A 288,358-nucleotide genomic window follows, 5' to 3' on the forward strand; every position below is an offset into this window, starting at 1 on the left:
AATCAACAAAAACCTGGCAAACAGAGAAAACTAACCTAAAGGAAGAGTTCATATTGGTTATGCTAAATTTAAGACTCGGTTTAAACAATGCAACTATTTCTGTTTTATTCAATGTGTCCGTTGGATATGTCTCGACCTTGTTCGGCACATGGATTAATTTCTTAGCTCAAATTTTAAACCCTGTTATTAAGTGGCCATCCAAAGAAAAGATTCTGAAACACATGCCTTTATCCTTTAAGCTAAAATACCCTAATACTACATCAATAATTGACAGCACCGAAGTGTTCGTTCATAAACCCCAAAACTGTCAGGCAAGTACTTGGAGTAATTACAAGTCACATAACAATCTTAAGGCTCTGGTGGCTATCCAACCCAATGGAGCTTTTACATTTGTTTCCAAATTCTGGAGTGGTAATGTCAGTGACCGAAATATTACTGTGGACCGCAAATTTCTTGACCTTATTTCCCCAGGGGATGTGGTGATGGCAGACAGAGGATTCCAAATAAAAGATCTTCTTAGCCTGAAAGGAGCATATTTGAATATGCCACCTTTTACCCATGAGAGAAGAAATGGGAAGGGGAGAGTACTCTCATCTAAACAGATTCTTGAAACTCGCAACATGGCTTCTCTACGCATCCATGTCGAACGGGCCATCAGAAGACTCAAATCCTACAAAATGTTAGCAGGAATTCTCCCATTTGATATGAAAAACTTGTCATGAGCCATGCTACGAGTTGCAGCGGCATTTTGTAACTTCATGCCACCTTTTAAATTTAAATAAGGCAAATTACTGTTGTTTATTTGTACCGTTAATTTGATGGGTGGTTTTCTTTTCCAGCAACATAAATAACTGTATAACTTGGACTAAGTGCTCTAAAAATGTTTTAAGCTAGTGCAATTTACTCACGATTGCACAATATTTCAAATAATCATATGCCTTTTTTATTTACTTGTTATGATAAAAAATGATTGAGATCAAGTACTTTATATTTGCTTATGATGAACAATAATTTGTGAAATTATGGTACAGTGTAATCCATACGATGGTTTTTGACATTCATCAACTTTTGAATTAGCACAATAAAACAAAAAACCATAATCATTAACCTTATTCAAGTTTTCTAAAGCATATACATGTACTTAGACCAATTTTGGTAAAACGTATTGCACATAAAAACTTGTGAGTTTTTCAAATAACAGTTCCCAATCTGCTTGTGAGAAATTAACTCTTTCTACATAAATATCTTACAATACAAAATCACAGAAAGATAACTTGCAGACTGCCATTTGGCCAAGCATTTGGACATAATAGGAGGAGGAAATACTCTTTTTCAATGCATAATTACCATTGACAATTGCACATGATGAATTTTTTGACATAGCAACCTGACAAGTTTCATTTTGTGACACTTGATTTCAACAAGACCTTTGCCACAGCATTTGCATTCAGAAATACCATCAGGGGGTGCAGCAAGAAAGGGGAAATCTTTAAAAACAAAGATTCCAGTCTCCGAACACTTAAATGAAGGATGACAACATGTCATGTGATCTTCATATTTCTCACTTGCAACAGATTCTTTATTTTTTCCATATTCAACTGACTTCGAAGTAAAATTATATTGACCCATCATACTGCGCACAATATAATTGCCTGCTTTATCCCCTCCATAGTGATAGGCTTTTAAAAAATTGGAAGCAGTCAATCTTCCCTTTCTTTGGTACTGTCACATAAGGTTAATGGACTGTCCTTTGGTAAATTCATTAACTTTCTTAACATAACAATCGTCTTTTTTCACATTTTCTTGACCAAGCATTGCCACTAAATCAATAATATTTTGGGTTTGTCTCCAATACACATAGACATGTTATTGTCATCAACAGAGTCTGACATTGTATACAAAGCCACTGCCAATGTTTTGCTCTTCTTTAGGACTTCAACAATATTCTTTTCCAATGACTCCATATCCAAATCTGATGACTTAAGTGGCAAATAACCAGAATCTTCAGATGGTCGTGGTTTATCTGGTACATTCACGACAGTCCTGAAATTTATATGGAATTGTTATAACGCGTAATAAATAAATTTCTAATTAACGCTCATTTTAATTGCAAAATATTAATTCTTAGTTACAGGATATTAAACAATTCAGTTTCTTTGTTCATACTTTCTTTATTCTTTATTCTTCTATCGTTAAACATATCTAATGTGGTAGATCGGGATTTCGTTTTATATTTGTTATTATTAGTATTCCGATCCCGATGTCATTTATTCTATTAGTTTGGTAACGCCCACTTTATACGATAGGCAATAACTTTAATGACAGTTGTCTTTGTTCTGTCCCATATATAAACCCATGTCAGTCCTTATTTGACGAAGGAGACAGCTGGTTTCGCTAGCTACTTTTCTCCAGAGTCCCGGCCCGTCTCGTCTGTCTTTTTGAGGTCCCTGTTAAAGTTAGGCTATAGGGTTGGGGATTTTAAGTACTTGCTTTTGAGTTGTGTTCTTATTTTGTTAATAAATTTATAAAGGGTTGCTAATCTTGGTTTTCATTTACTTTGATTTTTGGTTTATTATATCTGGTTTATCTATAGTGAGAGTAAAGTCGTTTTCATACCTTATTTATAATTTAGTAAAGTTTAATTCTTAATGTAGAGGTCAAATTCAGTCACAAAACAAAAATAAACACAACGCGAAGTACTGATAATAACCTATACGGCACTGACCTGCTACAGTATTTGGTGCCGTGACCAGGATAGGGTTTGTACTACAATGATCAGTGGCCCGTGCTACTCGCTTTGAGCGCCCTATTCCGAGATTCGAACCTGCCTGAATTCTATTGTTCTTTTTTGTTGAAAACTTGTTTTTGGTGTTTTGTTAAATAAAGAGTAAATAATTCTCCCTTTGGAAGTAGAAGGTACGTGTATGTGAAATCATTTCCCTTGAGTTTAATGGTTGAGTCTTATTTTTGAATTTTATTTTTAAAAAAAGTTTGGATTGTGATAGTTAACATACATTGTCATAATGGCTAGTGAAGATTTAAGAGGTTATGCATTCTCTACGCCTGCACCGAGAGATAGAAGTGCGCAAGTGAGAGAATTGGAGAGACAGATAGCAAATTTATCTTTAGAATGCTCTAGGATTGAACAAGAAATATTGCAAGCAAGTATGATAGATTCTCGTGTTCAGCATGATAGATTGCGTGATTTCAGCAGTGAGAATGTAAGCGCGAGAGAATGTGATGGAAATTACAGGGGCATGAATGATAGTACATGTATTTCCAGGTCGGTAATTAGGCGCAATGAAATGAAAACCCCTAAATTTGATGGCAGTTGTGAAATTAAAGAGTTCTTTGTACAGTTCGACCAGGTAGCTCGTTGGAATGGGTGGACGGTAGGAGAATGTGCGAGTCAGTTGATTATGAGTTTGCAAGGCCCCGCAAGGCAGATCTTGAATGAAATTCCTATGTTAAATACGCACGATTTTTATATTTTGAAAGAAACGTTAGAAAATAGGTTCTCTCCCAGCGAACGCGTGAGTTCATACAAAGTTGAATTTAAAACAAAACGCAGACAAACCGGTGAGTCCGTGGCAGATTTTGGGCATTCTCTGAGGAGACTAGCATTAAAAGCGTATCCAAATTGTTCTTTTGCTTCTTTAGAGACTCACGTTATAGATCAATTTATTTACGGACTCGGTCACATAGATCTCAGGAAACACATGCAATTTAACCACCCGTCTACCATAGATAAAGCCATAGCTTTGGCCGTAGAGTATGAGAGTTTTGTTGGAAAGTGTGATGAAAGACGAAAGCCTGCTATGAATCATGTTAGATTTGAAGACGAATTTGCATCTCGCACTCAAAATAACGTTGAGAAAGACGATATGGCTAAAATTATTCGCGAGGAAATTCAGAAAGTTTTGGGTTCTCAGAGATCAAGAAACAATAAATAATGGTGCTTACCAGTCTTCTTACTCAAACGCTTTCGATTCAAGAAACGATCACGTACAAAATCAGTCGAGAAATTACGGTAGCTCGGAACGGCAATTGGGTGAAAGAAGGTCGCAGATCATTGTCAAGAAATTGGTCATATTGCGCCGAGGTGTCCAAAGAAATTAGAGAACACTCATAACAATGTACCGTCTTCGAATTCGGAAAACTCTCAAGGACTGGCTCTCGGACCGTTCAAACTTCGAACACAGTAGGCCGCCCGAATTTGAAACTAACGCAATTACAGACGAGGTTCAATTAAACATAAAGAAAGATCATTGCTTGTTTGTGCTTTGTAAGATAACTGAAAATTTTGTCCCTATGCTCGTTGACACCGGTTCGTCAAAATCACTAATATCTAAAGATTTTTATGACAGTTTAGATATGACGAATGTTACTTCCGAGAAAACAAATACAAAACTGTTAACTGCAAATAGCACGGAGATTAACGTTTTCGGTGAACTCATGCTCCCCTTAACAATAGGCAGTAAAGAATACACTCAAAATTTCATAGTGGCCGATATAAAAGAATTTAAGGGAATCATTGGAATGGATTTTCTGGGCAACCATCAAGGGAAAGTAGATATTGACAAGAAAACTTTAAAGTTGGGTAAATCCAAAGTCTGGTTAAAGTGTAATCCAACCGCTGGAATTACAAGAGTTAAATTTGTGGAAAACGTCAGCATTCCCCCTTGCTCAGAAATGTTAGTCTCGTGTGCCGTAGATAGACCATGTTTTCTTGAAGAAGGTTTAGTAGAACATGTTAAATTTTTGAAAGGGAGAAAATTATTACTGGCAAAATCCTTAGTCAATCCACAATGCAAGATTGTTTTGTCCCTTATCAATATGGGAGAAAAACCAGTAAACTTACAGTCTGATAACATCGTAGGGAAGATTTATTCTGTGGAGAAAGTGTGTTTAGCTACCCATGAAAAAATGTTTGATGAAAGTTTTGAAGTTCCAGATCATTTGAAACCTTTAATTGAAAACGCGTCCGAAAATTTGACCGAATCAGAACGAGGTTTATTAATAAACTTAATTGTAGAGTTTGGGGACATTTTTAAGGAACATGAGGGTCCGCTTGGTCAAACAGATATTGTACTACATGAGATAGAGATATATATATATATATATATATATATATATATATATATATATATATATATATATATATATATAATTTAAAAATGATAAATATCCAGAATAAAATCACAAATTGATCCTATTAACCGCAAACGTTTTCGCCATTCCTGGCTCTTCAGGCAGTGACAAGGAAGAGTGACAAGGAACTTCCATTTTTAGATCTACGTATTATAAAAAATGGGTCATGTATAACAACGGATTTATACTGTAAGCCCACGGACACACACCAATATCTGGATTTTAGATCATGCCACCCTTCCCACACAAAACGCAATATTCCGTTTAACTTAGCACGGAGAATTTGTACAATTATCACAGACAAAACCTTACGATCTAAACGTCTGGAAGAATTAAAAATATTTCTGCAACGTCAGAGATACCCGAAAAATTTAATCAACGCTGGAGTAAAAAGAGCGACACAAATTCCATTACATGTTCTACGTAATCCTCGCCGGTCTTCTAATAATCGCAACAACGACGGGAAACTTGCTTTTGTTGTGACCCACAATCCAAGGAACAGAAATATTCTAACAGACGCAAAACGACTTTACCCTATATTAGAACAGTCAAAAAATATGAAGAAATTATTACAATCCGAGGACATAATCAGTAGCCAACGACAAGCACCAAATCTTAAACACATATTGACCAAGGCCCGATGTACAATGCAGGAGGAAATTCCATCTGTGAAAAAATGCGGCGACCCGAGATGTGGTACATGTGCCTACATAGAAGAAGGAAATACAATTCTACTAACATCTGGGATGGAAATTCGCGCCAATTCGTCGATGAACTGTAAATCGGAAAATGTTATTTATTGTGCTATTTGCCCAACATGCAAAGAATTTTATATTGGACAGACGGGGAAACTAAACGCGCGTGTTCGTGTCCACAAGCAACAGATTAAAGACCCGAGTGTTCGTAATACTCCATGCTGTGAACATTTTGCTGAATGCGGCCAGGGAAAATTTACCCTATTCCCATTTTATAAACTTCCAAATGAAAATGAAATACTGCGCTTAGCCAAGGAAGACCACTTTATTAAATTATTTAAACCAAAACTTAATCGCACCCAGTGAAAAATTTATTATATGCATGTGATATAATTGAATCATTTGTTATATTTGCGATTATTATTTTTTTAGCGCCTTTTCGCTCTGTGACTCTAACTTTCCGCTACTTTAACGTTATTATGACGTCACAATGAACTTTTGCTTATTGACGTTACTACGTTACATATTAGTCATTTGTACATAACTGCCTGAAGAGCCAGGAATGGCGAAAACGTTTGCGGTTAATAGGATCAATTTGTGATTTTATTCTGGATATTTATCATTTTTAAATTATTTAAAACTGTGCCGATTTATTTTTTGTTGTATTGGGAAATTATATATATATATATATATATATATATATATATATATATATATATATATATATATATATATATATATATATATATATAGAAAAATGTTTTCAGTAGACGATAACACAATAATCCATTTCTTTCAAATTTAATCCAGAGCGCTTTCGCCTGATCGGCTCTTCAGTGGATTTCAAATTATAACAGAAATAACAAACGTTGACGTCGTTATTATGACGTCATAAAGTAGACAACGTCACGAACAGTGTAAACAATATTTGGAGATGGCGGCAAATATTTTTTACAAACACATGTAAACGTAATAAAATATGTACAACTGATATTGTTTTAAAATAAGAGGTTATTGAAATGAAAGCTAAATAAAGTCAATGCAGAATAAATAATGCAATATATATATATAATAATGTAGCAGGTCAGTGCCGTATAGGTTTTTGTCAGTACTTCGCGTTGTGTTTATTTTTGTTTTGAGACTGAATTTGACCTCTACATTAAGAATTAAACTAAATTATAGATAAGGTATGAAAACGACTTTAATCTCACTATAGATAAACCAGATATAACAAGCATTCTGAGAGTATTGCATAAGCAATACACGTCCCCTACCGGTTTGTATTATTCTATGAAAGCTTCCAAGCACATAGGCGTCGGAACCGGGGGGGGGGGGGGGGGGGGGGGGCTAGGAGGGGGGCTTAGCCCCCCCCCCCCCCCACTTTTTTTGGCAAATTTATACCTTACCATTAGAAACATAGAATAATAGAGGGTTCAGCCCCCCCCCCCTTTTTCTCGCAGGAAAGATTGTTTCTAAATTTACATTGAGGATTGAAAAAGTGGATTCAGAAGCATAAGCATACTAGCCCCCCCCCCCTTTTTCTCGCAGGAAAGATTGTTTCTAAATTTACATTGAGGATTGAAAAAGTGGATTCAGAAGCATAAGCATACTAGCCCCCCCCCCCCCCCCCCCACGGATTAGGAATCTCGTGATTTTGGAAAAAGAATTTTGGGTAAGTAATTTCTTTTTATTGGAAGTAAAGGTATACTCCCCCCCCCCCCCCCCCGGATTAGGCTATATAGTTGATATAGAAATTAAATAGGAAATAGGTAAAATAATACTCTTTATTTCATCTCCTGTAATTTCGCCAAGTCTATTCTGTATTCGCTGGTAAAAAATTGTGAAAACAATGCACTGTTATGCACAATATCATTTCTTACCCTCTTCTGAACCCCGAATCAAACCAAACAGTTAAACAGCCCAACCCGCCAACGAACCCGATTGTAATAATAATACAAACTAGAGCAAAGCTCGTTGCAAAGCAACGAGTGGGTCTTCCGTTAATATCGGAAGTAAAGCTGGAAGTTCCTGTATGAAGCAGAACCCTTAAACCAATAACAAGAGTAACTAAAATAAAAAGACTAGAGCAAAGCTCGTTGCAAAGCAACGAGTGGGTCTTCCGTTAATGTCGAAAGTAAAGCTTGAAGTTCCTGTAAGAAGCAGAGCTCTTAAACCAATAACAAGAGTAACTAAAATAAAAAGATGAAAAAATCGGATATTCCTGGTACGACTTGACAAAATACGAATGATTTTAAGTACGACTTAACAAAAACCTTTTCGATTTTAAGAACGACTGAACGAAAAAAATCCGAATGTGTTCAGGTACGACTTAACAAATATTTTTGGTACGAGTTAATTTTACTTGAACATAACGCTATTTTTCAAACCAAGGACGCGGAATCAAAATTTCCGAAAAAATCAATTTTTAAACCCCGATATCTCTGTAATGCATCGTCCGATTTTCAAACGGATTTCAGTTTTGTATTCAGCATGACCAGCTTTACAAACCGCATAAACATTTGAAATTGAAACGAAAAATTCGAAAATTCGAAAATTTTAAAACATTTCCGGTTTGGACCGGAAGTGACGGAAACTAAATTCCAGCCTTATGTCCAAATAAAAACGATCAATGCTTCAACACAGAAAATTCCAAGTCTCTATCTTAAAGCGTTTTTGAAAAACGCCCTGGACAAAATCACTTTTTTTAAATTTAAAAATTGACGTAACGTAAAAACGGAAGTGACGTTGTAGTTAAAAATTTAACATCTTTAAGGGACGATAATGCTTCATAATCCCTGAAAGTTTCATGTAAATCCGTTGAAAACTTTTTGAGATATTAAGCTTTAAAAAAGTCAGAAAAATAAAGAAAAAGAATAATAATAATAATAATAATAAAAAGAAACAATAGAATAACAAGAGGGTCTTCCGTTGGAAACGGAAGACCCTAATGAAAAAAATCGAATTATTCCTGGTACGACTTAACAAAATACGAATGATTTTACGTACGACTTAACAAAAACCTTTCTGATTTCAAGAACGACTTAACAAAAAAATCCGAATGTGTTCAAGTACGACTTAGCGATTATTTTTGGTATGAGTTAATTTTACTTTGAACATTACGCTATTTTTTAAACCAAATACGCGGAATCAAAATTTCCAGAAAAATCAATTTTTAACCCCCGATATCTCTGTAATGCATCGTCTGATTTTCAAACGGATTTCAGATTCGTGTTCAGCATAACAAACTTTACAAACCTCGTAAACATTTTAAATTAAAACGAAAAATTCGAAAATTCGAAAATTTTAAAACACTTCCGGTTTAGACCGGAAGTGACGGAAACTAATTTCCAGTCTTATGTCCAAATAAAAACGATCATTGCTTCAACACAGAAAATTCCAAGTCTTTATCTTGAACCGTTTTTGAAAAACGCCCTGGACAAAATTACTTTTTTAAAATTTAAAAATTGACGTAACGTAAAAACAGAAGTGACGTTGTAGTTGAAAATTTTAAAACTTTGAGGCACAATAATGCTTCATAATCCCTGAAAGTTTCATGTAAATCTGTTCAAAACTTTTTGAGATATTAAGCTTTGAAAAAGTCAGAAAAATAAAGAAAAAGAAAAATAACTAGAGCAAAGCTCGTTGCAAAGCAACGAGTGGGTCTTCCGTTAATGTCGGAAGTAAAGCTGGAAGTTTCTGTAAGAAGCAGAGATCTTAAACCAATAACAAGAGTAATTTAGATAAGAAGATGAAAAAAATCGAATTATTCCTGGTACGACTTAACAAAATCCGAATAATTTTAAGTACGAATTAACAAAAACCTTTCTGATTTTAAGAACGACTTAACAAAAAAAAAATACCGAATGAATTCAAGTACGACCTAACAATTATTTTTGGTACGAGTTAATTTTACTTTGAACATTACACTATTTTTTAAACCAAGGACGCGGAATTAAAATTTCCGAAAAAATCAATTTTTAAACCCCGATATCTCTGTAATGCATCGTCCGATTTTCAAACGAATTTCAAATTTAAATTCACCATGGCAAGTTCTATAAGACTGTAGTATTGTCTTATTTTGATCAAAAAAATGAAAATTTACAAAAATTGGAACTACTTCCGGTTTTGAGCAAAATCGGTGAATAAAATTTTAAACGCCCCAGTACACCATAGAATTGATACATCTATCATCAGTTAACATTTCGAAGCGATATCTTTAAAGTTTTTGGAGAAATCCTCCGGACAAAATCACTTTTTTAAACATAAAAAATGGCCGTCAAACTTGAACGGAAGAGACGTAAATGCTGAAACTTTAACATCGTTGAGGCATGATAACTTTACAAAAGCTCTGAGAATTTCATGGAAATCGGACGAAAACTTTTTGAGATATAAAGCCGAGAAGGAGTCAGAAAAAAAATAAAAAATAAAATAATAATAAAAAGAAACCGAAGAAAAACAAGAGGGTCTTCCGTTGGAAACGGAAGACCCTAATAATAATGAAAAAGAAACAATAGAATAACAAGAGGGTCTTCCGTTGAAAACGGAAGACCCTAAAAAACCCTGCCGATTAAATTTACAACACAATGCTTGACACTATTTTATAGATTTTATTTGTTTGTTAGAAATGATTAAAGGAATGGTACAGGAAAAGGAATGGTACAAGTAACGCACGATATTATTACTGACTACATACTGACCTCGTTTATTCAGTTACACACCGAACCCGATAACGAACCCGAACATTAAAAAATTGGAATATAAAAAATTAATTTTCCCGAAAATATGTCAATCAGACGCTACAAAAGTGTAAACTTGATCTGTAGTTTGACATTTTGAAGCTGTTCAGCAAGTTTCATATTATTCCTCAAATGCATAAAGAAAAAAAGTGTGGAAAACTGAAGTGGGACAGACAGACGGACTGACGGACGGACAGACAGACGGACGGACGGACGGACGGACAGACGGACTGACGGACGCAGAGGAAAGCTATAGTCCCCTCCGGTGAAACTGGTAGGGGACTAATAAACCAAACTCAAAGTAAACTAGATGCTGTCATTAGACAGTAATACCCGCACCATGTGTTTGCCCCTAGATAACACTGTTTTGTACCAGTTTAATTAAAAATGAAGGCTACATGCAAACTCCGGTAATACATTTAAAAATTATAATTTTCATAACTGAAGGATGAGATCCCTGCCCATATGATAATACACATCGTGACATGAGCAGCACTTTATGTGCAATTTGGAGTAGAACTGTTTGCAGTGAATTTTCAGTTAATCAATAATCTTAACATTTTATGTCATAGGAAGTATAATGGTCTATATAATTATTACAAACAAAATTAAAAATTAAATTATGCCCCTCCCCGTGGCGGTTGCCGGTTTTAGATTTGCTTCTGTGTGCCTACATGAACATCATCGTGTGCACAGATTTAGAGAAGGGGTGGGAGTGAGGGGTCCAGACCCCCCCCCCCCCCCCTCCCCATGAAAATTCGTAAATTACCAAAAATACACCTTGGACCCCAATGCTCTTACAGACATGTAAACGCTCTAACCCATTGCGCTTTAATGTTAGGTAACATTATTTGGGGGGTAAATATTTAATCAATATTCAACATACTTTATTGTTTATCTCAATAGGAAGTATACATGTACATCACAATATGCAGGTGTCCTGCACCACCTTAAAGCTGTTATTTACCTAATAAAATAGTGCAAGTGGATTTGAAGAATAGGTCATAAAAATACATGCATGTTACAAATGACTGATCTTTGTCTGAAGTTACGTACACAACACAGGTTTGCATGTCTCATTAGCGGGTACTAGTTTTACCCAGCTCTTCGATTAGATGGGTTCACGTGTATACATACATGGGTGTTGCTAAAACGCGGAACGGAAAACGGAACGGAAGGAAAACGGAAAATCTTATCTAATGTTATTTACCTCTTAGATTTGTTAAGTATGCTAAAACGATATACTTTATGTACCTTTTTAATTTTTTTTGAAAGATTAGCAATATTAGATTATTTATTCAAGAATATTTATTTCCTCAAAATTAACAGTACATGCATTGACCACTATATTCTGTCCCAAAATATCCTCGATTCACTTTTTGCTGTATATTTATATATACCTCAGGGTTCAAGCGATTCTCTTTTAGAGGCATTAAACATTCACATTATTCTTTCTTTAAAACGTCCTCTCTAGCTTATCAGCTGGTATAAATACACGGCTAAAAATAAAGAAGTCTACGGGGTTTTGCATTTTAACAGACCCGGATGATAGTGTTGAAAAATTGTGCAAGGTCTTCTGAGTGACTTCCAAATGGAGAAAAGATGTCAACATTTTCCATTATAAATCGTCCAAATGTGCTGCATGAATATTTTGGGATCGATAGACTATAGTCCCAATATATAATCGGAAAATCAAACCAGGCAACGTCTAGAGCTCTCTATTCGGATCATATGTATATAGCTGCTGGAATAAACAACTGCATGCTTTGTAATGCAAACGTAAACAAAATTGCATTGCTAAAAATACTAGTTTCACAAATTACTAGTTTCACAAATTACCGGGTATTTTAATGTTTACTGTATTTTAATTTTTTAATGTCGTCAGTCCTACAGTTTTTTTCTTCCATCTCAATGATACTGTATCGTCTGTATGATAAAAGATCGTCTAGAACACCGAAAATTCAATTTTGATGTAAGTATATACATGTACATCATATTTGAAAATAATATAAAAATACTCAAAACACGCATAAAACGCTTTCACTAACTGCGTACGTTACGCTAATAGGCCAGCAATACCATATAAGAGAAATAAGTAAAAAGTTATAGCTAATTTGCTCGTTTAATCATGTTAATGTTTCACAATTCGTATACATTTGATTTTTCCGATTCGTACTCAACTAAAGCCGAATGAATACAATGCTATAATTGATAGACATTCATATGAATATTAATAAGATAGCAACATGTTGATAATCATTCATTAGATATAAATAAAAGATACAAAGTAAATCGTTTCTGGCCAGTCTATACCCAACGTGATGATATTTTCCATTCCGTTCCGTTTTCCGTTCCGCGTTTTAGCAACACCCATACATACATGTCTGTGTTTTCCGTATGCAGAAAAGGATTACGGTAGTTAAGATCAGCTAAAGGAATTCATTATTGTGTTTTAATTGGATTATCATTATGATGTTGACCAATTTAGGTAAGCATAATACATGTAGTAGCAGTAGCACAATATAATAAGATGCCAGCATGGGATTCCTGCCAGCATACATACACATGTATATAAGTTCTACTTTCACTTTCTAAATGTCATCTCCCTTTGACAGCATACTGTATCATCATCTTTTATTATTTAAATAAGCTTATCATCGTTACCTATCCTATCGCATTTGTAAAGTTTCTGTCATTTATTTGTTTATATTTGAGTTTGTTTGGGAGTGGGGGTTCCAAGTCATATATTTGACAATTTTTTAATGTAATTTAAAATAAGACTAAGCCATACTACAGTCATGAACATGAATAGTATAGAACAAAACACAAACTAATACATGTACATGTATATATACATAGGAAGTATTACAAAACAGATGATTGATCTATATCTTGGTTCTTAAATTGAATCATATATCATGTACATATTATATTATTGTTTCTTTGTTCAAGGCATTTAAGATGGTATGTAGGTCATGATCCCAAGTGCTCTTCCTGAAATTATCAAATATCATAAAAACCATTGAGATCCCCACCTTAATCCAAAGATATTATTCCTCCTTAGGTCATGCAGGCGCATCAGATCATTATGGCATGTAAGTCATGACCCTAAGGGGTCATCCTGACCCCCTTAGAATCAGAAATTGTCAATTATCTTTAAATTATTGATGTTTGATGATCCTATCTCTATTTAGTCTTTATTCATTATTAAGTCTCCTGAATGAAGTTTGGAGACTTATTGTTTTTGTACTGTTCTTAATACATGTACCGGTATATATTCTTCATCTTCTTTTTCTTCTTTCCCACTCTGAACTTGTTTCTCAGAGATGGCTGAACATAATTGTACAAAACTCTAGGATATGATAGGCCTGCAAATCTAGTTGTGCACCCTGGTTTGATTTTTCTCATTTTGAGTTAGACAACCACTTTTCGGGGGGGGGGGGGGGGGGTGTCAAAAGGGTGTGGGGTCTAACCTTGTAGGAAGAATCATAGACTCTATTGTAAATGGTAACTTGAAAACGGACAAAGATAATAATATAGGGTTTTCATGATCATATATTGGCTGTTACTGGCAATATATAGGGTTTATTACCGGTAGATCTGACCCCTGGGGTCATCCCCATCCCCCAGGAATTTGAAATTACCATATATCTCAGAAACTGTTATAATCATGACCCCTAAACCATATATATTCATGTTTCTTATGTCAAGGGGCATCAAATGTTATGTAGGTCATGGGCCCTGTGGGTGGTCCTGATGCCCTCAAACAGCAAGTCCCTTAATATCTTCAAAACAGTTGAAATCCCCACCCTTAAACCATATATATTCTTGTTCCTTGTGTCAAGGGGCATCAAACGGTATGTAGGTCATGGGCCCCGGGGGTGGTCATGACCCCCCTTGAACAGGAAGTGCACGAATATCTCGAAAACGGTTGAGATCCCCACCCCTTAACCATATATATTCTTGATCCTTAAAGGGCATCGAAAGGTATGTACCGGTAGGTAATGGGCCTCAGGGTTAAATTTAATTTTTCAAAACCGTAATGCACATCTATGGAACAGTTCCTTTCATATCCCAAGATATGATGTGTCTATCCATTAAATCATAAAAGGAGTTCTAGGATCTATGTTTTTTTTAAAGTGATAAACGTCAATATTCTGCTACATTTTGACTCCCTGGATGAAATTTAAATTTTGAAAACCTTACTGCACATCTATAGAACAGTCCCTATCATATCCCAAGATATGATTGTCTATCCATTAAATCATAAGAGGAGCTCTTGGATCAATGTTTGTTTTTTTAGTGATAAACATCAATTTTCTGCTACTATTTGACTCCCAGGATGAAATTTAAATTTTTAAAACCTTATTGCACATTTATAGGACAGCCCCAATTATATCCCAAGAGATGACGTAGCTACTCCAAAAGTTGTAAGAGGAGTTCTGGGAACCATATTTTTTTTGCCAAAAAACGTCATTTTTTGTTGCCCACTGATCCCTTTAATGAAAAAAAAATTCTGGAACCTGATCATGCCTCAATATGACACCCCCAATCATATTCTAGAAGATCATTTGGCTACTGCTTAAAAAAAATGACGTTTTTTAAACCAGTTTTTTTGTAAAAAAAACGTCATTTTTTAGCCATTAAATGACCCCCAGGACAAAATTGAAAATTCCGAAACCTTATTGCGCATCTATAGGATACCCTTAAACATATTCCAAAAGATGATTTGTCTACTTTTGAAAATGTAGGAGGAGTTCGAGGAAGAAGGTTTTTTGTGAAAAAACGTCATTTTTTACCAATTATTTGACCCCCAGGACTGACAGAGAATTTTTGAAACCTTTTTACAAAACAACATGATACCCCAAATCAAACTCCAAGAGTTCAGTTTGCTGGTTTATAAGATGTAAGAGCAGTTTGAGAAAGTAAAACGTGACAGACGGACGGACGGACGGACAGACGGATGGACGGACAGACGGACGGACGGACGGAACAGGGTAACAACAATATACCCGAACTTTCTTTAGAAAGTGCGGGTATAATGAAAACCAAGATTAACAACCCTTTATAAATTTATTATAACAAAATAAGAACACAAGTCATTAGCATATACTTAAAATCCCCCAACCCTAAAACCTAACTTTAACAGGGACCTCAAAAAGACAGACGAGACGGGCCGGGACTCAGGAGAAAAGTAGCTAGCGAAACCAGCTGTCTCCCTCCCCCTCTCTGCTTGGAGAAAAGTAGCTAGCGAAACCAGCCGTGTCCTTCGTCAAATAAGGACTTACACGGGTTTATATACGGAAAAGAGAACAAAGACAACTGTCATTAAAGTTATTGGCTATCGTATAAAGTGGGCGTTACCAAAGTAATAGAATAAATCGCATCGGGATCGGAATACTAATAATAATAAATAGAAACAAAATCCCGATCTACCACATTCCTCCCCCCTTAAAGACAAATGCTATGCATTTCACTAAAATAAAGTGGTACATTTCAATCAAATTCCCTAAAAAAACATACATACAAAATAAGCAAAACATAATCAGGTGAATATGTCACATTGCTAAGTTCACCGTGGCTTCACAGTACCAGTCTCCATGGTCCTCAGCAATCACTAATTGGAACACATTCCGGAATATAATACTATGGGTAGAACACAACATTTACACACGATTAACACAATCTTCACGGATATCGCTGATTCCAGGATACCGGTATAACATCAGATATTATGAAGACGATCAGACACTTGAAATGTATGGGGTTGAATGTATCAGGGTCCAGTCCATTTCCAAATTTCACATTGGCCTGCAGTCTCGTGTCTGGATAAACTGCAATAAAACTGGTGAATACATGGTCTGAAAAATCAAAAGAAAAATTATTAATAATCATGTAATAAATATTATAACTGAATCCATTTATCAAATTATCACACTTTTCCAAAGAATACGGAAACATACAGTAAATAAAAGTATAATGTTTTCACGGGTTATTAACAGGTATACTATCCCAGTTTTGTCAACAAGATCGACAGAGGGTAGTTACTGTTAGACTAACCTACTAGATTTACGCGTGTTTAATAACCTATCAAATTTTACAAAAAAATCTAATTTAGTTTATAAGCCGGAAAAATAAACAAATAAACGAAAACGTAAATGCTACACCGCTCTAACTTTCAACTGACATTGTTATATCAAAACACATTTAGCCAATTCCCTTCGGATGCTCTGGTCTGCAATAAGGGTACAATACTGGGTCGACGGGCTTGTACATAGAAGTAGTACCCACGAACGACAACTGTAAGGGGATTTCACCGCTCAGACAAGAATTAAGTTTACCAAGGGGAACAGTTCTTCCAACGAGCTTCCATTCCAGGACAGAATCTGCCATGTGCTCGTTCTCTCTCTTTCCTGGTAAATCTGAACAAATTTGAGAGTTTGGTATAAAAACATTTTCTTAGGGGTTCAAAGTTTCATAAATTTTAATCAAAGGTGCAACTGTATCTAAATCGGTCTGAAACTCAGTGTCTGAACATTCGGATTCATCTGTTACAGAATTACATGTAGAATTGGACTTTAAGTCAACAGGCACATCGTGTGCAATTGTAATTTCACCAAAACATGCATTTTCTTCGGAACATTGAACTTTATCCGGCGTTTTACCAGTTTCTGTTCGGTTCTGCGACTCTTTCTCGAATGGTCGACTGTGTTCGGTAAGGTTTGAACGGCCTGAAACTAATGACCCTACCATGGCATTAGTCCCTGAAGGTTTTTCGAGAGTAAGAGTTGTTCCTAACGAGCTTGAACTTTTAGAACAATGACCAACCAGATGGCACGATTTACTGGTAATATTATGAGAAAAGTTTTGGCAATCAGACATGTTTAAATTCTGTAAAGAATCATCTTCATCAACATAATGTTCACAAAACACTTTCTGAATTTCTTCCCTAATAAATGCTTTTAGATCATTAAAATCGCTGTCACTTGTGTGAACTGAAACAGGCATTTGGTTTGCGACAAAATTACTTACGAAACTCTCATATTCTATTGCTAGACCTATCGCTTTCTCAATTGTGGAGGGATGTTTAAACTGAACATGCTTTTGCAAATCAATATCTCCTAAACCAAAGATACACTGGTCAACAATATGAGGCTCTAAGTATTTATAGGGAATATGAGGATATGATTTTAAGGCTAACCTTTTCAAAGCATAACCAAAATCTTCAACTGTTTCCCCGTTTTGTCTACACGCTGTTTTGAAATCAACTTGGTAAGCTGGGATTGAAATAGTTTTTACAAATTTCTTTTAAAACATTATAATTGTCAGATTTTGTCAAAGGAATTTCGGATAACACATGCCTTGCAGACCCCCGTACACTCATAATAAGCGGACTTGCACATTCTATCGATATATAACAATATGTTATTTTGCTTGGCAAGTAGTTTATAATCTCTATTTGAATTACGAACACTTTTAAAATATGGATTCTCGGACTTTTCCGACAAGAATTTCGAGAAAACCTCTTATTAATCATGCTGTGTAATATTTAAAAATAGAATTGATTTCATCAAACTATGTATCAGTATTTGAAATATTTCAAAAAGTGTATGGATCCAACCAATAATGAACTCTAGTGTCGTTCAACCAGATGCTCTGCTGTCTCCGTTAATCTCCGACAAGTTAGAGATACTAGGTCACGTGATAGTTTGATGATGCGACCTCTAAATATAGACTGACTCTCTGCTTCTCTGAGATATACGGAGATAGCCGATGGTTGAACGAGACTATTTGAACTTTGGCACCGGAGGCACGTAGCATCAGGGGGGGGGGCCTGGCCCCCCCACTTTTTCTCGCAGCAACCAGGGGGGGGGGGGGGGGTCCTGTCCTCAAGCACCTGTGTTATTTTTTTTTCTAAGAAGAAAATCGGATCCCTTTAATTTTTTTGCCAGAAGCAAAATGCATATACAGCCGAAGGAATAGGGCTTTTTACTAATCTTACCTGTATGTCTTTAATTTCTTATAAACAAATCAATTCCTTTTGATACTCCCCTTCCTTGATTATTATAGTCCGATCCAAATATAAAGTTTCAAATAGAAAGAGGGATTGAAGAACTGAATAATTTATAATGATTAGCATAACTTTCACTTACTAATAATATGCCCTAGTCACAGGGGCGTCGGATCCCCCCCTCTCTCTCTCTCTCTCTCTCTCTCTCTCTCTCTCTCTCTCTCTCTAGAGAGAGAGAGAGAGAGAGAGAGAGAGAGAGAGAGAGAGAGAGAGAGAGAGAGAGAGAGAGAGAGGAGTGGATACGATGCCCCTGTGCCCTAGTGCAAATAAAAAGTACATATGTAGCAATGATATCGCTTGCATGTGCCGTTGTAATTGAATTCTAAAGAACATTTGATTTTAAAAAGGGTAACGTTTTTAAGCGTGTATCGTATTGGAAAGATGTGCAAAAAGAGGACGTTGGAAATGTCCATTGTTTACATGATTATTTCAAACAGTCAAACACCTGAAGGTGTGAACCCATCACACCTGCAGGGTGGTGTGTGTATACAACACCTGGTTCAAGCCATTGTTTAATTAATGACACCAATCAGTTTCATTTCCTGTTTATATAAGATAGACCGGCAAAACTAAAGTTGAAATGAGAATCCAGTTTTAAACAGTAATTCTCCTTTAAATCCATTCATTACTTTCCAAATGAAAGCTGAATACTATGATACTAGTAAATAACAACACATTGTGTGGAATTAGCAACGACACGCTGCAGCTATTTAATATTTGGCATATTAAATGTACACACATAATTATGGCACAAAGTTGGATCACATGATTTATCTATTTAATTAAACAATTCTGAAAATTTAAACTTTCCGCTGTACGTGTCGTCCTAAACTGGTATTTAACACCTGAGCAATTCTTTATATAGCCTTGCTAATAAACCGGTTCTTAAGAACCAGGTGACACAAACAGGTATTCGAATGAAAACCTTATATATCCGGATAATTAATTCATTATTATACCAAGTAGAAATTGATTTCTGTCTAATTCGTCCCTCAAACGAAAGAAATCATATTAATTTTTGTGATCTATTTGTGTTCACCAAGCTACATGTATAAGTATTTAATTTTCATTAAAACTCTGTGCTGGATATTTACTGACTCACCTCGGGTAGGTATTCCTTTATAAGAATTACAAAATAATACCACTTACTAAGTATTTTGTAACAAATTAGTCGAAATTGAAAAAATATAAATGAAGAAATATACCCCGGACCTTTAATGTTAGGCGGACCTTTTCTTATACGGGCCGGACCCTTTTAGAGCAAAGGCGGACCCTAAATGTTAACATTAAGGGTCCGCCCGGACCATTTTACGGGGCGGACCTTAAATTATACGACACCGGTCACATCCACCGTGTGCTCTTTGTCGCGATCGGGGAAAACTCCGTAGACAATCAGGTGATTAATTATGGTCTTAGAATTATTATGAAAAACGACAGTCAGCATGCGACCCAGTGGAAGATTGTATTTGCTGACAAGGTCGTTGTATCGACCATATAACTTACGAAAAGATGACTTCAAACGAGAATGTTGATAGTCCTGTTTTATCAACTTGTTTGTCAGTAGCTTGCCTCGCCTTAGAAACTGTTCATACAAAGAGCATGCCCTTGTGCATGAAATATAAGATATCACAATATGCTGATGATACATCCTTGATATCAGATGGGTCAGCATTATCTCTAGATGGTATACTACAAACATTAGACTATTTTGCAGAAATATCAGGCCTTAAAATTAATTTCAGTAAAACAAAACTGATATGGATAGGAAGCAAAAAATTCTCAAAAAATGATAGTAAAACAATATATATATATATGCCTGTAAATTTAGTTTCTCTAAACAATTAAACGTAGAGGCACTGAAACATACCATTATTAACATTCTTTATGTTGAAAAATATATTCTTCTAAAAAACTGCAAAAACCAAAAGTATAACAACTATTGGTCAAACATCTTCCAAAAGCTAGAATCATAGATAATTGCTTTCATATGCTTTCTATTTTTGTACCTTCCCCCCTACCCCCTGCTTTATTTTTATTTTTTTCTATTTTTCCTTCCTCCCCATGGGTGATTGAATCAAAATCATATGCTGGTAAATCCTGATTTATGGAAACACACTTTGTTATGTATGCATGTGTATTATGTTTTTTGCTATGCCAATGTACATGACATACATGCATGTATTTAAGTATGTACAAGAATACAAGAGCAAGATTAATTTATAGTAAGTCAGTGAATTTTAATTATTAATTAATTGCAAGTTTTTATATAGCGCTTTTTAGTTGCAATGCATTTCTCAAAGCGCTTTTACAATTTCCTTTTTAAACTTATAGATAAATCACCCAACTTCTACCCCTCCCTCATCCCCTCGCCCCCATTATATAGCCCCAAAAATAACAACTTTCATGACAATAATAAAATTATATTGGTGATAATGTACATTTGTGTATATACATCTGTATAATCATATTATATTAGATAAATGTATTAACAAAATTTATTATACCAGTAAGTGTTATATGTATTATATCACTTGTATCTGTTCTTTCTTTTGTGAAAGTTGTATTTAAATAAAAAAAAAAGAGCATGCCCTTGTGTATCGAATGAACTGGGAGGCAAGGACACCATATGCAGGTGATGAAGGTATATTGCTACATTAGAAAGGAAAGTTGACTATAGAAAAATTGAACTCATCGCGTTTATCATAAAGTTTTGTTGTTAGGTTACCATCAATGTCCATTTCCAGTAAAATATCCAAATATAAAACAGATGACGCAGACTCAGTGGTATCTTTTATTAAAGTTTACTGGGAGATATCGAGTCGGCGTAAGTATGGAAATAACAATTGTTAATTGATAATACGTCGTCAATATACCTGAATGTTGAGTTGAAGGCCACAGCGAGTGATTTATTTTTTTCACGTATAAGTTTTTGAATAAATTCTGCTTCATAAGAATACAAAAATAGGTCTGCTAACAATGGAGCCCAATTGGTACCCATGGCAATTCCAACAGATTGTTGGAAGACTTGATTTCCAAAATCTACATATAGATGTTGTCTATCAGAAACTCAAGCATCTTTTTATCATCAACTTCAGAGTACTCGTGTGTGCAATCAGAATGGTTTTTAGGAAAATATTTTTTAGATTTCCAATGACAAGGTAAGCATTTTTACGACTTCCATTTTTATTGAAGAAACAACTGTCGATGATATCAAAAAGCCTAGATTTTAATCTGTCATGAGGAATGGTTGTGTATAAAGCGTTGAAAAATCGTACGTTCTGATGCTATTGATTTTGGTAAGATTTTTTGACATCAAAGTTTCTAATAATTCCTTAGGGTTTTTTAGTATCCACATCTGAATCACACCACTTCTGGAGTATAATGTTGTACAGTACTCTTGAAGTTTCTCCTTCACTACTGTCTTGAAGTTTCTTCTTCACTACTGTAAGAATATTAGTAAGGAGTAAAGAGAGAGGTTCGGTAGAACATTTGCTAGAACCTGCTATATATCTCTTTAGGACTTTTGTGAAGCTTTGGAATCTAGTACAAATAAGGTAAATCAAATTCATTTTGTTTATTGGGGATATTAAAGATATCCATAACCGATTTATGATTTTGAAGTATTTCCTGCTTGGAAAGACTGATATGGGTGTAAGTAGGAGTACTATATGTAGAATCGAAACCTAGTTCTTTGAAAATGCAATTAATGTAATGTGCCTTACAGTTACAAACAAAGACAATGTTGTTACTTGTCTTATCAGCAGGGACCAGTACATACTGATCGTGCAATCTATCTAGTTTTTTCTCACCTCAGAGAAAACAGAAGGATATTTGGTTTTGGTTAATACGAGATTTTAATATACATCTGATGCTGGCATTCAGAAGTTGGAGTTCTATTCGCTTTTTGCTATTCACTTTTCGAAAAGCGAATAGAATTCTGTGGTCGGTTCGCTATTCAAATAACCGTAAACATGCTAATAAACGTAAATTCAAAATTTCATACAAAGTTCCCTTTTTAATTAAAAAAAGTAGTTTAATAGTAAAAATGTTTAATTGCTGACCTAACCTGAACATTGACATAATCAACACGACCAGTAAGAGGCTTAGCTAACCTGCCGAAAATGCGACATTTCCTATAATACAGTTATAATAAGATTTCTTTTAAGGGGCTGGTTAACACCCTGTATCCCATATTTGGCCCGTCATATTTGGTGAGGATGGGGCCACAGGACAGCCCAGTCGACCCTCAAAAGGAATTGGGTTTACACGACCAGTAAGAGGCTTAGCTAGTCTGGCGAAAATGCGACATTTCCTATAATGCAATTATAATGGGATTTCATTCAAGGGGCTGTCTAATACCCTGTATCCCATATTTGGGCCTTCAAATCTGGTGAGGATCGGGCCCCGGGATAGCCCAGTTGTCCCTCAAAAGGAATTGACATTTCCTATAATACAGTTATAATGGGAATTCTTTCAAGGGGCTGGCTAACACCCTGTATTCCATATCTGGGCCTTCATATTTGGTGGGGATGGGGCCCCCGGGGAAGCCCAGTCGACCCTCAAAAGGAATTAGGTTTACACGGCCATTAACAGGCTTAGCTAGCTTGGCGAGTAATAGGAAATTTCGTATAATACAATTATAATGGGATATTTTTCAAGGGGCTGGCTAACACCCTGTATTCCATATTTGGGTCTTCATATTTGGTAGGGATGGGGCCCCGGGGAAGCCCAGTCGACCCTCAAAAGGAATTGGGTTTCACGGCCATTAACATGTCTAGCTGGCGAAAATAGAAATAGTATGATGGAGGTATAATTGGAATATCGGCTGTCCAGTCTACCATCAATTGGTATTTGGTTTACATGACTTACAGACATGTGTGTAAATAGCTATTTGAAGTGACAAATATCATGTAAATTGCTATATGGGAAAATTATTGTAGGAAGAGACTTACATATTCATATCTTCTTTTGTCAAAATGTGGTACTTGGTGAAATCAATGAACATTTAAGAAGGAGATATTGTTCTGAATATATACATGTGTAAGGACATTCACATCATAAAATTATCACAACAGTCATCTTAACACTTGTTTATATTAGATATTAAAATTCAGAGCCATATCTCTGAAAGTGAACAGAGGTTAATAATTTTGGGTATAACATGTAATACAAGAAATTATATTGACGCAAGCGTCAAATGGGCCGCAAAAAACATAATTGTTTTATGAATTATTGGTTGTTTACATAAAAACACACCAAAAAGAAGAAAATAAGAGTTGGTTCTACTAATTTTTATGGTAAATTTTAATATACTTTCAGCAACACGTTTTGAAGTTTAACATTTTACTATTATTATAAAGAATCGAGTTCGTTACTGTAAGCATTTCTAACGGTAATTGTATGATAGTATGAAGTAATGGAGAACACATTGATTTGTACATTACTCTAATGCAAAGTTCAACTCTTAATTTTTCTCTTGGAGATTATGTATTTCAAACCATTTTTTTGTTGTTGCATTGTATTGAATGAAAACTTAATGCATTAGTTTATATGATTTCAAGGGACCACATGAAAAAAAAGAAATGGATTAGTTCAAAATTTCCTGTCAATTAAAATTTTCATTTCTGTCATATTTTTGCGTAAATAATTGATATGATATTCTCTACCACATTTTACATGGAAATATAAGAAATACACACACAAAGTCATTTTATTTGACACGGCACATAGAAATTCAAATATATCATTTATATTAAATTTAATTACATTAAGGTCTTTGCTATTTTAGGGTATGTCCCGCTTACCGATTTGAAAAGAATGAAGAACTCCGAAATTTTCCGAATAAATTATAGTCTCGATAAAAACGCGCTAAACACGACAATCTACTTAGTATGACATATTTTTCATTTTCGAGTAAAACAAAAAATATGTGATATTTTTTAAAAGGCATAAAATATTTCTACATGCAAATTTACTTTCAATTTATAAAAATAAGCATAATATTAATTCTATTAAAAAAGAACTATCCCGCAGAAATGCAGTAACAATATTTAAATGTATATCAAATAACGGACCGCCTTCCGGCGGCCCGTAATAACATTTGCATGCATGTAGCACGTTTTTTATTTTTATAGTGTATAAAATCGATGACGAAACAATATGTTATGTAATATGTTCTTTACATGTAATCCCGTGAGCAAAGGTCAACGAATATTTAAATCAATATGGGTCTTTGTTCGACTTGGGTTATCTCTCAATATACATATACCGGAGTTCACACGGTGTGTTATTTCAAAACGATTTATATGCTATATGATTTATTATATATTTTGTGAGTGGTATATGAAAATATAAAAAGGTGGACGGTTCAAGCCCCGATGTGGCCATTTGCTGTGTGTTGTGTCTTTAGACAAGACACTTTATCTACATTTTTCTTAGTCCACAAAGATAGGTTCAGGCTGGAAGTTAATCTACGATGGACTGGTGTCCCATCCAGAAGGAGTCTATGATTTTCATCCGATTAGTACCACGATAACCAGGATTAAAATAACAACGGCTACTCTCATTTGTCGGAGAAAGAATGGAAATACTATCAATGCAAATACTTCCAACAAGCTTGTTCCCCTCTTTACAGAACATTTAATGCTTTGTTTTGGGCTCTAATATCGCTAAACCGCGAGAAACTTTCTTTTGTTTTAAATATTATAAATCTGTAACTACTATATTTCTTTCCGAGTCAAAACTTACTATCTACTAATCAAATAAGTAAGGCTTAAAAAAGAAATTTGTACGAGTGTGAAATTAAACCTAGTGGTTGCCGAGACGAAAGCTTTCCCTTCACATAGAATGTATTTAATGGGCATTGCCTCATGATCAGTTTGTTTAATCGGAGACAATGATAAATTTTCAACACGTGATGAATTATTTCAATTTTGTACGTATTTTGACATATTTCCATTTTCAACTGTCTGTCTGTGATAACATAACGAATCAATTTTGAACCCTAAAACTCAATAACTTCATAAAACATGAGTGACACAAAATGGGCGTGTCTTATAGCATAACCGAAAAACGGTATTGGCTGCGTCGCGTAATAATTCATATTATAGCATGTGCTACATAGATAATAGTGGTTTTAGAATAATGTTGTTTTAAAGTGTACACATTTAAAATAATGTAAATATAAGTACTAAGTAATCATTCTATGAATATTATGAGGTGTTAATTTTGGTCGGAGCATGGTCAAATTTATTGATTTGACCACGCCCCGACCGAAATTATCACCTCATAATACTCAAAGAATGATTCCTTATTCCTTAAATATCTACATATAGGCGTTAAGTACATGTACATGTATATATATAATTATACATACTTGTATTAAGCATATAGATATACAATAAACACACAGTTATAGAGAACACGCTTATAATGAATTGACGCTTACAGCGAAGTGATTTTCATTCCGTCTGAAATTATCACCTTAAAATACTTAAAGAATGATTCCATATTCCTTAAATATCTATATATGGGCGTAAAATACATGTATATTTAGATATACATACTTGTTTTAAGCATATAGATATACAGTAAACACACAGTTATAGAGAACACGCTTATAATGAATTGACGCTTACAGTGAAGTGATTTTCCTTCCCCGTGACTAAATAACACGTTGTAAATTTGACGGATATAACGACTTTCGGTTATAACGAAGCAAAGTCACCCCTGGCACTTTGTTAATCACAACCATGTTTTACTGTACATGGATGCTGTGGTTTATATCTGTAACCTTTCAATCAAACAATTGTTCCATCTTGTGGATGTGTTGATTGTACATTATGAATGTTTATTATACAATTTTCCTGTTAACCTTTTTAGGACCCTTTATGATAAAAAAAAGAATTGGAATTGAAATTTACAGCTTTTAAGAATTATTTAATTTTTATGATAGGTTTAAACTTTGAAGACTTTTTACAATTTATTTAAAAAAAAAGCTTTTGCTTATCAAAATATCGTATGATTTTGGCACTCAGTTTCAAAAACAGATGCTAAGTGCCTCATACATGTACATGTATATGCAATCAAAAACACGTGCAGACAAGGAAAATAGATAGATATTGGCGGATATTATGTTCCATCGCGCTTCCGCGCCTCCATTACGAACCGTCCAAGCCGAAAACTCATCTGCTCAGTGGTCATCAGCTTAAAATCGAGAATATTTTCCCGCCGGTTGGCCCGCCATTTTTCAAAGAGATTCATGGCCCACTTCGTGTTTGTTTTCGTATTCATGTTTTCTTGATCTTTGATTTCATCATCACTTACAGGTTGACCAAAACGACTGTCGCTTGATGTAGATGCGCTGTCCTTACAATCTACGTCCATTGCTCCGGTTTTTATACCATCAACATCCATTGCTCCACAGCCTGCCGAGTCGGGAGTTAAAGATAGATCAAATGCGGCGTTTTCACATTCTAACGTCTCGCATACTTGCGATAGGGTAATGTCATCTATTTCGTTGACCAGAAATTCGTCAATCGGCGCCAGTTCGGCGAGCAAATCAAAATCAAAATCAAACTTTAAATCAAATTATCCGTCTATCGTCTTCGAAGTTTCGGCGCATTATGTCAAAATTAAAGTCTGATAGCATGATCAGCTAAATTTAACATATCTCATTGGTCATTTGATTGCGTGATCTGTGGAATGATAATTTATGATTGGTCATTTTATTAGGGAGAGTGTTATAACCTTTTTTCTTATATTTGGGGTCGAGTCACAAGTCATTTAGAATACTCGTTTCCTATTTTATCAGAGATACAGGGCGGGCCCGGCTCGAGCTGTCGCTCTCGCCTTAAGCCACGCCCTGTATCTCTGATAAAATAGGAAACTCGTACTCTAAATGTAACTTACATAGCGAAGAATTGTAAGCTCTGTAACTGGCTTATAACTCAACAAATGACACTCAAATTGTGGTTACTAATTAAAAATGCCTTACTGAAGCATTATAAACATTAAAATCGAAAAAAAAAATTTTTGACCAAACTCGTGACCATGCCCCTTTAAATGGTTTGTGAAAGCATATACCTTGGTTATTAATTATTAATCAGGAGGGGTCGAATGAAAACGGAGAGAAGAAACTTAAAACGTTAAAGCGCCTTGTGTTTTCGACGATGCAAAAAGGCTACACGAATGACTTTTTGTTAAATTTGTTGTAGATCCCTCAATTTAATTGATCGTAAAGTAAAATAAAAAAATTAAAAATACTGAAAAGCGCTAACCTAGCTTGGTTCTAAAGGAAATTTACTTTGTTCAAGCTTTCTTAGAAAGAATCGATTTGATTTTTCTAAATTTCAACTTTTGTTTAAGCACTTGATTTCCTTATGATCTACGATGATGCAACGATGAAAATAAGAAACCCTCACCTTAAATTCACAATAGCCCGTTCTTTATATTCACAATACAGTAGCCCGTGCGGCTATGTGCGGAAGCCCCTGAAACTGGTTCCCTAACCAGTTAAATGATGTATATTTCTGCTTATAGGGGCGGTTATTTGATGCACCGTAGGTAAAAGTCTAACGACAATAAAGCGCTCAGCGCTTTAATTAAAAATTCCAATAAATGACTTTATCAGATTAATTCTTTGTAAAGGAATGAATTTCCGATTTAAACGAATAGGTTATTTTCACAAATAGTCATCATTTGGTATGACATTTTTTGAACTGAATAAATATATTCAGATATAATTTTAAAGTGTGAAATACTGTCGCTTTACGGCGAGTTATACTTTGGTTCAACCCTTGCGCGTAAATTGTATTTAAACTTTTAGCTTCATAAACATATTTATTTCAGATACCATCTAATCCTGCAAAGTGTTAGAGGACGCATCAAATTATCTTTAGAAATGATTTCTCATTTCTTATCAATTGTGCACAGTTCTGGTACAAATATGGTGACATTTCTTATAGTTTATCAGTCTAATTTACGCCTTAAACGATTGAACTTAAAACAATGATTGGAATAGTCGTGGTTTTAGGAACTATCTCTATTTGTTATGCAAACGTGGACGTCGTAAATGAATTGATGGATATTCATACAATCCTAATTCGCCAAGAGAGGGAAATAAAGGCACTTAAAAATGAAAACCGCGTTCTACGCGCTGATGTGAATAAAATGGCAGTGGAGATCAATACTCTCAAGAACAGGGACAATCACATGCTTAAAAATAGTGAAGGGTTTACTATTCCTCGAGATGATATCAAAGGGAACAACTCCAGTAACAAAATAAAAACTAGAATCGTGAGTAATCAAGTCACACTTAAGGGAGAAATGGAACGTCATAGAAATACGAGACTATCACCAGAACCAGTTGCCTTCTACGCCTATATGTATGCCAGTGAACCAAATCCTAGTCTCCATCATGCTCTAATTTTTGATGAAGTAAAAACAAACGTAGGAAGTGGATACAACCAATTCAGTGGGGTGTTCACGGCCCCGAGTCCTGGACTATACGTGTTTACGTGGACAATATACACGGGGAATCATGGACAAACAGGTTTTTTCATTTATGTCAACCATGAGGTTTTAGGGGCGACGTGGGGTGAGACTGACGGTGTCGCGCGCGATTTTGACTCTGATTCGGGAAGCATAGTGGTGTCTCTAAACGCCAACGACAACGTGTACATCCGATCAGCTATGGCTTGTTCCACTTATGTCATCAGTGATGAGGGGGCAAGGACATCATTTGCTGGATGGAGGTTAAACTGAAATGTTACAAAACATAAGCGTCAAATAAAATACAGCTCATTTTCAATCAAGTATATTATTATTTTGTTGCTTTGCATTATGTTAAAAAAGATAATTGGAATTTCATTATTTTAACTTTTTCTAAATGCATTTAATCCACAACCTATGCCATCAATGCATGCAACTTCAAAGACTCTTTTTTTTAAAACTGAAAAATTCTTTCATCGGAAGATCAAAGTTTGTTATTTAATTTTAATGACTATTAGCCTTCAAAAATTAGAATACAACAATGTATTATCAAGAAAAATGTTGATTGAAGAAATGTGAATTACGTTATATTGTCGGCGTTTTTTCTTTTCCTACATTTTTTAAAAATTTTCTTGGTTCCTTTCTTTGGTGACTATCCTCTGTCTCCTAACAATCTTTTCCTTTGTCCCGAACTCTTCTCATTATGACCACTGTTTTTATCTGATGTCCAGCTCTTTCTGAAGCTCCTTCGCAAAATGAAAATCCATACGTTCTGTCATCATAGATTTGATTACCTGTTCATTGCACTTGCTACATGTAACAAAACTTTGTCTTTAAGAGAATCTAGTGCAAATATCAAAAGAATTGACCTACAGGGGAGATGGATTTTCCGGTAAAAATCACTTTTAAAATCTTAGATTGCTTTCGTTCAAAAAATAAATTATGATAGAATTTTCTTAGGGGCACCCTGGCCCAATAGTCGAATTTTGCAAAATGCCGACAATAGTTTAGGAAACTGATTTCTATCTTACTGGTGTATTTTTACATTTAAGGAGTAAGCATTGGATAGCTTAGCAGGTTAAAGCGCTGTCTTACACTGTCTTAATGTTTTTGTGCCCTGGTTCGATTCAATCTGTGGGCACTCTTTTTCTTTTTATAAATTAAGGGCAGTTATAAACCCAGTTTTATTGTTTTAAGCAGACTCACATATAGTGAGAGGGAATTAGAGGCAATTAGAAATGAGAACCGCGTTTAACGCGCTGACGTCAGGAAAATGGCGGTGAAGATCGATAATCTCAAGAACAGGGACACGCACATGCTCAAAAATAGTGATGGGTTTAGGTTGCTCAAGATACTGAAATAAAACGTCCTCGAAACACAATTTTATCGTCAGAACCAGTTGGCTTTTATGCCTATGTCTGCAAATGAACCAAATCCTGGTTTTCATCATACTCTCATTTCTGATTATGTCAAATCAACCGTATGTGATGGGTACAACCAATTCAGTGGGATGTTCTCGGCCCCGAATGGTGGACTTCAAGTGTTTCCATGGACAATATACACAAAGAATCATGGATATATTTGTGGTTTTTTTTTTACATTTATGTCAATTATGACGTGTTAGAGGGCACTTTTGGTGAGACAGACAATAACCAGAACGACTTTGATTCCGACTCTGAGAGCATGGTGGTGTCTCTGAACGTCTACAACGTGAACACTCGATCATCCATGGCGTGCAACACCTATATCATCAGTGATATGAAAAGAAGGACGTCATTTCCTGGATGGGTGTTAAACTGAAACGCCTAGCTATGTTACAAAACACGAATATAAATTAAATTCAGCATATGTTCAATCAAAAAATTTCTTTTCGTTTTTCCAATATTTATGAAAATCAACATTTTCGCTAGCTAAGGCTCATAGATCCGCTCCTCTTCTCTACTACCCTAGGTTAGTAGAAGAGAGGGGCGGATCAAAGTCCATTGGCTAGCGAAGATGGAAAATTAATAATAGTGTCATTTTTTATACTTTTAATATTAAATGCATTCATTCCAAAAGCTTTATTACCAATTTAACTTAACACTATTTTTCCTATTTAACTCTGGAATTACTTTAATTGGAAAACCAAAAGCTAGTTGTGAAATTTTAAGGAAGTGTACCCTTCAAAAGTTAAAACAGCAATGTATTATTATGACTGATTTTTATTGAAGAAATGTGATATTGTCTGTGTTTTTCCTGCATTGTTCTTAATTTTCTTGGTTGCCTGCTTTGGTGACAGTCCTCTGTCTCCTAACGATCTCTTCCTTTGTCCAGAATTCTTTTCATTTTGACCACTGTTTTTATCAGAAGTCCACGTAAGCTCTTTCTGCAACTCCTTAGCAAAATGAAAATCCATGTGTTCTGTAATCACATTTTCTTCAACGTGTTTATTGCACTTACTACATGTAACAAAACTTTGTTGGCTAGTAGAAGTATCAGATGTATGTTGATCCTCATTTTTACTGAAGTACTTCTCCATGCTCGTTTTGTCTTTCTGCTTTTGTTCTTCATGACCAACGGTTTTATTACCCTTGGATGCAGAAACACAGCTCATTTGACTCAGAACTTCTTCCCTTAGCTCTATAGGAAGTGCTGCTAGAAAATCAGGATCCACTAAATTCTGGGAAGACATGTCCACCTTAGAAAAGTTCCAAACACGTGTACCCGGTTCTAATTCTTCTTTAGGATTAGATGTCCTTTCTCTCTGTTTTTGAGCATCTAGTATCGATGATTCTTTAGATCTATTCTGACATGATTTTTTTTCAATATTCTTCATGGCAAAAAATCCCTTTCCTTGGTCCATCTTATCTCCTGTTTTTGGAGAATCTGAAGCCAAGTTTAATGTATCAGTAATAAATCTTTTAGACTCATCATCTTCATCTTCATTGTCAGTCAAACCACTGTCTTTGCAACTTAAGGAACCCACTTTATCTTGCAGAGAACAATTTCCTTGGTGATCTTTATTTTGCTGATACTTGCAGTCCTTCTCTTTCCTGAAGAAGCTGGCGATGGTCTTTGTTGGTAATTTTGTTTGCTGACTTGGAGTGGATTGTGACAGACTAGCTGAATCATGGCTAGGTGTCTTCTGTCCCTTGAAGGAGGACAGACTCAGTGTTGATTGGTTGTTACTCTCATCCTGAAATTTGGTGGCTGATACTCCAAGGCATAGTATAGGGGGTGACCTAAGACAAAAGAAGTAAATAAAGATCTGAGGAAAAATTATCACAATGAATGGAAATGAAGTCAATAGTCAACATCAGATAACAAAACAATGATTTCAAAAAAATTATCAGCAACTAACTTGAATATCAATAGTGTAGAAACAAATTATCTTGGATGACTTCACCATTTGAATCTAGATAAATCATACATACCAGGCTGCCTGGTGAGCTGGTGCATTGTTCAGTTTTAGGATCAAAGAATATGCATCATTGGCAATTTTTCTCTGCATCATATTTTGTTACTGCACAGGCTCTGCTTGCTACGACTGGTAATGGGTTACTCAGGTAGCAAACACTCACAGTCATGGACCGGGCAGTGCGACTGTTCTGTAAAGTCACACATTGAACATTTACTGAAATGTTTTTCCCAAAAATGTAATCGTCTACGTGATTCAACGCATCCAAAGCCATGTCTAGTTATTAAGTCACAAAGGCACTTACCAATTCTTTATCCTTAATTAACCTTTCTGCCACTTCTTTAGATAGCTCCAGCAACCAGAATTTTACCTAAATATGTACCAAGAGATTGTATTACTGTAAAAATGTATTTCTTTCTTTATTTCCTTGAGCGAGATATTTCCCCTAGTTTACATTTGCCTGAACACATTTGTCCCCAACAGTTTCAAAATAACCTATTGTGAATTATCGCACTGACAATGAGCAGAATGAGGTGAAAATATTCCAAGGGCAGAAATTTTGCTGTATAGAGTATCTTCATATCTTTATCGCAATATATACTCATAATACAGACACAATAAATTCAGGAAAACACATCCTATTTGGAAAACATACAGATTTAGCCTCACAAATATAAATTAATTATTTTAAAGATGAACTAAAAACAAAGTACTTTGAAAGCCAGATTGGTCAAACTGAAAATAACAATAATTTAAAGATATTTTAATAAATGACTGAATGCCAAATGACCAACAATCTGTTACCTTTTCCTTGGTGTCTAGACATGTTTTGCCGGGGAAATTTTTACTGCACCCTATGGACTTGGCTAACTGTCTGGCAGACACTGGTTCGTGTTCTATGCCACGGCAAACCTCATACAGCCAGGACCTGTATGATACTCAGACTATGTCACATACCAAAAAAAACTGTACAGAACGACACCTGTTAACCCCCAAATTATTAACTTCCCTAGTATTGCATTAAATTCTATTAGATTCAAGATAACTCAACCTGGTTTAGATTTCTGTGTATAAATTTCCAAACTTTTTACCAGCTTAAAGTCCCCATAAAAGTAATTTAAAACTAAATCAATTGTTAAATATAAACATGTAGCAAGATATCATATTCTTAGATTTTCAATCTTAACCTTGCCACAGCAACACATGCTTGTGTGCTGTAGTTCCTCTGTTATTTTAAACTGTAAATACCCAGTCTTTTTCTCCAAATTTCTGCTGTAAGGTATGCAGCTCAAACTGACACAACTCTTCCATGTTCTCAATGGCCAGTTGTTCCATCACTGAATGGCCCAACTAATACCACCAAGGTTCCGATTAACAGAATAAAAAAGGTTCAAGAAAACAATACTGAAAATTTGAAAACTGCCAAAATTTCAATGAGATTTTATTCAAAGTACAGACATTCAAAGTTCTAAAAAAAAAAACCAAAAAAAAAAAACAACATAATTTCAAGCTACATGGAGAATCAATTCAGGAATATTCTCAGGGCACGAATTACACGTTATCAAACGTTATCAAACATACTTCTTATGATAAGAAATTCATGAAATTTTAACACAGTCAAACGGATCATATTACCAAATGATTCTATCAGCTTAATCAAATTTGACCTATCTGTTTTCGCATAAAGGTCAGGTTAAGGTCACTAACTTTTTCCTCAACGTAAAGGATGATAAAAATAAGTGTAGTTTTTTGTATTTCTGTAGACATTGGCTTAAGATTGGAAGATTCTATTCTTCAATGAAATGATAGAATATCAGAATGTCTATCAGCTTAAACTGCTAAATTGGAATATATATTTATTATACCCGCACTTTCTAAAGAAAGTTCGGGTATATTGTTGTTACCCTGTTCCGTCCGTCCGTCCGTCCATCTGTCACGTTTTACTTTCTCAAACTGTTCTTACATCTTATAAACCAGCAAACTGAACTCTTGGAGTTTGATTTGGGGTGTCGTGTTGTTTTGTAAAAAGGTTTCAAAAATTCTCTGGTAGTCCTGGGGGTCAAATAATTGACGTTTTTTCACAAAAAAACCTACTTCCTCGAACTCCTCCTACATTTTCAACAGTAGACAATTCATCTCTTGGAATATGTTTTAGGGTATCCTATAAATGCGCAATAAGGTTTCGGAATTTTCAAGTTTGTCCTGGAGGTCATTTAATGGCTGAAAAATGACGTTTTTTACAAAAAAAAACTGGTTTCAAAAACGTCATTTTTTGCAGTAGCCAAATGATCTTATAGAATATGATTGGGGGTGTCATATTGAAGTGTGATCAGGTTCCAGAATCTTTTTTTTATTAAAGGGATCAGTTGGCAACAAAAAATGACGTTTTTTGCAAAAAAGTATGGTTCCCAGAACTCCTCTTACAACTTTTGGAGTAGCTACGTCATCTCTTGTGATATAATTGTGGTTGTCCTATAGATGTGCAATAAGGTTTCAAAAATTTAAATTCCATCCAGGGAGTCAAATAGTCAAATAGTAGCAGAAAATTGACGTTTATCACTAAAAAACCCCCATAGATCCCAGAACTCCTCTTATGATTTAATGGATAGACACATCATATCTTGTGATATGATAGGGACTGTTCTATAGATGTGCAGTAAGGTTTTCAAAATTTTAATTTCATCCAGGGAGTCAAATAGTAGCAGAAAATAGACGTGCATCACTCCCCAAAAAAACCCATAGATCATAGAACTCTTTTTATGATTTAATGGATGTATAGACACATCATATCTTGGGATATGATGGGGACTGTTCTACAGATGCGCATTACGGTTTTGAAAAATTAAATTTAACCCTGAGGCACATTACCTACATACCGTTTGATACCCTTTAAGGATCAAGAAAATATATGGTTAAGGGGTGGGTATCTCAACCGTTTTTGAGAAATTCGTGCACTTCCTGTTCGAGGTGGGTCAGTCCAACCCCTGGGGCCCATGACCTTCATACAGTTTGATGCCCCTTGACACAAGGAACAAGAATATATATGGTTTAAGGGTGGGGATCTCAACTGTTTTGAAGATATTAAGGGACTTGCTGTTTGAGGGGAGTCAGGACCACCCACAGGGCCCATGACCGACATTACATTTGATGCCCATTGACAGCAGAAACAAGAATATATATGGTTTAGGGGTCATGATTATAACAGTTTCTGAGATATATTGTAGGGGGTGGGGATGACCCAAGGGGTCAGATCTAATAAAACCTATATATTGCCAGTAACGGTCAATATATGAGTATGAAAACCCTATATTATTATCTTTGTCCGTTTTCAAATTACCATATACAATAAAGTCGTCCTACAAGGTTCAATGTTAGACCCTTTTGACCCCCCCCCCCCCCGAAAAGTGGTTGTCTAACCCAAAATGAGAAAAATCAAACCAGGGTGCACAACTAGATATGCAGGCCTATCGTATCCTAGAGTTTTGTGCAATTCTGTTCAGCCATCTCTGAGAAACAAGTTCAGAGCGGGAAAGAAGAAAAAGGAGAAGACGAAGAATAATAATACATGTAATAAGAATAATAATAAAGATAAAATAGAGATAGGATCATCAAACATCAATAATTTAAAGATAACTGACAATTTCTGATTCTAAGGGGGTCAGGATGACCCCTTAGGGTAATGACTTACATGCCATAATGATCTGATGCGCCATGATCTAAGGAGGAATACTATCTTTGGATTAAGGTGGGGATCTCAATGGTTTTTATGATATTTGATAATTTCAGGAAGAGCGCTTGGGATCATGACCTACATACTATCTGAAATGCCTTGAACAAAGAAACAATAAATTATGTTCATGATATATGATTCAATTTAAAAACTCAGATATAGATCAATAATCTATGTTTTGTAATGCTTCCTACGTATATATACATGTATTAGTTTGTGTTATGGTCTTCAATTCATGTTCATGACTGTAGTATGGTTTAGTCTTATTTTAAATTACATTAAAAAATTGTCAAATATATGACACCCCCAAACAAACTCAAATATAAACTGTTGCCCCCCTCCCCTTTAATTATCGAATGATCTTTTAAAATAAAAATATAATTTGGGGTTTAAAAAGTCTTATAAACTGGTAAAAATGTTATTCTTCAAAAGTAATTACATCACACCTTGCATAATTGACAAATGATCTATTGAGATATGACCAGAAGTCATATTTCTACCTTGGGATCAATAACTAATATTCATTGACAAGTTAAAATTAATTACAATAAATGATTCAAATTATAAATGTTTATACTCCACCCCCCCCCCCCCCAATCAAACCTGGTTCTAAAGATTCAGTTTCTTACATTCTTACATATGTACAGTAGCAAATTTTAAATCATTTCTTGATTGCTTTTTCTCTCCTAATGCACATTAACATTTTGGAAATTGCTTAATTCAATTTTTAAGATTTAGAAACAAAATGTTATATGCATGCATGTATTCGCCTATTTGGGGCAATTGTAAAGTCTCCGAAACAAAGCAGTGTCATCATTAGGCTAAGAATTACCCACATGGATCAAACACTACATATGAATAAGATAAAATACTTTATTATTTCTAGTTCTAGAATGTCAGGGTGTCTCCAAGGGGGCATAACTTATATACAACTTGATGCACAATGACACAAAGAGCAAGAATAAAAGTATATGGTTTGGTGATGAGGATCTCAGAAGTTATCAAAATATACAGTGTATCATCACTTTCTATTTTATAAAGGGGGGGGGGGGGGGTTAAAGACAACACCTGGGGGTCATATACTTTACACCATTTGATGCATCATAATGACATTAGAAGATATTTTGTATTTTCCTGTTTCGTGGGGACAGAACAGTCTCATAAGGCCATGACCTTATTGTATTCGATGCATTATAATACATTTAGAAAGAAATACTCCTTCCTTCCTTCCTATTACAACTCATGTATAAAAATGATAAGTCTCTACACTTACGTACATGTAATACACAAATTTAATAAGAAATTGTTTATACAGGGTCAATATCGGGTCAACTCAAAAGTGTTAGTCTGACAAATGAAAAAAATAACTTTTGCAATTAAAATGACAGAAACTTTAAAAATGCGATATGATAGGTAACGATAAGCTTATTTAAATATTAAAAGACGATGATACAGTATGCTGTCAAAGGGAGATCACTTGTTTAGAAAGTGAAAGTAATACTTATGTATGCTGGCTTCTCATTATATTGTGCTACTACATGTATTATGTTTACTTATATTGGTCAACATCATAATGATAATCCAATTAAAGCACACTAATGAATTCCTTTAGCTGATCATCACAAAAGGAATATTTATGCATGTTAACTAATCCTTTTCTGCATATGGAAAACACATGTATACGTGAAACCCATCTAATCGAAGAGCTGGGTAAAACTAGTACCCGCTAATGAGACCTGCAGACCTGTGTTGTGTACGTAACTTCAGACAAAGATCAGTTATTTGTAACATGCATGTATTTTTATGACCTATTCTTCAAAACCACTTGCACTATTTTATTAGGTAAATAACAGCTTTATAGTGGTGAAGCTAGGACACCTGCATATTGTGATGTATACTTCCTATTGAAATAAACAATAAAGTATAAATATAATATTTACCCCCAAAATAATGTTACCTAACACTGAAGCGCAATGGGTTAGAGCGTTTACATGTCTGTAAGAGCATTGGGGTCCAAAGTGCATTTTTGGTAATTTTACTATTGATATAAATGAATTTTCATTGGGGGGGGGGGGGGTCTGGACCCCTCACTCCCACCCCTTCTCTAAATCTGTGCACACGATGATGTACATGTAGGCACACAGAAGCAAATCTAAAGCCGGTGTAATGAAGAATAATGACCCCCGTAGAATAATGACCGGGGGTCATTTTTCTACGTAGAAAAATGACCCCCCGGTCATTATTCTACGCAGAAAAATGACCCCCCGGTCATTATTCTACGTAGAAAAATGACCCCTTTGCCTGAAGAATAAGTGTCATTTTCATAAAAATGAGCACACTCCACATGAAGAAAAGTGACTCCTGTAGAATAATGACCCCCTTGTAGATTAAAGTTTTTCAGTATATTTTTTTTATTATTTGTGAAATAGTCTTTACACTCTTGTAATGTTTGCCGCTGAGTTTTACATAAAGTAACAGAAATTATAATTCATATTCAAATAAACTTAAAGTAAAAGAAGGGGTATATCCTAGAAAATAAAAATCATTCCTTTATAACAAGATATTGATGTATTGCATCGGGGTATGGTTGTCATCTTAACAATTACATTTACATATATCTATGGTGTTCCGATAGGGCCACTTCGACCTTAAGGCGAAGATGCGAAGTTGCAAAGGCGATAGTGCGAAGACAAAAGAGCAAAGATGCGAAGATGCGACGACGAAGCGCGAAGATGATGCCTAAAGTGCGAAGGTGCGAAGGTGAAGGAGCGATACTTCTATCGCTCCTTCCCAACTTTGCCCTCTGGCCTTCCCATCTTCGCACTTTCGCCTTCGCCTTTTTTTATTACTTTCACAGGCACCGTACTCGCCAAGGTTTTCCGATTAATCCATGTTATTATTGGTATGCATGCGCTAGGCCATCGCGCTTACTATGAATGTTTATAAATATTTTAATATTTATAAACATATGTATGTACTTTATGTGTACTTTATTGGATTTGATCACGCCCCGACCAAAATTATCACCTCATTATACTCAAAGAATGATTCCTTATTTAAGGCACCTGCAACAACAACTTTAACCTGCTCCCAAAACCTAAACCTCCTCCAGCATCCGAAAGTTAAGAACCAGATTCAGTAGGTCCAGATGCATCCTCCATGTAACTTTGGTGAAGAGATAACAAGTAATAGCTTAGATACAGGAGCTGCAACTAAAGCTTTAACCAGCTCCGGACGCCGACGCCGGGGGTATAGCATATGCTCCCATTGACTTCGTTTCGGTGAGCTAAAAAGGCGAAAGCGCGAAGATTCGAAGGCGAGAGTGCGACGTTGCAAAGACGAAGAAGCGGTAGTATCACTTCTTCGCCTTCGCAACTTAGCACTTTCGTCTTCGCATCTTCGCGCTTCGCCGTCGCATCTTCTATATTCTTCATATTGTTCATGATTTATACTTGCATTGAGGATTTCCGCAATACAAACTGCTGGGTATACAAGTGCATCACCCAGAATTAATTATGAAACCAAAATTATGAAAAGTTTACTCCACTGTTATGCATTATAACCAAGCTGAAGTTAGAGCCATTACGCCAGTAGAGGTGAACGACCAATAAGGAAAATCGTCAAAGTACTGAGAGTACTCGTACAGAAAATATATTTTACTTTATCCCCGGCATATTTTAATAAGTTTAGTTAATATCAAGATGATTAATGCATCAATAGTTTGTATGATCATTGGTAACGTTGGATACAATAAAGATCGTGAGATCAAATCAAAATCAAGAGGGATATAAACCCCTAACATGGGCCCTAACATCTTATCATCGTTTTTAAAAACAATCTTTTCTTATTATAATCGATCAGTGTTTTATTATATATTAAGATTTACTATAGTCAGGTACTCTTCACAAATTTGCTCTAAAAGAATAAAGTCTATCCATGATCACAAATACAGAGTTACAACAAATGTTTAGAATATTGATGTTTATGTATTACGTAGAAGAGAACAAAACTAACTCAGAATGCTTTTTTTAAAAATCACTTTCCCCAAGAAATGTAAATAAGAAGTACTCATATTTCTACGTTACCTGCCCCCTGAGTCTTTTTCCATTCATGTATATACATGCATCATTCTCCGATTGACAATTCATTCACCAATGAATATTGCTTATATTATTACAACAATTATTCTTTCATGATTGTTCGTTAATTATCAATCAATATCCTCATTTTTCTTTCAATATGCGTCTTTTCCCGCCGTTTGTCGAAGAGAGAAGAAACGTAATGTTAAAAATCAAATTGTGGCATTGTAAGAGTGTTTTGCGTGTGCTTGCTACGGATAGAAAAAAACTATATACAGCGATTTATTTCCAAGATCGGTGTTTATAACTTCAAAATCAGTTGAACAGAATGAAAAATATATTAACTTCAAAGTCATATCTTGGATACGGTGTAACCAATTTCTATTCATGTTTACGGGGGGGGGGGGGGTCAATTTTTTATGGGGGTCATTTTTCTTCATGTTTAACATGAAGAAAAATAACCCCCGGGTCTTTTTTCTTCAGAAAAATCCAATTATTCTTCAGCTAGGGGGGTCATTATTCTACGTAGAAAAATGACCCCCGGTCATTATTCTACGGGGGTCATTATACGTCATTACACCGGCAACCGCCACGGGGAGGGGGCATAATTTTATATTTGTTTGTAATAATTATATACTAGTAATACTTTCTATGACATGAAATGTTAAGATTATTGATTAACTGAAAATTCACTGCAAAAAGTTCAACCCCAAATTGCACATAGAGTGCTGCTCAGGTGTATTATGGGAAGGGATCTCATCCTTCAGTTATGAAAATTCTAATTTTTAAATGTATTACCGGAGCTTGATGTGGCCTTATTTTTAATTAAACTGGTACGAAACAATGTTAGTTAGGGGCAAACACTTGGTGCGGGTATTAATGTCTAATGATAGCATCTAGTATCAAAATTGATATTGCTTAGCCCGCATTTCCTCTAATTTTCTTAAATTTTGAGGAAATCTTTTTATGCTTCCAATAATAAAATACTTCTTCATTCATTCAATATTTTATTCCTCTTTTCAGAGAGTACATGAAATGTATGTTATTGAACAAAATCAAACATGCATATTATATAACAATTATGAAATATTTATAAAGAGATACAAAAATATATATATACATATTTTAACAAGCGTGATAATGTGAGTATTATAATTGAACGGTGAAATATATCGTGCTTAATAAATTCAATGAGGTGGTTACAGAAAACAAAATTACAACGCTAGTAATATATATATATATATATATATATATATATATATATATATATATATATATATATATATATATATATATATATATATATATATATATATATATGTGTGTGTGTGTGTGTGTGTGTGTGTGTGTGTGTGTGTGTGTGTGTGTGTGTGTGTGTGTGTGTGTGTACAGGACTACTTTGTATTATTGACTGTTCTTTTATATATTGCAAATATCTTAATAAGATAGTTTCCACATAAAAGTATGAGTTCTTTTTCATTTTGTTCCGATAATTGGGTGGCTGGGATTTTACCCAATAGATATGTGTACAGTTCCTCCTCGTCAAGAGCGCAAAGTTCAGCACAAATGCCCAGATCGAAGTTAATTATATCACTCCAGAAAATGTCCCTGTTTGTGGAGAAGTAAGCGCAACTACAAGCAACATGCTTAAAAATGTCTGTGTATTGAGTGTTGCATAGTTGACAGGTGCTTATATTTCTTGTAGGGGTAATAGTCCAGAGTTTTGTTATAACTTTGATTATATTACTTTGTGGTGCCGACCACGCAAATTTCCAGATTCTTGGTAAGCCCGTTCCATGGAGTATAATAAATCTTGTAAAGTCCGAATCATAAATTGTTCGATTAGTCCATTGGTGACTTTCGTAACGGAAGATTTCCGACTTTATCACTTTTTTCCATTCAGTTTTGCTCGGGAAGATACCTGTATCATTTAATATTTATTCGTTTGATGAGATATCGGCGCTTCTGATTGGTTGAAAAATTTCTTTGATACCTGCATCAATAAAACTATTATTACTATTCTTTGTCGACATATCAGCTATTTTCGTCCAAGATCGCTTTTCCTCGGGTGGTTATGTCCAGTTGCATTTTCCAGCGATCTCACATGAAAACTAGTTTTAATACGAGTTTTTCTGCACAGTGAATGATATCACAAGCTATCGCATGTATTTTCCTTTCGTTTTCAATTCAGCCGGATCAGATTTTAACTCACTATTTGTGTTTAATCCATTAAATTCAGCCCAGTAGCTCTGCATCAGCTGAAGGCGAATCCATTTTGAATATTGTTGCTGTTGTTGTTTTGTATTCATACGCGCCGCATCATTTACATTATTTACATTTTTGATCAATGACACTTCACATTTTTTTTATTTGAAAATGTTTTATTAAATGATAAGAAATGAAGATAATAATTTTTCTATTGATCGAGGTATCAAAGAAAAAATTGACCGGAAAACTTTTTCATGAAAAAGTTTTCCGGTCAATTTTTTCTTTGATACGTCGATCAATAGAAAAATTATTATCTTCATTTCTTAATTCCAAATAAGAAGCAAGATATTGTTCTAAAGAATATTTGTGAAGAATTGAGAATATATCTTTAACATATCCAAACGATTTATCTTGCTTGTCGTTCAAATATGTAAACAGTCTGAAGAGGAATATTTTTTTTTACTAATGTGTTAATTACAACAGAACATGAAAATATCGTTCTGATTAATTCTTTGTAATCGAATGAATTTCGGATTTAAGGTGGCTCAATACACCAACAGTTTATTCCAATTTTCAATAGAAGACCACAAAACATATACTTATCAAATATTAAAATGATGATAGGGATACTATAGGTGTTTTAAAAGAATTTTTTTCGTGTTTTTGTAAATAATTTTTAATCAGTTAACTATAAAGAAATTGAGAGAATTTTTTTTGTGTCATATGATGGATATTTCCTTCGGACACCTAAAAATAAATATAATACTTCTTAACATTCAAACATTTTATTGCAATTTTTTTTAGTATTTCCCCAAAGCATAATTAAGGTCTTCCGTTTCCAACGGAAGACCTTATTGTTATTCTTCGGTTTCTTTTTCCCTATTATTAAGGTCTTCCGTTTTCCAACGGAAGACCTTATTGTTTTCGTTCGGTTTCTTTTTCCCTATTATTATTATTTTTTTTCTTACAAAATTTGTGCAGGCGATTTCTCGAAAATGGCTGAACCGATTTTCGTGAAACTTTCAGATCTAATAGATATTAATCCGAACTTAATATACATTTTTTTATTTTGATGACGTCATTTCCGTTCTTGAGAAAATGACGTTTTAACGATTTTCAGAGGGTCGGCTTGTCCAGGGATCTCCTCCTAAACGGTAAAAGATATTGAGTTCAAACTTTCAGGGATTGTAGACAAGAGATTGTAGATGTGCTATTTGGCGTTCATATTTGTCATGCTCAAAAGGCGTTTAAGCTCGCCTGGTCCCGAAAATTGAGACTAAAAAAACGTAGTAATTTTTAATGGTTTTCTTAGTTTGTCTCTTTTCTGAAAAATATTTTGTTAACACTTGTAATGCAAAAAAGATTTATATTTACAAGACCTTTCATTTGATATCAAGAAAAAGGGGCTGGCCCCTCAAATTATGGGACCAAAGGGTTCTAAAGTCTTTCATCTGTACCCCTTTACTGAGTGATATTTTGTGAACAGTTATAGAAGCAAATATGTTTATCTTACAGTTATGTATCCAATAAATGCATGTGTTACGTAATTAGGTGTTTTTAAAGGCCAATAATCCAGAATTTTGATCACCCATATCTCAGAAAGGAAAAATATTTTGAAATAAAGTATAGAAGTAAAGATAGTCAAAACGATGTACTAAATAATATGCAATTTTCAAAATTTCGTTAAATGGCCCTATAAGGAGTTATTGGATCGGCCCCTAAAACGTTCTTTCCTATATATCTCAAGAACGGTAACAAATTTCTAAACACTTGTTGAACAAAATGTGTTGAGATTTAAATGACCTTTTATGTGATATCAAGAAAAAGGGGCTGGCCCCTCAAATTAGGGGACCAAAGGGCTCTAAAGTCTTTTATCTGTAGCCCTTTACTGAGGGATATTTTGTGAACGGTTATAGAAGCAAATATGTTTATCTTACAGTTATTTATCCAAGCAATGTAATGATTTTATCGTGTGTTATGTAATTAGGGGTTTTTAGGGGCCAAAAGTCCAGAATTTTGATCACCCATATCTCAAAAAGGAAATATATTTTGAAATGCAGTATAGAAGTAAAGATAGTCAAAATGATGTACTAAATAATATGCAATTTTCAAAATTTCGTTAAATGGCCCTATAAGGAGTTAAGGGATCGGCCCCTAAAACGTTCTTTCCTATATATCTCAAGAACGGTAACAAATCTCTTTACACATGTTAAACAAAATGTGTTGAGATTTAAATGACCTTTTATGTGATATCAAGAAAAAGGGGCTGGCCCCTCAACTTAGGGGACCAAAGGGCTCCAACGTCTTTCATCTGTAGCTCTTTACTGAGGGATATTTTGTGAAAGGCTATAGAAGCAAATATGTTTATCTCACAATTATGTATCCAAGCAATGTAATGTCATGTGTTATGTAATGAGGGTTTTTTAGGGGTCAAGAGTCCAAAACTATGACCACCTATATCTCAAAAAGAAAAAATATTTTGAAATGCAGTATAGAAGAAAAGATGCTAAAAATGATGTACTTAACAACATGCAATCTTCAAAATTTGGTTCAGCGGCTCCAATAAGGAGATAAGGGACCGGCCCCTAAAACTTTTTCTTCTAAGATATATCAAGAACAGTAACGAATTCTAAACACTTGTTGAACAAAGCTCTTACACCTGTAACAAAATAGTATCTGGCCCCCTAGAATGTAGACCCTGTTTTTTTTTTATTCTAAATCATGTTTAACTGTTAAATAGCAAAATCAAGATAGAACAAATTCTAAAATCAGACGGAAGACCTCCTCGTTGCTCGCAACGAGATCGTGTCTAGTTTTTATTCTTTTTTTTTTTTCTTCCCATTTTTGTGCACGCGATTTCTCAGAAACGGCTCAACCGATCTCCATCAAATTTTCAGATGTGATAGATAGTGGTCTGAACTTGATAGCAAATTTTTTGCACTGATGACGTCACATCCGTGTTGGAGATATTGAGATTTTTCTATTTTTTATATGGGTATTTTGTCTGCGGCCGTTCTCCTAAACTATAAGATATTTTGAGCTCAAATTTCTACGGTTGGTAAACGAAAGATTGAAGTTTTGCATGATTGTTGTTTTGTATGTTTAGCACTACTGGCGCCAAAGCTCGCTATGGCTCGAAAATTGACATTAAAAAAGCGTCGTAATTTTTTGTGCTTTTCTCTCTTTATCTCTTTTCTGGAAAATATTTTCTTCAAACATGTAATGTAAAAAAAGTTTATATTTACAAGACCTTTCTGCTGATATCAGGAAAAAGGGGCTGGCCCCTCAAATAAGGGACCTAAAGGGCTCTAAAGTCTTTTACCCATAACTCTTTACCGAGGGATATTTTGTAATAAATTATATAAGCAAATATGTTTATCTTACAAAAATAAAGCCAAGCAGTATAACGATTTTCTCATATGTTACATAATTAGGGGTTTTTAGGGGTCAGAAGTCCAAAACTTTGACCACCTATATCTCAAAACGGAAAAATATTTTGAAATGCAGTTTAAAGAAAAGATGCTCAAAATGATGTACTTAACACCATGCAATCTAAAAAATTTGGTTCAGCGGCCCCAATAAGAAGATAAGGGACCGGCCCCTAAAACATTCTTTCTCAGATATCTCAAGAATGGTAACGAATTTCTGAACACTTGTTGAAAAAAATGTCTTTATAATCAAATGACCTTTCATTTGATACCAAGAAAAAGGGGCTGGCCCCTAATATTAGGGACCTAGAGGGCTCTAAAGTCTTTTTAATATAGTTCTTTACTGAGGGATATTTTGTAATAAATTATAGAAGCAAATATGTTTATCTTACAGTTATGAAGCCAAGCAGTATAACGATTTTCTCATGTGTTACGTAATTAAGGATTTTTAGGGGTCAAAAGTCCAAAACTTTGCTCACCTATATCTCAAAAAGAAAAAATATTTTGAAATGCAGTATAAAAGAAAAGATGCTCAAAATGATGTCCTTAACAACATGCAGCCTAAAAAATTTGGTTCAGCGGCCCAAATAAGGAGATAAGGGACCGGCCCCTAAAATATTCTTTCTGAGATATCTCAAGAATGGTAACGGATTTCTGAACACTTGTTGAACAAAATGTCTTTATAATCAAATGACCTTTTATTTGATACCATGAAAAAGGGGCTGGCCCCTAATATTAGGGACCTAATGGGCTCTAAAGTCTTTTTCCTATAGTTCTTTACCGAGGGGTATTTCGTAATAGATTATAGAAGCAAATATGTTTATCTAACAGCTATGTAGCCTAACATTATAATGATTTTTCTCATGTGTTACGTAATTAAGGATTTTTAGGGGCAAAAGTCCAAAAATTTGATAACCTATATCTCAAAAAGAAAAAATATTTTGAAATGCAGTATAAAAGAAAAGATGCTCAAAATAATGTACCTAATAACATGCAACCTTACAATTTTTGTTCAGCGGCCCCAATAAGGAGATAAGGTCCGGCCCCTAAAATATTCTTTCTGATATATCTCAAGAACGGTGACGAATTTCTAAACACTTGTTGAACAAAACTCTTACACCTGAAACAAAATAGTATCAGGCACTTAAAATGAAAATCCTCTTTTCCTGTTTTAAATCATGTATAGCTGTTAAATAGCAAAATCAAGATCGAACATAAATCTCAACTTCTAAAATCAGACGGAAGACCTCCTCGTTGCTCGCAACGAGATCGTGTCTAGTTTTTCATATTTTCTTACTTTGTTGACAAATCATCTGAAAAAGCTGCTTGATGTTATAAGAAAATCTATTTTAATAACTGTGACTTTTTGTCATATGATGGATATTTTCTTCGGACACCTAAACATAAATATAATACTTCTTAACATTCAAAAATTTTATTATTGCAATTTTTTTTTAGTATTTCCCCATTACATAATTTTTCAGATTTTCTTACTCTGTTGACAAATCATCTGAAAAAGCCGCTTAAGAAAATAAGAAAATGTATTTTAATAACTGATATAAAAAATTTGAATAAAAATCATTGCAAATAAACACAATTTTTTAACGAGGCCCATTCTAGTTGAATAATTAAAATACTGTAGGGTGGAATTTGCTGATTTCTATGGTAGATACTTTAAAGCTGCTTGGTCCGATTTTTTTGTTAATACAGTATCATATTTTTTTCCATACAAGCCATTTATCTTAGAAAGTTATGGACTTTCTCCTATTTACACCAGCAGAATCAGTCTCCTTTCAAAGTTAGAAATATTCAAAGTAAATAAAAATAATTTCTCTTTGGGCAAACGAAAAAACAAACCAAAATGCATCACGGGAATGTTTAGAAAAGGAAACCGCTTCGTTTCGTCCCCCGAATGATTTGGGTTATCCAACCCGCATGCTATGCATTGATTGTAAAGAAAGCAGACTTCAGAAATATTGGCGAACAAAACGTACACATGTTTATTTGTAATTTGTCTGATCATTTCGACCTTTATTTAAAGCGATGTCAAAGTCGTAACACAACCATACCCGGCTCGTCGTCAAGGGTGAAATTTAACATGAGGCGAAATAACGCGGTACCCTTTTATGTCGTTTGTTTTGTTAGCAAATTTTGTACGTATTTTTCTTCATTGAAATATGGCTTGATTGACTGGAAAACTACTGCAATGCCTATTTTTATACATATACTAAGCATAACCATCGTTTAAAAGGGTGCATAAAATTTGATACAAAATCGGACCAAGCAGCTTTAAATCACACTTTCAATTAAGTGATGTAAAAAAATTACCATGTTTCCCTTATTGAAGTGAATAGGGGGAGTCTCAAAATATGTATTCATTTTGTTGGAAAATTGTATGCATTATATAGGGAAAATGGAAATTTGGTATCTTTCTTTTGATGTAGAAAAAATTCTAGAGGGTAGAAAATCGAACAATTGATACAATATGAACACTTTTACTTCCGTCTTTGAAAATGGTCATCTTTTGTAAGACTTTTTACGCTATGCTAAACTTTAGAGGGTGTAATATTCAATGCTACATATATAACACACATCAATTCTTCCTCTTTCAAAATTGATGAAGATAATGTGGTGTTTCCCTTAAAAAATGAAGAGGGGGCGTCTCAAAAACCCAATATATAGGTGAAAATAGTCATTTTTTGCAGAACGTTTTATGCTAGGCTAAACTTTAGAAGATGGAAGATTCAATGCTGCATATATAACACACATCATTATATCTTTTTTTCAAAATTGATGAAGATAATGTGGTGTTTCCCTAAAAAAATGAAGAGGGAGCATCTCAAAACCCAATATATAGGTGAAAATGGTCATTTTTTGAAAGACTTTTTACGCTATGCTAAACTTTAGAAGATGGAAAATTCAATGCTGCATATGCAATTCTTCCTCTTTCAAAATTGATGAAGATAATGTGGTGTTTCCCTAAAAAAAAAATAAAGAGGGGGCGTCTTAAAACCCAATATATAGGTGAAAATGGTCATCTTTTGCAGAACTTACGTTTTATGCTAAGCTAAATATTAAAAAATGGAAGATTCATTGCTTCATATGAACATAGAACATTTCTCCCTCTTTCAAAACTGATGAAGAAAATGTGTTTCCCTTGAAAATACAAAGAAGGAGCATCTCAAAATTCAATATAAAGGTAAAAATGAATGGTCATCTTTAGCCATTCTTGTGATATTTTTCAAACTTTGGAGGATGGAAATTCAATGATATGTAATATTACATTCAAATCATTTTCCTCTATCAAAAATTGAAAAAAGAAAAAAAGGTGTTTCCCTCTTGAAATATGAAGAGGGGTGTCTCAAAACCCAATTCATAGTTAAAGAGGCCATTTTTTCCAAATCTTGTGTATGGATTTTTTTCCAATGCAGAGAGCTAATATTGCTTATAATGGATAAAATTTACAATCAGTAGGAGAATAATGATCGAATCCTCTTGAAAATTTTTATTTATAGTGTGGTTGGATTGCATTGAAACACAACATGTTAGTAAGGCAGAATTGAGATGATATAACAGTGACAACAGTTTAATTAATGTAATACACATGCAGATATATTACAAGATTGATATCCATAAAATGTAATAACACAAAATGTTTTAACAAATACAACATGATGATATATATTTATTGCAAACTTGAAAAAAATTCAGCAACCTTCTTTGCAACTTTATAATTGCTGCTTACTCTGCATGTATAATCATTATTAATATATCGTATACTTATAGAAAATATACCCTTATAGATAGTTTATAGATTGTTACTAAGTAAGTTCAAAATGGCGACACTCGTTGGATTTTTAAGAAGAATTTAGAAATGATCAGCAAAGAAGATTGCTCCCTCGTCCTCGGGTTTTCTATTTATAGTCTAGGTTTTTCCCCTTTGTGGACTTGCTATTGAAGTTATTTCCCTTTGTTAAAGTGAAAGTGTGTAAACACGTCTGTATAATGACTGGTATGTTATCCAGTAAGAAACTATGCTAATATTTGTGTGAAGCATCTTTTAAATATAATTTTTTAAACTTTGTGATATATGATAATGTTTACGATGCAGCCGATAGGAATCTTCAAACGAAGAAGAGTTCCACTTTTAACAAATTCTGTCGAAAAATCGCGCGAGTTACTATGGAGTTTAGCTAAGACAAATCTTAGCTAAGTTTTTTCTTAGATCGTTTTGTGATCCACTTAAGTAAGCAATCTTAACTAAGTCTAAATCTTAGATTTAAGACAAAATTCGAACTTAAATTTAAGACAGTTTCATGATCCCGGAGCCAGATCTAGAAATCATTAACGACAAATTAAAATATACCGGTATATTATAATTCAAGATTATGTTATAATAACAAACATTTGAAACAAAAAAAAGTTTTTTTTCTTTTTTAAAAAGACCACCAGTTGGATTTGAACCCAAAAAACTGCATGTTTGTATTCACTAAACAAGGACGAAACCACTGAGCCATGCGACACTTGACATTATGCTCTATAAAGTACTGTTTGAAACAACATTGTCTTATCAATGGAGTTTGTTTTTTATCCTTCAAAAAATAATTTGAAAAAGTACATAATTAGTCATCTCTGCATCTTTTTTTAAAAAGCGACATTTTTAATGTTGAAATATGTTATCTTTACACGTTTCAAATTTGTGGAGAGAAGACCCAGAGACAACAAAATCATTTAAAAATAGTTGTAAATAAGTAGTATTTTGCATGAATTCCATCGTGTTGCTATATTTAGACCCATATTATGATAAAACCTTTTGCATTTCAAATATTTTTCCACTCATTCCACTCCAATAGAAACCAAATAACGGTTATAAATCGAAAAATATTCAAAATTAATTGATGAAATTTTCACCCAACTTGTATGCCCAGATTCCTGCCGAATGTACATCTTAAGTGCCCACTTTCTTTTCTAAATATCACGATGGAATGATAAATACATACATATTTCATTATAGGCCTATATAAGCGAATTTATTCGCTTTAATGCAAAACTAAGTCAAATAAATAAAGGGGAAAATAAACTAATAGGATTTATGTATCCCAACCTGAGAGAAATTCAATCAAGCCACCCTCCCATCCCCTTATGATATTTCGGTTTAGAATTTTCTTTCACAGTATTCAACCAAAAAATACGTTTAAGAACATTTTGGAAAGTTAAAATTTGTATCGTCCTCAACGGGATTCGAACTCATGACCTACAGGTTTACACTAACGCACTGAGCTACGCTGTAAGATATCGAATATGGGAAGGAAACTATCTAAAAATTTATACTTGATTCTATTGTTTTTTACGATAAATTATACGACACAACGTGAAGGTGCCACATTACTTGTAAGTAATGATTTTCCAATTAACAAATTAAATCTAAGACTATTAATTCATTTAACAAATTTTTTAATAGAGCGCTAGCGGTCCCCATACAATTCGCCTCAGTTTAAATCAGCCAGAACCGGAATTGCATGCTTCCAGATTTACTTTTTTGCGTACTGCGTCATCAAAAAATGGTGTATAGAGCCACCTTAAAAGAATACGTAAAGAATACAGAAAAGACGTCGCAGGCGAGTGGGTGCTGTCCTTACCCCACGTTCCATATGACAGGTTATCTTCAGAAATATATCTAATTCTTATTTTGCATTTACATTTTATTTTCTGAATAAATATATGATGATATTTTAAATTGTGAAACTTTGTCGCTTTACGGCGAGTATGACTTTTGGATCAACCCTCGTATTTTACCTTTTAGCTTCATAAACATATTTTTTCAGATACCATCTAATCCTGCAAAGTGTTAGAGTTCACATACAGATATAGTTTCCCCATTTCTTATCAATCGTGCACAGTTCTTATACGAATATAGTGACATTTCTTGTAGCTTATCAGTTTATTTTACACCTTAAACGATTGAATGTAAAACAATGATAGGTATAGCTGTGGTTTTAGGAACTATCACCCTTTGTTACGCAAATGTGGACGTCGAAAATGAATTGATGGAAATTCGTACAATCCTAACTCGCCAAGAAAAGGAAATAAAGGCACTTAGAAATGAAAATCGCGTTCTACGCGCTGATGTCAAGAAAATGACGGTGGAAATAGATAATCTTAAGAACGCTGAGAGAATCTCGAGAGCTCAAGTGGCTCTAAAGGCAGAAATAGAGCGTCCCCGAAACAAACGATTATTGCCAGTACCAGCTAGCGCAGTTGCCTTTTACGCCTATATGTCTGCAAATGAACCTAACCCAAGTCTTCACCATTCTCTAATTTTTAATGCGGTAAAAACAAACGTAGAAGGTGGATACAACCAATTCAGTGGGATGTTCTCGGCCCCTAGTCCTGGACTATACGTCTTTACGTGGACTATATACACGGGGAATCATGGACAAACAGGTTTTCATATTTATGTTAATAACGACGTAGTATGTGCAACGTTTGGTGAAACGGACAACAACCAGAACGACTATGATTCCGACTCTGGGAGCATGGTGGTGTCTCTGAACGCCCACGATAACGTATACATCCGGTCATCCATGGCGTGTACCACTTATGTCATCAGTGATGCGATGAGAAGGACAACATTTGCTGGATGGAGGTTAAATTGAAACATCTAGCATTGTTACAAAGCATAAGCGTAAAATAAAATAAAGACCATGTTCAATAAAATATGTCTTTTTAGTTATGCATTGCGTAGAAAATTCAAAGAATTTCAACATCTAAACTTTTTTCTAAATGCATGACCTCCAAGACTTGTACTACCAATTAATTTTTTTTATATATAACTTTGGAATTGCTTTAATTGGAAGACCAACAGAAGGAAATTTTAACGAGGTAAAGAAGTAAAAATTTTAAAACGGCAATGTATTATCATGATTGATTTTTATTGAAGAAATGTGATATTGTCTGTGTTTTTCCTGCATTGTTCTTAATTTTCTTGGTTGCCTTCTTTGGTGACAGTCCTCTGTCTCCTAACGATCTCTTCCTTTGTCCAGAATTCTTTTCATTTTGACCACTGTTTTTATCAGAAGTCCACGTAAGCTCTTTCTGCAGCTGCTTTGCAAAATGAAAATCCATGTGTTCTGTAATCACATTTTCTTCAACGTGTTTATTGCACTTACTACATGTAACAAAACTTTGTTGGCTAGTAGAAGTATCAGACGTATGTTGATCCTCATGTTTACTGAGGTACATCTCCATGCTCGTTTTGTCTTTCTGTTTTTGTTCTTCATGACCAATGGTTTGATTACCCTTGGATGTAGAAACACAGCTCATTTGACTCAGAACTTCTTCCCTTAGCTCTATAGGAAGTGCTGCTAGAAAATCAGGATCCACTGAATTCTGGGAAGACATGTCCTCCTTAGAAGAGTTCCAAACAAGTGTACCTGGTTCTAATTCTTCTTTAGGATAAAATGTCCTTTCTCTCTGTTTCTGAGCATCTAGTATCGATGATTCTTTAGAACTATTCTGACATGATCCTTTTTCAATTTTCTTCATGGCAAAAAATCCATTTCCTTGGTCCATCTTATCTCCTGTTTTTGGAGAATCTGAAGCCAAGTTTAATGTATCAGTAATAAATCTTTTAGACTCATCATCTTCATCTTCATTGTCAGTCAAACCACTGTCTTTGCAACTTAAGGAACCCACTTTATCTTGCAGAGAACAATTTCCTTTGTGATCTTTATTTTGCTGATCCTTGCAGTCCTTCTCTTTCCGGAAGAAGCTGGCGATGGTCTTTGCTGGTAATTTTGTTTGCTGACTTGGAGTGGATTGTGACAGACTAGCTGATTCATGGCTAGCTGTCTTCTGCCCCTTGAAGGAGGACAGACTCAGTGTTGATTGGTTGTTACTCTCATCCTGAAATTTGGTGGCTGATACTCCAAGGCATAGTATAGGGGGTGACCTAAGACAAAAGAAGTAAATAAAGATCTGAGGAAAAATTATCAAAATGAGTGGAAAGAAGTCAATAGTCAACATCAGATAACAAAACAATGATTTCAAAAAAATTATCAGCAACTAACTTGAATATCAATAGTGTAGAAACAAATTACATGTATCTTGGATGCCTTCACCATATGAATCTAGATAAATCATACATACCAGGCTGCCTGGTGAGCTGGTGCATTGTTCAGTTTTAGGATCAGAGAATATGCATCATTGGCAAATTTCTCTGCATCATATTTTGTTACTGCACAGGCTCTGCTTGCTACAACTGGTGATGGGTTACTCAGGTAGCGAACACTCACAGTCATGGACCGGGCAATGCGACTGTTCTGTAAAGTCACACATTGAACATTTACTGAAATTTTTTTCCCAAAAATGTAATCGTCTACGTGATATGAACGCATCCAAAAGACATGTCTGGTTATTAAGTCACAAAGGCACTTACCATTTCTTTATCCTTAATTAACCTTTCTGCCACTTCTTTAGATAGCTCCAGCAACCAGAATTTTACCTAAATATGTACCAAGAGATTGTATTACTGTGAAAATGTATTTCTTTCTTTATTTCCTTAAGTGAGATATTTCCCCTAGCTAGTTTAAATTTGCCTGAACACATTTGTCCCCAACAGTTTCAAATTAACCTATTATAAATTATCACACTGACAGTGAGAAGAATGATATGAAAATATTCCAACGGTGGAAATTTTGCTGTATAGAGTATCTTCATATCTTAATCGCAATATATATTCAAAATACAAACACAATTAATTCAGATAAACACAGCCTATTTGGAAAACATACAGATTTAGCCTCACAAATATAAATTAATTATTTTAAAGATGAACTAAAAATAAAGTACTTTGAAAGTCAGATTGGTTAAACTGAAAATAACAATAATTTAAAGATATTTTAATAAATGACTGAATGCCAAATGACCAACAATCTGTTACCTTTTCCTTTGTGTCTAGACATGTTTTGCCTGGGAAATTTTTACTGCACCCTATGGACTTGGCTAACTGTCTGGCAGACACTGGCTCGTGTTCTATGCCACGGCAAATCTCATACAACCAGGACCTGTATTATAATCAGACTATGTCACATTCCTAAAAATCAAAGTATAAACTGTACAGAACGACACCTGTTAATCCCAAAATTATAAACTTCCCTAGTATTGCATTAAATTCTATTAGATTCAAGATAACTCAACCTGGTTTAGATTTCTGTGTATAAATTTCCAAACTCTTCACCAGCTTAAAGTACCCATAAAAGTTATTTAAAACTTAATCAATTGTTAAATATAAACATGTAGCAAAATATCATATTCTTAGATTTTCAATCTTAACCTTGCTGGAAGAATAAAACCTGTACATGGATACCACAGCACCACATGTAGTTCTCTGATATTTTAAATTGTACATACCCAGTCTTTTCTCCAAATTTCTGCTGTAAGGTATGCAGCTCAAACTGACACAACTCTCCCATGTTCTCAATGGCCAGTTGTTCCATCACTGAATGACCCAGCTTACCACCCAGGTTCCGACTAACAGAATAAAAAAGGTTCATGAAAACAATACCGAAAATTTGAAAACTGCCAAAATTTCAATAAGATAATATATAAAGAACAGACATTCAAAGTTCTAAAAAAACAACAACAAAAAAACCAACAGAATTTCAAGCTACACGGAGAGTCAATTCAAAAATATTCTCAGGGTAAGAATTACACAGAGTACAGAAGGTAGAGCAATTTTGAGTGAGCTTACATTTTGGTGAGGGGTAAGCCATCAAACAGCTGCTGTACAGAACTGTGGGGGAGTATCGTCTGCTTGTTTGGTTTATGAATTCCACAGGCCAGCTTAGCCAACATCTAGTCAGAAAAACATGGTTGCCTCATACAAAAATACTGTCAATTCAATATTTTATTTAACAGCTGTCACACATAAATCATTTAAGGAAAGAATTTGATAGTCACCATTTGTACAAGTACAGCTGATCTTCGATATCTCAAACACTGAAATCTTGAATAAAATGGATATGTCGCGGTGAGTTGAAAGTCCTCATCACTTATTTTTTAAGTATTTTACCCTTGATATATCGAATATTCGGATATCTCAAAGTTTTTAAACAGTCCCATCTAGTTCAAGATAACGAAGTTTGACTGTTTACAGTTTACAGCATATTGCGTGTTACAGATACTGAATAATAGGCAACTGCAATTAACCCAATATGCAATTTATCACAAATTAGCAGTTTTAAAAAAAAAAATTAATTCTATTTAGAACATCAAATGGTTAACATTACTTTATTATGAGCTATTCCTGCAGAACATCTGAAGCCAGTTTCCTTGTAAACTGCAGCTCGCATTTCCTCTGCAATGACTGCTCCAATAAGCAGCTTCTGGTCTGCATTGTCACCACTGTTGTTGCTTGGCAACAGCTGTATCCAATCACTGACTCCCTGACCTCTTTTACCTGAATATTACAAGATAAATTACAAACTATATTTTTTTGGTGATAATTATGTATGACATAATCAAATAGTGTCCATCCAATCAGTATAAAAGTTTAGAACACTGCGAGTCTTTATCGTACATACTTCCATCTTTGTTGTCCCCCCAGCCCACAATAAATGTGTTGGGGAGCTGCTCTGGGGACACATTATCACTGTCCAGGGTGTCCATTCGCTTCTTGACTTCCTCGGTCAGGTCAATGTAAGCCTCATCAATACTGGCTCTCTCCACACAGTCACTGAACTTACTCAGTACAGCTATCACCTCAGCCCCTGCTTCCCGGAATCTACAAATATCAAAAGAGGCAGAATACAACATGTAAAAAACATAGGTAATCATAGATTACTAAGCTCACCGAGACGGAGCATCACCCTTATGAGACATCACCTTCATAAGACCACCTTTATCATTTTATATGAAAATCATACTTTATGATCTTGGATATTCATGGATTCTGTTTTGACAAAATATCGTATATCATCTGATAAATTTTTTTATGATAATCATATGTTCATATGTTAATCAATACAATGATATAAAATTAAATATTGCAACATCTCATATTTCTAATATAATATATATCATATAATAAATAAAATACCGTATTAAACAATAATGAGATTTGATATTGTAACGTATGATTGTCATTGTATTGTGTTATACATTATTGTATTTGATCACATAATACAATATCATAAAATATAATACAATATAGTATCATATTACAATATCATATTACATAATACATCATAACACTGAAACATGATATTATATTGTATAATATAGAATGATATTGTATTGAATGACACTGAAACATATTTGATACATTATATGATATTATATCATATAATATAATATAATTTGATTCCAACATTGTATCTTATCAAATGATACAATATTATGTGATATGGTAAAATATTATAAAATACATTATTATTCATTATACATATTGCATCATATGACACAATAATATAGCATTGAATGATTCATTTTTGACGTCGTCGTGTCAATAACTGCCTTCAGGTGAGCAGACAAATTGAATAACGCGCGTTAGCGCGTTATGATAATTTGTCTGCTCACCTGACGGCAGTTATTGACACAACGACGTCAAAAATGAATCATTTAATGCTTATATTTACATTCCCTTACTGAAGAAATCAATTGTTTACTTAAATAAATTGATATAAAGTGTATATCACGGAGGGAGTGAATAAGTAACAGCAGGAACAGCTGTTTTGTAAAACCGGCTTAAACTGGTTTTCACATAGACTGTTGAGATGAGATCGACGAGCATGAAAATATAATCCATGATAAATAACTCTTGAAATGGTGCTTTAAACAATCAAGTCAACTTTTTTGTTGAATAATTATAAAACATGGTGTTTTTACAACATTCATGAAATACATTTTTAACAAATAACATAGAAATCACTGTTTGAGAACTACTTATGTAAATTACTCGTAAATTTATACGCAGTGAATAGGTGTTGCATTTAGAGGCATTTAAACATCACGGAATTTAATGGAAAAACACAGTAGAATGTAAATATAATATATTACAATATCATATAATACAATTTCATGTGATATGATAATATATCATATAAACCAATATCATATCATACAATATCGTATGATACAATATTATATAATATTACAATATCATATAATACAATTTCATGTGATATAATTCTATATTACTGAAACCAATATCATATTATACAATATTGTATGATACAATATTATAGAATATACAATATTGTATCATAGGATACAATATAATATTTTGCAATATCTTATGTAATTGTATCATGTGATAAAATAAAAAATTAAAAATACAATATAATATTATACAATATTGTATCATAATATACAATACTTTACATAACAATATCATGATACATAATCATATCATAAAATATCAAAAAAAAATTGATACAATATCATATCGTATTGTATAACTTTTTATAATATAACATATGATATCATATTGTATCATATCAAACAATATTGTTTCATATCATACAATACTTTATCATAGGAATCATGTTATATCATTTATCAACAAACACATCTATCTATCGAGCTGGTTTGAGTGAGGTAGGAGATTTCTTTAGCATCCTTGATAATGGAGATCAGGCTCTGCTTCTGAAGCAACCTCTGCATTTAATTTATAATTAAGTTAAATCAACTATGCAAGCTATCATCTATAAAACATGTGACCTGTTCCAAAAAAATAAACCTCATCCAGCATCCGAAACCTATGGCTCAGATTCAGCATTCAAGCCCATCAGGTGCATTTGTATCATAAGACGCATCATCCATGCAATTTTGGTGAAGTTTGGACCAGTAATAACTAAGATATCATCATCAGAGGGCACTAGCAATTAAAACGTTAACTTCCTCCAGCATCCGCAACCTATGGCTCAGATTCAGCATCCATGCCTGTCAGGTGCATCTGTATCATAAGACACACCATCCATTCAAGTTTGGTGAAGTTAGGACCAGTAATAACTATGATTTATTTTTTAGCATCCTTGATAATGGAGATCAAGCTCTGCATCTGAAGCTACCTCTGCGATTCATTCATATTACAGTTAAATCAACTATGCAAGTTTGAAATAGTACTATCATCTATTAAACATGTGACCTGTTCCTAAAAACTTAACTTTATCCAGCATCCGAAACCAGACTATGCATTCAAGCCTGTCAAGTGCATCAGTATCATAAGACACACCATCCATGGAAGTCTGGTGAAGTAAGGACAAGTAATAACTAAGTTATCATCATCAGAGGGCACCTGCAACAAAAACTTAACCAGCTCTAAAAACCTTAACCTCCTCCAGCATCCGAAACCTATTGCTCAGATTCAGCATTCAAGCTTGTCAGGTGCATCAGTATCATAAGACGCACCATCCATACAAGTTTGGTGAAGTTAGGACCAGTAGTAACTAAGATTAATCATCAGAGGGCACCTGCAACAAAAACTTTAACCAGCTCTAAAAACCTTAACCTCTTCCAGCATCCGAAACCTATTGCTCAGATTCAGCATTCAAGCTTGTCAGGTGCATCAGTATCATAAGACGCATCATCCATACAAGTTTGGTGAAGTTAGGACCAGTAGTAACTTAGATATTGCTATCAATGGGTACCCGCAACAAAAACTTTAACCTGCTCCAAAAACCTTAACCTCCTCCAGCATCCGAAACCTATAGCTCAGATTCAGCACTCAAGCCTGTCTGGTGCATCAGTATCATAAGGCACACCATCCATGCAAGTTTGGTGAAGTACAGACCAGCAGTAACTAAGATACTGCTATCAAAGGGCACCTGCAACAAAAACTTTAACCTGGTCCAACAACCTTAACCTCCTCCAGCATCTGAAATTTAGGACCCAGATTCAGCATCCAAGTCTTTCAAGTCCATAGGTAGGTCCAGATGCATCATCCATGCAAGTTTGGTGAAGATAGGACAAGTAAGAGCTTAGATACAGGACCTGCAACAAAAACTTTAACCAGGTCCGGACGCCGACGCCACCGCCGACGCCGAGGGTATAGCATAAGCTCTCCTTGACTTCGTCTCGGTGAGCTAAAAACTGATTAAAACTTTCTATGCTTACAACTTTAGTGATTGATATGCCATTTTTTCTGATATAACCCAATCATCAATCAAGGCAACAGCAAGAATCACACAACCAATGCACACTTTTACAGGTAACTAAATACAGCTGCTGTTTACACTAACAGTAATTTTGCTACATTAAAAATCAATGGAAGGCTTTTACCAATTTTCAAGGTATACAAATCTGTTTAGAAAGGTAATTAAATACCTTAGATTTTAATATGTAGAATAATACAGGAAATTTTAGAATTAGGCAAAAATAAGCATTTGGGCTCATATACTGAAAATATTTAAACCTGCACATTTGACGTTATTTCATTCACTATGTCACATTTCTAAGAGTGATGACTGCAGTATTTAGGTTTTCTTTATATATAATGCTGAAAAATGAAAGGATCACTGATATACTGTTAAGGATTATTAACCTCAACCAGTTCTTCTGAATGTGATAGGTGAACTAAAACCACGGGTCCTTACTTGGTGAGATCGGCCTTGCCTCGGACTTCGGGGACTCGGAAGAAGTGGATGTTTGGACACTTTGCCTTGGCATCATCTCCCATCATGTTCCTGGTTACTCCCTTAGCCCGCGCCTCGTACCCAACGGCTATTATCCTAGACAAAAACAAGATGGGTTATTTTTCTAAAGATTATTAATCTTGTTACTGTACCACCAAGTCTAGCCAAACTGGATAGTAATAAAATAACCTATACGTATACAGCCTATTCATTAGATCTTTAACTTGATTGTTTGATTTCATAAGCATGAAAATATTGCTTGCATAGTTGTATTGTATGGCACAGTAAAGCCACAGTTTGAATATCAAAGAAAACGTTACACTCACAGGCACCTGATGTTACAGTGTATTAAGTTTTCTCATAATAAAAATAAATACCCTATATATTATTAGGTAAAGGGTATTTATTTTGGAGAAAAATTTATAATGTCAGGTGCTGGTGATTACACTGTCTAAAATATCAGTGTGATAAAAATCTGAATATTAGTAAAGGGAGTTTCATATTCATACTGTGTTATATATCAGGGTTTGACAGGCATGTCCAACCGATTGAGTCAAATAAAATGATAGGTCAGAAGAATAAAGAGCGAAAAAAATTTGTGCATGAAACTATTGTAAGTTAGAGGAAAAAAAATAAGAAACAGAAATTTGATCTTTTTGCTTTACTGTAAAAAATTGGTAAGGAAGTGCAGTTTCAGGAATGAATTTTTAACAGTTGTCAAACCTTGTATACAATGTACATGTATGCCATTTTCTCAAAAATTTTACAGGCACATTATTACTGTTATTATTCTCAATCTAATTAAAATTAGATCCTTCACGCTCCAGTATTAGATATGTCGCTGTGACCAACAGCGACATATCAAATACAAATACAAATACAAGTATTTTTACAAATACAAATATTTTATTGGCACAAACACAATTACAATAATTGGCAAAGGCCCAATGAATATATAAGAACATCATTGTATGTTTACAATAGTTTCATGTACAGTATACATATTTTTACTGATCTATATAGATCAGTTTAACATTTCCTTAGACTAATTGACATCTGTGTTCAAAGCAGTCATTTATGAATTTAACAGTAATATTTAAAATAGTATGTATTTCACTATTTAAACATACATGTAAAATGTATCTTTCTTTGTCCAAGTTATTGGCAATATTTATTTTACTTATCTTATAAAAATTATACATGAGCGTGAAGGATCTAATTTTAATTAGATTGTCATTATTCTATATGCCATACCCTCCTCCTCTCCATTTCTTATACTGCACCACGGCACAGGGAAGACCCTTGGTCTCCGGCTTTAGTCGCTGTTCTACCTGGACATAGAAACAGTCCATGTCGACCAGGGCAACAACTCGCTCCATGCTTACATATATCTATTCTCCTGCAAAAGAGTTTAAGATGTATTAAAATAAGCAAATTTGTTTTTCTTTTTATCTTAATTTTTAAAAAATACTACAATGTACACATTAGTAATACAGTACCAGAAATAACCCAAAGTTATATTACATGTTCAAGGTAAATCCTGCAATTTGCATTCCGAAGAGACGTTAGTCAAAAATGATTTTATTAATTTAAACACCTGCATATGTAGTCTCCAGCTGGTCTCAACGCAATTGAATTATTCGCTGATCATCCGCTTGGTTTAGTTCGTAAAAAATTATTAGTCAGCTTGTTCATGGTTCTAAGTTAGGTTGTAGGGGTCGACAGTTTTATATTACATTTTTAGCTGTAGGTATGTAGCTCCCAGTCTGAAAAAATTCGGATGGACGACCTGGGCTATCATACATACTAGGATTCTTTGAACAATGTTGAAGAGGAACACGAGCATCACGATCAATATCTACGGGGAATTGTTCAATAATAATAGCTTACCAAGGTAACTGCTTGTCACATCACGAACATCCGAATCCCTAGTCACCCAACTTATTTTCTATCGTTTATTTCGTAGTTCGTAACTCCGTGTTACATGTTATGTAAATAATTTGAGCCACCCGCGGTAAAAGAACCCGGTATGAAAATGACAAATCAAATATATACGGACAAAACGGAATATCTAAAACTATTTCAATTTTATCAACGGTGCGCGGTGCAATACAGACCGAGTCATGAAAAAATATTTAAGATAAAGAATAATCTTAAAATGTACTCATCCAATCCAACCGCTTTTACTGATCTCTATTTGGCGGGGGCAGGCATTAATTATTGAAATTGCTCACAAAAGGGGTGTGTGTGTGGGGGGGGGGGGGGGGGGGTGGTCCTGTTCGGCCCGATACTGTCCACAATCATCAAACTGATTATTTTTGCAGGGTGCACATGATATGTAGGCATTTGATTTATAAAAAATTAAAAAGTTAAAAAAGTTTTAGCATTAGCACTGCACTGTGTTTCACTTGAACAAGTGGGCGGACACCCGAGACTAAATGTTTCGGGTGTGTACACGCGTAGCCATAGCGTACTTTGTCTGGGGCAGTTTATTCCATTCTTTGGTGGTTCGTAGGAAGTATGCTAGTCACTCAAGATTGCAAGTTGGTCTTTGATGGGTAAGATGGTGGGCATGCCGTGAACGTTGCAGGGGCGGTGTGAGACGGGCGTTTTTGTCGTTGCGGGCAACCTGTTAGTTTATTACCTTGTACAATAACACTCCTACGTTGCTCATGTGACTGTCTGCATTCCAGGCCCCAGAATCATGAAGCAAACTTAGCCTAAGGTCAAAAATTGTAAAATGTCTTCTTTGAAATGCTTTTAATTAAAAGTGTCTTGATATAATGTTGTCAATTACAAATTTCTATTGTCATTTTACCTGGGACGTAGATACTAACCGTTAGTATATATACGTCCCTGATTTTATGATAAATTATTAGTGTATGACAGGTTGAAATTTTGACTTAAATCTGAAATTGCTTCATGATCATGAGGCATGTTGGATCATGCATTAATAAATTATTGCAATATTTTCTTCTAAGTTGATATTAATTAAGGTAATATTTCCGAAACCTAATTCACATCAAGCTCTTTTTAGAGACTTTAAACATTTTGTACTGCTGTTTTGGAAATATATTCATTTTTTTTTAATTCATAAAATAATTTAAATAATTAAATAAATATTAATGATATTAATAATAATTAGATAAATTTAAAAAATAAGACCTGTTATGCTTATTGAATTGTTCTAATCCATTATCGAGGAAATGAAAATATATCGATAATCTAGATAATCAAATAGGCTATTGACCAGTGCGGGATGGGATAAGTGCGCCTCTCGGACTGCGTAAATTAAATTATGTTAAAGAAAAGCTTCTTGTACTGGAATGAAAACCCTTGCATTGATTTGTTTATATCCTACCACATATCTGAGAATGTCGACTGTAATATTTGGAGAGGTTGGTTTTTGTTACATGTATGTACATGTGTTGCTGCAAAGACGAACGGATCACCGCAACCCTGCCAATTAAATGTGACAAACTGCAGGAACCAATTCTTTTTAATGTGATATGAATAAACTTTTGATACTCCCACTTTACAGTAGTGATAGGGACAATTTCAATTTTAATTTCTTTATTGACCAATTAAGGTACCTCAATGGCCAACATGAAGATTGTACAATAAACATTCAATAAACATGTACAAGAGGGAGAGAATTGGATGATTGAAAGAGCTTGGACAGACATGAACATTTAATTAGTATATACATGTATGTTTCTATACTCAATACATATGTATATTTATATTAAACACACATACATAAATATGAATAAATAAATACATAAATAAATACATACACATCTGAAATAGTCTATCATATGATTGAAAACCAATATTTGACTTAAATACAAATAAGGCAATTCCTTTTGTAAAAATTTACGAAGAGAGTTTAATATGTTTAATTTTTCACAGTTTAATTAAATCCCAAATAATTTTTGTTTATCTTGCAAACTAGTAAAATGTTTTACTTTAAATGAAATTAAACCAAATAGTTTCTCTCTTTCTTTTGTGAATTTCCTACATTGGATAAGAAAATGATCTTCATCTTTAATTCTGTTGAGTTTACAATTTTTACTTATTCTTTCTGTTCTAGGTGTGTTACTATATCTGCCCAATTCTATGAGAAGTCTATGCGCTGATCTACGCAGTCAACAGATTGGCTTTCGTACTCAGGACATAATAAAGTTAAATACTTTTCCAGTCTGAAGTTGGTTTTCAAAAAAAATAACAAGTGTTTCATTAAATCGAGTAATGCCAATTCATCAAATATTTTTTAGTCTGATATTGTTTTAAAGAATATGTCATAACCTTTTGAATATTAAGAATGTTTTGCAATTTTTCTATAGAGGAAAACCAAGTTGTATTTTGGGCGAGATGAAGTTCTTTACTACAAAGAAATGCATTTTTAATGAAAGAAAATCTGTTGTAAAATTTTCAAATCTGTAGCAATATTTTAGAAATCTGTTGTCAATATCATAATGAAGAGAATATCTTCCTAGTTCAGAAAGCGAAGCATGGTTCATACTTTTCTTACTCAAACCCGATTTGGTTTGTTGTATCAATATATCATTAAGGTCTTCCGTTTCCAACGGAAGACCTTATTGTTTTCGTACTGTTTCTTATTAGGGTCTTCCGTTTTCAACGGAAGACCCTTTTGTTTTTCTACGGTTTCTTTTTTAGGGTTTTCCGTTTTCAACGGAAGACCCTTTTGTTTTTCTACGGTTTCTTTTTTTTCTTATTCTTATTAGGGTCTTCCGTTTCCAACGGAAGACCCTTTTGTTTTTCTACGGTTTCTTTTTTTTCTTATTCTTATTATTATTATTCTTTTTATTTTTTTTCCAACTCAAATATTTCAAAAACGCTTGCATCGATTGTTTTGAAATTTACAGCTTTAATGTGTATCTAAAAGATCTCTATGATATGAAAAAATTATTAGATGACGTCATCAAATTCGTCAGATATTGACGTTTTTCAAGTTTTAAAAAGTGATTTTGTCCGGAGCTTTTCTCATTTTTGATTTAAGATAAAGCTATGAGATTTACAGAATAGGTAGAAATACCGTTTTACTTATGACATAAGGCTGGAAACTCAATTCGGACACTTCCGGTCGAAACCGGAAGCAAAACCAATTTTTTTGTTTTTTCATGTTTTTCAATTTTAAAAATTTCACATACCTATCTTACAGTAATTTTCATGCTGAGTTCAAAACTGAAATCCGTTTTTAAATCAGACGATGCATTACAGAGATATCGCGGTTTAAAAATTGATTTTTCCGGAAATTTTGATTCCGCGTCCTTGGTTTAAAAAATAGCTTAATGTTCAAAGTAAAGTTAACTCGTACCAAAAATAATTGTTAGGTCGTACTTGAACACATTCTGATTTTTTTTTGTTAAGTCGTTCTTGAAATCAGGAAGGATTTTGTTAAGTTGTACTTAAAATCATTGGGATTTTGTTAAGTCGTACCAGGAATAATTCGATTTTTTTTCATCTTTTTATTTTAGTAACTCTTGTTATTGGTTTAAGAGCTCTGCTTCTTACAGGAACTTCCAGCTTTACATCCGACATTAACGGAAGACCCACTCGTTGCTTTGCAACGAGCTTTGCTCTAGTTATTATTAAGGTCTTCCGTTTCCAACGGAAGACCTTATTGTTTTCGTACTGTTTCTTATTATTATTAAGGTCTTCCGTTTCCAGCGGAAGACCTTATTGTTTTCGTACTGTTTCTTATTATTATTATTTTTTTTTTTTTCCAAATTTTGTGCACGAGATTTCTCGAAATCTATTCGACCGATCTCAACCATTTTTTCACAGATTGTTGGACATGATCTAAACTTCATACATTTTTCTTAATTTTTTCGTAGACACTTCCGGTACCGAATTGTCGGCCATTTTGTAATTTTTGACGACCCATTTTGTGCAGCTATAAACTCGGAAACCATAAGAGATATGAATATGAAATTTTCAGGATAGGTAGACTATAGTTTGAAGTTGTGCAGCATGTAGTTGTTTAATGCCTGTTGCGCCATTTTTTGGAGCTCGCCTGGGCACGAACATTGGGCACGAATTTTCATTCAAAATTTTCACACGTTTTGATTTATATCTTTTTATCAGTTGATATTTTGTTAAGACATATATAACAAAAGTGGTAGAGAATCAAAAGTTTTTTCCAACAAAATCAATAAAAAGGGGCTGGCCCCTTTATTAAGGGGCCAAGGCACTCTTAAACTCTATTACAAATAACTTAAAAACGATAAAGATTTTGTAATGCAATATAGAAGCAAAGTTGTTGATCGTACCAATATCTATTAGAAAAAATTATTGTCACGCCCATTTATTACGTAATTAGGGATTTTTAGGGGCCAAAGTACTAAAACTTTGACGCAATATAACTAGAGAAGTAGACATTTTTTGTTAGACATGATAGAAGAGAAAATGTTTAAATTTATGATTTAAATCGATTCCACTTATCAAAACACGAATTCCTGTCCCCATTAAGGATCTAGAGGACTGGCCCCTAAAATATTCATACATTTGTATCTCAAAAATGATCAACAATTCTAGATAGATGTAAGAACAAAAATTGTTAGTATTCTTAAGACCTTTTCAAAGAAATCAAGAAAAAGGGGCTGGCCCCCTTTTTTTTGGGGGGGGGGCAAGAAACTCGTAAAGTATATTACAAATTACATAAAAACGATTAAGATTTCGTAATGCATTATAAAAGCAAAGTTGTTAATTGTAGCAATATCTATCTGGAAAACTCATTGCAACACCCATTTATTACGTAATTAGGGATTTGTATACATTATCTGAAAGTGTGTGTGTGTGTGGGGGGGGGGGGGTAATTCTAAAATTATATCGATTATTCATGGTATGATTAAAAAAAGAAATCGCAAGGAAGACCTACTCGTTACTCGTAACGAGATCGTATCTAGTTATTATTATTAAGGTCTTCCGTTGGAAACGGAAGACCTTATTGTTTTTGCTTTGTTTCTTTTCCTCTATTATTATTATTCTTTTTTTTTTTCTCCCACGTTTTCTCGAAAACGCTTCAGTCGATTTTGATTAAACTTTCAGATCTTGTTTATGACAACATTTGTAAGAAAAGTACGTGTGATTTTTTTGGTCGTCACTTCCGGTCCCGAGATATTAAAGATTTTATGTTTTTGCTTGTTCACGAGTTTTTTCCAAAAGTATTTAAGATAGAACTTTTAAATTTTCAGAGATCGTAGAGAGTGAACGGCCGCAGTGTACTACGCATATCAGAACGTCTGCCGTCACTTCCGGTCGTCAGCGGAAGGAAATGAAAAACCTTAATTTTTCAATTTTTTGAACTTGAATTTTTTTTATGTTACTATTCGATAGAGACACTCTAAAAACCTCTGAATATGAAATCTGTTTTAAAATCGATCCATGCATTCTCGAGATTTTGGGCTCCAAAGTTCTGAAGCGAGAGTCCGCGTAGCTCAGTCGTTAGAGTGGTGGACTTGTGTCCAGGCGACCCGGGTTCAGTCCCCGAGTGCCGTTTTATTTGTTCTTGCTTAACTGTGTTTTGTTTAACGATTTTATCTTTATAATGATGGATTTGAATGTTTTCCGTTTTCTTTTTGTCATAAATAAAAATAATAGCGGCTTTTTTTCAGTACAAATATAGAGCTCTTTTCTGTCAACTGCTCGCTAAATTCGGACGATTGTCGCATTGCCGGCATCAAAGACATGCCGCCGAAGCACCCCTGCAGTTCGACCGCATTAGAGTTCACTGGATCGCTTTGCCGGCATCAAAGAAATGCCGCCATTTCAATGCTTGTATACACACAACATTTAGCAATGCACCAACGTTTTTAGTATTTCACATGGCTTAAAAAGTATTTATTCAAACATTTAGATATGTACATGTATGCATGTATACATGCGTTTATTGACAAATGTTGCGTTTATATTGAATTCCTGAACACTAAAATCAATCTCTCTCTCTCTCTCTCTCTCTCTCTCTCTCTCTCTCTCTCTCTCTCTCTCTCTCTCTCTCTCTAAAAGATCTACTACAGGTAACATGGAGTAATGAGGCTAGAGGCTAATGTACATTTGACGTCAAAAAAAGTAAATACGTATTTTTTTCTAGTTACGGGATATTGTCTACGGATGTTATTTTTTGAAATTCACTGTTCAATGATTTAATAACAAATCTATTGACTGTCTGGGATTAAAAAAAACCGATTTTTATTATCAACTGAATGCTTAACATTGGTCATTTAGACATAACACTTGGGTATCGTTTGGATTCGGGAAAATGGGGAATAAATAATCATACTATATTTTTAATGATGTAGGTTATTTTATTTGCTGACTTACCAGAATTTTTTATTATGCAGTTATTGTCGGCAAAGAAAAACTTGAGACAAAAAGAAATATAATTCATATGAAAAAGCAGATAAAACAATTATAAATTTCTTTATCAAATCAGAGACGTAAATGTTATTTATGTCTCTGATCAAATCGATTTCTGATTAATCTCTCTCTCTCTCTCATCATACATATGTAGTGTTTAGCATGTAAATGTTATGGCATTTTATATATTTTATTTCTGAAAACTTTAAAAGTAAAAAGTAAATCCATAAATTGCGTTTGATGTAAGATTTTAAAAGATTATTGCAAATGTTTCTCGACTTGTTGCAATACTGCTGTTGTCATAGGCAAAATCCCATCGTGAGCTCTGGACCGGTAAATGTCCGAGTAAAAATAAACTGGCGACTTCGAGAGAATAATGCGTATATCTCCCCTATTGTAAGACCCATCAACTTAAAATTCGGCAGGAGTGTATCTCAGACATTACTTTTATGAAAAATACATGCACGTTGCGAGTGTTTTAAAGATTAATTGATTTTTTAGGATTTTGAAGCGAGCTGGTAGTTTTCTATCTGGGTCAGAGTTCGACCTCCTTCTTTATTTATGGTTTCATTGAAATTAATGTTGAAATGGACTTGGCCCCTGTGCAGCCACGTAATATTTCTGTTGCATGTATATTTCTTTTTTTCCGTTTAGTCTGAATCTACGATAGCGTGTGAACTACTTATGAATGTTAGAACTGTGGAAATTACTGCATCAAATTTTTACCGAATAAATTTACGTGTTACTGATTTCGTTATTTCTACATTTATAAAGATTCTATCAATCCTGCTGAAATAAAACAGTCAAACATAATAGTAAACGACACGAACAAAAATTCTCAACACTGAAATACATGGGTAAACTGCATCAGTCATTGTTTTAGGACTTCCCCTAATAGTTGTTACACGAATCCGAGATCCACACCTCAAAATTCTATTTTCGATTTATTTACGACGAAAATCAAGCTCGGGTCTTTTCACCCCCCTCCAGACAAAAACACGCGTCAATATTTCAAATGACCTCGCCCTGTTACCAAACCTAAATAGTCAGACATCTTACACTTTGTTTTTCATCTCATACAAAAACTCAGCTCTTCTCCCGGGCGAAAACGCCCCAAATTCAAACACAAATTCGGGAATTATTTCGGGTCAGCCATGTTTTGAGACACCTGCAAAGGCTGTGTGTTCTAATCTCGCCGGAGCCGAGATTTGTTCTTTCTCTCTATTTCTTTCTCTGCTATTTATTTAATTTTCTAACTAAAATAATCAACATAAAAGGGTTGTTGGACTGTAGTACAAGTTGAAAAACACTCTTCAATTAAGATTTAGACAAAAACAGTCTTTTATTATTAGGGTCTTCCGTCTTAAGCGGAAGACCCTTCTATTCTTATTGTTATTAGGGTCTTCCGTTAACAAAGGAAGGCCCTCTTTTTTTCTTCGGTTTCTTTTTATTACAGGTTATTAGACCTGTTATTAAGTCAAAAGACCTCTTATTTAATATGAAATAAAATGGGACTGGTCCTTAAAATTAAGGATCCTACAGGTGTATAATCCTTCATCCATCGCTCTTTCAGATCACATCTGCATTTCCTGATATGTTTCGTTGATGATGATAAAAGGCAAGATCATTTCCTGTTCTAAAAATCGGACGGAGGACCTTCTAGTTGCTCGCAACGAGATCGTGTCTAGTTGTTTTCGTACTGTTTCTTCTTATTATTTTTTTCCACAAATTTTGTGCACGCGATTTCTCAGAAACTATTCAGCCGATTTTGACCATTTTTTGACAGATGATTGCCGGTGGTCATAGTTTTAGACGTTTTTTGAAATTTTGAAATCGTCACTTCCGGTACCGAGTTACGGCGAATTTTCTATCTTTTTACGACCTATTTTGTGCAGAGCTGATCTCAGAAACTATTAAAGATATGAATACGAAATTTTCAGGATAGGTAGTCTATAGTTTGAAGTTGTGCACTATTGTATTGTTTTACCCCAGTGGCGCCATTTTATGGAGCTCGCCTAGGCACAAAAAGCCTAGGCACAAAAATTGGGTACGAATTTTCATTCAAAATTGTCATACGTTTTGATCTGTATCTTTTTATCAGTTGACATTTTGTTAAATAATATATAACAAAAGTGGTAGATAATCAAAAGTTCTTTCCTGGGTTTGCCCTTTAATTAGGGACCAAGAGACTCGTAAAGTCTATTACGAATAACTTAAAAACGATAAATATTTTGTTATGCATTATAGAATCAAAGTTGTTGAACACTACATTATCGGTTTGAAAAAAACTTATCGTCAGGCCCATGTTTGGCGTAATTAGGGATTTTTATCCAATATTTTAATTTTTTTTTGGGGGGGGGGTGTTAAATATGAAATTGTATCAATATTTCATAGTATCATTTAAAATATAAAAAAAATCGGACGGAAGACCTACTCGTTACTAGTAACGAGGTCGTATCTAGTTATTATTATTTTTCTGCCTTTTTTTGTGCACGCGATTTCTCAGAAACGGCTCGGCCGATTTCAATGAAATTTTAGGATGTGATAGATAGTGGTTTGAACTTGATAGGAAATTTTTTGTGTTGATGACGTCATTTCCGTTTTTGAGATATTGAGATTTTTCTAATTTTTATATGGGTATTTTGTCTTCTGTTGTTCTCCTAAGCTATAAGAGATATTAAGCTCAAATTTTTACGGTAGGTAAAGGAAAGATTGAAGTTTTGCATGATTGTTGTTTTGTATGTTTAGCACTACTGGCGCCAAAGCTCGCTATGGCTCGAAAATTGACATTAAAAAAGCGTCGTGAATTTTTGTGCTTTTCTCTCTTTATCTCTTTTCTGGAAAATATTTTGTTAAGAAATGTAATGTAAACAAAGTTTATTTTTACAAGACCTTTCTGCTGATATCAAGAAAAAGGGGCTGGCCCCTCAAATTAGGGACCTAGAAGGCTCTAAAGTATTTTACCCATAACTCTTTACCGAGAGATATTTTGTAATAAATTATAGAAGCAAATATGTTTATCTTATAATTATAAAGCCAAGCAGTATAACGATTTTCTCATATGTTACGTAATTAGGGGTTTTTAGGGGTCAAAAGTCCAAAACTTTGATCACCTATATCTCAAAAAGGAAAAATATTTTGAAATGCAGTATAAAAGAAAAGATGCTCAAAATGATGTATTTAACAACATGCAACCTAAAAAATTTGGTTCAGCATCCCCAAAAAGGAGATACGGGACCGGCCCCTAAAACATTCTGTCTCAGATATCTCAAGAATGGTAACGAATTTCTGAACACTTTTTGAACAAATTGTCTTTATAATCAAATGACCTTTCATTTGATACCAAGAAAAAGGGGCTGGCCCCTAATATAAGGGACCTAAAGGGCTCTAAAGTATTTTACCCATAACTCTTTACCGAGGGATATTTTGTTATAGATTATAGAAGCAAATATGTTAATCTCACAGTTATGTATTCATGCAATGTAATGAATTTATGATGTGTTACGTAATTAAGGGTTTTTAGGGGCCAAAAGTCCAAAATTTCGATCACCCATATCTCAGAAAGGAAAAATATTTTGTAATGCAGTACAGAAGAAAAGTTGTTCGAAATGATGTTCTTAACAAAATGCAAACGTCAGAATTTCGTTAAACGCCCCCTAAAAGGAGATAAGGGACCGGCCCCTAAAACCTTCTTTCTCATATATCTCTAGAACGGTAACGAATTTCTAAGCACTTGTTGAACAAAATTTGTGTAGAATTAAATGACTTTTTATTTGATATCAAGAAAAAGGGGCTGGCCCCTTAAATTAGGGGACCAAAGGGCTCTAAAGTCTTTAATCTGTAGCTCTTTACTGAGAAAAATGTTGTGAAATGTTATAGAAGCAAATGTGTTTATGTTATAGTTATGTATTCAAGCAATGTAATGATTTTATCATGTGTTACAAAATTAAAGGTTTTTAGGGGCCAAAACCCCAAAATTTTGATCACCCATATCTCAGAAAGGAAATATATTTTGTAATGCAATACAGAAGAAAAGTTGTTCAAAATGATGTCCTCAACAAAATGCAACCTTCAAAATTTCGTTAAACGGCCCCTATAAGGAGATAAGGGATCGGCCCCTAAAATATTCATTCTCATATATCTCCAAAACGGTAACGAATTTCTAGACACTTGTTGAACAGAATTTGTTTATAATTAAATGGCCTTTTATTTGATATCAAGAAAAAGGGACTGGCCCCTCAACTAAGGGGACCAAAGGGCTTTAAAGTCTTTAATCTGTAGCCCTTAACTGAGAGATATTTTGTGAATGGTTATAGAAGCAAATATGTTTATCTTACAGTTATGTATCAAAGTAATGTTATGATTTTATCATGTGTTATGTAATTAGGGGTTTTTAGGGGCCAAAAGTCCAAATTTTTAATCACCCATATCCCAGAAAGGAAAAATATTTTGTAATGCAGTACAGAAGAAAAGTTGTTCAAAATGATGTTTTTAACAAAATACAACCTTCAAAATTTCGTTAAACGGCATCTATAAGGGGATAACGGATCGGCCCCTAAAACCTTCTTTCTCATATATCTCTAGAATGGTAACAAATTTCTAAACACTTGTTGAACAAAATTTGTTTAGAGTTAAATGGCCTTTCATTTGATATCAAGAAAAAGGGGCTGGCCCCTTAAATTAGGGGATCAAAGGGTTCTAAAATCTTTTATCTATAGCCCTTTAATGAGAGTCATTTTGTGAATGGTTATTAAAGCTAGATTAGGTATAATACGTTTATACACCTAACAATATAATGATTTCCTCTTTTGTTACCAAATAAGGGTTTTTTGGGACCAGAGGTGAACATGATTAATCTTTTTCATCTAAATTGGAAGAAATGCAAGTATTTAAAACAGCAATGTAAGAGAACCTATACAAAGCGATACAATAAAGCATTAGTACTTCACTCCTTTTTCCATATCATGTTTTGTGGTCAAAAATCAAAGTCGATGATGTCATATTTCCTTCTAAAAATCAGACGGAAGACCTCCTCGTTGCTCGCAACGAGATCGTGTCTAGTTATTATTATTTTTTTCCACGAATTTTGTGCACGCGATTTCTCGAAAACTATTCGGCCGATTTCGACCATTTTTTCTCAAATGATAGCCAGTGGTCATAATTCTAGAAGTTTTTTGAAATTTTGAAATCGGCACTTCCGGTTCCGATTTACGGCCGATTTTGTCAGTTTTTACGACCCATTTTGTGCAGACATAAACTCAGAGACTATCAGAGATAGGAATATGAAATTTTCAGGATAGGTAGACCATAGGTTGAAGTTGTGCACAATGTAGTTTTTTGGCGCTAGTGGCGCCATTTCTATGAGCTCGCCTAGGCTCGAAAATTGGGTACGAATTTCGAATCAAATTTTTCATACGTTTTGATCTGTATCTTTTTATGTGTTGATATTTTGTTAAAACATATATAACAAAAAAGGTAGATAATCGAAAGTTCTTTTCAACAAAATCAAGAAATAGGGGCTGGCCCCTTAAATTAGGGGCCAAGACACTCATAAACTCTATTACAAATAACATAAAAACGATAAAGATTTTGTAATGCATTATAGAAGCAAAGTTGTTGATCGTACCAATATCTATTAGGAAAAAACATTGCCACGCCCATTTATTACGTAATTAGGGATTTTTAGGGGCCAAAGTACTTAAACTTTGACGAAAAATAACTAGAAAAGTAGAAATATTTTGTTAGACATCATAGAAGAGAAAATGTTTGAATAAATGATTTAAATCGATTCCACTTATCAAAACACGCATTTCTGTCCCCATTAAGGATCTAGAGGGCTGGCCCCTAAAATATTCAATCATTTGTATCTCAAAAGTGATCAACAATTTTAGATGAATGTAAGAACAAAAAATGTTAGTATTCATGAGACCTTTCGTATAAAATCAAGAAAAAGGGGCTGGCCCCTTTTTTTAGGGGCCAAGGCACTCTTAAACTCTATTACAATTAACTTAAAAACGATAAAGATTTTGTAATGCATTATAGAAGCAAAGTTGTTGATCGTACCAATATCTATTAGGAAAAATCATTGCCACGCCCATTTATTACGTAATTAGGGATTTTTAGGGGCCAAAGTACTTAAACTTTGACGAAAAATAACTAGAAAAGTAGAAATATTTTGTTAGACATCATAGAAGAGAAAATGTTTGAATTTATGATTTAAATCGATTCCACTTATCAAAACACGAATTTCCGTCCCCATGAAGGATCTAGAGGGCTGGCCCCTAAAATATTCAAACATTTGTATCTCAGAAATTATCAACAATATTACATGGGTGTAAGAACAAAAAATGTTTGTATTCTCAAGACCTTTTCAAACAAATAAAGAAAAAGGGGCTGGCCCCTTAAATTAGGGGCCAAGGCACTCGTTAACCCTATTACAAATAACTTAAAAACGATAAAGATTTTGTAATGCATTATAGAAGCAAAGTTGTTGATCGTACCAATATCTATTAGAAAAAATTATTGCCACGCCCATTTATTACGTCATTAGGGATTTTTAGGGGCCAGAGTACTTAAACTTTGACTCAATATAACTAGAGAAGTAGACATATTTTGTTAGACATCATAGAAGAGAAAATGTTTGAATTTATGATTTAAATCGATTCCACTTATCAAAGCACGAATTTCTGTCCCCATTAAGGATCTAGAGGGCTGGCCCCTAAAATATTCATACAATTGTATCTCAAAAATGATCAACAATTTTAGATGGGTGTAAGAACAGAAATTGATAATATTCTTAAGACCTTTTCAAAGAAATCAAGAAAAAGGGGCTGGCCCCTTTTTTTGGGGGGGAGGGCAAGAAACTCGTAAAGTCTATTACAAATTACATAAAAACGATTAAGATTTCGTAATGCATTATAAAAGCAAAGTTGTTAATTGTAGCAATATCTATCTGGAAAACTCATTGCCACACCCATTTATTACGTAATAATGGATTTGTATACATTATCTGAAAGTAGGGGGGGGGGATAATTCTAAAATTGTATGGATTATTCATGGTATGATTTAAAACAGAAATCGCAAGGAAGACCTACTCGTTACTCGTAACGAGATCGTGTCTAGTTATTAAGGTCTTCCGTTTCCAACGGAAGACCTTATTGTTTTCGTACTGTTTCTTATTATTATTATTATTATTTTTTTTTTCCAAAAATTTTGTGCACGCGATATCTCGAAAACTATTCGGCCGATTTCCACCATTTTTTCACAGATGATTGCTAGTGGTCATAATTCTAGAAGTTTTTTGAAATTTTAAAATCGTCACTTCCGGTTCCGATTTACGGCCGATTTGGTAAGTTTTTACGACCCATTTTGTGCAGACATAAACTCAGAGACTATCAGAGATATGAATATGAAATTTTCAGGATAGGTAGACCATAGATTGTAGTTGTGCACAAAGTAGTTTTTTGGCGCCAATGGCGCCATTCCTTTGAGCTCGCCTAGGCTCGAAAATTAAGTACGAATTTTGCATCAAATTTTTCATACGTTTTGATATTTATCTTTTTATCAGTTAATATTTTGATAAGACATATATAACAAAAGTAGTAGATAATTGAAAGTTCTTTCCAACAAAATCAAAAAAAAGGGGCTGGCCCCTTTTTTGGAGGGCCGAGACACCTGTAAACTCTAATACAAATAACTTAAAAACGATTAAGATTTTGTAATGCTTTATAGAAGCAAAGTTGTTGATCGTCACAATATCTGTCAGGAAAAATGATTGCCACGCCCATTTGTTACGTAATTAGGAATTTTTAGGGGCCAAAGTACTTAAATTTTGACGCAATATATCTAGAGAAGGACAAATATTTTGTTAAGCATTGTAGAAGAGAAAATGCTTGCATTGATGATTCTCATCGTTTCCAACAATCAAAATACCAATCTGTGTCCCCATTAGGGATCTAGAGGGCTGGCCTCTTATATATTCAAACAATTGTATCTCAAAAATGATAAACAATTTTAAATAGATGTAAGAACAAAAAATGTTAGAATTTGTAAGACCTTTCGATAGAATTCAAGAAAAAGGGGCTGGCCCCTTAAATTTGGGGCCAAGACACTCATAAACTCTATTACAGATAACTTAAAAATGATAAAGATTTCGTAATGCATTATAGAAGAAAAGTTGTTGATCGTCACAATATCTATCAGGGAAGATCATTGCCACGCCCATTTATTAGGGAATTTTAGGGGCAAACGTACTTGAACTTTGACGGAATATATCTAAAGAAGGAGACATATTTTGTTAAGCTTTGTAAAAGAGAAAATGCTTGCGTTGATGATTATAATCGATTCCATCAATCAAAACACCAATATCTGTCCCCATTAGGGATCTAGAGGACTGGCCCCTAAAATATTCAATCATTTGTATCTCAAAAATGATCAACCATTTTGGATACGTGCAATAACAAAAAATGTTAGAATTTGTGAGACCTTTCGACCGAATTCAAGAAAAAGGGGCTGGACCCTTAAATGAGGGGCCAAGCCACTCGTAAAGTCCTTTTCACATACCTTTAAAATAATCAAGATTTTGTAATGCATTACAGAAACAAAGTTGTTGATCATAACAATATCAGTTTGTAAAACTCCTTGTCACACCCATTGATGACGTAATTATTGATTTTAGGGGACTAAACTCTTAAATCTTTAATATGCAAAATGTGAAAAAGCAAAACACTTTGTTATGCATTTTAAAGGATATTGACAATCGTATACATTATCTGAAAGGGAGTGTTTGAGGTGGAATTCAGAAATTTCATTGATATTATAATCGTATCGTTTAAATATTGAACGGAAGACCTACTCGTTACTCGTAACGAGATCGTTTCTAGTTATTATTATTTTTTTCCACGAATTTTGTGCACGCGATTTCTCGAAAACTATTCGGCCGATTTCGACCATTTTTTCTCAGATGATAGCCAGTGGTCATAATTCTAGAAGTTTTTTGAAATTTTGAAATCGGCACTTCCGGTTCCGATTTACGGCCGATTTTGTAAGTTTTTACGACCCATTTTGTGCAGACATAAACTCAGAGACTATCAGAGATAGGAATATGAAATTTTCAGGATAGGTAGACCATAGGTTGAAGTTGTGCACAATGTAGTTTTTTGGCGCCAGTGGCGCCATTTCTATGAGCTCGCCTAGGCTCGAAAATTGGGTACGAATTTCGAATCAAATTTTTCATACGTTTTGATCTGTATCTTTTTATGTGTTGATATTTTGTTAAAACATATATAACAAAAAAGGTAGATAATCGAAAGTTCTTTTCAACAAAATCAAGAAATAGGGGCTGGCCCCTTAAATTAGGGGCCAAGACACTCATAAACTCTATTACAAATAACATAAAAACGATAAAGATTTTGTAATGCATTATAGAAGCAAAGTTGTTGATCGTACCAATATCTATAAGGAAAAAAACATTGCCACGCCCATTTATTACGTAATAAAGGATTTTTAGGGGCCAAAGTACTTAAACTTTGACGAAAAATAACTAGAGAAGTATACATATTTTGTTAGACATCATAGAAGAGAAAATGTTTGAATAAATGATTTAAATTGATTCCACATATCAAAACACGCATTTCTGTCCTCATTAAGGATCTAGAGGGCTGGCCCCTAAAATATTCAATCATTTGTATCTCAAAAGTGATCAACAATTTTAGATGGATGTAAGAACAAAAAATGTTAGTATTCATGAGACCTTTCGTATAAAATCAAGAAAAAGGGGCTGGTCCCTTTTTTTAGGGGCCAAGGCACTCATAAACTCTATTACAAATAACTTAAAAACGATAAAGATTTTGTAATGCATTATAGAAGCAAAGTTGTTGATCGTACCAATATCTATTAGGAAAAATCATTGCCACGCCCATTTATTACGTAATTAGGGATTATTAGGGGCCAAAGTACTTAAACTTTGACGAAAAATAACTAGAGAAGTAGAAATATTTTGTTAGACATCATAGAAGAGAAAATGTTTGAATAAATGATTTAAATTGATTCCACTTATCAAAACACGGATTTCTGTCCCCATTAAGGATCTAGAGGGCTGGCCCCTAAAATATTCAATCATTTGTATCTCAGAAATGATCAACAATTTTACATGGGTGTAAGAACAAAAAATATTTGTATTCATGAGACCTTTCGTATAAAATCAAGAAAAAGGGGCTGGCCCCTTTTTTTAGAGGCCAAGGCACTCTTAAACTCTATTCCAAATAACTTAAAAACGATGAAGATTTTGTAATGTATTATAGAAACAAAGTTGTTGATCGAAACAATATCAGGTTGTAAAACTCATTGCCCGACCAATTGATGACGTATTTATGGATTTTCAGGGACTAAAACCTTAAATCTTTAATGAGCTGTATCTGAAAAAGCAAAACACTTTGTAAAGCATTTTAAAGGATATTGACAATCGTATACATTATCTAAAATGAAGTGGTTGAGGGAGAATTCTGAAATTTCATTGATATTTTAATCGAATCGTTTAAAAAATTGAACGGAAGACCTACTCGTTACTCGTAACGAGATCGTATCTAGTTAGACTTCTTATTTTTATGTTATTCATGTTAGAAATTCCCCATATTTCAGGGCCATAAAGTAAAATAGGCTTTATAGTGTGATCAAATACATTTAAGCTAGTGGATATCCCAGGGTTTAGACTAAGAAAATCTTTCCGAAGTTTGAAATAAATAAACACAAGATTCCCCTTGACCCACCGCGGACATTCCACGTCATGACGTTTAATTACCAAAGTAGTACAAAACTTGAGTACCGGACCACATTTATTTTCATTATGATGACTGTCGGTGGAAAAACCAACCGAAATATTTCAGCTAGTTTACATTTCTTGTACGAATTAAGATAGGATGTAACTCTCTTAGAAAATAAATTTGATTTTCTGAAGGAAAACAAAATTGTCATCACCTTAATTGGAACCTTACGTTGAATCACAGGAACTTGTTGAACACTGTATATGTTTATTTTATTGCATAAACATATACAAAAGGTTCGAACACAAGTTCCTACAACTTACGAGGTTCTTACCAAGTATAACAATTTACGACTGTATAGTATAGTTTAGAATGGAAAGTACATAAAAATGGATATTACTCAAGTAGTCAAATTATTGAACAAAAGTACATGTATTAAAAACAGTTCTGTTTGAATTTGGTCTAGGCAGTAAGACTGAAATTACGAGAATCTGCCACAATCCCTTATAAAGATCTCTTATAAATCTTTGAACCGCAAAAAAATACCTTGGTTTAAATTGACACTCGGAGATTCATCTCCCCACAAAAGTAAATGACGATTTATAATGTTAATTTGATTAAAATTAAAATCTTTATTCTTATGATCGATCAATATACATTTGTATTACTCTCTTTAATGATATCCGTCATGCTGTGAGATTGAATGTAATCTTCTCTTGTCATGATGGTGGTGATAATGATGACCTTGAAACATTCTAGTCTAGTGGAAAGGTCATGATAACGCGATGACCTTTGTCTATTCCATTCATGTAAACTTATGTCTGACTCAAGCTGTTAAATTTCATAATTCATGTTGTCGCGAGAAAACAAATAAAAACAAACCTCGTCCATTATCTAGATGCCACAGTTTATAGGCAAACTATCAAAATTATTGACCGATATGCATCCACATACATAAACATTTGAAGGTCATGACACACAAGAGATAAACGTATCTGAATAAATGGTAAGTGACACATGAACACACAGATAGACATAGTGCTTTTAACATAAAGCAGAATCAAAGACGTGACTAAATAAAAGTATGATGAATGCATGTCATTTTATCTAAAAGTGATTAATTATAAAATTCTTTTTGGTGCTTCAGTCTTTAATTGGTAATTCTTGTAAGGCTACAAAAGTTGTATCCGAAGACATTGTCTGACACTCTATATATCACGAGAGAATTAAGGCTCTTCAACGGGAACGTTCAGCAAGCCTTGTGAGACCATATAGATTTTTTACGCAATGATAAAGGAGAGCCGAGAAAACACGAGATCGAAACGGTTTCATTAAAGGGCTATAAGTTTTGTGAATTTATTCCGTGACGACGAGTATAAGACGGGATGTGGTTTAATCAGAGGTTAATGAATAAAAATCGATGAAAACGAGGCAGATGACCTCTGATAATAGATTACGACCCCTCTTTCTTTCTTTCTTTCTTTCTTTCTTTCTTTCTTTCCCATTGCAAGCAACACAATAGTAGGGAGAAAATGCCACGATCTTTTTGTCCAATTCGTTTATTCTATATTTTTTCTTCGGATTTGGGACCATCATATGACTTTGCATTATAGCTCTATATCCATTTGATTTTTCTACCAGCCGAAAGCTGTATACTTTGAAATACTAAGTACATTGTAGCGACATACATGTGAGAAATGTGAAGTTCATTGGTGCCTCGACCCTAGCGGCCCATCACTACACTCATTAAGACACCTGACGACTTTCCAGGGATTATGTAGCTAATGATAACTTTTCATTGAATCCCTAGATTGAACATTGATTGATAAAGCTCGTTGTCATCATGGAATCCATTGTGAACGATTGTGATATTAAGTAATTCACTACAATGAATAATTAATTTCGAATAAAACGTCCAGCGTTTATAGTACAGAGTATACACAGAGGCGCGGATTGAAAGACAATCTATTTCCCGAGAATCAATTACTAGTAAGCCGTTTATTCAGGGGAAAAAAAGAAAAAGTGATCTAACGTTAGGATCGAATATTTTTTACCTATTTGTGTAAACTGTTACCCGCAGCTTTCTTTTGATAACACATTGCATGTTTACCCTCTCTTTCAAGAAGAATCCATACTGCCCCTTTGAGAATGAAAGATCGATTTACAAAAGCAAAATCTCGCTGATATAGTCAAAAGATTTATTCATCTACGTGTAACAAATCTAAGCATTATCATGCATGATTAACAACCGAACAATAACTGGACAAAGAGATTACAACATGCAAATCTCTCTCTCTCTCTCTCTCTCTCTGGTCTACCGTCTGATAAATAACCCGAATTTTCCCGCTAAGCTACAACTTCAGTGTATCAAAAAGTATCAACGGAATTGGTAGAACTCCAAATCATTTTTTATCAATATTTATACATTTGTCTAGACAAGTCACGTGGTAGCGGTGACGTTGACCGCGATGATGGTCGACTAGAATTCTTGCCGGTCACAATGAGCGAACTTGTTGTGGCGGCTAGAGTCTGGGACTTTGTCTGAAGCATCATTGTCGCCTCCAGGAGATTTGATTTCTTGCCGCGGTCTGTTCGCTCGCTGTGAAGACAACCTTCGGACTTACTGTAAGTACTAAGCAAATTTCCAGGTTTCAGTACCACGATATTTTTCCCGGCCTCGGAACGACGTTCCATAACCGGAGATGGAATTTCCAGACTGTTGGAGCTTCCAGATCGCGAATTGCTCTCTAGATATGGCGGCGGAGACGGTTGGCGTTTTGTCAGTGGTGGCAATTTTTCTTCACATTTTTGCACCGTGATGTGAGGAAACATACATTTCTTTTTGTCCATTGAGGAGGAAGGGTCCTCTGTTAGGCCTGCGTCGACAGCGAATTTCATGGGGGCAGGGGAATACAGCAGCTGACGAAGGTCTTCACCCTCCTCCTCTCGCTGTTTTTGAGCGCGTCGTTCTAAAAGTTTCCCTTGATTTTTCTTGCGCCCATCCCCCTGGTTTGCTTTTGAGGTTTTGCTTCTTAGTGAAATTCTCTCCACTTTCGGACTCAGATCCAATTCCACCAACTTTTCGGCCATCTTTATTTGGGGGGAAAACTACGACACGTTATCATCATCCATCCCAGTTAAACTTCCCGCACCAAGTTTTACAGGACGATGGCACTGAATATATTTGTCAAATGTCACTAATAAACTCTGATGATAATCCCCATTAATTAATTAATGACTATTAATCCCCTTGTCTCTCCTTTTGAATAATAAGGATTACTGGAAAAAAATAAATATTCCTTCAAATCAATATGCGGACAATATTGCACCTTTTCACTAATACTTTCGTTCAGTTGCCTCGACAAGGAGATACAAACTACATTTGGTGTGAGTTTATGCCTCGGAGAATTCTAAATACAAACATCCCATGCAATAGTTTACGTATGTGAGTCGCGGTCCCCATTAAACAGGTATGATCGAGATCGATGCGTTCACGGCAGCTTCCGAACCCTGCATTGAAGGAAAATCAATGACGTTCGTCTATTTGCTCAAATCGTCCGCTCTGGAATTGCCCCGTGATTGTTCCTGGCAGAATTTATAAAGAGAACATGCCAGGAAATTTATCAGAGAATTTTCCTTTCTCTTTCAAATTTCTTGTCTTTCATTGGATGGTTAATGGTTTTCAGATAGCGACCCGAATTACATCATTTAGGCATTTGACTTCTTTGAGTGTCAGTTGCTGCGATCTCACTCGTTAGCCGGGAATACGATCGGAAACGTCAGCGTGGAGCGAATCCCTATCTACTTCTCGTTAAGGACAGTTCAATCAATTTTAAAACTATTCTCTATTCAAAAGACGTCTTTCAACCTTTGATTAACGCGATGGCAGAACAATCTTTTTCTTTTACTACATGAAGTGTACAAGTAAATGTAACATTTGGTAATCAATCAATGCATTTTAAACAAATTTGAAATGAGAGTTTTAATTTATTTATGTCTTCATTATTCTTTCTGTCTTGAATTGCTTCTTAGTGAAATTCTCTCCACTTTCGGACTCAGATCCAATTCCACCAACTTTTCGGCCATCTTTATTTGGGGGGAAAACTACGACACGTTATCATCATCCATCCCAGTTAAACTTCCCGCATCAAATTTTACAGGACGATGGCACTGAATATATTTGTCAAATGTCACTAATAAACTCTGATGAGAATCCCCATTAATTAATTAATGACTATTAATCCCCTTGTCTCTCCTTTTGAATAATAAGGATTACTGGAAAAAAATAAATATTCCTTCAAATCAATATACGGACAATATTGCACTTTTTCAACAATATACTTCCGTTCAGTTTGGTGGAGCTCCAAAAAAGGTGAATTTCTCTGTGCTTTATGTATATCTTTATCATTTACTATGGGCAGGTATATGTCAATTTGAGAGTTATTGCAATGTTTGTGATTATTATATGTATATATCTATGCAATGTGTATCGTCCCGATCCTCTCAAATTGTCGTTTAACTGCATTCCACCTGTATCTCAAACGACCGTGTAGTGAGCGACCAGCGCGCTAGTTTCCGTTCGTCGTCGAAAGCAAGATTAATTGTCTTGCCTAGATGGCCCAGTAGTTAGCGCGGTGGCCGCTCACTGCTAAGAGAATGGGTTCCAGAGGTCGTGTGTTCAAGCCCCGGCCGGGGCGGAGGTGGAGCTCCAAAAAAAGGTGAATTTCTCTGTGCTTTATATATATATTTATATATATATATAAATATATATATTTATATATATATAAAGCACTAAAAATGGCTAACGACACGAACGATAGAGATTGTAAAGACAACCTTTTCCCGCCATTTTTGCATTTTAAGCGTATAACAGCTTGTTTTCAAGCAGTTTTTCCTTCCGAAAACATAGAGTGCATTCTTGAACAAATAAAATATTTTAATCAGAGATGTATCTAGCCAAGACTAATAAGTGACAAAAAAATTTTCTTGTTCAAGCATGCGCTCTATATTTCCCATTCGTAAATAGATAAGAAAAATGTCAATTTTTGGCTGATTTTGATTGAATTATAGAAATGGCGTCCCTTCCGACGTCATATACTGCCAGTGAGTGCAAATAAATCAAATAAATAGATGAAAAACATATTTTACATCAACTCTTCTAAAAAATTAGTTAACATTTTATTGTACCCGAAACACTTAAAAAATGGCAAAAAAATAAATTACATGAGTAAAAAACAAAAAAAACAAAATCTAAAGCTACTACTAAACTACTTAAGAGACAATAAAAAAAGAACGTCGATTGATCACTTTAGAGCGATCGGCGGCAGTATCAACACCTTCTTTAAGAATGTGAACAAATGATGTTTATAATGTAGCTGTTCTTTTTTTTATAGTCTAGCTCTTAAGTAGTTTAGTAGTAGCTTTAGATTTTGTTTTCTTTGTTTTTTACTCATGTAATTTATTTTTTTGGTCCTGAAGAAGGGACTGGTTGTCCCGAAAATTTGACAATCTCTATTGTTCGTGTCGTTAGCCATTTTTAGTGCTTTATATATTCAATTTACTGGCTTAGTATCTATATATATTAGATCCGACACTTTAAAGATGCCTAGTGTTGTTGATTCTAATCAGTGCTTTACACACACACACACACACACACACACACACACACACACACACACACACACACACATATATATATATATATATATATATATATATATATATATATATATATATATATATATATATATAATATATATATATATATATATATATATATATATATATATATATATATATATATATATATATATATATATATATATATATATATATATATGTGTGTGTGTGTGTGTGTGTGTGTGTGTGTGTAAAGCACTGATTAGAATCAACAACACTAGGCATCTTTAAAGTGTCGGATCTAATATATATCTTTATCTTAGGATAAATTAAGTGAAAAGATAGAAAAAATGCATGAATCTTGTATTTTCTGTCAGTCAAAACTAATGTACTTAATATACATGTACAACAGAGAGAGAGAGAGAGAGAGAGAGAGAGAGAGAGAGAGAGAGAAATTATTTTCAAATGTGTTATAATATTGGAAGTGATTTTGATTTGCAGTGGACAGTGCATTCATTTTGCCCTTAAAAGTGCATGTCTGTCCCCTATTCTATTGGGACATGGCATGGGGAAGGGGATTGGGGTGTTTAGCACTTCTTATAACAATAGATTGTTTTGATACTTAGGTTATCCTGGGGGCATAGTGTGTTGTTGACACATCTTTATTGAAGTGCAAACTAATTGGAGTAAATTGTTTATTAAATGATTTAAAACTCTTAAAAACAACACTCATAAAAATGTTATGAAAGTACTGTGTTGTTATATCTAGTAATATAAACAATTAAAAAATGAAATTTTATTTTTAATTTTTATTTTAACTAAAACTTTTTTATTTCAAGAATTATTTCTTTCTTCTTTATAATAAAGTTAATCAAATTCAATTTCAGCTATTCATTTATTCATCACATTTTTTAAAGTGAACATGCATAAATAAGCAAAGTAATGCAAAGTAATGCCATTTAATGCCAGCATTACACTAGATTTTTGAAAGTAATTCATTACATTACCATTACTTGTAATGCTAATTTTGTGGCATTACACATTACTAGCATTACTTTGAAAACATGTAATGCATTGCAATGCATTACCATTACATTTAGCATTACCCCAAGCCTGATATATATATATATATATATATATATATATATATATATATATATATATATATATATATATATATATATATATATATATATATATATATATATATATATATATATATATATATTTAAACTTGTAGACGGAATACTAAACAATCAAACCAGGATATAGGATCGAACCCCCTTGTTACAGGATGTTCACATGTTCAAGTTCAGAATTATCAAAGTTTAGAAAGGCGAGATAGTATTTTATCAGGTCGATTTCAAAATTATTACCACAAATGCTTGAGGAGATGACCGCCCCCCCCCCCCCCGCCATCCTCCATCCCCAAGTATCGAGACTTAACATTTTTTTTCTATAATTCATTCTTTTATGACATATTTACAATCTCATTGCACAAAAATTAAATTACTTAAAACAAAAATTTTGAGAAAAAAAATTTATATCCCCTCTATATATTCATATAATAAAACTGTTGTTTTATAGGCCTATATAGGGGGGATATGTTTTTATCAAAACGTTTGTTTTGTGTAATTTTACATGTATGCCATAAAGCCCCATGAGAAGAGCTAAAAAGTCTTCAATGCACTTCAAAGATTAAATTTCGTCTTTTCTCTTTTTGTCTTTACAGATGCATCTCTTTTTTCAAATGTTATTTTTATGTTTTTTATGGTTTTCTATCTTAAAAAAAGTAAGCCTCATTAACTAAATGACGCACGGGCAGTGTGAAAATGCATGGTTATATTGGAGCATGTGCGTTACAGATCACGGAGCTGACGAAACTGAAAGCATGGTGCCAGCTTTTGAAAAAGGTTTAGTACTCACTGTACTACAGTGTGCATGTCTACGAGCGGTTTGTGAGTCAAGTCGCCCTCGATATCTAATTGCTGTGTCAATTAGCGACACAATTACCTGTCATAATGACCCACCCAGAGCCTTTTCTCCCGGATCAAGGTCACTTTTAATACAATGACCGCATGCACGCGCTGGGAAAGCTTCCGATGACACGTATAAATCTTAGTTTACGTTGTTGCTATATATAATAAACAAATGCGCTTAGGGTATGGATTTTAATTTACCGTACATGTTAACACGTAACAAAAATGCATCATATATATTAGCCACTAAAAATGAACGAGTGTATAATAGAACCAAAACATAAAGGTTACATAGAATATGGATTAACATACGGACATGACTGTAAACGTCGTAACCAAGTCTTGTTCTTTTCATGAATAAATCTTCATTGAGAAATAAGATTACATATAGTTTTAATGGGATACAACTGTGAAGATATCATTGTTGGACACATGTATGTAGAAAATTAAAGGGGTCAGTGTATCGAAGAATTGTGACCCGGGTTGAAAATTGACCCGGGGGTCATTTTTCAACGCTGAATATTGAGACCAAAGGTGTTGAATTAAGACCCCAATCCGTTGAAAATTGACCTGCATCGTGGAATTTTGATCATGAAACCGGTTCAAAATTCAACAGCAAATAAGCATAAACTAACAAACCAATATCTATAACTTCGATTTATTTCTAATAGCATTGTTTTCATATTTATTCTTTAGATTTACATGTTATAGGAGTCGGACGAAAAAATGAAACAATTTAATGATTATTTTTTGAATTGACATATTATTCCTTCAAGTATGTATTAACTATTTTATTCGTAGTTTACTATTCGCCTATCACAGCTGCTTTGTGTGGTATTTATGTTTCAAAGATATTGTTTTAAAAAGAATTTTGGTATATTTGGGTACACGATAGAATAATCAAGTTAAAACGTTTTTTTTTTTTAAATATTTGCCGAAAAGGTGTACAAATATAAATTATTTTAAGTACAAATTTACAATACGTCATATTGTTTAATTCTGGTTTTACACTCACCAAGTACATCTGTAAATTCAAATTGTGATATTGTTCATTGTAAATTTTCTTGGTGAGTGTTACAATAGGACATATTGTTATTTTTGTTTTTGCACCTACTCAGTATGTTAAAACTATGATTATCTAAATTTTGTATTTACACTCAAATTAAAATATGACAATACGATAATCTTCATAGAAGTTTTGTTTCGAGAATAAAACCCAGGAATTATCTTTTTGTTTAAAAATTAATTACCTAACACTTGTAATTTTAGTATTTTGGAAATGTTCATGCATACTCTTTCTTGAAAGATACTGTATTGACTATAGAAAGATACTGTATTGACTATATACGTATATCTTAAAGCCCATATTTTGCAGTGTTTTATTTTGCTGTGAAAAATTGCAATTTGGATAAATCAGAATGTAGTTAAATATGATGGACATGATTGAAACAAATATTTATTTTTTCTAGACATAAACAATTTTGCTAATTGGAATGTATAGCAAGTTTGCAACCATCATTGTCATTGTCAAAACCATACACAGGATGAATGACCATCTTTAAGTCCTCCTTAAAGATAGCTTAAAGGTGTTTAAAGGTAGCTTAAAGACGATCTTTAAGCCACCTTTAAGCTACCTTTAAGCTACATGTATTGCTTAAAGGTGGCTTAAAGAAAGCGTAAAGATGGCTTAAAGGCAGCTTAAAGACTATCTTTAAGCCACCTTTAAGCCACCTTTAAGGACAACTTATAGGTCCTTAATGTCCAAACTTCTTTAAGCCACCTTTAAGCCACCTTTAAGCTACCTTTAAGCCACCTTTAAGCCATTAAAAAAAATATATTTCAATATTGTGCTTAATTTCCAGCAAAATGTATTAACTTTATGAAAGAAAAGGTATTAAAACGGTTTTTGTTCTAGAAAGAAAAATGAAAAAAAAAACACCAAAAAAAAACCGGCCGCGGTGAGAATTGAACCCGGGACTCTTAGTTTACTAGCATCACCACACATCCTCTGCGCCACGGCAACTTACATATTATTAAGCGGTTTTATATCCTATATATCAGTGGATATTGAATCACTGTATTGAATGTGTTTACTTGAAAAGATTTTGACAAACCATTCAGTTTGTAACAATCAATTATATCTAATTTATAAATTACATGCAGGCATGTATTTAGAATGAAATACGGAACTTGGTCTTCAGTGAACAAAAATATATTATACCTAAATGGAAACCGTTAGGTTCACTATAGTAGGCTTTCTTAGTTAATAAATTTAAACCGAGTAGATATACGTCATTCATCTAATTTATAGCTATAAAAATGTAAGAAAGAAAATGAAATCATTTCTTTTATTAAATGCATTGATACTATTAGGGTATTTGTTCAATTTCCCGCAATTTCCCGGTTTTCAAGATCGCGGCGCCGTTCCAATATGTTTAAATATTTACATGTAATTGTATGTACATGATTTTTAAACTATCAATTCTATAACAAACAAAATTACCAATTACCGGTGACGTATTTACTGCATGTGGCAATTGCAAATGACTTGTACGTACAATTGTATGATGTGCCAGGCCGGGTATATTTGACATATTTACCCTTATACATATATTTAAATAATCAACCCCTATTTATGATCACCGGTACATTAATTAATTAGCCTCAAGATTTTACTCTTACATACATGTATCGTTAATTTGTAGACGTAACATATTTAAAACCAAGAGCTAGGAAATAATACTTTGAAAATGAATTACAAATGTAAATTAACTTTTATTCACTAGACTTATCGTATACTCGTACATACTAAGATTCAACGCCTTTAGAAACCCTGACGTGCACCTGGGCACACGACACACCTGTTGTGTATATCTTGTATATTCTGTGTTAGTTCCAGGGGTTTTCTTAAGTTGGACAAACAATAGACTTTAATTAGATATACACAAACATGCACCTGGGCACACGACACAACTGTTGTGTATATCTTGTATATTCTGTGTTAGTTCCAGGGGTTTTCTTAAGTTGGACAAACAATATACTCTAATTAGATATACACAAACGAACAAAACTATGTCTAGACAAACAAAGCAGTAATATCCTGCCCGATATAACAAAGGCAGTTGAGAGTCTTTTCATCTTTAACATGTATCTAGCAGATCTAGAGTTAGAAATAATGAAAATTGAAAAAAAAATACAAACCTTAAACTGATTAACAAATTAAATCATGCATTTTTGGTTCATTATCTTTATTTTGTTTAATAACCAGATGAACTGAGAGAGAGAGAGAGAGAGAGAGAGAGAGAGATTTTTTTCACCGATTAATTTATAATAGGAAACAAACATACTTTAATTAGTTTTATGCACATATTAGGATATAGAGACTGCGCTCATCCCTACAATAATTTTGAAACCCCCAAAAAATTATAAAGAATTTTATAACGGCAATCTGTGTCAATCGGAGCGGTGCTGATGATAGCGATCTGTGTTTAATGGAGCGACGACTAAAACCGCCTGGAACCCCCCCCCCCCCCCCTTCCTTGGAAATTATATTATCACTCGGATGACCCCCTCCCATCTCTATAAAAGAGCTTTTGCATTTAATATATGTTTTTATTGTTCAGCTTGATCAATATTGACTTAAAGGCCACTTAAAGACAGTGTAAAGGCAGTGTAAAGAGAGCGTAAATGCCACTTCAAGATGCTTAAAGGTGACTTAAAGGTGGCTTAAAGGTAGCTTAAAGAAGTTTGGACATTAAGGACCTATAAGCACTTGCTTAAAGGTGACTTAAAGGCGGCTTAAAGGTTGTATAGCCTTTAAGCTCCTTTAAGTCACCTTTAAGCCACCTTTAAGGACTTGCTTAAAGATGGTTTTTCGCCCTGTGATAACTGTTTTCGTCAATGAAATGATCATGCGTCGGGGTCGGAGTAGGTGATGGACCTTCATATCACAGGCACCTACATTATTAACGAAGAGGGTATATATTTTAAATTATGAGAAAAATATATAACGTTGGATGCCTGTATTTCAAATTTAAACACAGTTAATGAAATTGAAAACTCAAAACAACAGCGATCAATTGTAATTTTAAAAAAAGAACTACATGCAGGCATATGCAGAAATTTTGCTGCGCGTGGTGCTTCAAAAATAGTCATCTGGCAAGTTTATGAAAAATTGTCGATTAAGTTACATGTTTAATAAAAACTGTTGACGACTTGTCATATGAGAACTGTTCATTTATTAATGTCAGAGAAATATCCTGACTTCTCAAACTTAAGCACAGGCACAAGCGTTATATTTTTTTCTCATAATAAAAATGTACACACCCTCTACCTAATAATACAATATTATAAGGTAGAGGGTATATATCTTTAATTATAAGAACAACGTCGGGTATTTGTTGGACATATGACAAGCTAATATATCAATAAAGGGACAATTTAATTTAAGAGGTATTTTATTCAAGTATATAGATACATTGAAATGGATTGAACAGCAGGCATAATGCCTATCTATGTTCTCTTGTAGTAAAGGGACAATCATTATATCCCGATAAAGGGAAACTTGGGGGTTGATGTCAGTTTTTGACTGCCAGTTAAGTTGACTGAAGTTGGAGTCAATTTTCAACAGGGTCAATTTTCAACGTGTCGAGGTATTCAGAATTTAGAAAAATCTTTTTTAAACTGTTGAAAAATGACCCCGGATATAAATTTTACGACTTTTGGTCTCAATTTTCAAAGTTGAAAAATGACCCCCGTGTCAATATTCAACGTTGAAAAAAGACCCCCGGGTCAATTTTCAACCCGGGTCAATTTTCTTCGTTACAGTCATCAATCGGGAAAATTCTAAAATCGAAAATAATAATGACTCAAAACGATGTTTGTTATGAGTAATTGTAATTCTTGACTACTAGTATTTGGTGAACAAAGTTTCTTGCCATGATCATTTTGTACACCAAACTTCTTGCAATGAATATTTATTGCACCAACATTTTTCTTGCCATCATTAACATTAATTTGAGGTATCAAGTTTTATGCAATGATCATTTGGTGTACAAAGTTTCTTATAATGATTATATTTTGCTGTACAAAGTTTCTTCCCGAAATCATTATACATGTAGGTATATAAACATTCTTGCAACGACCATTCGGTGCCATTACTATTTGATGCAACGAACTTAGGATTTGGTGTATAAAGTTTCTTCTAGAGCCCAATAAGTGCAACAATTAATATTTTTACAATAACCATTTAGTGAAACTAATTTATCGCAATGATACTGACATCATTAATTAGATGTACATATAGATGTATATACATGTACATGTATATATAACTTAGTTATAACTTGACTTCTAACTTTCAAACTCTGGTCCATCATTCAAAATGCACAATAAACCATTTTATACATAAAACATAAAAAATGAACTGTTGATCTAAAATCGTGTTTAATTAAGTACCTTAAAACAATTAAAATTCATTTACAGAAGTACCACCGTGTGTATTTTCTCGCCTGGTCTAAAATTCATGAATGCCATGGAATCTTCCTTGAATCTTTGTAATATTTTATCAATACACATATGCCTTAACATGCTTAAAGAACTACGACATGGTATTGTTTGCATGATTTTATTTTATGTAGCAAACCAATGTACACAATGTACTATGTGCCAGTAATATTTACGTTTTTATCCGAATGTGTATTTTTCTAAATTAAGAGTGGTCTCCCTTAAGGATTGTTTACAAATGGCGACCGAGGAAGGCGTTGGTAATGATATCGTGCATGTTCACGGCACAACAGAGCCAGTACACGAGGCTTCTTATTTATTCGTCAAAGTGTTAGGGAAAGGTGCATTTGGAGAAGCTGTTCTATATCGAAAAACAGAGGTAAACCTCTAAAAACGTGCCATCTTTGTACCTAAGTGTCGGGATATCTACAGGCTCATTCATTAGTAATAAGACTATAATTACATTCATATATCTTTCAGCCAAGCTTAATTTTTCTTTTTATTCGGGCTAATGAGCATAATCTGATATGGATGCTGTAGCATATGAACAGCAACCGTATTAGCTGCAATAATGTAGCCCTCTCCGATTGTTTATATCTGATGTTTACTAAAAAAAATCGGGAGAGGGTTAGATCATTGCAGCTACAGTCATTGTACAACCATAGATGTCGCATGAAATACAATTATATTACTTATAAACATGATAAAACTGGGATAAGACTTATGGAAAAGGAATTTCTCGTGATTTGTGTTGCTGTGTATTTTGTTAAACTTTTTGTGTGTTTTCTTCCCCCTTCATTATGGCAAGAAGATAAAAAGTGCTAAACATGTTAAATGAAAATCATATTCAATCTGACACTTATTAGAGACCCTTTAGCAATAAAGCTTGGTAAAGAGATTTGTGCCAGACTAATCTCAGCAAGAGTTGTAGAGACAGAAAAATTTTGACTGACGTCTGTCAAAATTTTTCAGTCTCAATGAATCTTGCTGAGATTAGTGCCATACCTATATATGCAACCATGCACACATTTGACTATAAAATGCCCCCAAACAGAGGAGGGGGTCAAATGGATCAGTGCATCCTTTATTAATTTAATGTACTTGAACATTCCTTTGTTGTTTCTATTTCATTCAGTCTTTTTTTTTAGCAACTTTGTCTACATGTAATTTTTTAATAATCAAATTCTGAGTTTTTGAAACATTGAGGATGGGAAAAAAGTTGAGCCTGTGATTGTTAAAATATTACAGTGACAAATATTAAAGAAGGCTCTTGAAACCTCTTCACCTTTTTGTGTAAACCTCTACCCAGAACAATTTGTAAAAATAATTTTTACTGAACTGACATTGCATTCTTTCAGGACAGCAGTTTGGTGGTATGGAAGGAGATCAGCCTGAGTCGTCTGTCGGAGAGGGAGAAGAAGGATGCTCTGGGGGAGGTGGACATCCTCTCCATGCTGAACCATGCCAACATCATCACCTACTACAACCACTTCCTGGACGAGGGCACGTTGATGATCGAAGTGGAGTATGCCAATGGTAAGAAAAATAACACCAGTTCTTGGTATTGAAAAAGATTTCTATATATTGTTGCTCTGGACAACTCTCAGGTGTTGATATATTTCATTGCATAATTTTGTGGGATAAAAATTTGTGTTTGTCTTTAATAGATATTGGATTTTTTTCATATGCTAACAGTTTAAATTAAATGTTTTGATTAATTGGTCATGATGATTGACATTTTAGGTGGAAACCTGGCCACAAAAATAGCCCAACACTGTGAAAGTAATGAACTTATTCAAGAAGAGGTAAAAACAGACTTTTATGATGATTTTTTTTTGCATCACAGTAAAATAATGAAAGATTCATGTAATTCCTTGACAATTTCATGTCTGTGTAAAATTGATAATTTTGCAACTTGATCTTTAGTTGAGCAATTGACTGAAATATTTCTTTGTTGCATTACAGCAAGTGGCCTGGTATCTCTATCAAGTAGCATCTGCCTTACAGTACATTCACCAGTTTGGCATTATTCACAGGTAACTATTAGAGTAACAGCAATGTCAGCAGAAATTCAAAGGAAGTGTGGATATCTAAAACAATATCAGTTATTAAAAAGAGTTCAGTTTATGCAATTTGCTCTCAGCTTGGTACATTTTATAAAATTCTCATGTTTTAGCGCAATCAGCTGCTAGATAGATCAAACAAACTTGGCTTAAAATTTATTTTCATTCATTAATGAATAGTTTCTCATTGATTTTCCTTTTTATTTCCAATTTTGGATGCATAGTAGTTCTTCTGTTTATTTCAATGTTTTTCGTACAGGGCACACATCTTTATAAAATTTCTTGATGGCATCACTACTGTCTCTCAGGTTTTGTTTCTGTTATCATATATCTGTTCTTCTTTTTGTCAGTTTTGTACATTTTATGCATAGTTTATATATACATGCACCTATAAGCTTTACATAACCAGGCATGCTTAAGCTTTGTGTAATGTATATACACATCATTGTTGTTTTGTTATATGCATGTATTTTTACAAAGAAGGTGCACAGAAGGATTGTTTTAGAAAGAATTAATTTTGCAGTTTAAATAGTTCCATTCCTGTTGTATCTCTCCTAGTTATCTGGTGATTTTATTAAATCATATTTATAATCATTGAAGAATTCATTTTTTTACAATTATAAAATGCCTGGTACATACCGGTATATACACTGTACCAATAAAGATGATTTGTTATGAAAAGAAAAGAAATAATGAAAGATAATACAGCTTATTTATACCAATAGCTTATTCTTTTTGTGCACCTTACAATTTGCACATGTATATATGCATCACTTTCTATCACACATGCTTTATAATTTATATTGGTATCATTATTTGAGAATGTAACTATTTGTAATAACACAAGTGCAATAGTTCTTGCAACAAAAGTAATGTTTTTCGAAGTTCTGAATGCATTGAAGTAAGCCAAACAAAAGACGTAAAAATGCATTTTTTTGGTCACTATTTGTCACTACAGAGGTGTATAACAGCTTTGAACAAACTTTTACAATGTCTTCAATATTTAGATTGACATTTTCAGGGACATAAAAACAATGAACATATTCCTTACAAAGGCAGATTTGGTCAAATTGGGTGATTTTGGAATTTCCAAAATCCTAGAGACAAAGAGCCAGATGGCTGAAACAGTGAGTAGTCTTGTATACAGAAAGTATTAGGGGCATTCAAGTGCCTGCCAAAAATTTGTATATTGTGAATTAATCTTGTATTAAAAACTATTAAAAATCTGTTGAATCTGCACAAGTCCTACTTCTTTATTTTCTTTTACCATGGTTTTGATTCACTAATACTTTTGAGAATATGTTTTCATGGATTTAAAAAAGCTAAGCACATTTTCAATGATATGTGAAATTTTGTACAGTTGTGTTAAATTTTACAAAAAAAAAATTATTGCTCAAGGAATGATAGTGAAATCACAGTATCACTATGAAGCTGTACTGTACCGTATATACTTATGCACATATATGTTTGTTTAGTTACATTTGTGCAGTCAAACTGAAGCCTTATAATACAAAAAAGTTTGTGGAACATTGTTGAGGTTTCGACTGCTGTTTAAACTCTTGTAGGTTGTGGGCACTCCTTACTACATGGCTCCAGAGATTGTCAAAGGAGACAGGTCAGTATATATGGCAAGCAATGTTAAGAAAGTGTGAGAAAGATATATCTAACACGAAAGAGATAAAGATGAATGGCATTAATGATATTTAGAATAGAATTTGCCACAACTTTATAGCAAAAAAGATGATAATGATTTCAAGTTAATACTTTTAAGATATCACACATGAGTAATGATTTAAGTACAATTTTTGGGAGTTGATTTTAATCAACTCTCCTATGCAGTTACTCTGGCAAACCGAAACTGAAACAGTGTTTGGACCTAAGCACAAATCATCACCGCTAACAAGAGTTAGTTCTTGAAAATAATCGATAAATTTGATGTAATGTAGGCTGAAACAGTTTTTTTGGGGGGAACTTATTTATAAATACCTAAGAAATAGTCAGATTTTAAATACTACGAACAATTTAGAAGTTTTTTGCAGTCGTATGTATTCCTATGCCAGAGTTCAATATAGTCTCGTTCAACCATCGGCTGTCTCCGTACATCTCCGACAAGCAGAGAGTCAGCCTATATCTAGAGGTCGCAAGAGCTATCACTTGACCTGGTATCTCTTACTTGTCGGAGATTAACGAAGACAGCCGAGCATCTGGTTGAACGAGACTAGAGTTCATTATTGGTTGGATCCATACAGTTTTTGAAATATTTCGAATACCGATACATAGTTTGATGAAATCAATTCTATTTTTAAATATTACACAACATGATTCATAAGAGGTTTTCTCGTAATTCTTGTCGGAAAAGTCCGAGAATCCATATAATAAAAATGTGCATAATTCAAATAGAGATTATAAACAACTTGCCAAGGAAAATAACATATCGTTGATTTTAAGATAAGCAATAATCGATGAAATCAACTCCCTTCAGTACTTTGATTTTCCTGTAGTTATGATCACAAAGTAGACATGTGGGCCTTAGGTTGTGTTGTGTATGAGTTACTGACCTTGAAGAAGACATTCCAAGCCACAGTAAGTATTACACCTCTATTACTCTAAGTGTCTGAATAATTTATTCTAGAAAATTGAGATTAACAAGAGTGGTCTCAACTTAGACAAGCAGACTTTGTTTCAGTGTTATAAGCCTTTCTTGATTTGAAGAACTTTTTAAACCTCTATTAACGTCAATAATATGAATACTATGTTAATATCTCTGTAAACAGACATATGTTCATTATTATTTCAAAAATGGTATCTCTGTTCTGCCTGTAGAATCAGCTACGACTGGCCTATGAGATTGTGAAGGGTGAGCGGGGAGATATAGATCCTCAGTACTCAGAGAACATTCAGCAGTTGGTCAGCTGGATGTTACAGAAAAATGCCAAAGACCGGCCATCAGCCGAGGAGTTACTGACCAGTTCAAAGTTCACACAGATCGCTGATGTTCAAGAAATGGAAAAAAAAGTCTGGGAACTCAACACTTTGTCCCGAAAACTCAGACAACAGTCATCTGTCTTCATAGAAACTGTCCCTATCATCAAATCCAAAATTACCGAGGTATTTTTTAAAACCTTTCATCATCTTCCTGCTCTGATTTATAGCTGTGATTTGGTCCTTAATTTAAAATAAGTTGTAAAATATAGTAGTTCATATAGTTATGCTTGATAGATGTAAATATAGTAGTTCATATTAGTATCTTTTGGATGATATGTTAAATGTGGATCTTATTTTGAATTATCCACTAATTATGCAAGTACAATTTGACAGGTGTACCAGTGGGGTGGTGGGAAACAGACACCTCAAAAACAGGACATATTTGTCAAGGGCAAAAGTGCAATACAGGTAATTATAAGCTCTATAAAATTGTGTGATATCTAAATCGTCGTCTTCTTTGATCTTTGGTTTTCCACAAGATGAGTTTTGTTACAGACATAATTGATGGCTCACCATTTGTATAAAATCAAAAAAATTAAACAGACTAAAACAATGATGTAAAAAGATAGAATTTAGCCATAATTTGCTGTTGTAACTTTCCCATCTGAACTGGTTTCTGTAAACTAATTTTGCAATCCTGTTTAAATAAAAGACATTGTTTTTATGATTTGTTCCAGATCGCAGCTGGTCATTCACATTTTGCAGTGGTTACCATGGAAAAAGAAGTCTATACTTGGGCGGTATGTTGATTGACCTATTCTCAAATGGACATAAGTTTTTGATGCACCTTAAATGCTTTTTTCTTCTTTTTGAGCTTGTGTGTTAATGATGGATTGTCTTTATTTTCCCTAAATGTACTACGCAAAACACAATTTTTTGCATATGTACATGTACCTCCTAATCAAATAAGTTTCATATATATATATATATATATATATATATATATATATATATATATATATATATATATATATATATATATATATATATATATATAACATTTTTAAGCATTTGAAAAATAATGTCTCCCAAAAGTATTTATGTGTAAAAAACACTTATCTTTCCAATTTATTTGTTTTATCTGAGCACAGAATGTACAGGGTGGTACAGGGTGGTACAGAGGAAAAGATCCTTGTTTTTCCAATTTAGATTGTCTTTGTTTTATCTTTGCTCAGAATGTACAGGGTGGTTCAGAAATTGTGGGACAGCTAGGTCATGGGAACACATCTGCGTACAAGGCCCCTAAGAAAGTGGAGGAGTTGGAAGACGTTATACAGGTGTCCTGTGGGGAGGACTTCACCTTCTGTGTCTCAGGTCAGCTTACCTGTTCCTAATTCATCATTAAAATCATGAACTGCTGTCAATGAAATGTAAATTGGCAAATCTGATATTGCATGGGCTTTTATCATTATTTTCAAAGTTCATTTCAATTTGATATTGTTTAGAAAAAGAATTCAAACATGATGATAAAGGGTTTTATTCTTATGTCTGATGCAATAATGGACAAATGAATGGCTTAATAATTGAAATCTAGTTTGAATCTTTTTGCATAAGAACATGTACATAAGGTTTGTATTAGCATATTTCATCAATAACTCCATGCATTAGGACTTTATAATATGTGACAGATGAGGGAAAAGTTTACGCGTTTGGGTCTAACTATTATGGGTGTCTGGGTCTGGAGGAGGAAGACGACACAGTTCTCTCCCCTGTCCCTCTCCCATTTTTCTCCTCCAACCCAGTGGAGGAGATTTCCTGTGGGGAGAACCATGTTGCAGCCCTGACCAAGGATGGAGAAGTTTACACCTGGGGATGTGGTGAATTTGGTAAGATCTAATGGTATTCAACTCTTGGTTACAGTAACAAAAAAAAAATCTGTTGGAAAAAAGAGAGGTATATGGTCCTCAGTTTTTTTTCTTCCAAATTCTATTTTGTTTGAGAGTGGAGTGAGGTTACATGTAGTAAAAGATTATTAGATGAAATCTTATCAATTTCACAGTACCAAAAATCTCTTTAGTGAAACATAAGAATATTTGAACTTCCATTTGATTTTCATACCATATTTCATTTTTTTTCAGGTCGCTTAGGACTTGGCTCAGAAGATGATTTTTCCACTCCACAAAAGGTAAGAAAGTCTGCATATCAAATATCATGGTTAATATGTGCTTTCTCATCAGTTTGAAAAAGACAGATTGAGACAAAATAGATTTTTTACCTGTACAGGTAGCCACACCTGGGAAACACCTGTTTAAACATGTGGTTTGTGGGAGCGATGGCACATTCCTGATTACTGTAAATGGCCGCGTGTTAGCAGCAGGCAGCAATGAACATAATAAACTCGGTTTTAACTCAGAGACATCGGGATTGAGGAAGAGTAAAGTTCAGGTTGGTGCCATCCACTTTATAACTTTCTCTTTTAATGACTTAACAAAGATGAACTTATATAAATCATATTCATTTGTAATTTTGCACAGAGCATTCAGAGCCAATGTATAAACTGTCATAGAAATCTTTATTTACCAACAGGTTTATGACATTCCATGTAAATACACGTTCAGCACGGTGAAGCCATTGACGCGGTATATCATCACCAAGGTGGCTGCTGGGAAGGACCACTCCGCGGCCGTTGACTGTAAGTTTCATGGAATCTCAAATATTGTTATTTGCTCTCATTTTCAATTCCTAGTTCAACAGACATGCGTCATACATACAATATTTTGCCTGAAGAAGTCATTTTCTTTGAGAATATGATTGAATTCAGCTGACTTGGATCAAGTAATCTATGATTGCCTGCTATGCAAAATACATTCATTTTTTTCAGTGTATGGACATTTGTTCACGTTTGGATCCAATAAGTACGGACAGCTGGGGGTGGGAGATTTCCGCCGGCGTAAGGGGATTTGTCGGGTGGGTGGGGGTCTGACAGGGAAGGTGGTGGATACAGTGACCTGTGGGGATGGATTCACGGTGGCCTCCATCAATGGTAGGTTCTTATTGGGTGATCATTTTCATCTAAAGGTGTTCTGATCAACTCATGGTCATCAACATTGTACTCTATACTTTGAGTATATTTGTTCATATTTTAATAATTATACCCCTGCTCCGAAGGAGAGGGGGTATACTGTTTTACCCTTGTGTGTCTGTCTGTCTGTCTGTCCGTCCGTCTGTCTGTCTGTCTGTCCATCCATAACAAAAATTTCTGTCGCATTTATCTCAGCAACTATTTATCCCAGATGCTTGAAATTTTTACACAGCGTTTGTTAAGGCATGCCATATCGTGGGATATATTTTTGTACCAATCGGACGTCAAGTTCCTGTTAAATGACGACTTTGCTTATTTTTTAACCAAAATTTTCAAACAAATTTTCGTCAAAGATTTCTCAGCAACTGTTTATCGCAGATGCTTGAAATTTTAACACAGTATTTGTATAGGCATGCCATATCGTGGGATATATTTTTGTACCAATCGGACGTCAACTTCCTGTTAAATGACGACTTTGCTTATTTTTTAACCAAAATTTTCAAACAAATTTTCGTCAAAGATTTCTCAGCAACTTTTTATCGCAGATGCTTGAAATTTTTACACAGTATTTGTATAGGCATGCCATATCTTAAGATATATTTTTGTACCAATCAGACATCAACTTCCTGTTAAATGACGACTTTGTTTATTTTTAGCAAAAATTTTTTAACAAATTTCCATCAAAGAATTCTCAGCAACTGTTTATCGCAGATGCTTGAAATTTTTACACACTATTTGCATAGGCATGCCATATTGTGGGATATATTTTTGTATCAATCGGACGTCATCTTTCTGTTAAATGAGTTCTTTGTTTATTTTAGCCAAAATTTTCAAACAAATTTTCCTCAAAGATTTCTCAGCAGCTATTGATCGCAGATGCTTGAAATTTTAACACACTATTTGTTTAGGCATGCCATATTGTGGGATATATTTCTGTACCAATCGGATGCCAGCTTTCTGTTAAATGTCAACTTTGCTTATTTTGCATATTCACATCAGAGCGGGGGTATTACTAGTGAGCATTGGCTTAGTTTATTATTTGTCATCTTGTGTAAGTAAAAACTGTCATGTGCATTATCATTGTGATATACAGAAGTTTTATCACAATCTAGTCTTGGTCACCATTAATTCATTTAACACTCTGTGTATTTGTATTCAGAGTTTAATATACATGTATTTAAATGATGAAATCATTGTTTGTCACCTCCTTTGACAAGGAGGTGATACCACCACCTTTGTCACCACTGTGTAAAAAAATATTTGTCTTGTGCAGAAAATCAAGTGTTTTCCTGGGGAAATGGTGCAAATGGTCGACTAGGGGCAGTGTTCTCAGACCAGTTGAAGGGTCCTAACAACAAATCATCCTGTCTACCGAGGCCTATATTTGGCTCTCTGTACAGCGTCTCCAGTCTGGCATCCCACCACTGGCACACCATTGTCATTGCTGGTAAGTAGGGCAAAACTCAGAAAAGTTTTCAATTGAATTGGTATTACATGTATTGTGTTATTAAATCTTTTTTTAACCGGGTTTTCCAACGGAAAAATCCGGTTATTAAAATGGTGAAAATGGCAGGCGGGTGGGCGGCTGCCAAAAGGGTACCCTCATTGTATGGATAACTCCTCCTACAGTTTTCAAGATAGGAAGTTGTTCTTTTGCAGATCAATTGTACATATATCAGAGGTGTGCATATTGCTAGGATTTTGATTTCCGATAATTTATCCAAAAAAAAAACAAGCTTTTGAACTTAGTCATTTTTGGGCAAAATATTTCATATAGGGTACCCTCATTGTACGGATAACTCCTCCTACAGTTCTCAAGATAGGAAGTTGTTCTTTTGCAGATCAATTGTACATATATCAGAGGTGTGCATATTGCTAGGATTTTGATTTCTGATAATTTATCAAAAAAATACCAGCTTTTGAACTTAGTCATTTTTGGGCAAAATATTGCATATAGGGTACCCTCATTGTACGGATAACTCCTCCTACAGTTCTCAAGATAGGAAGTTGTACTTTTGCAGATCAATTGTACATATACATGTATCAGATCTAGAGGTGTGCATATTGCTAGGATTTTGATTTCTGATTATTTATGAAAAAAATACTAGCTTTTGAACTTAGTCATTTTTGGCAAAATGTTGCATATAGGGTACTCCATTTCACTGGATGCAGGTTGACATGGATTATGGATACAGTTCACATAAAAGAAAACCCGGTTTGCTGTCACATTGACAGCTTTTCACTTGTTTTCATCATAAACTAAAGAATAATAAATTTTATAATAAGCACATTGGGGATATAATCCATTGAATATCTACATTAAAGATTGTACACATTCAAAAGTTGCAGTCCTACGGTAAATTATATTTTTTTCTTTTCTCTTTTTTTATTTTTTTTTTAGAGAAAATTCTTAATCAAAAGACATTGAAATCAAGAGTATCATCACCAAAATGTAAGTATTTTGTTGCATGATAGATTTGAATTCAGTATTGTTAGCAATGAATCAACCATGTTTTCTGTTTTACCATCAATCTTCTTTTTTTACATAATGGGGACACATGCTGTTGTAGAGAAAATACTCCTGTTTCCTATAGAATGCTAGAACACTGTAATTGAACTTCTTGTTGTGAAAATTTCCTTTATATATATTCTTACTAGACACTTTGACTCTGGTATAGTGAAACTCTCTCAGTAAGCAAGAACCATAATCTTTATTCAAGGTTTGAATGTAGGTGAATCTAGGATAAAAGAAAATACTCTAATCTTTCTGGTGTTAGCTGTTTAATACAAACTCTAACTTGTAGAATAATCACAATACATTAATTTAATTACAAGTAGCCACTAACCACAGTAGGTGGTGCTCTACTTAACTCCCACAGTCTGCACCCTCTCTCTTTGTAGTGGTCTTAACTTTCACTTTCTTATTCTAACAGCCAGAGAATCTCCACCATGTCAAGGTCTGTATCATGCTTTGTATCATATATCATGCTTAATATCACATGTCAGCACATACATTGTATGAAGCACCCAGCTCATCTGCCCGTTCAGATTAAGGTTGCTCGTGACATTGATGATAACGTGATTGTCATATGTTAATTGTGATGCAATGATAATTATGATATTTTGTCCTGTTGATGAATTGTGAGTCAGATTGCATGGTTTAGTTATTTGTAGTGATATTCCTGGTGAGGTGAATTGTGATATAGATTGTATTAAGTTTGTTATGTAGGCAAATTGTAAAAGATTGTATAAGGATGTGTAAAACAGTTGATTTTTTTCTTGAGGATTCATGACATAGTGTTATATACAGTGAGTACATAATTATACAGATTATGAGCAATAGGGCCAATACGCTACATGATATAAAAGATATTGAGGCATTTTTTTGTAATAAAGCCATTTATATTGAAAACAAATGTTTTCATTAAAAATAGAGAAACTTTTAGCAGTATACTTATGAAATATATTTGTAACTTTTTATTTTGTAGACCTTTCAAAAGGTTGACTATTATTTGACATGTGATACAACATGAGTTTGAATTGAAAGTTTTAAAATCATGTTGTACCTCTAATATCCTCCTATATAATTTAGTGAGTAGGGTTAGGGAAGAGATGTCAACAAAAACTGCATGCTGGTATTGCACCTCTCACTTATGTGTACCTCATCCTCCATCACCATATAACTATTCCAAACTACTAGTATCACTATTATAACTGTCCCAAACTATCTCTATTATAACTAGCCCAAACTTTCACTTATATAGATATCCCAAGCTATCACCAAATAACTATCCACAGCAATCACTAATATATCCCAAACTATCACTTTAAAAGTCATCCAGAATTATTATGACTATAACTTATAATATAGTTATCCCAAACTTTCGCCGTTATAACTATCCAAAATTATCTTTATTTTATCTATTCAAAATAATAACACAAGCTTTTAAAGTGTGCAAATGGATGTTTGGCCATTTTACAATCAGTTATTACAAGGGTTGATCCGAAAACAATGTCACAGATGCGATAAAATCATGTAAAATCCGCGTAAAAAGACGAAAACTTGTGCTTTAAGATATCTATCTATTTCAATTCAGATCTGAAAATGTCAATGCATTATAATAAATATTTCTGAAGATAATATATTTTGTAGAGCGAGAAGCAAAGATCGTCGCCGTCATTTCTAGATTTTTGGCGTTCTGGTAGAATTTCGTAATGTAGTATAAAATGTAATATAAAAATTGGCCACGATGCCCTGTTTTACATTTTTTCCCCCCCATTTTTTTGTACAAAGTAACTAATTACTCTTTTTGTAATCGATGGGGTAGTATATTGGATATTATTTAATGAGCGACGAGTTTGTCGACATCTCTCCAAGAAGTCATACACGTAGCTTTATGATATAGCTCATGACGTAAAAACTTCTTTCAGAGCGTATATCTTCTGTCTATTTAATTTATAGATTAACATGACATACAATGAGATATGTTTTTATCAGATATTGGAACCACGTTAAGGATACCCTTTTCACTCGCTCTCAATTTTAGGTTGATATATCAATTCTAGTACATTTTCTAGTGATTTCTATCCATTGCAGCAAAAAAAAAAATGCATGGTGTCACTCTTCGCATGCCCAGTCTTTTTCTACCTTAGAGCAAAAAGGCATTGCGTAGATATGAGAAATGGACGGTAACTTTCCCTAATTTTTTAAAACAGTTCGAAAAAGTCTATGATATATCTGTTTCAAAATATTGTGTTGTTTAGGTCATTTCCAAATTTTGAAATTATGTAATTTATACATAAATACAGCCTTTAAAAAGGCGTAAATTCATGACGCGGCGATGTCACGTACTAGTATATATCAGGCTATAAACATCAACATCTTGTTAAGCGTTCAACGAAATTTAATCAAAATTTTACTTCAAATTAGAATTTTGATAAGGAAAATTTTGATCCATCATACCATACAATACAGCACCAGTGTTAAACACGGTGTATTGTGTGACATTTCTTTTGGTTTAACCCTTGTAACACAGGAAATTAAAAAAAAAAACAAAAAAAACCGAACAATTAAAGCCCAAGACAAAACTTAACTCGTATGCTATGTGTATATATGTATACACGGTATGTTAATAAATAATGATTGTATGTATATATGACACGCAGACAGTTGTAGTTAGAATCCATCTATGCCACTGCCGCATATGATTATTTATGGTAGGGTAAATAAGATCAATAAAATGTTAGGCAATAGTACTTGCTATGCTTTCCTAAAAATCTTTAGGAATGCACCAAACATAGTGAATGTGAATGGCCATGAGACAGTTGCAAGATTCCTGCTGGTTTCATAAATGTCACAGCTTAAACATTAATACAAATAAATACAAAAACATAAACATCTCAGGTGCCGTATGTCAATGCTTGCAAAACACATTTATAACCAAGATGTAACCTTATCGATGGCTGGATCATGTTTTACCAAAATAAATGTGATATGCTCGAATCAACCGGATATACAATAATTCAGTTGTTATATCAAAAAGTCAAAAGCTTTGGTAATGTATCTAACTTGTGGCTTAGCGTTAGAACGTAAATTGCTAGCTTGATGCATTCGAACCAATCAACCAATCGATCAAACATAAAAGCAATCATTTTTGTGCTGTATAATTCAGAGACGATTGACTGGTATAATGTATAATGTTCTTCTCGCATGATTTATCTAGTTCTAATGCATGTCATTAAGTTGATTCCGAAAATTGACACCGATGATATGTATTACCGTATCTAAAAGTCATTACACGAAACATTGTACATGTTTAATTAAAGGATTGACGAATGCATCCCGCAGTATCATTATTCTTCGCGTATTTGAAGTCACTAAGATTATTTTTTTCTTCAAAACTGTTTATCATCATCCAGTCTATAATTCATACTTGCTAATTAGTTTATATCCTATAACAACAGCGCTTTGTCGTTATAATGTATGCCGGTCGGTCCATGTTAAATTCTTCCTCACGTGTTTATTGTGGTAAGCAGATCTCATGATTAAACTTTGTTACTGTCAACAAGCTTTTAAATTAGTGTAAGTGGTCAACTGAAATCTGTCGCTTTCCCTACAAAATAATCGTGTATTGGGACATGTTTCTGCAAAGTTAATCAGCGTCTATTATGAATTTTAGATTTAAACACATGACATTGTATTTGATTTAGGAGCAAGTGCAGATTAAGTTAACACACATGAAAGTTAAAGGAACAACTGATGAACTGGCTTTAGGCATAAATTGTACCCCCATTCCCCCACTGCATGCAAACATCCCCTCAACCACTAATGTGATTTATACAATTTAATACAATTAATATGTATTAATTCTATATGTTGGAATGTGAATTGAACCTTGCGGCTGTTTTTCGGATGCTATCTTAGCAACCAGTAATCAGACTGTTATAGTGAAGGCCGGGTCTAACCTACACGATGCTGCTTGTTTGTCGAGGGTGGCAACCGCTGTTTTATTTATGTCCTTGATTGGTGGTATTTAAAGAGGGAAACTGGAATTTGGTTTATTAAATTGAGTCCCACTGTCACATCAGAACTCTCAATTTTAAATACAAATCTTTAAATGGCATCAAGATAAAGAGTCGCAGGGGTTCAACCTTAGGATTGATATATGTAATAGGGATGGCTCGTCATTCTGTAACTTCTATATTTAGTGGATAAAAACCTGTCAAATAGATGGTTTGTATGTATATGTATCTGTAAATTATTTACGTAGTGGTGATTCCTCATCAACCAGCGCTTCACGAAGAGGATAGCGCATTCGCCTCGGAAGGGATCGGAAGTGAAGACGTTTCCTCCAGTGAACCGGTGTCGGAATCGGACGGAATGAGCGATTCCGGAAATCCATTAACTCCAGATACAGCGGTGAGAATTAATGTTCTGTAATTCCTAATCCTGTCAGAAAATTTTGTTTTTTTTTTTCATTATCAGCGCTTTTCGCTTTCAGGATCGACCAAGTTCCGCTGAGTTATTTGGCAGACCTCGTTCTGGAGAAAGACCAAGATCCGCCGGAAGAGAAGCTTCGATTCCGGAAGAAGATACACAAGTTCCGGAATGGCTTAAAGCGGTAATCATGAATGTTTCCTTAAACGTGGTATTGTTCTTAACAGGGGTTCTAATTACATTACAGTCACGTATGGTTTGGTTGATATTTCAGGAGCTAGATGACGATTTTATTCCTATGCCAGGAAGTGGACAGCCAGTCACACCAGTTTTTCCTCACCTGACCCCAGCGATCAACCCCTTGCCGACCCCCACTAGCCCTGGCATGAACCTTGTCGTCCCAGGAATCACCCCATCGCAAATGCCGTGCGCTATTTCGCCAGGTAGCAAGGAGAACGCTTTGCTGAGAAAGGTAAAAACCCATTATCTTGGATAGATTTACGAGTTACCTAAACGAATACTTGCATCTTCCTGTGAAAAGTTACAGGTAGATAACAACACATATATAGCCAAATTCCCGCGACTCTATCATTTACTACATGTACCAGTATATAAATAGTGCCTGTTTGGGAGTTTGCGTCGTTTGACAATGGTTTTCTCGGGGTGTCAATTGCAACTGTTACCCTCTAAACAGAGACTATTTATTTTATTAGACTAAATGTCTTGATTTTAAAGAAAACTTTACTGATACTGATTTTATATAGGAATGACGTGAATTCTACGTCGAACCGTACGCGCATAGTTTACGCGCAGGTAACAATTCGTTTTATTATACTTTCATGTTAAATACTGAAATCTGATTGGTTTAGACGCAGTTGATAATCCGATCTATTACCCTCAGCGTTAGCAACACACTTAGCAACGGGTAACACAACGAATTGTTACATGCGCGTAAATCATGCACGTACGGTTCGCCGTAGAATTCATGTCATTTCTATATAAAAGTAGTAAAAAATTCTCTAAAATTAAGACATTCAGTATAATAAAATAAATAGTGCCTGATTGGGAGGATAACAGTTGAAATTGACACCCCTCGAAAACCATTGTCCACCTGCGCTTCGCGTCGGTTGACTATGGTTTCTTCGGGGTGTCAATTTCAACTGTTACCCTCCCAAACAGGCAATATTTATATAGTGTTACCTGTTGCCAAGTGTGTTGCTAACGCTGAGGGTAATAGAACGAATTACTAACTGCGCCTAAACCAATCAGATTTCAGTTTTTAACATGAAAGTATAATAATGGTTAATATGTAACAGTTTGGGGGAACGGGGCGGTAGAAGTATGGTATTTAATGAGTATTGAATTTTTGGTTGGTAGTTTCAACACCGCTTAATCAAAAATTACGAACATTTCTTGCTTAAATGACTGTTGTGATGCATTGAAGTCGACGAGAATATTGTTTATATCGACATAAAGACGTAATAAGAGTTGGATGATTTCCGTGGCTGATCAATCTGTTTTATACCCCCATGGGCCTATTGTACGTCAGGTAATGACAAATTTAAGATGACGTTTTTTATCTTTACAGAATGGGAGTCCCGATACAATCATCAGGAGCCTCAATGAACGGGTCCAGCTCCTGGAGGCGGAGAACAGAACGGTAATAGTCAGAACGAGGTCAATGTCTGTTATAGAGGCCGCGGAGAAATGGAAAATGCACTGCATTCTATCTTTCCGTCAGTTACCGGTTTGTGAATCAGCGGTCTGTGGACCGACCGAGCCCGATATTAATTCAGATGATGATTGCTAAAATGAGAGATGCTGGGGTTCTGTATGGAGTCATTGATCGGTGTTTATTGATGAGTTTTATCTAAGTATGGCAATTTTGGTGTTTTTATGTTTTGATCTTAAGCGGGCTGTTATATTCATCAACATTACATTGTTTTTATTATTATCGATCTAATTAATGAAACTGTTTTTGTATTTGACTAAGTTCATTACGCCCAGCTTATTTTTTTTTAATATTAATTTATTATGCTTGTCTTATTAATAGAACATCATCAGTATTTGATTATCATATTTTCGATGAATAGTAATATCCAAGCCACTGACTCAAAGGAAAAGATCAAAAGCTTTGTGTTAAATATCCCCTACCACTGGATTTGATGAATATTAATCGACAGAACTAATTGAATGAAACCAGATTTATTCAATAACGAAGTTTACTGAGTTTGATCGTATAGAACAAACGATGAACTAATTATTTTCAAATATATAACTCGTATTCACTTTGTTTCATTAATTTATTGTAACTCGTATTCACTTTGTTTCATTAATATATTGAACGTCTCTGATTGTTTTAAGATCATTATGGCAAGACTATCATAAAATAACGCACCATAAAGCGTCCAATGAAATATATCAGAACATCTACGGCTTTCAAAATACAGATAAGATGAAATTAATTTGTTAATAGTTTAGACGTACTATAATCTAGATTTAAAAAAAATTGGTGCATACTCCGTAATGTGATTATATTAAAATATATAAATATATTTTATAATTGTTTACATGAAAGATCACTAGTTCGGCTTTGTCGCTATAGATAGCGACAGATTTTTATGACCACAGAAATCTACTCTTTAATCCCTGGCAGCTCTGGCCTATTAATTGTTTTTCTGATATTTGAAATATACAAACATCATTAAAATTTTGGTTAAAATCAGATGGATGAGAAAAAGCCTTTTCCAACTGGCTCAAAATTGGATCGATATCCTTAATACAATTAATTTTTACGAACACTGCGGACCTAGCTGCCACTTTATTAACGTTATCCATTGCTCACAGTAGTAGTTAACTTTTATGAAAATATTGAATTTTATATTTTGATTCACGGAATATCAACAAGGAAAACTGCAAGCATTACAACAAAGCGCTTCGCACACTAGTGCAGTTTCCCGGCAATTTTTTTTTCTTCTGTTGGCGCCTCTATCTTCAGTACAAAAATATATGCATTAGATTCCTTTCCTGAATCAATATTTTGTACACAGCTATAGGCTTGTATATGTGGAAATACGGGAATGTCTTTGCTTAGTAACGAAAACCGTCATCTCTTTTAGCTGAAAGAAACAATTCAACTCCAGGACCTCAAGATAAAATCATTAGAGATGAAGAGAGCTTTGGATGAGAAAAAAGACGGCTGACAGATAAAAGAGGTTCGAAGCCATTAAGAAGTCCTTGTGCATTCCGTCCGTCAACAGTACATGTACATGCATGCGATACTATGCGTTGACTGTGTCAGTCATTCCAACTGTGCCCCCTATTCCACTGCCCTTGGTGTGACGAAGAGACTGGTTTATAGTTTTATGATAACGGTTTCCCGGTAACATGTTTTTAAACTATATTTTGATGACAGTTACGGTTTTTATGTTTGATTTTGGTATTTCATTTTCATATACTTGATGATTTTGTCATATATATGGATTATGTCTGTGATAAGAATAAAAATATGAAGCCAGTCCGATGTTTGGACAGAATTTAGTGGCGCATTTTTCTCGTTTGATTTGAGTATCGATCATAATCTATTTTTAATCATAAAAAAAATACAAAAGATGAGACGAATCTAGAACAAAAAAAATATTGCTTTTATTACAAATGTAAATGTTGTACTCTGTTTATCTTCAAGAAATTACAACATCAAACGAGTATTTAATTTCAAAAGATAAAACATGCAATCAGAAGAAAATGTTATTTGTTGAAGAGTCTTGACAACATTGACTCGATGCTAGTTAATACACGAAGTCCGATCTGAATATACGTCACAGGCCACGAAAAAAGTGACCAATATTTTTGGCACAAATAAATGTCGAGGCAGAAAGTGAGATCAGCGGAGTTCTAAGACTTCCATTATTCCCGCCAAAAATGCCAACACTACCCCTGCAATGGCTAGACCCATCGACCAGCCCACAGAATAGCCCATCTGCTCCATTTTCCCACCAAAAACAGCAATTCCAATAACAATGAACAAAACTGAAAATGAAAATATGTGTAAATTACAAAAGTGATTAGAATATTTTGAAAACAAATACATCCAGTAACAAATTTTACAAATTCGTTTTCACGTAAAAAAAATCACTCTCTTAAACTTGCAAAAAATAAAAAAAAATATTTGCCGAGGAAAGTGCATGCTGCGTCAAATTTGACTAGCACTATTATCATGCACATAGAATTGTCTTCCAGCATCACAGTTTCCCGAAAAGTTCATTCAGGAAATAGATTAAAATTGGGTTTGGTTAATGAAGCAATGTGGGAACTTGCACCAGAAAAAATACCTTACATATTTCCTTCTTACCTGACAGGAAAGTAAATAGTATGATGGCGTACAGCGCTTTTCTCTGTTTACACGAGGATACGAAGAAGTATAGGAGAAGGATAAGTAAAGCTATAACCATACAGATCAGACCCAGGCATTCCACGGCTTGTGTAAGGCGAAACCACCCTGTAAAATAGAACAAGCATCAGACCCAGGCATTCCACGGCTTGTGTAAGGCGAAACCACCCTGTAAAATAGAACAAAACATCAGACCCAAACATTCCGCGGCTTGTGTAAGGCGAAACCACCCTGTAAATTAGAACAAAACACCAGACCCACGCATTCCACGGCTTAAGTAAGGCGAAACCACCCTGTAAGATAGAACAAAACATTGGACCCAGGCATTCCACGGCTTGTGTAAGGCGAAACCACCCTGTAAAATAGAACAAAACATCAGACCCAGGCATTCCGCGGCTTGTGTAAGGCGAAACCACCTTGTACAATAGAACAAACATCAGACCCAGGCATTCCACGGCTTGTGTAAGGCGAAACCACCCTGTAAATTAGAACAAAACACCAGACCCACGCATTCCACGGCATAAGTAAGGCGAAACCACCCTGTAAGATAGAACAAAACATTGGACCCAGGCATTCCACGGCTTGTGTAAGGCGAAACCACCCTGTAAAATAGAACAAAACATCAGACCCAAACATTCCGCGGCTTGTGTAAGGCGAAACCACCCTGTAAATTAGAACAAAACACCAGACCCACGCATTCCACGGCATAAGTAAGGCGAAACCACCCTGTAAGATAGAACAACACATTGGACCCAGGCATTCCACGGCTTGTGTAAGGCGAAACCACCGTTCTACGGCTTATGTTAGGCAAATCCATCCTGTTAAATAGAACAATATAATTCAAACCGAAATGAACAATTTACAAATCGAATCGAAGCATTCCATAGAATCAACCTTGCATTCTACAGTTTTAAGGTGTTTTATTTGAAATAACCAGTTTAATTACCAATTTGAACACCTCAAACAATCTTTATCCCGATGACATGCAATGTGGGCAATGAAACAAACTTCTTAAAAACCTGTGACAGACAAAGCAAGTTATAGGACCACAATCGCCCTTCTGGCTTCTTCTAAACGGGACACTACAATCATTTTTACACTTCAAATGAATTCAATTTTGATCTTGCATATTTCTTATATATATTGGAAAACTTTGTTAAAAAAGCAAACCTTGAAAGATAAATTACAATTAAAAACATAAACATCGATCATGCTTTTGAAGATTTTCAAGTTTTATCGACTTTTTAAAACAGAATGCATTGATTTCAAATATTTATGATGATTAATATGCATTGTCCTGAACCCTTGTAATCTTGGAGAAACTGAAAGAAAGAGTATTGTTTAATGTGAATTAATTGCATACTCCGACAAGGAAGTACGAGTGAAAATTCGAAATGAAAAAAAAATCGCTTAATAGAATCTCGAGCAGCATTATGAGGTTTCCCATAGATACCACCTGTGAAGCATCATCCGGGCATGTTAGGACGATGACAGGCAAGGATAATCACCACAATGCCTGGGTTCACCGTGTGATGCAACTCATCACGGAGAAAGCTTCGTCAGGAATTTGTTTTTCATTTACTATGCTAATATTAGTTACTACGCATAAATATTAGTTTTCTTCTTCAATTACCAGGAATTCTGACTGTATACACGGGGCTTAAATCCACAGAAATAGCTTTACTTGATTGGCAGACAAATATAAGACCCTTCGCTTTATTATTTTTACAAATGTCACTTTTCTAGACATTGAGAAAAGGAATCGGTAACACCGGAAAACAAACCCTACTGTGCAGCTCACTGAGAACTCATTAACGCGTGCTAACAAGGCGTATTCTTGGAATCTTTCAATTTCAGCAATAAACTGATGCTTCTAAGAACCTGACGGCGAAAATGAAATTTCCGGGAAGTGAGTGAAAAAGTTTAATTTTGCTGATAAGCAACCAAAGCGGAACATTATCTTATTGCATCCTAATAAAAGCGAGCCTCTTAGCAATAAATACCGGTATGATTGGCTAATGTCCTGGAACCTTTCTATAGTCCAGTACCGCGCGGTATTAAGTTTTGAATGGTTTAAAAACGGTATGTTATTGATTGTACAGAATTTTATAGAATCCGGAATATTGGCCGATTTCTATAAACGACGTATGAGAGAGAGAGAGAGAGAGAGAGAAAGAGAGAGAGAGAGAGAGAGAGAGCTTGATTAGTATTGTGCATCACTGACCACTGCTGTCTTGCGATGAAATAATATTAAACATTCCCAAATACTTCAAATCTGAGGATGAACAGAAACTGATGGGAATGCTTCGTCTTAGTCACTGACACAAATAGACGTCAAAAACAATTTTCCATGCCACTTCCCATTTCGTGTTGCTTTATTTAGCACTTTGAAGCAATCTTTAGTTACGCGAGAACATTGTATTGCATTAAAGAACCATTTGCTTATCGTTGAATTAAGAATTCCTTTTCCTTCATTAATAGAACTTTATCAAGGTTGATAAAATCAAAAGAAATTCGGGGCTCTGGTTAAAATCTGTTGTTTCCTTTGCTACGTTTGCGGAGTCTGGAAAACAACTGCTTTATCCATGTAGATTGTCTGATATGAATATACATGTACATGTCAGCCGAATTACACTTTTATTCATCAAATCTGATGAAATGTCAAATCGTGAGGGGCAAAAGTCTTCCCCGTTCCAACCTTTTCAAAATGTGCAGAATCTCTGCTTTATGCAAGTGAATAAAAAAATAATGATTTCAAATATTGTCCGATCTACGAATCGCTCATTAATTCGGCATTACTAACACACTTACCGGAATTGAATACATATTTGGGAATCTGAGCGCTACTGGAAAAGCTCCTGGCCGCCTGGGCTTGTTTTGAGTACCTGTATTCCAGCAGGTACTTCCACAGTCCGATGACCTTGGTGGAGGACTCCGTCGTTTGATAATATTCCCAATACAGGGTGGAAAATCCGACCACATACAGAATAAAACCCAGCAAGAAGCTGACAAACGCTAGCTTCATGTACAGAGTGGCATCCCTCCACCTGGAGAACATCGTGTCCAGTGCCTCAGAAATACCCTACGGTTCTGTTCCTGTCCTAGATTGGAGAACAGTTTTAAAACATCCGCAATATCTTTTCTAGAACAAAACTTTGTTAAATGACATTCATTGGTCTCCGAATCTCGGCACGAGGAATTAATTTTTAAACTAGAACAAAAACTCTTCTTGACTTCAAAAAAGAATATCTTCAAATCCAGCGCAAAAATGCCACATTGCTTATCACCCCTTTGACTCTGGTAGAAAAGGTTTGCATCTTCTTGATCATAAACTAAGAACATAAACAATCGAAAAACGAGAGGCAGGTGTGAATCTAATTTAGCGCTAAATTCGCCCCTCCATTCACCACTTTCTCTCACTTCTGAGGTAATTTCAATTAAAGATTTCAGAGGCGAAATGTTCGGCTTCCAGCTCACGGATATATACTCATCTTCCCGTACTCACATTGAGCATTAATTATACCTACATTTACTTTTCCTTCCATATGCACACGTCAATTATCTTCTTGAGAGAGGCCCAACAACGGGGATTTCTCTCCTGTTGTTATTATCGGCTCTTCCCGTTTGGAGCACCCCAGAAACATTAACTATTGTGTAAAAGCTTTTGCCAGAAACTTCATTTATTTTGAGATCAAACTAACATTCGTCTTTGCCAACTTTTCCTCTCTGACATGATGTTTGAACCAGCTAGTCCAACGAAGGCGAAAACATTTTATTTCTGTATGTCTCGAAGAGCTCTCTTACTAAGAAGTGGAATAATGTAGCATTTATTTGTCGTGTTTTTATTTTCAGACTGCACTCAATTTATTCCAAGAATGTTTGCTGCAAATTGTGAACTTTGCAAAAAATATCGAAATATTTATCGGGAACGGTTATTGCCTGTTGAATAGCTGAAAATTTCAGGAGACCCTTTTTTATGGAATCATTACGTTTACATGCATTCATTATTTTTTTTAAAAATAATTCACAAAGGCATTGCAGGCGTCCTAGTGGTTCGATACTGGGCCTTTTGATGTTTTGTAATCTGATTATATTCGCTGATTTGCCAAAGTCAATGTATAACGCCAGCTTTCATTACGAGCAGGTTAAGCGAATTAGAAATTCGGGATTTGATATTGATTTTAAAGTCGCAAATTTCAGATTCAGTAACGTCATGCCTATTTTTTTTCTTGAAAAATCAACGGAAATTACATGTAAATGAAAATAGGGCGAACGTGTACAAGCATAAACAAACAGTACATCATTATAAATATATTACGCTTCACTCTATCTGAGCAGAAGCACAAAAAACTAGATATTGTAAGGGAGCTTGGTGGAAGAGTTCATTATCTGAAGGAAAGAAAACAATATTCGGCTAGCATTAAGTTTCTATAGTACCTTGATCAAAAGATGTAATACTAGTTGATGGCAAATCCATAGCGATTGCCTATAAACTAATGGCAAATACAAAAATATTACTTAAAAAATGTCTAAGCAGATTAAATAGTGTGTGAGAGTAGATTCAATATTATCATCATCTTCTGAATTGCCCTATTGCTGCAAGAACAGGATCGTGATTCGTCAAAAATAAGGAATAACTTTCAAAACAAAAGAAATATTATAATTGCGATGCAACTTTGAATCATATTCTACTAGTTTTAACACAGATTGTACGTCTTCCTCACTTGTCTTTGAATTAGACTTTCCTTTTCGCATGGAGGAAGTTGTACCAAAAGGATGCTAAAATGTTCTCATTTTTAGCCGGGCTCTGCTGAAAGCGAGTCCTGGCTATAGGCAGGCCGATCGCAAATGTTACTATAAATAGCACAAATAAACAAAAAACCAAACAGCGTCAAGGTAAAGCTTCCGCTATACCAAATAGTTACACAAAGAGCCACGTTTTGTCAAAAGTGTTGTTATTTTGTTTCTTTTTTTAAATTTCGAATGAATTGTCTATCTTTTTTAGTTTTCTTATTAATAAAGTGTTTTTAAAAACATTACTATGCATTTTGGACACATACAATGCGCATGAATTTCCATGAACTACTTTGCTGCACGATGAAGAAACGGGGATTGAATATATAATGCTTGTTTCAAGGCAGCAACTGTTGAACTTTTAACTTCTACTAGACAGACTTATTTTTTGTTTATAGCCGCTTACAAAATTTGGTCGCTCTCTGATGCTTTGCCGACATTAAAAGCATGAGAGAGAGAGAGAGAGAGAGAGAGAGATTCAGTCTTTACTACACAATATGCATAAAGACACACCAAAAGAGCCCGGCTTTCAGTACTTCAGTACTTTGATTCTGTTTGGTATTACGAACTTCACCATTAGAGGCGACTCACGCGCAATACTGCAAATTAAACGTCGAAGCTTAATGCAGTGTAAACTTTCCTACAAATATCCGCATCTTTCAATATAAATGGCATCAAAGAGATTTATCTTAATTCTTCCGATGTTCGCTGCAAGTAGCGCGCGCGTGCCTTGTTGTAAAATGCAGACGGATTACGAGCGAGCGCGGACTACCGAAATCAATGCTTCATGAATCATGCATGTCAGATCAACAACCAAACAGAAATAAAGCAGAGAGTAGAATATACAAGTGTCACTGACGTAACGGGGCGCGTGCCTCCTTAACTACTTAACAACAAACCTTCAGCACCAAAATATTGAATGTCCGTTTGTTGAAGTTCACCCTTGTTACACTCTCCATTAATCCGGAATCCTCCACATCGCCGAAAATGCCAAAGTCCAAAGGTCACAGACTTGAAAAAGCCCTGGTTGTCCGAATATTCTTTAACTGCCCAGACGGAAGTCATTATTCCGGACAAAGCGGAAATGAAGCCGATCGCCAAGCAGGTACATCCCGCGATTAAAAGTTTATTCTTTGAGAAAGAAGTACACATCTGGGGGATGAGATTCTTCGTCGAGAATGATGGTAAGCTTCTTAATTGTGCATATCAAAACATCATAAAGAAAAGGAATCATAAGCCGGGGCACGGGCACTGAAGACTAATCAGCAGCGTAACAGAAATCTCATCAAAGTTAAAAGCGACAAAACGTTACCAGAGTAATTGACAGAAATAATAACTATTGATTATAGGGAACTGAATAAAGTCGTCAAGTTGAGACTTTAACATCTTCAAAAAGTCCAATAAAAGCAATTACATGTACAATGGCCCGATTTGCCGAGAGCACCCAGAGCAGACGAAGAATCACCGTGTGTTGCTCTGTAAGCTTGTACTCTTTAGAAACTAGAATATGGCCATGGTATTTCAATTATTGCACATTTCACAAATAAGTGTAAAAAGGGTACATGATTTTACGTTATGTGGTTTTATGGTTTACAACTTAGACAAATTGTGCTTTCAATGTCACCGTGCAGGTAAAACAAATTGTCAACTTGATCAAGGTCTAGAACTGTTATGATGAATTGAGATACATCAACAATACAATATTATTAAAATGCAATTTAATTGTAACAATGGATAAGATACAAAATGAGAGCTGCTAATCTCTCTGTTATATTCTTTTTAGGGTTAACGCAAGGTTTACACTGAATATTGAGCTAGGCATACCATGAATTTCATATTTCTCTAGATCCAAAAGGTGTTTTGGGTTTACACCACGTATGCTCTGTACTCCGCATTTAACACTGTGCCGGATAATTATGCCAGTGCCAAGATGGCATTTTTGCACCCGTCTAAGCTGCAAATATCGAAAAGTTCAAATATGCCATATGATAGACCATTGCTTAAAGAGTTAACAACCAACTTTGTTATCATTGTATCTTACCTGTCAGGTGAGATATTTACCTTTCAAAAATAAATTCCAATAGGAAAACAATTTTTCCCATAGGAAAAACAATATTCCTACAGGTAATTTGAAATTTCCGATCGGAATACAAGAACTTCCTATAGGAATTTCAATTCCGATCGGATTTGATAAAATCCGATAGGAAAACTTGATATCCTATAGGAAAACTACAAATTCCTCTAGGAAATACCATTCTCCTATAGGAAATACAATTCCTATAGGACTTTTTAAACATCCTATAGGATTGTCAATATTTCCTGTAGGAGAATCAATTCTCCTATGGGAATTATCATTTTCCTATGGGATATTAATTTTTAAAGGTGAATATCTTACCTGTCAGGTGAAAAACACCAAAAACAAAAGTGGTTTTATACTCTCTAGACAAAGGTCTACCATTTGGTATATATGAATTTTTCCGAAACTGCATCTTAAGCGGGTGCAATAATGCCACCTTGGCACTGGCATAATTATCCGGCACAGTGTTATTATTATGTACACAAAGTTTGTAATGAACTGTACTCCTCTCCCTTGTTGTCCTTGTTAACACCGGGTTTGTTAGTTTCTGGTTTACACTTATTAAAGACTTTCACAATTCGGAACGATTAACTCTCTTTTAATCAAATGCCTTTGAGGACTTTTGTAGACAGATATGGTGATTATTGTATGATCGATACCAATTATTCCCAATAATGTATTCCCGCGCTAAATAATTAAATCATTCTACAGGTTTCACTCGCCAATTAATCTTTATTGTAAAGTGGTCTTTATGAATATCTTCTAATTCAATTAGCGCAGGATATAGTCTACCCATTGTACTCCATTCAATGATGCTGTATTGCCCCTCACCCCCAGCAATGGCTGGTAACTCCTGTTTTGATGAATACACCCCAGATTGCTCATTGAAGTTGGAGGTAAACTAACATGCACTGAAGAGTTTATGTTCCATAACACTGGTGGTTCCCAAAGCATCTCCGGGGTGAATTGCATTTTACATTTTGCACCCAGTGTTGAATCCTTTGTGAAACTGTTGCAAACATGCTACATGTATTCATTTTTCCTCATTGATTACTATATAGTACACATTAAAAAAAATCTTATGACATTTTTCTGCGAAAATAAAATTGTAATATCACAATTACTTAAATCATAAGAGTATTTCATGTGAAATAACACTTCATTAGTAATTCTAACAAACGCGTTATTTCATCATAAATAAAAGTCCAGTTAAGTTAATTAAGTTTAAAGTAATAATGATCCTGATGAGTCAAGGCACTATATATGTGCAATTTGTGCAACCTGTTTCATATAAAAATATCACATTACTAGACATTTAATATTATCATTGCTACTCTATGATATTAGAGTGTTTTTGGAGAAATAGTGCTTTTAAGAGTGACTTGCTTGCAGCGAATCGATCATCGAACCCATAAAATAACCTACAACCATATGTCTTCCATTCAATGAACACCAGTAAGGAAGGACCAAAACGAAGGGCGCAGATGATGATGATGATCTTATAACAGTTACTAGTATATTATATAAAATTTTCTGAAATTGATTTATAGAAATACACAATTATTCGACATTCACTGTGACTGTATGACAGCAAGTCATTCATGTTTGAGATAAACAAAAAATATTCTGACAAGTTAGATTTTTATCTAAAATAGTTACTATACTTTTTTTACAAATGCAAATTCAACGAATGATATACTTACATGTACGAATACAGGAGTAATAATATTCATAAACTGCATTACTTTACCTCGTAGAACAATGTTATCTCGTTATATTTAATCAATCGAATTTAAACTACATCTGAACAAAACTGACCACTGTGCTACATTTGCATGTTGGCATTAAATTTGAATTGTAAATTCCTCACAGATCAATATAATTCACACATACAGGTATTCATTTTACATCAAATTCATTTCCTCACCTGTCCAACCTCTGTTTTCCAGGTAAACAGAATTAAGGGGGTCCTCATGGCAACCCCGTGGTTCGTCACACTTATTATGAACCCACAGTCCATACGTATCTCGGTAAACATCCACTTGTAAGGTATTTCGCTTCACCCAGAAACCTGAGCTTAATCCTGCAATAAAAACCACTAAAGCTATGGTCAGCAAAACAAGTCCAAGTTTTAGATTTGTGGACGCCGTCCTCCAATGGTACAGCATTGTGAGATGGAGCTTTACATCGGAGAAGCTGATCGCACCACACACCACACGGTACCCAGGACTCCCAGAGACCAAACTGAACGGCGGCTGTTATACTTCGGCGGAAAATCTATTTCCAGGCCAAAGATTGATCTGTTTAATTTGTGTGATATATGAACCAAGGTTTAAACATCTGCTTCGAATTGCGGGCGGCAAACAGAAAATGATGAGGACGGTACTCCACATGCAGGCATGTCTTTGCTAGTCACTCGACCAGTCTGTCAAATCTGATGGAAGTTGCACAGATCCATGTTAATGACCACAGAAAAATGACATTAGCGCGTTCCTAATTCATCTGCTGTCTGTGGTTTTTACACGTCTGTTTTGGGTAGAGGCGTTTTTTGCAATTTTCGTCATATTAGAGACCGTTTCTAAGCAACTTCTTCATAGATACGATATTTGGTATCCAGGTTATTCATATAGAGATTGCATGATTACATATATTTATTTCGACTTTCGTTTTCTCTAAGATTTGAACAATTATATGGTTTTTGTTGCTCAAAGTAGTTGAGTTCTTATAAAAGTTTGTTTAAATTTACGTACAACGCTGTGTTACAACGCTGTGTTAATTTTTGGCTGATTTTGTTTGACAATAAGTAAGCCAAATGAATTATCAGAACATTATATGAAAATTTGAAACATAAAGCGCATATTATAATTTATACACATGTAGGTGATGCATCTGATCAGACCAGTTTTATTTTAACAACTAGTGAATGTCAAAATATTTCTGCTCTCTGCATTAAATTTACAAAATATTCTTTGATTTAAAAAAAAATTGTAATTTTTTAATCGACAATAGTTGTATCAAAACATATTTTGTCTCTACCAACAATGCTTTTAGATTAATAACGATTTTCTGTACTTATGGTAAAAAAAAAACAATTAAAAAAGATACTAACTTTACTTAAAGTGACAAAATTACACAATCTATGATCTCTAAATCTACACAAAAAAACTTAAGAATGATTGTGAAAAATCACATTTTTGTTAAAACTATCGGTAATGCTTTGTTTAAAATACGTCAAAAATATAATATTTTGACAATAGCAAACTTCACCAAACCCAAAAGCAAGCAGTAAATATTTTACAGTAACTAACCAATTACATGTGTACATTTATACTGAATATACATAAGGAATAAGGAATCATTCATTCCCGAAGTGCTTTATGATAGATTTGATCACGCCCAGACCGAAATTATCACCTCATAATATTCAAAGAATGATTCCTTACTACTTATATTTATATAATTTAAAGCCATCGTATGATTTTAAATACTTAAATATAAATAAGCAAAACCCGCTGGCGCCTCAATTTGGCGTCATTTGAAGTTAAGGGTTATATAGTACAAAATCGATACCTAGTGTTATCACGGGCAAAGACACTGGAAAATGTGAATATATGTTTTTCAATTCTTTCAATAATATCTATATAAATAATTTTCTATTCAATTCGCCGAATACAATAAATTGTACCTACGATTTAAAATGCGAATTTTCTTTTGGACAAGAAAGAGTTTTACGGCCTAGTTCATACTGGATCGTCAAAGTCAAAGTATTGTTTAGGACGAGGATTAGATGACATGGTCATTTTTAAATGACATTAATTCAAAATCATCATAAACGTATCATATTTTAATTTGGATAGAAAATCTAATGCAAGATTTATAAAAAAATGTTTTTCTCTTACAAGAACACTTTCCCCCATTATTATTTAATGGAAAAAGAAAAGTAATCCACAGTTTTTGTTATAATCCCCATAAAAAATCTTATTCGATTTTTATGTTGTTTTTTTTTTTGATTGATTTTGATATATTTTTAGTTATTCTTACTTGTATAATTTTTTTTATATAAAAATCACTATTGTAGAAGTGAATTGGGTCCGTCGTCCTTAAGCAAAGTTTTAAGACACTAGTATTCTATGTGGATTTTTACTATGACGTCACTTTTGTGAAATCTCTATATTTTCTAGCTCAATAAACTATACTTACTAGAAAATCAAGTATAATGATTTGAATGCCAGGTTTTCATTGTTTTCGAAAGATCAAACATACAGTTTCTCACTAGCAATGCCAATAAATCTTAGATTAAAAAATACTTCGGAATTTAAAGAAGTTAGACCAAGATGAGTAAAATGACTGACAACAATAAAAGACCATTTACAGTTAACATATTAGTTCAGCCTTCCATGATTCATAAATACTATTATTTCAGTCTTACAAACATTTACAGATACTTTACAATCGTTACAATATGAATAAGATTTTTAAATTTTCAAGGTTTATAGAGCGTTTTTTGTAAACCATGGAGAGAATCATAGTTACACTAAAACCAGGACATCGCCATAAAAAAGAAACAATGTAACAATGCAAGTAAGTAAGTAAGTAATCTTTTATAGCAATATTATATATAAGTACCGATCAAAAGACAATGAGATCGGAAAATAATTTTATCGATGAGTTTCAAGCAAATATTCCAGCTACATGTAATGTGTCAGTTTAAGTAAATCCAAGATGGCGGCGATGTGTAACTACCGAAGAATATAAATCTTAACCAAAAAGTTTCACATTAATATTAGGCACCATATCCATTGGAGCTATACGCCACCTTTGATTAAATGAACAAATATAGTTCATCACTGATTAATTAAATCAGGCACGTAGCATCGGGGGGGGGGGGGGGGGGGGGGGGGCTTTAATTTATTTGTATTACCTTACCGGATTTTGGAAAGTAACATTTTTCCTTTTTTTTTTTTTGGCTTTTCAAGATTTTTTGGATGAGTCTGCCCCCCCCCCCACTTTCAAAAACGATGCTACGTGCCTGTAAATGTATAAATTAGATCTATATAAAATTGTTTATGCCTCCTTATTCTCCTACCTGCACATCAAACAAACTCACAATTGAACATTTTATTGATCAGAATATGATTATATCCTGATCAAAACATATAAAAATTGATGTACATCATATCTAGTACATACCAATAATTCAAGTAGAACAAAAATCAGAATACTGTAACTGTAAACTATATAAAATTGTATAAAGAACATTTACAGTTGATTAATTTATCTATTTTATCAAGGTGTAGATGTGTGTGTAAGAGCTTTGCTTTAGATGATCATGTCTGAAAACACGAGTTTTTAACACATTCATATTTTGGGCGCACGTTAATGATTAAAGATTATGTATGATAATATTGATTACTAGTTTTAGACGCTGATGTTGCCAAGTGTAGGTGATAATGTGAGGAAGTGTTGTTATTCACCAAAAGTTGTATGTCTATAATAGGCAAGTCAGACAGTTATACATGTATCAAGTTAATATAGGTATGACATCGACGGTAGTTTCAGTCTATTATTTATTGAAATACAACAACCTCAATGCTAAGTTACACAATTCTAAATAATTTGAGCCAAATTCAATGTATTCAGTATCATATCGGCATTTGATACCCTACATGTAAGATTGTGTTCCGTATCGAGGCTTTTGTGATGCTAAGCCCACAAAGATTTGCTTCTGTAAACATGATTTTATCATAATAAATTATGGTATTAATAAGTAACAATTATTATGCTCAAGTATATATACAAAAATACAAAAGAACATGTGTCCATGAGTCATGGAAATGGTGGACAAGTGAGTCTGATCTAGTTTTTTATAGTTTTATCAAAAATAATAACTCATGTTTGTTTAAAGTCTTAAAAACATCCAAATAATTTATTGTTTTATATCTGAAATGGTCACACGACAATGTCGTTTTAATCACTCTTAGAGTAAGTGTTTTACAAAATAAAAAAAAGAAGAATATATAAAAATTTGAAAAAATAAAAACCAATAAGACCACATTAAAGAAACAAACAAATAAAAAAAAACCCAAACAAAATACACTCCCTAAAACAACTATCCCAAAATGACCCCCCCCCCAAAAAAAAAAAAAACCCATCCCACCCCTTTGTTGCAACGCACTTTGAATTTTTTCTCGACGATATCATCGCAAATTGAAAAAAAAGTATTTTTTCCAAAGTGCGTTGACTTGGTCAAATTAACGCACTTTGAATTTTTTTCAGAGTGCACTGTAACCCCACCCCCCCCCCCTCTCAACCCCCCCCCCCCCCCCCCACAAATAAAAAACAACAGCAAAACAAAACAAGAGGTCCATGGGCCACATTGCTCACCAGAGCAACACTAGGCATATGATAAAATCAGCTTCATGGAGTCATAATACAAAATATCTGGACAATGTGGTGTAATGCATGTAGATCCTGTATAAAAAAAATCCGGTTCCCCTGGATATTCTTATATTTATAATCAAGTCCCTTTTCTAACAGGATGATTTTATTGTCATATTACATTCAGTATTTCAGTTCTCAAAAAGACCATCAACAATTGTTTATTTACAGAATATAAACCTACATCAAACTCTGAACCCCTTGTGGGGCCCAATTATCGCCTAGGGGCAAAAGTTTAAACAAATTTAAAGAATCAACAATATGTAAAAATGCTTGCATGTAAGTAAAAGCATATATAATAACATTTCAGTTTTTGTGAATGATAGTGTTTTCCTTTGTTCAACTGGATCCTCAATGTGGCCCCATCCTACTCCTAAAGATTTTAATTAAACAAATTTGAATCTACACTATTTGAAAGTTACAGCTTTTCTACGCAAATATTTTTTTTAGAAAAAGATTTAAAGATATCTTCTATATATTCCTATGTAAAAATTCGACCCCCATTGCGGCCCCACATTACCCCCGGGGTTGAATTTACACTACCTGAGAATGCTACTACACCAGTTTCAGCTTTCCTGGCCTTATGGTTCATAAGAAGATTTTTGAAAATTTCTCAAAATTGTTCAATAATTCCTAATTAGCCCCCCCCCCCCTTGTAAAAGGGCGTTGATCCCTAATTTTCACATCTGTTAATCCCCTTAACCTCAGGATGCTTTGTGCTAAGTTTGGTTGAAATTGGCCCAATGGTTCTTGAGAAGATGTTAAAAATGTGAAAATTCTACAGTCTACGAAAGACAGAGACAGACAAAATGTGATCAGAATAGCTCAGGTGAGCTAAAAACTGAATAAAATGGCAACCATTTGACATGTCCCATATGCACTGAATATAAACTGATAAAGATATAATGCGTTAACGATTTGACATCAATGAGTTTTCAACAGGAGAGCATAAAATAAAGTGCGGTTATAAGGGACAAATAGATTATACAAAATACCATCAATGAAAATTTAATGACAATAACATTAATGAGAATCGGTCAAACACGCCTTTTAAAAAGAATACTACCATCAATGTTCTGTACGCTGAATGTAAAATTATTGCATGGATGTCGAAACTAAGCTTAACCGTCAGTGTATTAGATTAATTCCTTTATTTTAGAGGTCTGTGTTTGCTCTGCTCCTGTTTTGTATTGTTCCTTTGGACTTTTGATTTTACTATAGTATATAGAAGCAGAGACATAAATAAAAAATAATGTTATTTATGTCTCTGATAGAAGGCAGTTGTGCGTGATCAATTAAAAAACCGACGATATGCACTCGGGTTCACACTATGTTTGCTCATTTTCTTATGATTTATGAAAACGCTAGTTTTCACATCTATTGGTTCATCAGCTTTACATAATTCAACAGCGATTGATGTGGGTCTTCTCAGTTTTGTTAAAGTCAGCGAAGCTGTATGGCAGCGGAAAAGGGTAAAAAGACGTCAATGCAAAACGAACTACTGATTTTTAAATAATACTTATGTACGAAACAGACCAGCTTAAAACAAAATCAACAGCCTCATTTGCAAAACCAACAGACACCGATGCAAAACAATTATCGATGCAAAACTAACAATCATGAATTGAATTAACACTAGATGGCGTAAAAAGAAGTATCCGGAAAAATCGTACCCTGGAGAAACGTAACCTGAAGAAAACGTTGTAGGATAATCTGAAAGGCCCGGGTAGAAACACTTTGAATGTGATTGGAAAGTTTCACTGTGAATTTTCTCTGGAAAACCGCAAATCGTATCAGGACATATATGTTATTCGAGGCCTCAACAAACCACTTCTTGGTAGACCAGCTTTTGAGAAACTTGATGTTGTCAAGCAGATTGCAAGTCTGCAGCTGCACTCTGATCACGAGCAGAAATTTCACTCACTCTTTACAGGACTTGGGGAAACTACAGGGAGAGTACCAGATAAAGCTTAAAGAGGACGCGAGACCGTACGCAGTCACAACACCAAGGAGGGTGGTTTTACCTTACCTAGAGAAAGTCAAAGCGGAGCTGCACAGAATGGAGAGCTCATGAGTTATCTCACCCGTAGATGAGCCGACAGATTGGTGCTCAGGTCTTGTCGTAATTTCGAAGAAAAACAACAGTGTTAGACTTTGTCTTGACTTATCACAACTGAACAAGTGGGTAAGAAGGGAGAACTTTCAACTACCCAGCACAGAGGAAACCCTCAACAGACTCACAGGAGCCAAAGTTTTTTCCAAGCTAGACGCTCCAGCATCTAGACTCTTAACAACATTTATAACACCTTTCGGGCGATATTGCTTCAACAGATTACCCTTGGTATATCATCAGCCCCAGAGTATTTCCAAAAAAGGATGCAAATGATCTTACTTGGTTTTGAGGGAGTGTTATGTCAGATGTACGATGTTCTCGTGTTTGGAGCCTCCCAAGAGGAACATAACAACAGGCTAGAAAATGTGTTGAGAAAGCTATCAAAGACAGGCATTACACTTAACAGTGAAAAGTGCGAGTTCTCGAAGGACCAAATCACATTTGTTGGGCATTTAATAGACAAAAATGGGATCCAACCAGATCCAACGAAAGTGCCAGCAGTTAAGATTTATGAGGCACTTTAAAATGTGACCAAAGTTCGACTCTTCTTGGGAATGGTGAATCAGCTCGGATGGTTCACTGCTAACTTGGCAGAGCACAGCAAACCATTGCGGGACTTGTTACACAAGGACAATGAGTTTACATGGGGACATCCACCGGAGCAAGCTTTCATCAAAATTAAAGATGAATTGAGTAATAAGACAGTGTTAGCCCTGTATGACCCAAAAGCACCAACAAAGGTGTCTGCAGATGCGTCGTCATATGGTCTTGGAGCCGTACTTCTACAAGTGACAGACGACAGTACTTACCATTGGAAGCCAATTGCATACGCGTCAAGATCTATGAGCCAAACAGAACAATGATATGCGCACGTAGAGAAAGAAGCACTGACAGTAACATGGGCATCTGAAAATTCTCAGATTTCTTGATTGGTATGAAATTCAGCATACAGACAGACCACAAACCTCTCATAGCACTATTAGGATCAAAAGCTATTCATGATCTACCACCTAGAGTTCAACGTTTCCGCATGCAACTCATGAGATATGAGTATGATATACGCCATGTCCCTGGTATATTACTGTACACAGCTGATGCTTTCTCTAGATCACCGCAGCGAGAAATTGCAAGAGAAGAGGAGGAGTTGCAGAAAGCGGTAGAAGCATATGTGGACAGCATCATAGAAACTCTTCCAACAAGTAAGTCTCTCTTGGAAGAAATTCGTAGAAAAATGTATGAGGACAGTGTTCTGAGAATTATCATGAAGTACTGTGAGGAGGGATGGCCTGGTTATGAGCATCCATCAATCGACATTGTCATTCGTCCTTTTTGGCAGATAAGAGAGGAACTATCTGTTTGTCAAGTATTACTCATGAGAGGGAATCGACTTGTAATTCCTACAGTTCTGAGAGCTGAAATGTTGCAAAGAATCCATGAAGGACATCAAGGGATACTGAAATGTCGGGAACGAGTCAGAAGTTCGATTTGGTGGCCAGGAATAAATCGGTAGACAGAGGACCTAGTGAGAAACTGTTCTGTATGTGTGAAAAACAGATCTGATCAATCTGAACCTCTACGACAAACCAAATTCCCAGACAGACCATGGAAGATGTTAGGAACAGACCTATTCCACCTGAAAAAGGACAACTACTTACTTGTCGTGACTATTTCTCTCGCTACTTTGAAATATCCAAGTTGAAAAACACTACTTCACAGTCGATTGTAAATCATCTAAAATCAATTTTCGCCAGACATGGTATACCAGATACTCTAGTGTCGGATAATGGACCGCAGTATTCTAGCTCAGTCTATCAGACCTTCTCCAAGAATTATGGATTTAGACATCAAACAAGTAGCCCTCACTATCCAAAAGGAAACGGCGAAGCTGAACGTGCGGTACAGACCGTTAAACGTTTAATAAGAAATGCAACTGACCCTTATCTCGCATTACTGGCATACAAAGCAACGCCTTGAACAATGGTAGCAGCCCAGCTGAACTCTTAATGGGGAGAAAACTTTGGACGACTTTGCCGGAAAATCCAAGAAATTTCTACCCAAAATGGCCAGACTTGGAAAGAGTACGTCAAGTAGAAGAACAGTATCGTCAGAACCAAAAGTTCAACTACGACAAAGCAAGGAGAGCGAGACCGTTATCTCAGTTAAATGCCGGAAAAACAGTTTGGGTGAAGAGGAAGGAGGAGGAACCACTGGGACAGTCGTAGCCAAGACACAACAAACTGACCGTTCGGACATAATCGAAACGGACAATGGAGCCATTCGCAGGAATCGACGACACTTGGAACCAGCCAATATGTTGAAGAATGAAGCATTTGCGAGTGATACATTCGATCAAGATAACAACATGCAGAGCGTTAAAAATCTTCTGTGTGAAAATGTGTGTGGTGAAAAGTTGTCGTGCACAAGCCAAAATCAAAGTGCGACAAATGTTGTGAGTGACAAACATGTGCGTGTCGATCAAAAGAGTTCACGCATCACCAGATCTGGTAGAGTGTCCAAGCCGGTTCAGAGACTGGACTTATGATTTGTTTATTTTTATAACTTCTTTAGTGTTGGTTAATGCATGCCTTGAATTAGATAAATTCGAAGTAGTAATGTTATTTGAAAGTTTCTAGTCAGTAATTTCTAGTCATAGTATTGTTTGTTGGTTGAAATGCGACTATGTTTGCTTTAATACAAGTGTCGGATAGTATTCCCCGCTTTATACAGTAAATGTTTATTGACTTTGTAATATCTTGAAAAGGGGAGATGTAGGATAATCTGTATTATGAAAATGTATGAAACATTCTATGTACGATCTAATGATTTTGTATTGTGATGTAACGGGAATAAACAGCAGGGCTTGCACATGTGTAGTTATGTTTATTTGAACTAATCTAGGACATAACAAACGTACCCTTGAATTACAGGGAATGGTTTCATGTGGTATCCACAATTTTTTTTTGGGTGCAACTTTCCAATTTATCCGTATTATTTTGCACAGATTGTCAGATGTGGCTGTCTTACTTCGCATGCACACCGAACACGTGTTTCGTTCATACAGAGTGCATAACTCTGCTTCTTTTTGAATACCCCAGCGACACTACATTCAACACAGTAAATGAATGATAGTAAATCCAAGAAAGTAACAACGTTGCATCGTTTCCATCGGTTTCTACTAAAACACTCTGTTTCTAATATCCATGCGATCATTGACATTATTCGATCGGCCGTAGAGTGTAGCTTGCGCATGTGCGATGTTATAAATTACACTGGAAAACGGTCTACAATTAACGACGATTTTGAATAATGTGTTCCTGTATTTCAGTCTGCTTTGTTTCGTCGTTCATGGGATATTCCTTATCAGTGCAGTGATTGTTATATTTTTTTTTGTTCAGAACACGTTTCTACAAGTCTTTTCGCCCAATGGTAACGTTTTCGGGTGAATAAACTACCTGAATACGGTGAAACATGAATAGTGCTATCGGCCTTATGTATGGGGTTTGTAGCGATGAGGAGACAATAGGAATCGACTAATATGGCGGAAGTCGGAGATAAAAGGGAAATAATGCGTATTTATGAATTCATGTCAGCTTTAAGGATAAGTTTAGTTGAAAAACACAAATGTTAGGATGCCATATTTTTAAAGAACTCCAATGAATTTTTAACAATTTTATGCATCTATTGCGCGCCATACATGTATTTGAAGAACCTATATTTTAATATAGGGAAAAGCCTACCAATTATTTTCCCATAGAACTCCATACAAATGCTATGACCTCTCAGTACTTTACTATAATAGTCTCAGTCAAATCTTTGGTATCATTTGAAACTTCAGTTCAAGACCTTTCAGGAAATGAAAAAAAAAGTATAGGGTCCCGTGGCATTTATAGGTCAAATTTGCAGTTGTTTACAACTTACAGCGATCGGCAGTAAATGTCACTCTACATAAAAAATCAACCCCCAACTCTACAATTTTTCCTAGTGTTGCTATATTCTTTAAAATATTCCCCCATTCCATCATTTATTTTGAAAACTAATATTTTTACTACAAAATGAGAATTGTCACATACCTGAATTCAGCCAATCGCGTAACGCCTACCCATTCATTCCTTATTACAACGTTCTATAACTTTTCTCTGATGTAAACATCCGGGGGCTATAACTTTTCTCTGATGTAAACATCCGGGGGTTTGTTACTCTCATTCCTATAAACAGGCGGGTCGTGATTTAGAATACAAGTATCGAATAAAATTAACCTCATCTTGCAATTGACTGGAACAACACTATGGCTGTCCGTCAAGTTCTCCCCGAAGAGTATGATGAACTTGATCAGAAGCTAGAGAAAGAACTGCCACTGTCTATTTTAGTAGGTTTGTTTTTTGCTTACTTCCGAGTTCAGGAAACTCGTATGTTTAATCATCAAATTTAAAGTTAAAATACGCTAACATCTGGCTACGAAAGACGAATAGGGTCACATAAAAATATTTTTATCTCGTAATTACGAGAAAAGATCTCGTTAAATCGAGTTATTTATTTTCTTATTTTGAGAAAAGATCTCGTTATTATGAGTTAATTATCTCGTTATTATAAGAAAAGATCTCCTAATAACGAGAAAGATCTCAGTTCCTGTGACCTTGCAAAAAATATAACACTAAAGAGAGAACAGAGCAAACTATGGCCATTTGGCATATTTTGACCTAGCTTCTTGGCATTTTATGTCCAAAATGCTGTCTTTTTATTTTCAATTGGTTTTCGATCCTTTTTAGGATTTAGATAAAGTTTCACTCGTTTTCAATAATTTCTTTCAAACAAAACAGGGGGAAATAATAGGTTAAAGTTACATTTTTATTAAAGAGCGTCTTTCAATAGGATTTATATAGGTATTTTATAAGCATTTTATTTCTATATTATATCGTTTACGATACTTTTCATTTCGCTTGTCGATAAAGGATTGGGCTAGAATTGTTGCTGAGAGATGTAGTCGGCCCCTGAGGGGCGTCATGACGAATTGTATTTAAGGAGGATATTACTATTTATATTTCATCGGTGGTTAGTTTTTTTTCTAAAGCCGACACGTTGTACTTGTGAATTGTAATATATCCTAATCTTGAAACAGGTCCTCTAGTTCTAAGGAAGCGTTTTCTGAGATTCCATACTTTTTGAACTTTGGCATTATTGATTTTTACAAGGTGATCATCCATCGTAAAATGCCGGAAAAAAACCACTCAGATATAAATGAAGTTAGGTTAAGATCTGGTCAATTTTGCTTCTTATTCGACCTATTTCTTTAGACAGTCTTTTTTAAAATGCTTGACTAATTATTACGTCATAGTTGGATTTTATGTATTTTTTGCCGTATTTTAAGAAGTAATGTAGAGCATGAAACATTTTTTTTACTTTCCATTTTAAATTATGAAAAAATTAATTCAGACACATATGGTCGATTAAATATTATTTTATTTATAAATTAACATTGTGTTCTATTGAAGGGACTAGTCCATTTCCGGTTGATGAGGAGTAAACACTTGTTGAGAGAGAAGATGGTGTTGGTGGACAGTTGGCCAGACGTCTCTGTCCTTGTTATTGTGGATAGACAGGTGTGTAGGCCCAAAAGTAAACGGTTTGTAGGTAAATTATTATTAAAAAGGCTACCGTCGGATGACCTAGTAGCGCAAATAATGTACAAAATATATTTCTGCGACCTTCAAACACTAATGAAAACATTTTAATGTTTAAATTAGTCTATATAGTGTATAACACTTACATTAATTTGTTCTTGTTTAATCTGTACCAACAACTATGACGATAGATACTCATTTCTTCATATCAAAGCATTTTCTGTTAAAAGACAGTTTGAAATATATTCAATCTACTTTTCCATCATTTCCAAGAGTATATTCAAACTCAAATATTCTTCATTGTGTGTGTCTATATATATATATATATATATATATATATATATATATATATATATATATATATATATATATATATATATATATATATATATAACCATTCCAGATGAGAGGTACTGTGCCATTTGCAGCGGGTTTCTGCAGAGGACCAGACTTTGCATCAACTCTGGACACTTTGCTTCAGACCGGCTCGAAAGGGTTGTCCCCTCCTTTTTATTTCGTCGGTAAAGAAAATACTAAAAACGTTTTTCTAAGAATATATTAATGACATAATTTGTTTTGGTTTCAGAAAGATCATAACATTAATACTTACATACTCTATATGTACCCTGCTGTAGACATAATTTTGGTGTTTTAGGTTGTTCCACTGACGTCATCGATGCCCTAATTGGGCAGTATAAGTCAGCAAATACCTGTCCCTTCCAGAAAGACAACTGCAATACATTTGTGTATGCACTACCTGCTGAAAACATTGTACCTCTGTAAGAATTCATTTTTTACACAGTGATGAACATTTTGGTAGACTCAACAATAGCTGTTTCTATAGTCTAGATCCGCTAATATGCATTGTATGATCCCCTGGCTATGAAATTTAACATTTATTTAAGATCTTATCTTGGATCTTTACATTTTCAATCATTAAATATTACTTATTCACCGTGTAAAGAATTCACAAGGAGATTTCTTCGATTTACAAATCAAAGAAAAAAATTGAAATTCATTAATAAAGTGTCGGAATACATGTTTATAATGAAGGCTGGGTAGTCAACGATTAGAGCTACCTTCATCCTAAAGATATGATTTTTAGGCTATAAACTTTTGTATAGAATAGGAAAACTCCAAATATTTCAGCTGCAGGAGGCTGAGTGGTCAACAAATTAGCCACCAGATCCGTCTTTAAACTCTTAAACATGATATTTTGGCCAAAGCTTATCATTCCGTAAAGAAAAATCCAAATATCGGAAAAATTTTCATGCCACATTTTCACACTGAGTTTGTCGTGTAAAATAGGTAAAAACGGCAAAAAACCCTCACATCTATCCAGCCCTCCCAAAATTAGAATACTTTCCTACATCTTAATATACATAACTCACCTCTCTAGGGAGTGTAAAATGGTCATTAAATGACACGAACATTCAGTACTTATTTAAATGATGCATATTTTGAAAATTCATGGTTTTTGCATTTGTTAGAGCGATGCCAGATGGATTCAGAGAAACAGAGTTAACTGAACGTCACTTAGACGCTGTAATCAAAGCATGGCCTTACTCGGAGGAAATGGATAAGATAGCTAGTGTAGAAAAATGGTTTAAATACACCATTTTTAATTTCCCGACAGTTTGCATCGAAACAGATGATGGACGACCCGTGGCGTGGGAAATGCAGCAGGAGTATGGAGGCCTTGGGATGCTGCATGTAGAGCCCGAATATCGGAGGAACAAACTTGGAAGCATTGTCACGAGAGCACTGGCGAAAAAATTAACAAAGGAGGGCCAACTAGTGTTTGCATGTGTAAATGACATTAACGTCCCTTCCATTGCATTTCACGAAAATAATGGCTATGTGCGGTTGCCTTTCGAGTTTTGTTTTACGGAATATTTTTTTGAAGCAAAATAATGGAACTAAAAAAAAGGGCTTTTTTCCATATATTTTCCTTTTTAAAAAATATTTCACAAACGTTACCTGTCATAATGATTATATAATTGATTCATTCCTAGCTCTCTGATTGGCTGATATTCAACAATCTAGAAAAAATAGAAAGTTATATTCACCTGCACGTGACCTAGAAGGCCAAATGAATAGAACATTTGATTTTCTTTACAATGGCCTTAAAGAAGATCGTCCCATAAAGTCGTTTTTGAATTTGTTCGGCTTTGGCTTTAAACTAAAATCTTCGCTTGATAGCACTCAATTTGATACTGTGGAATCATTTAAATTCGTGGGGGCCAATTTTCGTGGATTATGACTTTTTTGCTGATTCGTGGGGATGTGATTTCGTGGATGCGTTAGTTACTGTTTTAGCAACAAAGATAACTCTTTCTAAAATTGTTTTCGTTGAGGATTTAAATTCGCTACCCACGAATTCCACGAAAATTGAGCCACCACGAATTCTAATGATTCCACAGTATGTATGTATCAACTCGTCGCTGAATCATGTGATAAAACAATAAAATGTTGTTCTTTTGATGATTAAGCTACCCTCGAAGTGCAATATTCATCTCATCACTGGCTCGGTTATAATTGTACTTCTCAGGTAACTAAATCATCGTATTGACCTCAAAAACAGCAATACTTGTAATGTTATTACAACTGCCAAATCCTCTTTAAGGTTGGAATGCAGTGTCCTTTTCTGCTTTTGGGATGTTTTGACAATTTTTTTTCATAGGTTTAGTTCTATTATAAATATACGTGTACTATATTTTAAAATAGAGACGATCACATGATAATCAACCTTTATACCCCATAGTGTATAGAGCAGCAGCAAATTTCCCCCACTGCTACCAATCCTGGACCAGTATGGTTAACGATCCCCGGCATGGTACAATACTTTCGTTTCGCTTTCAACTGTTCTCCAATATATTCTTGGCCTCTATCTCTTTCTCTTGATTTCTGGGGTCAGTGCAGTGCTGTTATAGTTGTCGAATAGAGGTCTTTCGTAGCACGTGCCGTATCCATTAAAAAGGAGACGAAACACAAAATTTCACTGTCTTACTCATTCTAAATGTATATTCATTATGAGGTTATATGTATCTTATACTCAATTAACATGGTTTAGATTGTTCAAAAACATTTTATTGAATTAATATATACATTGGGTTTGATATTCTGACATTAAACTATTGTCTCACTTTTATAGAAATAGTGTACCAATGCTATAAAAATGATATACATGCATTTACAGAAAAAAAAGAGGCCAGTGAGCCTTATCGGTCACTTGAGTATCTGCAGTGTGTGGCTTTTGCAATGTATATTCATGTGCATTATAATTACAGGGCTATTTAAATGAAATCGTTATTAGTATTCAGGGATTGTTTAATCCAATAAACTTTCTAAATTCAAATATTATTTAAAAATTGAAGCATACCGTTATAAATTGAACAAATCTTAAGCTTCTATGTTCTATCAATAACACTGCTCTATTTTGAATTTTTTGAATTGTTAATGCTAATACATGTATGAGTACACATACAAATTTCTATTCTTTAAATTCCATTTTATTTCAACTTAACTGTTAACAGATGAAGACATTTGTATCCTTATGATAACAAACATGACCGGAATCAAACGATAATCCACATGTCAAGAGGCCATTAAATGTTTTGAATTTCGGTATACCGATTTTTTCGAGAATTTATTTTCGAGAAATTTTATCCACACATTTTTTTCCAAAAAGATAAGAAAAAAATAAATCGGGGCGGGCCATTTTCAGAGGGGCGGGTGGTGATGAGAGTGTAACAATTAATTTTATGTGGCCTGACACAAGCAAGCTTTGTGTCAAATTTTACCTTTTTATCAGTTCCTTAATACAAGAAATGACACAGACAGGGATTCAGCATTTTTTTAACATGTACTTGCCCAAAAGACCTTGGGTCAAGTTCATGAAACACCTTCAGGTTATAAGCAATCTCTATGTGAATTATAAACTTCCAATGCTTCTACATAAAAAGATACAAACCGGACACCAACTTTGCACTTTTCCTACCAGTGACCTTGACCTTGTCCAAATGACCTCGGGTCAAGGTCATGACACACCCTCAGGTCATAAACAATCTTTGTGTACAGCAAGACCTCCCAATGTTTCTCCATAAGAAAGATATGGCCCGGACACGAATTGTGCACAGACAGACGGAGGGACGGACGAGGTGATTACTATATCACACCCCCAAATTTTTTTGCGGGGGTATAATAATCGGTTAAAATTATACCACCCTACCCTATATAATCATAAGAGCCCTGCCCTAACACCAAAATCGCAGACACAGGGGCCATGAACTTCACAATTTTGTAAGAGTCACTCTTCCTAATCATAACTATGTACTTATAGTTCATCTGCTTTATTTATAGGATCATAGGAGAAGATGTTCATAAAAAATTAAATGCATTTTCATTACATATCATTAGAGCCCCACTCTTACACAATAACCCCGACCCAGGGGCCATGAATATCACAATTTTGGAAGAGGCATTCTTTCCTATCATAACAATGTACATTTACTTAATTAATGCATCTGCTCATTATCCATTAGCAAAGACGAAGATTATTGAAAAATTAATGCATTTCCTCCATATAATCATTAGAGCCCCACACTAACACAAGAACCTCTGACCCAGAGGCCATGAAATACACAATTTTAAAACAGATATTCTTCCTCATCATAATTATGTTAATTTTTGGGCTTAATACCCGGGAGCAGAGGAGAAGATTTTCAAAGAATTAATGCATTTTCACTATACGAGGGTTTTTAGAAAAGTTCGCGGACAAGTTTAATTGTGAGAGGACTATTCGCATGATACCAGCGAAACTTTTCAGAATAAAATTTGACGTGTTTCTTAGAAATATGTAAATATTTGGTTTTGTTAAATGCACCATAAAAATATACATCTTAATCATTATGATAAGATATGCTTCATGGAGCATGTAGGCTTTTTTCATATTTTGTTCGTGTTTTTCTTTATGGAAGAAAATGAACCGTATAAGCGCAAGCATAAAAATGTACTATCATAACATGTCACAATAATTAATGAAGGTCAGTTTGTAAAAGTTCAATTAAATGGACAAATTTTGACTGTTTTATCGCCGAATTTGGACGACTAACGTTTGAAAATTGGGTCAAAAACGTTAACGTTAATGGACATCTTGGAGCATCGGGCCGTCATAAAATTCTGTGTGCAAGCAGGAACATCTTTGATGGAGACCAAGATGTTCTTAGATGCTACAAAAGATGGACCACATAATTATGTCCATATTTATGAAATAAAGGTTAACCTTTCGAATCAGAGGTTTAAAGATGGAAGAACTGATATTTTGAGCACTCTACCCCTATACAACACGATTTTGCTTTTTATTATCTAAAGTCGAAACTGCGTGAACAGAGATTTTCGGACCTGAATTGATCAACGATATGTCAAAAAAGACATTATAGTAAATCTTGAAAAAAATTGTATTTAGGGGCATTTTATAAATGGGTTCAATGACATAAAAGTGTGTGGAACTGAAATGTGTTTACTTTGAAAAAGAGTGACAGGTTTGCATCTCAATTGTGTGACGTCACTTGACGTTGTGGAAATCAGAAATTGTGCTCCGTGAATCTGTTTAATGCAAAGTAAAAATTGCTGTAAATTTACATTAATTAGAAGAAATTATTAAAATCAAATGATTATTGTATACTTATTTTCAATTGATAACCATTTAATAAATCATACGTAATTCTACAAAACACACAGTAATTTTCCCGTAAATTTCTTTGTTCGCAAACATTTCTAACAACCCTCGTATAATCATTAGAGCCCATCCTAACACAAGAACCCCTGACCCAGGGGCCATGAAATTCACAATTTCGGAAGAGGCATTCTTCCTCATCAGTACTATGTACTTAGTTCCGTTACTTAATATCCAGTTGCAAATGAAAGAATTTTTAAAGAATCAATGAAAGTTTCTATATATAATCATTAGAGCCCTGCTCTAAAACCAGAATATCTGAGTTTTGGGCCATGAAATTCACAAATTTTGAAAGGCATTCTTTCTCATCATAACTTTGTACTTAGTTCATTGGCTAAATATCGAGGAGAAGATTTTTAAAGAATTAAAGCATTTTTATTATATCATCATTAGAGCGCCATCTTAGCGCCGTTCACCCTAACCATGGGGCCATGAATTTCAAAATTTTGGTAGACAGTCCAATGCTTATAACAATCATGCCAGCAGTTTGGCTGCTAGATGTCCAGAAGTAAAGAAGATTTTTAAAGATTGAATTGATTTTGATGCTTCTAGCCCCACCCCTCAGGCCTCCGACAGGCAGAGGTCATAATATTCACCATTCAAACCCCCCTTTACTTATAGATGCTATACTATGGTTCCAGAGAAGAAGCTAAACGTGTTCAAAAGTAAACGAGTAACTCAGTAACTGAGTAACTCATGTGACCCAAAAATAGATATTTTAATTTTTAACATTAAAACCATTTAACAGGTATGTTTGCATAAGATAATGAATTTTACATGTGTAGTTGACATTGTCCACGTTTCAACCTTTGTCACTCGTATCATTTATGACCTTGCCTATCAAGATATGATACACAGTAACTTATGGCTAACATAACGTGTCGCTCTGATCGTTGTATCTCAATCTGGAACGCACATTCTTTCATTCATACTTTATTTCCTCCTAAAGGAGATAATGAATGACATACAAATTATAAATTCTCAGAAAACATAAAGTAATAGAGAAAAAGATGAAAAAAAGCAACGAAACATATATACATAAAATATATGTTGCAATATTGTTCACAAAAAGCTCTTCAGACTTGGAAGTTATGACGTCACACAACGTTAGAACGGAAGGCTCTGAAGTATTGGACGGCACATGAACACCCCTGCGAATGTGTTTGGAATGTTTTCTTTATCGTTGCCAAGTATATAATAAATCCAGAGGTGCTCGAATGAAAGTTCACGAGACTTCACCAAGATGTGTTCAGTTCCTGTAAAATTTCGAGCGGAAGTATAGTGTTCGAATAATATTCTCAAAATACGTGAGTACTGGTCGTTCTTCATATCATATCTTACTTTGATTTATGTTAAAACATGAAAATCTTTTAAGATGTATGTCTTATTCCACCATCTAGCGGCTATTTATATTTAAGGATAATATTCAGAACAGAGTTATCGTTCGTGTTCAACCACGTGTAGAGTGGTTGAAAATATTAACATTGGGTTGCTTAATAAAATCATAGCCATGTTTGATGCTTGTGGTGTGCAATACCATGTTTTTAAAAAAAAAATAAAATAATGGGTGTCTGTTTTGCCATTTTCAAGGAACATTCTGCATAAAATAGTATAGTCTGTTTCACTATTGATACTGTTATTAGGTCAGGCGCGGATCGAAAATTAATCCTCAAGGGGAATCTCTACTAAGCATGTTAATTGTTGCAACAGCAGACAAAAACTATTTCTGTATTGTCACATTTATTTCTAGAACACATTATATCCACCAATTAATGAAGATAGAGTTTAAAATCAATAAACCTATAGATTATATTTGATTACAAGTACCTTGATTCTATGAAATAGACTATAACTACGAGGTACAATTTTTACTGCAAAACTGATAGGGTCAAATAAAACCACGTGGTCTAAAATTTTAACGACAATAACATTCGCAGGGGTGATGAACGTAATAGACATAAATATGTCAGGTAAAAGGACGCATGGAAGGACTTGTCTAGCGGAGTGGATGTACGGCGGCCGATTAGAGTCATATATGTCATCTTTAGAGACATCGCTCACTACACCTTGAAATATTTTCTCAAATCAGCAGAAATTTACTTCATTAAGATAAATATCATAATGGATAAGAAGTATTTCAGTCCAATAGGCAAAACAATGTGCAATTTTGGAAAAAAATTACATTTTCGAAAATTTAATTTAGTAAACATGATCAAAAGCTCCAGGCGGATTCGAACTCAAGATCTGCGGTTCAGAAGACCACTGAGCTACGACGTTATACACCCCAAATGAACTATATTAACAGTTTAACAAAACATTTAAATCGTCATCTTGTGACGAAGTGTCTTAAAAAGTATCAGTCTAGGTGTAGTGAGCTACCTTAACTCTGCAACTCGTGGAATTTCATAAGAATTGAAAACCACAATTTATTTTGGCAATCAAAGGTAACTGAACACAGAAGACATCCATGAGTGCGCGATTACACAACACACAGATATACCGAATTTTATTATAATTACAATGCATTTTTGTATTTAAAATAAATAATTTTAATGTTAATAAATTTACACAAATTGATTTCGTCGGAAGCTGGTAGTAATTTCCATATAGATGCTGGTATAAAATAAATGGGACGATTTCACCACCCGTCTGACAATCTTTTTCCAGGAGTCTTTGGTTGGGAAAGTTCTCTTGTTAGTAGTTTGCTAGGTCGTATAAGTGAAGGATGGTTACGATATCGGGGATAAATACTCTTTTGCTTGTCCTACAAATCTAGTGAGAAAGGATTTTTACAGCAGGGCATCGCAATCCAAGCGACAGAGTCTTCCTATGGAAAGGAGTTTTCTTGTGGCAATCTGCTGATATAGGTTGAACGTAAAATGTGATTCGGATATGTCAGATCTGGATAGTGTGGGAAGTTCCAGGGCATTTTTGCATTCAAAGTGTTGAAATGTATTAAGTTGTAGATCTGAAAAGCTAATATTACTGCTCAACTGACAGCCTTATAAATCCGATGGAAGAACTACACATTTATAAAGATGAGACACTGTCGTAAGGTTTAAGTACTTGGATCCAATGTCAGATAATGCAAAGTAGAATTTTTTACCCCTTTTGCCCGCCTCCGATATCGTGACCGATAGTTTGCATTTCGAGTGCTGATAATACCTAGATGGTGTACGACTCTTTCTGTGGTACTTCAGTTTGTCCAAGATGCCTTGTGAATTTACTTTTTCGATTGTTGCATTTGGCAAAGAATGTTAATACACAGGATTTTTACGCGTTGAATTTAAAACGCCACTTGCACTGTTATGATAACATCCAATAATCCCTGAAGCTGCACTGGCGAAGTGGGAATGAGCAATTGGTCATCTGCTAGTAAAGGACAGCTGCTCCCTACGCCAAGAACACAAGAATTTGAACTGTTGAGTTTTTAGACATTTATTAGATCGTTGATAAATATTGAGTACAAGAATGTAGATAATATCCCACCTTGCCGGATGCCTCGGTATACGAAAAACCATCACGTTATTGATCCCAGGGGTTTAACAACTCATGCATACACTCTGAACTGCTACTTAAAGTGTTTTGTATGAAAAGTAACATCCCTTATCTCGCTAAAAATGTGGCTGGATAGTTCCACCGTTTATACGTATCTTTATAAGTATAATCAACTATCTAATTATGAAAATACAAATGGGAAAAAAATAATGCAATACAATAAATTTTATTCAGCAATAAATCTTGTAAAAATTATTTCATTATGATATCAATAACTAATCTCATTATTTTGAGCGTTTGCTACTAGAATAAAAATGAACTTCAATGATACAATGGAAGAAAATGCAACCTGTATATACTATATAAAATGACCCCAATAGGTGTTATTAGAATATTTAACACAAACCGGCAAAAAATTGAAAAAGAAATTAAAACCCACAAAGACCCCTTATATTACAAATCATTTTTGACATTCGGTTACATATACCTGAGATTAATACACTTGATGTTTATATAGTTATAAATAAATTAATTTGTTTTGCCTCGGACTAGAATGTCTCGACGTCATTGGATGAATCGCGTCACGTGATTGCCTTATAATTTTCTTTACACGGCAAGCGTCAAAATTTATACGGCAACATGGCGGACGTAACGTTTTTTGAGCTGATTTTTTACACAAACGTTTAACCATATCTTTAATTTTAAGGCACCAAAATATTAAGTGTGACCCGCTTTGCCCGTGACGTAATATTACGATCCTACAATGGCACCCAGGCCAGCTTTGCAAAGACAACTGACGAGGAAGGTATAAAATTATGAAATTTAGCTATGAATTTCATTGTTATATGTTATCGTTGTTGTTTACAGATCAAACTTTAGGTCCTCGATAAAACAAAACACTAATTAGGTTTGTTACCGACTTTATCGACCCCACAAATTTCTGTTAACAGTCAGTAACAAACCTAATAAGTAATAGTCACTAACTATGTATAATTTTGATAAACTATTTTTTTTTTCAGTTTACGCTATACAACACTGTAAACTATTTATCTATTTTGAATTTGCATGTACAACATACATATTCACTAGACATATTCACTAGAAATTTATTTCCTAGGCTTAATGCTTTCAGAAGTCTTCCTGAACAAAAATTTCTCATACGACCACAATACTCCCAAATAACTGTGAAAAATAGTGCATTATTAACACCACATACTTAAGACTTTTTATAAGCATGCATACGGACATTAAAAAGGAAATGCTTGTTAAGAATTGGATTATTAAAATGTCTAACATCTATATGTTAAGTTTCCGCCACTAGGGGAGCGTATTTGTGGTTTCGTATGATTCCATTGTGTTAACATTACCGTAGATCATGTATATTTTATAATTTAAAAAAAAATGATTCGATGAGTACGTACATGCAATATTGGAAGTTAGTTTCGAAGTAAACAAAAGGATGAATACATTTCTCTTAAAGTTTTCAGATACCTAATTTTTCAGCTGTAGAGATGTTTTATCGTTATCGTTAATAATGAAGCCTTGGTCAGGACGCCCTATATTTCATCAGAGGCCAGTGTGGTTTTTTATCGTTATCGTTAATAATGAAGCCTTGGTCAGGACGCCCTATATTTCATCACAGGCCAGTGTGGTTTTTTATCGTTATCGATAATAATGAAGCCTTGGTCAGGACGCCCTATATTTCATCAGAGGCCAGTGTGGTTTTTTATCGTTATCGTTAATAATGAAGTCTTGGTCAGGACGCCCTATATTTCATCAGAGGCCAGTGTGGTTCTTTTAGGTATAATCAATTTATTTGCCATCCTCCTGGCTGACCTGGGTCAACACAATGGATGTCCGAGTTCTCCCTGAACTTGATGAGATTCTGATCAGATTCTGAAAAAACTATAAAAAAGAACTCCCTCTTTCAATTTGCGCGAAATGTTTTAATACTAAATTAAGTTTATTGCTTATTATTGATGTGATATTTGTTACTTAAAAAAATAAATATTACCTTATCAATCGTCTCAATTGGGGCATTAATACGGTATTAAAAAAAAGAACAAAGATTTAAGGTGGAAGGCTACATCGTCACAATATGTCTGACATCCGTTTGAAACGCCATTTTGTTCCGGATTGATAGCATTGTGTCGTGTTACAAAATAGCTATACACCGTTCAATTGAACTCTTCTAACGAGGGAGATGAGATAAGAATGAAATCACCAAAACGCTTAGAAAATATGTCAATTCCCTTCGTGATTAAAGCGTTCAACTAACATTGATTATCAGCTGTTATGTAGAGAAAACATGAAATCGAAATAATGTACTGTTTCCCTGCTAATGGCAATACATATTTGTCATGTCAACTGCAACAGACGATCATAAATATGTGACGGATTATCGATAAAGGTGAGCAGATAATTTTCACTTGAACCCTATATGCATGATTAATATAAAACTAAAGTTCCGTAGTACCATCTCTTGTATTAATTGATTCCAACTTCCCAAATATAAAACATTTGCAGTATAAGACTTGCATTGAAAGTTTGAAACTTAACTAATGTATTTTAATTTAAATAGATATAGCTAGCAATAAGAGGGAAGCCGGATTTGCAAGCCAAATGAGGGAACGACAGAATCTTGAAAAAGAGCATTTTTTTGATTACCACACGTACATGTGTATCACTAAGGACATCTAATGTATGTATATATATGCATATGGTTGAAAAAAGTAAAAGGCAATGTAACTACTAACATTTTGTTTTAAAGAGTTAACTATAAAATAAATGCATTCATCAAAAATATAATTTTTCAGATTCAAACATTATCATAAGCACTACTAACCTTATTCCTTCATTTTAGCATATACTTTTACTTTTTCTTTTTTTTTTTTTTTTTTTTTTTTTTTTTTTTAATTATGCTTTATTTCACTTCAACAACAATACCCATTTACAAAAGCCAGATATCCCGGGTATTAGGAAAATTGGCATCATTATAATAATAATGAGAATAACAGAACAAAAGTAATTTATAACAGGTTTGTCAAACGCTTTACCATATTTTTAAACAAATTCAGGTTTGAAAAATCTAGCATGATTTCCATATCCTTAAATAAAGAATTTTTAACAAATTGTTTTAATTCTAAACTATCTTGACACTCGTTTTTTATTCTACTTTTACTTTTTCTAAATTTTTCTTCGTGATTATTTTTAAATTAGAAAATTGGTCCCAAGATATTTGAGACCAAGTAAAATCAAGAAAGACCTCTTAAACAGGATCTTTCAAAGCAAGATTTTTGAAATAATTCAGTATTTCTTTTAATTTTTCAATTTCATTCAATTTCTTTTTTTCATCTCATTAACCAACGGATTTTTTTTTTATCTATTTTCAGATTTTGTGGGATTTTCATCCAGCAGCTTGCCTTTAAGGAGTTATCTGGAAGCAGACTGATATTTTCAAAATTCTCTTAAAAATAGAGTATTGTACTTTGAGGTCTATTATTGTTGAATACTTTGCCTATTATTAGTAACAAATGCATGCAACAAAAATCTCCTACACTTATTCAGTGTAGACATCCCCCTTAATAGGCTTAAGAGCACATGTTTGTGACCCATTTGCACGCAGATATATATTTAAAAAAAATAAACCAATGGCGACAGTTGTGACACCATACAAGAGAAATAGGAAGAATCTGCATTTTTAAGCTATTTCGTATTTTAAATCATGACGTCAACTTAATTTACATTTTAAGCGAAAACATTAAAGCTCAGATTAGTGACGAAATTGTATACAAATGTATTTTTTTCCTTTTCATCGATTTCAACTGCACTAACCGTGACTGCTTATTACATGTATGCAACGTTCAACGATATAATTCAATACTATAAATTTGATATTGTAAAATTTTTCCAAAAACAAAAGTTACGTTGATTACCCGTTCCGACTTCCATATACATGTATACTCGACATGCAGACCGTACATTTAAGAAAACATCGTTCTCAAACTAGGCTAACACAATGGTTGTCCGAGAAGTTGTCCCTGACAAGTACGATGAACTTCATCAAAAGCTCTAGAGAGAACTTCCTTTGTCCATTTTTGTAGGTTTGTTTTAGTTTTTAGCAAACACTAACTGTCTTGAAAATCCTTTTGTTTAAACATCGAATGAATGACAAAGGAATCGTGTCAATTGGTATGATATATTAAGAATGGACATCTAGAGAACCCATGTATCCCATATATTGGGCTTCATAATCGGTGAAGATAGGGCCTCGGGAAAGACCAGCCGATCTTTAAAAGAAATCGGATTTACACAACTAATAACAGGCATAGCTATAGTCTGTTATGATGGGCAATTCTGTATAATACAGTTGTACTAGGGATAGCATTCAAGGGGCTGGCCACCACCCTTTGTTTTTCCTAGGACTGATATGTAACACGTTCATTGGTTTAAACATAGAATGTGGCTGCCTCATAATATCTTTATGTTTGTTCGGTGAATTATGTTGGCAATGTGATCGTTGTTGGTCGACGCTTCGCCTACTCATTTCGAGATTTCATATCAGTTAATACGGAAACCGCATGTCGTATGTTCTTAAAAAATTTGGAATAGTTAGAATAAATTAGAGTAGTTGCCCTTTAAACATTGACGTCATATTTTTGTGTCTGGAGCAGAACAAAATAGTATTTGCTCAAACCTCCGAAGAGGAAATGGAGAAAACGTTAAATATTGAATAGCAACAAAACAATGTAAGAAAAATTAGTGAAGCGAAGATTTTAAAGAGTATTTGAAAGGTGAGATAAATAGTTTAGAAGAGTTTAAATGAGCTAAATTGGAAAAGATTTTAGGCAACTTGTATATATGGATTTGCGTAAATCATCGCTCTTCGTAAATAAATGTATCTCTTGATAGTCCTCGGGAAAACAAAACACTAAATAGATTTGTTAATGACTGATTACTGAAATATATCGGGTTGATAAATCTTATATTCGGCTCGGCTTCATGGAAAATCGTATAGTGCAGTTGTGATGAAAATACCATTCCTTATATCTTTTGAGGGTCGATAGGACTTTCCCGGAGCCCCATACCCACCAAATATGAAGCCCCAAATTTGGGATACAGGTTGTTAGCCAGCCTCTTGAAAGGTATTTCCATTAAACCTGTATTGTAGGAAATTTCCCCTTTTATACCAGGCTTGCTAGGCCTGTAACTGGCCCTGTAAACCCCATTCCTTTTGAGGGTCGACTGAACTTTCCCGGGGCCCCATTCTCACCAAATATCAAGACCGAAATATGGGATAAGGGTGTTAACCAGCTCCTTGAGTTCTATCCCATTTACACTGAATATAAAGATTGTCTTACCTTCTCGCCAGGTTAGTAGATATGTCAATGTTCATGTTATGCCACCAAGTAATAATTTTTACAATATTTCTGTTCCTTTCAAATATGATCAAAAATTGAAATTTTTAGGAAAGGGGAGTGTCCGGACCCTCTCCACCCCTCTCTAATCCGCCCTTTAATTGTTTCATTTTTTAAGGGGGTGGCAAAGTTTTATTTTGTTTGTAATAATTATTAAGACCATGCTTTCTATGACGTTAAATGTTATGATTATTGATAAAATTAATTTATTAGATTTATTCCCATGCAAACAGTTCAGCCCAAATGGTACATAAAGGGTCGCTCATGTGTTTTATGGGATGGGATATTATCCTTTATGTAAAGTACAATTTTTAAATAGTACCGGAAATTTCTCTTTTTGGTATCAAATCAATTAAACTTGTGAAAATATGTTGTACCGTGGTCAATATAAGAATGTAGCATTTCGTATTCTATTTAAGGGATTGGTCCACTTCCGGTTAATGAGGAGAAAGCACCTTTTGAAAAAGAAAATGGTGTTGGTGGACAGTCGGCCTGACTTCTCTGTCCTTGTTATCGTGGATAGACAGGTGTTTCTCTAGATGAACAATTTATTCGAGCCACATCATTCTCGACAATGCTATAAATCTCACCGTTGTCCCCTCTAGATCTTTTTCCTTCTCACTAATTTATTGAAACAGTCTAGTTTTATTTAAACAAATTAGAACTTGTATACCGCGAATTTACGAATTTTGAAAAGCAAGTACCAAACCTATGTGAAAAATTTAATTAAAATGTACGAGGGCCCGCCAAAATTAAATACAAAGACTTATGACATATTTTGTTCTACTAAACGTGATATTGTTTCCAAATTAAGTAGACATAATTGAGCAAAACAAACACAAACATTTAAAATATACATTGTATCCCTGTATATCTAATAATCTTAAATTTAAAACTGCAAAAAAAGGTCACGGATGTCACATTTGCATGCACAAATTTTTTATTATGTAAATAACAAACCATTTAATGTCGACAGTAATATTTCTGTAAATATGACCTAAAACCAAATAATATTATATCTTAAATTAGGTATTAAAATGTTGGATGTACATAATTATAACGGAATATATATCTTGTTCTGTTTACGATAAACAAAAACAAAAATACTTTTTAACAAATGGAATATATTAGTTATGACTTTAATGAAAATTAATATATTTAACAGTTGTGATGTCTGCTTATTTTTTTTTAATTTACCATCGTATCTGATGGACATTTTTTCTATCACTTATTCAATTGCACACAGAAATATGTACGAAAAATTTATCATATTTATTGGTAGAGAAGTGAGACTTGGTTGGTATTTGTATGCTTCTGTAAAGGACCTGGTTTTGCATCCAACCTAGAGATTATACTTGAATTTGTCTCCAGAGAGATATCCCCACCTCAATATATTGTTGGTAAAAAAAAATTACTAACGCATATCCCAAGATATGATGTGTCCCTGTAACTCAAACTCGAAGAAGCCGTTAATGAAGCACCTCAGAAAGAAGCTGTCCATAAACAACAAGCTATTGTGCACAATGAACTTAGGTCTTTCTCAGGAAAAACATCAAGTGTAGATGCTGTAAGCAATTCCAAGAAACCAACAGTACGAAAGAAACATTTCAAAAATGCTCAATCTAGAAAACCTGGCAAGAAAGTGTCTGCAAAACCATTTGGTGGACCTAATAACAAAGATGCATCATCATCATGTCAAAGATGTGGTTATTCACAAGCTGTGGTTATTCACAAGAATTCTTGGGGGCAATACATGGAAGTGCAAGTTCTGGTGGCTGCAAACCATGGTTGACGACAATCCAAGTTAACGGACATTCAGTTGAATTCAAAATTGACACCGGTGCTGATGTCACAGCAGTACCCGAGCAAATATTCAAGACATTGAACGTGAAAAATCTTCAATCTTTACAGAAAATTCTGAAAGGCCCGGGTAGAAACACTTTGAATGTGATTGGAAAGTTCAATTCACTGTGAATTTTCTCTGGAAAACCGCAAATCGTATCAGGAGATATATGTTATTCGAGGCCTCAACAAACCACTTCTTGGTAGACCAGCTATTGAGAAACTTTATGTTGTCAAGTATATTGCAAGTCTGCAGCTGCACTCTGATTACAAGCAGAAATTTCACTCACTCTTTACAGGACTTGGGAAACTACAGGGGGAGTACGAGATAAAGCTTAAAGAGGACGCGAGACCGTACGCAGTCACAACACCAAGGAGGGTGGTTTTACCTTACCTAAAAGAGATAGTTAAAGCGGAGCTGCACAGAATGGAAAACTCATGAGTTTAAAATGGGTAAGAAGGGAGAACTTTCCACTACCTAGCAAGAGGAAACCCTCAACAGACTCACAGGAGCCAAAGTTTTTTTCCAAGCTAGACGCGAACAGCGGATTTTGGCAAATACCTCTAGCTCCAGCATCTAGACTCTTAACAACATTTATAACACCTTTCGGACGATAATGCTTCAATAGATTACCTTTCGGTATATTATCAGCCCCAGAGTATTTCCAAAAAAGGATGCAGATGATCTATTTAGTTTTGAGGGAGTGTGATGTCATATGTACGATGTTCTCGTGTTTGGAGCCTCCAAAGAGGAACATGACAACAGGCTAGAAAATGTGTTGAGAAAGCTATCAAAGACAGGCATTACACTTAACAGTGAAAAGTGCGAGTTCTCGAAGGACCAAATCACATTTGTTGGGCATTTAATAGACAAAAATGGGATACAACCAGATCCAACGAAAGTGTCAGCAGTTAAGAATTATGAGGCACCACAAAATGTGACCAAAGTTCGACACTTCTTGGGAATGGTGAATCAGCTCGGAAGGTTCACTGCTAACTTGGCAGAGCACAGCAAACCATTGCGGGACTTGTAACACATGGACAATGAGTTTACATGGGGACATCCACAGGAGCAAGCTTTCAGCAAAATTAAAGATGAATTGAGTAATAAGACAGTGTTAGCCCTGTATGACCCAAAAGCACCAACAAAGGTGTCTGCAGATGCGTCGTCATATGGTCTTGGAGCCGTACTTCTACAAGTGACAGACGACAGTACTGACCATTGGAAGCTAACTGCATATGCGTCAAGATCTATGAGCCAAACAGAACAACGATATGCGCAAGGAGAGAAAGAAGCACTGGCAGTAACATGGGCATATGAACAATTCTCAGATTTCTTGATTCATAGAGACAGACCACAAATCTCTCATAGCACTATTAGGATCAAAAGCTATTTGTGATCTACCACCTAGAGTTCAACGCTTCCGCATGCGACTCATGAGATATGAGTATGATATATGCCATGTCCCTGGTAAATCACTGTACACAGCTGATGCTAGATCACCGCAGCGAGAAATTGCAAGAGAAGACGAGGAGTTGCAGAAAGCGGTAGAAGCGTATGTGGACAGCATCATAGAAACTCTTCCAGCAAGTGAGTCTCTCTTGGAAGAAATTTGTAAAAAAAACTGCATGAGGACAGTGTTCTGAGAATTATCATGAAGTACTGTGAGGAGGGATGCCTCACTTAGTGAACACTAACGTTGATAAATATTATCCAGTAGGAATGTGCGGTCTCCGGTCCTTGCAAATGGGTGCCATACATCCTGACCTTGCCATTCTCGAGACTCATTTCGGTGGACGAGTACCCCTAAACCTAGAAAAGGCTTGCAAAGAATTTCAGAATATTTTGAAAGAAAAAAAATTTGGTATTAAAATGGACCCAAAAAAGGATCCGGTGCGTGTACATATGGAGAAAAAAGGTGTCAGATTTCCTAATTTAAATGTTTGTCATTCGATGCCAGAAAATCTTATTGTGCCCTTGGATCCCGGAAATGTGGACACAACCTGTATCCCAAAGTTTCCACCGTATATGTTTGCCATGCCCTGCGCATGTCCTCAGTTCCACCATGCTGCGAGCACAGCGACAAATTCAGAGGAAGATGGAGAACGTAACCTACCCCTTAAAAAGAGAAAACTCTAAAGCGAAAAATTGAAACGTTGTATATATGTTGTTTATAAAACTTTTCTTTATTGCAATACATGAAAAAGAAAGTTCTAAACACAAAAAAAATTTGTTACCAAAAATATTCTTGAATCTATATTTTGAACAAAATCACTATTTCTGAACATATAGTTAAGGAATAAGGAATCTTTCTTTTAGTATTATGAGTTGATAATTTTGGTCGGGGCGTGATCAAAGACATTTAAGCCCGAAGGGCTTTCTGATAGATTAAATGACGCCCCGACCGAAATTATCACCTCATAATATTCAAAGAATGATTTCTTATAATTTTTATATTTATATAATTTTAAGCCACCGTACGATTAATTCTTTAAATATAAATAATTTAATTCTGGTTGTAACACGCTTTTGATGGGTTAAAAAATTTATTTTATATCGTATAAAGATGTTGCCTACGTCATAGTTAGACTAACGTCAAAAACGTATCAATCCGCCTGACGTAACGTTTGAATTTTGTAAAATTGGATGTCATTTTATAGATCAAATGACTGTTTTTATCAACAATTGATATCAGAAAAATTAAATTGTAAGGAATAAATTCAATATTTATTAGTTTTATATGAAATAAAATGGTTTGGCACGGTTTACGCTTTTTTTATAAACCGCTTTGCGGTTTATAAATCATAAACTGACCCAAACCATTTTATATTGTATAAACTAAGAAATATTAAATTCATTCCATAAATAAGCAAACCCTGCAAGAGCATCATTTTGGCGTTATTTGAAGTTACAGGTAACATAGTACAAAATCGATACATAGTGTTATCACAGGCAAATTAAAGACACTAGAAAATGTAAATATTTGGTGAGAAAGAAAGTGTGTGTGTGTGTGAATGTGTGTGTACAATGTAGGTGCGTGAAATTCCTGCTTGTGTTGTTTAGAAGAGGGGCGGTTCCGAAAGCATTGTGATGAATACTGTTTTCCTCGTTTCAAAAGAAATGGGCGTGTCTTATATAACTATTGACGTTCGATACAAAGTTTAGAACATTCCATTCAAACGAACATTTTTACAACTTCAATGCGCTTCATTGTAAGTTTTGTTGAAAATCACAAATGTTAGGATGCCAGATTTTTAAAGAACTCCGATGAGTTTTTAACAATTTTATGCATCTATTGCGCGCCATACATGTATTTGAAGAACCTATATTTTAACAGGCGGGTCGTGATTTAGAATACAAGTATCGAATAAAATTAACCTCATCTTGCAATTGACTCGAACAACACTATGGCTGTCCGTGAAGTTCTCCCTGAAGAGTATGATGACCTTGATCAGAAGCTAGAGAAAGAACTGCCACTGTCTATTTTAGTAGGTTTGTTTTTTGCTTTACTTCCGAGTTAAGGAAACTCGTACGTTTAATCATCAAAAAAGTTAAAATACGCTATCATCTGGCTACGAAAGACGAATAGGGTCACATAAAATATCTTTATCTCGTAATTACGAGAAAAGATCTCGTTAAATCGAGTTATTTATCTCGTTATTTTGAGAAAAGATTTCGTTATTACGAGTTAATTATCTCGTTATTTTGAGAAAATTAAGGTATCGAAATATCGAGAAAAGATCTGTTAGATCCAGTTAATTATCTCGTTATTAAGAGTTAATTATCTCGTTATTACGAGAAAAGATCTCGTAATTATGAGTTAATTTTCTCGTTATTATAAAAGAAAAGATCTTCTAATAACGAGAAAAGATCTCAGTTCCTGTGCCCTTATTCGTCTTTCGTATCTGCCCATGGGCTTTTATAATTCAATTCAATCTGCTGTGCATTTCATCATGAACTATATTTTCTAATACTAAAGAGAGAACAGAGCAAACTATGGCCATTTGGCATATTTTGACCTAGCTTCTTGGCATTTTATGTCCGAAATGCTGTCTTTTTATTTTCAATTGGTTTTCGATCCTTTTTAGGATTTAGATAAAATTTCACTCGTTTTCAATAATTTATTTAAAACAAAACAGGGGGAAATGATAGGTGAAAGTTACATTTTTATTAAAGAGCGTCAATATCAATAGGATTTATATAGGTATTTTATACGCATTTTATTTCTATATTTTATCCTATCGTTTACGATACTTTTCATTTTGTTTGTCGATAAAGGATTGGGCTGGAATTGTTGCTGAGAGTTGTAATCGGGCCCTTGGGGGACGTCATGACGAATTGTATTTAAGGAAAATTTTACTATTTATATTTCATCGTTGGTTAGTTTTTATTCTAAAGCCGACAGGTTATACTTGTGAAATGTAATATATCCTAACCTTGAAACAGGTCCTCTAGTTCTAAGGAAGCGTTTTCTGAGATTCCATACTTTTTAAACTTTGGCATTATTGATTCTTACAGGGTGATCATATATCGTAAAATGCCGGAAAAACACCACACATAGATAAATGTAGTTAGGTTAAAATCTGGTCAATTTTGCTTCTTATTCGACCTATTTCTTTAGACAGTCTTTTTTAAAATGATTGACTAATTATTACGTCATAATAAGTTTTATATATTTTTGCCGTATTTAACGGCTTTTAAGAAGTATAGTAGAGCATAAAACATTTTTTTTTTTTACTTTCCCTTTTAAATTATGATAAAATTAATTCAGACACATATAGTCGATTAAATATTATTTTATTGAGAAATTAAAGAAAATATTAAATACAGAAGCTGAAGGCATTCCTTATTTTTTCCTTCGTTAACCACAACCCTCTGAGATTCGTACAAAGCATTCACAAGACGATTTTTCCTCCCAGATTAGTTAAAAATTCTGATCTGAAAAACATATCTTTTGCGTTGTTTCTTGTCACAAAGTTTGAATGTACATGTATATAACTTTGCAAGACAAAATGAATTTATATATACCCTTTTGGTATTTATTGAACTGATAAAGCAAAACGTTAAGCTGTTTGTGATATAGTTGAGTATAGAAATATTTTATCGCGTTGAGCAACGTGGCCCAAAAGTTTTACATTGACCTGGGATTATTATTAACATTGTGTTCTATTAAAGGGACTAGTTCATTTCCGGTTGATGAGGAGTAGGCACCTGTTGAGAGAGAAGATGGTGTTGGTGGACAGTTGGCCAGACGTCTCTGTCCTTGTTATTGTGGATAGACAGGTGTGTAGGCCCAAAAGTAAACGGTTTGTAGGTAAATTATTATTAAAAAGGCTACCGTCGGATGACCTAGTAGCGCAAATAATGTACAAAATATATTTCTGCGACCTTCAAACACTAATGAAAACATTTTAATGTTTAAATTAGTCTATATAGTGTATAACACTTACATTAATTTGTTCTTGTTTAATCTTTACCAACAACTATTACGATAGACACTCATTTCTTCATATCAAAGCATTCCGTTAAAAGACAGTTTGAAATGTATTCAATCTACTTTTCCATCAAATCCAAGAGTATATTCAAACTCAAATATTCACTGTGTGTGTGTGTGTGTGTCTCTCTCTCTCTCTCTCTCTCTCTCTCTCTCTCTCTCTCTCTATATATATATATATATATACCATCATTCCAGATGAGAGGTACTGTGCCATTTGCAGCGGGTTTCTGCAGAGGACCAGACTTTGCATCAACTCTGGACTCTTTGCTTCAGACCGCCTCAAAAGGGTTGTCTCCTCCAGTTTATATCGTCGGTAAAATGATAAAAACGTTTTTCTAAGAATATATTCATGACATAATTTGTTTTGATTTCAGAAAGATAATAACATTAATACTTACACACTCTATATGTACCCTGCTGTAGACAGAATTTTGGTGTTTTAGGTTGTTCCACTGACGTCATCGATGCCCTAATTGGGCAGTACAAGTCAGCAAATACCTGTCCCTTCCGGAAAGACCACGGCAATAACTTTGTGTATGCACTACCTGCTGAAAACATTGTACCTCTGTAAGATTTCATTTTTTACACAGTGATGAAAATTTTGATAGACTCAACAATAGCAGTTTGTATAATCTAGATCCGCGCTACTCACCCATTGTCGTGCTTAAACATGTACGGAATTTGCATACAATAGATACTAAATTCATCAAGGCTTTTTTAATCAGAGTATGAATTTAGTATTTTACCATGACGGGAAACTGGGAGATATGAAATCGATGTTTCTTCATAGAATAATTTTTCGACGCCTGACATTCTCACAAACGCCTTCAGTGTTCATATATTTTAGGGAACGGTAAGGAAATTATCTTCGGTCCAAAGGTTTAAATATGATTGCACAATATGTGTCGTCTCCCTTTGTAAAAGAATATTAGAAATACAGAAGATTTTTTAAAATAAAATGATATGTCAAGATAAATATAACAAGACACATTACTTTTGCTCAAAGGCGATGGTCATTTGCAGATCAATACATGACACTCTGCCAAAATTTAAGAAAGAAGTTGAAATATCGCTCCAATGTAAATACGCATCGTATGATCCTCTGGCTATGATATTTAACATTTATGTATGATCTTATCTTGGATTTTTGTATGTTAAAATTATTAAACATTACTTATTCACCGTGTAAAGAGATTTCTTGATTTACAAATCAAAGAAAAAAATTGAAATTCATTAATAAAGTGTCGGAATACATGTTTATAATGAAGGCTGGGTAGTCAACGAATCACCTATTAGAGCTATCTTCCTAAAGATATGATTTTTAGGCTATAAACTTTTGTGTAGAATAGGAAAACTCCAAATAATTCAGCTGCAGGAGGCTGAAAGGTCAACAAATTACCCGTCTTTAAACTCTTAATCATGATATTTTGACCAAAGCTTATCATTTCGTAAAGAAAAGTCAAATATCGGAAATAAAATTATGCCACATTTTCACAGAGTTTGTCGTGCAAAATAGGTAAAAACGTAACATGGTCATTAAATGACACGAACATTCAGTACTCTAAAGTTTTATTTTGATGCATATTTTAAAAATTCATGGTTTTTTGTTTTTGTTAGAGCGATGCCAGATGGATTCAGAGAAACAGAGTTAACTGAACGTCACTTAGACGCTGTAATCAAAGCATGGCCTTACTCGGAGGAAATGGATAAGATAGCTAGTGTAGAAAAATGGTTTAAATACACCATTTCTAATTTTCCGACAGTTTGCATCGAAACAGATGATGGACGGCCCGTGGCATGGGAAATGCAGCAGGAGTATGGAGGCCTTGGGATGCTGCATGTAGAGCCCGAATATCGGAGGAACAAACTTGGAAGCATTGTCTCGAGAACACTTGCGAAAAAATTAACAAAGGAGGGACAACTAGTGTTTGCATGTGTAGATGAAATTAACGTCCCTTCCATTGCATTCCACGAAAAGAATGGATATGTGCGGCTGCCTTTCGAATTTTCTTTTATAGGATATTTTTTCGAAGCAAATAAATGAAAATAAAAAAAGATTTTACGATAGATTTTCCATTTTACAAAACATTTCACAAATATTACCTGTCATTGTATGATTGATAAATTCCTAGCTCTCTGATTGGCTGCTATTCAACAATCTTAATAAGTAGACGTTATATTCACCTGCAAGTCACCTGTCACCTAGGAGGTCAATATTACACAATTATTTAATGCTTGAGCAGTCAATAGACCCGAATATTTTTCTCGAGGTGGGGGGAACAGCCTTTGTCCTCGGGCAATAGATCATACTTAACTGTTTCCTGCACCAAGGGAAAAAATTCTGGTTTACTTGGGGTTTACTCTGGGTCCACTCTAGTAGACCGAGAGTAAACCCAGAAAGTAAATCAAGGGTTTAGTTGGGGTTTACTTTCTGTTAGGTTGGGTCTGATCGGCACTGTAACTCCGTTTTTAGTATGTTGTATTCAGAATTATTAATTACAGAAGTTTTTCATACCATTATGCATTCAGGTCATTGTTAATCAATACCAAGAAGACCTTAAAGATAAATTTTAAGAACAACAGTAAAATAAACATAATAAATATCTTAATTTTGTAGCAATTAAACTTTTTCTAAAATATGCTACCGGTGTCGTATAATTTAAGGTCCGCCCCGAAATATGGTCCGGCCGGACTTTTAATGTCAACATTAAAGGTCCGTCTTTCCCCTGTAAGAAAAGGTCCTACCCGTAATCACTTGTTAATTTCTTAAAGTAATTATTCATTTTGCTCATGTACATGTAGGACTGTACATATTACTAAATAAACAAGAACTCATATTGACGCAAGCGTCAAATGGGCCGCAAAAGTACAATTGTTGTATGAATTATCGTTGGTTGTTTACATAAAAAAAACACACTACAAAGAAAAAATAACGAGTTGGTTGTAATAATTTTAATGGTAGATTTTGATTTTAATTACTACATGTATATTTTCAGCAACATGTTTTGAATTTTAACATTTTACTATTATCGAGTTCGTTACTGTAAGCATTTCGAACGGTAAGTGTATGATCATTGCTATAGTATGAAGTAATGAAGAACACATTGATTTGTACATCATTTTAATACAAAGTTCAATTCATCATTATTCTATTGGAGAATATATATTTCAAACCATCTTGATTTTCTTGTTGTATTGTATTGAATAAAAACTTAATGCATTAGTTTATATAATTTCAAATGACAACATAATAAAACAAATGGATTAATATAAAGGTACATGTGCATGTATAAGATCATGCTCATCCGGTAGAAACTGCACGATTTTAAAGGTAAAAAATAAGCCGGATAGTTTTTTTCCTAAATGGAATTATAAATCTAATCTGCACTACAGTTTATGAAGATAATCATAGTTATTTAAAAGGAATTAAATATAAATCAGGTTAGCTCAAATTTTCAGTTCTTTCAGATTTTTGCGACGTCACAAACAACCTAACAGTCATTAATGACGTTACATTTGTGAACTTAAGAAAATGAACATTTACTTGCATCGGGATTTTCATTAATGAAGAAAATATCAATTATTATGCAGTTTTGGTTTGTTTTCTAAGTTGCTACATGTGAAGACTCGGTAGCCCCTCAAACACTTCTGTTTTACCCGCTGAAATGCGATCTGAATAAATAAAGAGTTGTGTAAACTTACGAACCTGCAGAGGCCGTCGCCATCTTATGATATTCGTAACAAATGGAACGCATATCGGCTTAACACCAGTGTTTTTGTATGTGTGTAGGACAGAAAGAACAAGCCCAGGTTGAAAAATATGATGATCAAATGTGGGATCCTGATGAATACATGACACATTTTAAAATGGTAGCTAATTTGAACAAGTGGAATGATGTAGAAAAAGCTCAAAGACTAGTGATCAATTTGAGGGCCTCAGCTCAAACACTGTTAGGGGGTCAACTCAGACAACAGAATGATTACAATACCATTAAACAAGAACTCTATCAAAGATTCTCCCCAAGAAAGAGAAGATGTATACAATTGTGAGTTTAGAGAGTACAAGAGAAAGTCAGGTGCTCTTCGGAGTGTCGCACAGAGGGGTTATCTGTAAATGCCATACAGCAATTTAGAACACTTTTTGGTTGACAGATACATCCATGGTTTAGGACATTCTGATTTAAAGAAACATGTGCAATTCAGACATCCTAATTCTTTGGCTCAGGCAATTGCGTTTGCCGCAGAGTATGGAGCAATTAAGAAACCTACATATGACAGGGTTTTCACAGTGGTACAGGAATCTGTAACCGACTCCAGTGGAATCCAGGGAAGTGCTCAATTCAGTCAATTAACTGAGAGAATGGCAGTATTAGAAAGAAAGTTAGATCAGCTGTTGAGAGTGAGTCCAGTGAAAGTGCACAGAACAGACAGAGAGGTTCTAGTCCCAACGCATGCAATTCTGTTTATCAGAATGGCTCAAATAACTCATACCGAAAATCATTTCACGAGACGACATGAGTCACATTTCGGGGACAGAGAGGGTCAAAGTAATAGAACTCCCAGAGAAATTATTTGCAATTTCTGTAAAGGTGTGGGTCACATAGAAACCAAATGTCTTAAGAAATCACAACATTCGGAAAACTAGAATGGGCTGATCTTGATGTCGAAAGTTCAGTCCATACTGAGAAAAAAACAATCAAACAAGTTAGGTTTATAGACCAAAAAGATGACAAAAATATTAACAATCAAAATAGTATTGGTATTCAAGTGAAAGAGAAACTAGGAGCAATGTCGTGTGTTGAAAACAACGATAAGCAAAGTTCAGATTAACTTGCAAATGTGTCGTCGTCCAAGAACTATTTGAGTGTCAAGGTCAGCATAGGGAATGCACTAATTTTAGCAATGCTTGATACCGAAGCATCTGCGTCAATTCTGTCATCAGAATTGTTTCAAGAGTTGGGGATGGATTTTGCCCATTTACAACCTGTCTCTGTTGTTTTGAAGTCTGTTAAGGGAGATAATCTAGAAATTTTTGGGAAAATAGAGTTAGACATGCAAATAGAAGACAAAGTTTTCAGAACTCAGTTTATAGTTGCCAACATTCATTTTTCAGATCACATGTATCAAGCCCTGATATGTCTGAATTTTATGACATAGTATGACGTTTGCTTGAAAGTAAAGAGGAAAATCCTCAAAACAAAGTTAGGGAAAATTGGAAAAAGGAAAAAGATTTCTCCCAGAGATAAATATGATCAAGCTCGGGTAATCCTGAGTAAAACTGTAAAAATTCAAGCTCATTCAGAAATGTTTGTTAAAGGGACACTTAATAGGGAATTGACAGGGGAAGAGGGTCTTCTAGAACCATCAGATTACATTAAGCATAGAGGTTAATTGGTGGCTAAGTCAGTAGTAAGACCAGAAAAACAAACAGTCTGTCTATCAGTACTGAATCTTAGTAAAAAAGGCATCCAGCTTACTTAAGATACAATTGTTACTTCTGTACATGTTGTTTCATCAATTATAGCCCCAAGTAACACTACCGAACATGAGGGTGAGAAAACCTCCGGAAATGAACTCCCTGCTCACTTGAAATGTTTGTTCGATAGTTGTCCAACTGATCTCACATCTGAAAATAAACAAAAGTTGAAAGATCTGATTGTTGAGTTTCAAGACCTTTTCTCATCTCCTGAGGGTCCCTTAGGTCACATTAATTAGTAGAACATGAGATTAACACAGGAAGTCAAAAGCCCGTGAAAATACCATCTCGTAGACTCCCATAGTCACAGAAAGAGATAATTGATAACGAAATTGACACAATGTTAGAACAAAATATTATAGAACCTAGTGGCGGACCATGGTCATCTCCCGTTCGTTTGGTTATTAAAAAAGATGGAAGTCCTAAATTTTGTATAGATTTCAGAAAGTTAAATACTCTTGTGGAGAAGGATGCATATCCTCTTCCTAGAATCGATGACATCATTGATACCCTGGCTGGTCAACAATGGTTCTGTACTTTAGATCTTGCAAGTGGTTACTGGCAAATTTCGATAGCTATAAAAGATATTCAAAACAGCATTTAGCAGTCATCGAGGCCTATTTCATTTCAATGTAATGCCATATGGTCTTTCTAATGCCCTTGCCACATTTAAGAGACTGATGGAAACTGTTCTAAAGAGTTTACAATGAAAAAATGTTTGTGTTACCTTGATGATGTCATTGTTTTTGGAAAGGATTTTGAAATAAATCTTAGGGAAGTTTTTCTTATGTTTAGGGAAGCGAATCTGAAATTAAAACCTTCAAAATGCAAATTATTCAGGAAGAAGTTCAATATTTAGGACATATTGTTTCTGCTCAAGGTGTTCAAACCGATCCACCAAAATCCATAGACGTAGAGAGTTGGCCAGAACCTGGTACTCGAACGCAAGTGAAAAGTTTTCTAGTTGACAGAATAAATATATTTTTGTCTTCAGGGAGGAGGAATGTGATAAAACTCATCCTATATCATATGTTTATTTTATTAAAAATCATAGGGTTTGTGGGATATTATAGACGATTTGTTCAGGATTTTTCAGAAAAAAAAACCCCATGCTTTAGTAAAGACAAGAAAGAAAGTTCCATTTGTTCCATTTACAAGAGGGTGAAGAAAAAGTCATTGCTTGTGCAAAGCACAGAGATATTTTATGCATTATTTCTAGGTAGAAAGTTCCTCTTGAGGTCCGATCATGCTCCACTGTTATGGTTAAAAAGATTTAAAAAACCTGAGGGTATGATGGCTAGATGGCTCAGTATCATTGACTCTTATGATTTCGAAATGCAATATCGCCCTTAGCTTGGAACAAACACTTAAATGCTGATGGGTTGTCTAGAATTGTTCCTCGACGGTGTAAGAATGAGTCTTGTGTTGATTGTGCCGAAAAAAATTTTGACTGTATTGATGCAGAGTCTGAGGTTGGGGGTGAACATTTTGACTTGAATCAGTTTTTTCATAAGGACCAGACTGTAACCAGTCTGATGCTGATCAAGATGTCTCAGTTCAAGTTGATGACAAAGTATCTCTGTTGTCCCTAATTGGCTTGATTCTTGGTCTAGGGAAGAACTTCAAGATTTCCAAGAAATTGATATTGTCATCTCACCAATCATGGAATTGTTTAAGAATTCATCTTTAAAACCTCCAAAGTCGCAAAATCAAGGTTTTCATCCAGACTCTGTCGAATTCTGTGGTGTCAGTGGAATTCCCTTGTAGTTGATAATGGGTTACCCTACAGAATACTGAAAAATCCATTTAGATTAAGTGGTGAACGAAAATAATTTGTGGCACCTCGAATTTTACAAGAGAAATTTTTTTTTGTTCAATTACATAAAGATCTTCAGGTCATTTTGCCATTGATCGAACTGCTGATTTGATTAAACGAAGGTTCTATTGGTCAGGTATAAATAAATGTTTCTAAAGATGGTGCGCACAATGTGATCTTTGTGCAAGGTGTAAACCTGGACCTGGGTTAGGTAAAAGTCCTCTTCAACAGTTCATTGCCTCAGTCCCATTACAAGTTGTTGCTATCGACATTCTAAGTCCCTTACTTGTGACAGAAAAGAATAAGGAATACATCATCGTAATCGGTGATTATTTTACAAAGTGGAAGGAGGCATATGCTGTCCCATACCATACAGCTCAAACAGTTGCAGACAAGTTGGTCATAGAAGTTTTTACAAAGTTGGGTTGCCCCGAACAAATACATACTTACCAGGGTCCAGAGTTTCAGTCAAATCTTTTCAAATTAGTTTGTGAAAAATCTGAAATTAAGAAAACAAGAACAAATCCGTACCGTCCACAATCGGACAGATTAGTAGAACGTTTTAACAGAACATTAATTCAAATGCTTTCAATCTTTGCAAAAGATAACTAAAAGAATTGGGATGATCATCTCCCATACCTATTAATGGCATACAGAGCCACAGAGCATAAAAGTACTCACTGTTCCCCTAATCTACTAATGCTAGGAAGAGAAATTTAATGTCCCATTAATCTCATGGTTGGAAAGCCCCCAAACGACACTGAACATCAATGTCCGGTTCAGTATGTAGAATGGATGAAATATGTTATGGGTAACGCGTTTCAATTCGCATATGAAAAAATTAGGTGTAGCAGCATAAAGACAAAAATACTATCAGGACAAAACGTTGAATGTTACTATTAATTTTATTATACTGAATGTCTTAATCTTAGAGACATTTTATATTGCTTTTATATAGAACTGACGTGAATTCTACGGCGAACCGTATGCGAATAATTTACGCGCATGTAACAATTCGTTGTGTAACCCGTTGCTAAGTGTGTTGCTAACGCTTAGGGTAATCGAACGGATTATCAACTGCGTCTAAACCAATCAGATTTCAGTATTTAACATGAAAGTATAATATTTCAGAATGAAAACAGAGAGCAGAATGCAGGCGATGCAGATGATGCAGCTGTACCAATTGAGGTTGAACCGTCAGTTACAACCAGAACTGGACGTATCGTGAAACCACGAGACATCTTAGATGTATAATAAAACATAATTTACCAGTGTTCTTCTGTTCATTCTAATATATGCAATGCATGCACTCATGCACTCTAGATATTTATATGTTGTAAATAAAGAGATTTTATTAATATTGAAATAAGAATCAAAGATAATATAAATTAGATTGTTCTAAAACATCGATATTTGATTATATATATTATTTTTAGCCATGGAGTTTGAATTTGATTTGAGCGACTTCGAAAGTGAATTAAAGAGCTTTGAGGAGGAACAACGCCCAATATTCCCTCCCCTTGGGATGACATGTCCAGTGGCTGAGTGCCCAAACCTTACCTACTTCAGGATATATGGCCAACTTCTTGGGCACTGGGTAGATGTCCACAAGGAGAAGAGAAAGCGATCAAAATGTAAATCCTGCAAGAAATGTTTTAAAACAAAAGCATCAGCAAGAAAACACGTAAGCGCCAGTCATCGTAAGAATAATGTGGGCGGTTTATTGGTGGACATAATGGTACATAACAGATCTTATATTTTACCTGGGAACACACCCCTTCCGAGGAAAATGTCACAGATAGAGGAAAGGGCAAGAAAGAGAGAAAAAAGAGGAAACAACTGTTAGAGGAGTGCGAAAGAAAGATTTGTGTTCTTATGATAACAATCAACGATTATCCACATGTCGAATAGCCATTTAATGTTTTGGTTTTTGGTATACCGAGCTCGATTTCTTTCCGAGAAATGTTATCCACACACTTTTTGTTTCCAAACAATAGAAAAAATACATCGGGGCGGGCCATTTTCAGAGATGCGGGTGGTGATGAGAGTGTAACAATTAATTCAATGTGGCCTCGCAGCACTTTTAAGGTTTACTACTTGAATGAAATAATAAATACGTAAAAAATTAAGGGAAGGTCATATAAATTCCAACCGGACCTCATTTCTTTGATATAATTCTAATATAAGATGAACTCTATACAAAGCAGCAGCACTTTACAGAATCTACCAGGAAAGTAGAACTTAATTATCATTTAAATTTTTAATTCAAGTAAGGGTATGCCCTTGTAATATTGAAATTTGTTTATGACCTCCATTCGGGAGAATTATTAGCACATGCCACATGACTGTTAATTTAGGGGACCACACTAAGTGTAATACAAAGTAGAATTTACTATATTGTTTCATTTAATATTACTTGTATATCATGATAGAATAACTTTTCATAAATATTTTGTTATAATAGATGCATCGGTTAATGAACGCTTAATTCCGCTGATATTTTCAAAGTAAGCTTTAACAGTGCTCCGCTAACACAAGCAAGCTTTGTGTCAATTTTTACCTTCCAATCATTTTCAATAATACATGACATTCAGCAGACAGGAATTAAGCATTTTTAAAACAACAATGCCCATGAACTTGCCCAAAAGATCTTTGGTCAAGTTCATGAAACACATTTAGGTTATAAGCAATATCTGTGTGAATTATTAGCTTCTAATGTTTCTGCATAAAACGATACAAGCCGAACTTTTCCTGCCAGTGGCCTTGACCTTGTCAAAATGACCTTGGGTCAAGGTCATGACCAAGTCATAAGCAATCTGTGTATAAAGTAAGAACTTCAATGTTTCTCCATGAGAAAGATATGGACTTGGCACGACTTTGGCACGGACACACGGATGGATGGACAAGGTGTTTCAAAAAAAACCGTTCCCCCAATTTTCTTTTGCGGGGATATAATAATTGGTCGAAATACATCACCCTACTCTATATCATAATAACAGCCCTGCCTTAACACCAAAACCCCCTACCAAGGGGCCATGAAATTCGTAATTTTGGAACTTTCCTCATTATAACCACGTACATGTACTTAATTCATCGAATTTATATACAGGAACAAAGGAGGAGATTTTCAAAGAAATACTGCAAACATTTAGGACCCTAACACCAAAACTCCAAGCCAGGGGCCATGAACTTCACAATTTTGTAAGAGTCACTCAAGAGTCCTTATCATAACTATTCACTTAAAGTTAATCTGCTTTATATTCAGGATCAAAGGAGAAGAGTTTTAAAGAAATTTGAATAGATTTTCATTATATAATCATTAGAGCCCCACCCTAATATAAGAACCCCGAGCCAGGGTCATGAGCTTCAAAATTTTGTAAGAGTGAGTCTTCCTTATCATAACTATTGCACTTATAGTTCATCTACTTTATGTTCAGGATCAAAGGAGATGTTCAAAGAAATTAAAATGCAGTTTCATTATATAATCATTAGAGCCCCACCCTTTCACAATATCCCCGACCCAGGGGTCATGAATTTAACAATTTTGGAAGAGGCATTCTTTCCTACCATAACTATGTACATTTCCTTAATGCATCTGCTTAATATCCGTTGGCAAAGACGATGTTTTTTTAGTCGAATTAATGCATTCCTCGATATAATCACTAGAGCCCCACCCTAAAACAAGAACCTCTAACCCAGGGGCCATGAAATACACACTTTTAAAAAGGTATTTTTCCTCATCATAATTAGGTACCTAATTTATGGGCTTAATACCCGGGAGCAGAGTAGAAGACTTTCAAAGAATTAATGCATTTTCTCTGTACGAGGGTTTCTAGAAAAAATTCGCGGATAAGTTTGATTGTGAGCGGACTATACATTCGCATGATACGAACGAAACTTTTCAGATTTAAATTTTACGTGTTTTTTAAGAAATATGTAATGATTTTGATTTGTTAAATGCACCATAAAATCATACATCTTAATCATTATGATAAGATATGCTTCATGGAGCATGCAAGCTTATTTTTTTTTTTTTTAGATTTGTACGTGTTTTTCTTTTATGGAAGAAACTGTACCGTTTAAGCGGAAGCATAAACATACACGGTATTTCATAACACGTCACAATAACTTATGAAGGTCAGTTTGTGAAAGTTTCAATTAAATTGAAGAATTTTTTACCGTTTTATCGCCGAATTTGGACGACTAACGCTTGAAAATTAGGTCGTTAACCTTAATGGACATCTTGGTGCAGCGGGCGGTCATAAAATTCTGTCTGCAAGCAGGAACATATCTGATGAAGACCAAGATGCTCTTAGATGCCACCAAAGATGTGTCAAACATGTCCATATTTATGAAATAAAGGTTTACATTTCTAATCAGAGGTTTAAAGATGGAAGAACTGATATTTTGAGCACCCTGCCCCCCATAAAACACGGATCTATGCACCTAACAATTTTGGGTCACCTGAGTAAACTCGGGTGACCTATTGCTATCCGTTGTCGTCTATCGTCGTGCAATAACTATTTTACATTTTTAACTTCTTCTTAAAAACTACAAGACTGATTGTTACCATATATAGGTTGAAACATTTCTATGGTAAGAGAAATCTAAATTGTGAAATTCATGGCTCTACCACCCCCTGGGCGCCACAAGTGGGTCAAATATGCCCAAAAAGCCAAACTTTCAAAAATCTTCTAATCTACTTCTACACATATGAGGAAAAAACTGGTTGCATAGTTATGATGTCCATGAAGCCCTCTATCATAATTGTGAAATTCATGGCCCCTGGGTCAGGTGTTTTAGCTCTAGGGTGGGGCAAATATGGCCATATAGTAAAAATATATTAGAGAATCTTCTTCTCTACTACCATATGTATTTGTTTAAAAATAAATGCTTTATTATGATGTCCATGAAGCCGTCCACCTAAATTGTAAAATTCATGACCCCTGGGTGAGGGGTTCAGGCTTTAGGGTGAGGCCAATATGGCCATATAGTGAAAATGTATTAAATCTTTGTAAATTTTCTTTTCTACTACCATATGTGTTTGTTAAAAACTATATGCTTTTTTATGATGTCCATGAAGCCCTCCACCTAAATTGTAAAATTCATGACCCCTGGGTGAGGGGTTCAGGCTCTAGGGTGGGGCCATATAGTTAAAATGTATTAAATCTTAGAAAATTTTCCTCTCTAATCCCATATATATTTGTTAAAAACTTAATGCATGATTATCATGTCCATGAGGCCCTCTATCAAAATTGTGAAATTCATGACCCCTGTTTAGGGTTCAGGCTCTAGGGTGGGGCCAATATAGCCATATAGTAAAAATGTATTAAATCTTAGAAAATCTTCTTCTCTACTCCAATATACATTTGTTAAAAACCAAATGCCTGGTTATAATGTCCATAAGACCCTCTACCAAAATTGTGAAATTCATGACCCCTTTATAAGGAGTTCAGGCTCTAGGGTGGGGCCATTAAGGCCATATAGTAAAAAAGTTTTAAATCTTAAAGAATCTTCTTCTATACTCCACACTGAATAAATGGTTATGATGACCACTAACTCCTTTACCTAAATTGTGAAATGTATTGCCCCTAGGTCAGGGGTTCAGGAAATGGGGGGGGAATACAGTGTTAATGCATATAATGTTCCTCTCTATTCTCACACATCTGTATAAAAAACTGACTTATAATTATGTTTACCAGGAAGTCCTTCTTCCTCATCAGTTCTATGTACTTAGTTCATTTTTCTAACATCCAGAAGCAATTGAAAAGAATGTTTAATGAATCAATGAAAGTTTCTATATATAACCATTAGAGCCCTGCCTTAACACCAGAATCCGTGATCCTTGGGCGTGGAAATTCCCAATTTGGAAAGAGGCATTGTTCCTTATCATAACTTTGTACTTAGTTCACAGGGTAAATACCGAGGAGCAGATGAGAAGATTTTTAAAGAATCAATGCATTTTTACTATATTATCGTTAGAGCGCCATCCTAAGGTCGGGTACCCTATCCCGGGGGCCAAGAATTTCAAAATTTTGGTAGACAGCTCAATGCTTATTACAATCATGCCAGCAGTTTGGTTGCTAGATATCCAGGAGTAAAGATGATTTTTAAAGATTCGATTGATTTTGATGCTTCTAGCCCCATCCCTCAGGCCCCCGACAGGCAGAGGTCATAATTTGCACAATGTAAACCCCTCTTTACCCATAGATGCTATATGCCAAATTTGGTTCAGTGGTTCCAGAGAAGAAGCTAAACATGTTCAAAATTTAACGAACAACGACAGACGTACGACAACCGATGACGGACAAAAACAGATAGCAATAGGTCACCAGAGTAGCTCAGGTGACCTAAAAATAGATATTTTGATTTTTAACATTAAAAGCATTTATCAATTGCCGACGCAAAAGAATTAAACAGGTATGTTTGCATAAGATAATGATTTTACATATGTAGTTGACATTGTCCACGTTTCAACCTTTGTCACTCTTATCATTGATGACCTTGCCTATCAAGATATGGTAAACAGTAACTTATGACTTACATAACGTATCGCTCTGATCGTTGTATCTCAATCTGGAACGCACATTCATTCATTCATACTTTGTTTCCTCCCAAAGGAGAAAACGAAGTGACATACAAATTATAAATTCTCAGAAAACATTAAGTAATAGAGAAAAAGATGAAAGAAAAAAAACGATTAACAAAACATATATACATAAAATATAATAAATTGCAATATTGTTCACAAAAAGCTCGTCAGACCTGGAAGTTATGACGTCACACAACGTACGTTAGAACGGAAGGCTCTGGGCTGCATTTTACAAAAGAACTTTCGACAAAGTCGGAAATATTTACAGTCTCGTAAAATGATCTTTAGAGAACAAAATTGACATAAAACCATTTGTTTTCAAATATTTCATTTCTCATAATTATATTTTCCAGCCATAAGAATAATTCATTGATTAGCTGATGACCAATTAGTTCTTTGTAAAACGCAGCCCTGGAGTATTGGGCGGCACATGAACGTACTAGACAAAAATTGGCCAGGTAAAAGGACGCATGGAGTGACTTGTCCAGCGGAGTGGATGCATGGCGGCCAATTAGAGTCATATATAGGTCATCTCTAGAGACACCGCTTAACTCTGCAACTAGTGGAAAGTCATAAGAATTGAAAAATCACGCTCCACCATTTATTTTGACGATCGAAAGTAACTTGACACGTAAATAAGCAGTGACAGAAGACAGCCGTGAATGCGCGATTACACAACACACAGATATACCGAATTTTATTATAATTGCAATGCATTTTTGTACTTTTGGCAATAAAGTTACGCAAACTGATTTCGTCGGGAGCTGATGAATATTTCCATATAGATGCTGGTACAAACGTATAACATGTGACGATTTTACAGCCCGTCTGATAATCTTTTACCTGGAGTCTTTGGTTGGGAAAATTCCGTTGTACAGCCAGTCTTGTACTTGTAAGTAGTTTGCTAGGTCGTATAAGTGAAGAATGTTTACGATGTTGGGGATAAATACTCTTTTGCTTGTCCGACAAATCTATCATAAAGGACATCAACCGAGTGCGAAAGATTTTTTTTTCGGCAGGGCATCGCAATCCAAGCGGCAAAGTCTTACTGTGGAAAGGAGTTTTCTTGTGTCAATTTCTGCTGATAAAAGTGAACGTAAAATGTGACTCGGATATGTCAGATCTGGATAGTGTGGGAAGTTCCAGGGCATTTTTGCATTCAAAGTGTTGAAATGCATTACGTTGTTGTAGATCTGAAGAGCTCATATTACTCCTCAGCTCACATTCATATAAATCCGATGGAAGAACTACACATTTATAAAGAAGAAAGACTGTCGCAAGGTTTAAGTACTTGGATCCAATATCAGATAATGCTAAGTAGGATTTTATACCCTTTTTGCCTGCATCAAATATCGCGACCGATGGTTTGCATTTCGAGTGCAGGTTATATCTAGATGGTGTACGACTCTTTCTGTGGTACTTCAGTTTGTCCAGGATGCCATGTGAATTCACGTTTTTGATTGTTGCATTTGGCAAAGAATGTTAATACACAGGATTTTTGCGCGTTAAATTTAAAACGCTACTTGCACTAGTATGACTACATCCAATAATCTCTGAGGCTGCACTGGCGAAGTGGGAATGAGCGATTGGTCATCTGCTACTTACGCCAAAAACACCAGAATTTGAACTGTTGAGTTTTTAGACATTTATTAGATCGTTGATACATGTAAATATTAAGACTAAGTACAAGATTGTAGATAATTCCCCACCTTACCGGATGCCTCGGTATACAAAAAACCATCTCGATCGTGTTTGATTGACAACCACTGAGCTGACCGTGTTGGAATAGTAGTTTTGTATCAATGACAATGCTTTGCTAGTGATTCAAAGATTGAAAAGTTTAAATAGAAGTACATTCCTGCAGACAGTATCGAAAACGTTACTTTCATCGAGGAAGATGACATAGACATTATTATTTTGTTCAATGTTTAGATAAAAAGAAGCTGTTAAGCAGCCGAGGTTTTTTTGGAAGCCTTGTTGCTGTGGATTGGGAATTTTCATTTTGTTATGCCTATATCGTATATAGGTTATTGATCCCAGGAGTTTAACAACTCATGCATGCACTCTAAACTGCTACCTAAAGTTTTTTTTTATGAAAAGAAACATCTCTTATCACGCTAAAAATGTGGCTGGATATTTTCACCATTTATGCGTATCTTTATAAGTATAATCAACTATCTAATTATGAAAATACAAATGGGAAAAAAATTAATGAAATGCAATAATTTTTACTTTCCGTTTTACTCAATTTAGCGACAGTGCGTTCAGCTTCACTTTGGACAAAATGGCAACAGCTGCAATAACTTTTTCAGCAATAAATCTTTTAAAAATTATATAATTATGATATCAATAAATAATCTCATTATTTTAAGCGATTGCTACTAGAATAAAAATGAACTCCAATGATACAATGGAGGAAAATACAACCTGTAATTACTATTTGTTTTGCCTCGGACTAGAATGTCTCGACGTCATTGGATAAATCGCGTCACGTGATTGCCTTATAAATTTCATTACACGGCAAGCGTCAAAATTTATACGGAAACATGGCGGACGTAACATGTAACGTTATTTGAGCTGATTTTTTACACAAGCGTTTAACCATACCTTTAATTTTTAAACCCCAAAATATTTAGAGTGACCCGCCTTTGCCCGTGACGTAATAGTACGATCCTACGATGGCACCCAGGCCAGGTTTGTACAGATGACTGACGAGGAAGGAATTAGAAAATTTAGCCATGAATTTAATTGTTTTATATTATCTATTGTTGTTTACATATCAAACTTTACATATCAAACCTCGGCAAAACAAAACACCTATTAGGTTTGTTACTGACTGTTTACCGCCTCGCCTTTTATGGACTTTATCGACCCCACAAATTTCTGTAAACAGTCAGTAACAAACCTAATAAGTAATAGTCACTAACGATGTAATAATTGTGATAAACTATTTTTTCAGTTTACGCTCTATAACACTGTAAACTATTTATCTATTTTTAATTTGCATGTACGACATATATATAAATATAGAAATTCATTTTCTAGGCTTAATGCCTTCAGAGGTCTTCCTGAACAAAACGTTCTCATACGACCACAATACTCCCAAACAATTGTGAAAAAAATAGTGCATTATTAACCACTACCTACTGAAGGCTTTTTATAAGCATGCATACGAACATCGAAAGGAAATGCTTGTTAAGAATTGGATTATTTAAATGCCTAACATCGATGTGTTAAGTTTCCGCCACTAGAGGAGCGTATTTGTGGTTTCGTATGATTCCATTGTGTTAACATTGCCGTAGATTATGTATATTTGATAATTTAAAAAAAAATGATTCGATGAGGAAGTACAGGCGATATTTGCAGTTAGTTTCGAAGTAAACAAAAGGATGAATACATTTCTCTTAAAGTTTTCAGATACCTAATTTTTCAGTTGTAGAGATGTCATATCGTTTCCGTTAATAATGAAGCCTTGGTCAACATTTAAGTGTTAGAGAGGACGTCCTATATTTCATTAGAGGTCAGTGTTGTTCTTTTAAGTATAATCAATTAATTTGCCTCCTCTTGGCTGACCTGGGTCAACATAATGGTTGTCCGAGTTCTCCCTGAAGAGTGTGTTGAACTTGATCAGATTCTGTTAGGTTCTGAGAAACTATAAAAAGAACTCTCTCTTTCAATTTGCGTGAAATGTTTTAGTACTAAATTAAGCGGCTTATTGCTTATTCATGATGTGAAATTGATTACTTAAAAAATAAATATCACCTTATCAATCGTATCATATAATCGTATAAATCAAACGAACAAAAGTTGAATAGGCTTAAGCGCACATGTATGTGACTCATTTGCGCGCAGATATATGTTTTTAAAAAAATAAACCAAGGGCAACAGTTGTGACACCATACAAGAGAAATAGGCGGGATCTGTATTTTTAAGCAATTTCGGGTTTTTTTAATCATGACGTCAACTTAAATTTACATTTTTAAGCGAGAACTTTAAAGCTCAGATCAAAGACGAAATCGTATTTTTTTTTCCCTTGTCATCGATTTCAATTGCACCAACCGTGACTGCTCATTATGCAACTTTCAACGATTTAATTCCAAACTAAATTTGATATTATAAAATTTTTCCAGAAACAAAAGTAACGTTGATTACTCGTTCCGACGACCATATACATGTATACTCGACATGCAGACCGTACATTTAAGAAAAAAATCGTTCTCAAACTAGGCTAACACAATGGTTGTCCGAGAAGTTGTCCCTGAAAAGTACGATGAACTTGATCAGAAGCTAGAGAGAGAACTTCCTCTGTCCATTTTTGTAGGTTTGTTTAAGTTTGATTTTAGCAAACATTAACTGTCTTTAAAATCCTTTTGTTTAAACATCGAATGAATGACAAAGGAATCGTGTCAATTGGTATGATATATAAAGAATGGACATCTAGAGAACATTAGTTTCTTTTTATTAGACATATTTTGGCGCTTTTTCTGTTATAAATATCTATTTGAAAAGACAAATTCAACATTACACTTAAAAAATTAAGTTATATTTGTACAAATGTACATGTATAAAACTTGTTTTGCTTAACACAGATCACTAAGTTAAACGTGTAAACGTACAACTATGGAACGCCATGGCTGCCTTATGTTAGGTGATTTAATTATATGCTGTGGGTCTATTATTTTATGCTGTGATTCTATTATTATATCCTGTGGGTCTTTTATTATATGCTGTGTTTCTATAATTATATGCTGTGGGTCTATTATTATATGCTGTGGTTCTATAATTATATGCTGTGGGTCTATTATTATAATTATATGCTGTGGGTCTATTATTATATGCTGTGGTTCTATTATTATATGCTGTGGGTCTATTATTATATGCTGTGGTTTCATTATTTTATGTTGTGGTTTCATTATTATATGCTGTGGGTTCATAACTATATGCTGTGGTTTCATTTTTATATGCTGTGATTTCATTATTATATGATGTGGTAATTATATGCTGTGGGTTTATATTTATATGCTGTGGGTTCATTATTATATGTTGTGGATTCATTATTATATGCTGTTGGTTCATAATTATATGTTGTGGGTTCATAATTATATAATGTGGTTCAATTATTATATACTGGTATACTTAAATATTACACAGGCGCTCTTATTATAAATTTTCCTTAACAAAATGGCGGCAGATTCCACAGGGTTGATAGGAAAGGTATTGGAGGATTTAAACTTACATCTGTTTCACGACAGGTTCAGGGCTGAAAAAATAACCACAGATATTGTATGTAGATTATCTGCACACGAATTCCAAACTTTGGGGATCTCAACTACAAGGGATATGATGAGATTAAGAAATGGGTGTGTGAAATAAGGAACTGAAAAGCCAAAAAAGGTATGGCCTCAGTGTGGTCCTCCGATGTATGATATTCCAAAAACAGTATTATAAATGTTCCTTGAAAATTGATGCACAATTACTTACATTTCAAACCTTCTCTCAGTGTCAAAAAGAACGATTTACAGAAGAATGGCACAGTATGGACTTAGTTCAATGAATTTTTCAGAAATATCAGACAATGACCTCGATTTAAAACTCGGGGAAATTTTAAAAGATTTCCCCTTCTGTGGAGAAAATCTCTTAAGACAGATGATAACTTTTAAAGGGATAAGGGTTCATAGGTGGAGACTAAGAGAAAGCATGTACATCGAATGGATGAACGTGGTGTTTGTGAGAGACAAGCTGGCAGACTGCACAGACATGTTTATAATGTAACGGGCCCAAACCATTTTCGGCACATAGACACTAATCATAAACTTGTGCGTTGGCGATTCATAATTGTTGGCGGAATAGATGGTTTTAGCAGAATGGTGATATTCTTAAAAAGCACAGATAAAGGTATTGAAAATATTATATTTCTGTGGCTGACTACATGTTCTCCAAAAAAGGTTATGGGAGTATGCTTACTGGAAAAAGCACACACTATCAGCGCATTGAGAGACTTTGGAGAGACGTGTAAGATGGGGTTCTTGTATATTTTTATAACTTATTTTATCATATGGAGGACCTTGGTATTCTGGACTCCCTCAACCCACTTCATTTAGCTGTTCTCCATTATTTATTCTGTTCAGAAATCAACAGAAAGCTTGCATTTCGGAGTGATGCATGGGCTAGGCATATACTGCGCGCATTTAAGTCAACCCCATTAATTTTATGGACTTCAGGGCAGTTACAAAACCCAGTTGGTCTGGATGAACATGAAAATATGCAGAACTCTGGAGTTGAGGGATTTGTAGATGAATTCATTGTTGAGGAAGGCAGGCAATATTTGAATCCCTTTCCACAATGATCAGTCAAGAATGCCAAAATGCTTTAGAACATGAATTTCACAGGGATTGTCAAAGTGATGGAATAGCTGATTTTCAAAGATGTTTGGATATTGTTGAAAGATACACTTAGAAACTGTGACAGCTTAGATATATACATGTACAATTACAAGATATTAAACATACCTACCAGTGTTTCACATCATACATACATATATAAATGTATTGTTTTAATCTTGTTACCTGTCTTTTTCGTTTGGGCAAAATTGCTAGAAAAAAATTAAAAAAAAAAAATATTGTGTGGAACTAACCTTCACATTTTGTAGTGCGTTACCTTTTCTATACATGTACACAATGTTGAAAACAATATCTTTTATTTGTTTGAGGAACTGAAGTAGAGATGTGCATTCAGCCTCGCCCAATGCCCGGAAATCCAACACAGATATAATTTTGCGGGTGGGGATCCTACTCAATGTAGTGGTAATAGAGTACGTGCAATATTCTTATGCAATAGCAATTTTATTTTATGCCACTGTCATCGAAGATTTGGGGGTACATAGTTTAAATTTGCCCTTTCTTGCCATCGGTCTGTCTGTTTGTCCGCAAAAACTATAAAATTGCACATAACTTTTGAGTGGGTTGGGCTCTGGCTTTCATGTTTTACAAAACTATCCCTTATGTCCAGGCCTTTTTTGCGGTAACACCAAATTTGACCTTTTGACCATGAAGTTTGATCAACTTTTACAAACATTTTCATACTTTAACTTTGGCCATAACTTTAGAAAATTGGTGGTAAGGCTTTCATACTTCACATATGTAATCATTCTGACAAGATTTCAATGGGTATATTTTTTACCTTGATCCAAGAGTTTGACCCACTGTTCAAAAACTTGAACCTTGGTCATAACTTTGAAAATTTAGCACTAGGGCTTTCATATTTCATAGATGTATTCCTTGTTTCAAGCCCTTCCTTTGGATAACAAAAAATTTTGTCTTTTGACCTTGACCTTTGGAGTTTGACTTGCATTAGAGAAACTTCAACCCTCGCCATACGCTGCCATTCTGAGACATCAGTGTTTCACAAACACATCTTGTATTCATTTTGGTTAACTTGGCTTTTTTCCCTTTGAAGAACTACTCATAATTTATCAAATGACATGAATTTCAGATCAGAATTTTCTCACTCTCTTTATAAAAATATGATGGCGGATCCATAAAAGAAATACAGTAACGGTGCATTTAGAGGGCAAACAAATTTTCAAATTAAAACCAGATGCGTTTGTGAAACACTATGCACCCGTCGGCAACAAATTTCGAAAAAGCAATTTTTTAGCATATAAGTCACAGTTAAGGTAACAAACTAATTGTCCTAGGTGTCATTTAAAAGTACATAATTAGTGAAGTATGCATACCAAATACGAAGTCTCTATCTCCTATGGTTCAAAAGTTATGGCGAAGGTTAAAGTTGACAACAGACAGACAAACAGGACAAAAACAATATACGATTCGGACGCATAAAATGTGTCCTGATAGAATTCGTGAGCAAACACGCACGGCTGCGCTAAGAGAGATGCCGAGACATAGAATTTTTTGAGCTACTTGGACTTTCAGTAACGTACTCTCAAATGACGTTATTGATTCTCAAGCTTGTACTTGATATTTAATAGCACACTCCCTTTAAAGAATCTTAAACATCAACGATTAATAGTAAAGCTTGAATTATTATAGTTGATATAGTTAATAAAACAAGAAATCAATTTTGCATGCTCAGTATTTTAATCATTTTTTATTGTAGTTTGAAAAATAAAAGATTTAAAACACAAACACATTTTCGCTTTGTCTAAAAGTATAATACTGATAAATTGAGACAAGATGTGTTTGTGAAACACTATGCGCCCGGCGACAACAAAGTTCTAAAAAGAAATTTTTAGCATATGGGTCTCAGTCAAGGTCACACGACCACTGTCCTTGGTGTCAGTTGAAAGTGCTTGTAAATGTAAACTCCAAAACGAGAAATCCGGATTCGAATAGCTACTTTCAAATAAACCGACAGCATATATAATTATGAACTCACAGAATATAATAATGAAACCACAGCATATAATAATGAAACCACAGCATATAATTATGAACCCACAGCATATAATTATGAACCCGCTGCATATAATAATAGATCCACAGTATATAATGATAGATCCACAGCATATAATTATAGAACCACAGCATATTATTATATAACCACAGCATATAATAGCATATAATAATAGATCCACAGCATATAATTATAGAACCACAGAATATAATAATGAAACCACAGCATATAATTATAGAACCACAGCATATAATTATAAAACCACAGCATATAATTATAAAACCACAGCATATAATTACAAACCCACAGCATATACATGTAATAATAGACCCACAGCATATAATTATAGACCCACAGCATATAGTTATAGAACCACAGCATATAATAATAGACCCACAGCATATAATAAAATCATCTAACATAAGGCAGCCATGGCGTTCCATATACATCTTATACTAAAACAATAAATTTATGCTTGTGGGTTATTTTATTCGATCGGCAATTCTTAATCATGTATGCCATTATCTGTTCAATGTTTAATTTGATTTGTACTCATTTGAATTATCTTATCTCCTTGAAACATTGCAACGTAAAATAAACCGTAACGATTTGCCCGCATGACATGCAGAAGTTGAAGTTTTATCCACTTTATCAATTCGAACAAAGAATGGTATTCTGTGGTCGGTTCATTTTTCAAATTACCGTAAGCATGAAAATAAACGCACTTTCAAAATCCACATTAACTCGACTGCTTTATATCTAACAAACAATGATATATTAAAAATTGTCCCTCCCTGCAACGACCTGACAACTTCAATAATTAGCTTACCTGGCGAAAAGGTAAGAAATGCATCATATACTATTGCAATGGGAATATCATTCAAGGGGCTAGCTAACACCCTGTATCCCATATATTGGGCTTCATAATCGGTGAAGATAGGGCCTCGGGAAAGACCAGCCGATCTTTAAAATAAATTGGATACACACAACTAATAACAGGCATAGCTATAGTCTGTTATAATGGGAAATTCCTTATAATACAGTTGTAATGGGGATAGCATTCAAGGGGCTGGCCACCACCCTTTGTTTTTCCTCGGACTGATATGCCACAGGTTCATTGGTTTAAACATAGAATGTGACTGCCTCATATATCTTTATGTTTGTTCGGTGAATAATGTTGGCAATATGACCGTTATTGGTCGACGCTTCGCCTACTCATTTCGAGATTTCATATCAGTTAATACAGAAACAGTATGTCGTATGTTCTTCAAATATTTGGAATAGTTAGAATAAATTAGAGTAGTTGCCATTTAAACATTGACGTCACATTCTTGTGTCTGGAGCAGAACAAAATAGTATTTGCTCAAACCTCCAAAGAGAAAATGGAGAAAACATTTAAAATTGAATAGCAACAAAACAATGTTAGAAAAAATAGTGAAGCGAAGATTTTCAAAGAGTATTTGAAATGTGAGATAGATAGTTTAGAAGAGTTTAAATGAGCTAAATTGGAAAAGATTTTAGGCAACTTGTATATATGGATTTGCGTAAATCATCGCTCTTTGTAAATAAATGTATCACTTGATAGTCCTCGGGAAAACAAAACACTTAATATATTTGTTACTGACCGACTACAGAAATAGATCTTATATTCGGCTCGGCTTCATGGAAAAATCGTATAATACAGTTGTGATGGAAATACCTTTCCTTAATTTCTTTTGAGGGTCGATAGGACTTTCCCGGAGCCCCATACCCACCAAATATGAAGCCCCAAATTTGGGATACAGGTTGTTAGCCAGCCTCTTGAAAGGTATTTCCATAAACCTGTATTATAGGAAATTCCCCATTTATACCAGGCTTGCTAGGCCTGTAACTGGCCCTGTAAACCCCATTCCTTTTGAGGGTCGACTGAACTTTCCCGGGGCCCCATCCTCACCAAATATCAAGACCGAAATTTGGGATAAGGGTGTTAACCAGCTCCTTGATTACTATCCCATTTACACTGAATATAAAAAAAATTTTCTTACCTTCTCGCCAGGTTAGTAGATATGTCAATGTTCATGTCATGCCACCAAGTAATAAGAAGATGGGGGAAAAAGATGGCGCAAATGCCCATGCGGTTTAGTCGTGAAATACAATTTTGATTTTTTTCCCAATTAAATCTATTCAAATTTATTATAATACGAGTTTGCCAAAAACACAATTTCTAACTACATGTATATTCAGTTTTTAATATATTTAACAAGAAATAAGAAAAAAATTATTGCCTGAAATTTTGGTGGTATCGAACACATATCATAAAAACCCAAGATATATAAGGTTAGCTTATGTCAGGAACTCTAACCACTGAGCCATTTCAGACACAACAAAGTAGTCTCTTTAAATATTATGTGTCATTTTAGTTACGAATTTACGGACTTGTATTATTATTTTTTCAAAACGTTCAATTGTTGGGATACAAAATTATATTTTAATGTATAGTGGGTCATCTCTCCACGTTTTTGTTGATTAAAATCGGTTTGTTTTCCATTAGACCTTAATAAGACTATGAGAAAAATATGGAGCCCAGACCCACTCTATATAAGAAAATACCTTAAAGTTCTAAAAAATGACACTATTTGCAGGTTTTTATACGTATACGCCTGTTTGAGTCAACATATTCCAAGTACTGAACATATTTATAGGTTTAAAATCAATGATATGTTTAATATATAGTGTATTAAATGATTTTTCAAAAAATATATAAGATTTATTGATATTTAATTTTTCAGTAGCTTGTCCGACCGTGTATGGGCATTTTACATGCCTTATCCACCAATCTTCTTTTACAATATTCCTGTTTCTTTCAAATATGATCAAAAATTGAAATTTTTAGGAAAGGGGAGTGTCCGGACCCTCTACACCCCTCTCCAATCCGCCCTTTAATTGTTTCATTTTTTAAGGGGGTGGCAAAGTTTTATTTTGTTTGTAATAATTATCAAGACCATCCTTTCTATGACGTTAAATGTTATGATTATTGATAAAATTAATCTATTAAATTTATTGGCATGCAAACAGTTCAGCCCAAATGGTACATACAGGGTCGCTCATGTGTTTTATGGGATGGGATATTATCCTTTATGTAAAGTACAATTTTCAAATAGTACCGGAAATTTCTCTTTTTTGTATCAAATCAATTAAACTTGTGAAAATATGTTGTACCGTGGTCAATATAAGAATTTAGCATTCCGTACTCTATTTAAGGGATTGGTCCACTTCCGGTTAATGAGGAGAAAGTACCTTTTGAAAAAGAAAATGGTGTTGGTGGACAGTCGGCCTGACTTCTCTGTCCTTGTTATCGTGGATAGACAGGTGTTTCTCTAAATCAACAATTTTTTCGAGCCACATCATTCTCGACAGTGCTATAAATCTCACCGTTGTCCCCTCTATATCTTTTTCCTTCTCACTTATTTATTGAAACAGTTTAGTTTTATTTAAACAAAGTAGAACTTGTATACCGCGACTTAACGAATTTTGAACAAGCAAGTACCAAACCTATGTGAAAAAATTAATTAAAATGTACGAGGGCCCGCCAAAAATAAATACAAAGACTTATGACATATTTTGTTCTACTAAACGTGAAATTGTTTCCAAATTAAGTAGACATAATTTAGCAAAACAAACACAAACATTTAAATATACATTGTATCCCTGTATATCTAATAATCTTAAATTTAAAACTGCAAAAATAAGGTCACGGATGTACCATTTGCATGAACAATTTTTTTATTATGTAAATAACAAACCATATAATGTCGACGGTAATATATCTGTAAATATGACCTAAAACCAAATAATATTATATCTTAAATTAGGTATCAAAATATTCGATGTACATAATAATTTTATCATAACGGAATATATATCTTTTTCTGTTTACGATAAACAAAAACAAAAATACTTTTTTAACAAAAGGAATATCTTAGTTATGACTTTTATGATAATTAATATATTTAACAGTTGTGATGTCTGCTTACTTTTTCAATTAATCATCGTATCTGATTTTTTCTATCACTTATTCAATTGCACACAGAAATATGTACGATAAATTTATCATATTTATTGGTAGAGAAGTGAGACTTGGTTAATATCTGTATGCTTCTGTAAAGGACCTGGATTTGCACCCAACCTAGAGATTATACTTGAATTTGTCTCCAGAGAGATATCGCCACCTCAATATATTGTTGGTAAAAAAAAATTACTTATGATTAGAGGAGAAAAAAAAATCAGTCGGTCTACTTAACTCTTAATGTTATTAAAACGTTCCATTTTATAAATCTTTATAATAAGAAGAATAAAAGTATATAACAGAACTTATGCTGATGAATGAACATTGATGTTGTGTAGGTTGTACCTCTGACGTCATGGACGCCCTCATCAGTGCACACCAGTCGGCAAGTAGCCGCCCCTTTCGACGAAAGTACGCTGATGCCATTGTTTATACAATGCCTGCTGAAAATATTGTTCCTTTGTAAGAATTGATCTTTATATATGGAAGTTTAATTGCATATCACAAGCAAAGACTCACAACACAGACACTACAATGTTTGTTAAGGTTGTTTCAATTTTCACTGTGTTCTACGATAAGTATCACGATATAAGTGCGTTTTAACTTTTTCGTCTTCAGTCCTTTTATTTATCATTCAGAAAACTTTGAAGGCTGTTAATGATCTGAATTCAGATATAGCTCGATAATTTTGATTTATAGTTTAGGTAGCAACCCATTTTTTTTCCAGACCAATTCCAGACGGATTCCATATATCTGAACTAAATGACATCCATACAGAGATTGTACACAAGTCATGGCCTTTTACAAGCAACGAAAAGTGGATCCAGTACCTAATCACTAATTTCCAATCAGTATTGATCGAAACAGACGACGGACGTCCCGTGGCCTGGAAATTTCAACAGGAATATGGTGCTGTAGGGATGCTGCTTGTTAACCCCGAATATCGGAGAAGAAAACTAGGAAGCATCGTCACAAGAACCTTGGCGGAAAAAATGACCAAGGACAGACAACTTGTGTTTGCCCTCGTTGAGGAAAATAACGACATTTCGATTGCATTTCACGAGAAAAATGGTTATGTGCGCATGCCTTTTAAAGTTTCTTCTATGGAGTATTTTCAAGAAGCGAAGGAAAATATAGTTAATGTAAAGCCTTAACTTTTGTTAAACACAAAAAATACAAGTGTTGATGCAAATTTTGAATAGCACAAAATTTATAGAATATTTATAATTAATAAATCATCTAAGTCGCTTGATGCTATAAATTGGTTCCGTTTGAATAAAAGTAATTTTCTTATGTGCTTGTTTTTATTTCGTGAGACTTAACCAAGAGTATTTAAATTTATACCAATAGCCAAATAATAATTTAGGACAGGACTTATAATTATTTCCCAACCAAAACAATGCAATCAAATTGAGGCACAAGTTAATCAATTTATCCACAAACGAAAGTTCTTTCTTTTTACTCCATGCAAGCTGCTGAGCACAGTACCATGTCCTCTTATATTGTGGTAATCATCTATCGCCATCAGCGGTTCAACGTTGACACCAAATACTGTCAAGTCCAGCGATGGATAATCCCAGGGCTACAAGGAGAATACGTTGAAGTATGGGAAAACCAATCAGGAGGAAGGCCGTAGGGTAGGAGGCGGTACAGTCAAAGCATCCTTAGATCCTTATTGGTTGATATCAAAGCGGAAGTAGAGTGACATATGAATAATTATTAGATTAAAACCCGTGAAAGACTGACGTTTCGACCAGTTTAACAGGATTTACATGATATAAGTTTTGTTAATTTATAATTCATTAAGAATGAAAATGGTACATATACTTTGCTTTTTCTTTAAGGTAGTTGGTAAAGTAATTGGGGATTGTTATATTTTTAATTGTGGATCCCTGGTACTTGTTTACAAGAGCTAAATTGAGATACTTTAAAAAGGAAGAGATGTTAATCAAGATACAGGACCTATCATTAGAGAAGCGGTTGAAATCCTCGGAGCAGTCTTCAAAAGCTAGATTCAGTTAATGATGGAAAGAAGGTGAGTTGCCTTTGTTTACTAGAGGATTCAAGTATTTCCTTGATTCTTCTCACCCTTCAGGATCTTGCCACAACAGTATCCCACGGGGAGGCAGAAATATATCAAAAATAGTCAAGGCAGGCAAGTCGGTATCAAACTAAAGTAGACATTTCCAGGTTGTGTTTTTCTGTTTGAAGGGGTAAGGCAAAAGTTACAATATCAAAAGCAAAGTTCTTGAAAGAGAAATAATTTAAGAACGAGTCAAAGAGAAATGTGAAGAGAGAAGGTTAAAGTTAGTTTAGAAGAGGTTACACATCTGTAAGCCCTTTAGACAAAATATATATCAAACACCAAGTTTAATGTATCCTTAAGTACCAAAGTATTTTCCTAATTTTTATCAGGTTGGTGGATCAAGAGTTTATTTTGCATATCAAGGATTTAGAGCTGGTAGGGAGTGCACATTCCATTAAGGTTATTGGCCAAAGAAAGTATGTTTATTTGTGAGAGTCTACTCATTAGGTTAAAGATTGTTAGAAAATGAAGGTAGCTAAAGGGAAGTATAAAAGTGATTATGATTAATGTTACTTACTTAAGTAAAAGTTTGTTCAACATTATAATTTTGTTCAAGTATTTATTTGTTATAATGAAATGTAATTGAATATCTCCAACGGGGGTTGGATCTATACTACTATATCAAAATAATGTACTTAAAGATTACCAATTTGTTATTATTTCTTCTCAATTAAGCTTTGCTAATTCATAATCATCGAAAATTCATCAAAAAAATTTCGGAAATCATCTGAATTTTTTTGATTTTACAATCTTGCGCGTGCGCATTACATTCACGCTAACCTGATAACGGGAGGGTCTTTGGTTTGTGTTTCCATTATATCATATTTGCATGGATAAACTCAAAAACGATAATACAAATAGGTGTAAATTTTAATTGGAAATTTGCTATAAATTCTTTTCATATATATTTATGATTTCTTAATATGAGAGAAATTATAGAATAAAAGTATACATATCAACTTACTACTTACTTTTGTCTTCATGATGGTAAAAAAATATTTGATTCCATGCAAAAAATTCACATTATATTTCTTGGGATAGTGAAGAATGTTTTATCGTTAAAATGATAAATGCACTACAGACCCTGTTTAACGATAGAATGGGTTCCATGTATTGTCGCTATAGCAAAGAAAATACATGTACGTTGGTGAAAAAGAGTTGAATTCTTCCATTATATGGATTGAATTTGTAGATGAAAGGTATTTACAATCTCAAAAAGGTTTATTATACCCGCACTTTCTAAAGAAAGTTCGGGTATATTGTTGTTGCCCTGTTCCGTCCGTTCGTCCGTCTGTCCGTCCGTCTGTCACGTTTTACTTTCTAAAACTTCTCTAACATCTTATAAAACCAGCAAACTGAACTCTTGGAGTTTGATTTGGTGTGTCCTGTTGTTTTGTAAAAAGGTTTTAAAAATTCTCTGGTAGTCCTGGGGGTCAAATACTTGGTAAAAAAGACGTTTTTTTCACCAAAAAACCTTCTTCCTCCAACTCCTCCTACATTTTCAACAGTAGACAAATCATCTCTTGGAATATGGTTTAGGGTATCCTATAGATGCGCAAAAAGGTTTTGGAAATTTTAGTTTTGTCCTGGTGGTCATTTAAAGGCTGAAAAAAGACGTGTTTTTTGTTGTTGTTTTTTTCCAAAAAATTGGTTTCAAATACGTCATTTTTTTTTTGCAGTAGCAAAAGGATCTTCTAGAATATGATTGGGGGTGTCATATTGAAGTGTGATCAGGTTCTAGATTTTGGTTTTTATTAAGTGGATCAGTAGTCAACAAAAAATGACCTTTTTTTGCAAAAAAGTATGGTTCCCCGAACTCCTTTTACAACTTTTGGAGTAGCTACGTCATCTCTTGGGATATAATTAGGGCTGTCCTATAGATGTGCAATTAGGTTTTAAAAATTAAAATTTCATCCAGGGAGTCAAATAGTGGCAGAAAATTGACGTTTATCACTCAAAAAAAACCCCAGAGGTCCCAGAACTCCTCTTATGATTTAATGGATAGACACATCATATCTTGGGATATGATAGGGACTGTTCTATAGATGTGCAGTAAGGTTTTAAAAATTTTAATTTCATCCAGAGAGTCAAATAGTAGCAGAAAATTGACGTTTATCACTAAAAAAAAAACCAGAGATCCCAGAACTCCTCTTCTGATTTAATAGGTAGACACATCATATCCTGGGTTATGATAGGGACTGTTCTATAGATGTGCATTACGGTTTTGAAAAATTAAATTTAACCCTGGGGCCCATAACCTACATACCGTTTGATGCCCTTTAAGGATGAATAATATATATTGTTAAAGGGACTTGGACACAATTTGACTTAAAATTTTCAAATTTTATTTTTCCATTTTCAATGTTTATACTGATAAATATAGAAAGAAGTTCATAATGCTATATAAAAATTTGAAAGCCAGATATCAAGTTGTAAGCAAGATACAGGGTTCATAATTCTTTGTTTTGTAAACAAAGCTCGAATATTGTCATTTTTGGCAGTTAATTTTAATCGACTCTCCTATGTAGTACTTTCCACCTGTAATAAACACCTGACCAACAAAATCCTAAATACTCTCTATCTAATGGATGGACAGGAATATGGTAAAACCCATCTTTAATATCTAAAGAAATGAATTTGTCATGAGGTTTTAAGATTGATGCAAGATCTCTCACACCCTCATTCTTATATCTAGGAGGTGAGCAAAATGAGTTTAAATTTCTCAAGTCAGTAATCAACCTATATTTACCATTTCGTTTTGGTACACAACCCAAAGGACTCACACACTTAGGTTTTCTCTCACATACCTCTATGTAATCACATTTAATGAGTCTGTGAATTTCAGATTGTATAAACAATTGTTGTGCATTGGACAATGTATGATTTTGGAGTTCAAAGTGATCCGGCACTTCGTGGAAAGGCAACCTCATACCCTCCAATATCCACTGTTTAACAACATCCGATGTACCAATCTTATTCCAGTGTGAGATACTCTTCCTTAAAGTCGCCCTACACATTAAGAAGTAGATTGGATGTCAAGAACGTCCCTGTCCGACGAACCGTCGTCCGGTCTTCTTTTGGTAGGGAACTGTCGGCGCGAAAAACGATCGAACGTGTCCGGTCCGGTCCTATAACCTCCACGAGATCCACCCCTATAGTATCCACGATTGCTAAATCCACTATACTGTCTGGTTGGTGGTGGTTTGGCCGCCGCTGATAAGGAAGCCGCCGACCGTAACGTCTCCAAAGAACTGGCGTTAAGTCCGGAAGTGTTCTTTTGCAGTGCGCGAAAGAGTTTTGATGTCGTCGAGTCGAACTGGCTGTTGACTAAGATGGATGCGTATTCATCCTGTAGATACTGAATCTGAGCTTGGTTTATCAAAAAGAATTGTTCGAGTGTTTCCGAGGAAATTTTTGTTCCTGGCTCTATTGTAGAAAGTAGTTTTAAGGAAGTTTCTGCATATCTAGCACATTTTGTCAAAACGTGGTACACCGCTTGATCCGCGCGTTGGATCCCTTGACGTGATTCATTTAGCTTAAGTTCGGATGGAAGCTTTACTCTATTCAAAGTATCTTTTAATGTCTGAAACTCACCCTGGGTATCCGGGCCTATCCCAGCGGCACATACAAAAGTGGGACTGGGTTGTTCAGTGCAGCCAGTGATCGGGGCACTGCCACGTGGCGGATCACGATCGTCGAAACTATCACATGTAATCGGCTCCCGAGCGAGCTCGTGTAATTCTTTGCGATAACTCTCTAAATTGCAATCGATTTTGTCTTCCAACACTTTAAATTCTTTCGAAATAACTTCCGAAAGGTCCGCAAATGTGAGATTTTCCTCTCCCATTGAAAATGGCGTCCTTGCTCGAGGAATGAACAAGCAGAGAACGTCATCAGCGATACGTCATCACTTGTTGTGCATATGACGTATCGCTGATAAATTTACACATGAGGTTGTTCACGTGACTCCTATGAAACAGTGTTTGGACCTAAGCACAAATCATCACCGCTGACAAGACGTAGATCTTGAAAATAATAGATAAATTCGGTGTACTGTATGCTGTACCATTGTTTTTCAAAAGAAACGTATTTATTAATACCTTGAAAATGGTCAGATTTTATATAGTACAAACAATTTAATTTTTTTTTTGTAGTTGCATATATTCCTACGCCAGAGTTAAATATAGTCTCGTTCAACCAGACGCTCGGCTGTCTCCGTAAATCTCCGACAAGCAGAGAGTCTCTTTTGGATATTAACGGAGACAGCCGAGCGTCTGGTTGAACGAGACTAGAGCTCAATATTGCTTGGATCCAGACGTGTACAATTTTTAGAAACATTTCGATTACTGATAAACAGTTTGATGGAATTAATCATATCTTTAAATATTACACAACATGATTCATACGGGGTTTTCTCGAAATTCTTGTCGGAAAAGTTCGAGAATTCATATTATAAAAATGTGCGAAATTCAAATACAGATAAGAAACTACTAACCGGGCAAAATAACATATCGTTAATTCCAAAATTGATAATAATCAATAAAATCAACTCCCGACAGTACTTTAGTACTTTGATTTACATATGTGTTGTATTGGTGTAAGTTTCAATCAGATGTATCTTTCGTTTGTTGATAATAATATTTATGAAGATATTTTACATGTCATTTTGTCTAAGAAATGGTAATTTTCTACATTACATTTTTTGTTAACAACTATAAGACTCGAGCTTTGTTTACATGACAATCAATTTTTACCTGTGTATCTCGCTTGTAACTTGACTTTTAACATTCAATATTTTGGTCAATCATTTAAAATGCAAAAGTAAACCATTTTAGACATAGAAAATGAAAATAAATTTTTTGATCTCAAATCGTGTCCAAGTCCCTTTAAGGGGTGGGGATCTCAACCGTTTTCGAGATATTTGTGCACTTCCTGTTTGGGGGGGGGGGGTTATGACCACTCCCGGGGCCCATGACCTACATACTGTTTGATGCCCCTTGACACAAGGAACAAGAATATATATGGTTTAAGGGTTGGGATCTCAACTGTTTTGAAGATATAAAGGGACTTGCTGTTCGAGGGGGGGGGGGTCAGGACCACCCACAGGGTCCATGACCTACATAACATTTGATGCCCCTTGATATAAGGAACAAGAATATATATGGTTTAGGGGTCATGTTTATAACAAATTCTGATATATGGTAATTTCCAATTCCTGGGGGGGGGGGATGACCCCAGGGGTCAGATCTAATAAACCCTATATATTGCCAGTAACAGTCAATATATGATTATGAAAACCCTATATTATTATCTTTTTCCGTTTCAAGTTACCATTTACAACAGAGTCTACGATTCTTCCCATAAGGTTCAATGTTAGACCCCACACCCTATTGACCCTCTCCCCCCCCCCCCCCAAAAAAAAATGATAACCTCATATGAAAAAAATCAAACTAGGGCGCACAACTAAATATGCAGGCCTATTGTATTCTAGAGTTTTGTACAATTCTGTTCAGCCATCTCTGAGAAACAAGTTCAAAGCGGGAAAGAAGAAAAAACAATAAGAAGAAGAATATATGTAATAAGAACCGTACAAAAACATTAAGTCTCCAAATTTCATTTTGGAGACTTAATAATAAAGATTAAATAGAGATTGGACCATCAAACATCAATAATTTAAAGATAATTGACAATTTCTGATAAGGGTCATGACTTACATACCATAATGATCTGATGTGCCATGACCAAAAGAGGAAAAATATCTTTAGATTAAGGTGGAAATTTCAATGGTTTTTATGATATTTGATAATTTCAGGAAGAGCACTTGGGATCATGACCTACATACCATCTGAAAGATGCATCAAATACAATGTAGGCCATGACCCTATGGGACTGTTCTGACCTCATGAAACAGGAAAATACAAAATATCTTCTTATGCCATTATATATGATGCATCAAATGGTGTAAAGTACATGACCCCAAGGTGATGTCTTTAACCCCCCCCCCCTCCTTATGAAATAGGAAATGATGATACACTGTATATTTTGATAACTTTTGAGATCCTCATCCCTAAACCATATAATCTCGAATCTCGAATGATCCTTCTCGGCTTTCGTAGAAAACCAGTGTTAACCGGTTTTTGAAACAGCTGTACTTGCTCCTTCCGTGATCTGCAATTTATAGCGATTTATTTAATGAAATATACTGAGCAAAAAAAGTTTAGCAATTCACAATATTTGATATAAGACACAGTAACAAAAATAAGATACAACCTGCATATTTAATTAATTTATGGGATTGTTATAACGAGAATAAACTGGATTAAACTTTTTAGTCAATCTTGCTCCGTTACGCAAGAAAACAGCGGAAAACTTAATAAGGGTTAAGGTCTTTAAGTCACTCTCAATTTCAGTATTTTGTGTGGCCTCCATTTGCAGCAATAACGGCCATACAGCGGCGTCTCATGCTCCTAATTAGGTTTCGTACCTCTTGCATTGAGATCTGATTCCACTCATGCTGCAGGGCAAGGACCAGTTCCGCTACGTTGTTGACGTTATGTCGCTGTCATAAACGACGACCAAGAATGTCCCAAACGTGCTCAATTGGTGACAAATCTGGCGATCGTGCAGGCCAATCCAAAGTAACAATATTGATTTGTTGAAGGGTGGTTTGTGTGTGACGTGCTGTGTGCGGATGGGCATTGTCTTGCTGCAGGATTCTTGCATTACCTTGGCGCAAAAAGAGGACAACTACAGGAACGATAATCTCGTCGCAGTATATTTGAGAATTTAACGTCCCATTAACTACCACAAACACCGTTTTACCCCGATGGCTTATTCCACCCCTAACCATGACACTTCCGCCGCCATAACGATCACGTTGGATAATGTTTTCTTGGTCAAATCGCTCGTTTCTTTGCTAGTCCTTTATAAATGCATACTTACAGTATTTGGTATTTGTCTTTTCAAATGTTATTATATTTTCTTTTGAACATTTAAAATGTAAACAAAAACAGATCTTGAGTTTTATTTACATAACAAAGAGTTATAAGCTAGCCTTTGCATCGCATAAAAAGTTCACTACTGACTCAAATTATGATTGGGTAATAGAAAATTAAACCTTTCGTTATTGAAATTTGAAAATTTGCAGCGCAAATTGGTATTTTATCCTTTAAGGAGTATGGTGACGATTTTGGTCAATTCTAATTTTCTGTTTTTATTCTTAATCATGCTTTATGAATGCATATCTAGTGATCTTTTGAAATTTGAGAGTCAGTCGTAGAGTTATAAGCAATATGCAGGGCTCTTCGTGTCATGTAAGTAAGGTTCGTGCCCTGTTTTTGTTTACAAAAGGTCAAATAACAGTAAGATATATTTTCAGGCTGATTTTTTATATCTCTTATTCATTTAAAGCAAAGACAAACTGTTCCTAACTTTTTACACATTCGTTGAAAGACAACTACTTATTAATATTGTAGATTACTAATTAAAGGTGAGGAATTAAAATCCACGTACAATCCAGAGAAGCAAATTTTGCGAAATCAAGAATTTCACTTTTATTTTTCGGACATACCAGTATGTAAACTACGTATAACTGTGATAAAAATTCGGCATTCGAAATTTTATGTTCTCGTTATTTGATGCAAAACGGTGGTTGAATAGTGGAATTCGGTACTTGCGTAAAATAACTTATCTAACGTACTGAATATATATTTATGATAGATCATTTTAAGGATGTATTTGAATAAAAAAGCGTATAGATACTCGGAAAATTACTTATCAAAGAGGATGAAATTTAAAAATACGATCCCTCTCTTCCGGATAGTTATATTGTATATATCTCTTAATAGTCACTCATCTTGAAATAAACTATCAACTCCTTCATATTGAGACATATAACACGAGGTTAAGAGCTTTTCAAATTAGTTTATTGTTTCAGGGGTGCATATTTACAATAAAGTACAAGATGAACTCAATATAGTTGATACAGAGGCAAATTTAATTCCATTCATATCATCCTCTTAAACATTTTTAAATAGAAATCCTGTAAGAAGCGTAAATTATTTGTTTTCTCACTAAATAAGGCAAAGTTCTAAGTTAAGGTACCCGATCCATATAAGGACCTAATTATTCTAACCTTGAATATCAATCATGTATTAAATATCTTATATTAACTCAAAGCATTATAGAGTAGAAAAAGATTAACCGAGAGAAATTTAAAAAAAATATCATTAACTAAGCAGTAACTAATTATTGAAGATAATTAAGGTCTATGGGGACAGGCACTTTTTTTAAAATAAAAAAGTAAATACTCAATAAATGCTCTGATGGAAAGATGCAATCATTAGAAATAATAACACTATTCAAAACAAATTTCATACCGAATAAATTTTGTTAGAATTGAATTTTATAGATTAAAAGCAAAGGGGGACGACTATTTGATAACAGGAAAAGGTCTAGTATTAGGACACATTCCACTGTTACATACTGATACTAAAACATGAAAAGTATGGTCACCTTCATTGAGTAATAAGCCCATACTTATCTGTCATGCATCCCGATTCATTGAACATGGGTTATTATGGATCGGATACCTTAAGAAGATTTAACGTTTGAAAAAGTATTTAATAAAAGTATTTAATAAAATTTTAAGAGAAAGAAATACGTTTTATATTCAATAATCGCATATAGAAAGGTTTTCCAGAAAAAATTGCTACAAATTTGTTCTAAATTATAATCGAAATCAAACAAAATACATTACATATTGCAAGCTAACGTTTTAAAAGTAATTAACAGAAATATTACAAATAATTTCATTGTTTTGTTTCAAAAAAACATCCTAAGAAAGAAATTTTGAAAGGCAACCGTACGTAACCATTTTTCTCGTGAAATTTAACGGATGGGTCATTATTTTCAGTAACCAGTGCTAATACTAGATGGCCGCCCTTGTTTAATTTGTTCGCCAGTGTTCTCGAGACAATGCTTCCAAGCTTTTTTCTTCGATATTCTGGTTCTACATGCAGCATCCCAACGCTACCATACTCCTGCTGAAGTTCCCAAGCTACGGGGCATCCATCATCAGTTTCAATGCAGACTGTCGGGAAGTTACAAATGTGGTATTTCAGCCATCTCTCTGTGCTTGAAAACTCATTTGATTTTGAATAAGGCCAAGTCTTGCATAAAACATCTAGATGACGTTCACTTAATTCGGTTTCTCTGAATCCATCTGGCATTGGTCTATCAAAACATGAATTAATACATAAAAACAAACAGTTTTTCATTGCGCATTATTATTAAACCATGTTGTTGACTTTTAAATTCGATTATTTAATTTTTCTGTATCCGAGAATCAGGTAAAGAAGTGTTTAATTGATAAATAATATGCCATGAAATATCTAAGACAATATTTAAAGGTTTCTGTATTCTGTCTGACTTTTGAAAATCACATATATTTTCTTTAAGATAGACGAGGAGACAGTTCTGGAGACTTTTTTAAATCCAAAATAAAATCATACTCGATCTCTAACACATCCTACATCTTTGATTTTAAATAAATCTTTGATATCAGTAGATAAAACTGTTTACATGGGAACGCTGCTGTCCGCAGGCAGTGTATATACAACCGCTTTGTCGTGATTTTGTCGGAATGGACAGGAAGTTTCTGACTTGTACTGATTCACGAGGGCGTCATTAACGTCACAGCTTGAACCTAAAACCAACAAAAGTTCAGGCTAGCCAAGAAATATGAATGGAAGAGTATTAACAAAAAAAAAATTATATGACAGTTCTTTTGTTAAAATGTTTCTTTTTTTCTTAAAGCTGCATTTCATTTACCAACAGCAAACATAGGGGACGACAATTCTCCCCAAGCAGAATGAAGCATTGTGTCAAGAGTTGATACAAAGTCCGGTCCTCTGCAGAAACACACGGCAATCGGGAAAATTTCCCTCCTCTTAAATTATTCATTAGAAGAATAAATAAATAGAAAATAAGATTTGAGAGACAGGTTTTTTTCTCTGGCACATAAAGGAGCAAACCAGAAAAATAAATAAAAGAGAATCGTGTGGAAAGCTAAAGAATATTTAAAATTTTCAAGTAAAGAAAGAAATCAACATCTTCTGCAAAACAGTAACATATTATTTTATACATTATTAATGTTTACTGTCCAAGATCTATGCCAATTGTAACCAAAACATATGACACTTTCAAATCGTAAAAAAACTTGCTCAAAGAAGTCATTCAACAAAAAAACAACAACAACAACAACCCCCCCCCCCCCAAAAAAAAAAGAACCCCCAAAAAACAAAACACGAACGAGCTAATAGAGTTGTTGAATGAAGCCCACCTGTCTATCCACGATAACAAGGACAGAGAAGTCTGGCCAACTGTCCACCAACACCATCTTTTCTGTCAGCAGGTGCTTCCTCCTCATCAACCGGAAGTGGACCAGTCCCTTCATTAGAAAACTTTATAAGGTCTTCCTTGATTGATTTCATTAAAGATCTACAGTTCAAAATATTAACCGGAGCAACAATACTAAGTCTAATTCTGACAAAACCAGTTATGAAGATTTGCTATAAACATGTATTGATTTTTTTTAATAGGGAAAAATCTAAATGTGTTTAAATTCTATGGAGAATAAAAAAAAAAGCAACCACATTTTGCGAAAGATCTACTTTAGATGAATTTATCTTTATAATGAAATATTCTAAACATGTCGCTTTTTCAATAATTCTCCTGTGGTATATCTAAACTTAAATCGTGGTTAATTTCTCAACATCAGTTTTAAAAAGTTGATATTTTTCCTTTTAACAAAAAGTTGTTTCTACACGTATATGTCTTTTTTTCTGCAGGTATTGTTTTAGTAGTATTGCTTATTATGTTGAATATGAAATAAGCAACTACTATAAACACCTACGTTTGATTAATAAAGAAATATTTTTAAAAATTCCCTTTAAACTAGAATGCGTGCTGCAAATTTAAAGTTTATGTATGTAAATTGCCATTCACCTTTTAGTCTTGTCTAGCAATACTCATTTTACAAATTCAAAATTATTGAACACCCCTTTGTTTTACGTTGAATACATTAAAAGATATAAATATACTGTATTTTACTACCCTGTTCCAAAATGCCGAGCGCCGGGGAATTATTTTGTTTGCTCTAAATTTCAACAGATGCTGTCTGTAGAAGTAAATACTGGGTCATTTGCATACTCGCCTCCTCATATACCTATCGGAAAGATAATGATAATCTTGATAATATATGCGACATGATACATCACATTCTTCATAGGTTGTCCGTTAATAGTGTATTAACTAGAGACGAGCTCGTTGCAAGCAACGATTAGGTCTTCCGTCGTAGCTGCGTCATACTTGTGACGTAATATAAAAATTGATACCTGACCATGGTGCAATATTAGATGTATAAACACTGTGTAAAAGAAACAAAGTACATGTATATAAGCAAATACAGATCTATAAAAGTTGTCTGAAGTTTGATTCGCCGCATGTTGTTTTTTTTGCATGTGCATTTTATTTTGAGAAACTTATCGAATCATCATAATTGACTCAATAAACACAGAATATGGACGACGATTATAATCACACAGTGGGTATGCCCGGTATGAACGTAAAAAGACCAAACATTTACTCGCATTTATTATCGAAAGCAACGGCCAATGAATCTTTTAGAATGTATGCGGAGATCCTGGAAATTTTACAGGGGGTTCTGAAGAATAATTTTGTTTTTTGAGGGGGGGGGGGGAGGGGGCATGCGCAGATAAGAAAAATTTTCCTGGGGTGGGGGTTGAGTGTCTGACGGTTTATTGAGTTTGCTTGGGGATGTCCGAGGCATATTTTTGTAATTTTATATTGTACATGTAATGGAAAGAAATTTTGCGGGGGTTGGGGTGGGGTCTGGAACCCTCACCCTACTCTTCTTGATTCGCGCATGGGGAAGGCCGATGCCGGTAATTTGACGGTAATTTTAACCATTTTTATTTAATTAATCATTTTCAAAATTATCGGAATTCCAATATTACCTTTAAACGCAGTTAAAACTTAAAATACGAACCATTTAGTCTTGGTGAGTATTCGGCCAACATGCGTCCGCGTACGAAAGAAATGGCAATATTCAAGAAATTTGGATGGACGATCTGGGTCCTAGGTCGTCCATCCGATTCTTTTTCAGACTAAGAGCTACAGAACTGCACTTAGAGAATATCAAACTGATTATGTTTATTTATTTTGTCTCAAAGAATCAGTTTTTTAAATAAAGTTTTATCTTAAAAAAAAGAAATCGGGCACAATTTTCAATGTTAGCATTTTACAATTTAAAGGTCTAATCAAATTTTGAATGAAGTTTCAAGATACTACTCTTCGTTGTTTTATACGAAATATTGCGTGGAAAAAAGATTTACATCGCATATATATTATAGAACTAATTTCTTCTCTTTTTTATTTACATCAAAATAAATCCAAGAAAAAATCAAAAAATTTTTCCTTTATATGTGTTAATGAAAACGTTGATCAGCAAGGGCCGGTTCTATGTCGTGCAAGCACCTACTTAATAGATTGTTACACGGATCTACCACGATGACAAATATCGAAAAGGCAATATTGTGGGTGAAGGATGAAAGTGTAGTTTGTTTTTTAGGTTTATTTTTGATAATTTATTTATCTGGATCAATTTGGTCTGTTGGTTTGTTTTGTTTATTGAAAAGGGGAATAAAGAAAATGAGTAATTTCCGATATGAAGTCAAGCATATATTTTCATATTATCATTGACTTAAAACATGTTGGAAAAAAGAAATATTGCATCAAGCAGTTAGTTATTATGCGCAGATTATGCATTCCTCTATGGTTTTCACAATTGCATGTATCAGTTACTACACGTATTTGCTTACGGAGAAATAAATCTCCAAAGAGATGATATAGTTATCAGTTAAGTTCCAGATTGTCTTCTGCACATGCAAGCACGTGTGTAATCCTGATTTAAAAATAGGTATAATGTCCGGGGAGGGGGGGGGGGGGTCATCGCAACAAAACTGTGTATAAGCGTACTAGAGTGTACATTGTTAATTAATAATTGATGTTGAATTGTTATTAACAAACAAAATCATAAATTTATAATAACAAACACTAAAATGCCAGGGAGTTCTGCTGGACGCGATTTCATTTGTCTTCAATTAATAGGGTGTAGGGATGCCCGCCTACTTAATACATATGCTCACGCGTCAACAGATTAAAAATGACTGTATTTTGGATTTATAAATCGCTCTAAAACATTCGATCTGATATATCGTTGTTAACAATTCAAAACTTTGAACGATTAAATTTGTTTTTATACCTAGTACCCCGACCCTCACGGAAAAATCCATTCAGATCAATGGAAATTTCATTTACAAGACTCCGCGCCAGAATCAGGATGTCTCATTCATTAATTTTTTCGTAGTTATAGTGGACGAGTCCAAAATAGGAATTTTGAGACACATCATACAATGTGAACATATGCCATGAATGCAGTTTACTTTGCGTCTATTTTCTTATTTTGAGAGTCCTTTTTATCATGTTTATCATGGCTTGAAAATGACGGAAGGCCCTTGAATGTTGTTATCTTTATGCAGGCACGTAGCATCCTTTTTGAAAGTGTGTGTGGGGGGGGGGGGGGGGGGGCAGACTCATCCAAAAAATCTTGACAAGCAAAAAAAAAAAAAAAACTCCCAATTTCAATCCTAATTTCCTTATTTTTATATAAATTTTTTACATCCTTGATAATTCAATTTTTTATAAGCAAATTTTTAAAAAATTAGTTGCTGTGAGAAAAAGTGGGGGGGGGGGGGACCCACAAGCTTGAATTAATAATTGCCTGAGGATGCATCTTTAATGTGTCAACATTTATATTCATAATTGATGAAAACGTTATATGGGATGTAATAAGCACAATGAGCAAGAGTGTTCAATTAAAAGGGCATTTCACATTGCACGTGTGTAATCCTGATTTAAAAATAGATTGCCATATTTGAAAGGTCAAAAAAAAAAGAGGGAGGTGTCATCGCAAGATGATACACATTGTCTAAGTAGTACAATGTAAGTAATAGTTGGTGTTGGATTATCATCATTAACAAAGAATCATCAGTTTGGATTAATTAAAACAAATATAAATTCATATAATTGGAATATTTACTGGAGGGGCTACGTACAAGTAATTCGCCGAAGTGGGGTACGTGTGACCCGATTTTCGATCAATTGGGCGATTTCATTCATCTGGAAAAGGGTTTCACTCGCGTGTACAAATGTAAATGTACATCTAACAATTGCTAGTCAATTAAGTGTGTATGTTAATTCGATAGATTTCTTCTAAAACATTCAATCCAAAGTATAATATATGTAGTTATTAGTTGACACCCTCCCAGTGGATCTATGCCGATGGATCTATCTGAGATCTCAGCTGTTGCGTGAATGGTAAAGAAAGACTTCGCGCCATAATACGTCTCATTCATAATTTTGGCTCGCCGATTAGTGGGCGAGTCCAAGTTAGGCCAGAGCACATGATGTGTAGATGGTCTTACCCACTCTATTTTCTTAACTGGTCATATAATAAATAGAGATATCATGGATCTTTCACTTTTGTCGGAGCATGTAATAAATGGAACCAAAAAATAAAGTAATTCTAATTGAATTAAATTGAAGTTAAAATGTAAATACCCCCTCCCACCTACGGATTAGGATTTTCAAAATTCCCCATTTTTTAAATTCCTTGTCAAGATTTTTTTTTTATGAAGCTGCCCACCTAAACCCCCCCCCCCCCCCCCCCGCACACACACACTTTCAAATAACGATGCTACATGTACGTGTTTGAATATCCTTTCCTATATGGTTAGAAATAACAAAATGTCTTTGATTTTGCATCTAATATATAACAAATTCAATTTTCAATTTGGCTGTTTGAGATTATTCGATACATGTACATTCCTAAAATGATTTAAAATAATGAAATGATTTAATTTCCAGTGATATGCAGGTACATGCACTCGATCGAAGAAAAAGATTAGGTTGCTTCTAAACTCTGCACGTTCAGTTTAATAATTTATGATCCACAGCGAAAATTAAATTTCATTTCTTATAAGATAGTCTAATTGATACATGCATGCTTCCATTGAATAAATTTGGGTAGTCAGGCAAGCTTTTTGGAAAGCTATTGCTATGAAAAATTTCGGATGGTAGCTAAGGTAACTAATAATGCTTCCGATGAAATACTTTGTTTAGTAATGCAAGGTTTTAAGAGAGCAATACTTATTTGTTTAAAAAATAACACCCTAATACTTCGCATTTCATTCGCTGTTTGTAGAACAAGCAGAACCAGTATCAGTTCGATCCCTATCGTATGTACATTGTTCGAATTTAATAGCCCTTGCATTGGATTGCTTTGCATGTACAAAATATCTTTTAAAAATTCAACACTGAAAGTGTTTATCTATATGGCTATTAATCTATCTGTACATGTACACATAGCGTACACATGTGATTCAAAATACCCCAAACGGAAAAATTAACTTATTGAGTCTACATTTTATAGAATTTGCAAAAAATACATTGCGGGTCTGAATGTTTGTTAATGTGTCAATCTATCAATATACAGTTTGTTAATTATTTTCGATTGCTAAGGCTACATCGTTTTTGATGAACATTGAACAACATTTTTTCCATGCCATTATTTCCACGGAAGATAGCGAGTACAATTATAAAGCACAATTTATTTAATTATCTCTTTAATATTGTGTACTAGTATGTAATAAATTATTTATAAATTGCTGCCGAAGGTTGTTTGGTATTTTCGTTTGTAGATGCATTGCAAGTAAAAAACGTGAAACGCGGGGCAAGTCATAATTAATACATGTATCCCTAATAACCGTTACTTAAAAATAGAGGCTTTGGATTCAAATATTATCGTATACGAATATTAAGTTCACTTTTTAAAATCATCTCCACGATGATAATATTATATCCATCGGAAATCAGTATTTTGTTTTGCTTTAAAAGAAATGTTCTATCGGGAGCAATCCCGCGTTCGTTTAAATTGCCAGCGTACATTTGTCATGTCAGTAATACACATTGTGCTTTATATGACGGCCGTGTATACGTACTGTAGAAAAGTTGAGTTTAATTACCATGCATTCGAACCATTTAATTAACACATCTCCCAGTACTGAAACAATTCAAAATGTCTCTGTTTCAGTAACACAGTGGGGCGTTAAACATGTGTACGTCCAGCTCTACAAGCATATGCACTGTCGTCAAGGCGACGGCCTGAATACAGCTAGCGACTCTTCTATCGATCGGTTACCTGAGTCTCGTAATGCATCTAAATATAGAAAGGGGCACAGTTATGAAACAAACAACAAAAATAAGGTCAAAGACGTTCATCTTTATGAAATGAATATGTACATATGAATAAAAACATTTGGGAATTTTATGTAGAATTATTTTTGCGCGCTGCATGTATCAGTTAGTGCATTACAAAAAGCCCTTTCATAACCTCCTAAACGTGCGCACCCCCACAAAAATGGACCGAACTGACAACAATTGTTTCTGCAAATACTGGCTATAAATTACGAAAACATTAAATTGAATACCACGGAAGGATTCAAAATTAATTTCTTTACAACTTTGCTTCAATAATGCATTAGAAATTTTTATTCCTTTACAAGTTATTGACAAGAAACTTTTGACGCATCTAACTCCTTAATTATAGGGGCCAGCCCCTTTTTTTGTATACCGAATGAAAGGTCTTGGTAAGACCAAGATCTTTTAAAATACATGTTATAACAAATTTTTATCAGGTAGGAAACTAACACGGAAAATACGCGAATTTTTTTGAATTTTTTTCTTGCCTTTGTTTCAACATCTATATCACCCCTTTTATTTGCATTTAAATAATAAATAAAATATATCTCGCACAAATTCAATGTATTAGCTTCCAAAGCAGCCCATCTTTGAGACTCTGCCAGCCATCGTTATAGCTAAACCCCCCTGGACAAAAGAAGTCGTTAAATTTTACTAAAAGGGGAATAACTTAAAACCGAATGGGGATTTTCCTCAACTAAAATATGCAACGACAACATCACGCGGCATGTTATCAGTCCTGAAAATTTCAAAACAATCAGTGAACAAACGAGCGAGATATTAAGGATCAAAGTTGGCGTCTAGAAGAAAAAAAAAAATAATAAGAAATTTGAAATTTTTTCAGAATAATAGTAAGGTCTTCCGTTGGAAACGGAAGACCTTAACTAGAGCCCTCCAGTTGATTGAAGACACAGAAAGAGGTGAAAATATTTACACTTACAATTATGTGTTGATTTCAAATGTTGTGTGAGATAAAAGTTGGTGAATCGAAGGTATTTCAAAATGTTTAAAGAAGGCACAAAATAACTCGAAAATTTAATTTATCAAAATAATGAAGAGAGTGGAGAAAACTAAAATTTATATAGAATATGACAAAAGAAGTTAATTTTATTCATGAGCTTCATTACTGATATTTTTTCAATAACTAAAGTTGCAAAGTTTTAAAAGAATTTTAAAAGCGGTTTTCTTCGTTTCCCTTTTTGACACGTTAAAATGTGAATACGTTGTTAAATGGCGACGTGAGAATTTCAGGTGGCGCATCGGGTAAATACAAAATTTGTTAAATATTTTAAACAGCTCCTAATGCGATTGTTAAGTGAATTAAAGCATCAAAACGCATTCTAAAGGGTTTTTTTTTTTTTCGAGTTTTAGTCAATCAACAATGAAAACAAAAAACATTTTTATGACACCATGTGCATTAACAAAAGATAGAAATGTAGAAAAAAAACCCAGCTGAAATAATCAATTCAGGAAAAAAGACGTCAGACAATAAAAATATTATAGTAAATTGTCGTCATCGATAAAACGTCATATAATTTTTTTCCTAAAATAACAAACGGGAGATGCAGTAATTAAATAATAAATGTGCATTCTGAATTATAAAAAAAAGAAATTGTGATTTTTCAAGAAAAACACATAGCAACTAATGATTCAAGTGGCTTAGAAAGAACAAATTCAGGGAATGACACATTATCGTCTAAAAAAAACCGGAGTTAATAGTTTTTTTGACCATCTCCGTAAGCTTAGGACAATCCTTGAATGTATAATCTCTTTTGAGTTGAAATGTTTTTGTTTTAAATATGTCACTATTAGTTGATATCATTTTTAACAATACGTATTTGCTTCAAAATGCACAAGAACTTTCATTCTTGTTATTTCTTTGGAAAAATGTCACAACTATTTCCATTACGTGTAGCTAATCAAAAAGTTGCTGCTGGCAAACGGGCTTCAGAAGCTTAGTTCTATATTTTCGCTATATATACATCGCATTCATGCCCCGATAGTAACAGTAAAATTTAACTTTTAAAAGTACTTTATCAAATTCAATTTTACGAATAAGTAATGGGATTCTTTATTTCACTAAGAATACTCACACATATGGACAGAGGCAGTTCTTTCTCTAGCTTCTGATCAAGTTCATCATACTCTTCAGGGAGAACTTCTCGGACAGCCATTGTGTTGACCAGGCCAGTCAGGAGGACGGTAAATTGTACTTGTAAATTGTAAACAGACGACTGTGACCGCTGATAAGATATAGACCGTCCTCTCACACATTTTAAATGGACTGAGTTGTCAATAATTAGTTACAGATATGCTAGAGTGTATTCAAAACTACATGCCAGAAAGGACATCTACTACTGCAAGATGATGTATATGAACACTGAAGAAAATTTTAATTATCATTTCATTTATTTCAAAACTAAAACCACTGTCTGAACTTAAAATTGACGCAAATAAAATTTTCACTTATTCAGGCAGAATGACAATATTATTCACGATGGTTTAAACTAGTCAATTGATTGAGAAAAAACAACTTAATCCTGACTCTTAAATTTTAATGAAAATTTCAGACAATAAAGAATTTTTTGATATCTATAATGTTAAAAAATACCAATAATTATTTTGGAGATTCAGACAATCATAGACCAGTTGATCATGTATCGTTCTGTCTACTAGCCATGCGGTTACGCAAGAGACATGGCCAATTTCATTTGGTTGTCAATGAATTTTTAAATAAACATTGAGACTGACATGCCTGTTATCTGGCGCTTCTCCTCCGATATCGCTATTTCTACCCTCTTACTTAACCAACTAAACACAGTTCACCGTATATTAACTGACCTATTATAAACAAAGATCAGGCGACCTTATTACAGGAACAAATGTTTGAATCAGATTAACTCCCCCAACCCCCGTCATTCGGTAATCATCGCAAAAAAACCCCGAAAATTCGATACCTGGAAGAACGTGATACACTGACGCTGGCCAGGATAAGACGAATAAAACTCTCCCGCCCTCCATTTCGCTTTTTTAAAATTATTTATAAATTGTTGTAGACAAGTCTCTTTATGTAGTTGTCTTTTGTTGCTGCTGTCTTTTTTTTTACGTGTTTCAGATGTTGATCACGTTTCACTAACAACCTGTATCATGTCATGGCTTTGAGGGATTTTTGTGTTTTGCCAAATTTTGAAAGGAGTCTCGCCGCACATTCTGTTTTAGTCCAGAGTCTGCGGCCAGTAATATGGGCTCCTGCCATTTTCATTAATTTGCTACATCACTCGTGTGAAGTCGATGTAGTTTATTGCCATGTATCATTGTCATTGTCATTTTATATAATACAGTTTTATTCCTGAAAAACTCATTTACATGTACATGTATCATAAACAACGTTAGTTCAATATCAGTTATCATTGTCTTATAAACACTATCATTGACTTATAAGCATTATCATTGACTTATAAACATTATCATTGACTTGATCATTGTTTCATATTCAACAATTGATCATTGTTTCTTTTATGTACAATAAATAATAAAACCATGACAGAAACTACCAACACGTTTTCTATTACATGTACTCTGTTCTGTCGAAATAATGTTTTATAAAGCGAATAACTAGAAAATCAGAAAACTAAAGAAAAATTTGTACAGCATACATATACAAAGATACATATACAAATTCACGAAGACTTAATGCCTGCAGACAACCTCTTTTGACAACAAGTTCTTATGCATCCACAATATTTTCAATTAATTTTGGAAAAAAATATTAATAACAAAGTACGTAATTAACCACCACCTACGTAAGATTAATATGCATCCAATCATTGAAAGAAAATACTTGTAAAGAATTTCATTACAAAAATCACTAACAACTGTGTGTAAGTGTCCGCCAGTAAAGGACCAATTTGCTTTTTTTTTTTTTTTGGTTTTTTTTGTTACTCCTCTCTGATATCATTTCCCTAATTTATTCTTAACAATGTTTGTAAGTACAGGCAATATTTGACGTCGTATCGAAAAAAAGATAAATCAATTTCTTTAAGAGGCTAGAAAAAGAACTGCCGCTGTCCATTTGTTAAATTTTCAGATACCTTATCTTCGAATTGTAGAAACCATATCTACAAGAAGTTTGAAATTTGCTTTTTATCTTTATCAAATTAAACTTATATTTATCCGTTAATAAACTAATTATTGACAACATTTATGAATCATCGGTCAACGTTTAAGTGTGTGAAAGGACGCCCTATATTTCTTCAGAGGTCAGAGTCATTCTGTAAACTATAAATATTTATTTTGTCATCTTCTTTACAGGTCTTAGTCAACAAAATGGCTGTCCGAGAAGTTCTCCCTGGAGATTATAATGTACTTGATCAGAGGCTAGAGAAAGAACTGCCGCTGTCCATTTGTGTGAGTGTTTTAAGTTCAGGAAGCTTGTTTTTAAGTCCTGAAATTTAAAATTATTATGAACTTAAAAATATATTTTTACTGAAATCTATGTAGAAAGAACACAAAACTGAAAATCTGTTGACTTAAGTTTTATTAGACAACTATGTGAGTCGAATTTTGCAAAGCGACGAAATTTGTGTGAGTGTTTTAAGTTCAGGAAGCTTGTTTTTAAGTCCTGAAATTTAGAATTATTATGAACTTAAAAATATATTTTTACTGAAATCTATGTAGAAAGAACACAAAACTGAAAATCTGTTGACTTAAGTTTTATTAGACAACTATGTGAGTCGAATTTTGCAAAGCGACGAAATGTGAAAAATCGACAATATCCATTTGTAATATCGTTGTTAAACCCTTATATTATTTACGACAACATAACCGTATTATTTCTGGAACTTTCTTGAAAACCATAACTATTTTCCTTCACATTAACTCCGAATGCACATTTAATGCGCATTTCTTTTTTAAAGGAAATATTTGTAGATACAAACAATATGTTGATAACGTAGATACCCCCATTCCCTTAGTTCCTATGAACAGTCTGACGTCTTTTTTCTTGCATTGCGTCTTTTAGCATTTTGTCATATTTCATTTTTATTTCTTGCGGTTGTCGTAACTTTTTCGTACATAATCTCCTAATACGTGCATTTTATTTTCTATGTTGCTTGACAACTAAACAATTACGTATGAAAAATCAAACAAACTATTTTCTTTTAATTTTCTTAAAAGTCGCCGTATAAATTGTGTAATATGTTTGCAGGTTTTTTATTTATCAATGCACGGCCTAAAATGCTGTCGTCGCCTTTTTATTCACATTTTAACATGTCGAATAACGTCATGGAGAGATCATTAAAAATTCTGTTATCATCGGAATATTGCTTTAAAAAATAAACAAACACATCAAAAAAAATTTTTAATTTAGTTTAAAAATGATATTACCTCGTCATGGTAACTCTTTAGGTTGTTTTTCACTTTTTGTTTATGTTGCTGTACCGAATTGATATAATCAAAAAAGATTTGTTTTCATCAACTTTATGTTGTTCAATAATTGTTATAAACGCATACATTAAATGCACATAACGTCACCCCTCTTATCTTTATTTGTCTCTTATAAACTGTAGAACTCTAATTGTAACACAATTTGGTAACACCCCTTGTACATTGTGATTAATCATACCGTATATATAATCACCATCGTAATCATCGTCTTGATAAAATGTGAGGGCACGAGTTAGGTTTTAAAGACTAGGCCTTACTTTTTCAGACGTCACCTATATAAAAAGAGATTGCATGACCCGGTGCTGGCAACTTGTAGCATAAATTATATTTGGGTTGTAAGAGGAATGACTCGTATATCCCGTTGGTGTTGAGTTTTAAAACTTTAAACATATGTTCGTTAAATTTTGCAACAGGAGTTCGACTTCAGAGAGACATCATTTTTTGCATACACTTCTGGCTCTAAAAAGTACTGAAAGTGCCATTTTTTACTGATAATTTCTGATATTTACTGATATTGTACTGTTAGTGCTGAGAATTGCTGATATTTACTGATAATTTTACTGCTGTTACTGATAATTGCTGTTAATTCTGATATTTACTGATATTTACTGATGCTTTTGCTGTGAGCTCTGATAATTACTGATATTTACTGAGATTTACTGTTGGTACTGAGAATTGCTAATAATTACTGAGAATATTTTAAGGCCCAAAACATTGTCTTTTAATTATTAAATAACACATATATAATTAAAACTTATATCATTACAGATGACAGGGTGCTTATGATATATTTGAGCGTGATAAAGGGTAAAATAGCAGAAATATAGTGACAGATATATACATTTATAACATGCTCAAAATAAATACAGTATTTTTGAATATGCGATGTAGCTTATTCTACAAAATCAGAATCAGACTCCAGGTTTAATTTGACACAGATCTTGTAGGGCTGACATTTATCTGCGATCTGCAGCGTTGTTACATGTAAAGATACGTAATCGTATCGCACCCCTTTCGGAAAACTCAACAATGGTTTTTATTCTAATGAAGGGGTTGGTCCACTTCCGGTTGATGAGGAGTAGGCACCTGTTGAGAGAGAAGATGGTGTTGGTGGACAGTTGGCCGGACGTCTCTGTCCTTGTTATCGTGGATAGACAGGTGGGTTTCATTCAATAACTCTATCAGATCGAATATAATTTGTGCAATGAATTCTTGGAGCAATGTTTTCTCTTTTTTTTTTTTACAATTTTAAATCATAATTTCTTCTGATTACAAATGACACAAAACTTTAGCAGTCAACGTATAAGATAACACTGTGAAGATTAGTTTTTAGAGGAGAGACATTTTCCCGATTGCTGTGTGTTTTTGCAAAGGACCAGAATTCGCAGCAACTCTAGACAAAATGCTTCATTTTGCTTGGAGAGAGTTGTCTTCTCCTATGTTTGCTGTTGGTAAATTAATTGATTTTTTCATACATTAAACAAATTAACAGTAAATTTATCCTGTTTAATTTGGAACAATTGTAGTTTTATATGACTACTTTGATTATTGTAAAACTTGTTTTATTTAAAAATTCTTTTCATAACTTGTTTTATTTAGAAATTCTTTTCAAATGAACAAAAGTGAATGACAAACACAAATCCAAAAAAGAATTATATTGGTTCGTTTAAGGTAATGTCTACAGTTACGATTAATAGAATACTCCGTTATACACCAGTGAAATAGTGAAATTTTACCAAGAGGACAAGATAAACGGTCGAGGACGAGGCTCCACCGAGTCCTTGATCGGGAATCATAGCCCTGAGGCGAAAATTCATTATCCAACACGATTATATTATTAACTAGATCTCGTTACGAGTAACGATTAGGTCTTCCGCCCGATTTTGTTTTCATATGATACGATGAAATATCGATATTCTCTGCCAAATCTGCGATCTTGGTGAATCTAGGTTTTTTGTCTCGAGACCGAAAACGGACGAACAAAAGAGGTTTATGAAAATAAAAGCTAGGTTTTTTATACATTTGTTTAGTCCACACCACTGTTAATCATGGAAGATGAAACACCAAAGATAATCAGTTAAACTTGTGAAAAAAATAAATTGTTTGAACTCTTCTGGTGAGTACCGGAAGTGACGGTTGACAAAAGAAAACCCGTTAAATATATCTTCAATCGATTGTCTATCATTTATAAAAGTTTGTGTCTCAATCACTTACAGTGACTAAAATCTCGCTGGTATCAATTTTGTAAAAAGGCTAGGTACCAAAGATATTTGAAATCTTGATTGTTTTCAAGTTATCTGTAATACAGCTTACGAGTGTCTTGGCCCCTCATTTAAGGGGCCAGTCCCTTTTTCTTGAGTTCAATCGAAAGGTCTCACGAATACTAACATTTTTTGTTCCTACACCCATCTAAAATTGTTGTTCATTTTTGAGATACAAATGATTGAATATTTTAGGGGCCAGCCCTCTAGATCCTTAATGGGGACAGACTTTAGAGTTTTGATTAGTGGAATCAATTAGAATCATCAATGCAAACATTTTCTTTTCTACATTGCCTAACAAAATATGTCTCCTTCTCAAGATATATTGCATCAAAGTTTAAGTACTTTGGCCCCTTAAAATCCCTAATTACGTCATAAATGGGTGTGAAAATGATTTTACCTGATAAATATTGCTACAATCAACAACTTTGCTTCTATCTTGCATTACAAAATTTTGATCGTTTTTAAGTTATTTGTAATAGAGTTTACGAGTGTCTTGGCCCCTAATTTAAGGGGCCAGCCCCTTTTTCTTGATTTTGTTGGAAAGAACGTTTAATTATCTACTACTTTTGTTATATATGTCTTGACAAAATACCAACTGATAAAAAGATACAGATGAAAACGTATGAAAATTTTGAATGAAAATTCGTACTCAATTTTCGAGCCCAGGCGAGCTCCAAGAAATGGCGCCACTGGCGTAAAACAACATAATAGTGCACAACTTCAAACTATAGACTACCTATCCTGAAAATTTCATAGTCATATCTCTGATAGTTTCTGAGATCAGCTCTGCACAAAATAGGTCGTGAAAATGTGCAAAATGGTCGATAAATCGGTACCGGAAGTGACGACAGAAAAAATCTCAAAAATGTATGAAGTTTACATCAAGTCCCATCTTCTGTGAAAAAATGATTGAAATCGATCGAATAGTTTTCGAGAAATCGCGTGCACAAAATTTGTGGAAAAAAATAATAATAAGAAGAAATCGTACGAAAACTATAAGGTCTTCCGTTGGAAACGGAAGACCTTAATGATTAATTATTCTTGCATTATTTTTACATAGGCAAACAATAATTGACAACCCTCTTGTATGACGTTCAAATGTTAACTTTCGGTTTTTTCCTTGGCGCACTACAAATATTGCAAGCCGAAAAGAGGGCATATGACATTTTTTCCCACATGATAAACATGAAAAATTTTAATCAATAAATCAAATAATGATTTAAGGGATCAGCTCATTTCATCATTTACCTACAATACTCGGTTTCTTTTTACATATTACGGCGGCGTAGTAATACATAGTGTTATATAGAAAAAGGTCACACAGCTGGATACAACATCTACACACGGATGAGAATGTTAGAGATGGTTTTCTTTCAAATTTGTTTTTGCCAACACACTGCTATAGATACTTAAGAGCTAGCACGAACGCCTTTGTGATTTTAGGATCAAGCTGTGACGTCAACCACGCCCTTATGAATCTGTACAAGTCAACTACTTCCAGTCCATTTCGACAAAATCACGAAAATGCAATTGTATATACATTGCCTGTTGAAAACATCGTACCCCTGTAAGAATTTCCTATTTACTGATGGCATTTGTAGTTGAAATTCAAGATGCACTTGTCTATTAAAAAACCTGCAAGGTCTGTCGCAAGAGACTGTGAATGCTGCTGCCTAAATTGATATACAAAATATCCAAAATGGTATCCCGATCTTAAAAAAAATATAAAAAATAAATCCTAATTACAAAAGAAACTTTGCAATCTTGCCTTTTTGTGGATCTTCAGAACAAATATTTATGTTCTATCCTGTTAGGAATTCTTTACCGTATTTTTGACATACTAAAACAACAAAACAAACGAAATTGAAAGTAATTTACATTGCCTTAAAAGATGTGCGTATTACTATAAGAATCATGTACATTTTATTATTCATATTTTGTTAGACCGATGCCAGACGGATTCCGAGAAACTGAATTAAGTGGACGTCATTTAGAGATTTTATGCAAAACGTGGCCTTATTCAAAATCAAATGCAGAAAGATGGTTGAAATACCACATATCTAACTTTCCGACAGTCTGCATGGAAACTGATGATGGATGCCCCGTGGCTTGGGAACTTCAGCAGGAGAATGGTAGCGTTGGAATACTGTATGTAGAACCAGAATATCGAAGAAAAAAACTTGGGAGCATTGTTTCGAGGACACTAGCGAAAAAGTTGAGCAAGGGTGGCCAACTAGTTTTAGCATTGGTTACTGAAAATAATACCCCATCCATTGGATTGCATGAGAAAAATGGTTATGTGCGGTTACCTTTCAAAGTTTCTTTCATAGGATGTTTTTTTGAAACAAAATTATGAAGTTATTTGTTACATTTTTGTCAATTTCTATTAATATTTTTTCTTGCAATATTTAATTGTTTTAGTTACGGTTGATAATTCGCTTTTTTATATAATTGCGTACAAATTTGTTGTATTTTTTCTACAAGGCATTTTTATGTGCGAATGTTCAACATAGACCTTTTCCCTCCTAACTGTTTAGGAATCAAAATGTTGTTTACTTACTTAGAACACTGCTTTGTTTCGTCATTAAGATAATTAAATGATGTTTATCTAACTAAGGAGATTCCATCTCATTTCTATGGGATATAATGTATTTATATCTTTAATTATATTTGATATTTCATCAGAATTCGAACCTATTTCGAGTATTATTGTCATCTGCAACCTAGAACTATTTGTATATGAAATAATCTTGCATGTATCTGTATGCCTTTGGGCTACTGAAAAAGGAAAATAGATAATTGCTAAAAGCAATTTCGAGCATAGTTATCATCTACAACTTGGAACTATTTGCACATAAAATATTCTTAAATGTATCTTTATGCCAATAGCGTACCGAATGAAAAATAAGATAAACTAGAGACGAGCTCGTTGCAAGCAACGATTAGGTTTTCCGTCGTAGCTGCGTCATACTTGTGACGTATTACAAAAAATTGATAGCTGACCATAGTACAATATTAGATGTGTAAACACTGAGAAACAAAGTATTATATTTCTGTGACCGCGTAGATTTTACGGTGATAGAGAATTCGTCTGGATCTGCATCGGTCGTGTGCAGTACGAACCGGGTGAGGGAATGTTGGCGTAAAGTGTATAAGGTATAAGGTTGTGGCGCGCTGTGGGCCGTAAGCTAAAACGAAGGGTAGGTTTGCCGTATTCCCGAGGGTCCACCAGTATACAGTTCCAGAGAAATAAACAGGCAATTGATGTAGGATTCCACATTATTGGACGAGACTCAACGATGGCAACATTATAACAATTTAACAGACAGACATGTTACAAACATTTCGGATATGGCCATGGCCAGTAGTGGCCTTCGGACTCAAGACTCTAGGAGAGTCGGACGTGGCCGGGGCTGGCCGCCGTATTCCAGACTGCGCATTGACAATTGTACATAACTATTTATAAGAATCTTAACAATGAGTATAAATTGACAGGTAATGATATAAGTAAGCTGAGTGAAAGGTTCACAGATATAAAATAATTAAATGAACTCAATGAGTCTTGATGTCCAAGAAATGAAAATCTGATAATTGCACAATGTTGTTTTAAGAGATTAACAGTCCTTGAGACATGACACTCTGTCTCTTTGAAATCACATATAAAGTCTAAAATTAAAAGTGTCAATCACTAAATAAAAAAGTAACTTTGTAAGAAATAAACTGTGAGAAAAAATTACGAATTTTACAACTAAAGTCAAAAAAAAAATTATAATTGAACAGTGCATTTTGCACGATGATACTACATGTTTATAAGCAAATGCAGATCTTAACACGTTGTCTCTAGTTTGATTCGCCGCATTTTATTCACAGAGTGGGACTGTGGTTATGTCCGGTACGAAGGTAAAAAGACCATTGGCAAACGTTTTACACGCATTTTTATCGAACGCAAGCGCCAATGAATCTCTAAGTATATATGCGGAGATCCTGGAAATTTTATAAGGGGTTTTCAAGAATAATTTTGTATTTCGAGGAGGGGGAACATGCGCGGATCAGAAAATTTTTCCGGGGAGGGGGTTGAAAAGTCAGACGGTTATTTGAGTTTGCCAAGGGATGTCCGAGGCATATTTGGTAAGTTTATAATGCACACGTAATTGAAAGAAATTTCGCGGGGTGGAGGGGGGAGTGGGGGGGGTCTGGAACCCTTCCTCTTCTAGATCCGCGCACGGAGAAGACCGATGCCGGTAATTTTACTATAATTTTAACCATTTTTATTGAATTATTCATGTTCATGATTATCAGAAAACCAATATTACCTTTCAAAGCAGTTAAAACTTAAGATACGAACCATTTAGTCTCGGTGAGTATTGCGTCCGTGTACGAAAATAATGGCAATTTTCAAGAAATTCGGATGGACCATCTGTGTCCTAGGTCGTCCATCCGATTCTTTTTCTGACTAAAAGCTACAGATTTGCAGTTAGAGATTGTCAAACTCTTATTGATTTTGTCAATTTGTTTGTCTCAAAGAATCATTTTTTAAATCAAAAAAGTTAAACCTTAAAAAAAAGAAAGAAATCGGGCACAATTTTCAATGTTAGCATTTTACAATTTTATGGTCTAATAAAATTTCAAGAAACAACTCTTCATTGCTTTTTCCGAAATATTGCATGAAAAAAAAATTACATCGCATTTTTTAAATTACAAAAGGATATTCAAAATGAACTTGGATTAACCGCTAACAAACAGGCATAAAAAGAGACTGAGAACCAATTTCTTCTCTTTTTTTTTTTTTTTACATCAAAAGAAATTCAAAAATAAATCTAAATATATTTTTTCTTTGTATGCGTTAATGAAAATGTAGATCAGCAAGGGGTTCTTTGTCGTGCAAGCACCTACTTGCATATATAATGTAACAGATTGTTACACGGGTCTACAACGATGACAAATATCGAAAAGGCAATATTGTGGGTGAAGGATGAATGTGTAGTTTGTTTTTGAAGTTTATTTTTGATACATGTAATTATATTTATCTGGATCGGTTATGTTTGTTAGTTTGTTTTGTTTATTAAAGAGGGGAATAAAGAAATAAGTAATTTCCAAGCACGTAGCATCGTTTTTGAAAGTGGGGGGGGGGGGGAACTCATCCAACAAATCTTGACAAGCAAAAAAAGAAATTTTTTTTTTTTAGAATTTTCCAAAATTTTCAAAATTTCACTCATAATTTCATGATTTTTATACCTTTTTTTTACATCTTACAAAAATGGGGGAGGGGGGGGGGGCAACTCCATGATAATTCAATTTTTTATGTAAATTTTAAAAAAATAGTTGCTGCGAGAAAAAGTGGGGAGAGGACATTTTTATGTCATATAACATGTGAAACTTATTTCATTCCACCCACAAGCTGGAAATAATGAAATAATTTTAATGAAAACAATAAAAATAGACGTCATAAATCCCATATCAAACGACATATTACCACTTGATTCTGCGCGTCTTTTTAATGAATTTATAAACAGCGGCAAAATTCTAAAATGTATTTTTAAAGGTAATGTTAGCTGCAAGTCTGTAGACCTTGTATGAAAAATTTCGGATGGTAGTCAATTTTTCCGGGATACAGACCGAGCGGTACATATATGCATTTAAGGTAACTAAGAATGATTCCAATAAAATACTTTGTTGAGTAATGCAAGCTTTTAAGAAAGCAATACTTATATTTGTTTAAAATATAACACCCAAATACTTCATCTTACATTCGCTATTTGTAGAACAAGCAGAACCAGTATCAGTCTGACCGGCCTCACCATATACATTGTTGGAATTTAATTGTCCTAGCATTGCATTGCTCTGCATGTACACAATTTCTTAAAAAAATTAAACAGTTAAAGTGTTCATTTATATGGCTACACACAACGTACACACGTGATTCAAAATAAACAACACGGAAAACGGTAAAAAATTCAGTCATTGAGTCTACATTTTATAGAACTTGTAAAAAAAACCCATTGCGGGTCTGAATGTTTGTTGATATGTCAATCTATCAATATACAGTTTGTTAATTATTTTCGATTGCTAAGGCTACAGCGTATTTGATGAACATTGAACAACATTTTTTCCATGCCACTTTTTTCCATGGAAGACAGCGAATGTATACAAGTATAAAGCATTTATAAAATTCATTGAATTACCTCTTTAGAATTGTGTATGGAATAAATAATTTATAAGTTGCTTCTGAAGGTTGTTTGGTATTTTCGTTTGTAGATGTTTTGCAAGTAAAAAACCTGAAACGCGGGGCAAGTCATAATTAATATCCCTAATAACCGTAACTTAAAACTAGCGGCTTTGGATTCAAATATTATCGTATAAGAATATTAAGTTCACTTTTTAAAATCATCTCCACGATGATAATTATATTATATCCATCGCAAATCAGTATTTTTTTTTTTTTGCTTTAAAAGAATTGTTCTATCGGGAGCAATCCCGCGTTCGTTTAAATTTCCAGCGTACATTTGTCATGTCAGTAATACACATTGTGCTTTATAAGACGGCCGTGTATACGTATTGTAGAAAAGTTGAGTTTGGAACCATTTTATTAACACATCTCCCAGTACTGAAACAATTCAAAATGTCTCTGTTACAGTAACACAGTGGGGCGTTAAACGTGTACGTCCAGCTCTACAAGCACATGCACTATCGTCTAGGGGACGGCCTGAATACAGCTAGCGACTCTCCTATCGATCGGTTACCTGAGTCTCGTAATGCATCTAAATATAGACAGGGGCACAGTTATGAAACAAACAACAAAAATAAGGTCAAAGAGGTTCATCTATATGAAATTAAATTGTACATATGATTAAAAACATTTGGGAATTTTATGTGGAATTATTTTTGCGCACTACATGTATCCGTTAGTGCATTACAAGAAGCCCTTTCATAACCTCATAAACGTGCGCACCCCCACAAAAAATGGACCGAACTGACACAATTGTTTCTGCAAATACTGACTATAAATTACGAAAACATTAAATTGAATACTATAGAAGGATTCAAAATTAATTTCTTTACAACTTTGCTTCAATAATGAATTAGAAATTTTTATTCCTTTTTAAGTTATTGACAAGAAACTTTGGACGCCTCTAACTCCCTAATCATAAGGGCCAGCCCTTTTTTCGGCATACCGAATGAAAGGTCTGAGTAAGACAAAGAACTTTTAAAATACATGTTATAACAAATTTTTATCAGGTAGAAAACTAACACGGAAAATACGCGAATTTTTTTGATTTTTTTTCTTACCTTCATTTCAACATCTATATAACCCCTTTTATTTGCATTTAAATAATAAATAAAATATATCTCGCACAAATTCAATGTATTAGCTTCCAAACCAGCCCATCTTTGAGACTCTGCCAGTCATCGTTAAAGCTAACCCCCCTGGACAAAAGAAGTCGTTAAATTTTACTAAAAGGGGAATAACTCAAAACTGGATAGGGATTTTCCTCAACTAAAATATGCAACGACAACATCACGCGGCATGTTATCAGTCCTGAAAATTTCAAAACAATCGGTGAAGAAACGAGCGAGATATTAAGGATCAAAGTTGGCGTCTAGAAGAAAAAAAAAAATAATAAGAAATTTGAAAAATTTTCAGAATAATAGTAAGGTTTTCCGCTCCCAGCGGAAAACCTTAATGATAAGGCAATAACATACATGTAATCAGCTGTATATACATGCACATTCACCATTTTATATCGTAAGCTATTCGCCTTTTCGTGTGTATAAACCGTTTGGGTGTGATATAAATAGATTATTTACAGGGCAATTTTTATATCGCGTCCTATATTAGACCGAGGTCGCCGTATATATTAGAGAGAAGAGATTATTAATGTTAACAGGAATATATAAGAAAATCAGTGAAAAATGAAAGTTCAGGGGTTCTAAGGCCCAAAAATAATTCTTCCAGCCCTGGGCGTCGCTGTAATGAAGAATAATGACCCCCGTAGAATAATGACCGGAAGTCATTTTTCGACGTAGAATGATGACTCCCCTTGCTGTAGAAAAATTGGATTTTTCTGGAAAAAAAAGACCCATGGGTCATTTTTCTACGCAGAATAATGACCGGGAGTCATTTTTCTGCGTAGAATAATGACCGGGGGGTCATTATTCTACGTCGAAAAATGACCCCCGGTCATTATTCTACGGGGGTCATTATTCTACGTTACACCGCCATATTGGCAGCCATTTTGTTTTAAAAAAGTTGATTCGATCATTGATTGACTGGTACTTATCGATGTTTATTGCCCCTAAACTCGATTAAAATGTTCCAGTGTTTCAATAGAAGGTAATTTAATTTAAAAGAAATGAAAGAGGACACCAGGTTAGTTTTAATAGTGCTTAAATCAAGAAACACTACTTGTTCTATGTATGTCAGCCCATCCCTTGAGGGCTGATATATAGCGACCGAGGGCTTATATAGGATTGCGATATAAAAATTGCCATGCTATGAATGTTATATCATATACTAATAAAAAATATTAAAGATGTCATGTGATGAATGATTGTTGTTAAGAATTCGCTCTGTGTTTATATATTCCATCTCTAATAAACTTCCCTGAAATTTTTGCGCCAGCTGTTTGTACACCAATTTGACGTCGACGTAACTTTTTAACGTCATACTTGGAGATCGGAGTTGAACGACCTATTGAACTCGTCAAAATAGACAATGATTAACAGAAAGGGTATGGTATAACATCCGAAGATTGCCGTAGAGGGGTGTGATATAAATCTTATTTCACACCCCTAGGGATTATATCACACGGTTAGGCGATTTTTCTGTTTATTTCGTATACTTACAGAAAATATACCCTTTTCCGCCCTGTGCGATATAAACAGAAATTAACCTCGGGCTAATAAAGGATGCGATATAAAAATTGCCATGTAATAATCTTTATCGCACAGGGCGAAAAGAGATATATTTCCTATAAATATACGATAAGATCTATCCCAAATCCCTCTCCGGCAATTTTCGGGTGTTATATCACCCTCCTTTCTGTAAATCATTGGCTATTATGACGTAGAGTTCTCCGGGTATAACGTCAAATAGTTACGTCGATGTATACATATATATTGATTCGTAGTTATATTTAATATATGTAAAATACATGGTAACTGTCTTGAAGTATAAACTATGTTTGGATGAGGGTATGAAAAATCATTGCCATATTTGATGCTTTTGGTGTGCAATACCATGCTTTTTTAAATAAAAATTATTAAGTGTCTGTTTTGTATTAAGACCTGGTAAATCGAACCGTTTTCAAGGAACGTTCTGCATAGAATAGTGTAGTCTGTTTCACTATTGATGCTTTTTCTAGGTCAGGCGCGGATCGAAAATTAATCCTTAGGAGGGATCGCTACTATGCATGTTAATTGTTGAATCAGCAGAAAAAAAGCACTGAGTATTGTGTCTATTGTCACATTTATTTATCAAACTCATTCTATCCACCAAGTATTAAAAATAAATCTTAAAAACAATAAACGTCTAGATTTTATATTTGACTACAAGTACTTAGATTCTATGAAATAGACCATAAACACGAAACACGATTTTGACCGCGAAACTGAAAGTGTCAAATAAAACCACGTGGTTAAAAATTGAATGACAATAACATTCGCAGGGGTTTCATGGATGTGATGACAAGAATTCATAAATACGTTTTATTTCCCTCTATCTCCGACTCCTGCCATATTAGTTGTCGATTTCTATTGATCTCTCATCGCTTCACACGCCCTATATAAGGCTGATAGCACTATTCATGCTTCACCGCAATCAGCAAAAATAAGACGACTACTGCACTCGTATGGAATATTTATTGAGCGACGAAGCAAGACAGACTGACACGCAGGCACACATATTTCAAATATTCTCGATAGTTGTAGAACGTTTTCCTATTTCTATTATAACATCACACATCCGCAAACCACACACTGGCAAATCATGCAATGACGGCATGGAATTTAGAAACAAAGTGTTTAAGTATAAACCGATGAAAATGATGTTACTTTTTTGGATTAACTATCATTTATATACTGTGTTGGATGAAGTGCCACCGGGTCCTCTGAAAGATGTAGACGTTCTGCACTGTGTATCAGGCACGTAGCATCGTTTTCGAAAGTGGGGGGGGGGGGGGCAGACTCATCCACAAAATCTTGACAAGCAAAAAAAGGAAAAAAAAACTAGGAAAATTTTAACTTTCCCAAAATCTTCAAAATCCTAATCCGTGGGGGATTTCACTCCTCATTTCCTTAATTTCATTTCAATTTTTTTACATACTCCCAAATAAGTGGGATTGGGGGCAACTCCATGATAACTCAAATTTTCATATGTAAATTTTAAAAAAAATTGTTGCTGCAAGAAAAGTGGGGGGGGGGGGGGGCAGGCCCCTCTGCCCCCCCACCCCCCACCTGATGCTACGTGCCTGTGTATAAACGACACGCGTGTTAGATTTCCCTGCAAAATAAGGCAGAACCATCTGTGCAAAATAATGCATTGGAAATTCTTTCAAAGAATAAATGTATTTTATATTTTATTGATTGTAAGTTTCATATATTCATTTTTACACACATTCTACTACAATGTGTAAATCCATACATTTAGGAGTCTATGCAACAAAACATTACAATTATTTTTATTTATTTTTTTATTCATGACTTTAGCAACTTTCTTACATACTATATTTCTTTTGGAATCTCCACATTTTTTAGATACAACATACATGCAAGAATAGATATATGATAATTCACAATAGTGTGAAAGTTTGTTTTAATTTTTTAGTGGGGGTGAGAAAGAACAGAACACATTGAGTGAAATAATATGCATATAAACACAAACAAAAGAAGAAAAGCAAAAAAAAAAGATATGACATGCACACCAACTTATAAATTGACAGCTCTAAATCTAACGATTTTCCAATATCTAACTATATTATACACAAGCAACAGCATGAACATAATATTTAGAACGTACATGTACATATTTTCATTTATGAGAGAGAAGATGGGGGAACGAAAAAAGCTGATGGGGCAAATGTTGCTTTGCGGCATAGCTGTTTATCAGGGTTTGCTTTCAATAATATTCTCCAAGTGTCTCTCGAATTTTTCAAATTCACAGTTCTTAAAAAGTAAATATTTTTTCACAAGAAGCCCGTTTTCAATTTTTCTTTTGGGTTCCAACATATTTAAAGTTGGGTATGTTTTAAGTCTACAAGTGAAAATATACTGTTTTACAATATATCTTAACAGGTTTTCTATTCTATACATATTGAAGTTTTCATATTTACCAAATAGTTTACTTTGCTTATCAAACATTAGGGACACCCTGTAGTTTCTTAAAAATAGCTCTTCAATGTCACTCCATAGTTCTTTTACATTTAACGGACTTAATATTTTTAATATTGCTTAGGTTTTCTTTCTTTGGAAAAATAGGTAATAATTCCTAATTTATTAGTTTCTGAAAAGTGAGTTATTTATTGCCCGTGTTATAAAAGAACCCAAGTCTTTCCAAAAAAAATTATAAAACTCACTAGAGAAACCATCCGGTCCAGGACTTTTATCCTTTTTCATTTTTTTAAGAAAGTTCAATACTTCTGTTTTGATTAATGGACCTTCAATGTATTGCAATTCCTTAGTATCTAATTTTAGAATGTCAAACTGATTGAATTTTTCACTAACAAAATGTTCTCCAAGTTCCTGTGTTTTTTTTCTATACAGCTTCTCACAGAAGTTTTTTTGTTTCATTTAAAACTTCATATTGATCATACATGTATATTATTGTTTCGTCTACCTGCACAATCTTGGTATTTACTTATTGATAAAGTTTTTAGATTCAAAAGAAGTAAAGTACTTTGAAGCTTTTTCACCTTCCTCTATCCATTTGTTTCTTGACCGTTAACACTGTCCTTTAAGCCTTTCTTTTCTAATTACAATTAAAAATTACAATTTTTGTAGGATACCTTAATCCCTAAAACGTTTCTATTTCGTCACTACGTCTATCATGAATGGAGCTTTATTTCTTACAAAGCTTGTGTATAGTGTGGATACCCATATCTTGCACTTTTCAATGTTTCGGAGAGTCGTCATCTGGTTTTTAAATTCTTTGGGAGCTACTTGATAATAATGCAACTTTTTGTAATCCTCTTCCTTCATTATTAACTTATTCAATTATATTTAGTACATTTGATAGTATGTTCTTTGTGGTTTGAGCAGTAGTACCTACCTGTCCTCTTTTGTTCACATGGCAGGGGTGTTAAGTTTAATGCCTGATTCAAGTGACTATGTCTGTATTGTATTGACCATGATATATTTTACGTTCCTACATTGTAATGTGATTTTAGGCTACCTTAATGTTTTTCTTGCTTAGCTACTTTTAGTTCTTTTAATTACCCTTTCCGCCGTCCATATATACTCCGTATGCATGCAGCTGTTCACTACTGAAAATAGGAATTTTCCTCAAACTAGGCTAACGCGATGGCTGTCCGAGAAGTTCTCCCTGAAGAGTATGATGAACTTGATCAAAAGCTAGAGAAAGAACTGCCACTGTCCATATGTGTATGTATGTTTCGGTTAACTTAGCGTACAATTATACGTACATACCGCGTTGTTTCAATATCAAATATACATGTATAATATATGTTCAAAGTAAACGTGCCGAATGGTTCTTTCGCATAAACATATATTATTCAACTGTTGATGTATAAAACATTTCAAATTTTTTCAGATGGGTATTTTGACGCGTTTTCTGTCTTATTGTAAAATTTTAATTTATTGAAACTTTTCTAATATGACAATTACAAAATGACACTAAAAAAACATATAACAATATCTTATCATTTAAGTTATGTTATTCATATTAAATTCATTGTTTTGCTGATAATATATTTACACAATGCCCAACGTTGTTCCGTGGAAGAAAGGTTGCATTCTGTCCAGTTTTGATAATTATGCCAAAAGTGTTATTCACAGTCATGAGTTTTAATAAAACAGATGTAAATTTTAAAAGGAAGATCTAGATTTTGTGGTCAGTGATTCTATTAACACATTTATTAATACATGTAGTTATCAGATCAGTAGTTACTCTTCAATTAATTCGACAGAAGTTTTAAATGCAGCTCTATGTAACGTTTTTTATGATATAAAGTTTGTCTCATTTTTTGAGCGGCTTAACTTCACCTAACTTTAGGTGGTTAAGTTCAATGAAGTAATCTTGACCAAGAGTTGGGACCTGTGAAAGTGGCCTTTGCTAGATAACAAAAATGGATACAAATCTTTCGGATGTTGAGGATTGACGAATTTATATGATGTCACATTTAAATAAGAGAAAAATTGTGTAGAAATAATTTTTTAATTTTAACTGTCAAATGTTAAAATCAATTGCGAATACAAACTGTAAAGTAATTGAAAACCAATCCAGACACACTAATTTCAGTTGCTCTGCCTCTTTCCTCAATGTTCATTCAGCCCATTTTAATTGTTTAGCATTTGCAACCATTACTTGAAGACTTATACCAGTGTAAATAACCTTAATCTGAAGCACGCTTATCAAAGTAACTATGTTTTGTTTTAAATAGTTCTATATGTTCAAGCCAACACTTTGTCGTTTGGTTTGGATAAATGTTTGTATGATTATGTAAGGGCAAATGTAAAGTTTCATAGAAGTTGTTTTAAATGTTAATTGTTTGAAATTCAAAACGTGTATAAATCATACATTAATTTTTATAAAAAGTTAATCCTGTTTTAATAAAAGGGACTAGTCCATTTCCGGTTGATGAGGAGGAAGCACCTGCTGACAGAGAAGATGGTGTTGGTGGACAGTTGGCCGGACTTCTCTGTCCTTGCTATCGTACAGAGACATGTTTGTTTCCTTTACGCTATTAAATTTCACTGTTGTACTATATAACTATTTATCTCTTCCCAAATGACGGTATAAGGTATAGGTGAAAACTGTATTTGCATTTTGTAATAACAAGTACCAAAATTTTGTAAAAGAGTGAATAATAAATGTAGGAACGAGTTATGTATCAACGCCATTTAAATGCACTCAGAATAAATTATTTTTATCACATTTATATGTAGATTAGAGAGACTTGGTTATCTGTGTGTTTCTGCAAAGATCCAAAATTTGCATCTAACCTGGAAACATTGATTCTGTTCGCCTCAAGAAATACATACCCGCCTCTGTATATTAATGGTAACGCTACTTAGCCAATATGATTTTCAATTGTCATTAAAGGAGAAACTTAATATTTGATCTAGTTCAATCTTAATGTTATTAAAAAACGTAAGTTAAATTCTTTTTTGTATTTAAGAAAGGTAAACAAGATAACTTATGTTGTGTGTAGGCTGTACCTCTGAGGTCATGGACGCCCTTGTTAGTGCACACCAATCAATGAATAGCTGCCCTTTTCGACGAATGTGTGCCGATCTCATTGTATATACACTGCGCAATAAAAACATAGTTCCTCGGTAAGCATTGATCCTTATCTATGGATAACCACATCATGTACAATTGAATGATCTGTTTACGTTGTGTCAGTTGTGACTTACGATAAGTTCTTCTCATTATCATAGAATTGCTGCAATATGTGACTTACCTGTGCTTATTGTTTGCAAGATGCAAGTAGCACCGCACTAAATTTTGAAAGCGATACTAAAAAACATGAAAATGTAAAATGAGAGTGTTGTCGTCTTAAACACATTCATGGTGTTACTTGTAGCATTGCCACCACAAACAAAAGAAATAAGGAAAATACTATGCTACTTGTAAACATTCTGCGAGCAGACATGAGTTAGCTGGAGATGGCGAAACGTTTCAAAGTTTTAACTTGTATATTAAATCGGTTATTGCGACTGTTTCATCAGTTTATCAGGAAGATAAATCAGATCCAATTTGATTATTAGATCTTTAAAGACAATATTGATGCAGACAATGATTGCGTTTCCAAAGTCCGTCAGTATATTTTCATTAATTCGCATAAATTGATCATGATTTCTGAATATCGGTTTTGTCAAATGATTAAAACTTCAACGTAAATTTGGGGCCTAAAATAAAAATGATAAGAGGCTTGAAATTTTATTAAATAAAATTTGTTCTCCACAAAAATACTAAACTTGATTGAAATACAGTCGAACTTGTTTGTCCAATTTAAGGACTTTTATCACATAAAGAAACGTTGACAGCTTTTAATAATTTTCATTTAAATACATGTAGTTTATTATTTTTCAGACCAATTCCAGACGGTTTCCAAATCTCTGAACTAAGTGAAATTCATACAGATATTGTACAGAAGTCATGGTCTTATGCCAGCAAAAAAAAGTCAATCACATACCAAATCACTAATTTCCAATCAGTAATGATAGAAACAGATGACGGACGTCCCGTGGCCTGGGGAGTTCAGCATGAATACGGTGCTATAGGGATGCTGCATGTAGAGCCCGAATACAGGAGAAACAAATTAGGAAGTATCGTCACAAGAACCCTGGCGAATAAACTGATCAAGGATGGACAACTCGTGTTTGCGCTTGTTGAAGAAAATAACGACACTTCAATTGCATTTCATGAGAATAACGGTTATGTGCGCTTGCCTTTTAAGTTTTCGTGCATGGAGTTAATTTTTGGAATCAAATGATTTAAAAGTCTTTACTTTTGTTGATCACGAAAATATGTATCATAATCATTTTTTTGCAAGATTTTGAAGATAGCAACATGTACACTAAATTACTAATTTAAAATTATTTAAGTATTTAAATGTCATCCCTGATTTGCATCGGTACATATGAAAGAAATATTGTTATGTAGTTGTTATTATGGTATCTCATTCAAAAGCTATTTAATAAGCTAATAATTATCTAATTCAATAAAAGTTCAATTGACCAATACTCCATTCAATAAAAGGTCCATGGACCAACATCTAATTCATTATGTTTAATGCTAAAGCGTTAATTATATGTCAGAATAACATTGCATAAAAGTTATATTATTTTATAGAGGATTAATAATACACGACCATTTGAGGTGGGCTTTGACTTTTTTGCAAGTGTATCCTCCACCAATAAGTCCGCACATACTGGTGGTTGTCACACACCACCTTATTAAACAAAAGCCACTGACCAATGAAAAACTAAATTATAGTCCTACTCAAGTCAGCGTTTTGCCATGAACAGTAATAAGCTTAAGGATGAAGGGTTTGTTTGTTTTTCATGTTACCCAAAATAGTTTGTTTTCTTTTTGAGTGGAGTCCTTTGCAGTGAAAATCTGTATAAGATTAATGCGGTATAATTGGTGTTGAATGTATGTTACAAAAAAAATCAAAAATTTAATTTGGTATATACATGTATAAACAAAATCTCCAGGCGGATTTAAACACATGATATGTAGTTCACAAGACAAATAATTAAAGCACTTGATTTGGTAATCGCATGATTGTGTCTGAAAGGTTCCAATATTGACGCAGCGAGGCATTTTAATTCAAAAGGTAGTTTAGTTCTTATGCAAGATAGTTTGAAATATATAAAGAACAGATTGATAGATGCATGAAACTTGAATGAAAGTGTGCTGGACTTTCACAATTCAAGTATAGGTAAATTGCCATTGGTTGGTGTAAATTTAATATAAATACCATCATTAAAGCTGCCTGGTCCGATTTTACAAATATTACAATATCAAAATATTTTCCTTACAAACCAATTATCTTGGAAAGGTGTAAACTTTTACCTATTTACAGTAGCATAACAGGCCTCTTTTTAAAGATACAATATTCAAAGTAAATAAAATTAATGGGAACACAACGAAACGAGATACAGGCACCGTGAGCAATTTTAGATAAGTCAGCCGTTTGGTCTCGTCCCCATAGTGATTGGATTTATTCAACCCGCATATCGTTCATCGATAACTTACAAAAAAAATCTCTGAAACATAAGTGAAAAAATTATACACAGGGTTATTATTGATTCGCCAAAACATTTTTAAATCTGATTTTCTATTTGATACCACATGTCAAAATCTATTACGATCGTAACCGCCCTGACTTCGGGAGCAAATCTTAACATGGTAGGTGCTTATTACACAGTATCCTTGAATACAAATAAAAGTGTGTTTCGTTACGTAAATACATATTGTATATTATTTTCAAATGGAAATATGACTGAATTAACCGGGAATACTACTGCAATGCTAGTATTGTACACATTATAACCAAAACCACTTTTTTAAAGTTTACAAAAAAAATTCATATAAAATCGAACCAATCGAAATTACTACAAAATGCGATAGGCCATAGTAAAGGCAGCGGCAAAATAAATCCCCAAGTTTCATAGCTTTCATGATAAATCACATGAAAATTGTTAAGATTTGATTAAGTACGTTTAATGTTTAAGATTAACATATCCCTATAATTTGTTGTGTTTGTTACCCTCTGAGAGATAACTTTCGAATACATGGAGGTATCAAAACTTTTCACTGAAAGGCAATGACAGCTGTAATTCAGTCCATGCACGCAGTACGATGCTTATAACCTTGGATACATAAATATGCTATATAGAATGGAATAGGTTTGGATAGTGGTGCATTTCGATTGTAAGAGCTCCCTTTGTAAGTAGGCTGGTACATGTATGGCCTGAAATATACATATATGCTTTAACTTTGCCCTGAATATGTACCACTGTGTCAATCAAGATATGCTAATATGCATCTGCTATTATAGTAAACCACTGTGTTTATAATGGTCATGTTGTGTTAAAGACTGTCTTTTGTTTGTTTTATTATTATGACTTTCGTAGGAAGGTATTGATTTAGAATTGAAAGTCATTATGATTCTTAAATATTCATGATTTTTCATGGTATTTAATTTCAACTATTTCTGATCAAGTTCAATTTTGAAATAACAGTTTGATATCCAGCAGTTCCAACTATTAATAGATGAATTTGATCAATTATTTTGATAAAAGCTTATTTTTCTACTACTAGTATTTTCAATGAAATCATCCATGACAACAATATTTCAAAAGTAAATTTTTTTTTTTAATTTAAATATTTTATTGTCCCAGACAACTTAACCATTTATTTGATGTCAGGGTTGGGAGGCCCTGAAGTCATCAAATTTACAATATTACTGTGAAAAAAGCTGTACATAGGACATTTTTTGCATATACACACATTCATCCAGTGTTTATGGTTGTGTACACAGAGTAACTATATATACTAAGATTGTTCGAGTTTAAAAAAAGAAATAGGAAGTTGGAAAAAATAGAGTATCCCAAGTGTAAATTAAAAAAAAAACAACAAAAAACAAAACAAAACAGAGGACACTTATTGAAGGAAAGAGAAAATATCCCATCGTTTACAAAAATTGTCTTCATTGTTATTTTTTTTATACATATAATGTTCTAAATTGCTATAATACAGTATTTCTCTCTTTAAGCCTTCGAAAGAAGGTACCATTTTGTTATTTCTTTTCTTATAAATATGGCGTTTTACTAAGATGATCAAAAGATTGATTATACTTTTGTGCTTTGACAGTTTACCAAACAAAATATCAACAATATTGGCATCAATCATCGTATTAGTTTGATCATTAATCCACTCGAAAAAAGAATTCCATAGTTCTTCAACATAAGTACACTCCAAGAATATATGGGACAAGTTTTCAGGATAAAGGTCACAAAAAGAGCATAAATCAGATTGCACAATTCCAATTGTTTTCAAAAATACATTATTTTGTAGTTAAAATTCTGTGAACAATTCTGTATTGAAACCATTGAATTTGTACATCTGTGGATATCTTAAAGATTGCACGGTTATGTAATTTCCACCAAAATCTGTCTACATCAAGGTTAAGTTCATTTTCCCATTTAGTTTCATATTTTGGTTTTTCCCAGAATGTAGCTGTAATTATATCATATATCTCTTTTGAACCTTTTATATTTTTGAGAATTGGCTTTAAGAAAGCTGGATAATATGGATTGTTGAACATAATTGTATTTACATCGTAAGGCAGTTTTAACATTTTAATATTGTTGACAATACCATAATAGGTTGTAAATGGAATCAGTACATCAAATTTATCACAAAAATCTTCTATTGCAGTATTTGACCATTAGTACTAAAATAATCATATACAGATCTAGTACCATTAGTACTAAAAAAAAATCATATACAAACAGAACACCTTTTTGAGCCAACGATTCATTAAAAAAAATTGTTGTTAATTTTAAAATTTTCATTATACCAGATTGGCTGAACAACAGATTCAGACACTTCGGTTTCAACAATTTTCCTAAATTTAAATAGAGCATCAAATACATCTCTCCAAAACAAGTTTGTACAGCAACTTGACAAAACTTTTGTAAACATATTTCCCTACAAAAAAAATGTTTTCAATTTTTGGCAACGTACTGCGTAATTGTGATTTCCAAGAGGAAGTATAATTTAGAAATCTACGAATCCATGTGATCTTTAAACTTGTACATAAATTGTTTAGATCTATCATTCTAACTCCACCATCTTCATAGTTTTGTGTGATACATTTTTTTGCCACTCTTGGAGGTTTATTATTCCATAGAAAATTGAAAAAAAGTTGTTCTAACTCCTTCATATAACAAGACGGAGGATTTGGAAGAGCAATAATTAAGTGGATAATTTTTGGCAAAATAATAGATTTTATTACAGTTATTTTTCCAGCTGGGCTTAACAGACGTTTCGACCAAGAAGCAACAAGTTTTTTCATTTCACATAATTTAGGTAAAAAATTCAATTCATGCATGGCTATAGGGTTTAGGTCTATGCAGAAGGTTATACCATGAACTGTAAACGGCTCCTGGGACCATCTTATGTTAACCTCTGGGAGTATATTTTCCTTGCAATTTGATAGTGAACCTATTTTAACACATAATGTTTTATCATAATTGGGTTTTAAACCTGAGTATTTTGCAAACTGATCAATAAGAGATAAGACATTTTTTAATGATTTTTTTTTAACCATCTAATAGTAAAACAGTATCATCTGCGTATTGTAGTAGTTTATATTCCTTCCTTGTAATAACTATACAGTATATTCAAAATTATTATTCGTAAGGGTCAGTGTTCTCCTTGAGTTTGAATTACCAGGGCTCATTAAAAAATCCAGGCCCCATTGTGCATATACAACACTTTTATCATTTTCAGTACAGTGAGTATCTTGTAAACAGTACAGGGATGCTTTTTGTTCTCGCAAATATTTGAACACATCTTTTCGTTTGTTAACATCATGGAGCCCTCTACAATTTAGGGATAAAATCTTAAATTCACTCATTATCAATCAAAGTATTTAGTACAAGCCCATAAACAAAAACACATTCATACATTCTAGCGTGCTGAAAATCAATTGTAAATAAAAAAAATTTCTTCCAGCATTGTGTGGAACACTATAAGGATGAGATACTTGGACATTGAGGGGGAAGACAAGCATTCAAAATTATGCATAATTAATCTTAGGCAACATGTTCTAGTCACAAAAATGGACGGTATTAACGTAGGCTAACACATGTTAGAGGTTTTTCAAAACCAATTATATGACACTGAGATACACTATCTCATGTCGTAATTAATTAATCTTAGGCAACATGTTCTAGTCACAAAAATAACCAGATATTAACATAGGCTAACACATGTTAGAGGTTTTTCAATACCAATTATATGACACTGAGATACACTATCACATGTCGTAATTAATTAATCTTAGGCAAAAGTAAAAAAAATTGGCTTTACTCTTTTATTAGTTGTCACAGGAAAGAAAGTTTTATATGACACAAAGCTGAAGATTTTCGATAACCATTAATTTCGTCCTCCCTAAAATATTCTTTAAATGTAGAATACACATACACACAAAGGCTTTTATCAGGATATTTTCTGCTAAGTCTTCTTTTGCCTTTTAATCTTGTATTTTTATAAGTTCCAGGATAATGCAAGCTTGATGATGTCGCTCTCCGGCTAGCATGGCATATGTCCTATCCATCTTCATTTCTTATCATAATCATGATTTTACCCTCCATTATAACTTTTTTTATATTAACAGTTATCTTATTGTTGCTGACAGTGTTAAGCCACCTATTCTAGAAATTTATCTCGGACATGTGTTTCAAACTTCCATGTTCCCTTGCTTCTCCAGGACCAACAATATCATTGTAGTATGTAAGAGGTCGTCTTCTCCTGCATCACAAATGTTTGTGAAATGAGTGAGAGGTCACCTGCAACTTTACCTGGGTTTTTTTGTCCATGGCCTTTTTGGCATAGACTCTGAGGACCACGCGGAAAATATATCAATGCGATTAAACCGGATGCAATGGGGAAAATTACACTTGCGCATGAGTAAGCCTGGTACATTAGTACGCGGGATTATGGGTCGCCTATAGCTAGGGAACCAGACGAACACACGTCTATATCCAGATCAAGATTCCATGTAATTTGCACATGCTCTTAAAGGCGTTGTAATGAATCTATTGCAAAAAAAAAGAGAAATTGACCTATAGTGGGGATAGATTTTCCGGAAAAAATCACTTTTTGAATTTACAATGTTTTGATATTTTTTATCGTACATATCTCTAAATTTTTTGAATTTGCATATTAAACGCGTCATATTGCTCTTGCAATTTTATCATTTATCTTCAAAGTTTGCTAAAAAAGAATTTTCTCAGGAAAATGGTATATTTTAGCATGGTTTTTGGCCTTAATATCCTTCAGGACTGGCCTCCCTATAAAAAAAAATCTTAGATATTTTGATAAGTTTAGTTCAAAGGAGTAAATCAAGATATATTTTTATAGGCATCTCGGCCCTGTGGTCAAATTTAGCAAAAAAGACAAACATTTTAGAAACTAATTTCTATCATGCTGGTCTACATTTACTACTAAAAGTGAAAGTGATTGGATAGTTCAGTAGTTATGTCCCAAATGATGTTTTATTTTTGCCCTGCTTTTCCATCTGTGGGCATACTTTTTTCAAAATCAACTACATTTATTAACAACGTTTTTTTTATATCAAGAATTGTGCATTTTATATACTATATTTCGATTTTTTTCCTTAAATGCACATATGGTCTTTGAATTTAAGATTAAAGATATCGATGGTAAAGGTATATATTTTACTACATGTAAAAGCATTCAAACGGAACTATACCCTTATGTGAGCTCGCTTTGTTTAAGGAAAGGAATCATTCATACTGTGTTACTCGATACAGGTAATGTGTAAAAAAAAAAATCATGCCGAGCACAAACTGTTGCGTTAGTCTTTCCAGAACATTTATAGGAAATGGTACAATTGTTAAAGAAGTACTGCAAAGTAGATGCAGTTCGTTCTATATAAAGGTCGTGCGCATTGGTGACATTTTAAGCCAAAAATGCAAGAGGGCGGTTTATTGATTGAAAAATAGGTTGGTCATTTAGAGTTCTCCGCCCCTTGTCAATTCGGCATCAGGTACGACCCCTTATACAAAGAATAGAGTTGTTAATGGGGAAAAGAGTTCAATTTGATGTACAGTGAATGATGATAGTGTTCGAACGCATCATGAAAATCCTTTTACATCTACAAACACCACTCCTTCTTTTATATCTGTTGGAAAAATAAGGCGACGTGCATTATTCGTCATAAAGTCAAAGGGATTGCAACCTTTGATATCGCGACACGCGAGACTTTTGATAGTTGCTAATATTTTATTTGTTGCAAATAAACTCATATAAAGAACATGTATCGTATTATAGAATGTAAACTGCAGAAAGTTCATACTGCTCGGACAACGGCTGTGAAACTTTTTGTTCAATCACTGTGCATTATCAGAACTAAAACCTAGGAGTTTACTGTATATGGCCTAAAATCAAGAAGTGGAACGGAAATCGATATACACTTTTTGTAAAGTCAGAAACCAATACCGGCCCTATAGGTCAATTCTATTGTTAGATTCAAGTGTTCCTTTAAGTAGTCGGTGAACAGTATGCAAAAACAAACTACTCCTTTTAAAGAAATAATTTGCATGTAATTTGAACTGTCAGTATAATGCAATAAGTTAATGTTATGCCAAAACTACAACACGCATTAAATTGCATTAATTGTAATTTTCCGAAATATCTTTACTTTAGGTTAAAGAGGGGAGTGTACTTCCTGATAAATATTTTTACGCTTATGAGCATGATTGAATAATTATAAAATAAATGATTGAATAATTATATCTCTGTACATGTACAAAGGTTTACATTTCAAGAAAAATGGACCATAATATGAACTAAATTTATACCAACCTGTCAACTGTATATAGTTGACAAAGTCGTGCGAGGCGTAATGTTTGCACAGAATCGCCTATTGCCTTATTAAGTGATCATGCTGTCTTCAGTAATAAAATTCACAAGTATTTTAGAAGTATGAACCCTATAAGTTTTGAGGTTAAATATTATTGTTATACGTGGTATAACGTACAAATATAGAGGTTTAAGGCATTGTATCAAAGATTGCTTCTATAATATTTATCATAACGCTTTTTTGCAATATGAGGTCACCTCTATAGATGTCTTAATATCAAAGCAGTGGACAAGATTCGTTAAAATCTCTGATACTCTTAGTCTTTTGCGTTTCCTTAAGAAACACATGCATACGGTCCAAGTATTACAGTCCCTTTTTAGTGGACAGCAACTTGTCTTTCTATTGTCAAATGATTATCTCGTCATCCGATAAATCATAATAAACATTTCCAGATTTCGAGATGTCGAAGTCGGACTCGTACACCGACGCTTACTTTTATCTTCAGAACATCAGTGGACATGTCAAAGATTTATTTAAAAAAAAGAAAAAAAAAAGAAAAAAGATTATCAACAATTAACAGAAAATAATGTTATCGAAAATATATCTCGATTTAGGATGCAACAGTCAACACATAAAACCTTAAACTGTATGGTGTTCCCATACCATACCATTACGCAAAGTTTCAAGAAATTAAGCATAAATTCAAAAATCAAATTTTTGGTACGACTTTTTTCACACATCATCAAGGGATTTAACAATAACTTATGTAATTTACATGTACTAGTGCATCACTGAATATGTGGTTTTTCATTGAGAGAGAGAGAGGTGGGGGTGAAAAAAAGTTTCAACAACTCGCTTAGAAAAAAGTAGTGCACTTGCAAATGGAAAAGGAATGTTTTTTTCATAATCTACGACTCAACTTAAATGACTATAAATAACGAGCGCTTTTATAATTACTACAGTATACATGTAATTCTGTATTTCTGGTCTTCTCTTTTTTCTCCCTTTGTCTCTATTAGTTAAGATAAATATGTCAGGTTTCTGAATACCAAATTATGTGGGTCGTTCTCATTGTTGAGTTCATAAATATTATTAAATGTTTATTTAGATTAAATTTATAGGCAATATATCTTTGTAAAATTAATTGATAAACGATTTTTTAAACATTTCCCCAGATTTACGACAATCAAAAATAACAATCAATGCCCATATATGAAAAAAAAACAGAAGTTGATATCCTTGTTCATGCTTCAGTCAACATCCCTTCATATGTGACGTTGCAGGCGAAGTTGTGATAGGAATTTCGCATAAGGTTACAATTTTTAAAGGACACCAACATCTCTAAAATGTTCCATTTTTTTACTATGTCTATAATGAATGGAGCTTTATGACATACACAGTTTGTGTATAGTGTGGATGTCCATTTCTTGCGCTATTCAATGTTTCGAAGAGTCGTTATCTGGTCCTTACAATCTAGTTATTTGGGGGCTATCGTATTTGTCATTTATCTTGTTTTCAACCTCTTCCATAAATTTTAACCGACGTATTTAATAATCTATACTACTATATTAAAATAATAGTCTCGAACTTTTGGGCTTTAATACCGATAAATCGGAAGAGCGCTGTCTTTTGTTTTATATATTTTAAACATCATTGCTACTTCAAGATAACCAATTTGTTTTTATTTTTTCTCAATCAAGCTTCGTTAATTAATAATCAACGAAAATTCCTCAAAAAATTCCGGAAATCATCAGAATTTTTTGGATTTTACAATCTTGCGCATGCGCATTACATTCACGCTAAATCACGGGAGGCTCTTTATTTTATGTTTCCACAATATCACATTTGCATGGATAAACTTGGAAACGATAAAACACATGCGTGTTAATTTTCAGTGGAATTTTTCACTGTTCAACAAAGAAAATACGGATATAACTCTAACACAGTGCATTTACTATGAAAAAGTTTCGAATGTCAACATGGTGTGTAAAAATGTTGTTGAAATATGTTGAATTCTGCAATTATAGAATTAACCTTTTCGAAGAAAGGTATTTACAGCTTTAAATAGTTTGTTATGAACAATTTGGTTTTTTTTTTAAACTGTGGTGAAGGCCTTTCCCCCGACACAGTTACATATTACAACTCAGCAGAGTGTAGTGAAATTAATAGCATTATTGTAGGTTTGACGTTTGTTTATGCAAATGTCAACAATATACGGTGTTTCGATGTATCTCTTTTTTAAATGCCCTATATCATGTGCAATGTCAATCCGTGCACGTACGGGTCAAAGTCTAGTATATAGTATATTTGATAGCATGATCTATGTAGTTTGAGCAGTTACTAAGTTGTTACGAAAGCTTATTAAGTCCCTACATGTCCGTTATTGAGCACATGGAAGAGCTGTTTATTATAACATCAATTTCAAGTGACTATGTCTGTATTTAATCTGACCATGATATACTTTTTGTTCCTACATTGTCATGCGATTTAAAGCTACATGTACCTTAATGTTTTTCTTGCTTAGTGGCGTAAAATTCTTTTGATTACCCTTTCTGCCGTCCATATATACATGTACTCGGCATGAATACAGCTGTACACTACAGAAAATAGGAATTTTCTTCAAACTAGGCTGTCCGTGAAGTTCTCCCTGAAGAGTATGATGAACTTGATCAGAGGCTAGAGAAAGAACTGCCACTATCCATTTGTGTATGTTTATTTTAATTTATCTCTATCGTACACTGACGTGTACATACCGCTTTGTTTCAATATCAGATATATAATAATATATGTTCAAAGGAAATGGCTCTTTAAGATAAACATATGCCATTCAACGGCTGATGTTTAAAACATTTCAAAAACAAAATCAGATGGATATTTTAATGCACGCGTTTTCATAATGTAATATTTAAATTGATTTATTGAAACTTATCGAATATGACAATTACAAAAAGACACCTGAAGAAAAACTAATTAGCGCTAGTCAAGGTGACAATCTAAGGTGTGTTTTATTTCAGAGATACATATTTTATCATTTAAAGTTGTGCTATTCATATAATATTTTTATTTTGCTGATAATATATTTACACGATTGACGTTCCTCCATAAGAGAGAAGTAAAGTGTCTCTGTGTTCTGCCCGGTTTCAATAATCAAGACAAAAGTGTTATTCACAGTCATGGATTTAAAAAAAAAAACAAGTATGAAGTTTAAAAAGAAGATCTAGATGTTCTGATTAGAGAATTTGATAACACACTTATAGATATATGTTGTAATAAGATCAGTAGTTACTCTACAATTAACCGAACAGAATTTTTTAATGTTCTTTCGTGCATTGTTTTTTATATGAAGTAAATGTATGTCTTACACTTTGAGCGACTTAACTTTATCTAACTTTCAGTGAATATGTTCAGTGAAGCGGTCTTTTGGATTGTTTTAGGTTGACAAATTTAAATGATGTCCGACTTAAATCAGAGAAAATCGCTTTAAAATGATTTTTAATATGGATTGTCAAATATCTAAATCAATGACGAAGACAAAATTTAAGGTAAATTGAAAATGACATCAGCTTGTCATAAAACCAATCCAGACACTCTCATTTTATCTGCTTTGCTTCTTTCCTCAATGGTTATTTAGCCCGTTTATTTGTTTTACATTTGAGACCATTATTTGAAGACTCATTGAAGACTCAAAATTGCTTTAATTTGAAGCACGCCAATAGAAAACGTCTACGTAGTAAAATATGTTTTGGTGTTTTTAAATAGTTCTCTTTGTCCAAGTGAACACTTTGATGTTTGGATGAATGTATGCATAGTTATGTAAGGGCAACTAAAATGCATATAAAGTTTATAAAAATTGTTTTGAATGTTATTTGTTTCAAATCCAAAAACGTGTTTAAATCATTCATTAATATTTATTAAAAGTTAACCCTGTTTTTGGGAGTTGATTTTAAATCAACTCTGAGTCTCCTATGCAGTTACTCAGGCAAACCGAAAGTGAAACAGTGCTAGGACCTAAGCACAAACTAACACCGCTGATAACATTTAGTCCTTGAAAATAATCGATAAATTCGATGTAATGTATTCTAAAACATTATTTTTCAAGGAAACTTATTTATAGATGCCTTGTAAATAGTCATATTTTAAATGGTTCGAAAAATTTAGATATTTTTTGTAGTCGTACATTGTATGTATTCCTATGCCAGAGTTCAAAATATCCGTAATTCTCCGACAAGCAGAGAGTTTCTCTTGCTTATCGTAGATTAACGGAGACAGCCGAGCGTCTGGTGAACGTGATTAGAGTTCAATATTGCTTGAATCCATACTATTTCTTTGAAATATTGATTACTGATACGTAGTTTGATGGAATTAATTCTTTGAATATTACACAACATGATTCATATGGGGTTTTCGTGAAATTCTTGTCGGAGAATAATTCTTATTTTAAAAAATGTGCATAATTCAAGTACATATAAGAAACTACTTGCCATGCAAAATAATATATTGTTGATTCTAAAATAAATAATAATCGATAAAATCAACTCCCGTCAGTTCTTCAGTACTTTGATTAATGAAAGGGACTGGTCCATTTCCGGTTAATGAGGAAGGAACACCTTCTGACAGAGAAGATGATGTTGGTGGACAGTTGGCCGAACTTCTCTGTTCTCGTTATCATAAAGAGACAGGTTTGTTTCCACAACGCTATTGAATTTTCACTGTTGAAATTTACAGTAATTTCTCTTTTTCTTATGACGGTTTAAAGTAGGTAAAATCTTTACAATTCGTTTTTTTGAATATCAAGTACAAAAACTTTGTAAAGTAGTGAATAATTAAAGATGGAACGAGTTCTGTTTCAACGCCATCTAGGTTCACTCAAAATGAATTTTTTTTTTCACATTCATCTTAAGATGAGAGAGACTTGGTTATCTGTGTGTTTCTGCAAAGATCCAGAATTTGCAGCCAACCTGGATACTATTCTTCAGTTTGCCTCCAGAGACACATCACTACCTCTATATATTATTGGTAACACAACTTGGCCAATTTAAACTTCAATTGTCATTCGAAGAAAAACAAACTAATTTGTCTATTGAAATATTTATGTTATTTAAGAGTTCGATTTGATAGAGGTTTTTTTTCATTAAAAGAAAAAGGGTAAATGAGAGATATTATGTTGATAAATGAACTTCATTATTGTGTAGGATGTACCCCTGACGTTATGGACGCCCTAATCAATTTTAACCAGTCAGCAACTAGTTGCCCTTTTCGACGACTGTGTCCCGATGTCATGGTATATACACTGCCCGCTGAAAATATTGTTCCTCTGTAAGCATTTATCACATTCTATGAAATATTGATTACATTACATATTGCGAGCAAAGACTTACAGAGCTATCTTGACAATGTTCCGTTTAGGTTACTCAAATCTCATTGTGAATTACAACAAGTTCTACTCAAAGTACCATTGAAACCATTGCTGTGATGCATTTTATACATCAGAGATAAAAAATAAGTATATTTTGGTGGTTTTTTTTCGAGTACACTTGATTGAGTGCTTAGCGAAGCGATGCACTAACAGAATATATCCTATTTATTTCATTGGCTTAGTTTATTTGTTTTGTGTTTTTGCATGTTATTATATAAAAACCAAACTTAAAACGTTATTCTATAACTTTTAACAGCACTAAAAGAAAATTACAATTATTGAAAAAAACTTTACTAAACACATTAAACATTACTCTAATCAGCAATGGTTTTCGTCAATAAAATTGTAAGTTCTAAGTTGCGTTTTAATGTTTGAGAAATAAACATAAACTATAACTATCTAGCTGAGAAAAAATATTGTGTCTAGCTTGATAAAAATAGGACGATTAACAATAAAGAGATCACACCTGTTTTTTCCTCACATTCAAACATACTCAGATTCCATAAAAACCTTTAACGTGCTTAATATAATTCGAAATTAACTTATATAAATATAAAAATGGCAATTTTCTTCATATATAGATTATTCTGATAACAGGAATTGCAAAATTATTCCTACAAGCAAAATTCCTGTATCCAAAACAGGTGACTAAAGTGAATAGCATCCAAATTCCAAGTAGAAACCTAAATATGTATGTCATTTTCAGTTGACAACGGCTAGATTTATTTGGTTTGCATGTGGTTAGGTGATGTATTGTCGTTTTTGGAGCGGTTCTGTTTTATTTTCTGTTTCAGGGTCCGGTTATCAGCTAGTTCAGTTTTCCGCATTAATGTATACATCGGGGCATTATTTATTGAAATCTAATATAGAAAGTAAGATGGCATATCTCTGTCCCTTGTGTGCAAGTTTTTTTCTGTCAAATATGTCGACATGCAAGATAAATATGTTGTCATGCAAGATAGTTATGTCAACATGCAACATAACTAAGTTGACATGCACGAAAATAGCAATCAAATAAGAAATATAAAAAATCTCAAATATCGCCCACATGTGACATTTGATGATGCTAAATGCTACTTATTTATGTCGACATTCAACTTATTTATGTCAACATGAGAGATAAATATGCTGACATACAACTTATTTATGTCAACATGTAACTTAGTTATTTGATAGAAATTAACTTGCACACAAGGGGCAAAGATATGCCACCATACGAAACATAATTTCTATGTTAATCTATTTGTTTGCTTATTCTTTTACATAGTTTTTATTCGTTTGAATAACCATCAACTGAGTTATATTAAATAAAATGTTGCAAAGATAGGTCAATTATCAATTATTTGAAAGTAAATCAAATGGATAAAACCTCTTCAAAAAGGTTTTTATCTTATTCCCCACAAGAGACTTCACTTGTTTTAAATGCATTCTTGTAAATCAATTTTCCTGCCTTTATCATTAAAAAAAACTTTGACAGCTTAGTTTGATTTTTTTCTTTAATTTGCACAGTATGATATACTTTTTCAGAACAATTCCAGACGGATTCAAAATAACTGAATTAAGTAATATCCATACAGAAAATGTTCACAAGTCATGGCCTTATGCAACCAAGGAAGAGTGGATCAATTACCAAATCACTCATTTCCCATCAGTATTGATTGAAACAGAGGACGGACGCCCCGTGGCCTGGGAGGTTCAGCATGAATACGGCGCCGTAGGAGCGTTACATGTAGAACCGGAATACCGGAGAAGTAAATTAGGAAGTGTCGTCACAAGAAACCTGGCGGAAAAAATGACCAAGGACGGACAACTCGTGTTTGCTTTAGTTGAGGAAAGTAACTCCATTTCGATTGCATTTCATGAGAATAATGGATATGTACGCATGCCTTTTAAATTTTCGTGCATGGGATTTTGTATGGAGGCAAAGAAGAAAAAGGAAATGTAGAGACTACTTTGATTAAAAACGAAATAATCTGTAGTAAGTTTTCTTATACAAGACAGTGAAAAGCACAAAATCTAAAGTATATCATTGACTTTATTCTTCAAATATATCTGTGTTATGAATTGCTTCTGTATGATTGAAGGGAATAATGTTACATGTATGTGCTTATAAATATGATATTTTATAGTAAATTCAACTATTTAAATGTAATAATGTATATATGCTAAAAATGTACCACGTATGCTATCACAAACCTGCGCATATATGTACAACTGATACGCTCCAAGTGTTTAATTAAAGTGCACGAGTGACTTGGAAAGGGAAGGCATGAACATGTTTATTTCATTCAGAACCCATTTCGATAATTGTTGACATCATAGTTTTTCATTTTGCATTTATCACATCTTACTATGCAACTGTCTGTTGATTAAATTTTATACTAAATTTACGTTTTCCTAAAAAAAAAAATCAGGTTTAATTTTTTTATTACCACCTCTGTCATCCTTATATGATCGGGTGTCATACATTATGTTTTGTTGTCATCATGGAATCCACTGGCGGCGACGTCCATCTTTACAGTATCTTTTGCCTACATCAGACTTAATTTTTAGTTTGAAAAGACTAAGTGTTGTGTTAAAATATATCGCATTTAAAGGCTTTTATCTGATATCAATCTTATGAACAGGAGGAAATACCAAGACAATAGAGAGTAATAGTAACTTCAACTTTTTCTCGGATGGAAATTTTCCATCACAGACACTGTATTAACGCCATGCGATTATGGAATCGATTGCTGACAATGACGATTGGATAACTAAACGTTCGCTTTTGGTGGGACTTTTATCAAACTGGCATTTTAGATGAGCATCACGCATTAAGGGGTATGGTCACGATTTTTGGGAACAAAGCTAGTGTTTACATTTTTAATGTTGAAGTGAAAATTCCAGTATTAGACTTAAATTGAATGTTTTAAACGTTATGAACTGTTTATTTTTGCTTATAATGATTAGTCGAATCCTACAGCGACCTAAGAAACATCACGGACTGCACGATGACTCTAATATCCATATGAGAAAACATGGATGTTTCTATTAGCTAATGTACTGATGTAAATCACAAGTAATTTAGTTATTTTTAACTTACTTTTACAATCAATTTATTTTTTTTAAAAATGTAAATATAAATAATAAAATGCTTTCTTTGATGATTCATGAGGGTAAAAAGGTAGCGATCATTTCAAAAAAAATTATCTTAATCTGCTAAAGCGGGTTATGTATTTTTCTGCAATGTCGCCACCTTCATATCCCGCATTATTCTCCAAAGAAAGCATCTTTTGTTTAAATAATGTAACTAAATTAAAAACTAGTTATTTGTTACTTATCAAAATGAATGCAAAGGAAAAGATAAACTACCAGAGTTGATAGTGTATAAAAGTGTTAAAACACACCTAAGAAGGAACCTTTCCAAACCCAAAGACCTATTCTTGCACAATTTAGATGTGGGATACCTCCAATGAGAATTGAACTAAAACGGTTTAAGGGGGTACCTTTTGATGGAAGGATTTGATATTTTGTTAACAACATGAAAGAGAAGACAAGAATCTTTTTTTATTCGAATCGTATTATGCATTCTAATTTTAGAACGGAATTATTAAATGATATCGAATACAACCCAACATAAGTGATGTCTAACATATATTGTAATATTGCACTTTAAACATATTTTCCAAGACAAACCTTTAAAAAGTTACTTTAGGCAAACAGGTACAGACAATCTTTATAAAATAAAAAGCGCAAAGTGTGATATGTGTATTTATTATTATTTGCAATGATATAAAGGCTCGATGGGCTGGTTGTCCATTATTTATTTTTATTATCTACATGCAATTTGTTATGTTATCACGTGTCACTATAAAAAATTATCTATTTACTTATTTAACAAGAGACAATGCTGGTTACAGGGTTTATATTTATATGTACAATATCGCTTTTTAGTTTCAAACAATGTTAACAATATAAAAATATGGTTAAAATTTAACGTTCGCGATTTTATGTTCTCAAGAATTTGATATAAAACGGAAAAGTAAGGAATTTACAGTATTCAGTTTGAATGTGGGGTATTGTTTTCTACTCTGAAATTGATTGCTGCCTTTCTAATGTCTTCTCACGGAACGCCAACAAGCTTCAAACTATTAATAATACTTTTTAAAATACTGATAATAGGGTTAGTTTCGTGTAATTTTCTCTCACTACACTTGCAAATAGTTTCATCCCCGTCTTAAATTCGCCCATTTACACTTGTGTTTAAAGAGAGATAATTTCAAATTGGAATTCGCTTAGTTTTAATTTTGTCCGCTGACAAGGAGGGCAAAAAGGGGCGAAAATAATATGGGGCTATTATTTCCCTGTATAAATTAAATGATAAATTGATTTGCACGAATTGATACTTATAAAGCAACGGTATGTTAATTTAACGTTTTTTAAAACTAGATTAATTGAAGTTTTCCATTTCAAAAAGAAAAACATTTTTTTACCCTTTCCGTCGCCCATATATATTTGGCGTACCATACATTTACAAAGTCTTACAGCAAATAATCTTCATATTTTGTACACTATGGCTGTCCGTGAAGTTCTCCCTGAAGAGTATGATGAACTTGATCAGAAGCTAAGGAAAGAACTGCCTCTGTCTATTCATGTAGGTTTGTTTTATTTTATTTTAGTATACACTTAGCTTTTTGAAAATACTTTTGTTAAAATATCGATTGGATAAGAAATGCACTTAGAGGAAACGTGTCCAATGATTCTTCTAAGTAACAGTATGCCTTAATAGATTGAACATTTGGATTATATTTGCTTCTTTTTATGAAACATAAGTTCCATCCCATTTTCACATTGCAATATTTTAAGACACGTACAACGTGACACTCAAAATCTAAGTCATGTTTGTATAATTTAAGTTTCATCATCATTTTGGTCAGCCTTCGTCTTAACAAAGTTTTAGTTTGTGGTATTCTTTGCTCGACCAACATTTTTTTATCGGATATATATAATATGTACTTGATCAATGTCAAATTATATTCATAGTCATTTAAATCATCATTTAAATCAGATTGTCCTTTTTCGACTACTTCATATATACACATGTAGTTCTACTATTGCTTTTGGTTCTAGTTCAGAGAAAATTGTATAGATCATCTAATTTAGATCGACTTCATTCACTTTTGCTGGAAATATAATGTGTTATCTAAAGTTATAAACGTAATACAACTAACTTTGATAAAGAAGATGTTGTGGATGGAATAAAAAAAATATTACGGAGCGTTATTCAAAGTCATGAACGTTAAAAAAAATTAGAGTAGACTTTAAAACGAAGATACAGATGTTGTGACTAGTGATTTTATTACACGATTATTGGAACATGTTATCAGATCAGTAATAACTTGACAATAAACTGAACTAAAGTTTTATATTTCATCCAATAATGTTTTAATTATGTAAAATAAGCACATTCATCTAACTCTCAAAAGGTTAGGAACGATGAATTGATGTTCACCAGCGGTTGCAACCATTGACCAGGGCATTTGCTAGATATCATTAATGCTTCCGGTTTGGTTGAATTTCTAACAGAGTTGTCGGATTGTTATGGGTTGACAAATAAAAATGACGTCATATGTAAATTAGAAAAAAAGGTGTGCTAGAATAACCTACATGTATACGGATTGCCAACTAAACAATGTTTAAGTTAAAATAAACAGTAGATTTAAAGTGAATACAACATGTCGTGTAAACAACCCAGACATCACCATTCCAGTGGATCTAGTGCAAAACCCTGTTTGAATTGTAGAGATTTTGTAGGGTAAAAATGAAGTTCTCCAAAGTAAGACTTTTGCTATGTATTTCTCATTATTATAATTAAAGGTTTCTAGATTTTAAACCCATAAAAAACCTTTGGTCTTGCGAAGGTAAAGGAAACGTATCTTTTTATCTTCGTCTAAAGAATAGTTGTAAATTAATTAAAATTAAAAAAAATCAAGTTCAAATGGACGATGTAAAATTAAAGAATTTTTGCGAAAGATAACCACGCCAGATAATATTATAATAAACACGGAAGAGTCGTTGAAACACTAGCTAGTATGACCAATTATAGTATTATTACTAGGTGGATAAGTAGTTACATTTGCAGCGACTGATATCATAATTAGATTGGGTTTTCTATAGGTTGTACCATTCAATCCACGGATTTTCCTCATATTGTACTGACTAATGTAGAGAAAAATGCCATTGTTTTTTTTATTGAAGGGACTGGTCCATTTCCGGTTGATGAGGAGGAAGCACCTGTTGAGAGAGAAGATGGTGTTGGTGGACAGTTGGCCGGACTTCTCTGCCTTACTTATCGTGGATAGACCGGTGTGACTTGCTTACAAACACAATGTTATCCTTTACATAAAACATTCTTTTCTTATTTCATTGGACAACAGCAGTTTTACCTAAAGAGAAATTTTTAAACCGTTTTTTATAAATTTGAAATATCCAATGATAAAGAAAAAACAATGTATAATGACACGAATTCTTTAACAGCGCCATTCAGGTGCAAACACAATAGCTTACAGTATATATAAAATATTTATCGGTAGACCAGAGAGACTTGGATATCTGTGGGTTTCTGCAAAGGTCCGAAATTTGCATCTAACCTGAAGACTATTCTTGAGTTTGCCTGAAGAGAGACATATCCGTTTCTGCACATTGTTGGTAACAACTCTAAGCTAGTTTAAATTTCAATTATTATTTGAGGAAAAACAAAGTCATTGGTGTCGTAATATTTTGATGTTATTGAAAAGTTTTATTTATATGTGTTTTTTTTTTCATTATAACAAAAAGTGTATGGTGTATTCTGTTGATGAGTGAACATTGGATTATGTGTAGGATGTTGCTCTGAAGTCATGGACGCCCTCATCAATTTCAACCAATCAGCGAATAGCTGCTCTTTTCGACGAATGCGTACCGATCTCTTTGTATATATACTGCCCGCTGTAAACATCGTTCCTGTGTAAGCATTGATCTTTATCTGTGGAATTATCAAAAGCAATAACTCAAAGCACGTACAAATAAAATATTAGGTTTTGGTTGTGTCAATTTTCATTATGAGTTACTATAAACCCTACTCAAAAACTCTTAAAATGCTCCGATATATGTTACAAACCAGAAAAATCACCTAACTATATTTTGGTAAACCGTTTACGAGTAGCATTTGCACCATTTAATTTTATTATACTGAAATCTAATAGGTTTAAACGCATTTAATAATCCGTTCTATTACCCTCAGCGTTAGCAACACAATGGGCATCAGGTAACATAACAAATTGTTACATGCGCGTAAATTATGCGCGTACAGTTCGCCGTAGAATTTACGCCATTCCAAAAGAAGTCAGTTTTGCGTTTGAAATAATGCAAATCAAAAATAAAAACAGTAAAGTCTTCTTTAAATTTAAGACATTCACTTTAATAAAATAAATTTTGCCTGTTTGTAAGGACAGGCACGTAGCATCGTTTTTGAAAGTGGGAAGGAAATTAGGAATTTTCCAAACTCTTCAAAATCCTAATCCGGGGGGGGGGGGGGGCTGGCGTACTATGTAACTTCAATTTCAATCCTAATTTCCTTATTTTCATATCAATTTTTTACTTGTTCCCAAAAAAGGGGGCAACTCCATGATGATTCAATTTTTTTATGTTAATTTTAAAAAAAAAGTTGCTGTGAGAAAAAGGGGGGGGGGGCGGGGGGCAGCCCCCCCCTCTCCCCCCCCCCCCCCCCCGGTGCTACGTTCCTGGAGGATAACAGTTGTAATTGACACCTCCTGAAAACCATTGTCAATCTCCGCTTTGCGTTGGTTTATAATAGTTTCCTCGGGGATGTCAATTTCAACTGTTACTTCCCTAACAGGCACTATTTATTATAGTGCCGGGCGATGCGAGGGATCAAATCGAATTGCGAGAAAACGTTCAACATCATATTCATTGCATGTTTCACACCTATTTGTATTTCTACAATTCATTTGTGTTAGTTTTCATCAACTCGGTTCATTTTAGTTCTTTGTCTACAATTGGGAGTTGCATTTAGATAATTAAAAAAAAGCATTTATTTCAACTATCTAGCTTAGACATGTCTAGATTTATCAAAAATACGATAACTGACTATAAAGAGATCACGCCTTTTAATTTTCCCCCATTCAAACATACATGTACTCAGATTCCATAAACGCCTTTGACAATGTTAATGTAATTCAGGATTAACTAGAAGAGCAATTTTTAAATATCTTATTCTGATAATGGTGATTGTAAAATTACAATGTATTCCCACTGGCAAATATTTTTTTATTACTATTTTTTTTTATTTCCAATACATGTATACCATTCATTTAAACCACACCACTCACACACAAGTTGAACAATTAAGTACTAAATTATACATGATTAAGTCTCTTTATGACATTATTATAAATTATACATCAAACAGACATGCCCGTTTTAACCATATTCCTTTGTAAAATCTATTTTCTAACATTAATTTTTCTAAAAAAATAATAATTTTGTAAATACTCCACAATATCATCAAATGCAATATAATCATACATGATCACGGGCAAATTTCACCTACAGGTATCCAAATCAGGAGACTGAAGTGACTGGCATTTTAATGCCAAATAGAACACACACATAACATCAAGGCTAAGTCATTCTTACGATGACATGTCCTTTGTGACAAGAGAAAGCAACAAGCATTCAATATTTTCTCCAAGATGTTTAAGAAAAGAAAGGAGAAAACAAGCTTTTGCAAATCAAAATTATGAAGATTTCTGTAAAGACGGTTTAAATTTGTTTAATAAATCGTAATTGTACACATTTGGTTTTAGTGACGATTAAAAGGCTAGAGTTATTTGATTTGCATGTGCTTTGGTTATGTAATGTTCTGAGGAGCATTTCTGTTTTATTTTCTGTTTTACGGTCCGGTTATCTCTATATATCGGGACATTATTCATTGATATCTTATTTATAAACATCATTTCCATACTTATTTAGTTGTTTGCTCACTTTACTTTCATTCAAGTATTCTTTTAATTAGCTTTAATTCTTTGGAGTAGCCATCACCTGAGTTATATTCTTTCATCCAAAGATGTGACAATGATAGGTCGATTAATGTAGCATATATGCGATAAAATATTTCAAATGCATTCTAGTGTATTCAATATCAGGTCTTAACTTTTCAAGCTTTAAATGATTTGCATTTAAATCTTTTTTTATAATTTGCACAAGATTATATATATCATTTTTTTTTCAGAGCAGTTCCAGACGGATTCAAAATATCTGAATTAAGTGGACGTCATACGGAGATTGTACACAAGTCATGGCCTTTTCCAACCAAAGAAAGTGGACCAATTACCAAATCACTCATTTACCATCAGTATTGATCGAAACAGAGGACGAACGCCCCGTGGCCTGGGAACTTCAGTATGAATACGGCGCCTTAGGAGGGTTACACGTAGAACCAGAATACCGGAGAAGTAAACTAGGGAGTATCGTCACAAGAACCTTAGCGGAAAAAATGACCAAGGACGGACAACTCGTGTTTGCTATAGTTGAGGAAAGTAACCCCATCTCGATGGCATTTGAAAAATGGATTTGTACGCATGCCTTTTAAGTTTTCGCGCATTGGATTTTCTTTGGAAGCGATGGAAAAAAAGGAAATGTAAAGTCTACTTTTTGTGTATACGAAATAAAATATAATGTAATTTTTCTTATTCAAGAACCCAAAATGTATAGTATATCATTGGTTCAAATATTTTTGTACTATAAATTGCTTCTGCATAAATGAATGAATACATCTTTAATGCCTGCACTTATGATTATCTTATTTGAAAGTAAATTCAGTCATTTAATTGCAATGTTGTATACATCATAGAAATACGAAATGTGTATGCTTAAATATCTTAGCAAAAACCTGCGCACGGAATGTACAACTGATATCCTTCAAGTGTTTTATTATACTTCAAGTCTGACTTGGAAAGGGAATTTGTTGTATTCATGTTTATATAGCATATGATTCTAGATATGATTCATTGGAAGTGTTATAATTTTATTTGTTTGAAAACCCTTAACGACTGAATTTACATACTCAGGATAGTCAATTATGTTAAAAAGGCTGTATTGGAATGCACTCAAAAATGCCTTGGATGTTTGATTTTGGGGAGTTGATTTTAATCAACTCTCCTATACAGTTACTCAGACAAACCGAAAGTGAAACAGTGTTTGAACCTAAGGACAAATCAACACCGCTGACAACATTTAGTTATTATCAATAACTTCGATGTAATGAGTTCTTAAGCATTGTTCTTCAAGAAAACTCATTTATAGGTACCTTGTAAAAAGTCAGATTTTAAATGGTACGAACAATTTAGATATTTTTTTGGAAGTCGTACATTTTATGTATTCCTACGCCAGAGTTCAATAAGGTCTCGTTCAACCAGACGCTCGGCTGTCTCCGTAAATCTCCGACAAGCATATATAGAGTCTCTTCAATCGCAACTTCTCGGGCCTTTCCGGCAGGCTCGGAAGTATTAACATTACCGGATGTTAGAATTTTATACAAAATGGAGTCGCTTTCCATTAAAATAGGTATCGGCTAGATAGCCTTATAAGTCGCTTCTGTTTTATATTTTATGATATATCATTTACTTTAATGAACAGATCGTAAAATGTGTTGTATTTATATCAAGTTTTATAAAAAAAAAAAAAAAAGGGGGGGGGGTGTCATGGACGCTTCGGTAATACATTCGTATTTCCGAGTCTACCGGAAAGGCCCGAGAAGTTGCGATTGAGAGTCTCTCTTGCTTGTCGGAGATTAACGGATACAGCTGAGAGTCTGGTTGAACGAGAGTAGAGTTCAATTTTGCTTGGATACATACAATTTCTCTTAACTATTTCGATTACTAATACGTGGTTTGATGTAAGAATTCTTTGAATATTACACATCATGATTGATATTTGTTTTTCACGAAATTCTTGTAGGATTTCGTAAAGTATTAATATTACCGGATGTTAGAATTTTATACAAAATGGAGTCGCTTTCCATTAAAATAGGTATCGGCTAGATAGCCTTATAAGTCGCTTCTGTGTTATATTTTATGATATATCATTTACTTTAATGAACAGATCGTAAAATGTGATGTATTTACATCAAGTTTTATAAAAAAAAAAAGGGGGGGGGTGTCATGGACGCTTCGGTAATACATTCGTGTTTCCGAGTCTACCGGAAAGGCCCGAGAAGTTGCGATTGAGAGTCTCTCTTGCTTGTCGGAGATTAACGGATACAGCTGAGAGTCTGGTTGAACGAGAGTAGAGTTCAATTTTGCTTGGATACATACAATTTCTCTTAACTATTTCGATTACTAATACGTAGTTTGATGTAAGAATTCTTTGAATATTACACATCATGATTGATATTTGTTTTTCACGAAATTCTTGTAGGATTCAGATTATAAAAATGTGCGTAATTCAAATACTTATAGGAATTTACTTGCCACGCAAAATAACTAACGTTGATTTTAAAATAAATAACAATCGATAAAATCAACTCCCGTCAGTACTTCAGTACTTTGATTTGCGTATGATGCTTATTATTGTTCAAAATGTTGATTTGTAAATACTTTCAAAGAGAGTATTCTCGAAAACTATCAACCACAATCTGAACATTTATTTAATAGATACATGCATATGCATCATGTGTCAAATTTTCAGATCGCAAAAAAAGTATAATTTTTATCTTTGGAATCCGTTGGACAATAACATATGGTATTGTCCGTTTTTAAAGTATCATAAGTTTGCTTCAGACAGAATATACACATGTATATATTGTGTTTAAAAGACTTCAGCATTATATTACGGACACAAATGTAAGAGGCGGAGGCAACACCAATATCGATGTTTTTAAATCCTTACAGAAATTTCATTTAAAAAAATTTAAAATGAATTAAAGGTAATTAACTTTCAAAATAGAAATTACCTGAATTACCGTCAGAACCTTTCGGAGTATTGTTGCCATTATGGAGAGTTTCCATGCATCACTGCTTACTGTGCAACGGTCTGTTGATTCAATTTTGTAATCAATTTTTCACAAAAACAACTTTACCTTTTTATTACCCTATCTGCCGTCCATATGTGCTCGGCGTGCCATACATTCCAGATAAATGCATTTCAAAAATTGAAGCTAGGCTAACACAATGGCTGTCCGAGAAGTTCTCCCTGAAGAGTATGATGACCTTGATCAGAAGCTAGAGAAAGAAATGCCTTTGTCCATTTGCGTATGTATGTTTTATTAGTTTCACTTTAGCCCGTACTGGCTCCTACAAAAGTCCTATCTTCAGAGATCGAATAAACACTTATTCAAAGGAAACGTGCTTGTAGATATGATACGCCAAAAACGACTGAGTATCGGGAGGGTTTTTTATCAAACATATATATTTTGTTGCGTTTTCTGTCATATTGCAATGATGGAATTGATAAATTATAGGCTATATAAATCAAATCTGACAATATTACAATATGACACTTAAAGACTAGGTTGATACGTTCCATATATCTGCAAAAATGTTATGTTTTTGGTGGGTTTTTTCGGGGGCGGGGGGTCTTCACTAATTAGACGATTTGTAACTGAATTATTACATCAATTTGATAAATATCTAATTTGTATTAAAGTTTATTAGCGGAATATTGACCACTTTCCTAATTTACATATAAAAGAGGGAATTTTACAGATTAAATTGTAAACTATACAGTTTAATGTGTAAACTATACAGATTAATGTGTTAATAATACATATAAAAACAAAGAATTTACAGATTCATGTGTAAAATTCACAGATTAATTGAATGTGAAAATTCTACACATTAAGATATACATTTTACATACACATTTAAGTATGGAAAGTAAAATAATTTAAAAAAAGATTTAAAAAGTGTCAATGTGGCACTCATACTTTTCAGTAAATCTTATTATATGTTCATTAAATTGGTCTAATTCATTAAAACCGCGCAACAATATGACGATTTCCTCGTATACGATATAGACGCTAATTCAGTGAAATACTCAAAGGAACTTTAAACATTTACTTTAAGGGAAATTAATGTTTATGCTTATCTTATTTCATTTCCTATCATTTATAAACTCCTTCATCATTACATTGCTTTGTTGAACTTTTGAAGCATAGCTCATGAATTTATATTCAAACTTAATTAATAGACGTGTCAATCTACAACTTCTTCATATAATTATACATGTAATTTTAGTAATCTTCTTTTTTTAAAGATGTATTTATCATTAATGTTTCATTACATCTAATTACGGTGAACTGATTGTGTTGCTAAATATATGTTTTCATAATGCCCTTGAAGTTGTTCCTTAGTAGAGGAGTTAAAATGTATTTGCTTTCTGTCCGGTTACATTCATTATATAAACGATTTGTTATTCAAAGTCATGATCATTGATAAAAAATGTGTGGATAGGATTTTCCTTACACACTAGATAATACATGTTGTTATCAGATCCATAGTTACGTAACTATATACAGGGTTACATAACGGCACATAAACCTTCATACAGTGTACTCTGAACATACAGTTATGTAAAAACTAAAAAGCTTGACTTGTATAAAATTATATTTACATTTTCCAGTGTCTTTGTCTGTGATTACACCACGTATCAATATTGTACTATATAACCCATAACTTCAAATGACGCCAAATTGAGGCGCCAGCGGGGTTTGCTTATTTATTTTTGAATATTAAACCGTACGATGGCTTAAGATTATATAAATATAATTTATAAGGATCATTCTTTGAGTATTATGAGGTGATGATTTCGGTCTGGACGTGATCAAATCTATCATAAAGCCATTCGGGCTTTATTGGATTTGATCACGCCCCGACCAAAATTATCACCTCATAATACTCAAAGAATGATTCCTTATTCCTTAAATAAAAAGGTTTATAAAACGTTGTTGTGCCATTATCAATATAAGAAATTGACATCATTTTGTATTGAAGGGACTGGTCCATTTTCGGTTGATGAGGAGGAAGCACCTGTTGACAGAGAAGATGGTGTTGGTGGACAGTTGGCCGGACTTTTCTGTTCTTGTTATTTTGGATAGACAGGTGTGTCTCTCGATCAACAGTTCTATCAAGCCACACTTTTGTGATAAACATTATATAACAGTCCCTGCCCTCTCACTTTATGGCCAATATTACTTTTACCTTATCAAAGTCGGATTTGTAAACCGAGATTTTACAAATTTTTAATATCAAGTATTAATCCTACTGAATGTTGTATTGGCCAGTGAAAACGAAACTGTCATCTCTAAAATGCGTCTTTATTTGGGACGGTGACAAAACACAGGTTGATTATAAATGAATGGATGGTATATAAAGTGTATGTTACATTATAAGTTTATAATTTCATTCTGGTTGTAACGCGCTTTCTGATTGGCTAAAAAATTATTTTATATTGTATAAAGAATGTTGCCTACGTCGTAGTAAGACTAACGTCAAAAAAGCATTAATCCGCCTGACGTTATGTTTGAGTTTGGTACAAGTTGATGTCATTTTAAAGGTCAAATGACTGTTTTTATCTACAATTAATAGCAAATAAATAAATTATAAGCAATGAATGCAATATTTATTAGTTGTATTCGATATAAAATGGTTTGGGGCAGTTTACGCGTTTTTATAACTGCCCCAAACCATTTTATTTCGTATAAAACTAAAAAATATTGAATTCATTCCTTAAAAAATCAAACATTTCTAAGCCTATCTATGAAAATCTAGATTGTGAGAGATAAGTTAAGAAATTTTTGATTTTAAACTTTTGATATAACATTGTAACATATAGATGACATTATATGTTGACGATAGACGTAGTCTTTAGACGTTAGATGATAGATGTAAGACGTAAGAAGATTAACTACAAAAAATTAAAAAATATTGTAAATAAACCAATTCAAAACACTCAATAATTCATACTAGCAAGTTCATCTAATTTCTGATCAAGATACAGTTATATAATCTTATTCATCTAGTCATAAGATACGCATTTACCAAATATTCTAATGATATACACTTACCGATTTAAAGTAGTTTCCACCAGTGAAAAATCGGTACAAAATTTGTATAGTCATGAGCCAACCTCAAACTAAAAATTCACGAGCTCCACACACAAAAATGCTGAGCTCAAAAACCGATGACATCACAGCATACAAAGATAAAACTAATTGCAGTATTGGCAGTAACATAAATGAAAAATTGAATACTATATGTATGTGATCGAAAATATTATCTTGAAATTTCAACGCAATTTAGATATATTTATCATGATTATCTGCAGATGAGAGAGACTTGGTTGTTTTCTGTGTGTTTCTGCAAAGGACCTGAATTTGCTTCACACCTGGATACTGTGTTTCAGTTCGCCTCCAGAGAGACATCCCTACCTCTCTCTATCGTTGGTGATGTTAATTTGCATATTTTTCAATGATGAATTCGGGGGGGGGGGGGCTGTTGAATTGATCTATCTTTATAATATTGAAAATTCAATTTAAATGAGTTTGTTTACTTTGAAAGAAATAAAATGCCAAGAGGTGCACGTGTATAAAGTGTTTGCTGTTGATGAATGAACATTAATGCTGTGTAGGGTGTACCTCTGACGACATGGACGCCCTCATCCATTTACACCAATCAGCAAAAAGCTGCCCTTACCGACGAGACTACGCCGATGCCATAATTTATACACTGCCTGCTGAAAATATTGTTCCTATGTAAGCATGTATCCTATCAACTGTATATCAATAATAAATCAAACCCAAAGACTGACAATAATACGTACCATAGAATGCTCCTATAAGTTGGGTTTACTGCCATCAGTTCCAAACACCTCCTCAAAATACCATTAATATTAAAATATAATATACAGTAGTTCATAAACGAGTAAAATCTTAAGTAAATGTAATTATGAAGAAGAATGAAACAGTGGTTGTTATGATCGTCAGGCTAAATGACAGTTGTATTCTTCCCCGAGGAACGTTTATTTGACTCGTGTGGTTCATAATTACATATACATCAATACCATGATTTTGAAATATATCGGCTAACTCTTGCTAGGTGGTTAGAATTTACATGATTTAAGACTAACTTAGCCTAAGAGTAATAAAATATCATCGGAAAATATAAAGAGGCTGCTATACTTTAAATCTCTCATAAAACTGACAACTTTGAATTGCATTTTTAAAGGTATATGTGGCTTATTTTTCCATGCTAAGAAATATTTGATTGATTTATTTATTCAAATAAGTATATAAAGATATATCTTCACAATAATTTACGCAGTTTATATCATTCGGGTTAAAAAGATATAGAAATAGATAACTAATTTTTATAATTATTGTGGAGTCGATAATAAATCCAGCATTTGAATAAACCCCGCCTTAAATCTGTCACGTGATACCACGCTCAGTCTATCACAACAACAATGGCGAATTGGGGAAAGATAGATATATCGTTAAGTTTGACAGATTTGGCAAAGAACGAAAAAGAGACAAACTGACAAGCGGATAGGAACAAAGGGAAGATAGTCATCGGAGACCATGTAGAATAATGGAATAGGAATTTAAGCCGAATTAAACTTAGTTTATCATGAAGTTGTAGGGGTTTTGCTAGTCAGGTTGGTCAGCTGTTCGCACGTACAATGTACTCCATGTGTTCCATGTCTTTACTTTATATGTTATTAACCACAAGTAGAGGAATTTTAAATAAAGAATAAATAAACACTCTCAGTACATGCATCCCTCAGGGAGAGGGGGAGGGGTGTTCACTCATTTTACCGTGTCGTTGATGATAAAATCGTGTTTCATCTTTATTACACATCAGGCACGTAGCATCGTTTTTGAAAGTGGGGGGGGGGGGGGCCAGACTCATCCAAAAAATCTTGACAAGCAAAAAAAAAAAAAAAAAGAAATTTCAACTTTTCCAAAATCTTCAAAATCTTAATCCGGGGGGGGGGGGGGGGGGGGGGGGGGCTGAAGTAGTATATTTCTTCAATACTTCAATTTCAATCCTCGTTTCCTTATTTTCATACCAATTTGTTTACGTACTCCCAAAAAAGTGGGGGGGGGCCAACTCCATGATAATTCAAATTTTTATATGTAAATTTTAAAAAATTTGTTGCTGCAAGAAAAAGTGGGGGGGCCAGGCCCCCCCTGGCCCCCCCTGATGCTACGTGCCTGCACATAATTAGCAATTTATATCGTTCTACATTAATGAATAACGGAATAATAATGCTTCAGGTATCATAGAAATAAGAAATATCTAATTTAAGACATAAAAAACGTGATTCTAATATGTAAACAAACTGTTCTTCCATCGTGATTTCAATGCTAGGTTTTCCCGCACTCATGCGCAGTGGCGTTACAAATGGCGGATCACATTAATATTCATCAGACGTGTAGCAAAGTTTAGAGACAAATAACTAAAGAACATGTTTTATGGGCCTAGAGTTTGTGAAACGTCTAATTATAAGAAGAACGATGTATATTTTTACTCAAACTCATGTCAAAAATTTTACTCCAAATACGCCACATATACCTTTAAACGAGTTGATATCCATGTGTTTTTCTTTAATCTATAATTTTATTTTCTCGCGTTACAGTAGAATAACAAAAAAAAAGTCTCAGTAAGTTAACGATATGTTAAAAAAATGCGTGCTCTAAAACGGAAGTTTCGTTTAGTGAAGTTAGTAACATTTGTATGCATAGTAATAACTAATGAAATTGGTGTTTTGGAAATGACGTGTTTGATAAGTATTTAATTTTTTTTATTTAAATTTCAGTATCTAGCGCACGCTTAACCAGAGCATGTCAAATTTACCTCATTGTAAGGTTTCTTAAAATTTGTATATGAACAATGAAGTTTGTGAGAATGAGTCCGCCATTTATTTTGTTTACCTGGCAACTGCTGCGGACTTAAAGGTTATCTATGGTTTTTCTAGAGTGGCGATGGAAGCAAAGTTGTGTTTAAGTCATTTTGCATTGCTCTGTTTCCTAAAACAGCGAATTAAAACAAAGCGTTTATTAAAACTTTTTAAATTTCAGAACAATTCCAGACGGATTCAAAATATCTGAACTAAATGGACGTCATACGGAGATTGTACACAAATCATGGCCTTTTATAAATTCGCCAGAAAAGTGGACCAATTACCAAATCACTCATTTCCCATCAGTATCAATTGAAACCGAGGACGGACGCCCCGTGGCCTGGGAAGTTCAGCATGAATATGGCGCCGTAGGAGCGTTACATGTAGAACCGGAATACCGGAGAAGTAAATTCGGAAGTGTCGTCACAAGAACCCTGGCGGAAAAAATGACCAAGGACGGACAACTCGTGTTTGCTCTTGTTAGGGAAAATAACGACAGGTCGATTGCATTTCATGAAAGTAATGGTTATGTACGAATGCCTTTTAAATTTTCGATCATGAGCTTTTTTGGAGAGGCAAAGGAATAAAAGAGTGTGTAAAGCTTTACTATCGTTGAATATAAAAAGTTAATAAGTTTTCTTATACGAGATTTTGAAAGCACAAAATGGTCATTTTGCCGATTCATTAATTACATAAATAAACTTTGAAATAAGCTATATATAGCTTGTTAGGGGTTTCCTTCAAAATTTATGCTATATTTATGTCAGCATTCTATCTAACGCTTTGAATTTCTTCCATATAACTGATAAAAAGAATGTCAGTAATGTGCACGTGCTGATGATGTGGCATAGTACCTTAATTAACATTTAGATGAATAGTGTGTAAATGTTACATAAACGTACGTTTGAATATGCTATTAGTAACTTGCGCAAGATAACCACATATAATCTTACTGTTAACATAGCATTACAAATTTTTGTGTAGTGGCGTGAAATTCTGAACAGGAATGAATAATATTAAGTCCACAAGAATAAAGTAGTCTTGTAAATATTCATCCACAATCAGAATACGTTTTATAGCATTACATAGATAAACATGTTCATATCGCGAAAAATATAATCCCGTCTTGTTTTCATCTGGAGTACCTATGATTGATCACATGTGGTAATGTCCACTTTTAGTTTCATGTCTACATCAGTTCACACAGAAATTGTGTTTTGAAAAGACTTCATCTTAAATATGTGATATAAATTGCAGTCGGTCCTCCATCTTACGAGCACGTGTGATAAATGCTGGAACAATACCCAGAGACAATGCAAGTTCCAACCATACGTTGATATTATCTGACTTGTAGAGTCTGACGTTTATACTATAACCGACATTTCTATGAAGCTTTTTCTTTCAGTTTGTTTCCATCAATGTAACGTGAGAGAATTGTCTTAGGCATGCACAATTCCAAGAAAAAGAAATTTGGGATTACGCTATGAAATAATCAAAATATCTGAATTTCTAACCATTTCGGTTGAATCTTGGCTGTAGATAATTTAAATGCATGACCTACACAGGAAAATCGAAACTTAATATTCTCTCTCCTCAGGATACGAGTATAGCTTTCCTTAGAATAGTTTTTGTATGGATCTTACTATTTACTAGCAAACGCAGCACGTGTAATTCCAGCCAAATAAATAATAACAGAAATGAACTGAGCACTAACTGTCTATGGAAAACAATAATTCAGATTACATTTTTAAGTTTTATTTCATATCTGTGAAATCAAACCGCGCTCGTATTTCTAACGAATCGAACACCAGTCAGCCTCTATGACAGTAATGCAATAACACAACATAGTGAATTTTTTTCGGGAAGTAGTAAAATACACATCCTGAAGCTTAAATACTTCACAGTATTCCGAAATTAAAATTTCGCTTGAAAAAATTCAAATAGTAACAAAATTTTGCGCTTTACGTTTTCATTGTCCAGCTTTTCATATTAAGGCAGGGTAGCTCACTCTAGCAGGAAATATTCTCACTTCAGGAGCACAATAACTTCTGCGATTCCTGCTACGGCGGCTAGTACAGCGCCAGCTATCGTCACGCCAAAGGACCATCCCAACTTGTAATATATGTCTTTGATTTTAGACCCGTAAATTCCGACACCAATTATAATGAACACGACTGAAAAAAAGGGGGGAAATGGAGTTTATCATATATTCTTTGCTTTACTGCAAGCTATATATCCTCTAACGAAATAACAATCAATTTCAGCACACCTTACTCGAGCTCGGTACATTGTATAAACATATACCACACTGTCAAAGTAACTTCGAAACTGGACAATTCCAATAGAGTATAAGATAAAATACCTCCTCATGTATATAGCCGTACATCTATTTTATTCCAGATAGAGTAATTGTTCTTACCAGCGCCAAATGTGAGTCCTATGGTGATAAGTAGGTATTTTCTCTGCTTCATAGACTGAACAAAGAAGTAGAGGAAGAGAAGAATGAGGGCAGCGACCATCAGAATCAGCCCCAGGCACTCGATGCCCTGTACCGCGTGGTACCAGTCTGTTGGTAGATAAGAATGTCAATTATAGCATACTGTTTTCTATAACCCCAACCACTTGGGACAAAAATTAAAAAAGAAAAATTGTATAACTATAGAATAAATGTCAAATTAGCTGGGGGTTTCCCAGGCCGCATTAGAGCTTTGCCCTGGACCCACTGGGGAATCAAGGTGGTCCCCCAAATCCCTATCTTCTTGGGGCCCCTTTCAATAAATCCAGGATTCGTCACTGGTTTAATACGCTAACATACCAATCTATGGATGCCAACAATTTTTATTATCTCTGCAGTGGCTGCTAGTAAGCATGTTGGCGTGTAAAAAAAACCCACAAGTACTGGTAGAACCGTTTTAACAAGAGCTTGGACTTTTGGCAGTACGTGACAAACTCCGATTTGTTGAAGGCGGGGTCTACTCATGGTTAACTGCCCAGTCATTGGCTAAAAGACATGAATATATTGAACGCAATGACACTCGCCCTACTTTACGCAGGGATGTAAATTTCGCTGAATCAGCGTCAATTTCATACAGCAGAGCAGATCTTGGCAAACAACTTTCCGGTTTTGACATTCTATGAATAATAATGAGCTTCTCTTAGGGAATTAGAAGAAAGGAGGTCAATATCTGACAGCTTGTTTTGATGAGCAAACTAGATAGTAACATCCCACAGAAAGTCCAAGCTCTTGTTAAAACAGTTCTATTTCTGTGTGAAAGAAAACTTCATGACCGAAGCAGTGGTATGTACGACTAACGTCGATATGATCACACCTCGTCAAAATTCAGGGTTGCGTTCAAGATCGTAGCAGCTATGCTGTTAAATAGAAAAGCTAACCGACCTAGCCGCTACCACAAGCACATGTCGTTATTGTATTATTAAGTATGGGGTATTTATTATAACAAAAATTAATAACGTCAGGTGCCTGTGGCCGCTAAGTAGATATTCCTAGCCCAAATTTTTATTGCTAAGCATCAAATTCATGGGCTATATTACTAACCAATTTGTAACAAATATGAAAATCTTATTTAGTAATATTTTGCTCATCCTATAAGTTATAATGAATTTAAACATGCGTATTCATGCTTGAAATTTACAAGTTATGTCGATAATACATGTGTTTAGATGAACAATTCCGACTTAAATCAGAGACCTGGCGGCTAACCTGGCGGTCAGTTCTAGAGACCTATAGATATCTACGACCTTGCGGCAAGACCAGCTCCTACGATCTTGAACGCAGCCCAGGTTATCGTGCATTATATGAAGATATCAACCACGTAGAGCAGCAAAATGAACGGTTTATTTATTCTGGACTTTTCCATAAACCAGACTTAGTAGCCATAATACTAAGTCAAATAGCTCTAAATACAATGAAGTGGTTCAAAGTAATTTTCAGTGCTTCATATTTATTTTGAAAAATTCATTTCAAACGAAATCACCAGCACATTTTGCATTTTATGTACGCTTCTTTGCTTTTTTACTTCTCTATACTTTTTTTAGTGTCAAATTACAAGTGCATGTCCGAGTACATTGCATACTTTTTCCCGAACACTGAAATCAAAGCTAAAATGAAACTACGTGTTTTTTTAGCATATTGAAATATTTCATTGCATATATACTTCAGTTTTCTGTTTGTTTCTTTTTTAGAACCCAATCTTACCTCCGCAACGTAAACCATCGATGAAAAGTCCAATATCACGATCGCCGCACTGATAATACCTGGCGTACCGCAGGTACTTGTTCAGGCCGCCGCCTCGCTCTGTGTAGCAGACGTCATAAGCCCAGAGTCCTATCTCGTGTTCCACGTACACTGGAATACGCATCGCCTCGGCAATGATATCGGTACCGAACTTGTTATGGGCCCATCCTTTGGTCGCAAAACCGATCACAAAGACCACTAGAGCCAGGCAAAGAACGATCAGAGCAACCCTCAGGGGAATGGACGCGGCGCCCCAACCAGCCATTGTTCACGCAAGTCCCCGCCGTGTTCCGCAAGTGAAGTATGATTACTGAAACTGCTGACAAACGTCTCCTTGATACAGCGCCAAATTCTTTCCAAGTTGTCAAAAGCAATGACATTAGTGTTTTTCATTGTATTTCTCTGTGTCATATAGTTGGTTGTGCAATCTTTTTATCCAGCATACCATAGACAGAGGAATTCGCAAAAGACGGGAGAAAGCGCCACAAAACATAACAAGAGCACTCTCTACACTGTACATTGTTTTCATGATATCTTTGAAGAGAATATGGACCATTAATCAAGATATTAAGTTATTTGTAAAGTTTGTTTGCATACATTTTCCCCAATGCCAAGTAAGTGAAGGCATTTTTATTTACCGGTACTTTCTACATTTCAGGGATTTTTTTTCTTTGTTTATGACTCGTACATGTATGTCATGATGAAATCGAACCAAATACTTTAAAAGTGCACATCGCTATACGATATGATTTTCATAAAGTTTTTAAAAAACAAGAGATGTTTGTAAAACACTTATGCCCCCCCCCCCCCTCCCTTGGAAACTGAACGGAAACAACAAATAATTGAAATTTTTCTGAATATTATTACGATGAACTTGTATACCAAATTTTATTTCAATATGTGCATCCTATGCGAAGAAAATGCACGGAAACTGCAAATAATTTGAATTTTTTTTTAAGTCCAAGACACATAACTCTGTCAAAAAAATGCTTGATCTTAAACTTAAAATTAAACTTGATCTATATTTATTATGATAAACCTGTATACCAAATTTTATTTCAATATGTGCATCCTATGCGAAGAAAATGAACGGAAACTGCAAATAAATGGAATTTTTCTACGTCCAAGGGGCATAATTCTGTCGAAAATTGCTCGATTGTACCCAAAATCGAACTTGACCTAGATATTATTATTATGATAAAACTGTATACTAAATTTTATTTCAATAAGTTCAGCCTCTGCCAGGAAAATGAACGGAAACTGCAAATAAATGGAATTTTTCTGCGTCCAAGGGGCACATGCTCGGTTGTAACCAAAATCAAACTTGATCTAGATATAATTATTATGATAAACCTGTATACTAAATTTTATTTCAATAAGTTCAGCCTCTGCCAGGAAAATGAACGGAAACTGCAAATAAATGGAATTTTTCTGCGTCCAAGGGGCACATGCTCGATTGTAACCAAAATCAAACTTGATCTAGATATCATTATGATAAACCTGTATACTAAATTCTATTTCAATAAGTTCAGCCTCTGCAGAGAAAATGAACGGAAACTGCAAATAAATGGAATTTTTCTACGTCCAAGGGGCACAACTCTGTCGAAAATTGCTCGATTGTACCCCAAATCGAACTTGACCTAGATATTATTATGATAAACCTGTATACTAAATTTCATTACAATATGTTCAGCCTCTGCAAAGAAACTGTTGGTGGACCGACCGACAGACAGCAGCAAAGCAATATGTCCTCCCTTCTTCGAAGGGGGGCATAAGAAATAACTAGCCTTCAAATACTCCGAAAATTAATTTACATAGAAATCGTATTATACAATTAAAGTATACCATTGACTATCATTGAGGGAGTCAGGAAGATTCCAGTCCCCCGAGAGCAAGTCTATTTCCCGAGGCGAAGCAGCCTGTTTTGCAGGGAATCGGTCTGTTTACGGGGATTCTTAGGGAATCGGCGAAATATATCGAATTACTCTCATATAGTGAAAAATAAGTAGAGGTATAAGCAAACTTGTTATTTTCAATCATGCAGTTTAAATTGCTAACTGTATTTCAATATCAAATGGCTGCAACAATTACCACTGAGGAAAATTTGAAGACTCAGTGATGAAAAAAGAAACATGGAAACTATCCCCGCATCAGAGAGCTCTACCAACTAGTTACAGAGTACATCTAAACAAGTCTGTGCTTACGCTATCAGCTTTATTTGCCGTCTCCTTTTATAAATATATCAACCCAATATCCATACAAATACTCAAAAACGTACAATTGGACAAAACAAGTATGCAAATCAGTTTTAAAAAATAACAAGTTTCTAAATTCATTGAAAAATTGTTAAAACACCAAAAACATATACCATATACATAAAAATGTAACAGGCGCTGGTGTTAATTATGAATACCATGCATATTCTTTGGCTGCTTATCATCAAAATACCGTTAAAATTAAACCATCTTCCTCTCAGACTTGAATGCATTCGGACAAAACTAGCTGTACCACTTGTACATATTTTGTATAAATAACAAAATCTTTAATCACTTTCAAAGATAATATTTTCGGTGTATATCACAGTAAATACAATAATTGCCATGCAGTTAACAAGTTGATGCATGAACCAGACGGACACATAAACATAAACATTGATCATGGCACTTTATCTTTAGTTTGTGGATTCAACTAAATGTGATGGATTTCAAGTATTTTAAAAGATTCAAACGTTTAATGTTTATCAATGATTTTAAATTAAATATTTTGTTTACATAACACCAGTGCTTCCTGAATCAGTTTGTGGAAGGCCTATATTAGTGGCAAGTAAAAAACAAATAGTGCACCATACTGTATTGCGAAGTACATTTAAAAAAAACTAGAAAACATTAAATGTGGACATATTTTACGTCAAACACTCTAAATTTGACCTTATAACGTCATATACCTTCATGCAAAGTTATTAAACAATATATGTAAAATACTAAAAAATAATAATATACTTCTCTCTCTCTCTCTCCTCTCTCTCTCTCTGTAGGACATTTAAGATGTTATATCTGCAAACTGTCTTTTTTATAAATATGCCTACATTCGGGAACTTGCATATAATATACAACCTCATATTTGTATACAACAATTTTTACATCATTTATAGAAATAAAATTTAGATATATATTATGTTACAAAACCATAGGTACATTTTGCAAAATTAATGGCAATAATCCCCCCCCCCCCAATTTTTAAGCCAAAGGAAACCATAAAATTAAACTTCTAAAAATATCCTTATTTACAGTTTAAGCTGTCTAAATAACTGCAATCTATACCTTCTCATGTCAAGCATACAAAATCATTTTCATAATATATGTGTATATTTACATCTACCAAGTATTATTTCCTCCATTTCTTACGAAAACTTATAGTTAATTCATAGCTCTATAGAAACAGCCAGACTGAAATCTACAGGCCCCGTTCATCGATTGGTCGAAATCTACCGCGACATAAGAAAAATCACGGACTGCACGAAATAATCATGATGATGTCAGACTCAAAGTATCACAGAAGACGATTTGGCTGTTTCTTTTAGCTAACTTACCTATGTACATTAACCATATTGTAGTTAATTTTACAAACTTTTTATAACCGATTTATTAATTTGTTAAAAGAAAGATGTTAATATAAACAATAGAATGCTTTCTTTGATGTATCATGTGGGCTATGAAGGTAGCGATCATTGCAGAAAAAAATTACATAACCTGCTAACGCGGGTTATGGTTTTTTGGGGGTTTTTTTGGTTTTTTTTTGGCAATGTCGCTAACTTCATATCCCCTGTCAGCTGTGAATCACCAAGGAAAGCATTTTACTGTTTAAATATATGCTTTATGTAAGTTTAGGACACACTATATGACACAAAGAAAAGCCTGCAGATACAAATATGAGATATATATATACACAGGCTTTTTCAAGGAAAATCACTTAAAATGGCAAACAATGAATCAGAAAAATTCTGCTCAAAACATTTATACTTTTGTCTTCTGAGAAAATCTTTGCAGAAATTATTTCTCTTTGATCAAGAAAAAACCTGCACCTAATCATTAAAGCAGATTCAAAACCCTATTAAATACTCTACAATAAATACTGAATTGTATAAAAAGAAATGAAAACAAACATCTGTGTTTGAAATAATGCACTCTAGACTAGTGGTAAAATAATATTGAACAGGCACACAATTTGATTGTTTCAGAACATGGACATTGCTATGATCACTTCAGACAAACACAAGTATCCTCATTTACACAGCTCCTGGAAGACTTGTGGTAAATTATGATGCATGGAAGTGGAAAATTTAAAATTTATATAATTACATTATAATTAATTATATTTAGCTGGTAATATAATTATACAGCTAATTATTAAAACACAAGTAAAAGTGAAATAGGTGACCTCTTTCTGACCCTTTGACATTACATGTAATACTTATTCTATAAAAGGGGTAACAACTCTTTCTGCACTAATAATAAATTTTACCCTTTAGATATTTTTCAACATTGTCATTGTAATTTACACAATCTCAGCAGCCTTGTGGGTTTAATATAACACAAAAACTTGATACATTCCTAAGACATAATCATTGTTTATAATTATTTATGTAATTATTTGCTTTATGTTTCAATAACAATATCTAATTACGAAGAAAAACCAAAATCAGTACAAATTATGTGTGAACATAAAATGGAAATGTAACTGCTCATCAAATTGAAACCCATATGTTTAAGTATATGAACTTCTGAAAATATACTGTATTCAATACTCACAAGTATCTGATGAGGAATAAACCTTTTACATGAATCAATGACTAATGGCAAGAACCACTTAATAAATATGCACCATACCAAACAACCACATTCATCAGTGATCTTATACAATGTGAAGGTTCTTACATTCGCCTCATCAATGTGAAGGTTCTTACATTCGCCTCATCAATGTGAAGGTTCTTACATTCGCCTCATCAATGTGAAGGTTCTTACATTCGCCTCATCAATGTGAAGGTTCTTACATTCGCCTCATCAAAGATCTCAAACTGTAGTGTATATTAACTCTCCTGCTCTTTATAAAACGATAGACAAAAAACAACAGAACACAAAACACAGCACTGAACCCCATCATTACAGTCCCCAGGGACGGTCCGTCCGGCTGACCGGGGATCACGACCTTCTCCCCTACACCCCCCACAGGGTCAGGTTGCCCCCCTTTGTCTCGTTTTATCATATACTGGTCTTTATCCTCCCTCTCTATTCTGTCCGCCTCCTCCTGCTGTTTCCGCTGATTGACGTCGTAGTACGGGTAATCTCGGTCCTGGTTTTTCACATCCTCCTCCTCCTCTTTGTCATCACCTTTCTCGTTGTAGTCCTCGTCTTTGTAGTCCTCGTCTAAATAGTTGTTCTTGTCGGCTTTCGCGTTATCAAAGCGCACCATGACGTCCTGGTTGGGTTTCTTGGCATCATTTTTGGGATACTCTGGTGACTCGTTCTTATCATCGTAGTATTCATGCTTTTCCCTCTGGTTTGAATAGTACTCCTCCTTATCAGTTTTACCGTACAACTGAGCAGCAAGGACATTATTATTCAGAGCACCTGGTTGGTTGTAGTCATTTTTAAGCAGTGTTCTGTTGGCTTTCATTGCATGGTCCTGTTTTTTTACAGCTGTTTTATCAAGAATTGCTTTAGGGATGTCCTTGAAGGTCTGTCCCATGGCCAGTGCATAGGCTATGTCTTCATTGTCTGTTAAAGGTTTAGCAGCTGATAATTTTGATTTGATGAAAGCATGGTTTTTGAAAATGTCTGAGGATCCTGGGTAGATGAGATATCTCAGGTACATCACCAGAGCCCCTGCCCCTACTGCCGTCTTATGGGCCAGACATCCACCTGTCACAAACAAAGCACAGGTCAATACAGGTCAAACGTTATTTATTATTACAACTTGTTCATCTTTAGCTTATAAAGTATAAACTGCCTAATATTAAGCTATATTGTATAACAAAGGTAAAGATCTGATTCATATCATTATATGACTTTCTGCTATAAAATTCAGAAAATTCATCAATTTAGTGTGTACAAAATTTAAATGTAACATCAAGTGAATTGATATAATTTGCATGCATGTACTATAATGATAAAGGCAAAGGTTTTGTTTACTTAAACAATAAAATCCTTTCTTTAGTGATTCATGAGGGATATGAAGGTGGCTACACTGCAGAAAAAATACATAAGCCGCAGTTGTGGGTTATGTTAATTTTTTCTGCAATGATTGCTGCCTTCATAACTCGCATGAATCATCAAAGAAAGCATTTTAATGTTTATATTTACATCTTTCTTTTAACAAATTAATAAATTAATTCTAAAAATTAAATAAAATTTACTAAACTACTGGTATTGTTCATCAGTACGTTAGCTAAATGAAACAGCCAAATCATTTCCTATGGGAATTTGAGTCCGACATCATCAAAATTATTTCAAGCAGTCTATGATTTTTCTTAGGTTGGTGTAGGTTTCAACCAATCGATATACAGGGCTTGTCGGTTTTAGTCCTTTCAGTTTCATGTTGGTTTCAGTCACTGTAGGTTTTGACCAATCGATAAACAGGGCTTGTAAATTTCAGTCTGGATGTTTCTATAGAGCTATGAATTAACTTAGAATAAGTTTTCGTTAGAAATAGAAGGAATCATACTTGGTAGATGTAAATATAATAAAGTGAATTCGTTTAATAGCTAATTATATGAAGCCAAAATTAAATCATTATGATCTATAAGTAACATTTTTATTGGAACCACTGTGAAATAAACTTGGAATTGTTGCAATATCAAAATACCTGACATGGCTTTCTCAACCAATAACTTCCTGCTTCTAAAAGTTCTGGAGTCGGGAAAAGACAGCAAACCTCTCTGTGAAGGTTTTGTAAGGATATCTTGAGGTTTAACTTTCTTGTTATCTTGGTTAGTGAACTGCTGTACCAGTTTTTGACCTTTCTGCACCACTACAGCATTGTGTGAATCATTTTGGAGGCCCTGTTTTTGAAGTTGAACAGGAATATTGTCCTTTTTTGTATCATCTTCATAATCATAATCAAAGTCATCTTTGTCTTTTGAATTTACCGTTCTTGGCATGCTGCCAAAGCAGCCGCTTTTCCTTTGCCAATGAATGATTTCATACAGGTACGAGCTGGATAGGAACTCATAAAATCCAATATTCGGACAAACAAATTCTGAAAAATAGTTTGATCTTGATAATAGTTTAAAAATACAAAACAAAAGAAGAACGTATGTATTTCACAAAATTGCAATTCACTTAATAAGATCTTCCTAATTTATTTTAATGTTTAATTTAATCTACTTATTTTTCAAATTAGTGTTAAGAGAAATATATAAATGTAAATAGTATTATCCTTGATATAAGCTATGCCTTACGTTGCTCAAGGAATAGATCCTGAAATCTTGGTGTTATATTTTCCGTGAGTATGATATGAACTGTTTGAATCATCTCCAGGAAGTTGTTTGTACAAAACTCTGTTTGAAAATCATCTACTGATTTCCCATGTTTCTCAAACAAAGCCTTCATGCTGTTCAAACACCCTGCCTAAAAGAAACAAAAGACATTCAGCTTCACTATATATTGTATGATTACAACAGAATCTGGCTTATCTGGCATGTCATAATATAATTAGATTCCTCATTAAGAAACATTATTCACTTGAAATCACAAGAAGCACCTCACAGATTTTAAAATCTTGCTCTTATTTTTCGCACATATGTAAACTACATAAAACTATGATAAACATTCAGCATTCAAGATTTTATGCTCTCACCATTGGATGAAAACGATTGAATTGCAGAAATAAGTAATCATACATTAAGGAATCTACAGTAGTTTACAAAATCTACATAAGCTTGTTTTATATCCTGTTTTGTTAACATAGACCACAATACCTTGTGCATGTTATATTGTTTACCACAAAATCAGAAGCCTGGTTAGTCACACGACATGGACCACAGATTCTTGTGTAAAATTGACTAGTAAACTACACCTACATTAGGCTGTTACACATCTGTTTTGTTTAGGTGCCTGATTATATAAAAAGTCCCTCACAAGACCTACATAAGCCTGTGTTACCTATCTGGTCAGACACCAAAGACCAAAGGATTTGGTGCCTGATTCCGTAGCCCGTCATCATCTGTGTGCAACCTACCTGTTCAGACAACATGGACCACAGGATCTGGTGTGTGATTCCGTAGCCCGTCAATCCTTGGCTTGTCATTAGCTCCACACAATCCTCCTTGATCTGACACATTGCCGACGACCCTTTACCCAGGGTCCCTGTCAACTGAGTCATACAATGGTCCGACTCACTCTCTGACAATTTCTCTGAAATTAAGTTTCAACAAGACTTCTACAACATCTCTGTATGCCAGAGAATTTACAATTTAATACATTGTTTGTAACTTATCCTTCATGGCAACTTTGTTAATATTATATAATATGTATTATTAAGATGCAAAAAAACCAAAATCCCACAATAATTTTTTTCAGAACTTTCAAAAGTCATAAATTTAAAGATTATTTTCTTTACATTGACTGACCAAGTCTTTAAAAATTCATCGCATATATAAAATGTAATTAATATCAATATCAATATTTTCTTATAGCAAACATTTTTTCTTCATTCAGACTATCTTCCCCATTACAGACTGATGATCTGAAGTTCTCATAATGAAAAACAGTTGTAATATTCTGACATGAAATCAGCGATCAAATATTAACCCTTTTATTTGTACACATATATTTTCCCAGGCATTACTTTTATTGCTGAAATAGACATCATGGCTCCAGAGAGTGCTGAAGTTGAGAACTCGCTGACTTTTCCACAGGATCCATGGACGACTGACGACAAAGTGGAGGTCCTTGTAGTACTCCTCATCCCCTTTCTTGACGAAGCTGACTGCCTCCTCACTGATGCTTGTGGCCTCCTGCTTAAGCTTCTGTATTCGGGTTCTGATGTCCATGGAGAGGCCTCCATTTTCACCTTTGTCAAATCTCTCCAGCAAAATTTCTAACTGCCCTACAATTGTACAACTTAATTAATCTAAAACTTGTACCAATCTCTTTATAAAAAATTGACATCAATGGTTATGGTTAGCACTTCTGTCCATTTTATTCAGAGAACTAGGTTAAAAGAAATAAACTGGTTTTCAGTCAAATGCTGCCACAATGAATACTTTTACTGTCATATTGAAATTGGGGTTAGTTCAATTAAGATTAAATTTTAAGTTTAAAATATAAGTTACATGTATTCCCCTTTTCAAATCATGCAATTGAAATAAAATAAACTGCTTGTCCCATTATATATTGAAATGTTTAGCCTGAGAATCAAGAACCATTAATATATGTATAGATAACACTGAGACATATTGAGGGAAGAAAAAGGACAGATGAAAGATGTTTAAAAATGCTCACTTGAGTCCTAAGTTTAGGAGAGCTAAAACAATACTTTGCTACACTTAAATTGTCAAACACAGCAAAATCAGCTATAACTGCCAACAGCCAGTTCACAGAGATGGCTCAATAAGGATGTGTCTGCTGCCTCATTCCATTCAATATTGAATAAAATACCATTTAAATAAAACAATGTACAGCCAAAAACTAAAATTTCTAAGTGCCACTTTATAATGTATTCATTTGACCTAGTTATAATAGGGAAAGAGTGTTTGTGCAGTGATACAACATAATGTACAGTACTGAAGTGATGCATATCGACTACTGTTGAACAGGAAATGCTAATTGGTTAGGTGTAGTGGAAATTATCCTGATAGTCTTTCCACTTAGAATGATAAATGGTCAGTTCCATTTTCATAATGACTGGTGACAGATGTACATATATAGTTGGTGTGTTAATACATCAAATACAATGCAATGTAGAATTCAACCAATTTTAATTCTTCCCAAAATATCATACAAAAAGTAATGTGCCGTAATTGTAAATATTTGTTAAGTTCATTTTCAATTCTTTTAACATCAAAATGTTAAAAAATTAGGAAAAAATTTTAACCCTTTTTTGGTTAAGTTAAAGTAGCAATTGAAACTTGTATACTTTTTTTTTTACAGTTGTATAATGCAAATGCACTATTCCCTCCCCAAACCCCACCCCAACCCAAGGTTCAAAGATTACTATTCCTTTAAAAATGATCAGTAATGTACCCATATTTAAGCATTTTACAAAAAATTTTGCAAGTTATAACTTTATTATTACTACTGTAATAGTAGAATGCAAAATCACTGAGTAGGGATTACTAATAAGTTTTTATCAACAGGATGTTTCATTTTTTATAAATAATTATTCTTAAGGCTTATTCTTTTTTCATACTGCATATTGTTCTTAGTTCTTTACTACTGATATAGAAACTAATACATTATCAAGCAGTCTTGTACATTTAAAAGCAATATAATTTGGAATTGGCATGAACAATGGCTGATGTGCACTTACGAGGGTCAATCAAAAAATACGAAGACTTTTGTCATAGCTATGGTACTTAACGTCATATCATTACTAAATTTAGTAGACATAATTTAGCAATAGTTTCAAACAATTTGCAAGAAAAAAGTAAATAAATTCTTTTATTTCTAAAATTATTTAGAATCTAATCCTGCAAAAATGAGGTCACAGCGCACGGTCAAAATTTGTGTTATGTCAACAATAAACCATATAATGTTGAAAATAATATCTCTATAAATTGGGCTTAAAACAAAATAATATTGAAACCTCAAATTCAGTATAGTCATGGTGTTCTATGTTCCAAATAATGATGGAATATATTGTTTTGTCGAACAGATATTAGTAACTAAAGACAGATAGTCCTCTTTAGAATTGACTAAAAACATCGACGTCGCTGGACGTCGCGGCAAATTGTGTTGGGGTGGTGGTAATTGTATTTTGAATATAAAACAGTGCGAAAGAGAGTAGAATATCTGAAAATATTTGGTCAAAAAATAATTAATTAACGTCAACCAACGTTCAGGGTTATTCTTACTGTAAACTAAGAGATACAGGTTAGAAAATGAAAACTTTGAAGAACTAACTTATGATTCTCGAAAAAATGTGTGCAAATAAGATGTAAAGTGGTTCAGTGCCATTTTAAATTGTTAGGTTGAAGACACAAGAGACTAAGCATGATATAAAGATGGGGTATATCTATAAACTGTGCGTGTTTAATGTTGACGTCATGTTTTTAACATTACCGTGCAACCGTGGTGACAAAACATGTTGTTTTTAAAAAGGGTAACAAAAATACCGTTTCATCAAATGGACTAAAACTTCGCATATCAATAACATTAGTGTTGGTGCACAGGTTAATCTGTTAAGTATGACTTTCATGAAAAATATATGATAGACAGTCACATTGTCTTTGTATTTTTTGATTGACCCTCGTAACTGAAATAAGTGAATCCCAAAATCACAATGTTCAATTCTAGACTTGGGCATTCTCAGTTCATATTACCCAAAAATTGCATTTCTTTTTCCATGGCAAGTGAACACAGTGACACTTCAGAGAGAAAAAAACAGCAGATCCTACATAAACCACTGTAATATTGAGTTAGATATTGATCTTTCAATTAGTTATGATGGATTCTAGCTGGAATGGTTTGAAGATATTGTTAGTATAATATAGACAGTGTTTTTTTTTATTTGTGAAAACTACTTTTTAAAAGTACCTTAATCAAATGATGGCAACAAAAATCTATTGATATGGTAAGTATAATAATTAAAGCTAAACTGTTGTTAATAACAAGGATGTTTGAGCTGCAAAATTGAAGTGTTGTGGGGGGGGGGGGGGGGGTAGGGGGCATAAAAAATACAAAACCAAATATAAAAAGTCTATGAGGATTTTGCATTGCATCAGCCATGAAGAAGATAACATTGAAAAAGTGTGTGAGGTGTTCTGAGTGACTTTCAAATGGAGGAAAGATATAAACATTTCTCTTTATAAATCGCCATTAGAAATCAGTTTTTGTTCCTGTGAATTTTTCCGAGTGAAAAGTGATAATGTGTCAATGAAGGTACTTTGGATATTTTTCCTTTCATCTACTTTAATTGTATTCATTGTTTCACATGTATGAGTATTTAATAAAAAAATTGTCCAAATGTGATGGAAACAATAACTTGGGACAGACTATAGATAGAATGCGTTTAGTTTAACTTACGGTGACCTGATCATAGCCTGGTCACGGTAAGATTATTCTTTCTATACTCTGACCCGAGTTTTTGCTTCCACCACTTTTTGCTTGATATTTCAATAATAGTAAATACCTTTGTGCTCAAGCTACGGTCATGAAATCAAAAAATTGAAAGTCTACGGAGATTTTGCATTGCATCAGCCATTAATAAGCCCGGATGATAATGTTAAAATATTGCGCGATGTATTCCGAGTGTATTCCCAATGGAGAAAAGATGTAAACATTTCCCATCACAAATCTCCGTAAGAAAATTGTTTTCGTTCCTGTGAAATTTTATGATTGAAAAGGGATAATTGTTCAATGAAGTTATCTTGGATATATTCCCTTTCATCGATTTCAATTGTATTTCTTTCACAGGTATGTGTATTTTTATTAAAAATCATCAAAAATTGATGGAAGCAATAACTTGGGACAGATTATAACGGTATATGTAGGTTTGCACATGAAATAATTATCAGTAAGCTATTTAACAGTGTTTAATAAAAAAGGCAAAAAAAAAAAATAAGAAGATTGTATGAATAGTTAAACTTCTTATCCATCGAAGACGCCTGTAAGCAATGGTAAGGCTGTAGTTATAGAAGACAACGTAGCAAGGCGCTGACTGCAGCTGTGCAGCTATGGAAGTTAGTAGGCTGCAGCCAGCTGCTGACTTACCTTCCAAAACACGCAAACCAAAAAGTCCATCGATGTTCAGCTCCCGAAAAGTTGACTTGTAATAGCGAACAAGACGTTCAATGGCTGACAGCGTGTCATTCAATGCCTGCAACCTCTTGTCTACAGGGGCAGAAATTGTTAAACTAAACACAGCAAGCATCAGTAATCCAGAAAAGGCAGCCATCTTTAACATACTGACTAAAACCAGAATCGGGAGGAAAGATTTTTTCCGAATACAAATGACGGTACTATAGAGTACAGATTGCCGCATGTTTAGCGGTTCCTCTCCTCAAGCACGGGTGGCCATGTCCTCGGTGCTTATACATGCATATAGGCAACATGAAAATTATATCCATGCATACATGTATACATGTGGTCACACACAAATGTTGGCAATTATACGTTCTCGTGACGAGAAAAAAAATACTTCAATTATGAAAAAAGAATTCTTAACCAGGAACTTTTCGAAGATTGCCATTTTCTGCAGGTTTGTTGTCGTAATTTTACATGAAAGTAATTCAAATCTATTTTTGTAAGTGTTGGGAGGGGGGCAGGCTCATCCAAAATGTGTTGACAAGCAACTAAAAAAAGTAGAAATAAAAAAAAATCTCAAAAGAGTGACCTTTAAAGGGTACCTGCAGTGCCGGTCAATTTTTGATATAATGAAGATCTATGTGTAAAAACATCATCCTGAAAATTTTACAGCGATCGCATAAGTAGTTTTCGAGATATTTGGGGAAAACCCGATTTCACACCTGAACGAGTTTTGAATAAAGCCGATTTGGCGCGAGATGAACTGTGACGTCACGGGGTCAACGCGACTGTAAGAGAAACAGGAATATCGTATGAAAACAGATCGTTTTCTTGCATTGTTTTATCGATATATGAACATTTTTTTCTGTTGTTTATTTCCTTATCAACCCTGGATGACTGAATATACTGTTGTTTGAGTTTAAACCCGTATTTTATCGAACAAAAATGCCGAATTCGGAAAATTGTTTGCTTCATGAATTTAGTCAAATGTGTAACACATTTTGCATATAAATGCACAGCATACGTAGCAAAATGGCAATTAATCAACCTTTTGTTTTAAGAAACATATTTTGTTAATATTGCCATTCTTTGCAAAATGGCAATTAATCAACCTTTTGTTTTAAGAAACATATTTTGTTAATATTGCCATTCTTTCGAATGATTTTTCCGTGACATTATTAACTGATTAATAATATTGATAATATATGTTTGGTAAAAGGCAACGCTGGGTCTATTCCTCGTTTAAGGCATAAAATTACAAATGATTTCGCCTGATTATTCAATAATATTGATATAGGACCAATAAAAATCAATATAGTATGCATTCTTTGAAAAACAAACACGGGAAAATAAACGGATCAAGGCGAAAGTCCAAGATGGCTGCATGATTAAGTCTGTCTCGTATTCTTTTAAAAATACGATAATGGAATTTCATTTTACATTTATTTACATCCTTTGTCAAAATGTTCAAGTTTATTCAGATTTCATAATGATTCGTTGTCAGTATAACAATTCAAGTAATGTGGAGTTAACGCGTTAAATTGCTGACCATAGCGCTCGAAAGAAAGTCGCACTTAATTGAATAAGAAATTAAGACCAACGTACATGTAATTACTTCCGAAATAATTACTTGATCACATAAAAAGGTTAATATTGCTGAATTGTAAATTTGGTCATTATTTAAGCAACAATAAAGGCATTTACTTCGAACATTAGTTTTACTATTTGATAGTCTCGTGAATGATTCTGTCATCACTGATTGACGGACTATACACATGTATTAGCTTACGAATGCTTGATTTCACACAGTCTAATTTATTTTTCTTTTCATTGTTTAAGAATTGAGTAGCTAATTATACACAAATCAATTTACCAGTCCAGAGGTGTGAAACCCTCTCTTTGTTCACCAGACTCGTGAACCATGTGTATATATACCCCAGATACACGTGTGTCGGAGCAGTGGCTTCGTTAGTTTACCTGTTTACCTGTGTCATTGTCTCAGATCACTCATGTGTGAAAGGATATTATGTAATCAAAAAATGAATAATGAACATAAAACTGCCCATGCAAGCGTTTTAAGATATCGTATTCATCGGTAAAAGGGCGACGAGAATAGCAAATTTTAAAATCCTTTAAAAATAAATCTGACTGTTATAAAATAATAACGAATACAAATTTCTAAATCTACAATACTTTAAATAACTAGATACCTCAAAACATCAGACCGATATTAATCATTTTGGCTGAAAAATCGAATTTAATTTGTATAGCTTTGTAAAGAAATTTCCCTCCTGTTGACCTCGTGACGTCACTTCCGCTGAAGCCTCGTTATCGCCTAATTCTGTTTTCTCTTGATTAGATTTCCCAATGCAGGTAAAAATAGCCACTTTGAAGCGGCGTAACTCCGTTATTTTTGCATCGATTTCGATGCGGTTTTTTGCATTAAATTTTGGCAAATAAACTCTTTAACATATGTTTCACATCGGTTTGGCTGCAGGTACCCTTTAATTTTATCTGTTGATTTCCATAATTTCACTTCCATTTATTACACATAATGTACATGTACGTACATGTACCTCCCAAGAAAGAGGGGGTCATGCAACTCCTTGTTAATTCAAATTTTTATATGGAAATAATATATTATGTCTGCTGTATGTTTCTTTTTTAAAATGTTTTAACAGATCAATTACCACGACCATGGCTTTTGCCAAAAATATATTTTTAAGGGTGTTCACATAAGAACATGCACTTTATCAATATATATACCTATATAACGTGTTTGACTTTTTTCTTCCAGTGATATCCTCTGATCGAAACGACATTTTATTTTATTAAAAAGATTTTATCGACGACAACATATATATTCTTTACCTCATAGTCGAGTGGATAAAGTGTCGGGCTTGTGATCCGTATAAATTATACCGATTCGAATCCCGCAGGGGCTTTTGTTATTACTTACATTTTTTTTAGATATTCTTTTTTTTATCCCCAATTTGCAAATTTTTCGCTTATTTGACATATGTATAGTTTATTTATCATTATATCTTTCATAATCAGATAATTTACAGTTACAATGTAAATTGAGTGACTTTTTCCAGGTGTGTTATTCAACCTTAATTATAGACTCAGATCGGAGTTATCCCGCTTTGGTCACTATATCATATACATAAACATTCGTCCCATATTTTTATAAACTAGTTTGTAATTTATATATCATTATCTGAACCCGTATTTGAATATAAAATACACACGTTGATATAGAAAACGATACTATTTTCACAAGAAATTCACAGCATCAAAGGTATTTATTTCTCCAGATGACTGTCAGTCTTATACCAGTATTGTTTTAGTCCGATACCCATGTTAATTTCTTAGAATAAATTCAGATTCATTAATTGTTTTGAAGTTAAGATTTTTAATTTAGTTTCTTTTATTAGTTGCATGGGACCAGGACTGATTTTCAAATTAAATGAACTTACGACAAAATTAATTAATGCTAAATAATCATAAGATTTCTTTATTATATTTTACTATAATGACGTTCGACTGTAAAATGAAAATATAGTTCTCTATAAATAGATTTCCATAGAATTTGTTCATTGAAGATCATTTCATGAAACTGAGAATATTAACGACTATGTCATAAGCTGTTTTGTAAAACGCAGACCGAGCTTAATTTCTTAATTCCGCGGCTATAGTAGGCCGAGATTTGAGGAGAACAACTATCCCGTTTTGCATAATGCTCGTAATATTCGTTGAGGATTGAATTTCGTTATTTTCGTCAGCAGTTTTAATCAACGTACTTAAATCCATGACGAATTTTTAACCCAAGTACTTTTGAAATACAATGTTGTAATTTCCTCTTTTTTTTTCAAAATTGAAACACAAACATATTCAAATCGTAAAAAAGATCACATTTACCATTAATATTAAAATGTACACGGAATGTCACAAAATACATGTATTTATATTTATCCGTCGATTTAATATAAACAAATGTCGAATAAAGAAAGATATATATATAAACAATAAAATGCTGATAGTGTATCTATAAACAATAAAATGCTGATTATCCGTAGGGGTTATGAAGGTAGCGACTATATATTGCAAAAAATTGGCATAACCCGGGTTATGTATTTTTTCTGCAAAGTTCTGCCTTCACGCTCCGCATGAATCACCAACAAAAGCGTTTTATTGTTTAAATAATAATTTATATATATAAAATAATGTAACTTCATAGTATTATTTAATCATTGCAGAAGACAGTTATATAACCCCCGTTATAATTAGCGGGTTATGTATTTTTTTCCGCAATGTTGCAACCTTAATATCCCGCATGAATCACCAAAGATAGCATTTTATTGTTTATACTTACATCTTTTTAACAGATTAATAAATTGATTGTAAAAAGAAAGTAAAATTCACTAAATTACTGTTTATGTACATCAGTACGTTAGCTAAAAGAAACAGCCAAATCGTCTCCTATGGAAATTTGAGTCCGACATCATCATGATAATAACGTGTATTTCGTGCAGTCCGTGATTTTTCTAAGGTCGCTGTAGGTTTCGACCAATCGATAAACGTTGCTAGTAGATTTCAGTCTGGCTGTTTTCTATAGAGCTATGAATTAAGTTTCCGCAAGAAATAGAGGGAATGTTCGGTAGATGTAAATATACTATGATATAAATTACAAATATTTATGCACAAGCACAATTACAATCATGTACAAAGGCCCAACATTTGCAAAACATATGTACTGTATTATAATTATTAACACACATCATATCTAATGATTTTAATGATAAAACAATGTCAATAAAACATTGTACATGTAATATTGGAGAAAGGAACTCAATGAAAAAAATGTTTATGGTAATTAACTTAAAATAAATGCAATTTAAAAGACATTATGTAAAAGTATAAATATGTAGAATGGTTTCAGGTGCAATACGTATAGCTACTAACGTGTGTACATCGTCGTCAGAGTCGGAATATTCCATACAGTAACCATAGAACACAAATGGGTTCATTCTCATTTAACCCATCGTAAATTTTTGTATATTCACAAAAATCAAAATGCTGACCTACAAAAAATTGGGAGCAAAAATTTGTATTAACATCCAGACAAAAATGTTTTGCTTCTTTTGAGAAGTCATCATTGGCAATGGATATCTTCAAGTTTGTGTGGTAATAAGAGCAAATGGTCACATACGGCTCTTTATCGTGCTGAAGTCTACTATTCAATGCGTGGGCTTTTTTCACAAAGCACTTTCTGTTGCAGATAGTTTGAAACCACAACAGTCTCTGTACACTGTCGTTAAGTTTTATGATAATAGAAGTATGAAGTTTTAAACGTTTACTACAATATACTAGCACGTCAACTTATTTTGACTGTCTTGTTTGTACATGTCAAAACAAATAATAAAGATTACAAGTATTTGTGTTTATAGAAATAACATTAATGATATCAAGAAATTCACAAGTGCTACATGTAAGAAACATTGTTCCAGAAACGCCGACATTTGTACAGATTGCATATATTCTGGACGAATGATATGTGATAAGCCGTTTTATTATACTTTCATGTTAAATACTGAAATCTTATTGAAGACGCAGTTGATAATCCGTTCTATTACCCTCAGCGTTAGCAACACACTTGGCAACGGGCAACACAACAAATTGTTACATGCGCGTAAACTATGCGCGTACGGCTCGCCATAGAATTCATGTCATTCAGATATAAAAGCAGTTTAAAAGTTTTCTTTAAAATTAAGACATTCAGTATAATAAAATAAATAGTTCCTTTTTAGGAGGGTAAGAGTTGAAATTGACACCCCTCAAAAACCATTGTCAACCGACGCGAACAGGCACTATTTATATCCTGTAAAAATGTTTTGGTTCGAAGGTATAGACATACAGTATGCTAGTAGCATTCACGAACGGAATTTTTATGTCATACCATTTTTTTTTTTGGAAAAAGTCCTTTTGTTGAAGTCCTCTTCCCAATGCAATGTTAGATCCGAGATATTTTCGTATAAGAAGTTTAGACTTGTCAGTTAAAAGAAAACAAGGTATCTAATCATGATTTCAAATTTTATAATTATTTATCCAATAAATCAAATTTAAATAAATTTGTAATGGCTCATTAAGAGCTCTAATTCAATTTGACGGATTTTTTTTCTCGAAAATTTGACAAATTTAAAAATCCCTACTGTGGTTTTTTTACTAATCGTGTGTATCAATTTTCGTGGATTAAAAGAAAATCACAGTTTCAAGGATATGTAAATTCGTGGCCCATGATCCTACCGATCCAAAATGTTAGTAGGAATTGCTCTTAAAGTGGTATGGGACACCTCCATGTTGTGACGTATTATTTATCAAAAAAAAAAAATTAAAATAAGTATTATTTTATAAATAGTTTCCTACCTAACAGGGTAGCATAGTGGGTTAGAGGATTCGCTACGGATCTATAAGTTGAGTTCGAATCCCGCTGAGACTCTTAAAAATTTTAACTTTTGAAAAGAATTTAAACATACTTTTTGGTAAAATATTGTAAACTTCAAAAATTCTAGATCGGTGAAAGCATTAATTTTATCTATAATGTACATTAATTCACATAAATATCGACTGCTCTCCCATACAACGAAATCCACGGAAATTGTTACTACAGTATTCAACGAATACTGATGAAATCAATATTTGTCGAAAGTTTTCGTCTGATTTGTCGATGGTCACTTTCTGATCTGCACGAGAACCTCCGAAATTTTACCGTAAATTGGAATGACTTGTTCGTTGAATTCTAAAATATTGTTTTAAAGCTACGAACTCTTAATATTTGGTAAAGTAAAACTCCATATATTTTACGCTTTAAAATTTGAAGATGTTGGCAATGTGGCCGATCGCTCTTTAGCGATTTCATGTTAGTATATATATCGTCCTTATACATGTTAGATAGTTTGTGTCCCTATATAGTGCAGTTAACATTTCTGCGGACTCGGACGAGTCTTTTTCTTGGGAATTGGGAATCTCAGATGCAACCCAATATGTTTCCAATATGTATCTTTTATTTTCATGTACATGCACTTTCATTTAAGTTAACTGATATCTATGTATTAGTATGAATACAATAAATGTGTACTTATTATCGTGTGTGACCACGTACAGTAATTGTGAATTACATATTATGTATGTACATGCACTTAAATTGTACCATGCATTGTCTGATTATTGTTCAGAACATTTTGGAGCCATGTTCAGCTTTTATAAAAACACAATTTAAATATAAACTATCTTTTAAAAAGTGAAACCACCCGATTAAAAACGATACATGAACTAGTAAAACCCTTTTAGTTAGAATTTTATATTTATCTCTGGTACCTAAAAAAGCTGTGAAAGCTTCTTTTAGATATATGTTTACAAATATAACGAAATTCTTTCTCTCAAGTAAATCAAATTAATAGAAAATATGACCCAAAAAACGCAAATTTATTTCATTTACGGTGCAAGGGGTTTCAAAGTAGAAAAATACAATTTCCCGAAAACAGAAAAAAATTCTTTCCACGATTGTTTTTATTTATAAAACTTTTGAATAAGTTAAAAATAAGCAGGGTTCTAAACAAGCCTCATTCAATTTTAATTATATGACTATGTTTTTCAATCTTTTCCCCGGGATTCTGAAATAATGAATATGTATGTTTTTCATCAAATACATCGGATTTAAAACTCTCGATTTAATTTGAACAATAAGCAATCATTTTGGTACATGTTTTTGAAAACTACAAAGAAGTTCGGCCTAAATATTTCACATTAAATGAACAACCGTTATTCGACCTCTGGTCAAAATAATGATCTTATTTTGGTCATTTTTGAGTTTATAGCATAGTAAATAATATTTATTTTATGTTTGCACGAAATAAATAGTATAAAAACTCCGGGATTGATTTATCTGAAAATGGACCATGCTGCTAGATGACAAAGTTGGACAAATCGAAAAAACTTGCCAGGCAAGTTTGAGAAATTCTAATGCCAGCAGCGACACCGATATATTTGTCCAGCTCTCCTTCATACATGTTCAGCCTAAGCAAACAAGAAAAAGAGACCAAACGGGTCATTTCTCAGGCTCCCATGGAAAGGAAAACTAAGTTTTACGTAAAATAACCAGGCAACAAAGCAAATATTTGACTTTTAGACATCTCGGACACAGAATACATTTCCGATTTTGAATTGGATGTCGTCGGTCAGCGTCGAGTAAACAAGTCCAAAAGACCGAGTTCATTAAATTTTGCGCGATCTCTTAGTTAGCAAATATTTGTGCTAAATTGTCTTATATAACTCTTTTGAAATCCGTTTCAGGTTGTTCTAAGTAGTATTTGAATAGGTCTCCAAACCGCTCACCTTGCGTAGGGATATGAGCGGATGAACACAAGAAAATGTCCAATCCGTACAGATAAGCAAACATTCCCTAAACCTGCTTACACAATGAGGCGCAGTGCCCGACCGAAATGAGAAAAATATAATGAAGCATTTAAAAGCATTTGTAAGCGGACACTGCTGTGTCAACATCATTCTTTTCAGGACTCGCACGTGAACCTCGAACCCGACCTCTGTACTTAGTCTTTTCTGCTAATTGTAAACGCCCGACACCACATGGTATTGACGAAATATAACACATATTACAGTTTTTACATTATTACAATCAGAGAAACATTTGTTTATACAATTCACTCATTATTACGATCGGTTTGCCGTACACAGATTCAGTGCAGTTTTCTCTGTTCGGTAATTGAAATTGATTGCCAAACGCAAACAGTGATATTAAGGGAATACAAAAAAAAGCAAACACAGATAGTAGACTTTTTCTTACCATTGTATGGTTTAAAAATTTCTCATTACGAACGTATAAGTTTGTTGGTTAGATAAAAAATAACTTTTCATTTAATTAATGGGGAAAAAATAATTACTAAGAAAGAATTTCAAGTAGTTCAGCTTTTTTATAGATAGCTATTGCTCAGCATTGCAGTTGCTTTCATGATCATATTTTGAAAGCTTTTGACACAATCTAATCTATACGATTAAAGATTTTGTGCATTGAAATATATATTTTTTATTTAATTGATCTTACTTTATAACAAACGGAATTTGTGCAGTGAAAAAACCTTGATATCACATTGTTACTTTTGTGGGCACTTTTGTCCACAGTTTGGTAATAATCGCAATTTGCCATTGTCATATTTAATCATGAAATAAATGTATAGCAAAACAACAAATATTTTGCATTTATTTCTGTAAAAAAAAAAGAAGAGAATTAATTCTTCAGAAAGAGGAAAAAAACTGCTGAGGACATTCACGGTATGCTAGTATTGGTGTAATAGATCGCCACCTTTGTAACGCAAAACTTTTAATAAGATGACCTGTGTACCACAAAACTTGTGGTTTACTACAAGTGGGATTTTTATGTTTGTTTTAGTTTGTTTGGGTGAGGGGGTTATTGTTGTTTTTTTTTTTTTTTTTTTGTTTTGTTTTGTTTTGTTTTTTGTTGTTTTTTTTTTGGGGGGGGGGGGGGGGGTTTGCGGGGGGTGCAATAAAGTATAGGGAAGGATCCCGCATTGTTGTGGTTTAAGAGGTGGACGGGCAAAGGGAAAGAGATGTAATCACTTTACAAAGGAGAAGACAGCCCTACTAAGTATTGTTTCTATCTACCCACTTTCCGTGAGTATAACTGAGTTGTAATTTTATTTGTAGAAAATAAAGAACCTTTGAAACAAGAAAGAGCTTTGTTGTCAGATAAGACAACTTTTACGTATGAATATACTAAGAAAACCACATTGTAATTGCCGTCAAAGGTTCATAATTAACAACGAACAGATGTGAGTTCACATATCCGCTCCAATATTCTGTAAAAAGAAAAACCCAAAAAACCCTGAAATGACAGATAGACTTAGATATCTCACACTAATTGATAATTGAGAAACGAGTGGAAAGTAAGAAGAAAGACACTATATGCGCCCTTCAATTTTCATTTTGAACAAATTGTTAAAAGGATTATCCAAAACCTACCTTTGAATATACTTTAGAAAATGGCCTATTATTAAAAACAAAATGGAAGTAAAAATCACTTGAGATAGTGTCTTTGATCCATAAGCATCTTTGATCTCCTTTATGACTGAACAAACTATAAAAAACCGATTGGTTATTGAGAAATATATTTAAACTGATATTAAGTTATCATTTGCGGCACTTTTCATATATTTGAAACGGCAGAACGTAATGTTACTTCAAATATTGACAACAAATAGCGCGAAATTGTCTGTCCCGCGCCCGTATAATGAAATCGTCTGCTAATTCAATGTTTGTTATTTGTTTTTGTTGTTATAATATTTGAACGGCTGCCACTTTGGCTTTGAGGAGCAGTTGTCCTTCCATTTTTCAAATAACACTGCATCCAAATCAAACTTTCAGAGAATATAAAACAGATTTATTTTTACATTATTCTTCATTCAGTTCAGCTCAGCATGCATGTATTCTAGTCGTACATGCTTTTTGTCTAATTATGGATTCTAAACAAAGGAAAAAACCAACATTCATGACATGACGATCCCTGAAAAAAATGTGTATGTATAAAACTAATGAAACAACAATGGAGTTATACAGAGATCGAGATACAGACAAATGATTCGTGGCAGTTGAACAACTTTGTGTTTTTAATTTTTTCAAAACAGGAATTGATCAACCAGAAGGATTTTGTGAGGAAAGTGTTGAGGTGTCGAGCTAGATTAACCCGTCAGGAATATGTTTGGCATGAAACGATTTTCTTTCATTGCACAGAAATGGCCTACGTGCTGTAAGGGACCTATATATGGCCGCTATATTTAGTATGAATTGAAACGCTGACGTCGAGAACAGGTCAATGTCAAACTTAGATGAGATTCCGTCATAATGAATAAGAATTATAGATTTGTAAATGAAAATTATTCAGTTTGTTGCTGGAGTCTAACAGTACCCGGAACCCCGCACTACTTTTTTTCCTGAATTTTTAAGTTTTGTAGGCAAAGCGCTGTAACATATCGAAAATTCCGAACAAATATAGATTCAACAGCATAAAAAACAAACATGTAAACAATTAAAGAAGACAAAAGAAAGCTTTGATGTTGCAATGCCGCTATATCTTATTACAATAAGTTAAATTTGTAGCTCGGAATGACACCCCGCCGTGCAGTCCTGTTGCGACATATTTGTTACGTTACCTTTTTAATGGTTTTTCAGGTAAGTACCCAATGTACCAAAGCCAGAATACCTACCGAAATGCCGTAATGTCGCCAGAGATTCACTACAGTAACTATGATCATCTATAATCGTGTTTAGATATAGTTGCTTAAGATGGGCAATTTGAATATGGGACACTTCTAATACAGAGTGAATTTCTCAGGAAATATTTTCTTGTCTGAAACTTTAGGTGTAAATCTCTTTAAAATAAAGAAATTTCAACAATGAACTGTATAGGAAGTATACAAATCAAATGTGCATATTTTTTCCCCCTTTTCAAAAATGTTCTCATTAATGTACAATAATGCCCGATTAGGGAAAATAGTAACGAACAATGAGTATTACTTTTGTTTTGATAAATATAAAACTTGATACAGGTATGCGTAATTAAGGTGGAATGGGACACCTCCATATTGAGACCTTTTTTCGATCGAATTAAACAATAAAATTTAAGATTTTTCCGAATCGAAACAAACAAAATTAAAATTAAGCATAGATTTATAAATCTTTTATTTCCAGAAATTATTATCTAACGGCGTAGTGCAAAGGGTCTCAGTTACAATTCTGTAAGCATGAGTTCGAATCCCGCTGGGGCTTTTATAATTTTTACCTTTCCAAAAAATTTTGAAATTTACTTGGTCAAATTTGAAAATTCTACATCGATGAAATTATTTTGATTTTAATCTACTTTTATCCACTTTAATATGGACAGGTGTCACGTACAACCTTAATTAAAATAAACCGATGTTAAACAAGAGATGGAGCTTAAATAAAGTAAAAAAAGTTAAAAATTTTATTTTATGATTAAAAGTGTACATTAATATGTAGACAATGATGCAAAGTTGCAATTACTTAAAACTTAAATCGTTAATTATCTTAACATATTAATAAAGATTATAATTCATATAGAAGTGGAATAAAACAAAACACTCACAAAAGAAAATAAGATATCACCCCCCCCCCCCCAAAAAAAAGGTAAAATAACAATTAAGAGAGAGAAAGTGAACAAAAGTACAATAACTAATAAAAGATTAGTTTATCTATTTAGTTATTTTAGATAATTTATTTTCAGTTTATTTGGTAGGTAAAAGTTAATTCTTTTGTGGAAAAATACGTAAACCACCGGGGCACAAAAATGTATTTTTAAACGTGCATTATAAGTAATAATGAACATTTTTAATCGATTGAATAGAATGGACACCCGTTTTCTTGGTCAGATCACTAAAGCTCATTTTTAAAAAAATGATTTACCATTAATTTTTTGCTGATACCAAAAATATTTTCAAATTCTCACTAATACGGCCAGGAGTTTATAAGGGTAGAAAGGTCAAATCGGCTGCAAAAGTTCAGCCACGACATAAACTAAATATTGATACTTTCAAGCGTTAATAAGATAATTAACAATCGAAAACACGCACCTTTTGGTACATTTAACTCAAAATCAAAACAATTTACACTGTAACAACACTGGCCGAAATTTTCAATAGAGGTTGTAGTTTGTGGACTGACTCATGCCAATTACAGACCAAGCTTTATAAGGATAATATTTTGTACAGAAAGTTTACGAGGTCAAACAAGGAGTTAGTTACCTTCTTGTCCTCTAGTAATATAATTATTTACACGTCATAAGTATAATCATTTGTATTAATTCATTGTAAAATAGATGCGGTTGTACGATAGTCATGTGAATGAAGAAAAATGATGCTTTTTAAATGAAAATTGTAGCGCAAACATTTGCATTGATTCAATTACAAACTTGCATAAATAAGTCAGAACTATCTATTACATTCAAGGCGGAAATGACATACATTTCATAAACGAGATAACAGCAGCAAAAATTTAGATGTTTACTATCATATAAAAATCAGCAAACGCAAAAAGAAAAATCATTATAAAGCTAGTTACAGAGTGCTTGAGATGTCAAATACATCATACATTAATATGGTTATCTTCTATTTAATTATTGATTCCAAAATTTATTTGCAGCAGATGTCAAAAATTTATAAAGCAAATAAAATGAGGATTTTTCCCATTGATAAATAGAAAAATATATGAATTTTCAAACAGAAAATCTCAGAATGTCAAATAAATCCAAAAGTTGTTCTTAAGGTATTTTGACGAAATGTTGAAAAACTTAAGTATACATATATTTTATTTGGTAAATTACTCCTTATTGCAGATAGCATAGAATCAATAGTTTTAAATAAAATATGTGCGATGAATGATCTACTTAATTTTTGTTTTAAAAAGAAATGTGGTAAATTTAATTTATAGCGTAAAAAGCGAAAGCTTACAAATTTTATATTCAGTTTTCCTGTTCTCATATCGATAAATTCTAGCAGGGATCGAAAAGGTTAAGTTATTACCTACATTCATATATACAAAAGAATAAAAGATCTCACCCAAAGGTATTCATTTTCTGAATTTATTTATAATGAAAACCATGTTATTCAATCAAAAAGCAATTCAAAAATACCGTTTGAAAAAGCAAATCCTTTCCCCTTCTTTTCTCCTTGCTCACGGGAAATAAATAGCGTAGACAGATGAACGTGATAAATGTCAGGGTGTAGAAAAAAAAATCTAATTTGAAATGAATGAAATAATAAAAAAAAAGGAGAAACTTAAATCTATTAAAACGACCATCTAAAATACTTGTTTTATTTTAATTTGTTTTTTGGGGGGTTTTTTTTTGGGGGGGGGGGGGGTTGGTGGTAATTGTTTGGTTTTTTTTTTTAAATTATTTATAAAAGATAAATTTGTATAAACAAACATGTATACTTTAAATAATGCATTGCATTTAAGAATTAATTAGATAATGAATTAATTTTCTGATAAATATTTTGCTCTTATTTAAAGAAAAGTCCAACTATCAAACGATTCTAGTGATTTTTTTATCACTTGATATTTTATTTCATATTTATTGTTCTAAAAAAGTCTAAATTAAATATTTAGTGGTTGTTAAAAATGCAAGCTTATACTTAGAATTTACTTAACTAAACGAATATCGATATCATTTAAAACTTTTCTGCAATGCAGGCGAGAATAAAATTATGAATTTGAGTATGCATTCATTCACAACATGCCCACTTTTTATATTTTGACAAAATTAATTTACTTGTACTTATTTGAAAACTTGCAAAGTGCGAAACATGAAAAGTTCTACTATAGTTAATTTTGCAGCAGTTGTAAATCAATTAAATTTGTTTAGATTTAATGGAAAGAAATTTTCTGACTTAATTGATTTTAATAAAACGTAGAGCGTTTTATCTTAGTTTATATTCAAATTAGAGTATCATCAACTCAACTTTATTTTCCTGAAGTAGATGGCTAGATTTAGATCGTTAAATAAGGATTTATAGATAATATGAATTTTTAAGTAGGTATTACGTTAGTGAGAAGTTTATTATTAGGATGTGTGTTATCAAAAAAATAAATAACTAAATAAATAAAAGACCAAATATTAAATAAACAAAACATTCATTTATAAACTCTGGTCATTAGACCTATATGTACACGAGTTTGTCCGTGTAAACAGGAATAATATTTTTATAAATGGTTGTATTTTTCTGCCAGCCTTTTTGCTTGCCATTCCTAGCAGGTATGTAGACATTGTCCGTTATGCTGGGTTCTGGGTAATTCTGTATATAAATAAAATCACTTACATGTCATACAATAGCTCCCCACGTTTCTGATATAATTTAATTGTGTATGGTTTTTTATGAAAGTACAAATATATATCGATGAGACTGTAAACAACAAATAACTACATTAATTTTGAATGAATAACACCTATGTATTGTACAACACAAAATATAAGACACAGTATATAATCAATATCTACCTTTTTAAAATTAAAGGAAGTGTATATAAACATTCATCCTAAAAGAGTTTGGTGGGTTTTTTTTCAAATTGAGGAACACACTTTTTATATAAAATAAAGAGTCATTTAAACCGTTTTTCTCTTATTTTTTTTATTAACAATACATTTCGCAAACAATTTACAGATATTTATTACTAGAGTTTATCAGTCAAAATTACACTTTAATACACAAAGTCTCAGATTTGTGTAAGGAATAAATCAGTAATTATATAACATACAAGTATGTACTATTAAAGCTATTATGCTAGTACATGTAAATACACGTGACATCCCGTGAAAAGTTGGTTATTATTACTACTATTATTTTTGTTTTAGTATAACCTTTTTAAAGCCCTTTACTGAAAAATGCTAAAAATACTTATTCTATGGTTAAGATACATGTAAGTCATAAATAAGTCCAAGTCGGTTTATAAGGGCTGAGGAGTAGACATAGAGAGAACACAGAACAAAAACTTAAAAATAAATTGTAAGGGGTATTTCCACTTGTGACCTACCGCAAAGGAATATATCTGAGACCCTTTCTGTGAAACGTTCTTTGATATAACACTGATCTGTAATTACATATCATATTTTCATATTGGACTTTTAAATTAGGCCGAGATACAAATTAGGAGAAATCCCTTTCATGTTTCTGGATAAAAAAATTCTTTTTTGATGGAAGTCATTCCTGATTTTTGGGGTAATTTACGGGAGCTAATTGAAAACATCCCGTTACTTTAGAAGGTTGTTGATGAGCTCTTGGGTGAAATTTTTCTTTCATGTTTTACTCATTTTTTGAACAAGAAATCCTTACTTAAAGACTTTTTCAATGGCAAACGCATGGTTCTAGGTGTCTGCCCTACGTAATTAGTTCCTCCATTGACATATGACTCACGTTACACAAAAACACCGTTCTCTGCATTGGTTCTTAATTTTTTTGCAACAGACTTACATTCCAAAACAGGTAGATTGTATATTTTTAGCATCATGTAGTTCAGGTAAAAACAAAATTGGCAACCAGTGGAATGCGAAAAGCATGCATTATTTTTGTTGGTCTAGGGAAGTTTTTAGTTACATTTATTGCATTATTGCATTCAGCAACATACAGTCCAAAACTTTTCGCCTATCATCGGATAAAATTCTTTTTCGCGAAATTAAAAGAAATTATTAAATGAAACACCAGTTTTTTAGGACCATTGCTTGAACAGTCTAACTTAAGATTGAAAAAATATGAAATGCATCAACGAATTGTAGATTAAAGGACAAACCGTATATGGCAAAAGAAAGGTTTTCCTGTTTGCAAGACAAATCGGCCATAGAAATACACATAGATTTTATGTATAAAAAACCGCTGCAAAGGTATTTACTTTGGTTTTGCATAAGAAAGGGTCAATTTACGTTTCAATAAGTCACGTGACATAATGACAAGATGAGGGGACTCTGGGCCGGTTTTTTATGTGTAGCTTCTCTTGGTAGGGGGTGACCCACAGATATATCTGGGACAGGGGTATTGGACCAGGAGCGT

At 33.9% G+C, this 288,358-nt stretch overlaps 15 protein-coding genes and 1 pseudogene across 26 annotated transcripts; 10 read left to right on the forward strand and 6 right to left on the reverse strand.

Moving 5' to 3' along the window:
* The first annotated feature begins 28,823 nt into the window (after positions 1-28,823).
* Positions 28,824-29,546, forward strand: LOC128176949 (complement C1q-like protein 4). Its single transcript, XM_052843461.1, has one exon. The coding sequence runs from the start codon at positions 28,824-28,826 to the stop codon at positions 29,415-29,417; it is 594 nt and encodes a 197-aa protein (XP_052699421.1). The 3' UTR covers positions 29,418-29,546.
* A 1,693-nt stretch (positions 29,547-31,239) lies between these two features.
* LOC128177857 (uncharacterized) lies at positions 31,240-32,726 on the reverse strand. Its single transcript, XM_052844750.1, has 2 exons — positions 32,558-32,726; positions 31,240-32,365 (listed from the first exon to the last, which is right to left on the reverse strand). The coding sequence occupies exons 1-2, from the start codon at positions 32,635-32,637 to the stop codon at positions 31,333-31,335; spliced, it is 1,113 nt and encodes a 370-aa protein (XP_052700710.1). The 5' UTR covers positions 32,638-32,726; the 3' UTR covers positions 31,240-31,332.
* A 19,235-nt stretch (positions 32,727-51,961) lies between these two features.
* LOC128176950 (complement C1q tumor necrosis factor-related protein 3-like) lies at positions 51,962-52,642 on the forward strand. Its single transcript, XM_052843462.1, has one exon. It carries the CDS (start codon positions 51,962-51,964, stop codon positions 52,640-52,642), a length of 681 nt encoding a protein of 226 aa, XP_052699422.1.
* A 262-nt stretch (positions 52,643-52,904) lies between these two features.
* LOC128178507 (DNA polymerase eta-like) lies at positions 52,905-62,003 on the reverse strand. Its single transcript, XM_052845714.1, has 10 exons — positions 61,874-62,003; positions 60,581-60,715; positions 56,570-56,769; positions 56,276-56,445; positions 55,738-55,841; positions 55,398-55,517; positions 54,928-55,051; positions 54,424-54,489; positions 54,135-54,307; positions 52,905-53,937 (listed from the first exon to the last, which is right to left on the reverse strand). The coding sequence occupies exons 1-10, from the start codon at positions 61,996-61,998 to the stop codon at positions 52,905-52,907; spliced, it is 2,250 nt and encodes a 749-aa protein (XP_052701674.1). The 5' UTR covers positions 61,999-62,003.
* A 31,082-nt stretch (positions 62,004-93,085) lies between these two features.
* LOC128178243 (serine/threonine-protein kinase Nek9-like) lies at positions 93,086-111,146 on the forward strand. 3 transcript variants are annotated; one of them, XM_052845321.1, is made up of 24 exons: positions 93,086-93,243; positions 94,223-94,400; positions 94,608-94,669; positions 94,830-94,900; positions 95,949-96,054; positions 96,493-96,542; positions 97,429-97,510; positions 97,751-98,035; positions 98,246-98,320; positions 98,590-98,652; positions 99,088-99,226; positions 99,541-99,738; positions 99,991-100,037; positions 100,136-100,297; positions 100,439-100,544; positions 100,734-100,895; positions 102,208-102,381; positions 103,336-103,386; positions 103,868-103,891; positions 107,705-107,853; positions 107,936-108,055; positions 108,146-108,343; positions 109,460-109,531; positions 110,991-111,146. In XM_052845321.1, the coding sequence occupies exons 1-24, from the start codon at positions 93,103-93,105 to the stop codon at positions 111,072-111,074; spliced, it is 2,799 nt and encodes a 932-aa protein (XP_052701281.1). In that variant the 5' UTR covers positions 93,086-93,102; the 3' UTR covers positions 111,075-111,146. The 3 variants fall into 3 exon arrangements, with proteins under 3 accessions (XP_052701281.1, XP_052701282.1, XP_052701283.1); XM_052845322.1 differs by lacking the exon at positions 103,868-103,891; XM_052845323.1 differs by lacking the exons at positions 93,086-93,243; positions 94,223-94,400; positions 94,608-94,669 and adding an exon at positions 95,187-95,235.
* Positions 111,147-111,492: 346 nt separating this feature from the next.
* On the reverse strand, positions 111,493-121,608 carry LOC128178259 (uncharacterized). Of its 4 annotated transcripts, none has more exons than XM_052845357.1 (3): positions 121,060-121,608; positions 112,223-112,369; positions 111,493-111,900 (listed from the first exon to the last, which is right to left on the reverse strand). In XM_052845357.1, exons 1-3 carry the CDS (start codon positions 121,298-121,300, stop codon positions 111,755-111,757), a joined length of 534 nt encoding a protein of 177 aa, XP_052701317.1. In that variant the 5' UTR covers positions 121,301-121,608; the 3' UTR covers positions 111,493-111,754. The 4 variants fall into 4 exon arrangements, with proteins under 4 accessions (XP_052701317.1, XP_052701314.1, XP_052701315.1 ...); XM_052845354.1 differs by lacking the exon at positions 121,060-121,608 and adding an exon at positions 117,955-118,280; XM_052845355.1 differs by lacking the exon at positions 121,060-121,608 and adding an exon at positions 115,073-115,772.
* A 10,253-nt stretch (positions 121,609-131,861) lies between these two features.
* LOC128178255 (uncharacterized) lies at positions 131,862-136,745 on the forward strand. The gene is made up of 5 exons (XM_052845350.1): positions 131,862-132,049; positions 133,173-133,280; positions 133,705-133,822; positions 133,957-134,080; positions 134,792-136,745. The coding sequence occupies exons 1-5, from the start codon at positions 131,969-131,971 to the stop codon at positions 135,213-135,215; spliced, it is 855 nt and encodes a 284-aa protein (XP_052701310.1). The 5' UTR covers positions 131,862-131,968; the 3' UTR covers positions 135,216-136,745.
* Positions 136,746-146,517: 9,772 nt separating this feature from the next.
* Positions 146,518-223,884, forward strand: LOC128178252 (glycine N-acyltransferase-like protein 3). 5 transcript variants are annotated; one of them, XM_052845344.1, is made up of 5 exons: positions 146,518-146,635; positions 148,373-148,480; positions 155,489-155,606; positions 155,737-155,860; positions 156,911-158,461. In XM_052845344.1, the coding sequence occupies exons 2-5, from the start codon at positions 148,394-148,396 to the stop codon at positions 157,335-157,337; spliced, it is 756 nt and encodes a 251-aa protein (XP_052701304.1). In that variant the 5' UTR covers positions 146,518-146,635; positions 148,373-148,393; the 3' UTR covers positions 157,338-158,461. The 5 variants fall into 5 exon arrangements, with proteins under 5 accessions (XP_052701304.1, XP_052701302.1, XP_052701303.1 ...); XM_052845342.1 differs by lacking the exons at positions 146,518-146,635; positions 148,373-148,480; positions 155,489-155,606; positions 155,737-155,860; positions 156,911-158,461 and adding exons at positions 152,726-153,284; positions 221,623-221,730; positions 221,952-222,066; positions 222,218-222,341; positions 223,102-223,884; XM_052845343.1 differs by lacking the exons at positions 146,518-146,635; positions 148,373-148,480 and adding exons at positions 152,892-153,288; positions 154,972-155,079.
* LOC128178253 (glycine N-acyltransferase-like) lies at positions 173,276-182,944 on the forward strand. 3 transcript variants are annotated; one of them, XM_052845345.1, is made up of 5 exons: positions 173,276-173,494; positions 180,833-180,940; positions 181,698-181,815; positions 181,976-182,099; positions 182,365-182,944. In XM_052845345.1, the coding sequence occupies exons 1-5, from the start codon at positions 173,414-173,416 to the stop codon at positions 182,789-182,791; spliced, it is 858 nt and encodes a 285-aa protein (XP_052701305.1). In that variant the 5' UTR covers positions 173,276-173,413; the 3' UTR covers positions 182,792-182,944. The 3 variants fall into 3 exon arrangements, with proteins under 3 accessions (XP_052701305.1, XP_052701307.1, XP_052701306.1); XM_052845346.1 differs by having other exon boundaries at positions 173,411-173,498; positions 182,365-182,943; XM_052845347.1 differs by lacking the exon at positions 180,833-180,940 and having other exon boundaries at positions 173,280-173,494; positions 182,365-182,943.
* On the reverse strand, positions 191,632-202,340 carry LOC128178254 (glycine N-acyltransferase-like protein 3). The gene is made up of 5 exons (XM_052845349.1): positions 202,218-202,340; positions 194,066-194,173; positions 193,555-193,672; positions 193,306-193,429; positions 191,632-192,957 (listed from the first exon to the last, which is right to left on the reverse strand). Exons 1-5 carry the CDS (start codon positions 202,296-202,298, stop codon positions 192,534-192,536), a joined length of 855 nt encoding a protein of 284 aa, XP_052701309.1. The 5' UTR covers positions 202,299-202,340; the 3' UTR covers positions 191,632-192,533.
* Positions 204,451-210,741, forward strand: LOC128178260 (glycine N-acyltransferase-like protein 3). Its single transcript, XM_052845359.1, has 5 exons — positions 204,451-204,531; positions 206,620-206,727; positions 206,903-207,020; positions 209,277-209,400; positions 209,778-210,741. The coding sequence occupies exons 1-5, from the start codon at positions 204,451-204,453 to the stop codon at positions 210,187-210,189; spliced, it is 843 nt and encodes a 280-aa protein (XP_052701319.1). The 3' UTR covers positions 210,190-210,741.
* An 11,470-nt stretch (positions 223,885-235,354) lies between the features above and the next one.
* Positions 235,355-238,971, forward strand: LOC128178257 (glycine N-acyltransferase-like). Its single transcript, XM_052845352.1, has 4 exons — positions 235,355-235,815; positions 236,038-236,152; positions 236,329-236,452; positions 238,080-238,971. Exons 1-4 carry the CDS (start codon positions 235,729-235,731, stop codon positions 238,495-238,497), a joined length of 744 nt encoding a protein of 247 aa, XP_052701312.1. The 5' UTR covers positions 235,355-235,728; the 3' UTR covers positions 238,498-238,971.
* A 2,136-nt stretch (positions 238,972-241,107) lies between these two features.
* LOC128178261 (glycine N-acyltransferase-like) lies at positions 241,108-246,331 on the forward strand (annotated as a pseudogene).
* Positions 246,332-248,703: 2,372 nt separating this feature from the next.
* On the forward strand, positions 248,704-256,134 carry LOC128178256 (glycine N-acyltransferase-like protein 3). Its single transcript, XM_052845351.1, has 5 exons — positions 248,704-248,845; positions 250,586-250,693; positions 251,919-252,036; positions 252,222-252,345; positions 254,674-256,134. Exons 1-5 carry the CDS (start codon positions 248,765-248,767, stop codon positions 255,080-255,082), a joined length of 840 nt encoding a protein of 279 aa, XP_052701311.1. The 5' UTR covers positions 248,704-248,764; the 3' UTR covers positions 255,083-256,134.
* A 131-nt stretch (positions 256,135-256,265) lies between these two features.
* On the reverse strand, positions 256,266-259,485 carry LOC128178258 (uncharacterized). The gene is made up of 3 exons (XM_052845353.1): positions 258,712-259,485; positions 256,915-257,061; positions 256,266-256,669 (listed from the first exon to the last, which is right to left on the reverse strand). The coding sequence occupies exons 1-3, from the start codon at positions 259,013-259,015 to the stop codon at positions 256,521-256,523; spliced, it is 600 nt and encodes a 199-aa protein (XP_052701313.1). The 5' UTR covers positions 259,016-259,485; the 3' UTR covers positions 256,266-256,520.
* Positions 259,486-260,945: 1,460 nt separating this feature from the next.
* LOC128178246 (uncharacterized) lies at positions 260,946-271,883 on the reverse strand. The gene is made up of 6 exons (XM_052845332.1): positions 271,680-271,883; positions 267,595-267,855; positions 266,986-267,161; positions 266,207-266,375; positions 265,612-266,004; positions 260,946-264,668 (listed from the first exon to the last, which is right to left on the reverse strand). Exons 1-6 carry the CDS (start codon positions 271,870-271,872, stop codon positions 263,797-263,799), a joined length of 2,064 nt encoding a protein of 687 aa, XP_052701292.1. The 5' UTR covers positions 271,873-271,883; the 3' UTR covers positions 260,946-263,796.
* Between the last annotated feature and the right edge of the window lie 16,475 nt (positions 271,884-288,358).

The sequence above is a fragment of the Crassostrea angulata genome, chromosome 3 (genome assembly GCF_025612915.1).
Source record: "Crassostrea angulata isolate pt1a10 chromosome 3, ASM2561291v2, whole genome shotgun sequence".
In the NCBI taxonomy this organism is placed as follows: domain Eukaryota; kingdom Metazoa; phylum Mollusca; class Bivalvia; order Ostreida; family Ostreidae; genus Magallana; species Magallana angulata.

Bases quoted from the DNA above. Each gene is read 5' to 3' on its own strand.
- LOC128176949 (XM_052843461.1), top strand. From the start codon at position 28,824: ATGGCAGTGGAGATCAATACTCTCAAGAACAGGGACAATCACATGCTT.
- LOC128177857 (XM_052844750.1), bottom strand. From the start codon at position 32,637: ATGATGCAGAGAAAAATTGCCAATGATGCATATTCTTTGATCCTAAAA. The intron at 32,366-32,557 runs GTATGTATGATT...CTTTTGTCTTAG, and splicing joins CCAGCTCACCAGGCAGCCTG to GTCACCCCCTATACTATGCC.
- LOC128176950 (XM_052843462.1), top strand. From the start codon at position 51,962: ATGATAGGTATAGCTGTGGTTTTAGGAACTATCACCCTTTGTTACGCA.
- LOC128178507 (XM_052845714.1), bottom strand. From the start codon at position 61,998: ATGGAGCGAGTTGTTGCCCTGGTCGACATGGACTGTTTCTATGTCCAG. The intron at 56,770-60,580 runs GTAAGGACCCGT...TGATATTTGTAG, and splicing joins GGCAAGGCCGATCTCACCAA to ATTCCGGGAAGCAGGGGCTG. The intron at 53,938-54,134 runs GTATGTATGATT...CTTTTGTCTTAG, and splicing joins CCAGCTCACCAGGCAGCCTG to GTCACCCCCTATACTATGCC.
- LOC128178243 (XM_052845321.1), top strand. From the start codon at position 93,103: ATGGCGACCGAGGAAGGCGTTGGTAATGATATCGTGCATGTTCACGGC. The intron at 98,321-98,589 runs GTAATTATAAGC...GATTTGTTCCAG, and splicing joins AGGGCAAAAGTGCAATACAG to ATCGCAGCTGGTCATTCACA. The intron at 99,739-99,990 runs GTAAGATCTAAT...ATTTTTTTTCAG, and splicing joins CTGGGGATGTGGTGAATTTG to GTCGCTTAGGACTTGGCTCA.
- LOC128178259 (XM_052845354.1), bottom strand. From the start codon at position 118,207: ATGTGTACTTCTTTCTCAAAGAATAAACTTTTAATCGCGGGATGTACC. The intron at 112,370-117,954 runs GTTTGTTGTTAA...TCTATTTTACAG, and splicing joins TCAATATTTTGGTGCTGAAG to GGTGGTTTCGCCTTACACAA. The intron at 111,901-112,222 runs GTAAGAAGGAAA...TTTCATTTTCAG, and splicing joins ACTATTTACTTTCCTGTCAG to TTTTGTTCATTGTTATTGGA.
- LOC128178255 (XM_052845350.1), top strand. From the start codon at position 131,969: ATGGCTGTCCGTCAAGTTCTCCCCGAAGAGTATGATGAACTTGATCAG. The intron at 132,050-133,172 runs GTAGGTTTGTTT...GTTCTATTGAAG, and splicing joins AACTGCCACTGTCTATTTTA to GGACTAGTCCATTTCCGGTT. The intron at 133,823-133,956 runs GTAAAGAAAATA...TTGGTGTTTTAG, and splicing joins CCCTCCTTTTTATTTCGTCG to GTTGTTCCACTGACGTCATC.
- LOC128178252 (XM_052845340.1), top strand. From the start codon at position 153,204: ATGGCTGTCCGTGAAGTTCTCCCTGAAGAGTATGATGACCTTGATCAG. The intron at 153,285-154,971 runs GTAGGTTTGTTT...GTTCTATTAAAG, and splicing joins AACTGCCACTGTCTATTTTA to GGACTAGTTCATTTCCGGTT. The intron at 155,080-155,488 runs GTGTGTAGGCCC...CCATCATTCCAG, and splicing joins TTGTTATTGTGGATAGACAG to ATGAGAGGTACTGTGCCATT.
- LOC128178253 (XM_052845345.1), top strand. From the start codon at position 173,414: ATGGTTGTCCGAGAAGTTGTCCCTGAAAAGTACGATGAACTTGATCAG. The intron at 181,816-181,975 runs GTAAAAAAAAAT...GATGTTGTGTAG, and splicing joins GCCACCTCAATATATTGTTG to GTTGTACCTCTGACGTCATG. The intron at 182,100-182,364 runs GTAAGAATTGAT...TTTTTTTTCCAG, and splicing joins GCTGAAAATATTGTTCCTTT to ACCAATTCCAGACGGATTCC.
- LOC128178254 (XM_052845349.1), bottom strand. From the start codon at position 202,298: ATGGCTGTCCGAGAAGTTCTCCCTGAAGAGTATGATGAACTTGATCAG. The intron at 194,174-202,217 runs GTGAGTATTCTT...TTTCTAATGAAG, and splicing joins AACTGCCTCTGTCCATATGT to GGACTGGTCCACTTCCGGTT. The intron at 192,958-193,305 runs GTAAACAGTTTT...ATGTTTTGATAG, and splicing joins GCGGACAGCAGCGTTCCCAT to ACCAATGCCAGATGGATTCA.
- LOC128178260 (XM_052845359.1), top strand. From the start codon at position 204,451: ATGGCTGTCCGAGAAGTTCTCCCTGGAGATTATAATGTACTTGATCAG. The intron at 204,532-206,619 runs GTGAGTGTTTTA...ATTCTAATGAAG, and splicing joins AACTGCCGCTGTCCATTTGT to GGGTTGGTCCACTTCCGGTT. The intron at 207,021-209,276 runs GTAAATTAATTG...TTGTGATTTTAG, and splicing joins TTCTCCTATGTTTGCTGTTG to GATCAAGCTGTGACGTCAAC.
- LOC128178257 (XM_052845352.1), top strand. From the start codon at position 235,729: ATGAGGAAGGAACACCTTCTGACAGAGAAGATGATGTTGGTGGACAGT. The intron at 236,153-236,328 runs GTAACACAACTT...ATTATTGTGTAG, and splicing joins ACTACCTCTATATATTATTG to GATGTACCCCTGACGTTATG. The intron at 236,453-238,079 runs GTAAGCATTTAT...ATACTTTTTCAG, and splicing joins GCTGAAAATATTGTTCCTCT to AACAATTCCAGACGGATTCA.
- LOC128178256 (XM_052845351.1), top strand. From the start codon at position 248,765: ATGGCTGTCCGAGAAGTTCTCCCTGAAGAGTATGATGACCTTGATCAG. The intron at 250,694-251,918 runs GTGTGTCTCTCG...GATTATCTGCAG, and splicing joins TTGTTATTTTGGATAGACAG to ATGAGAGAGACTTGGTTGTT. The intron at 252,037-252,221 runs GTGATGTTAATT...AATGCTGTGTAG, and splicing joins CCTACCTCTCTCTATCGTTG to GGTGTACCTCTGACGACATG.
- LOC128178258 (XM_052845353.1), bottom strand. From the start codon at position 259,015: ATGGCTGGTTGGGGCGCCGCGTCCATTCCCCTGAGGGTTGCTCTGATC. The intron at 257,062-258,711 runs GTAAGATTGGGT...ATCTACCAACAG, and splicing joins CGATGGTTTACGTTGCGGAG to ACTGGTACCACGCGGTACAG. The intron at 256,670-256,914 runs GTAAGAACAATT...CCTTTTTTTCAG, and splicing joins AGGACTCACATTTGGCGCTG to TCGTGTTCATTATAATTGGT.
- LOC128178246 (XM_052845332.1), bottom strand. From the start codon at position 271,872: ATGTTAAAGATGGCTGCCTTTTCTGGATTACTGATGCTTGCTGTGTTT. The intron at 267,162-267,594 runs GTAATGCCTGGG...ACTTAATTTCAG, and splicing joins TGTCTATTTCAGCAATAAAA to AGAAATTGTCAGAGAGTGAG. The intron at 264,669-265,611 runs GTATTTTGATAT...TGTTTGTGACAG, and splicing joins GGTTGAGAAAGCCATGTCAG to GTGGATGTCTGGCCCATAAG.